The sequence below is a fragment of the Macaca fascicularis genome, chromosome 9 (genome assembly GCF_037993035.2).
Source record: "Macaca fascicularis isolate 582-1 chromosome 9, T2T-MFA8v1.1".
Lineage (NCBI taxonomy): Eukaryota > Metazoa > Chordata > Mammalia > Primates > Cercopithecidae > Macaca > Macaca fascicularis.
Window position 1 is genome coordinate 101607974 of NC_088383.1, and position 269866 is coordinate 101877839.

The 269866-nt window shown below is 39.6% G+C and overlaps 3 protein-coding genes and 1 long non-coding RNA gene across 18 annotated transcripts; 3 read left to right on the plus strand and 1 right to left on the minus strand.

Moving 5' to 3' along the window:
* Positions 1-6672: 6672 nt before the first annotated feature.
* On the plus strand, positions 6673-223386 carry EXOC6 (exocyst complex component 6). Of its 10 annotated transcripts, none has more exons than XM_045361197.3 (23): positions 6673-6886; positions 11587-11698; positions 56636-56807; positions 58090-58137; positions 58226-58316; positions 62770-62815; positions 73280-73484; positions 78769-78924; positions 83021-83089; positions 89870-89953; positions 95947-95993; positions 96112-96232; positions 97928-97999; positions 102773-102870; positions 110468-110573; positions 114777-114886; positions 117145-117256; positions 118089-118223; positions 135925-136104; positions 159597-159738; positions 176575-176648; positions 220809-220921; positions 222120-223386. In XM_045361197.3, the coding sequence occupies exons 2-23, from the start codon at positions 11613-11615 to the stop codon at positions 222250-222252; spliced, it is 2400 nt and encodes a 799-aa protein (XP_045217132.1). In that variant the 5' UTR covers positions 6673-6886; positions 11587-11612; the 3' UTR covers positions 222253-223386. The 10 variants fall into 10 exon arrangements, 9 of the variants coding, with proteins under 9 accessions (XP_045217132.1, XP_005566014.1, XP_045217131.1 ...); XM_005565957.4 differs by lacking the exon at positions 6673-6886 and adding an exon at positions 7783-7968; XM_045361196.2 differs by lacking the exon at positions 6673-6886 and adding an exon at positions 11440-11494.
* LOC135965160 (uncharacterized) lies at positions 19940-22782 on the minus strand. The gene is made up of 4 exons (XR_010578038.1): positions 22374-22782; positions 22211-22294; positions 21403-21488; positions 19940-20187 (listed from the first exon to the last, which is right to left on the minus strand). It is a non-coding gene; the product is annotated as an uncharacterized lncRNA (long non-coding RNA).
* Positions 223387-224226: 840 nt separating the features above from the next.
* CYP26C1 (cytochrome P450 family 26 subfamily C member 1) lies at positions 224227-233820 on the plus strand. Of its 5 annotated transcripts, XR_006689497.2 has the most exons (8): positions 224678-224823; positions 225076-225438; positions 225980-226204; positions 226689-226964; positions 228327-228482; positions 230394-230723; positions 232767-233398; positions 233556-233820. XR_006689497.2 is itself a non-coding variant. In XM_005565961.4 (7 exons), exons 2-7 carry the CDS (start codon positions 225235-225237, stop codon positions 233142-233144), a joined length of 1569 nt encoding a protein of 522 aa, XP_005566018.3. In that variant the 5' UTR covers positions 224227-224613; positions 225076-225234; the 3' UTR covers positions 233145-233443. The 5 variants fall into 5 exon arrangements, 4 of the variants coding, with proteins under 4 accessions (XP_005566018.3, XP_045217140.2, XP_045217139.2 ...); XM_005565961.4 differs by lacking the exons at positions 224678-224823; positions 233556-233820 and adding an exon at positions 224227-224613 and having other exon boundaries at positions 232767-233443; XM_045361204.2 differs by lacking the exon at positions 233556-233820 and having other exon boundaries at positions 232767-233443.
* Positions 233821-238321: 4501 nt separating this feature from the next.
* Positions 238322-241952, plus strand: CYP26A1 (cytochrome P450 family 26 subfamily A member 1). 2 transcript variants are annotated; one of them, XM_005565962.4, is made up of 7 exons: positions 238322-238552; positions 238738-238962; positions 239209-239499; positions 239579-239737; positions 240259-240393; positions 240995-241147; positions 241419-241952. In XM_005565962.4, the coding sequence occupies exons 1-7, from the start codon at positions 238364-238366 to the stop codon at positions 241758-241760; spliced, it is 1494 nt and encodes a 497-aa protein (XP_005566019.1). In that variant the 5' UTR covers positions 238322-238363; the 3' UTR covers positions 241761-241952. The 2 variants fall into 2 exon arrangements, with proteins under 2 accessions (XP_005566019.1, XP_073858314.1); XM_074002213.1 differs by lacking the exon at positions 238322-238552 and having other exon boundaries at positions 238797-239057.
* Positions 241953-269866: the final 27914 nt, after the last annotated feature.

Sequence of the window (269866 nt, forward strand, 5' to 3'; positions counted from 1 at the left end):
CTGTAAATTATTCAATCAGAAGACCCTAACATAACAAACTGAAGAGGTATAAGGTTCACCAGGTATTTATTTGGTGAAGTTTCTACTATAGCAATTATTTTTATTCAGAACACAGAGAAACGAACATTATAGATGGAAGAGATTTTGAGCCTTCTCTTAAAAAAACACCTAGATTTGCATGAAGATAAAGAAGAAGAATAATTATAGTTAATTAAAACAATTAGTCTAGAATTTTCTTGTCGAATTAGAAAAACGCCAGTTTAATGAAGTAGTAAACATTACTCATACTTGTTTTGATTAATCAGTGTCTTTATCATTCCTACTTAAGTCTTCCATTCACTCGGCAATCATTCAGTACATGCCCACTACGTCCCTAACATCGTCTAGGTGCCTTGAATCTAAAGAAGCATGAGGCACATGCCTTGCCTTTGCATAACACATGGCCCAGCAAGGTAGATAAATATATAACAAAACAACAATATTAAGGGATAAGAACTTCAGTAAAGACATGTTCAAAAGATTTATGGGAGATAGCAGCAAATTACAAAACAAGTGGCGTTTGAACAAAGTCTTGAAAGATGATAGTAATAACTGACACTTATTGATGCTCATCATATGTCAAACCCTCTCCTAAATACTTTACCTAACAAATGCTTAGAAGTCATGTAATCATCACAACCACCATTTGAGGAAGGTGACGCTATATTATCCCTATGTTAGAGACAGGAAAACTAGTTTGGGAAATGTATTCTAGATAAAGGAAGTAACACGTATAAAGGCTTAGAGATATACAAAACCATGGCATGTTCCAAGGAGCAGGTGGATTAGACCAGTAGTAACATTCTAATATTCATAGAAATACCATGACCTCTAGGATTTTATAAACAGAAAAATGGGGTAAGTCATATCAGAGATTTTGAATAGACTTTTTAAAACTATGTTTTAACTAAAAAAATTTAATTTTTAATTTATTTTTAAAAAGTCTTTTGTAGAGATGGGGTCTAGCCATGTTGCCCACGCCAGTCTTGAACTCCTGGCCTCAAGTGATCCTTCTGCCTGGCCCCACAAAGTGCTGAGATTACAGGCGTGAGTCACTGTGCCCAGCCACCTCTTTTCCTATTACTAAGAAATTTTATTCTTTAAAGAACAGTAGGAATATACTTTACTGAGAAATCACAGATCCATTGAAAGATCAAACCATTTTTGTAATGAAATATTATATCCTGAATTTTTTAAAGATGATATAGAAAACATATAATGGCTCTGTAGAATCACGATTTTTTAATGCCATAGATTTTTCTTAAAATACTAACTTTCTGGCCGGGCGTGGTGGCTCATGCGTGTAATCCCAGCACTTTGGGAGGCTGAGGAGGGTGGATCACCTGAGGTGAGGAGGGCGGATTACCTGAGGTCAGGAGTTCAAGACCAGCCTGGCCAACATGGAGAAACCCCATCTCTACTACAAATAAAAAAATTAGCTGGGTGTGGTGGTAGGTGCCTGTAATTCCAGCTACTCCAGAGCCTGAGGCAGGAGAATCACTTGAACCCAGGAGGCCCAGGTTGTAATGAGCTGAGGTCATGCCACTGCACTCCAGTCTGGGTGACAAGAACGAAACTCCGTCTCAAAACACAAAACAAAAAACAAAAAACTAACTTTCTAATAACGAACTGTATTACTGTAAGTCTGCTGAAAATAACAATGCTATAGTTTTAAGAGCTTAACTGAATATCTTGAAAGATTTCCTAATGTTGAAATACTGCTACTGATATAATGAAAACAACTTTTAACTATTTTATTTTAGATAGCATTTGCAAGACAAACTCTGTGATATTATAATTAAATATTTATTGGTTGCTCTTTACTTACAAACCACTGTGTTCCGGTGTCCAGATTATTGTTGAACAAATATTTACCAAACACCTATGTTGTGCCAGCCATGGTGTTAGCTTCTGTAGCAGCAAAACAACAATAAGAGCCCAAGTCTCTGCTTACTTTTCTGTCTCCACACTTGTCTCAGGCAAGCAGCCCCATGCTCACCACCCTGGCCATACTTTGACTTCCCTAGCCATGTCCTCTCTCCACATTAGCGGTCTCTCTTCGCACCAACTTCTTTGCATATGACTTGGCTATGAGTTTTTCCACCACCCTGGAATATCCAAATGGTATCCACTCTCCAATTCACAGTTCCAATGATCCCTCCTCTGGATACTCTTATTCTCTTCTGAGCCCCTCTGTTTTTAAAAAATCATGGTAACCATTTTTCAGTGTACAGACCAGTAGTGTTAAGGATATTCACATTGTCATGCAACAGATCTCCAGAACGTATTCATCCTGCAAAACAGAAACTCTACATCCATTAAACAACTCCCCATCTCCCCCTTACCCTCACCCCTGGAAACCACCATTCCACTTTTTGTTTCTATGAATTTGGCTATTTTAGATTCCTCATGTAAGTGGAACGATACAGTATTTTTCTTTTTGTGACTAGCTTATTTCACTTAGCATAATGTCCTCAAGGTTCTTCCATGTTGTAGCATGTGACAGGATTTCCTTTCTTTTTAAGGCTGAATCGTATTCTATTGCATGTTTATACCACATTTTGCTGATGCATTCATGCGTTGGTGAGTGCTTGGGTTGCTTTTCCTGGCATTTTCAATCCCTTCTTTTCTAGCACTCACCTCTTACTTTCATGTATGAAATCTATCTTTTCTTTTCTTATCTATGTGTTTCTTCATTTTTTAAAATCTATCTATTCATCCATCCATCCATCCATCCGTCCATCCATCTGTCCGTCCATCTGTCCATCCATCCATCTGTCCATCCAACAAATATTTATTGTCTCCTACTTCCAGGCACAGTTCTAGGCACTGGAGATAATATCAGTGAACAAAACAGAAAAAAATTCCCTGTGCTCATTAAACTGCATTCTTATAGAAGAGACAGATAATAAAAAAGTGAAGTGTACAGTGTGTCCAAAGACAGAAAGTACTATGGGACAGAAACAAAGCAGAGGGAGTGAGGTAGGGATAGAGAGTCCCAGCTCAAGGTTAAAATGCTGGATTTTATTTTTAGCAAAGCTGTCATTGAGTAGGTGATTTTTGAAGGAGTGAGCCAAGTGAATATCAGAGGTGAAAGCATTTCAGAAAGAGGGGAGAGCAGGAGCATAAGCCCTGAGGTGGAGCATGCCTGGCAAAGCGTGAGGAACACTGAGGTCTGTGCAACTGGAGTGGAATGAGACACGGGTAAGGAGCACGAAATGAGGTCAGGGCAGTCCAGGGCAGAGGGAGAGGCAGAATGTGGAGGGCTTGTAGATTATTTTAAAAGCAGGATATGTTGTCTGATTCATAACGATATTATTTGAAGGAATATTATTTGAATGAATAAGTAACAGTCTCCTATGAATGCACTACGTGTAAACCATGTCTATAGTACTAATGTGCCTATGATGCATTCCATGGCCCACACAGTATTTTTTTAAATATTAAACTTGGCTGCGTGTGGTGGCTGGCACCTGTAATCCCTCACTTTGGTAGGCTGAGGTGGGCAGATCGCTTGAACTCAGGAGTTCAAGACCAGCCTGGGCAACATGGAGGAACCCTACCTCTACAAAAAAATACAAAAATTAGCCAGGCATGGTGGCATATTCCTGTGGTTTCAGCTACTCAGGAGGCTAAGGTGGGAGGATGGCTTGAGCCCAGGAGGTGGAGGTTGCAGTGAGCCGAGATGGCACCACTGCACTGCAGCCTGGGCGACAGAGTGAGACCCTGTTGCAAAACAAAAACAAAAACAAAAACAAAAAATTCCCCATGTTGAGTATTATGGAAAGGAAGTGAGAAATACCTGTGTCCACCCTGGGCAGCATTTCTGTCTTTCAGCTTACACTGTCAGATTTGTATAAGGCAGAGTGTCGGAGGGGACAGGCAAGTGATATCTTGTGGCAAATAAAAAGCTGCTGCTATCTGTGGCATCACCTCTGACCCTTAAAGCCAGAAGATCCCCCCACAGACCAAATGATTCCAGAAAAGCAAGTTGCAAGAGCTAAAGGTCATTCTAGGCTCAGGGGTTCCCACGCCTTTGTTACTCCTGATTTTCCTGGATTTTTGTTCATCTTCTAGGCCCCCAATTCAACGCTGACCTCTGGCTCCACTGGATTTGGGAACTCTCATTCTGCCTTTCCGAAATCTTGGACCGTATCATTTCTTAATGTTTTATGACTCTGTTAGCACTTTCAGCTATGGCCTATCAGCGCCCCAAATCGTAGTCAGTAGCATATAATATTCCTAGATATTTGATGTATTTTGCTGCTTTTGTATATGGTATCGATTTTGTATTTCATTTCCGAATTGTGACTAACGTATAGACGAGCATTTTTTGGTCTACAGTGCTTGCTAGATTCACTCATTTATTCTGTTTGTTGATCTTTCTAGATTTTCTATGTATACAATCATATATTCAGCAAATATCAATTTTTCTTCTTTCTTACCAATCTTTACATCTTTTATTGCCCTATCTTGACTTATTACACTGGCTACATTTCCAGGACAATTTTGAATGGAGCTAGTGATTGTTGTTTTCCTGAGATGAGGTGGCCAATGTTTGGCATTTAGTCAGCAAACAAGATATTCGTGTTTTGTTTGTTTGTTTTAAAGAGTCTCGCTCTGTCACCCAGGCTGAAGTGCAGTGGTGCCATCTTGGCTCACTGCAACCTCTGCCTCGTGGGCTCAAGCGATTTTCTTGCCTCAGTCTCCTGAGTAGTTGAGACTACAGACTTGTGCTACCACACCTGGCTAATTTTTGTATTTTTAGTAGAGACAGGGTTTCACTATGTTGGCCAGGCTGGCCTTGAACTCCTGACCTCAGGTGATCTGCCAGCCTCAGCCTCCAGGGTGCTAGGATTACAGGCGTGAGCCACCATGCCCAGCCTGTTTTGTTTTTGTTTTAATAGACTTCTATTTCTAGGTTGCTGAGTTTGTGTGTGTGTGTGTGTGTGTGTGTGTGTGTGTGTGTGTGTTTACTTTTTGTTTTTTTGTGGACCTTTCAAAATGCACAGGAAGGAGTGGGGTAGGGATGGGAGGGAAAACTCCAACTCCACCAAGACTCTGAGCAGGATTAAACACCAGGTGATATTTACCAGGGATGGGTCACTTTCATCTGGTATTCTTCTTCTACTGATATAGGAGTTTAGAAGAAACTATTTAGGCAGACAGAGTAAGGAAGTCCTCCGTAAGCTTTTCCTTTTAATGAAAAGCAACCGCCGGGCACGGTGGCTCACGCCTGTAATCCCAGCACTTTGGGAGGCCGAGGCGGGCGGATCACAAGGTCAGGAGATCGAGACCACGGTGAAACCCCGTCTCTACTAAAAATACAAAAAATTAGCTGGGCGCGGTTGTGGGCGCCTGTAGTCCCAGCTACTCGGGAGGCTGAGGCAGGAGAATGGCGTGAACCCGGGAGGCGGAGCTTGCAGTGAGCCGAGATCGCGCCACTGCACTCCAGCCTGGGTGACAGAGCGAGACTCCGTCTCAAAAAAAAAAAAAAAAAAAAAAAAAGAAAAGCAACCCCCAAATCATTTTCTTTTCTAACAAAGAGGAGCCTGTAAAATTGAGTTGCAGACATAGAAAGGCAGGCTAGAAGCTTGCATGGGTGAATGCTGGCAGCTGTGCCAATAGGGAAAGGCCACCTGGACTAGGCATGTTCAAAATGACTACTCCATCTTCCCTTTTCCTTTCCACCCACATGTGCCATAGGGAGCAGACGACCGGGGCTGGCCAAGTGGAAAGCCCATTTGCACAATAAGATTAGGGTGGGGTGGCCAGCTTCTTCATGCACTATGTAAATGTGACAGCTGGTCCAGCCAATCTGTGCACCTTATGCAAATCAGACATCACCCCCTCAAGCCTGTCTATAAAATCTGATGCACTCCCCGCAGGCTGGAAGTCCCATTCAGACGCCCCTCTCTCTCGCAGGAGAGAAAGCTGTTCTCCTTTCTCTTTCTTTTGCCTATTAAGCCTCTGCTCTTAACCTTACTTCACATGTGTCCACGTCCTTGATTTCCTTGGCATGAGGCAACGAACCTCAGACAACAAGGCCAGACAACAACTCCACTTCACTACCTTCTGGGGCACACCTGCCTTGTCCCTAGTTTCCCAGATATGTTTCCTAGAGACTGTGAATTGTAGAGGGGGTTTCTGTGCCAGTGATACACATGAACATGTCAGAAGCATTTGAACCAGTGTGACTCCATCTTGAATAAAGTCTGGGTTAAATGAGGCTGATACCTACTGGGCTGCATTCCCAGGTAGGCATTCTAAGTCACAGGATGAGATAGGAAGTTGGCACAAGACACAGGTCACAAAGACCTTGCTGATAAAACAGACTGGTGAAAAAGCCAGCCAAATCCCACCAAAACCAAGATGGTGATGAGAGTGACTTCCGGTCATCCTCACTGCTCATTATAATGCTTTAGCATGCTAAAAGACACTGGCACCAGCACCATGACAATTTACAAATGCCATGGCAATGTCAGGAAGTTACCCTATATGGTCTAAAAAGGGGAGGAACCCCAATTCTGGGAATCGCTCAGCCCTTTCCCAGAAATCTCATGAATAATCCACCCCTTGTTTAGCATATAATCACGAAATATCAATAAGTATAAGCAGCTGAGCACCCATGCCACTGCTCTGCCTATGGAGTAGTCATTCTTTATTCCTTTATTTGCTTTATAAATTTTCTTTCACTTTATGGATTCGCCTCAAATTCCTTCTTGTGTGAGATCCAAGAACCCTCTCTTGGGAGCCCTTTCTTGTAACAAACATAATGCTTCCCACTAGTGGTTCCAGTACGGAGCAAGGAGCCTGGGAGTCTAGTCTTGGTGATGGAGTGAGAAAGGTGAGCGACTGATGCCGTTTTATTTGCAGAATAAACTTACTTTAAAAAAAAAAAAGGTTGATTTCCAGTTCTAGAGGGACAGGGGTTCCTAGCAGGCCAATGGGACAGAGACTCAGTTATAGAGAAAAAAGAAAAAGGCCTAGAAAAGGGCCCCAAGGAACAGGACTATATCAACTTCACACATGGCTTGATGGCTTGATGGTGCGTCCCAAAGATCAGCCTGGGCACTACTGGCATTTCAGGCTGGATAATTTGTGTGTGTGTGTGTGTGTGTGTGTGTGTGTGTGTGTGTGTGTGTGTTGCAGGCCAGGTGGGGGTTTGTGCTGTGCATTGTAGGTTGTTTAGCAGTATCCCTGGCCCATTCCCACTAGATATCAGTAGCACTACCCACCTCCCATGGTGACAATCAAATACGTAACCAGACATTTCCCTCGAGCAGGGCACCCGCAAGATCACCCAGTTGAGAACCACTAGCCTAGGGTCACTTAAACTTCTCTTGTCAGTGGTCAGACTTAATTCTAGGAAGTAGTCAAAGAGTTTGAGCTGCAGCTGGGAAGAGAGGTTAAGGGTCCAGACTGGGAACATTCCAGTCACACATGCCATTCTTTTTTATGGACATCTTGGAATATGGCTGTTTCAAAACTTTCCACTTCCTCCTTTTCTTTTCCTCATTTGATGAATTTGTTGTCAGCACTATGAGACGGGGGAGGTTGTTTTCTCTCTTACTTTTGGGAGGAGAGCCTCTCTTGTTCATTTAATCGTGCAAACTTCCGGCAGGAAATGGCACTCAAGGAAAGTTTTGAATAAAAGGAAGATGCTGGTTTAGTCAGTGGAAACAGGAAGTTGTTGCCCTTGTCTCAAACAGTATAGAAGAAAGTAAGAGGCAGAGAGAAACTGCACTTAGCAGGACTGGGAGGAGCAGAAGACAGTAGGGTGGGAGTAGAGGGAGGGTGGGGAGAGCTGAGGAGCAGAGGGAGGCAACCGGGCCACCAGGACAGAAGACCTTGAATCTCCAGGCTGAGCTGGCTGTACCGGAAGAGGATGAATGTGCTGTGTAGGAGGAGTGGGGTCATACAGTGACAGTAAGTCAAAGCTATAGTGGTTTGTTAATTAAACTACTTTAGAGTATAGTATTCTTCTATACTATATTCTATTTTTTTTTTCTTTTTTGAGATGGAGTCTCGCTGTGTTACTCAGGCTGGAGTGCAATGGCATGATCTTGGCTCACTGCAACCTCCACCTGCCTGGTTCAAGCAGTTCTCTTGCCTCAGCCTCCCGAAGAGCTGGGACTACAGCCGCGTGCCACCATGCCCAGCTAATTTTTGTATTTTTAGTAGAGACGGGGTTTCACCATACTGGCCAGGCTGGTCTCGAACTCTTGACCTCAGGTGATCCGCCTGCCTCGGCCTCCCAAAGTGCTGGACTACAGGCGTGACCCACCGCGCCCAGCCTATTCTATTTAAATTAATACATTTTCTCTCCAATATTAAGAGCATATGCCTACATTGTAAAATCTTGAATAAAGAGAGAGAGAGAGAGAAAGCAAATGTGGCAAAATATTAACAATTGGTGAATCAGATGAAGGGTATATTTTTGTTCAGTTTATATTCTTCTTGTAATTCTTCTATAAGTTTGAAAATTTTCAAAATTAAAATTTGTGCTGTGTGGAGAGAAGAATGAATTTTTAAAACCATAGGATATTTAGAACTGGATCAGTCATCACAGATGTATGTGTTCATGAATATGTGGCCTTATTTATGAATTTTTTTTCTCTTCAGCATAATATAGTGATGCTGATGGCTCTCTTAAGAGTGATATCTCGGCCGGGCGCGGTGGCTCAAGCCTGTAATCCCAGCACTTTGGGAGGCCTAGACGGGCAGATCAAGAGGTCAGGAGATCGAGACCATCCTGACTAACACGGTGAAACCCCGTCTCTACTAAAAAATACAAAAAATTAGCCGGGTGAGGTGGCGGGCGCCTGTAGTCCCAGCTACTTGGGAGGCTGAGGCAGGAGAATGGCGTGAACCCGGGAGGCGGAGCTTGCAGTGAGCCGAGATCGCGCCACTGCACTCCAGCCTGGGGCACAGAGCAAGACTCCGTCTCAAAAAAAAAAAAGAGTGATATCTCATCATGTATTTATGTATTTTCAGGTCCTGACAAATACAATCTAGAATTGTCAGATTTTTGCATAATTTGCACCATTTCCTTACAAGGCAGAGGTAACTCAGCTTGTAGCTTTCACTATCATTCATTCATTGGATAAGCATTTCTTCAGTATCTACTATAACTGTATACAAGGTGTATGCTCTCTTTTTTTGAGACGGAGTTTTGCTCTTGTCGCCCAGGCAGGAATGCAGTGGTGCAATCTTGGCTCACTGCAACCTCCGCCTCCCAGGTTCAAGCGATTCGCCTGTCTCAGGCTCGGGAGTAGCTGGAATTACAGGCGCCCGCCACCACAGCCGGCTAATTTTTAAATTTTTAGTAGAGATGGGGTTTCACTATGTTGGCCAGGCCTGTCACGAACTCCCGACCTCAGGTGATCCACCCGCCTCAGCCTCCCAAAGTGCTGGGATTACAGGTGTGAGCCACCGTGCCCGGCCTACAAGGTGTACACTCTTAAGCATTATGGGGAATACAAATATGAATCAGATAGACATTCAGCACACGTATAATCTTATAATTTGGTATAAGTTTAAAACCTTGCACATAAAGAACTTCTTTTTTTTTTTTTTTGGCTGGAGTGCAGTGGCCTGATCTTGGCTCACTGCAACCTGTACCTCCCGGGCTCAAGTGATTCTTGGGCTTCAGATTCCCAAGTAGCTGGGACTACAGGCATGTGCCACCACGCCCAGCTATTTTTTGTATTTTTAGTTGGCCAGGCTAGTCTCGAACTCCTGGCCTCAAGTGATCCACCCGCCTCGGATTCCCAAAGTGGTGGGATTACAGGTGTGAACCACCATGCCCGGCCAAGAACTTTAAGATAGATTGAAAATTATTATTTTTGTCAAGTCTCAAAGGACTTACTCATCTTATTGGGAAATGGTGTGAGGCATATTCGTGCTGCATTTGTTCCGTCCTGCCATGGAGCAAAACTAGGGCTGAGGGTTGGGGGCTATTGATGGGGTTGAAGTGAAGAATGCTGCATTGGTTTGCCATTGCTCTATAACCCATCAGTTTGTGGCTGAAAACAACAGTCATTTAGTATTGCTCTTGTGTCTGTGGTTCAGTTGGGGCTTGGTTCATCAGCATGGATTTGGATGGGCAGTTCTCTTTCAGGCTACTGCAGCTAGATGAAAATATATACCTTCCCCTGAAGGTCTGTGGACCCGTGGGGATTACTCTATTTCACGTAGCTCTCAGGGAATGCTTTTCTTAGGTGATGGCAGAGGTGCAAGAGGACAAACAGAAATATGCCTTAGAGGCTTTAGAAAGTCTAGGCTCAGAACTCACATGCTGTTATTTTAGCTTATGTATCACTGGCCAGCAGAAGTCACATGGCTGAGCCCAAAGCCATGGGACAGGCACAAATTAGTGTGCCCACAGTGAGGTACTGGCAAGGGTATGGATGCAGGCAGGGGTGACAAACTGGTGCAATCTATGACAAATGCCACAGATTGTAGTTATAGCATGCTTTGAATACTACATTTTTAAGAGAACAAACTTCAATTTTTTGTCAGAGCTTTTAAAAAAGTCTGATAAAAACTAAAAAAAAAAAAAAAGCTTCATATGGAAGAATGTCACTACTCATTCCTTTAAATATTGTCTTTCTTGTATTAAGCAAGAAAGCTGAGCTTAAACTGAATTGAAGAAGATTAAGTGCAAGTGGTGATGGGAAATGGGAAATACACGCCCATTAGTTCTTCAGGCCTACTTGGGGCTGGCTGTAGGGCACGTTTTCCTTTGCTACTTTGGGCCTCTGGTTCATGCACTCTTTCTTCCTCTCAGTGGCAGCTAGCCTTCTTAAAACCCTGACATCTTCGTTCTCTTTCTTCCTCTCCATCAAAACCTACTCTGCAGAAGGGATCTAGCAAACTCATTCACAGTGAGGCATAAGGAACTGAAAAGGAGTAAGATCTAAATGCCTCCAGCAGCATTTGTATTTGAACAAGAGATAAAAGAACTAATGGCTCTATCGCTAATGGAGGAAATTGACACTGCAGAATAGAGAAGCAAAGGAGATAGACAGGGCACCAAGGAATTAGCCTAGTGACCTCAAAATCACATCCCATAACACATTTCATTTTTCCTGGGCAAATTACCTCCTTGGGTTTGTGGTCAAGGGCATAGTTGCAGTAACAACTAGAAATGTAGCTTTGGTTATGTATTTAGCATAAATAATATTAATATATATGCCTTGTCAAATCACATGCATTTAGTAAACTTATATAGTGTAATGACTCTAATTCCTACATACAGTTATTGTCTTTGAGAAACAAGTGAATAAATATAGCCGGCACTAGGCAGGAACTTTCCGAACTGTGTCAAGGTTAATAATAAGTAAAATGTTATAAGTGGAGACAGGACAGCAACAGCTGTGCAACATTCTTGGAAGCAAAGACTTTGATAGCATGAAGTCAGACAGTGAGCTTGTTTTTGTTGCTCCTTTGGGTAAACAGAGAATCCTTCTAATAATTATAAGGAAAACGACATTTATTTTTATAAATTACAACAGTTTTTCACTCAATATCTGATGTCTGCAGCTGGGAAATCAGGAGCTTGTGGAACGATGTTGGAAGAAGAAACAGATCAAACCTATGAGAATGTCCTGGCTGAGATTCAGTCTTTCGAGCTGCCTATTGAAGCTACTTTAAGGTAGGGCACCGTTGCGTTTTATTGTGTCTTCTCTAGCGGTGGTAAGGTGGTCCTTTTCCTTGCTTTTTATAATTCTTTATAAGAGTAAAAAATATTTTTGCAAAACAGTTACAGTTCTGTATGTACTTAATCTCAAAGTTTTCTTATCCTTAGAGAAATTACAGGACATAATTAATCCATTTTATTTTCCATGTTTCCTAACTCATCACCGTAAGATTAAAAACTATGACTTTCAAATGATCAAAAAGGACCTCAATTACCTCCAAATAAATGTATATGAGGTTTCAATTGTTTTCTTTAACATATCACTTAGTGAAAAACATCCAGAACAATTAGACATATCGATGAAGCCAATTTACATTTGGGTGGATATGAGTTGTAGGAAAAAATGTGGACCATTTATTTGTATTTTAGCTGCTTTCTTCAGTGTTTGGTGACCGCTCATGTATTATTTTGTTTCCATATAAGGTTTATTTATTTTTTTCTTTTTAACATCTTGGATACCAACATATAAGGTTTAAAAATAGCTTATTTGGTAATGTGGGTATTAATTTGCACAGTTCAAGAACAGGATTAAAATGAAAAACTATATGTCATTGTGTTCAAAGGGCAGCTTTTAAAATTTAATTCTTTAATTCTCTGTGTCTGCCTGTCTCTGACACCTATCAGTGTGGGAACAAGATATTCATCACTGAATTTGATAGTGACAGTCAATAAATATTTGTTGACTAATATTTGTAGATTAAGGGGAAGGATATGTGTGTGTGTGTGTGTGTGTGTGTGTGACCTCTTCATTCTCAGAAAGGCCCCAGGGCCAAGTGCTTCTAAATCCACTAAAGTTTAAACCTGAATAAATTTCTCCCAGCTATTTAAATCTTATTTTGCATTAAACATAATTTGAATGTCTTCAAAGCTCTTAGGGTGGTGTTCGGGACATGGTAAACAATTGAGATTTGTTGGTTGATTCTTGGATTATCAATGTGTAGGTATAGTTGCAAAATAATTAAACTCCATTATAACTATTATATATACCTTCATCCTATCTGAGCTTCATAAATATTCTGTGAAAAAGGGCTGGTAATTTTCAGTGGTAGAAACCAGAGCTTTGTAGCAATGGAAAACTCAATAATTTTCTCCATATGGAGCATACTTTGAATTGTTCCATTGCCTTCTAAAACTTGTGTATCCGCCTGGTGGCTAGGTAGGTGGTCAAGTGCTAGGTGCTAGGTAGTTAAGTGCTAGGTGCTAGGTGGCTAAGTCTAAGTGGAAACAAGAGAAAGGGTGAAGGGAGCCTAGATGTGTTTTAGTTACCATGGCCTCTACTCCCATTGCTGCTTCAGAGCCCTTGGTGTTCAACTTGTAACCCCTTCTACCTCTCCCTGGTCTCACAACCCTGGCCAACATCTACAGACTTTGTCTGTCCTTAGAACTATCCTGTCAGCTAGTCTGTCTCTGGTGTTGGACTTGACTTCCTTTCTTGGTGCTTGGATCTTTTTTATCTTCTCTTCTTAGGACAAATATCCCTGGTACCAATCTTGTACCGGGTCTTTCTACAGGAAAAAATCATTTAGATTTGGCAGCCACAGCACTCTCTCAGCATCACCCTCAAGGGCAGAGCCTGCATAGATATGTTCTCCAGGTGCTACCTTGTCACCACCATGCAGTGGGCCTAAAATACCAATTGTTAGCTTAATGTTTGGGTATAAAAAAAGGGTGAGAACCCTCCTTTCCAAAGGTACTGTTAAAACACACTGATGTTATTTTGGGGTGTAGAGTGAAGTTACAAGCCCCTAACAAGACTTTATCTGGGACAGTATTCAACAAAAAGCTTTCCTAATTTTCTAAACTGTTCCTCTAATAAGTTGATTAGATGAAGACTTCTTAGATTGGCGTTTGATGCCTTTCCACACATATGTGCGTGTGTCACCGACTTTCTATTGCAACTGTGCTTCAGGAACACATCAGCTCATATGGCCAAATATGAGGGTTGAAAAATAATGACGTGACTCTCATTTCAGTCAAACTAGACTCTGCTATTTGACAATATGCTTCCTAGAGCTTAGGGTTCCTTTCCCCTGTTATTCACTCTTCCTTCTGCCTGCTAAAATCCAACGTATCTTGCAAGGCATAGCTCTAATGCTCTTTCTAGCGCTATTTACCTAGCTGCTAGGTGCCAGGCACTGTGGAAACTTCTATAAAGGTTACTAAGATATAAGTAAGACACAGGCCCTGCCCTCAGGAATCTTTAGCCTGAAATGGTTATAACACAATGCACACACATAAAAACACACACACAAGCCAGAATAAATGCTCTGGATTCTTTGAAGCCTCTCCTATCTAGATGTGAATATTCCATTGCGAATCCCCATCTAGATGTGAATATTCCATTGTGGAAGCCCCTAAGAATGTGATTCGTATGAGCTCATGGGCTAATGGTGAAGAAAATACTTACCTTTCTAATAAAAATGAACAGAGGCAGTCCAGCAAGAATGTCATCATTTCAGCAAAGAAGAGAAGGAGGAGGAAGGATTTTAAAATGTCAAGCTCTGGCTGCTTGCAGTGGCTCAATCCCAGCACTTGGGAGGCTGAGGGGGGAGATCGCTTGAGGCCAGCTGAAGACTAGCCAAAGCAACATGGTGAGACCCTGTCCCTATAAAACACTTTTTAAAATTAGCGGGTGGCTTGTGCCTGTAGTCTCAGCTACTCGGGAGGCCAAAGGGGCAGGCTCACTTGAGCCCAGGAAGTCAAGACTGCAGTGAGCTATGATCGCGCCACTACACCCCAGCCTGAGTGACAAGAGTAAGATCCTGTCTCCAAAAACAAAACAAAACCAAAACCAAAAGAAAACTATAAGCTCTAAAGGCTGAGAGGGTGGAAAAGGAGTTCGGCTGGAGGCAGCCGAATGCCCTGCCGTGAGGCCTGGAATGAACAGTGAGAGAAAGGTTAGGATACCGGGACTGGAAATGCAAGACAGAAACATTCCCAGGGAAAAGCTTGCACCTGGGAATTGAGGTAGAGAGAATATTGAAGAGTTTACCTACGTGTTTTTCCCTGTCTCAGAAGAAAGGCATTACTTTGACAGATATTTTCTGCTGTAAAATCCTGAATGCTGTTAGCTTCCTTTCCCGTCCCACCTTGTTTTGCAGGTAGTCAACCTGAGGTGGCCTATTTGAGGTCAGAGTTCATATCTGGGCCAGGTGGAGTTTACTCCCCTTACAAGTTGAGCTCAGAGAGTTCAGTGACTCAGGACTCAAGAGATGGTTTCTACCAGTGTAATTTAAGGGCACCTGAACGACATTTCTTTTGCAGAGCATTAAAACTTTCCTACATACTCACCCCCACACATCATCTGGGAAAACGAGTCTCCTCTGTCTCAGGCGTCATGAGTGGGTTGTAGAGACAAGGAGTCATTGTCAATGGCTTATAATGCCTTTCACCACACCACGCTGTGTTCTTCCCACCTCCTGACTTTACACATGGCTACTCCCAGGACAAGCTTCTCCCAGATGGTCCAGCTCGTTTGCTGCCTGACTTTCCCAGTGAGCCCTTTTGTTGGCTCCTTTGGCCCTCTTTTTGAAACAGTGGACAAGAATCAGATGATTCTGAGGTCTTGCATTTGTTTTCACTTTGTGTGTGAAATGGAATTTAAGGCCCGTAGCATTAAGTTTGAAGGAAAGATAGTTTCAGGGGAGAGCTGAGACTCTATACTTTTCCCATGGTTTACTTGCATTGCCAATGAAACATCCATTAAAGCCATCTCAGACAACTACAGAGTTTGAATTGGGGAAGAAAATACCAGGGTGGAAAAGTGGAATTTGATGTTAGCCATGCAGATGGCGACTGAACTTAAGAAAAAAGGGGAAAATGTAAAGGAAGGCCTACTGCTAGTGCCTGTGTTGTCCCAGCATGGTTTAGCTTTGGGCATTCAAAATCCCCTACGTAGCCCAGGCGGGGTGGCTCACACCTGTAATCCCAGCACTTTGGGAGGCTGAGGCCGGCGGATCACGTGAGCTCAGGAGTCCAAGACCAGCCTGGCCAACATGGCAAAACCCCATCTCTACTGAAAAATACAAAAATTAACTGGTCGTAGTGGTGCATGTCTGTAGTCCCAGCTGCTTGGGAGGCTGAAGTGGGAGAATCACTTGAAACTGGGAGGCGGAGGTTGCAGTAAGCCGAGATTGGGCCATTGCACTCTGGCCCAGGTGACAGAGTAAGACTCTGCTAAAAAAAAAAAAAAAAAAAAAGGAAATCCCCTAGCTTGCAGAATATTGGTAGGCTGAAACTTAACGGGCAAGTAAAGTCTGCAATTAGTTTTCCTGCCCTAATCCTTTTGCTCTGAGCATCACTGTTTTCATTACGTTGCAACCATAGGCTAATTTCCACTGGATGTTCTCATTCTGTTCAGGTTTCCTGATTTTCTCTCTAGCCTCTCCATTTGGTGTAGATGTGCCTGGCTCCTTGCCAGCTCCTTCCGCTAGGGGGCGTACCTGTCCCTGGGAGACTTAATGACTGTCCGGAGCCATGTTCAAGGAAACAACATTAGTCCCTGTTGTACTCAGTATTACCAACTTCCTTGCACAAGGATGGTCAATAGGTTTCAAGTAGCATATCAATTCAATGCATTGGGAATGGTTGCCTGACTCTTCATACTGAGGATGATCCTGATAAATTAGTGACGATAGCTATGGTCCTAGGATAGGGTAGTAGCAGTATTCGCAACATTTACTTACCATATTCACAATAGAACTTCCTGCTGTCAGGCATCACCCATCAGACCTGCTCCCATGGATACTGACTCATACCTGGATGTAGCCTGGGGCTCACGATGCCCCTTGGAGTCCTGCAGGTGTGTTATTAGCCCCTTAGATCAGGTCCTGAAGTCACAATGTCTGAACCGACTTGAATTCAGAAGTCACAGCATGTTTTGTGGCTGTAGCTGAGCCTGAGATGATCAAATCATGGACCCATTGTAAGGTACTGCAAAGTTAGTGGGAGGTAGAAAGGTAGGGGACTGTGGGGGTGGGGGTGGATGTCTAAAGAAGGCCCTGCAGAGGACTGGGAAAAATAGGAGGAAAAGGGAATTGTACAAGATGACGTACCAGAAGAAATTTTTGTAATTGTTTTATGATAACATAATTGTTTCACACTTGTATTCACAGACTCTCTCAGGCACTTTTCCAAAAGCTGACCATGAAGTTTTATCAGTTTAAGAGCAAACAGGATATCGTATTTCTTTGACTTTCATGTTTTTAGGAATAAAGATAACGTGCTTTTAGGAAAGGAAAGAAAACATTAAAAAAAAACCCAACCCTAAACTGTATATACTATAAAATCTTAGAATGACATACTAAAAAAACAAACTAAATTTAACTGTGGATGTTCTAGAATGTTCTTGTTATTTATATCTTTATAAATGTAAGATTTCTATTAAATCTTATTTTATCAAGTATATTCATTAAGATCAAAGGTCTAGATTTTAATCTGGCCTGGACATTTACCACTTGTATGATTTTGGCCTTAGTTTCTGAAACTATAAAGTGGAGATTATGATAAAACCTATCTCAAAGGATTAGTGTCTATAAGGTGCTTAGCATAATAGTTGGCTGGTACAGAGTAAATACTCAATAATTAGTGTTGACTATTATTGTCTAGTTTACATTTGGGATGGATATTCCAGTATGACTTAATAAATATATACTTTAGAGTCCTGAAGTAAACAATCACTCATAACATCTTGAAATTCTGAGCAGGTGTGAAATATTGAGTTATGCAAATTTTTTAAAACTTTTTTTTATTTGATAAATAATTGCATATATTTAGAGTATAGAACTTTTTTTTTTTTTTTTTTTTTTTTTTTTGAGACGGAGTCTGGCTCTGTCATTCAGGCCTGAATACAGTGGCACAATCTTGGCTCACTGCAGCCTCTGCCTCTTGGGCTCAAGCAATTCATCCATCTCAGCCTCTTGAGTAGCTGGAACTACAGGCATGTGCCACCACACCCGGCTAATTTTTGAATTTTTTGTAGAGACGAGGTTTCACCATGTTGTCCAGGCTTGTCTCGAACTCCTGAACTCCAGCAATCCGCCTGCCTTGGCCTCCCAAAGTGCTGGGATTACAGGTGTGTGCCACCATACCCAGCCTATTTATAGGGTATAATGTGATGTTTCACTGTCTGTTTACATTGTAGAATGATTAAATCAAGTTAACTATATCTATCACCTTACATATTTTTTTTTGTGGTGAGAACATTTAAAATCTATTTTGAGCAATTTTGAAATATGCAATATATTATTATCATTAATTATAGTCACCATTCTGTACAATAGGTCACCAAAGCTTATTTCTTCTAACTGAAACTTTGATTAACATCTTTGATTAACATCTTTCCTTTTCCCATCTACCTCTCTCCTCAGCCTCTGGTAACTACCATTCAACTCTCAACTTAGAGGAGAGTTCAACTTTTTTAGATTCTACATATAAGTGAGATCATGCAGTATTTGTGTTTCTGTGCCTGGCTTACAGTAATGTAAATTTTATTTTGGTTGCATAATATTCAGGGGAGAGAGGTGTTAATTTTAAAAATCACATTCACTAATGCTTATATTTTATACTAATGCAATATCATGACCTGATTTAATCTCTAATGAGAATAGTATAGTGTTCTGCATAAAAGTAGAGTCCAGAGAAATTGTTCAGAAATAAATTTGGGCCTAACCATGACTGAGGCTTGCTGCATCTGTGGCACCTCAGAAAAGTCTGGAATGTCTTATGAGAGTGGGCTATACAGTTACCCAATTTTTGCTGGACATTTAAATGATATCATTAGCTATTTGATGTTTATTGCAACACTAAATAAAGCTTTAAAAACATTTTTATGTTTAGGAGCCAAATATTCCAACCAGGGAGACAGTTTTGGTTATTTAGTGGTTAAGTGAATGGGCTTTGGAACCAGAAGGATACGGGTTCAAATTCCGCCTTTATAATTACTAATAGAGCTGTTGAAAGGATTAGTTGAATTAGGCATTAAATGTATTAATGAAATGTAATGTATCATAGCAAATGCTCATTCACTCATTCATTCAGTAAATAAATAATAATGGCACATTTACCATGTGACAGGCAGTGGTCTGGGTGCCGCTGATACAGCAAGATCAAGATCTGGAAAGTCCGTGCTCACAGGGAGCTTGCATTTTAGTGGAGAGAGCCAGAAATACACCAATAAAAAAGTGTTAATAAGTGCTATGAAGGATAAAAAAAAACAGGCCAGGCGCGGTGGCTCATGCCTGTAATCCCACCACTTTGGGAGGCTGAGGCAGGCAAATCATGAGGTCAGGAGTTCGAGACCAGCCTGGCCAACATGGTGAAATCCTGTCACTACTAAAAATACAAAATTTAGCCAGGCGTGGTGGTGCACGCCTGTAATCCTAGCTACTCAGGAGGCTGAGGCAGGAGAATTACTTGAACCCGCGAGGCGGAGGTTGCAGTGAGCTGAGATCACGCCACTGCACTCCAGCCTGGGTGACAGAGTGAGACTCTGTCTCAGAAAAAAAAAAAAAAAAAAAAAAAGTAAGGAATAGGAAGGTTTAGGGATGCTAATATCCCTAGCCAGGGAGTAAATGTCAGCTATCATCATCATCGTCATTTCATTAGCTACATTTCTAATCCTATTTTGCCAAGAGGAGAGAGAAAAATCGGACAAGTGAGAGGAAAGGGAGAAAGGGCAAAGGGCAGTAAAGGAAGGCTAAGCAGGGAAAGAGGGAGGAATAGAGAGTGCATTGAACAGGATGACGAATAAGAAAACCAACAAGGAGAAGGAAGGTAAGAGGAGACAGCAGGGACAGTTGCTTGTCTTATAAACTGGTGGTGGCGGTGGAGTTGGTGGTGGTGGTGGGGGGTGTTATTTGAAGGAAAGACAGAATGGAACTCAGAGAAAATGATATTGTTCTTTAACTGCTCAGTGGACTTTAAAATGTTTCATTTTAGGGGCTTTCAGGACATTTTTCTGAGGGCAGGGTTGGCAACATAATTTGTGGGGCCCAGGGCAAAATGAAAATGTAGATTCCTTTTTCAAAAATCATTAAGAATTACAAGATGGTGATGACAGAGTATTAAATCAAAGGCAACTGTGTAGGTCACACACCATGAGCCAGCCCTGTCTGAGAGCAAGTACACAACAAACATTTAATAAAAATAGTTGTTGAATGAACAAAACCCGGGGCTAGTTGCTTTTGAACTCCTCTGAGGACTGGCCCGTATTTTAGAAAAAAACTGATTTTATTTGGCTTCAATTTCAAATTTCCTTCTATTGTTCTCCACCGTGGGGTCCAGATCTTTATGGAACAGCCGATTCCTGCACAGGGTTTTACAGCCGGCATCCTCCCAGACCAGCTGGGCTTTGTTTATTCTCTTGCACTTACATAGTGTGGCCACTTGGGGTCACCACAACAAAAAGGCAGAAGCTGGAGGAGGGCCATTGTGACGGTGGACATCTGAAACGAGTGGTTAAAAGCCGCGGGGAAGGATTAGTTTATCAGAGCCAATGTATAAAGACTGTTTGTACTTTACATTTTGATACAGTTCTATAATTCTATAACAAGAGCTCTAAAACTCTTTAAGAAACATTTGAATGATGCGAAGTTTTGAGAGGATAATGATAGGGTTCCCAGGGGTGAGGAGGGGAATCTTTTTGTAGATGTGTACCCTACCTCCAAAAACATGCATTTGGCCGGGCGTGGTGGCTCACGCCTGTAATGCCAGCACTTTGGGAGGCCGAGGCGGGCGGATCACGAGGTCAGGAGATTGAGACCATCCTGGCCAACATGGTGAAACTCTATCTCTACTAAAATACAAAAAATTAGCTGGGTGGGCTGGCGCGGTGGCTCATGTCTGTAATCCAAGCACTTCTGGAGGCCGAGGTGGGTGGATCATGAGGTCAGGAGTTCAAGACCAGCCTGGCCAAGATGGTGAAACCCCATCTCTAGGCCGGGCGCGGTGGCTCAAGCCTGTAATCCCAGCACTTTGGGAGGCCGAGGCGGGTGGATCACGAGGTCAGGAGATCGAGACTATCCTGGCTAACATGGTGAAACCCTGTCTCTACTAAAAATACAAAAAACTAGCCGGGCGTGGTGGCGGGCGCCTGTAGTCTCAGCTACTTGGGAGGCTGAGGCGGGAGAATGGCGTCAACCCGGGAGGCGGAGCTTGCAGTGAGCCGAGATCAGGCCACTGCACTCCAGCCTGGGAGACACAGCGAGACTCCGTCTCAAAAAAAAAAAAAAAAAAAAAAGAAACCCCATCTCTACTAAAAATACAAAAATTAGCTGGGCCTTGTGGCTGGTGCCTGTAATCCCAGCTACACGGGAGGCTGAGGCAGAGAACTGCTTGAACCTTGGAGTCGGAGGCTGCAGTGAGCCGAGACTGCACCACTGTACTCCAGCCTGGGCAACAGAGCGAGACTCTGTTTAAAAAAAAAAAATAGCTGGGTGTGGTGGCACATGCCTGTAGTCCCAGCTACTCAGAAGGCTGAGGCAGGGGAATCACTTGAATTTGGAAGGCGGAGGTTGCAGTGAGCCGAGATCGCGTCACTGCACTCCAGCCTGGTGACACAGCAAGACAGCATCTCAAAAAAAAAAAGGAAAAAGAAAAACATGTCATTTACAACATTAAGCTTAATACGAGAAGTAGTCGCATGTCGATCATTCACTTACTAATTGAGCCCCTACTATATGCAAGGCACTGGGCTGGACAGTGAACCATACAGGCATCGTCCCTGTGCTTGACGTAGGAGCAGTTCCTGGAAATGGAGACAGACTCAGTGATTTGTTCACCACCATGATATGTGCTTCCAAGGATGAGTGAGCACTGCCCCCAAACACAACGAAAGGCGCTTGCCTTAAAAGCACAGGATCCAGAGGGTTCACTAAAGTGGGTCTGGAACCAAGAATCCAACCCAAAAGACACGTTCCTGTTTCCCTCTCTACAAAAGTAGGAAACATATTTCAGGTGGTTTACACCCACCAAGCATGCAGAAAACCCTGATACACAATCAGGTTATTTTTTTTTAATGATTAGAAAAAAGAACATTTATGTGTCTGGTTTTTATTTTTATTTTATCAAAGAGGAGGCTAAAATGCTGGGCTCTCTGGCTTACTAGCAAATGCCTGATAACCCTAGTCACCAAGGCTAATGTTGACTGAGCTCTAGGCTAAACATTACACATATATTACCTTCTTTAATCCTCACACAATTTGGTAAGCTAGGGATTCTTATTGTCCTTAATTCACACTTGAAGAAGCTGAGGCTTAGTCAAGTTAAGTAACACCCCGAGGCCTAGCATCTAGTAAGAGATGAGTTGGAATTTGAACTCAAGTAGTTAAATGCCAGACCAGAGCAGTTGCACTCTACAACCTCATTCTGAGGGAGGCGCTTTCCCAAGACAGGTCATTAGTCTGTAGATAAATGATGCAAAGATAAGTTGCTAATGACTAAGAGTTTATTTACAAGTCAAATCCTTACTTTGCCAATTAGTTTTATACTGGACACAAAATGCATCTCCTGCTCTGCTGGTCTTCCTAGTGTATCTTTCTTCTTCCAGGAGTCCTGAAAAGAGATTTTGGATTGATCTCTGGAAGTCAATATCCACTGCCAAAAAATAATTCCACATGCATCTGCAATCTACCTGTCTGTGCCCTGCTACTCCATAACCTTCTTAGTGCAGACATTAAATCATTCACTCCTAGGGGCTGGGCGTGGTGGCTCATGCTTGTAATCCCAGCACTTCAGGAGGCCGAATCAGGGTGATGACTTGAGGGAAGGAGTGGGAGACCAGCCTGGCCAACATGACGAAACCCCGTCTCTACTAAAAATACAAAAATTAGCTGGACGTGGTGGCTTGCACCTGTAATCCAAGCTACTCAGGAGGCTGAGCAGGAGAATCGCTTGAACCCGGGAGGCAGAGGTTGCAGTGAGCCAAGATCGTGCCACTGCACTCCAGCCTGGGCAACAGAGAGAGACTCCATCTTAAAAAACAAACAAACAAACAAAAACCATTTATCCATTGGATGGGCTTCCCCCACCCCACATTTATATATTTGATATATCTATGTCCATGATTAAAATTAGGGCTGGGTGTGGTGGCTCACGCCTGTAATCCCAACACTTTAGGAGGCCGAGGCCGGCAGATCACCTGAGGTTGGGAGTTTGAGACCAGCCTGACCAACATGGAGAAACCCCGTCTCTACTAAAAATACAAAATTAGCTGGGCGTGGTGGCACGTGCCTGTAATCCCAGCTACTCGGGAGGCTGAGGCAGGAGAAACGCTTGAACCCAGGAAGCGGAGGCTGCAGTTAGCCAAGATCACGCCATTGTTACCCAACCTGGTAACAAAAGCAAAACTCCGTCTCAAAAACACCAACCGAACAAACAAAACAAATGTACAGTTAGTTATTTAGGACATTTAACTTTGAATTCTTAGCTAAAACCTCCCGGTACTCACGGAACTGTCAGAAGTCTCAGAGGGAACCAGCAAAAACTGTTTCAGAAGGAGAAGTGGTAAATGGACTTCCTTCCATGTTCACTTGAATTTCGGGGAAGATACTGCTGCTTATGTTGAAGTAATCTCTCTGCGCAGGTGTTGAAACAGGCCTGGCCTGAGGAGTGCCTAAGCAGGGCTGGTTTCCCAGAGCAGGGGCACACTTGAAGCTGGCTTTGGAATAAAAGATATCAGGACAGGTGAAGAAAAGGCGGAAAGTTCTAGGTAGGGAATGATCAGGAAAGTAATGCTCCAGCTGGAGACACTGGTCAAATAGGAAGCCGGCCTGTGCCACATGCCCTGCTCTCCTCATCTTGCTCGCTATCATAGTTCACTGCAGACTCGAACTCCTGGGCTCAAGTGATCCTCCCACCTCAGCCTCCCAAAGGTCTGGGATTATAGGTGTGAGCCACTGTGCTTGAGCTAAGATAAGTTCTTAAGAGGGGAAAATAACCTTTTGAAAATTGAAACTGAGACATAAAAAAATGAAGACAAACTTTGTCCCCTCCCACAAAGAGAATGAAAAGCTAGGTCTCTCTGCAGGAAATGGAAGACTATCTTAGCTCAATGGATGTGTATAGCCGGAATCCATTCCTCTGAAGATTCCAGATTAATAGGAAGGTGGGCATTAGCAATGTTTTACAGGGCCCTTCCTAAGTTTGGTAGGCAGTGGGTCCCACTGATGCTCACATTCTAATCCCTGGAACCTGTGAATATGTTATTTTTACATGACAAAGGGGATGTTGCATATGTGATTAAAGTTAAGGACCCTGAGATGGAAGATTATCCTGGATTAAATGGTTGGGTCCACTCTAATCATATGGGTCCTTAAAAACTGAGCATCTTTTCTAGCCTAAGTCAGAGTCAGAGGAAGATGTGACCACAGAAGAATGATCAGAGAGATGCTACTAGATTTGAAGATGGATGAAGGGGGCCATGAGCCAAGGAATGTGGGTGGCCTCCAGAAGCTGGAAAAGGCAAAGATATTCTCCTGCAGGGTCTCAGGCAAGGAACACAGACATGCTGACACCTTGATTTTTAGCCCAGTGAGACCTGTGACAGACTTCTAACGTACAGAACTGTAAGATAATATGTCTGAGTCATTTTAAGCTAGTCAATCTGTAGTGATTTGTTATAGCAACAATGGAAAACTCATACACCATAGGACAGCAATATGAGGTAGACACTGCTATTGTCATTTACAGTCATTTAACTGACATAGAACTAGGTTCTTGCCCAATGTTACACAGCTGTCAAGTGATATTTATCCAAGAATTAATGTCTTCAGACACTGGTCTTCAGAGCTCATGCTCTATTATACAAAACCACCTCCCAGGATGTTTGTGGGGAGGAGGCTGGAGGTAGGTTTCGAGTAAAAGCTCACTGAGGGTGAGTGAGTTACACAGCTGGATAAAGAGCTGGTTGACTCAAAGGGAAGCTTTTCAAAGCCCTGGATTAATGTAGAGCAGAAAGTAGTTGTTCCTCAGGCTAGGTTTACATTCTGTTCCTGTTTAGTCTTCCTTCCTCCCTGCTTTGATCATGACAAACTGGTTTACTCAGTGTCCCACAAACATGTCATTAAGCAGGACTTTTTTCTACACTGATACTTTTGTCCAAGCCTCCTTGCCTTCGCTCTCCCACCTCCCTGCTGCTAACCCCCTTTCAAGAGCTCTCAACCCTCCTCAACCCAGCTACCCTGACCTGGGGGCACTGGGATTCAAGGACTTTGGCATGAATCACACATCGCCCTGGGCTTTTTTTTTTTTCCAGTATCTTTGCCATCAAGTGCCTTAATTTCTCGTCATTTCATTTTTCTGTCGCTTATAATTTATTTCCAAGTTGACTGGCCACTGGTGGACTTCTTGCAGGTGAGGACATGAATCCACCTGGAGCGGTCTTCATGGTCAACTGGGATCTTTATTCGTTCCTAAAATAAATCTTACTATCACACGCAATTTTGCTTTTCGTGAGCGCATGTGTTCCTTTCTCTGATTGCCCACAACGCAGAGTACATCAGGCCCTTGTTAAATGTCCCCGTGGCTCTTATTACAGAGGCAGGGTGATGATCTGAGTGTCCACCTCGCTGACTACTACGGTATCCCCAGCGTGTGGCACAGGGTGTGGCACGCACAGAAGACAAGAATATATGTTAAAGCCCAAAGGCCGGGACTAGACGCCCAGGAGGGGCTGGCCGCAAGGGAGAGCAGGAGGCCAGCTGGGTACCCGGCAGCCGCCCGCAGCCCCCACTCACTCCCGCAGGTGCGGGGGCGGGAGCCGGGTAGCGCGCCTCCTGCCCGGCGTTCCGCGCGCCCCTCAGCCGCCGACTCTCGCGCCCCGCCCCCGCCCCGCCCCTCCGCGCTCGCGCCACCTGGCGCTCGCCCCCGTCGTTCCCGCGGCGCCGCGCCTCTCCGGTTCCTCAGCTTCCAGCCAAAATGGCGGAGAGCAGCGAGGGTCTGGGCACCGTCCCCGAGCACGAGCGGATCTTGCAGGAGATCGAGAGCACCGACACCGCCTGCGTGGGGCCCACCCTCCGGTAAAGATCTCATCCCCCAAGGACTTCGGCTCCCCGCCCTGCGCCGGCTGCTCCTCAGGAGCCGGGCGGGGCGTCCGCCGCCGGCCGCGCGCGAAGCTCCCCGACAGGTGGTGCGCGCGGGGGCGGACGGGGGCGCTCGCGGGTGGCGGAACTCTAGCCCGGACCCGGGCGGGACCGAGAAGGCGGCTGCACCTGTCGGCGCGGCCTGCCTCCGCCTCTGGAGCTGTCACCCCGCAGCCGGTGGGTGTGGCTGCCGCAGCGTCTCTAACCCCGGGCGCCGCGGTGCGGCCCCGCGTTCTTCTCCTGGCTGCGGCCCCAGGGCCCGAGGACACTCCTGGGCCCTGGCCCCGTCTCGCTCGTGGCAGGACTGAGGGCTGCTCGGCCGCGGGCGTGCCAGGCTAGGGTCGACAGCCGGCAGTCGGCGTGTCGGAGGTGGCAGGTCGCGCGCGGGTGGAAAGCCTGGTGCGCCAGGCTGCCACGGGCGTGGGAGAATTGAAATTGAGCGGGAGACGCCGGCCCCTTCCCCCTGCTCCCCCGCGCGGCCGGAGTGGGCGAGAAGAGCGCGTGGGCTGGAGGGGAGGAGCTGCTTGCTGCTTGGGAACGCCCTAGGGTGACCCTGCACTCGCGGGATCTAAGCTGCTTTGGAGGCAGAACAGCTTTTACTTATTTACAAACATTTCATTAAAATTGCATTAATTGTTCCGGTTATTTTAAATCGAGTTCCTCCTCATTCATTTTAAGAGTAGTACTAGGTAATGCATATTCCATGCCAGACTGAATGAATACCTGCTGTTCCGATAGAATATTATTAGCCAGGCACCGTAATGAGCCATGGGTTAGGTTAGGCACTGTCTTCAAGAATAAGTTCCTTTTACATATAAGGTTTCATCTTTTGGAGTGATGATATGATAAATGAAGTTATGATTCACTTACGGAACTTGAGACTGATTATGCTTTATCATTAGTATTTATTCGGAATACTCTTCCTAGAAATAGAGCGCTGTACAGTTTGTGAACCGGTGAATGTAGTGTAAATTGAAGCCAGTTCAAGTTATGTAAATACACCTTGCCCTTAAGAGTCAGGAGGCCTGGGTTCTTGTTTTGCCCTAGTCCTGCCACTGATGAAATGTGCAGTCATGGAAAACAATTATTTAACCTCTCTGGATCTCGGTTTCGTTGTTTGTAGAATGGGGAGGGGAGAGTATTCAGATGTCCAGGAAGCTCAGAACATTAGGGACCTTGCCTATTTGTTCACTGCTGTATCCCTAAGACCAAGCATGTGGTAGGAATGTTACAAATTTTTGTTACATAAAGTTTCTGCTATGATATGATAATGCATAATTAGTGCATTTCCTTAATTTTCCAACATTATTATGTCTTTTAATAAACTATACTTGGTAATGAAAGAAGTAAGATTAAAAGGAAGCTTTGTTTTCATCACTGCATCTTGCAACAGTGCAGTGCGTGATAAAGTTACTAGAGTAGTTTATTTGTGAAGATAGTACTGGTTATGAAAGAGGTGCTTCATCTTGGGAAAATGTGCTAGGTAGTGTCCTTGAAAAAAGATGAAATTAACTTAGAAGAACATTTTGAGATATATTGAGAGATTTTTGGGACACTCAGGAACAGAGTATTTGTATTCATAGTGTTATTCCGTTCTCTTTTGTTGGGCAGTTGTTTCAACTGGCTCATTTTGTTTGAACCCACTCTCTTTAGCAAACTCTAGTGACTCACACTTATCCCATATATATGTATATTTATGTCTCATTTATAAGCAGACGCTTTTTGCACACATATAGAGGGTACTGCTAGCAGTCTTTTCTCTTGAACATTGTTTAAGCTACTACTGTTTTTTTCCCTGTATTTTTCAGGTTTCACTAAGTGAAGTGTTAATACTGCATTTTAAAAACCATTTATTATGGAAGCATTTTAAATGTTTAAAGAAGTAAAATAGTGTAATGAACCACCATGAACGGTCATCTAGCTTCAATTCATTCCCTGGCCAGTCTTGTTTGAGCTTTTCCCTTATCTACTCCCCCTCATCTTGGATTATTTTGAAGGAAATCCAAGACATCAATTTATTCATAAATATTTTAGTATTAAGATTAATTTTTGTTGTTATTTCCTATCTTTTAGCTGGCCTGAGACTTATTTTATTTATATTGTTTTTTCTCAGCGGCAGGATTTTTCGGCCTGACCTTTTCCTGAGAAGCATGTGATAAACTTTCCACAGGCCCTGACAAATAACATGGTTCTTTGACCACAACAGAAGTATATTAGAAATCAATAGTAAAAACGAAAACAAAAACTATCTGGAAAATTCCCAAATATTTGGTCATTGACTAACACACACAAAAAATAAATCAAAAGGGAAATTAGAAAGTATTTTAAACTAAGTAAAATGAAAACACAACATATCATTTGTGAATGCAGCTGAAGAAATACTTAGAAGTTTATGGCACCAAACACCTCTACTAGAAAAGAATGGCTTCAGCTTCTAACCTAAGAAACTAGGAAAAGAAGAGTATATGAAATTCAGAAGAGTGGAAGAAAGGAGATGGTAAAGATCAGAGTGGAATTCAGTGAGACAGAAATGCAGAAAATCAGTGTTATTGTAATAGCACAAAAAAAGGGAAAGAAGGAATATAGCTATATAAGAGTAACATTTCTATATTTTACTGGATGAGAATAATTCTGAAGTAGATTCTGAGAGCAACCACTAAGAAATAACTTTTTTCTAAATTCCAGAAAAAAATCACTAATTAAGATATTTGCTTAATGCAAAAGAAGCAGTAAAGGAATAGAGGAGCAAAAAAAAAAAAAAAAAAAAAAAAAAAAAAAAGAAATGAGACATAGAACACAAGATGTGACTCCAACTATATAAATAATAACATTAAATATGAATAGAGTAAACAATCAAAAGGCATAGGTCCTCAAACTGGATAAAAATAAGATCCAAAGATGTGTTATCTACAAGAGATACATTTTAGATTTAATGACAAACATAGGTTAAAAGTAAACAGAAAAACATGTATCATGAAAAGAGCAACCATAAGAAAGCTGCAGTAGCTATACTAATATCTGACATAACAGACTTTAAAACAAGTCTAGAAATAAAGGATATTTTATGATGGCAAATGGTCAATCAATAAGGAATATATAAAGTATAAACATATGTGCGTCTAACAACAGAGTCTGAAAAGACATAAAAACTACCCATCATTCAATAATGGATAGAACAACTAAGCAGAAGACCAAAAGGGAACAGGAGACTTGAACAATACTCTTAAGCTAATTAGACCTACCAGACCTCCATAGAATACTCCCTCCAACAACAGTAGGATACACAAGGGAACATGGAACATTATCCAGTACAGACTATGTTAGGCAATAAAATAAGCCTCAATAAACTTAAAATAAACTGAAACCATACAAATTATTATCTCTGACTGCAATGGAATTAAATTAGAAATTAATAACAGAAGGACATTTTAGAAATTCACAAATATGTTGAAATTAAGCACATTTCTAAATAACTAGTGAATCAAAGAGGAAATAATAAGGAAAATTAAAGATATTTTGAAGAAAGGTAAATGAAAACATACAATGCCAAAAATGTTTAGATGAAGCCAATGCTGTTCTTAGAGAAAAATTTATAGCTGTAAAAACCAATATTAAAAAATAAGAAAAATCTCAAATTAATAACCCAAACTTCCATCATAAGGTTGGGTTCCATCATAATGAAAAAGAACAACTTAACCCAAAACAAGGAGAAGAAAGAAAGTAATAAAGATTAGATAGATGTAAATGTAACAGAAAAACAACAGAGAGGCCAGGGGCACTGGCTCACACCTGCAATCCCAGAAATTTGGGAAGCAAAGGCAGGCGGATCACCTGAGGTCAGGAGTTCAAGACCAGCCTGGCCAACATGGCAAACCCCATCTCTACTAAAAATATAAAAATTAGCCAGGCATGGTGGCGTGTGCCTGTAATCCTAGCTACTTGAGAGGCTGAAACAGTAGAATCGCTTGAACGCAGGAGGCCGAGGTTGCAGCGAGCCAAGATTGCGCTACTGCACTGCAGCCTGGGCAACAGCGCGAGACTCCATCTCAAAAAAAAAAAAAGAAAAAAAGAAAAAACAAAAACAATAGACAAAAAAAAAATCAATAAAACAGAGTTGGTTCTCTGAAAAGATCAACAAAAGTGACAAACCTTTCGCTAGAATGACCAAGAAAAAAACAAAGACTCAAATTACTCAATTCAAGAACAAGAGAGAACGTTACAGAACTAAAAATAAGAAAAAGTTAGGAACAATTTTATGTCAACAACTAAAACAATCTAAATGAAACACAACAAATTCCTAGAAAAACACAAACTATCAAAAGTAATTCAGATTTTCTATTTTTCTTTGAGGAGTTCTTTGGAGCTCTTTGTACTTACCTTCTGCCTCACCCCCGATTATAATCCTTGAGCCACTGCTCTAGATCTGCGGGCACGAACAGTGGCCTTCCTCTTTTGGAGTGATATCCTTGCTTTAAGAGCATGGTGCTGGGTGAGATGGCAGTCTCTGGTCTTGGCTTGCCTCTCTCAGTGTGGAGCCTCTCTGGTATGAGCAGGCCGAGGTGAGGGCAGCTGGGTCCCCAATATCGGTGGTTGTTATTACTGTGGTATAGCTTCTGTTCTATGACATCCTCCAGGGGCTGGGTGGATGAAGGAGGACTGGTTGGAAGAATGGAGCCCTTATTCTCTCTGCCACACTCACCTTGTTTTTTGGTTCTGCAACACAGTTGGGGTAGGGGTAAGAAATTCTGAATGCCTGCCCTTTCTTTGGCTCTTGACTGAAACCCTGGTGGGAAAGAGAGCCCCACCTTCTTAGCCACTCCCACCTGGGTAGATCTGTCACCTGAACAGGTGGTTGGGAAAAGGTGGTTGTGGGTCATGGGTCAAGGGCCACAAACTCTTACTGTTCTTACCAAGTATGCAGTAGATTTTCTTGGATAAATGTTTCTTCTTTTGCTGTATGCTCTTACGACAATTTTCAGAAATTCAAATGGTGTTTCTAAAAATAATTTTCATTAGTTAGAGTTGTTTCATTAGGGAACAGGTTTGTGGAATTAGGGTTGTTTCATTAAGGAACAGGTTTGTGGAATTAGGGTTGTTTTGTTAGGGAACAGGTTTGTGAATATCCTCACACTGTTATTGCAGAAGTGTATCCCCCTCAAATATTATTCTTGTTTTATTTTTTTTCCTAAATAGAGTTAACATCAATGTAAAAAAAAAGCCATTTTAAAATGTGTATTTCAGTGACATTTAGTACATTCAGAGTGCTGTGCAGCCATCGTCTCTATCTAGTTTTAAAACATTTTTCATCATTACAGAAAGAAACCTTGTACACATTAAATAGTCACTCTTCATTTTCTCTCTTCTTCTAGCCCCTGGCAACCAGTTTTCTGCTTTCTGTACTATGATTTTACCTATTTTGGATATTTCATGTAATAGAAGAATATAATATGTGGTTTTTGTGTGTGTCTGGCTTCTTCCACTTTAGCATGCTCATCTATATTGTAGCATGAATCAGTACTTGTTATGTCTGAAGTTTCATGTCCCCCCACCATAATTCATATATTAAAACCTAAATCACCAATGTGATAGTATTAGTAGGTAGGGCATTTGGGTGGTAGTTATGAGGGCACATCACTCATGAATGGGACTAGTAGTAGTCTTAGGAAAGAGAGAGAGAGATTCCGAGAGCTAGCTTGCCCCTTCTACCATGCGAGGATGCAGTTACAAGGCACCATCTATGAACCACAACTCACTAGACACTGAAACTGCTGTGATCTTGTACTTCCCAACCTCCAGAGCTGTGAGAAAGAAATTTCTGTTGTCTGTAAGCTACCCAGTCTACAGTATTTAGTTATAGCAGTCCATATGGACAGCTATGTGGGCAATATCAAGAAAAACCCTGTCTCAAGGAAAAAAGTACTATTCTTTTTATGGCTGCATAATTCTCATTATATAGACATTCCACATTTTATTTATTCATTCATTCATTGATGGACATTTGTTTCTACCTTTCGGTGGTTGAGAATATGCTGCTATGAACATTCATGTACAAATTTTAGTTGAATGCCTATGTTCAGTGTTTGGGGGAATCACCTAAGAGTGGAATTGTTGGGTCAAATGGTAATTCTGTATTTAACTTTTAGAATCTGTTTTGTGAAGTGTCAATAGTTTGGAGTACACAAGTCTCTGAAACTGCCTTTCATTGTTGAAGATACAAGCTCGACTTAACAACATCTTTTTTTCCTGACTTTAGCAGGGGAAACCTTTAGTATTTCTTTATCAGGATAACTCTGGCTTGTGGGCATTTTTTTTTTGTTTTGTTTTTTGAGATAGAGTCTCACTCTGTTGTCCAGGCTGGAGTGCAGTGGTACGATCTCAGCTCACTGCAACCTCTGCCTCCTGGGTTCAAGTGTTTCTCCTGCCTTGGTCTCCTGAGTAGGTGGGTGCCCACCACCATGCCTGGCTAATTTTTGTATTTTTTTTAGTAGAGACAGGGTTTCACCATGTTGGCCAGGTTGGTCTTGAACTCCTGACCTCAGTTGATCCGCCCACCTCGGCTTCCCAAAGTGCTGGGATTATAGGCGTGACCCACTGCGTGAGGACCAGCTCTGGCTTTTGAGCTGAGGTATTTGTATTTTATCATGTTAAGGAATTATTCACCAATACTGCTTTTATTAGCAAGAAAGGCTGTTTAATTTTGTCAGATGTTTCTTCTGCATCTGTGGAGATGGTCATATGATTTTTTCTTATTTGCTCCATCAGTATGATTGAGTTTATTAATGGATTTCCTATTATTGAAATAGTCCTGCTTCTTAGTATAAACCCCATTTGGTCATGATGATTTGCTCTTTCAATGTGTTTTTGAATTCTGTTGGCTAGTATGCTTTTAAAGATTTTTTGCATTGATATTTATAAGCGAGATTGCTTTGTAGTTTGCACTTCGGTGCACTTTGCACATTGGTGCAGACTTTTTCAGATCTTTGAATCAATGTTACACTCATTTCATTAAACAAAATTGGAAGTTTTTCTTTTTTTGGCATTATATAATTAGTGTTGGTGTTATCTTTTTTTTTTTTTTTTGATATGGTGTCTTGCTGTGTTGCCAGGCTGGAGTGCAGTGATGCGATCTCGGCTCACTGCAACCTCCGACTCCCTGGTTCAAAGCGATTTTCCTGCCTCAGCCTCCTGAGTAGCTGGGATTACAGGCACGTGCCATCACACCCAACTAATTTTTGTATTTTTAGTAGAGATGGGGTTTCATCATGTTGACCAGGATGGTGTCGATCTCCTGACCTTGTGATCCACCTACCTTGGCCTCCCAAAGTGCTGGGATTACAGGTGTGAGCCACCGCGCCTGGCTGATGTTATCTATTTTTTAAAGTTTCTCTGAATTACCCCTGTGAAAATCAATGGATCTGGTGCTTTTGGTAGAGGAGTCTTTTAACTCTTTTTTCTGTTTCTTCTGTGATAATTGGTCTGTTTTAGACTTTCTCTCTGGAGGGTCAATAAGTTGTATTCTTTTGAAAAATTATTTCTTCAAGTTTATCAAATTTGAGTAGACTTGTGCAGTCTTACTAAAAATAAGATTTTGGCCCAGCACGGTGACTCATGCCTATAATCACAGCACTTTGGGAGGCTGAAGTGGGAGGATCATTTGTGCCCAGGTGTTTGAGACCAGTCTGGGCAACATAGGGAAACCCATTATCTACAACAAACAAACAAAAACTACATTAGCTGGACACCTGTGGTCTCAGCTACTTGAGAGGCTGAGGTGGGAGGTTGGGGCTGGAGTGAGCTATGATTATGTTCCTGCACTCCTGCCTGGGCAACAGAATAAGACCCTGTCTCAAAAAAAAAAAAAAAAAGTATAGGCCTGTTGTGGTGGCTCACGCCAGTAATCCCAGCACTTTGGGAGACTGAGGCTGGAGGATCACTTGAGTCCATGAGATCGAGACCAGCTTGGCCAACATGATGAAACCCTGTCTCTACTGAAAATGCAAAAATTAGTGGGTGTGGTGGTGGACACCTGTAATCCTAGCCATTCCGGAGGCTGAGGCAGGTGAATTGCTTGAGCCTGGAAGGTGGAGGTTGCAGTGAGACGAGATCGGCTGAGGCAGGTGAATTGCTTGAGCCTGGAAGGTGGAGGTTGCAGTGAGACGAGATCGTGCCACTGTACTCCAGCCTGAGTGACAGAGCGAGATTCTGTCTCAAAGAAAAATAACAATAATAATAATAATTTCTTCTCTTTCAATGGTTATATCCCACTTGTCAGTCCTAATTTTAGTATTTTTTGTATTTAAATTTAAATTTTGTGTATTTGTAATTTCAGTCATTGTTTTCCCCTTTTGTTTGGTTAACTAGTGGTTTTTCTGTTTTGCTGATTTTTTTAAAAAGCTGTTTTTGGATTTAGTAGTTCCACACATTTTCTATTTTCTAGCTCATTCTTTTCTGCTTTTATTTTTAATGATTCTTTCCATTCTTTTTTTTTTTTTTTTTTTTTGAGACGGAGTCTCGCTGTGTCGCCCAGGCTGGAGTGCAGTGGCCGGATCTCAGCTCACTGCAAGCTCTGCCTCCCGGGTTTTTATGCCATTCTCCTGCCTCAGCCTCCCGAGTAGCCGGTACTACAGGCGCCCGCCACCTCGCCCGGCTAGTTTTTTGTATTTTTTAGTAGAGACGGGGTTTCACCGTGTTAGCCAGGATGGTCTCGAACTCCTGACCTCGTGATCCACCCGTCTTGGCCTCCCAAAGTGCTGGGATTACAGGCTTGAGCCACCGCGCCTGGCCGATTCTTTCCATTCTTTTATTCTTTTCCTGGCTTTTTGCATTCTGTACCTAATTCATTTATTGATGTTATTATTTAATGCTATTCTTCCTCACTGACAATTGCTCTAGGTGTATTCTACATGTTCTGCTATATCTCCCTTATTGCCCCTTTAAAGCAGTTCTGCTGTATTTCTTTCCCCTTTGATCCAAAAGTTTTTTCATAGTGTGTGTTTTTTTATAACTTTCCAAGTGTAGAGAGTCTTTTTTATTTGTTAAATTTTGCTACTGATTTCTAGTTTTATTACATTATAGTTAGCTTAGTCTGTTTTTATTCTATTCTTTAAAATTAATTGAGGTTTTATTAGTGGCTTAATATATGGTTAGTTTTCATGAGCATTCTATGTGCTCTTGAAAATAAAGTATGCTTTTTTATTAGGCTTCATAGTTTTATACACATACATGTCTTATTAATTAAGTTCATTATATCTTCTAAACTCTCATGTTATTTTTTACCTGATCATTCTTGGATTGAGAAAGGTATGTTAAAGTCCCCTTTTATTAACTTGTTTCTCTTTCTTCTTGCATCTCCTATAGTTTCTGTTCGATGAGTTTGGTTTTGAATTTTAGGGTGTATAAATATTAATGTTATACCTTTATTTTGAAAAATAAAGATATTTATAGACTTTATAGTCTTTAGCATTATAAATTAGTGCATTATAAATGCACAAATAATAAGTGCAAATTCAATTAATTTTCTGTTTTGTTTTCTATGATTGAGCAGTATTCTTTTTGTTTTGCTGTGAAGTTAGCCCTTCAGTGAATTTCTTCTTAACTGTAGATTAAGATTCCTGTAAAAGACTTGGGTTAAGCATATAGTTCATCTTGTAAGCTGTTATGCAAAGTGCACATTAGATCTGCTCTAGTCAGTCTGATATTTTTGTTTAATTTTCTAAAGTTTTCTAGGAAAGCAGTCTATTTTTGCATTCATTAATCTACTTAATTGTTTAAACTTTTTGAATTAAAATTTATTTTCGCAATTCAATTTATCCTAGAGGACAAATACAATTAAATATAGTGAGTATTTTCATTTCTCATTTTTTGCATTTTACCAAATGCCCAAAAGTCAACAGGAAGAGATACCTCTTTGGTCAGGAATGTAAAAACAGGAAGGAGGAAGTCTATTGCAAATCTGTGTTGGCTGATTATGAATTCAGGTTTCACCATGGAGGATGTTCATTAATGATCATCAGTGTGCTGTGCTGTTATCCAGAATTACAGTGAGTATTAATGTCAGTAATACAGAATGTCAACACTAGTTATAGGAAGCAATGTTGACTAACACATGGCACTAGACTTTTTCCTGTGCATGGAAACAGGATACTATTTGTGAGAACAAGTCAAGTAAAATTCAACATCAGAAATACAGAGAAAATCGTTCTTCACTTTTTTGCTTTTGCTTGCTCTTGATGCTTTGAAGGGTCATATAATCCTTTAAGATATGAATGTGTCTTTTAAGAAACATATTAAGGTATATCAATTCTGTCATTAAAAATTCTTTGACAGAATGTCTTCAAATAAATTAGAGGAAGCATCTGGGCATTATTTTATAAAGCATTTTATGAGCACATGTACCAAACTAGATGAAATATTTCATGGAAAAGCACATAGAATGTGAGTATTATGTAAACAAGAAATATTTTTCAGTATTCTGCGGTGAAAGGAATTGGATTCTGGGCCAGGCGCAGTGGCTCATGCCTGTAATACCAGCACTTTGGGAGGCTGAAGGTGGGCAGATCGCTTGAGGTCAAGAGTTTGAGACCAGCCTGGTCAACATGGTGAAACCCCATCTCTACTAAAATATTAAAAAATTAACCAGGTGTGTTGGTACATGCCTGTAATCCCAGCTACTTGGGAGGCTGAGGCAGGAGAATTGCTGGAACTGGGGAGGTGGAGGTTGCAGTGAGCTGGGATCGCACCATTGTACTTCAGCCTGGGCGACAGAGTGAGACCCTGTCACAAAAAAAAAAAAAAAAAAAAAAAAAAAAAGAATTTTGAATTCTATGTATATACATTGTTTCCCCACTTTAGTTGCTAGAAACTCTCAGTTATTCTGCAGCTACAGGATATAGCATTGGTTTGAATACCAAGCAACAATATTTTAGGATACTTACCTTAACTTCAGTTTTTTAGTTAGCAGTACAATATTGTTGATGTTTTGAAAAAACTAAAAGTGTGTAAAATTTATATGACATACCATCATCATCATCGTCAGTCTGGTGACCTCTTTGACATGCTATTTTCCTCAGGAGTCTAGTAACGTAAACCATGTCTTGACCCTTATTTCTGGATTACTATGTGGTAGGGCTTCCCAGCATTCTTTATGTTATGACACAAACAGAAAATTAGATCGAGAGCTGAGATGATCAATATTGTGGTATTCTCATAACTTACTCATTTGGGAAGATATGCTCTAACGTACTAGTCAGATGAAGGTGTCTGTAAACCTTTTTTTTTTTTTTTTGAGACGGAGTCTCGCTCTGTCGCCCAGGCTGGAGTGCAGTGGCCAGATCTCAGCTCACTGCAAGCTCCGCCTCCCGGGTTTACGCCATTCTTCTGCCTCAGCCTCCCGAGTAGCTGGGACTACAGGCGCCCGCCACGTCGCCCGGCTAATTTTTTGTATTTTTGAGTAGAGACGGGGTTTCACCATGTTAGCCAGGATGGTCTCGATTTCCTGACCTCGTGATCCGCCCGTCTCGGCCTCCCAAAGTGCTGGGATTACAGGCTTGAGCCACCGCGCCCGGCCTGTAAACCTTTTTTATTTGTAAGAAATGTGTGTGTGTGTGTGTGTGCACTCACCCACACATGCACACCCATGTGAGCGTCTTTGTCCAGGATTTAAAAAACATTTGTAGTTGTGGTTAATCAAACCAACTTGAGTTAGCTTAGAAAAAAATGAAAAAATAAATGGTGAAGGTAACTGGGGTATTTTATAAAAATTTTAGGGCAGCCAAACTTTTTGAAAGACTGGAACAGAGAAGTGGAAAACCATGTTTCTTTCTATTTCTCCTTGATAACTTCCTTTGTCTTCATCCTTCTGTGAAGTCTGACTTTCTCTGCTTCTCTCTGTGCTTGGTGGAGGATGACCACCTATAGCTTTTATATGTTACACACATACCTGACTATATGAATTCCAGTTAATTTAAAATTCCTGGGAGTATATCAGATTGTACACCCCTGTTACAGTGATTGAAGTACACCCCTACTTTGATTGAAAGACACTATGCTGCTTGTCCAACCTTGTCAATGGGTAGCAGCTCTCAGAGAGAAGGTATGTATTATAGCAGTGTTTGTGCACTTTCCTAGGGAGAAATATAACTTTGATTGTAACTATAATCAGTTATTATATATAACTTTGATATGACTATAACTTTGATTATAGAAGAGTCATGCTATCCCCAGGCACAGCCTAAATAAAGATTAAGAATCACTGTATGGGAGTTACAGTGAAATTCCCAGTAACAACAGATATCTTTCATACCAGTTAAACTGTTTGAATTATACACAATGCCATGTTCTTTTCTGTCTGTCTTTACCCATGATTGAATACCCTCTTCCTCCTTTCTCTACCAATTCAAATACTACCTATTTTTGAACTCTCCTATTTCCTCCATGAAATGTTTGCATCTTAGAATACTGCATTCTACGTGGATATGCACACACATATATTTTATATGTCTGGATTCTTATAGCATGAACTTTTAAAGTGCTACACAGCGTTTTTTTTGTTGTTTGTAAATGTATGTCTTTGTATATGAATAAGTATATTTTGACTATAGGCCTAATTAGATTCCCCCTGAGACCTGTGATTTCATACATATCTCATGAGTTCCTACTGTGTTACATAACAGAATGCCATGAGTACAGTAGATTTAGTAAATCCTTTTGGACTGAATTAATGAAAAGCAAAAACTTTCTTTATAGAAAAACTTAAAAAATATAGAAGAATAGAGAGCAGAAAAAAATCACTTTTATTCCCACTAAAGGATAATCATTGTTGACATTAATTTGAGTTTTTTCTATGTATAGTGGGCATGTAGTAAATATTGAATATTTATTGAGCAAAGTTATGTTATTCAACATATTAAATGATGATTACTATTAAATAGTAGTAAAGTGAAGCAGTGGCTACATTGTATATAATTTTCATCCTGTTTTTTTCACCGAAATAAAAATACAATTTTTTTGATTATAAAAATACTAAATATTCGTTTAAACATTCAGAACAAATGTGTATGTATAAAAATCACTTAAAACTTATGGAGTAACCAAAAGTACTCCATATTTGATGTGTGTATTTCTGAGTTTGTCCTGTGAGTATATCTGTATTTGTGTGTTCATGTTTTTTAATTTAATATTGGCAATGCCTATTATAATGTTATAAGCTCTCTGTAAGGTAATTCTTTATGGTTGATTAATATTTTAAAGTTCATATATCTTAGCTTATTATTTCCTTATGTTGCACATTTAAGTGGTTCTCATTTTGTGTGAAATTTTATGAAAATAATATTAAATCTAAAATAATTTCTTAGTCAAGATCTTCATTCCTGGAGATAAAAGTAATCATGTAGGTAATTATAATAGCTAACATCTATTGAACATTTACTATGTGCCAATGTTTTAAACACTTAAATGCATTATTTAATCTTAACAAGAAGCAAATCAGGTACCATTGTTATACCCATTTGCAGCTGAGGAAATTGAGGTAGGGATAGATAGATTAGGTCATTTGCCCCCTGCACTCAGTAATTGGTAGAGCTAGATGTGGATGCAGGCCATTTGACTCCGGAGCCTACGCTCTTAATCACTGTGCTTTGCCTTTTAACCTGGAGTATCAGATGGTGAAAGCTGCAGTGTCAAAACATTATTAAATTTTAACCTAAAAAAGAGAGAGGGTTTAAAGAATGTGACCAGAATTGCACTCAGGAAGGGAGGATCCTGTATGACCAACCTGTGCTAGGGCAGAGGAGGCTCAGATCTTGAGATGAACTTACAGTAAAGTGATGTAGGTTCCTTCTTCCTCTGCAGTTCCCGGACAGGCCTCCAGTAGCTTTAGTGAGACCAATCTCCAGTTCGTTTTCCTTAGGAGATAGGGGCTGCTTAGTGTAAGAAAAATCACTGACACTTTTATCCTATGCATACCGCTTTTCCTTTCTCAATGATGGAAAAAACAAAGCAATGCGATCTTTTCCTACCTTCCCTTTTCATTGATACCCTCATTCATTCATTCCGGAGGTAAAAAAGAACTTAAACCAAGTTTGCTTTTAGGGCTGTCTTACTAGAAGGGATGGTTCTTTTTAGTTTGATAGAGCAAGCCTAATAGAATCTGCATAATGATTTTTTGTTTTTTGTTTTTGTCATCCCTGAATGGGAAGGCAGGCAACCACCTTTTGTGGTTTGTAAGGGAGTGTATGTATTGATGTTTTGGTATTGCCCACTTCATTGTGCAGGAGCTTAATTTGAAGAGAATTCGTTACTACAGGCATTGCCATAATAATCAGAAAGGTACTGTGGAAATCAGCAATGAATGTATTACTGACATTGAACATAAATAATATCAGCAACTGAATGACGATTTTTGCAGTCATGTCCTTTTACCTTTTTTTTTTTTTTCCTGTAATATCCTTCAACATTCCTTATGAGTCTTAAGATTTGTATTGTATACCTAGCTCTGGCCTTTTAGAAGCCACATGGTGTTGAATAAATCCCTTAACTTCTTTGAGGCTCATTTTCTTCGTCTGTGACATAGATGTAAAACCAGTTGTCCTTTATACTTCTCTAGGTTCTTGATATCAAATGCAGTGATGTATGCAGAATTGCTTTGTAGATTGCAAAGCACTAATATGGATGGAAAAAGATGATTTTTATTTTTTGTTTTGTTATTTATATTCTGCTTTTGAGTGGGAATTGCCCTTTTTCAACTTCTTGTTTTCTTTCTGATTCTTCTGCAGTGCTGAGAAATGACCAATGAAAGTGGACTGTGTGGTCAGGGACAGTGATGGGAGTTGGGATCAGCCTTATATCACTAACTATTTTTGTTTTCCTCCATACTACTTCTGGATATACTTATATGGCAAAATTCTTTTTTTTTTTTTTTTTTTTTTTTTGAGACGGAGTCTCACGCTGTTGCCCAGGCTGGAGTGCAGTGGCGCGATCTCGGCTCACTGCAAGCTCCGCCTCCCGGGTTCCCGCCATTCTCCTGCCTCAGCCTCCTGAGTAGCTGGGACTACAGGCGCCCGCCACCGCGCCCGGCTAATTTTTTGTATTTTTAGTAGAGACGGGGTTTCACTGTGGTCTCGATCTCCTGACCTTGTGATCCGCCCGCCTCGGCCTCCCAAAGTGCTGGGATTACAGGCTTGAGCCACCGCGCCCGGCCGGCAAAATTCTTTTGCTTTGGAAAACATTTAGCAAATTAAATGTGTGTATATATATTGCATATTTAGTTTTAAAAATGTATTTTGTTATTATGAAAAGGATATGTCTTTAGGTAAAAATAATACAAACCTTATGTTACATAGATAATGCAGATAGTTCCAGTTATCTGGTCTGTGGGCAAAAAGCAAGCACTTAAGGTCTTCAGCTCCAATCTTTTGTTCCATTTCCTATTGCTGGAATTTTCTATTCATTTCTTCTTGTTGGATAATTAAACTGGATGATGGTAGAGATGGTAAACCGGCATTTATTTATCCTTGCCCTGCTCAGCCTTGGGAGTGGATGAATTCTAGCTGGTGGATTGACTGCTTTTGTTTGTTTGCCATGTTATGGTTTAGGTTTTTCTGAGCATCTGCATCAGTAATTTGAAGTTGCTACAGTACTGATGGTGAGGTGACTGCTGATCTTGAGTCTCATCTACTTGATTTTCCTTATCCTCTTCATTGCAGTTCTTTCTAGGTTGTCTTTGGCAAGAAAGGTCCCTGTGGACATCTCCTTTTGGTAATGATGCCAAGCAGGCACATGAAGGTCCAAGACAGAGAAGAGGGCAAAAGAAGACAGCAAAAAAAGGGGCCTTAAACTTGATCCTAGGACTTTATAGGCTCCCCCTTTCCCATGATTCTTCCCTTAGGGTGGACTTTCCGCATGCCCAGTGCCCTCCTTACCCTTTGGAATTGAGCACACGCAGTGTGTTTAGGGAGTGATACGCATGCCCATCTGAGGTTTCCTTTCCTGTTTTGGTGGAGTGCGCCCCTGGAAGATCATACTTCACCATTTTTGTCTCTTATCACACATGCATGCCTAGGAAGTGGCTTCTTCCTGGGGGTGCCAAATTATCATTTTTAGAGAGACAATGCGATAGTTCTCAAACTATCACCTGACATTTCTGGTGGGTGGCGGGGAGAGCCCTCTCCTGCCCTGCCCATGCCTATTTACTTGTAACAGTGACAAATGTGTTGTTTTTTTAAGCCAGGTTTTTCTCAATATACCTTAAAGGTTTTAAAATGGTTTTATACCTAGTCAAGTTAAGATTTTTAAGAACTTCATTTTTAATTTGTAATAAGAGCTTATCACTTTTTTTCAAAGAAATCAGCAAACTGAGGCCACTTGTTAATAAAAGTCTTTAGAAATATATATATATTTCAGGGGGTTCTTTGTTTCAAAGTTAGAATTAAATATATTTGCATCTGGCTTTCGTTTTTAAAATTTTCTGCAATTTAGTAAAGTTCTTGCTTCCACCTCAGGATATACTTTACACAATGTTGTCTTTGCCAGGACTGCCAAAAATTATCTTTTTAAACATTAACTTTGCTTAATATTTTCCCCCTATAAAATGCTAATGTTATTATATAGTTTAGAAGTAGGTTAAAAGGCTTATAGAGGCCAGTTGTGGTGGTTCACACCTGTAATCCCAGCACTTTGGAAGGCTGAGACTGGAGGATCCCTCGAGACTAGCCTGGGCAACATAGGGAGACCACGTCCCTGCAGAATTTTAAGAAAATTAGTTGGGCGTGGTGGTGCACACCTGTGGTCAAAGCTACTGGAGAGGCTGAGGTGAGAGGATCACTTGGGCCTGAGGTCGAACCTGCAGTGGGCTGTGATCACACCACTGCACTCCAGCCTGGGCAACAGAGTAAGACTCTGTCTCTAAAAGAGAAAAAAAAACTCATAGGTCTGTTAGAAAATTTAGGTTATTTTTCATTCAGTAATTTCAGTATTATCCTCATATATGACATCTAACATGAATAAATCATAACAAATCATCTTTTGTAGATTTTCTAGTGCTGATGGAGAAGACAAGTAAAATATGTTTTTGTTTGTATTTGATTGATATTCAATTCCTTGTGGATCTTATCCATCAGTACTGATTTCTCATCAGTTTTCATATATGTAACTTTTATATATTTATTGTAAATTCAAACACTGATTTTAAGATATTCTTTAGTAAAATTATTATATGTGTTCTTTCAATATTTGAATGCCTGTTGTATGTCAGGTACTCTGTAATGTATAAAAGTTTATTCTGTGCTATGTTGTTTATACTTACCCATAGGAGCCTAGAATTGCCAGATAGTTTTTGTGCTGTTTATAATTCTGTTCTATGCTTTTTTAAAAAAAGTTATATTAAAGCAATAGGTAACAGGGTAAAACCACTTCAAAAAATGGGGAAATTTTATTTTTATTTTGATTTCATAATACTTAGTTGTTGATCAGGTTGAGTATGAGATTCACATCATATTTTGATGCAGTACTAAAGGAAAACACAGTCATCTTGGTTTTTGTAGGAATTTGTTTCCGGGAACCGGCGTGAATACCAAAATCCATGGATGGTGTAGTCTCCTATATAAAATGGTATAATATTTACATATAACCTATGCATATCCTCCTATGTACTTTAAGTCATCTCTAGATTACATATAATACCTAATAACAATGTAAATGTTGTGTAAATAGTGGTTTACTGTATTGGATAGAGAATAATGGCAAGAACAAAAGTTTGTACGTGTTTAGTATAGACGCAACCACCCATTTTTTTTCCTCGAATATTTTCCATCTGTGGCTGGTTGAATCCAGGGATACGGAACCCCCAGATACAGAGGGCCGACTGTACTTGGATTTCTAGAGGTTACTTTTTGGTAAAGGGTGCCCTCTAGTGAGCCTGTTTTTTTTATTAAGATTTGTAGTTTATATCCTCACAACACTTGTGAATTGGATGTAGAAATAGAAGACACCTTCAGTTCTCAAGGACCTTAGAAGATAAAATATACACTAAGTAGGGGGAGAGTAAGTTTGATGTGTTGTACATATTAATAAAAGATAATGTAATATAGACCTTATGTAAAAAAAAAAAACTGGGAAAATTCCTGGTAATGGGAAAGTTATCCAGTATAGCTATTTACGAAATTAGCATTAAGGAGCTGTCTGGAGCTGAAATTTGAAGGCAGTTTAAAATTAGTATTGAAGCATGTAGAGGGGAAAGGGCATCCAGGGGGTAGAAAATAAGTTTAGGACAGCATCAAAAAGCATTAGTGCCAAAAGGGAAAAAAATGGAGAAAAAAGGAATTATCTTGGGAAAGATTTTAAATTTAATACTATTTTAAATATTTTATGCAAGTTTCCAACTAATTTGTATTCTACATGAAAACTTTTTTTTTTTTTTTTTTTTTTTAGGAATTCAGGAAAGACTTGGCTGGGCAGTTGTAGGTTGGGGTCTCTTATGTGGTTGTAGTCAAATGGATATTGGTTGCTGTCAGCTACCTGCTGGGACTGAAGTAATCTGAAGGCTCAACTGTACTAGACAGCCAAGATGGCTCACTCACATTGCTGGCAGTTGCTGTGGCTGTCATTTGGGAGTGGCTACATGTGGCCTCTCCAGCTTGTCATTTTTAGGATAGTCAGATTTCTTACATAGTGGATGGCTTTCTCCAGATTAAGTGTCTAAAGGAGGCAGGTAGATATTGCATGGCCTTTTCTAGTCTTTGAAGTCACATAGTGTCACTTCTGTCATATTCCATTGGTGAAAGTAGTCACAAGCCTGCCCAGATTAAAGGAAGGGAGTGTAGACCCTTCCTCTTATTATAAGATGTGCAAAGAATTTTGGACCTATGTCATAATACTACTTCATTTACTTTCTTGCCTCTCTGAAGAATAGGTTCAGTGTAGGTAAATTTTAATGATTTAAGGAATAATTGTGCTCTGTATTAAAGTTGCCTGTGTATATGCCTGTTTTCTGCACTTCATTTTCAGTTTCTATTGCTTATGCACTTACACAGTACTTGATATTGGTAGAAGGAATCTTTTCTTGACCTACCTATTATTTCCTTGGAGCGATTGTATTTCTTATTTGCTTCTGGATTGCAGAGTATCAGCAATATAGTTTGACTGTGTCCCCACTCAAATCTCTTCTTAAATTGTAGTTCCCATAATCCCCACTTGTCATGAGAGGGACCAAGTGGAGATATTGAATCATGGGGATGGTTTCTCCCATCCTGTTCTCTTGATAGTAAGTTCTTATGAAATCTGATGGTTTTATAAGGGGCTTCCCCCTTTGCTTGGCTCTCATTCTTCTTCTCCAGGCTGCCATGTGAAGAAGAACATGTTGGCCTTTTCTTCTGCCATGATTGTAAGTTTCCTGAGGCCTCCACAGACATGTGAAACTGTGAGTCCATTAAATCTCTTTTTCTTTATCAATCCCCCAGTCTCGAGTATGTCTTTATTAGCAGCATGAGGACAGACTAACACAATCAGGGAATGTTATGGGAAGGTTGTTATTCATGTTTGCTGTATTTGATAAAATGGTTGAAAAAATGTTAGGAGTACTGGATATGATACTTTTATATAGATTTTTTTCTTAGTATTTCATATTGTTGACTACTGTAGTAGAAATATTTTTATTCCAAGATTGAGTGGCTACTTTGAGCAGACCTTTTGTGCATTTAAGATAGGGAGGTGGTGGCCAGGCGCAGTGGCTTATGCCTGTAATCCCAGTACTGTGGGAGGCCAAAGCGAGTGGATCATCTGAGGTCAGGAGTTCAAGACCACGCTGGTCAACATGGTGAAACCCCGTCTCTACTAAAAATACAAAAATTAGCCAGGCATTATGGCAGGTGCGTGTAAGCCCAACTATTTGGGAGGCTGAAGCAGGAGAATCACTTGAAACTGGGAGGCAGAGGTTGCAGTGAGCCAAGATCGCGCCACTGCACTCCAGCCTGGGCAACATGAGTGAGGCTCTGTCTCAAAAAAAAAAAAAAAAAAAAAAAAAGGAGATAGGGAAGTGGTGTCTGTACTATTTGTTGTTTAAAAGAAAATAATTCCATATCATGTGGCTTTATGAAAAAAGACCCCATCTCTCTAATGATAATTTATTTACTATCTTTAAATAATATTTTAGCCCTTTGTTTCTCACATGGTTGTTACTGAAATTTTGTGTTTCTTAAGTATATTTGGAGGCTACTGAAGAGAGCTGCAGTGTTTCAAGTCTCACTTCTGAGTCTAACTTCAGGGTTTCAAGTGGATTATAAATTGATATTGCAGAGGCTGCTCCACTGAAAGATTAGATCAGATTCTCAATTTATATCACAAAGAATACAAAGATTTACTGGAAACTGTCTCAGTGTAGCTTCTGCTACTTTTCAGGATCCATACAGGAGGCACAGAAAACTGCTGATAACTTTATCTGGGCAATGTAGGGCAATGTTCTCCATCTCAGAAAGCTTACTATTTGCTATATAACTGCCCTTTCATACTTGGGGCCTAGGTATGTCCTATTCTGAAAGAACTGTAACAATTCATGTGCTTCTGTTTAAAGTAATGTTTCCAAATCTTGGCTTTAAATCCATTGTGAACTAATTTGTTGCAGGAGAATTTGGTGAATTTACCACATTTACTGATACATCTAAATTCTATATTTTGAAATCATTTTGATATTGACAGCAAGTGATGTGTATTGGATAGGATGATTTTAATAGCTTTTGGTAATTTCTATTCTGTTTTTTTGGTGTGTGTGTTTGCTTTTAAAACTGTCTTTATAGCAGCATTCTAAAGAATGTTTAGTTTGTCAAAAGCTGGTAATTATCACATGGTTAGTTGTCCTATATAAATATATTTAATATTCAGAAAAATATAGTTTATAGTTAGTAACCAAAATTTCAGTATTAGTCAATAAGATTAGTACCTAGAATCTGAAAAGAATTCAGTTTAAATGTGAAATTGCTAAAGAAGTCTCATATGTACTCTTACTAATATGAAATACCAAAGTTTAATTACTAATTATGAGAAATATAAAATTAAGATTGATATGCTAGAAATTAAGCTTGATATGCCATTTGAAGAACTGGTGAAATAATAGTAAAACTGCCTATACTGGAAGAATGAAGAATGCTCAGAAGAATGTGAAAGCAATTTTTTATTGATAGAAATACAAACTTAAGGCTAATGTATCATTTGAAAAACTGGCAGAAAATAGATTAGTGTTTGAAAAGGTATAAAATGACATTAAAAAGCATCCAAAGGAAGTCAGAAGTAACTGATAGTATTTTGTCAGGGGTAAAAGAGTTAAGTTTTGTTTTCTTTTTGTTTTGTTCTTTTCTTTTCTTTTTTGAGATGGAGTCTTGCTCTGTTGCCCAGGCTGGAGTGCAGTGGTGGTGCGATCTTGGCTCACTGCAGCCTCTGCCTCCTGGGTTTAAGCGATTCTCTTGCCTCAGCCTCCTGAGTAGCTGGGACTACAGGTGCGTGCCACCACGACTGGCTAATTGTTTTGTATTTTTGCTGGAAACAGGGTTTCACCATGTTGGCCAGGCTGGTCTCAAACTCCTGACCTCAAGTGATTCACCTGCCTCGGCGTCCCAAAGTGCTGGGATTACAGGTTTGAGCCACTGTTCCTGGCCTAAAGTTTTGTTTTCTGATAAAGGTTTGTAGAAAGCTTTGACACCAAAAGGTGTCAGTTGACACAAACAGTGTCAATGCCCAGGGATGCCTGAACAACATTTCTTCTTCTAGTTTTCCGGTATTTGTAAGGCCATTTTTTTGCTAGTCTTTGTTTTTTCTTAAAAGCAGTTGATCGACATTAGTAAAATACATGAGAAAGTCAGCCAGTGACTAGCATTTTAATGGCAATTGCTCTAGGTACTTTCTCACATTACACTCTATGCAGATGTAGCCCCTGACCATGCTCTTTTATGGTTATGTGACCAGTATATCTATTCTGTTAATGAACAAAGTATTCTGGGACAGAGAAAAGCCATTTTTATTTTGTCTAGAAAAGAAACTATACTACTCTAGTAAATATAAGTAATTTCGGGACATTTGAATTAGATACTTTGAGATTATATCAGATTTTCCTCAAAGTGTAGACATTATTTTAGTAAAAAACAGTAAATACCTTTTATTTTCTTCACAGTTGTAATGGATTTATTCTTTTCAATGACGATTGCAGTGAATTAAAAAGATACCCAAAATAGTGTAAGGATATTACGTGATTTTTAACAAAAAAAGTATATAATATGTTGCCAGTGATGAGGTTTTTTTTTCACAGTAGTACATCATGAATGTTTGTTTTCATCAGAAAGGGAACTTTTCCTTAAAAAAAAAAATACTGTGGAGTATGATTACTAAGTCATTTATTTACAGAATATAGCATCTTTCCAAAAAAATTTAAAGTGGCAGTAGTTTCTCAGTTAAGACATTTGATTTGATGATAAAAGCATTAATTTCCAGTGAAACAATTTTAACATTTTAATATCTTATCTTTCTTTTTCTATTTATTTTACTACCACTAGGTGGAGCCCTAAACACACAACTCAAGAAAGTATCTCTGCAAGATACTTCGTTTAAATTCCCTAAAGCCAATTTATGATCAGTTACAGTGAATTAACTCATGTTTAAACTTTGAAAACTTTTCGTTTTCAAGAGTTGATATAATGAAGATAGAAAATGTGTTTGGTACTTAAAATTTTTTTAGCTATACTTTTGAGACACATACAGTATTTTTATACATTCCTAGTTGCTAAAATTAAAATACGTAAGTAAAATCTTTAGTGTGGCATAAGCCATCTTTGTTCTCTGTTCACATGAAGGTTAAAGTCATCTCTTTTTTTTTTTTTTTTTTTGAGATGGAGTCTTTCTCTGTCGCCCAGGCCGGAGTGCAGTGGCGCAATCTTGGCTCATTGCAACCTCTGCTTCTTCCCAGGTTCAAATGATTCTCCTGCCTCAGCTTCCCAAGTAGCTGGGATACAGGTGTGCACCACCACATCTGGCTAATTTTTGTATTTTTAGTAGAGACAGGGTTTCACCATATTGGCCAGGCTGGTCTGGAACTCCTGACCTTGTGCTCCACCCACCTCGGCCTCCCAAAGTGCCGGGATTACAGGGGTGAGCCACCGTGCTCGGCATCTCTTCTTTTAAAAATGATTTTGCATCTGTACTTCTGTCTTGAGTTGCATTACATTTTGCTAGAAGTAGACATTTTATTGTGTTAAGCTTTTGGAAGGGATGACTGAGCTAACCCCCACCCACTCTCTTTTTTACTTTTAAACAAATTTTATTTTACTCATTTATTTATTTTACCTTTGCCTTGAATTCTCTTACATTGATGTGTCTTATCTATATATAGAGCACTAAGGTATACTCTTAGTGTATGTGGGAGAATGGAACATTTACTAATTTTCTAATGTTCGCCCTTGCTGGTTCTAGCATATAAATATGTGTGTGTTTGTCTGTTTATAGGAACTTGATTAGACTTACCAATAGAAATTACAAAATTTTGGGAGACAGTTTGAAAGACAAAAATCATTTTCGTTAAAATTATTTATTGATTCAAAATTTAGAATGGCAATAAATCTAGCACTTTCATATATGAATTAGGTAGATATAACTATAAACCAACCTAGGCTGAAAGAGTCAATACTGCTAAACAGTATTTCCTTTCTGTTCCTACAAATCAGAATTTCAAAGAATAGTGATTATCATTTAAAGAAAAATGGCTTTTTCAGTCTCTTCAACTGAGGTCAAGTACAGGGCCCTTGGTTTTCTCTACTTCTTTTTGCTCCTCCTTATTTTGTTGCATTTGTAATTTAAAACTGCCTATTAGCTATGCCTCAGTTATCATCTGCCTTTTCTGTCCATTGGTTGATTTCACCTGATGGGTGCAACAGTGCACATCAGGGATTCCCTATTGAGTCATTCTCAATTGTTGATCTTCAAAGGTGATCTGGTTGGTTGCTATGCTGGTAACTTCCGTCTGCATTCCATGCCACTTATCACCATTTCTGACTGGAGAGTCTATGTAACATAATAGTTCAGAGCACTGACTTTGGAGTCAGGTACACCTGGGGTTAAGTCTTGACTCTGTTACTATATGACTTCACACTCAATGCCTTAATCTTCCCAAACTACATTTGTAAATTGTGATGCTAACAGAATCCATGTAAAGCTGCAATGATTACCATAATTAAGCCAGAAGTATGTCTGGAATAGCAAATGGTTATCTAGGGTCAGGAGAGAGTTGGGACAGCCTGAGACTTAGTAATTGGTAGATCAAGACCTACTCTTCTCATTCACAGTACTAATTATTTAATTTTTTTATTGGAACTTATGGTTCTGTTTTTAACAGTGAATACTTAATGAGATAATGCATGTAAAGCACTTAATACATAATAAGTACTTGGTTGTTATTATTTTTGTCATTACCATCATTAAGCCAGAAGCAGCAGACATGACTCCTGTCTGGCCAGTTAAGTCACTGTGGGGAATTGCTGACCTGAAGAGCACATCTCTTCATTTTCTTCTCCCTCCACCATCTTTCTAAATTATCAGGCTGTCCCTACTCTCTCCTGGCCCTTGATAACCATCTAGGGTTAACCCTAGATGATTATCAAGAGAAAAGGTTCATAATTTCTGCTATGCATACTGTGTGTCAAGAAATTCTTGGGATAAGAGTAGCTTTTGTTTTTTTCCTCATTCCAGTGTTGATACGTATCCACCTTTTCTCCTTTCTTGCTTCTCTCCATTCAGTCACCTATTTATTATTGGCCTTATTAGCAAATTTCTAGACTATTTTAAATATTACTTTTTATCAACTTAAGTAGAGGATTAAGTCAACTACATATAGTGACTAATTTCATTTTTTTTTTGGAGACGGAGTTTTGTTCTTATCGCCCGAGCTGGAGTGCAGTGGTGTGATCTAGGCTCGCTGCAACCTCTGCCTCCGGGGTTCAAGCAGTTCTCTCCTGCCTCAGCCTCCCGAGTAGCTAGAATTACAGGCGCCTGCCACCACACACAGATAATTTTGGCATTTTTGGTAGAGACAGGGTTTTACCATGTTGGCTAGGCTGGTCTCAAACTCCTGACTTCAGGTAATCTCCCCGCCTCAGCCTCCCAAAGTGCTGCGATTACAGGCGTGAGCCACCACACCCAGCCGATTAATTGCATTTTGAGTGCTTGCTTGCTGGCTTTTAGATTTGTTCTGCATTTATTAAAATGACATAGATCTAGGAACTTTCTAGGCTTTTTCTAGGGCCAGCATTCTATCATTTGATGAATTTTTGATTCTGGCACTTGCCTGATCCTTCAGTACATTCTTTAAATGCAATTTATTCCTGTGGTTTGGAACTTTTACTCACCTCGATGACTTTATTTCTGTGTACTCTGCTCATTGATACGGATTGTGGGTGACAAGTGGTGGTATCAGCTATGAGTACAGCTTGGTGCATGTCTGGAATAGCAAATGGTTATCTAGGGTCAGGAGAGAGTTGGGACAGCCTGAGACTTCGTAACAGATCAAGACCTACTCTTCTCATTCACAGTACTAATTCCTTAATAATATTTTTTATTTCTTTCATTGGAACTTATGGTTCTATTTTTTAACAGCAGAAGGCATGGAATGTTTTCCTCTCTCAGGCTTTGGTTTTCTATTAATGGAGGGTGGGTATTGCATATATTCCAATATTGTTTTTCTCCATTATAACATCAACAGAAAAAGAGGAGTTCACCTCTGATGCTATAATAGATGCACTGGCAGTATCCTGAATTACTATAAAACAGGAGGAGTTTTGTTTTTAAAACTTTGAAGAATATATTGGAAAAACATACCAAAGGATTTACTTTGAGAACTTTCTAAACTTAAATAGACTTCTGAGAAAGAACTATTGTTCTCTTCTCCCTGTTTGTTTATATGTTGTTACTCTTTTTTTAAAGGGATAACAGTATTTCTTTTATACCCACAAAGGTAGTCAGATCCTTCCTTGAAGGGACTCTGTATTCGGGTAGTCCTGAAATATCTCTTGCTAGATTTTTGCTCCAATATGATAATTGTAATAGAAACAATTCTTTTGGTATATTATGTTTATTATTTGGTATTTTAAGAGCCAGATAAATGTCCAACTTTTAATAAAATGTTAAAAAACATAGAAATGTGTCTGTATATTAAATAAATAAAATACTTCTCATAATTATGAAATAAAAATTTATTTATAAAACAGCAAGACCAGTTCGATAAACTTCTTGCACAAGAATTTTCCTTAAAAATAATGTTATTTAGTTAGTAGTTCTTGTTATACATGTTAATTGTGGGAAAAGTACGAAGTTACTTCCCAGCTAGGCTATGTTGAACAAATCATTTTTCATTTTTCATTTATCATTTATCATTTCCATACCTGTTTATTCATTTGTGAAAAAGAGGCAGTGATATTTTCTCTGATGTGTATAAGAAATAAATGAAACACTAAATGTAAAAAATGCAGAAGGACATATAAAAATGTTAGGTGTTAGTGGTAGTTAGATCCCTTGGTGTGATAATTGAGTGTTGGTCATATTTATTTGATGTTTGTCTCTAGTACTCAATTGTTCAGCCACTGGTTCACTTGTTTAACAAGGATTTGGTTGTCTCTTATGTGCATACTATACTAGTTGTTAGTATATGTTGAGCACTTACCATGTGTCAGTTATTGTTTAAGAATTTTTCATGTTTACTAATTTAATCCTCCTAACACTCTAATGTAGATACTATTTTTTTTAAAGACTTCTTTTCTTTAGAGCAGCTTTAGGTTTCCAGCAAGATTGGAAGTACAGAGATTTCCCATATATTCCCTATCGTACTCATCCAAAGCCTCCCCAGTGTCAATATCCCTCATCACAGTAGTAGATTTTTAAAAAAATGATGAACCTACATTGACACATCATTATCATTCAAGGTATAGTCTAGATTCGTTTCCTTGCATGTGGATGTCTGGTTGTTTTAGCACTATTTGTTGAAGACTATCTTTTCTCTATTGTATTACCTTTGCTCCTTTGTCAAAATTCAGTTGACTGTGTTTATGTGGGTCTATTTCTGGGCTGTCTGTTCTGTTCCATTGAGCTGTTTGTCTATTGTTTTGCCAATACCATGCAATCTTGATGACTGTAACTTTATAGGAAATCTTGGGTTGTGTTGTCAGTATTCCAATTCTTTTCTTTTCTTTTCTTTTCTTTTCTTTTCTTTTCTTTTCTTTCTCTTTCTCTTTCTCTTTCTCTTTTGAGTAGGGCTTGCTCTGTCACCCAGGTTGGAGTGCGATGGCACAATCATGGCTCATTGCAGTCTCAAACTCCTGGGCTCAAGCAATTTTCCCATCTCAGCCTCTTGAGTAGCTGGGACTACAGGCGTATGCCACCATGCATGGCTGAATTTTGTTCTTTTTCAATATTGTGTTGGCTATTTTGAATCTTTTGCCTTTCTATATAAACCCACGGATCAGTTTATCGATGTCTGCAAAATAACTTGCTGGGATTTTGATTGAGATTGCCTTGAATCTATAGATCAAATTGGGAAGAACTGATATCTTAATGATACTGTCTTCTTCTTCATAAACATGGAATAGTTCTTCATTTATTTAGTTCCTTGATGTTTTTTTTAAATCAAAGGTTTGTAGTTTTCCTCCTATAGATCTTATGTATTTTTTAGATTTATATCTAAGTATTTCATTTTGGAGGATGCTAATGTAAATGGTATTGTGTGTTTAACTTCAAATTCCACTTGTTCTTTGCTGTGTGTGCTATTTTTATCCCTATTTTATGGTTGTGAAAACTGATACTTAGAGGATTCAGGTGGCTTACCTGAAGTTAAACTGCTAGTAAGTGCCTTTTCTAATTCCATCCATTCATCTATTAGTTCATCCATTTATTAATGAATTATTTGTTGAGCTTCTGTTATATGATAGACACTATTCTAGGGCTCGGGATACAACAGGGAACAAAACAAAAACTCTGTGTTCTCATGCAGCTTACATTTCAGTAGGGGAAGACAGATAATACTTAAAAGTGTGAAACAAAGAATATATTCTATAGTGGAAATAATGATATAGTGATAAACTCCTTTATTTTAGAAGATTAAAAAATAAAGCAGGGAAGGGGATAGTGTGTGTGCATGTGTATATCTGTCTGTCTGACTGTCTATCTGTGTCTCTATGTAGTTTATCTAGGTAGCGTAGATGGGAATATGCCTGTGTATTAAGGAAGCCACGAGGAGGCCAATGTTGCTGCCGTGGAATAAGTAAAATGGAAAGTAAGTAACAGGAAGTAAGATCAGTGAGGTAAAAGAGGCAAAATTATGTAGGGTCTTACGGGCTGTTGTAAGAGAAATTGGATTTTGAGCAGAAGAGAGACATGGGATCTGCCTTAGGTTTTAATGGGATAATTCCCATTACCTGTCATCTGGCCACTATGTTGAGAACAGACTGAAAGGGAACAAGGATAGAATCAGGGAGACCAGTTAGGAAGCAGTTGACAGTAATCTAGGCAAGATGTGGTGTTGGCTTAGTCCAGGGTGATACCAATGGGGAGGTAGTTTGCTGGAGAAAGACAATAATCAGGGATGAGTCCAAGGTTTTTTGTCTAAGCAACTAGAAAAGTGGGGTTTATTGAGATGAGGAACATTATGGGAAGGGCAGGTTTTGTGGAAGGAGATCAGGAGGAATTCATTTTTGGACATACTTGAGATGCTTATCAGACATCTAATTGGAAAGATATATGAGTTTGAGGAGAGGTCAGGGCAGAGATAAAAGTTTGGCAGGTGTCAGTGTGCTTATGGAATTTAAAGCTACAAGTCAAGATGACATGGAGAGAGATAGAAAAGAGAATATGTCCAAGATCAGAGCCTAGTTCTAACTCAGCTCTTACAGAACCTAAATTCTTTTTTAAAAATTAAAAAAAAAATAGAACTTATATTTGACCTACATTAGAATGTAGGCATAGATGCTAAGAGCCTAAATTCTTTTTTTTTCTTTTTTAGATGGAGTCTCACTCTGTCACCCAGGCTGGAGTGCGGTGGCATGATCTCTGCTCGCTGCAACCTCTGCCTCTCGGGTTCAAGTGATCCTCCAGCCTCAGCCTCCCGAGTAGCTGAGATTACTGGCACCTGCCACCACACCAGTTAATTTTTGTATTTTTAGTAGAGACAGTGTTTCACCATGTTGGCCAGGCTGGTCTCAAAAACTCCTGACCTCAAGTGATCTGCCCGCATCGGCTTCCAAAATGCTGGGATTACAGGTGTGAGCCGCTGGCTGCCAAGAGCCTAAATTCTTAATAATTGGTGTCCTGTATTAGAGAGTGTACTCATTAAAAACCTAAGACAGAGGCTGCCCCTCAAGAAGTTTGTGGTGTATTTGGGGAAACAAAATATAAACACAAAACTTGTAAATTATAATACGAAGTAATATATGATTACATGTCAGAATAACTGTAAGGGGTTGTAAGTTTACCTGTCCTGCAGAAGAAAAGATTACTTGGCATGGGAATTATTGGCAAAGGCCTGCTGGAAGAAATGGGACTTGAAATAAACCTCAGACAATGGGCAACAGATGTGGGGGTGAGGTTTGGAAAGTTCCCAAGACCACTGTCGGGTTCAAAAATTTGCTAGAGGGACTCACAAAATTCAGCAAAGTTGTTATACTCATAGTTACTGTTTGTTACAGCAAAACAACAATAACAAAAACTTTCAAAAAACCACACAGATTAAAATCAACAACAGAAAAGGCACATAGGACAGGGACTAGGAGAGTTCCACGAGTGAGCTTTCAGTTGTCCTCAGTGGAATTGTGGGGACAACACTTACTGCTCCTAGCAGTGATGTGTGGTAACACGCATGGAATATCGTCAGTCAGGGAAGCTCATCCAAGCTTTGGTATCCAGGATTTTTACTGGGGTTTGGTCATATAGCCATGACTGACTACCCATGTAGACTTGGCTGTCTGCCCACATTGCTGACCTCCTTCCCCTCCACAGCTAAAACCGTGTGGCCTCAGGCCTCACCATCAGTCACACTGTTAGCATCTGCTATTTGGCAGTCGGAGGCTTCCAGGTAAATGAAGACACTTAGGCAGGGCATGCCAAAGGCTTTCCTCCCAGGAATCAGTGGCAAGGGTAGTCCTTTACTGCATGGTGAATAGAGGGGTGCGCTCTCTGTGGAGACAGCATGAGCTGAGAGACAATAGGAATGAATATGCCATGTTTAGAAAACATTGTGGTGACTGCAATATGGGCTCGCACCTGAGAATGTGAACCCTGGAGTCAGGAGTCATATCCCAGCTATTGCTTGCTGGTTGTGGAATTTATGGCAGTTCAGTAATCTGTAAGTCTTCTGTAAAGCAAGGGTAATGACAATACCTACTTTATAGCCTTGTTGTGGGGATTAAAGAGTTAACATATAAAGCATTTAGAACATGAGCATTTACTTTACATAGTAAATGCTGTAAAAATCATGAGTTTGTTCATTCATTCTTTAATCATTCATTCACTCAGTGATTCTTTTTTTTAAATGTTAGTATGTTAAAAATTTGTATTAGGTCCACATCTCCTGAGCCTCATACCTTTATTTTCAGACACCTCATGTTATATCTAGAGCTTGTGTGGCTCTTTTAATATTATCATGTTCAAGAAGAAATAAAATACTTTCACACAAATGATTTCTACTAAAGATAATATTATCATCAGTTTGTTTGTTCAGGGATTTAATTTTAAGATATCAGCTCTTGCAAAGATCAGGCTTACTAAAGAATACATTTTGGTTAATTTTAGCTTTCTTATATACATTCAGGTCTGTGTATGATGACCAACCAAATGCACACAAGAAGTTTATGGAAAAGTTAGATGCTTGTATCCGTAATCATGACAAGGAAATTGAAAAGATGTGTAATTTTCATCATCAGGGTTTTGTAGATGCTATTACAGAACTCCTTAAAGTAAGGACTGATGCAGAAAAACTGAAGGTAAGAAATATGTTAAAATTGTTTACCTTTGTTCTCATTAAATTACTCACGTCTTATAGTACATATGTACAAGTCATTATTAAGTGTGTTACTTTCAAGAAGTGAATTTGTGTATGTATTTGGGAATGCTCTGTATGCTCTATTAACACAGTTGTCATGCTAATGACAGGAGTAATCTCTTTTTCTGAAGCAAGTAATGCACTGACTTAACAGGATTTCTTTCCATGCAGGGAAGTGAACTCAAAACATGCATACAATGAAAGGCCCTATTTGCAGTTTTTGAATTTCTAAAATGACAATTAGTACAATATTTATAAAATGTTACCCTCTAAAATTCCTTTAAAAACTTACATAAATAGTTGTTTATCATAATGCTGATTGCCTCAGCATTATTTAATAATGTTAAAACTTTTTGAAAAGTTTAACAGCAGTGTGTATTTTCTTAAAGAAAGTTGGTCTACTCTTTCTGCCATACAGCTAAAGCATTATTTATTAAAAGAGACCTGGATTTGTTCAGTCAGGATAAAAAATATTTAATTATAAGAATTGTCCTATTTATCTTTCTTTACGTTTAGAGCACTAAGCAGACAAAATGACCCTGGTTCACCAAAGGTTATGATTAGAAAACCATTGTATAAAGGATATTCAGATAACAAGAGACTAACTACAGCATCAATGAGGTCACTGAGCATCTTTGTTCAGAAATTAATGAGATTTTTAATAAACCAGAATGTGCTTCCTTACTATGATGACCTAATGAGTCACTTAATATGTGGGAAAATTTGAGGTTGAGCTTTGCCTGCACCTGCAGCATTAAAATGTTGCTGTGGATTGAAATTTTTGTGTTTGATGTTAATCAACCACCCAGTGTTTGCATTCAGCAAAGTATGAATGTTTAATTACCATAAAATGCAATCACCATTTCCTACAGACAATGAATGGCACATAGACCTCATTGAAGTTATCAAAAGGGGACCAGTGGTCAATTGGGTCAGTGATTTGAATTGTTTGACAGACTTAGAGAAGCAAGTAAAGTTCAAAAATCCTGAGTAAATTTGAGAAGTTTGCCACAGAATCTGTTAAAAAGAACTGTCATAAGTAATTGAAGTTAACAAAAGCCCTTTTCAATAAAAAGTTCAAGTTCAAGCTGTAGAGTTAATTTGAATTTGCATTTCTTTGTTCTAAGTTTCTCATGAAGCATGATCTGATTACAAGGGTGAGCAGTTACATCAGGGCAGTTTTATGCATATTTGTCTAACTAAGGTGAAATTAAATTTTTAAGGTGCAAGTTACTGATACCAACCGAAGGTTTCAAGATGCTGGAAAAGAGGTGAGAAAATGATACTTTTCTGTGTATTCAGTATGTAGTTATTTTTTAACTGTTTGTTTAAAGATATGAACATTCCTTCTTTTCTAAGGTGATAGTCCACACGGAAGATATCATTCGATGTAGAATTCAGCAGAGAAATATTACAACTGTAGTAGAAAAGTTGCAGTTATGCCTTCCAGGTGAGTTAAACTTGTCTATAATAAAATGTTTGGCTTGGTAAAATTATAATTTAATAATAGCAAATAGTGATTCTTTAGTATGGGAATTACAGATTATTTGGTGATTGCCTCCCAACATAGACCATGCTTTATCTTTCAGGTTCGTTTTATTCCGTGAATTTTCATGCTTTTGTCATGTTAGAAAGCTCCTGTTTGATTATATGTCACATCAGTTTCCTAGAACAGCAACTTCTACGTTTCCGTTTCCTGTCTGCCTCTTTTGCCCTTTGTCCCCCATAACCCTTTTTTGTTTTTCCTTGGAATACTTTCCCATGGGGAGAGTCTTTTGGTTACCTTTACCTGATTTTCCTGATTTTTTACCTCTAGTTTTCCATTGTTTTTTTGTTTGTCACTTAGCAGGTTGTTTTTGCTTTGCTCACAATCTCATTGTGCTGATAAGGTAAGAAAAACATCAGAAGTGCCAGATCGTCACCATTCTTGCCTTTCCTCCTGTTATTTTGGAAATGCTGTTTCTGGTCTCTTTGTTGGGGCTAAATATTACTTGGGCATCAGATAAATTCTGAGGAAACTAACCAGTATTTTCTTTACCTGGATTTAATATACTTTAAGTTGGATGCATTCTATTCAAACAAAAGGAAGCAAGTATATGACTTTTTAAAATTTCTTTTAATTTTTACTTTTTTTAGAGATAGGGTCCCACTCTGTTGTCCAAGCTAGAGTGCAGTGGCATGATCATAACTCAGTGCAGCCTTGAACTCCTTGGCTCAAGCAATCCCCTTGCCCCAGCCTAGTGCTGGGATTACAGGCATGAGCCACCACACCCGGCCATTTTTTTTTTTTTTTTAATATACTAAGCTAAATCCATCCTTTGTCCCATTTTGAAACTTATTATTGTTTTTTTTAGGAAGGAGCCTAAACCTCCATATTCAGCAGAATAGAATGAGATATTTTATATAATATATATATACACACACATATATATATAATTTTTTTTTTTTTTTTTGGGTAGAGTCTCACTCTGTCTCCCAGGCTGGAGTGCAGTGGTACAATCTCTGCTCACTGCATCCTCCACCTTCTGGGCTCAAATCATTCTCCTGCCTCAGCCTCCCGAGTAGCTGGGATTATAGGCGCCCACCACCATGCCCACCTAATTTTTGTATTTTCAGTAGAGATGGGGTTTCACCATTTTGGCCAGGCTGGTTTCGAACTCCTGACCTCAAATGGTCCACCTGCCTCTTCCTCCCAAAGTGCTGGGATTACAGGCATGAGCCACTGTGCCTGGCTATATGCTATTTTTATAATGTAAATTTAGCTTAGACTACAAATTAAATTGTTAAAACTGTTAGCAGATTTTATTGGCTAAAAAAATTATTATTATTATTATTATTTATTTATTTATTTAATTTTTTGAGACAGAGTCTCACTCTGTTGGTCAGGCTGAAGTGCAGTGGCTTAATCTTGGTTCACTGCAACCTCAGCCTCCCAAGTAGCTGGGATTACAAGCATGTGCCACCACACCTGGCTAATTTCTGTATTTTTAGTAGAGACAGGGTTTCACCATGTTGGCCAGGCTGGTCTCGAGCTCCTGGCCTCAAGTGCTCCATCCACCCCAGCTTCCTAAAGTGCTGGGATTGCAGGCATGAGCCACTGCCCCTGGTCTGTTTTTTGACTTGTGAGAATAGCTTTTCTTTTTTTTAGAATCAGTGAAATTCTACTCTGCTTAATCTCTGATGGACCAGGCATATTTACGTAAAAACTTTGAGTAAATAAAATGTTGGCTTATTATGTTAAGTTTCAGGGTTTAGAAACCTATTTCCTTATAGTCATGTTTAACAATACCTCTTTGCTACCATCAGGTGCATTGTAATAGCTATGAAGGTGTCCTCTAAGTTTGAATGTTTTGTCCCTGTGTGATAATAAACCTTAAAAATTGGTTATTGGTGGAATGAGCAAGAGCCAAATTCAGCTTATTCACCTACTGGGCTTTTTAAAATAGAGAAATAAAGGGAAGTAGAGGTCAGGTGTTTGTTACTGCTACTGTCTTTGTTTTTAAGGCTAGACAGCAACTCTTAGTTCATATAGATATTGTGTTCCTAATGGCCACATCCAGAACTATCTGCTTTCCTCTATTCATCTTTCTGTCCTACTATCCACTTATAAACCTGTGTGTGTGTGTGCGCGCGTGTGCACGCGCATGTCAGGCATCATGGTAGGTATTGGAACTATAAAGTTGGAAATAACACAATCTCATCTTTTGAAGGATCCTATAATCTGTGAAAGGAAGATAAATCTCGGGACCCCAAAATCACTAAGCCAAGAAAAAAGTCAAGCTGGGAACTGTGTCAGGCAAACTTGCCTCCCATTTTTCTCCTGAATAAGATAGCTGCAAAGATAAGAAGCTACATACTCCCTCACAATTTGCCCACTGAAAATTCCTTGTGGACAAAGGACAGACAGAACTCAAAGTCATCCTTCTGAGGCTCACCTGAGACAAATGCATATCTGATTGCTTCCTCTGCCCTTTTATTTGTGTAAAAATGCAGATTCACTGGGCCAGACTAAATTGGATATTCAGTGGAAGGCTGATCAAGGACTTAAAAAAATGCAGCCTTTTGTCTCTTACCTACTTCTAACCTGGAAGCCCCCACTTCTGAGTTGTCCCGCCTTACCAGACTGAACCAATGTATATCTTACACGTATTGATTGATGTCTCATGTCTCCCTAAAGTATATAAAAGCAAACTGTACCCCTGACCACGTTGGGCACATGTTTTCAGGACTTTCTGAGACTGTGTAATGGGCATGCCCTTAATCTTGGCAAAATAACGTTCTAAATTGACTGAGACCTGTCTCAGATACTTGGAGTTCACAGATCTTATGGGAATAAAGACAAGTAAGTCATTAGTTACAGTACAGTTGCCTAACTCCTCCTTGGATTAGGAGGAGTATGAGAGGATATAAGAAGTCATAGCTTGGACATGGTGACTCATGACTATAATCCCAGCACTTTAGGAGGCTGAGGTGGGAGGATCATTTGAGGCCAGGAGTTTGAGAACAGCCTGGGCAACAAAGGGAGTCCCTGTCTCTACAGAAAATTAAAATAAAAAAAACATTAACCAGGTATGGTGGCGCACTGGTGGTTATAGCTACTTGGGAGGCTGAGGTGAGAGGATTGCTTGATTCCAGGAGGTTGAGGCTGCAGTAGGTCATGATTGTGCCATTGCCCTGTAACCTGAGTGACAGAGCAATACCCTGTCTCAAAAAAAAAAAAAAAAAAAAAAAAAATCACAGCATAAACAGTGAATTTATTTTCCTGGTCTGTTAGTTTTTACTGTTTTTGAGGAAAGCATTATTTTTATATGGAAATGGTATGAGATAGATATGAAATTTACATGAATTGTTAAGGTTGGAGACTTCAAAGAAAGTTTATACTTATTGCAGCAGGCTCTCTCCCAGTTTATGAGTTCCATCTAATGCTTTGGTTGGAAAATGTGAAAAAAATTACATTACAATATGTATATAGAGATATACGTAGGGTCCTGTGAGGCGACAGAGTCGGGGTTGATTCACTATAGCTACCATTGTAGTTTTTATGGTTTTCAGACACATAAACAATGCTTTTTGTAAACTTGGAGGCCCATAGGAGGAGTCATATGACTGTAGAAAAATCTGGAAAAAAGGTGTTGTCTATCCATATTGTAGAGGGAAAGCAAAGTGTGTACTCATTCTGTACTTTGAAATTCTAAGTTTAAAGGGTAATCTACGTGGTTAAAAACCCTTTTGGTGACACTGTATTATATTGGCAAAGATTAATTTATTGAATAATTGCATTCCTTTCTATAAAACAATTGCATTTGATAGAAAGGATGAAATGAATCAAGATGCTTTGCTATGTTTATTTCTGGCTGTATTATAATTCACTCCTACTGCTGTAAGCATGTGACATTTTTCTTTCTTTGTGGATTTGGTATAAACTTTTGTTTATAGTGAGTTTAACACAAGTGTGTTATTTTGTTTGGTATGTTGTGTGTTGAGTCAAAAATCAATGAATCTCACACTCAACTTTCTCTCTCAAATAACTAAAGTCTAAAGTACCAGTTCTATTTCAGGGAAGAAACATTAGTAATTTCTGGATAGGATAATTGTTAGTAGGCTAATGTCTCAGTTATATGTGTTAGCATATACAAGTGTTCCAGGTTCAGTGTAATACATCTATATATGTGTGTGTGTGTGTGTATATATGTGTATATATGATAAAACGTTCAGTATATAAGGAAATTAAAATGTTTTTATATACTTGAAGTATTTAACATTTTATTTGAAAATATTAGCCTAACTCAAGGTGTAGAAGTGTAATGAATTTGTAATATACTCTTTCCTGCTTTGATTATTTTCATCTCTCAAAATATTTTCTTTTCATGTTGAAAGCTAAAATGTTACATTTTTTAATGCAGTGCTAGAAATGTACAGTAAGCTGAAAGAACAGATGAGTGCCAAAAGGTGAGTTGGTTTTTTTTCTTATTGTTTTAAATAAGAATTTTTTTCTGTTATTGAAAGGACAGATACATTTACTATAAATCATAGTGAATCATGAGTTTTGCTGTCTACATTACCCTAACCTTTGTACTTAAAATTCGTGCATCAGGATAATCCACTAAAACAAATCTTAGCCTTTTATTAGTGAATCATTGTCCTTTATAAATGATATAAATGATTAGTAATGTTGATCAAGGACAAATAGCTGAACAGGAATGAAAATATTGATTAACTTACCAACATACTAATATTGCATGTAACTAAGGGCTAGGTGCATATTGTGGAAGGAAAAGAGTGTAGGCAGTTATATTTTGACAATCTGGGTGAATGTAGTAGGTCACATTCTGTTTTATAACTCAAATGCATATATGACAGATGAAAAAGAAAGTAAAGTAGTTTATTGATTGCCATAGGAGCATTGGATATAGTGATGTTTAAAATATTTTAAAGACAAACAATTTTGGCCAGGTATTATGGCTCATGCTTGTAATCCCAGCACTTTGGGAGTCTGAGGCAGGAGGATCACTTGAACCCAGGAGTTTGAGACTAGCCTGGGCAATATAGGGAGACCTCATTTTGCCCCCAACCCCCTACAAAAAGAAAAGAAAAAAATCAAACGATTCAGAAGTAACATAGAAAAAACAATAAATGAGACAGTTTGGACTAGGGAAAAAATGATTTCTTCTTGGTTAGTAACTACTTAATTATCAGAACACATCATATACAGACCTATAGTAAAAACGTGTGTGTGTTCTGCTTCATGGTGCTACATGTTGAATTTCATTAGGCTTTACCAGTTAGTGCAATTTAGTAGAATGATTTTTTCACTATAATAAACAAGCCAAAAACTATTCTGAAAGTCTTATTTTCTTCACATATGTATTAATAATATATTCTCTTTTTAAATCAGTGTTATATATCCTCACATTTTAAAGATCCAAATAGTTGCTCTATGTGTTTGCTGCAAAACAACAACAACAAAAAACAGATATCACCTTTCCTATTTCCCATTCACCATTCCTTCTTTATAGGAGCAAAAACTTCTGCCTCTTTTAATGGATTATTTTGGTATTTACATTTATGTCTTTAAATAACTAACTTTTAATTATTACCATATTATTTTCCAGTTTGGGGCATTATTGGTTTTTCAGTAATATAATCTAATATTTATACTCACATTTCCTCGACTATCCCCAAAATGTCTTAGGTCTTTTTCCCTTCCTGAAAACATTGATTGGTATCTGTTCTTTTGTCCCTTTTAATCTAGAACAGTCCTCCTGTTCTTTGTTTTTTTCAATGGAAGACTCCAGGTCAGTTCTCTTGTAGACCAGGGCATTTTGGATTTATCTAGTTGTTTCTTCATGTTTAAATTCAGGTTAAAAGGTTTTGGCAAGAGTATGACGTAAGTGATACCTCACATTGCATGACATCAGGAGGCTTATAAAGTCATGTTGTCCTTAGGTTATGCTAAATTTGATCATTTGGTTAAGGGGAAGTCTACCAGTTGTCTTTTGAAAAAGTACATTTTTCTCTTTGCAATTAATAAGTAATCTGTGGGCCCTCTTTCCTAACAGCTTTTCATCCAGTAGTTTTATCATTCTTGCCTTAATCCGTTATTATATTGGATTTACAAGATGTTGATTTAAAAAATGCTATTATTTCTTTAACATTTATTAACTGGCTTTTTTATATATAGAGAAGAGCTTTTTATTCCCCACCACCACCTTTTTTCTTTTTTTCCTGATTATTGTTGTGAACTTATGCATTTTAAAAATAAATATAATTTATTATTGTCATTATTCATTTTGATGCACAAATTGTTTCAAATTTAACAAGAGAAACCCCTCAAGCCAGTTCCTGTGTCTCTGTCTTTGAGTATTTTTGTGTTTATCATACAGTAAGATGTTCGAAGCTCTCATTGTGCTTTTTTTTTTTTTTTGCCTCAGATCTGGAAGCAGCCATTCTCCAGGGTACCCTAGCTCCTTTTAGTGTTAATGGTATTTAGAAACTAAGATGTATAGGTTGGGAGCAGTGGCTCACACCTGTAATCTCAGCACTTTGGGAGGCTAAGGCAGGCAGATCGCTTAAGCTCAAGAGTTTGAGACCAGCCTGGCCAACATGGTAAATCCCCATCTCTACTGAAAAACAAACAAAAATAGCTGGGCATGGTGGCGTGTGCCTGTGGTCCTAGCTACTAGGGGGTTGTAGGGGTTGGGTGCTGAGGCAGGAGGATCTCTTGAGACAGGGAGGCAGTTGCAGTGAGCTGAGATTGAGCCACTGTACCCCAGCCTGGGTGACAGCGAAACCCTGTCTCAAAAGAAAAACAAAAACAAAAACAAGAAACTAAGATGTATGTGTGTGACTTATTACACACACACATACACACACACACACACACACACAGTTTGAAGTTGTCAGTTTGTGACCTACCTTTTCTCTCTTTTAGAACCTTCTCTTTGTCCTCTGTGGTCTATCATTTCCTGATGATGTGCTTTGATGTGGGTCTATTTACCTTCTTTGTGGTGGGTACTTAGTGAGCCTTCTTTTAATCTGGAAATTATCCTTTAATCTCATAATATCCTTAAGCATTAGGAAGTTTTTTTGAATTATTTTTTTCTTCTGTCTTCTTGATTATTTCTCTAGGATATTAATAGTTCAGTCTTCTAGATGGGTTCTCTAATTTTCTTATCTCTTTTTTGACATTTTAAAATCTCTTGGTCTGCTTGCTCTTTTTTCTATGAGATTATTTCATCTTTACCTTCCAAAGGTGGTGCTGATTTTTAAAAATTTCTGCTAATTTTTAATTTCTAGGAGCTCTTTTTTGATCTTCAATTTTTTTTTTCAGGTAGCCTCTTGTGTTTGCTTTTTAGAGATTCTTGGAGTTGTAGACTTATGACTTGTGCATTTTTGTTTATGTTATACTAAAATAAACATACCTGTGTAGCCACCAGGTTTAAGATGTTGAATGTTATTGCCGCCCAAAAGCTTTCTTACACTTCCTCACAGTCACCACCACCAAAACAAGATACAGAATACTTCCGTTACCCCCACAGTTTGCTCATTCCTCTTTCCAATTTCTCCTCCCGTCTCTAGAAATAACCACTTTCTGAGTTTTAGCATCATAGATTAGTTTTGTTTGTCTTTAGAACTGATTTAAATGGAATCTTCTTCACTCCTGATAATGTTTTTAAAATTCATCTGTGGTTGCAAATTTCTTTTTATTGTTAGAATTTGTTTATGTATCCATTAGTTGCTATTTGGGTGGTTTCAGGTTTGCAGGTATTATGAATAAGACTGCCGTGAAACTAAGGTACGAGTCTTTTTTGTAGGGATTTGTTTATATTTCCATTTAGTAGATATATAGGAGTAGAATTGCTCAGTGATAGCATAAATGAATGCTATACTTTTTAAGAAACCGTTAAATACTTTTCTATTTAAAATATGATTTGAAAAATAGACTTTAAAAATATAATTTAAAAAATAATTATTCCGAGATCAGACGAGATCGGGCGCGTTCAAAAAAAAAAAAAAAAAAAAAAAAAAAAAAATTATTCTAGTAGTACCATTTATACTTCCATTAGCAATGTACTAATAAAAGAATTTCATTTGCTCCACATCCTTGCAAATTAGTTTGTTCTAGTTGAGCCATTTTGGTAAGTATAAAATAGTATCTCATTGTTTCAATTTGCATTTTCCTGATGACTGATTGTTTATAGATCAAACAGATTTATTTATTTATTTTACCACCAGTGAAATCAGAGGTAGAAAAATCATGGGTTTAGACTGTAGAAAGAAAGGATTTAGGTTAGACACAATGCAGGGCATCTAGATGATAAAGGTTTGGGAATGTTGAATTTCAGTGGCAAGAAAATCTTTGGAATTGGCTTCTCTAGAGATCTTTAAGTATCATAAGTGCGTTTTTATTTGGTATTTGGCTGTTTGTATGTTTTCTTTTGTGAAGTGTTTGTTCACATCTTTTGCTTATACTTTTTATTTAATAGATTTTATTTTTTAGAGCAGTTTTAGGTTTACAGAAATATTAAACACAAAGTACAGAGTTCCCATATACTTTTCTCTTCTTTCCAAGCAGTTTTTCGTTGTTAATGTCTTGCATTAATATGGCATATTTGGCCGGGCGCGGTGGCTCACGCCTGTAATCCCAGCACTTTGGGAGGCCGAGATGGGCGGATCATGAGGTCAGGAGATCGAGACCATCCTGGCTAACACGGTGAAACCCTGTCTCTACTAAAAATACATTTAAAAAAATGAGCCGGGCATAGTGGTGCACGCCTGTAGTCCCAGCTACACGGGAGGCTGAGGCAGGAGAATGGTGTGAACCCGGGAAGCGGAACTTGCAGTGAGTGGAGATAACACCACTGCACTCCAGCCTGGGCGACAGAGCAAGTCTCCGTCTCAAAAAAAAAAAAAAAAAAAAAAAATATGGCATATTTACTGTAACTAATGAACCAATATTGATACGTAAGTATTTGCCAAAGTCCATAGTTTCATAGTTTTACAGTAGAGTTCACTCTGTGTTGTACAGTTCTGTGGATTTTGGCAGACATATATCATGTATCCATTACAGTATTATACAGAATTGTTTCACTGCCTGAAAAATTTCCTGTGTTCCCTGTCTTTCCCCATCCTTCCCAGCTGTGAACCCCTGCCAATTACTGAACTTTGTACTGTTTCTATAGTTTTATCTTTTCCAGAATGTCAGATAGTTGAAATAACACAATATATATATAACATGTTCAGACTGGCTTATTTCACTTGGCAATATGCATTTAAGGTTCCTCTATGTCCTTTCGTGACTTGATAACATTTCTTTTTTAATCACTGAATAATATTACATTGTATGGATGAACCATAGTTTATCCATTCACCTACTGAAGGACATCTTGGTTGCTTCCAAGTTTTGGCAATTGTAAATAAAGCTGCCATAAACATTTGTGTGCAGGTTTTATGGACGTAAATTTTCAATTAATGTCGGTAAATACCTGGGGATGCGATTGCTGGATCATATGGCAAGAGTATGTTTAGTTTTGTAAGAATCTGCCAAACTGTCTTCAGAAGTGGCTGTACTGTTTTGCACTCCCACCAGAATGAATGAGAGTTTCTGTTGCTCCATGTCCTCCTCAGGATTTAGTGTTGTCATTGTTTCGGATTTTGCCTGTTCTAATAGATGTGTAATGACATCTCGTTGTTACTTTAATTTGTAATTAGCTAATGACATACGATGTTGAGCATCTTCTCACATGTATGTCTTCTTTGGCGAGGTGTCCAAGTCTTCTGATCACTTTTTAATTTGGTGGCTTATTTTTGGACTGTTGAGTTTTAAGTGTTCTTTTTATATTTTGGATACAAGTCCTTGATTCAATTTGTGTTTTGAAAGTATTTTCTCTCAGTCTGTGGCTTGTTTTTTCATTTTCTTAACAGTGTCTTTAAAGAGTAGAAAGTTGGCCGGGCGCGGTGGCTCAAGCCTGTAATCCCAGCACTTTGGGAGGCCGAGGTGGGTGGATCACGAGGTCAGGAGATCGAGACCATCCTGGCTAACATGGTGAAACCCCGTCTCTACTAAAAATACAAAAAACTAGCTGGGCGTGGTGGCGGGCGCCTGTAGTCCCAGCTACTCGGAGGCTGAGGCGGGAGAATGGCGTGAACCCGGGAGGTGGAGCTTGCAGTGAGCCGAGATTGGGCCACTGCACTCCAGCCTGGGCCACACAGTGAGACTCCGTCTCAAAAAAAAAAAAATAAATAAAGAGTAGAAAGTTTTAGTTTTAATGAAATTAAATCAGAAAAGTCCAATTTAGCTTTTTTCTTTCCCTCATGGATTGTGCTTTGGTGTTTCTAAAAACTAATTGCCAAACCCAAAGTCATCTAAAATTTCCCTTGTGTTATCTTCTAGAGTCTGAGAGTTTTATGTTTTACATTTAGGTCTGTGATCCCTTTTGAATTAATTTTTATAAAAAGTGAAGGTCACTGTTTACATTTATTTGTTTACTTTTTTGCATGTGAATGTCCAGTTATTCCAGCAGCATTTGTTGAAAGAACTACTCTTTTTCCATTGAATTTCCTCAGTTAACTGTATTTGTGTATTTCTGTGCTTTCTGTTTCATTTTATTGACCTGCTTGTTAATCCTTTTGCCTTTACCATACAATCTTTAATATTGTAACTTTACACAGTATTAAGTCTTGAAGTTGGATAGTGTCATCTATCCTTCAACTTTGTTCTTCAATATTGTGTGGCTATTCTGGGTCTTTTGCCTGTCTATATAAACTTCAGAATCACGTTGTTGATGTTCACAAAGTAAGTTACTGGGGTTTTGATTGGGATTGCATTGAATCTGTAGATCAAGTTGGGAAGAACTGGTATCTTGATGATACTGAGTCTTCCTATTCATTAATATGGAATATCTTTCAATTTATTTAGATTTTCTTTAATTACTTCTATCAGAGTTGGTATTAGTTCCAGAAAATTTTTTGTTGAAGATTTTTACATAGATAGATTTCATGTTACCTGCAGAGACTTTTGTTTCTTTTTTCAGTCTTATTGCCTCTTTTTTCTTGTCTTATTTCACTAGCTAGTAACTCCACATAGTCCAATGTTGACTAGGAATGGTGAGAGGGAACATCTTTGCCTTGTTCTTAATCTCATGGGGGAAAAGCATCTTGTTTCCCACCATTAAGTATGGTACTAGTTTTGTATAATTTCCGTTTCTTTAAATTTGTTAAGGCATGTTTTGTGGCCCAGAATGTATCTGTCTTGATGTTCCATGTGAGTTTGAGAAGAATGTGTATTTTGTAGTTGTTGGATGAAGTATTCTATCAGTGTCAATTAGATCCAGTTGATTGATGGTACTGTTCAGTTCAACTATGTCCTTATTGAATTTCTACCTGCTGGATCTGTCAATTTTTGTTAGAGGCTTGCTGAGGTCTGCACTTGTAATAGTGTATTTATTTATTTTCCTTTACAGTTCTCTTAGTTTTTGCTTCACATATTTTGATGCTCTGTTGTCAGTTACATACACAATAAGGATTGTTATGTCTTCTTGGAGAATTGACCATTTTATCATTATGTAATGTTCTTTATCCCTAATAATTTTCCTTGCTCTGAAATCTGTTTCATCTTAATATAGCTGATCTACCTTTCTTTTGATTAGTGTCAGTATGGTATATCTTTCTCTATCCCTTTGTTTTTTATCTCTTTGTGTCTGTACATTTGAAGTGATTCAGACATTATATAGTTGTGTCTTATTTTTTTCCACTTAGAATTTAATAAAAATTTTGTACTTTTTCATGTATCTTGTAAATTTTTTTGTATGCAGGACATTGTATTTAAAAAGAATAGAAGAGACTGAAGTAACCAATTCCATGGTAGGACAAACTCTGGTGAAATGTATATGCTCAAGGGAAGGCAAATGAAGTAAGAACAGTGGCATAATTTGTACTTTGTAGGCCAGAGAATCATTAGAGTACTCACATGTTCTCCATTTAGTGATGACACGTACATTTTTTGAAGTATCTTGTATTTATAAAAACAGACACCTTGTCAGAGGTTTAATATATAGGGAAATTTGGTCTACTGTTGTTTATTTTTAAAAATCAGAGACTTAACATTCCAATTATAAGGACATCATTACCTTATAATAAAAGACTTTACAAATAGGGTAATAATTTGTTTTAAAATAATTTATAAGGTCAATTCCATTATATATTGTTGAATAGGGTATGCACTTATAGAACTGGAAGTGTAGATCTATAACTGGATGGAAATGTGGCCAAATGCTGATGAGTTAATTACAACAATGATAGCGTCAGATCATAGGTGCTTTTTATATTCCCCTTTTAGGTTTTGTATTTTTCTGGTGGTTATGGATTACTGTTATAATTTTGTGAAAACAGCGTTAAGTGTATCTAAAGGAGAAATGGTAATCTATTGTGGTGTCATTTTTGCTAGTATTTAGAAACAGATAAAACATAGGAGATTTGTGGCTAAATTTTAGAAAGGATCCAGGGCCTGGTCTCTGACTTCTGCTTTCTGTCTAAGATGATAAACTTTCCATATATCTTCACCGGAATTTTCCCAGAAAGCAGAGTCTGAGGTAAAAATAATATATTTTACTACTTTTTTAGGGAGTATAATCCTAGGGAAGTTCCCTGAATCCTAGTTTTAGGGAAAGGGAAATGAGACAGGAAATCAGTTGAGAGAGCAAATATGAGGGTGAGTTATTGAGTTATTTAAATACCTTTAGGGAGGGTTGTATATGTTTTTGCAAATCACAACCTTCCCTTCAAGAAGAGGAAAGGAGACCTTATCTCTGACTTGCTTTTCTTATTGGTTAAGAGTTCAACCCCCTGACATTAACTCTCCACATTTCTGGGTTGTGTGTATGTGGGTGCTAGGTAAGTCTTATGACCTCTCATGCCTCTGATGATGTCTCATGGGAGAACCAAGATGGGAGGCACAGTTGTGCTATGAAGTAAGTTGACTGTGTCTGTGGTATGTTGCAAAAACTACTGGTAATATTTTTCATTTATTCTACACCACTTAGGATTTTGAAATCCTATTTTGAAATGTATTTTGAAATACATTATCGACATTAGCATGAATTTTCAGAAACCATACCTGTTGTAGAGAGAATACTTTTGAAATATACCTAGTTCATATAAAATCAGGAAATTAGTCCAGGATCAGGTAGTGTGGTTTGACTGTTGATTGATCTGTTGCATCTAAAATGTTATGGGTTATACTGAAAATACCTAATTCATTATTTCACTTCATCTAAGCCTTTAATATCTCAGGCATTATCAAAATTATTGTAATGACAGCTCTCCCACCCATACCACCACCTAAATATTTTAGTTTCTGACCAAATGTATATTTTGTTTATATTATAAGCATGCTAATGTTTACCAAGATAAAATTTAGATGGTCTAATTTTTAAATTAGTGGTAATATTTTGTGACAATTTGCAGAATATACTCTGTCTTTGAGAGTATATGCCAGAAAACTAATTGGTATTTTAAAACAGCTTTTGAATATAACGTCTTTTTTGTTTTGTTTTGTTTTTTCTTTTTTGAAAAAGTTTCTTACTCTGTCACCCAGGCTGGAATGCAGTTGCATGATCTCACTGCAACTGCTACCTCCCGGATTCAAATGATTCTCATGCCTCAGCCTCCTGAGTAGCTGGGATTACAGGTGTGCACTGCCATGCCCGGCTAATTTTTGCATTTTTAGTAGAGACAGGATTTCACAACGTTAGCCAGGCTGGTCTTGAATTCCTGATCTCAGGTGACCCGCCCGCCTTAGCCTCCCAAAGTGCTGGGATTACAGGTGTGAGCCACCACGCCCGGTGGGTCTTTTCAACTTAACTTTGTTTTCACTTATGTCTCATAGTTTCTGTCAACTTAGTTTTGATTTTTTTGTACATTAATTAATGCCTTTTCCCAATTTTAATGTCATCCAATTCAATAGAAAGATATAGAATACTATGTAATTAATTTTTAAAGTTCTTCTACCTAACTCTCAAATAGATTTTTGGTGGTGAATATTATTGTAGGAAACTGACAGTTTGGTAAGGTCTCAGTCCTGCTACCAATTAGTATGGTATCTTGGCCAAATTATATACTCTTTTTCTGTATTTCAGGTTTCTCATCTATAGAATGCTACTTGTAATATCTGCCATAGAAGTGTACCTCATAGAAGTCTAAAGAGAACTAAATTATGTATATGAAAATATATGTCAATTTATCTAGGGCAAAGGCTATACTAATTGCTGCATACCCAGCATGTCACACTGTGAAATAGTAGCCCCCAAAGCCCGAAAAATATTCAGTAAATATTTGTTGAATTGAAAAAGCACTCTACCAGTGTGGATTTTTACCTGTTTTGTGTGTGTGTGTGTGTGTGTGTGTGTGTGAGATACTTAACAGTATTTCTAATTGCCTTAAATAGTAGTATGACATTTTTTAAAAAGTTGAATAAATTTTTTTAAAATTAGAATTATATTCAAGTTATGTACTTTTTTGTATGGTGAATCCATGTGGACGGATATTAGGATGGGAGACAGAATACAAAATCATATAGCAAATCACTAAATGTTGTAATTCAGAAATTTGAAACAATTATACATATTCATTTAAGGTATTGAGATGACTATGATAATGCTTTTGATGTTATAGATTCAGATGAAGTGAAATAAGGAAGTTTTACATTAATGTATGCCATGAACTTTGAGCCTGTGGCTTGTTTATGTGGTTTAGAGTTTGTCCTTGACAAATAGATGTAAATATTAATTTTACTTAGTTTAACTATGACTAGGTCCTTTTTAATGAATAATCAGTGTAAGACTGATTATTTAGACTTACTTGTGAATTTATTGTGATAAGAACTTTTTATAGAGTTTTCTTTTTAACTTCTCACAGGTACTATTCTGCCCTAAAAACTATGGAACAATTAGAGAATGTGTACTTTCCCTGGGTTAGTCAATACCGGTTTTGTCAGCTCATGATAGAAAATCTTCCCAAACTCCGTGAGGATATTAAAGAAATCTCCATGTCTGATCTCAAAGACTTTTTGGAAAGCATTCGAAAACACTCTGACAAAATAGGTGAAACAGCGATGAAACAGGTGAGATTAAAAATAATTTTGATTTAATATTATTTAGTAATACAGAATCTGGAAAATATCCAAAGTTTACTTTTTTTTTCTTTTTTTTTTTTTTTTACTTCTTTAACTTACATAAAATGCTTAGTTTTGTTTTACCTTTTTCTTTTCTGGTTATTGTTTAGAAAGGATTCTATCAGTGTTTTGTTTGGCTTCACAGTTACTCCTTTTTTAAGTAAAATCAGTCTAACTTAAATTCTTTAGTTACCACCTGAACTGTCAGCATTCTTCTTCATATATGTGGTGTTATATTATCCTTTATCACCAGCCAAATGTGGTATAGAATTAGCTAAACAGTGGCAGCCACAGAGGCAAGTGGGAGCCTTTTTACGCTAAGATTCTAAACTGTTCTGTATTTAAAACAAATTAAAAGTATTAACCATGAATTGAAAACTATTATAGTTCAATAATGAACGGACAAACAATGGGAAAAGCCTCAGCAGTTATGAAGTTAATATATCTACCTTTTGAGTCAGCAGTTCCACTGCTAGGTGTTTATCAGTGAGAAACAGAAAACATGGCCTCATGATATTCATAGCATCTTTGTTCACAGTTAGCCCCAAACTGGAAACAGCCCAAATGGCTATCAGAAGGAGAATGGATACATAAATTGTGGTATATTCATACAATGGAGTACTACCTAGCAATAAAAATGAATGAATTACTGATAATGCAACAACATGTATAAATCTCACAGATATGTTGAGCTACAGAAATTGAATGCAAAAAGGCACCAATTGTGTGATTCCATTTTTATGCCATTCGAAAGCAGGTAAAACTAAGATGAAAAAAATCAGAACAGTGGTTACCTCTGGGTGGGGAAATTGCCTAGGAAAGGACACAAGGGGACTTTCTGGGGAGATGGAAATGTTTTATACCATGATAAAAATGTATTTGTCAAACTTGTACAGATCTTAGCTATATATTTCAATGTATATATATCCTACTTAAAAAAAACTATAAACAATAATAAACTATAAATAGAAAACTATAAAAAATAATTTGGGGCCGGGCGGGGTGGCTCACGCCTGTAATCCCAGCACTTTGGGAGGCCGAGTCGGGCGCATCACGACGTCAGGAGATCAAGACCATCCTGCCTAACGTGGTGAAATCCCATCTCTACTAAAAATACAAAATAAATTAGCCGGGTGTGGTGGCGGTTGCCTGTCGTCCTAGCTACTCGGGAGGCTGAGGCAGAAGAATGGTGGGAACCCCGGGAGGTGGAGCTTGCAGTGAGCTGAGATCATGCCACTGCACTCCAGACTGGGTGACAGAGTGAGACTCTGTCTCAAAATAATAATAATAATAATAATTTGGAGTATATATGGAGTGAGTGGATAAAGGTATAGATGAAACAAGAATGTAAAAATATTAGTTGAAGATAAATGATGGGAGTTCATGATATTAATCTGTTTGAAATTTTTAATAATAAGTTTAAAAAATTAAATTTTCTAAGAGCTGTTAAAACTCATAATTATAATGTCATAGAAATAAAACAATGCCCAACACCATTTCTTCTTTTTGTCTTTACAGTGCACACTCTTATATGATTTCTAATGCTTGATTTTTTTCCCCCCAAATATTACAAACTACTTTGGAAACTCCTCAGTTTTTCTTACCAATTGCCTCTGGTCAGTGAGGATCTTCCCCATTGGAGAGGTCCTCACCATTGTATTCTTCCCTTCAATATTACAGTGTTTTCAATACTATTTCTCCTACCTCTGGCCAAGGAAATCTGTGCATGCCATGGGGGTTAAAAACACAACCACTTGGTAAATTTCTTCAGTATGAGAATGCAAACAGTTTAAAGTTCATATTCCATTATAGATTTTAATTACAAGTGTCAATATTAAACTTGTCTTCTTTGACTTGTTTTTCATAGACCAGTTTTGGATTCTTTCCACTTAGGGAGTCCATCAAATCATGGACCCTAGGATTTAAGATTTACAATAATTTATTTCTGGGAGAGAATAGACTTTCTTGGTCCACTATTATTATTTCCTCATAAAAGTCATCAAGCTCCCGATCATTGCAGTTTAAACAGACATTTCATACAGAAACTTTTCTTAGCATCTCTCTGTGGGGATGTTTTTCCTTATAGTTTCTTCTTTCGGAAATAACTTCCACAGAGTTGAGAAGTTAGAGAGTTTTCCTTCTAGTGAGAGTTAGACTTCTCAAGATTTGATAAGAAAAATTGTATTTTGTTATGTCTTGGTATCCCTTCAGGCCACCTTTCAACTTGTGGGTTTCTCTCTCTCTCTCTCTCTCTCTCTCTCTCTCTCTCTCTCTCTCTCTCTCTCTCTCTGTGTGTGTGTGTGTGTGTGTGTGTGTGTGTGTGTGTGTGTGTATGAGAAGCCTCCTGAAGTCTCTCATCAGCTCTGCTCAGTTTGGCAGAGTCACAGTTTAGTTCTGGAATCTTATAGGTGGCATGAGTGTAAAGCTCATACTTTGCAAAGAGCTCCCTCCTTTGGGTGCACTCTGTATCCTGTGCTTAATTCCATGATCTTATATCCCTTTTATGGATGGATGGACTTATGTATTCACTTAAATATCTTATAGCTACCCCAAACCCAGCATTTCTAAAACTAAACCCATTCTCTTTTTCCTAAATCTATTTTTCTTACATTTGCTATCTCAGATAGTAGTGTCTCCTGTTTCCACAATCCAGTAACTGGGGAGTATTTTAAACTTTTCAGGAGTATTGGTACTATTTATGTTATTTGTTGCTAAGTCCTACTTAGTAACTATCACTTCTGCTTCTAAATACCTGTAGATTCTGTTTCCCCCCTACATAACTGAACTGTTATATAGAATCATTTGTTTTCCTTATCTGTATCTGTATGTTCTTTTCCTTTTGGTTACTGTCCTAAAATGCAAACAAGACCACACCACTTCATCTTAAGTGATTCCCTGTTACCTTTTACTTAAGTCCAAGTTCCTCAGTCTCATCTTGCTACTTGTCTCCCTTCTATGGTCTAGCAGTATCTGCTGTCTTAAGATTTTGGAATATACTAGCTGTTCACCAAGAATGTCTTCCATTCTTTCACATTGCTCAGTCAGATGAATTCCTGCTTTTTCCTCCCAAAAGCCGGCTTGAGCATCACCTTGTCTGTGAAATCTTCTGCTATCACCCATTACACTGCTGCCAGTGAGAGATGGTCACTTCATCCGTAGTGTGTATACCATTGTACTTTTTACACTACAATTGGTTTTTTTATGTTCTTAACTAGACTGTGAATTTTTTAAGTGAAGGATTTTGCCCTGCTTATTTTTGCCTTCCTGGGATCTAGCTATTATGCCTAACATGAGTGGCACAAAAAAGTTATTTTTGAAAATTAGTTTAGAGCTGAGTTTTAGATTGTCTAGGGAGAATTTTAAAAATTCTAATATGAGAGATGAATCCACTCTTGTCTAATGTTTAATTAGCAATAGATATCTAAAATTTATATTGGATAAGTTAACATTTTCCATATGATGTTCTCTGGCACACATTTTAATATTGCTCTCTAGGGCCGGGGTTCCTAGCCCCCCAGCCGCAGACTGGTACCTGTCTGTGGCCTGTTAGTAACCAGGCCACACAGCAGGAGGTGAGTGGCTTGCTAAAGAGGATTACTGCCTGAGCTCCGCCTCCTGTCAGATCAGCGGCATTCGATTCTCATAGAAGCGCGAACCCTATTGTGAACTGTGCATGCGAGGCATCTAGGTTGTGCGCTCCTTATGAGAATCGAATGCCTGATCATCTGAGGTGGAACAGTTTCATCTGAAACCATCCCCCCACAAGAGAAGGCTGGGGACCACTGCTCTAGGGAGAACAAAGGGACTAAATAGTCACATAAATTTTGGAAACCTAGGTTAAATAAAGTTAAACAGATTTATTTACTTATGAGTTGTAAATCTCCTAGAAGGAGGATGTAATATGTAATATTTATATAACTCATTTGAGCTTAGAACCCTTTTTTCAAGGAACATGTGTTTTTACTGTGTGAATGGTTAATTTTGTGCATAACATAATTTGGAAACAGTACTCTAAATAAATGATTTTATACTCTGAGGACCGAAAATCATTGACAAAGTTAGTTTGGGCACAGAGGGTAAAGGAATACACAGGAGTGATAATAATTTTCTCCAGTACGAGCCTCTGGGGGGCAGCCAGGATCAAAGTCTAGGTAAGAGAGGAGCCAGATTACTGCAACTTGCATGGTCTGATAACCTAAGAGTAGAGAAGGGCTGATATGCAGTTACATATGCCTTAGAGAGAACTCACCTAAAAGAGCCAACGCATGACCTTTCTATGTGCTGACAGAACAGAATAGCAACAATCTGACTCATCAAAGCAGAGAGAATGTCTCGCAGTGTGTAAGGAAATTAAAATCCTGGAATTAAGTTTATATTTTTTTCTATTTCTGGTAAAGAAGTTCTGATAGGGAAGTATTACTAAAATGCCTAAAAATATGAGGGTTCTCAACTTTTTATTCTGTGTAAATGTTGTTTTTTGTCAATGATCAGTTGTGAGATAACAGCTTCTGCATTCTTAGTCTTCCCAAACTGGGCATTTTCAGTGGGAAGTAAAATAAGCTTGCCACCTGATGTTATAGTTCCTTCTGTGAGGTTAATGGCTAATTCAGGAAGTTGAGAGTATGGCCAAAGAGTGTTGGCCAGTCTTCCTTGCCAACACACAATATGCTAACTGAGGAAAATACATAGTTCTACATAATTTTAAGACTGTTTAAAAAGGAAGAGAAGCTGGGTGTGGTGGGTCACGCCTGTAGTCCTAGCACTTTGGGAGGCCGGGGCAGGTGGATTGCTTGAGTCAGGGGTTTGAGACCAGCCTGGGCAACATGGCAAAACCCCATTTTACAAAAAAAATACAAAAACAAAAACAAAAGCACAAACATTAGCTGGGTGTGGTGGTGTATGCCTGTAGTCCCAACTCCTCTGGAGGTTGAGGTAGGAGGATCACCGAAGCCTGGGGAGGTTGAGGCTGCAGTGAGCTGTGATGGTGCCACTATACTCCAACCTGGATGACAGAGTGAGACCCTGTTTTTTTTTGTTTGTTTGTTTTTGTTTTTGTTTTTGTTTTAAAAAGGAAGTGAGAAGACAAAAATCATGAATGAGAAAGGGGACATCACTATAGATTCTATAGCTACGGACATTAAAAAGATAAAAAACAACTATGAACAAATTTTTTGAACCAATTTTGACCATAATCAGTTTTGAAATAATCTGAATTTTTGTCTCTTCAAAATAGGCACAGCATCAGAAAACCTTCAGTGTTTCTCTGCAGAAACAAAATAAAATGAAATTTGGGAAGAATATGTATATAAATCATGATAGGATTCCAGAGGAAAGGAATGAAACTGTGTTGAAACATTCACTTGAAGAAGAGGATGAGAATGAAGAGGAGGTGATGGGTTTCTTTCTTTCTTTTCTATTATTAGATAATTTTTTTTCTTTTGGATTGTCATGTACATTTGTGTGATTCAATCTTCCCATATGCAAAATGAATTTATGTTGTGAAAGTTGTCAGAGTCAAAATGGAATCACGTGTGTCAAACTTTGACAAAATAGAGGCTGAGAAGACTGTGAAGGGAGGGCTGTCATGGGCGATTTGCCTGGTATCAGGAACTATTACAATAAATTTTTTGAAATCATAGCTTACTGCATCAGCCTTGCAAAGACAGCTAGCCACTTATATGTGAACAATTATCTGTTTCAAAACAGGCCAGGCACAGTGGCTCACACTAGTAATCCCAGCACTTTGGGAAGTCGAGGTGGGTGGATCACTTGAGGCAGGAGTTCAAGACCAGCCTGGCCAACATGGTGAAACTCTGTTTCTACTAAAAATATAAAAATTAGCTGGCCATGGTACTGGGCACCTCTACTCCCAGCTACTTGGGAAGCTGAGACACGAGAACTGCTTGAACCCAGGAGGCGGAGGTTGCAGTAAGCCAACATTGTGCCACTGTACTCCAGCCTGGAAGACAGAGTGAGATTGTATCTCAAAAAAAAGACAAAAAACAAACAACTATCTCACAAGGTCAATCCAAAACTGTAAGGGCCTAACCATAACTCCAAAATTACAAGTCCTTTCTAGGAACTAGTGACACTCACCAGTGAACTTTCTTTCAAAACAATTTGCATAACAATCTGTTTCCCCAATAAAACCCTAACCTTCTTTGTTCTCCAGACATGCCAGAGACCACCCTGGTCTATGCATGTCCTGGATTGTAATCCTATTTTTTTGTTTATTCTCAAATAAATTTTTTTGCTTGGAAATTTGTCTCTATATATTTTTATTTCAAGTTGACAAAGTCAATCAGACTGTACTGAGCTATTAGGGCAATGGAGTCATCTGAAATGTTAGGCTAGATAATTTACAGATAAACACGATATATTGTAGATTATATTTGTAAATCTCTGGTAGTGGAATCTGTAGTAAAAGTGTAAATCTAATTTTTTTGTTTTGAGACGGGGTCTTGCTCTGTCACCCAGGCTGGAGTGCAGTGGCACAACCTCAGCTCACTGCAACCTCTGCCTCCTGGATTCAAGCAATTCTTCTGCCTCAGCCTCTCAAGTAGCTGGGATTACAGGCGTGCGCCACCACGCCTGGCTGGCTAATTTTTGTATTTTTAGTAGAGATGGGGTTTCACCATGCTGGCCAGGCTGGTCTCGAACTCCCGGCCTGGTGATCCATCCACCTTGGCTTCCCAAAGTGCTGGGATTACAGGTGTGGGCCACTGTGCCCAAATCTAATTATTTTTATAGCGATTACTTATATTTGAATTACCTGTTGTCAGATTTTTGTCGTAATGTCTTGTCATTTGACCTAATTCTGGATAGTCTACCTTTTTAAAAAGTTGGTGCTGAAATACTACAAAATAACTCTAACACGATTAAAGTCTTTTAATGAATAAAAAGTCCTAGTAAGTCTAGAAACCTTAAAATTATCCTTAAATATTTTCTTTCTTTCAACTTCTATATCCAAATTCATTCTCTCATTCTTTTTTTTTTTTTAAGAGATAGTGCTCACTCTGTTGCCCATGAGTGCAGTGGTGTAGTCATAGCTCACTACAGCCTGCAACTTCTGGGTCCAAGTGTTCCTCCCACTTCAGTCTCCCTAGTAGCTGGGGCTACAAGCATGCCATCACCATGCCTGGCTAATTAAAAAAAAAAAATTCTTATAGAGACAGAGGTCTCACTGTGTTACCAAGGCTGGTCTTGAACTCAAATTATCTTGGCCTCAAATTATCCTCTCACTCAGCCTCCCAAAGTGCTGAGATTACAGGTGTGAGCCACCATGCCCGGCATCCTATTGCTTTTGAAAGTTTTTTCTACAGGGCCTGATGCCGTGGCTCGTGCCTGTAATGCTAGGACTTTGGGAGGCCGAGGTGGGCGGATCGTTTGAGCCAGGAGTTCGAGACCTGCCTGGCCAACATGGTGAAACCCCTTTCCTACAAAAAAATACAAAAAAAATGCCAGGTGTAGTGCCTGTATTCCCAGCTACTTGGGAGGCTGAGGTGGGAGAATCACTGAGCCTTGGGAGGTTGAGGATGCAGTGAGCTGTGATCATGTCACTACACACCAGCCTGGGTGACAGAGTGAGACCCCCATTCCAAAAAAATAAATTATCTCCACAAAATCTTCTGTTGAACTTACCTTTTATCATCTTCTTCAAATTTTTTTTTTTTTTTAAATTTAGCTACTGTCATAGGAACCTAGTTATTCCCAATTAATTTATAAGTTTTGCCTTGCCAATGATATTTTAAATTCTTTTTCTAAGGACATAATTGGGATACAGTAAGAACTTTTAGTTGAACCATATGACTGTGTTCATGACTGCATTTGTGAATGGATGAACAGCTGAGTGTTTACTATGTGCATTTCTTTCTTTCTTTCTTTCTTTTTTTTTTTTTTTTTGAGACAGGGTCTTACTCTGTCACCCAGGCTGGAGTGCAGTTGGCATAATCATGACTTACTGTAACCTCAAACTCTCGTGTTCAAATGCTTCTCCTGCTTCAGCCTCCCAAGTAGTTGGAACTACAGGCACATTCCTGTATATACTATATCCAGCTAATTTTTTTGTATTTTTTTATAGAGATGGGAAACTGCTGTGTTTCCCAGGCTGGTCTTGAACTCCTGGCTTCAAGTGGTCCTTCTACTTTGGCCTCTTAAAGTGCTGGGGTTATAGGTGTGAGCCACCACACCCAGCCACTATGTACATTTCTGCTGTATATCTGAGGATGGGGTGATACATATATACATATTCACACAAATATATTACATATATATTACATATATACATATATACATATTCACACAAATATATGTAATATATATGTAATATATTTGTGTGAATATGTATGCATGTATGTGTATGTGTGTTTGTATGTATATATATGCATATGTAGTGAATGTCTGCTATTGTACTGAATACAGACAAATGAACAGCATTAAACAGTTAAATGCCTTCCTAATGTGGAATTAGTATGTCCTGATTAGTCCCTTGAAATTATTACTAGGTTTTTTGTCCCTTTAAATTAAATAAATATTTTTGACATCTGCTTTTTTGTTCTTAATATTCAGAGGACCTCTGTGTTATTTTCTCCTTTGAGGTTCAGAATGTTGAAAAAAGACCATTTAGTCTTCTTACTTCAATTTTCCCCTTCCTGTTCTGTATATCTTTCCTGCTGAGAGCATCACCATCATGCCTTATCCCCAGACCTGTACTCTTAGAGGAGCTTGGTTGTTTCCCTGTTCTCTCAGATCTGTTTTACTACTATACTGCACTTCATTTTGTTTTTATCATTTTTCCTAATAAGCAGTATTATATTAAAAATAATTTAAGTTCACCCTGGAGATTCACGTGAGTACAAATGTGTTCCTTTAAAAAGGGTTTATGTATTTCTCAAGTTTGAGAAACTTTATAGTACTACATTTCATCAATTATAAGCCTTATTTTTTCATATAACATTTTGGAATATAGGACACATCTTAAAGTTGATGGTGTTATAGTTTTAAGTGGTAGTGTTTTTTTCTTTCTTAGCGGTCCGTAAAATAATACTGATAGTGTCTTTAATTCAGTGCAATAATGACCGATCATATGATATAGCTGCATAAGAACAGGAACTTTGTCTATAGCTAAATCAAAAAATCTATGTCTCATTTTTACCCAGAACAGTAATGAGGTATCTAGTTATCCATAGCAATTTTCTGTTAATCTGTCATACATATTAAAAATATGCAATTTCTCTCCTTTGTTATCTTAAATTGAAAACAGTCAACAGTGATAATAAACATACTACAAAGAATAAACTGCTGAAGAAATGCCAAAACAAAATAAAGAAGATTTTGTGTTTATAGTATATGCTTTCTATGGGGGAATTGAATAAATATTCTAACACAAAGTTCATTAATCTTTTCGCCTGTCTTTAACTTTACATTATCTAATGGTGGTCTAATGATTTGACCTGTAATTTTTTTTAAAATGGTTTAATTTTCAGGTCTTAACTGTTCAGGATCTTGTTGATTTTTCACCTGTTTATCGATGTTTGCACATTTATTCTGTTTTGGTAAGTATGTTTTATATTTATGTATATATAGCTTTATATTATTTAAAAGGCATATATGTATTTTAGGCCTTAAAAATTGATCATATGCTGAAAATCTTCACATAATTATTTGTGAAATATCCACTGTGTGTAAGGCACTTATATTTTTTGTTTACTTATCATAGTGTAATTTCAAGTGATATACCACTTCATGTCTATTTTAAGAACCTTGTAATAGTATACTTCCATTTCTCCCTATTGCGTTTGTGCTGTTGTTGCATCACAGTCCTTATAAGTTACTTCTATGTGTGTATTCCATACTACATTGCTCTTATTTTTTATTTAATGTTCCTTTTTTAAAATAACTGCTTTATTGAGATCTAATGCACATACCAAAAAACCCTTTTGGAGTATACAATTCAGTGGTTTTAGCATATTCACAAGGATGCGCAACCATTACCACTACCTAATTCCAGAAATACTCATTACCCACCCCCCAACCACTCCCTAAAACACCAAAAATGTGTATCTGGCTGTTATTAGGTGGTGTGTTCTATAGATATCTCTTAGGTGTAGTTGATTTATAGGGTTGTTCACGTCTTTTACTTCCTTGTTCGTCTTCTACCTGTTCTGTTATTGAAAGTAGAAGTATTGGAGTCTTCAACTATAACTGTCGAATTGTCCATTTTTTCTTTCAGTTTTGCCAGTTTTTTTATTCATGTATTTTTAGGGCCTTGTTGGCAGGTGAATATATGTTTATAATTGTTATGTCTTCCTGATGGATTGACCTTTTAAAAAATATAATAAAATATCTTTCTTCATAATGTTTTTTGTCTTAAGGTCTGTTTGGCTTTAATTAGTATAGCCACTCCAGCTTTCTTTTGAGCACTCTTGGCATAGCATGTTTTTCTCCATCCTTTTACTTTCAATCTCTTTGTATCTTTGAATCTAAAGTGTGTCTCCTGTAGGTAACACATAGTTCAGGCTGTTTTTTTCAAATCCAGTCTGCTGATCTCTGCCTTTCAATTGGAGTGTTTAATTCATTTACATTTAACATAATTACTGATAAGGTAGGATTTATGTCTGCTATGATATTCGCCATTTGTTTTAACATGTCTTTTTTTTTTTTTGAGACAGAGTCTCGCTCTGTCGCCCAGGCTGGAGTGCAGTGGCCGGATCTCAGCTCACTGCAAGCTCCGCCTCCCGGGTTTACGCCATTCTCCTGCCTCAGCCTCCCGAGTAGCTGGGACTACAGGCGCCCGCCACCTCGCCCAGCTAGTTTTTTGTATTTTTTAGTAGAGACGGGGTTTCACGGGGTTAGCCAGGATGGTCTCGATCTCCTGACCTCATGATCCGCCCATCTCGGCCTCCCAAAGTGCTGGGATTACAGGCTTGAGCCACCGCGCCCGGCAACATGTCTTATATCTTTTTTGTTCCTTTATTCCTCCATTAGTACCCTCTTGTGCATTAAATAGATATTTTCTTATGTACCATTTCACTTCCTTTGTCATTTCCCGTTTTTTTTTTTTTTTTTTTTTTTTTTTTGTGATAGAGTTTTGCTCTTGTTGCCCAGGGTGGAGTCTAATGGCATGATCTCAAGCTCACTGCAACCTCCGCTTCCTGGGTTCAAGTGATTCTCCTGCCTCAGCCTCCCGAGTAGCTGGGTTTACAGGTACCCACCACCATGGCCAGCTAATTTTTTGTATTTTTTTTAGTAGAGATGGGGTTTCATCTTGTTGGCCAGGCTGATCTCAAACTCCTGACCTTAGGCGATCCACCGGTCTCAGCCTCCCAAAGTGCTGGGATTACAGGTGAAAGCCACCTAGCCTGGCCTATTTTTTTAGTATTTGCCCTGAGGATTGCAATTAACATCTTACTTTAAAACAATTTAGTTATATTAATACCCTCTTCTTTGTGCTACTGTTTTTTCTTTTCTTTTTGTTTCTTTTCAGACAGGGTCTTGCTCTGTCACCCAAGATGGAGTGCAGTGGCATGATCACAACTCACTGCAGCCTTGACCTCTTTGGGCTCAAGTGATTCTCTCACTTGTGTCTCCCAAGTAGCTGGGACTACAGGCTCATGCCACCATCCTTGGCTAATGTTTGTATTTTTTGTAGAGGTGGAGTTTACAGTATGGTCTTACTGTTTTATGCTATAAATTTAATAAACTTTCATTAGCATGATAACTTCTGGCTGGTATTTATGACCAAAAATTATTTGGTAAAGCTAATTTCTTTTTTTGAGGCAGAGTCTCGCTCTGTTGCCCAGGCTGGAATGCAGTGGCGCAATCTTGGCTTACTGCAACCTTTGCCTCCTGGGTTCAAGCGATTCTACTGCCTTAGCTTCTCAAGTAGCTGGAATTACAGGTGCCCGCCACCAAGCCTCACTAATTTTTGTATTTTTGGTAGAGACAGGGTCTCGAACTTCTGACCTCAGGTGATCTGCCCACCTCGGCCTCCCAAAGTGCTGGGATTACAGACATGAGCCACCGTGGCCAGCCACTAATTTCTTAGTATTATTACAAGTCCTCCTCCTTCTACTCATTATTCCAGTTCTCCCATTTCCCAGCATTATAGCATTGGGAAAATTACTTCTCTTATTTGAGTTCCTCATTTGCAAAATATGGTTAACAATTTCTAAGGCTATGTTGGGTATTAGAGTCAATATAAATGATAAAAGTGCTTGGTATAGGACCCGGTATAAAATAGCAGGCAGTAAATGTTAAAGGGGTTATTATAAAAGGGTTACATTAATATGTATGATTCCAAGGACTGTTGACTATAAGTCTGTTTTAGCCAAAAAAGCTCTATGTCCCAAATCCTAAGGTATCCTACTCTATTTGACAAAATATGAGTATTCCATGAAAGGAAAATAGGTATAATCTCAAAACAAGGGATTCTCTTTGGAAAATGCTACACACAATATTCACAATGTAGCTTATTGTAGCTTATTATTTTTCAGACTTTGAGAAGTCCTAAGAGCTTATCTGACTTTTCTTAGCTGGCTGTGTCCTAAACTTTGAGTTTAGGGATCATTTTTCTTAGAATACTGAATATTGAATGAGTTAATTTCCTAATTATCTGATGAATACTGAATATAGTGTGCAAATTGCTGCCCTAGGAGTTTTTAAGGGTATATGAAGGCTTTCCAAGGGGCCCTGGGCTAGAAACTTTAGGGAAATAAATTTTAGGTCCATAGCTTTCTTTCTAAAAATGATCTGTTTGGGAACCCCAACCTGTCTTCACAATAGTTCTTCTCTTACTATTGGTGCTCTGCTCAGATTCTTTTCGGTCCCTTTTCAGCTAGAAGCTACCCCACATCAGATTACCAGGGTTGAGATTAATCAGTTACGGTTTGTGGATATGGTGTTTGAAAGCCTAGATTCCTTGCCTAGATTAGGACAACACTGAGGTATAACTTATGCTCTAAAGTTGCAGTGTGGAATCAGGCACCCAATTTTTTTTACCTGAGATGGTACCCTTGGTTGGTTTCCTCTTGTTCCTTTTACTTTCTTCACTTCTTGAAAAGTTTCCTTCTTGAACATTTTTTTAGTTTATCATTGATCTCAGATTCTATTTCTAGGACAGCTACCTAAGATACTGACCATATTAGTTATCAATTGCTGAATGACACACTACCTTAAAACAACAAACAGTATTATTTCACAGGGTTAGCAGTCAAGGAGTGGCTTAGCTAGGTGGTTCTGGCTACAGGTCTCTTATGAGATTCTAGTCAAGATGTCAGTGAAGACTGCTGTCATCTGAAGACTTAACAGGGACTGGAGGATTTGCCTCTATGATGGCTGTTGGTAGAAGGCCTCAGTTCCTTGCCACATGGGTTGTCTACCAGGCTGCTTGAAAGTCCTCATGACATGGCAGCTGGCTTCCCCCAGAGGGAGTCATCCAGGAGAGAAACCAAGATGGAAGCCATAATTCCTTTCATAACACAATCTCAGAAGTGACATATCATTACTTCTGCTTTATCCTATTCGTCACATAGATTAACTCAGGTGCATTGTGGGAGAGGACCACACAAGGGTATGAATACCATGAGGTGGGGATCTTTGGAGGCCATTTTGAAGGCTACCATGTTTACTTTATAAATGAAAATGATACCCTTCACTGATACTCAGTACTACCATGGTGCATTGTCTTGAGGTGTAAAAACTTCCAGGGTGCCAAATAAAGGAGAAGTCTCCTTTAATTCTTAATCAAGGAACTATATTAGGAGTTCCTTCCTTTCCGTTTTTGCACAAATTTCTGTTAAGGGTAAAATCATGTTAGAAACAGTATATTTTGTCCTGTGGTAGGATATTCTGAATTTAGATCTTAGTAGGGAGTAATGACATAGGTAGGAATAATGATAGTTTCCTTTTAATGACCTATTCTTTTTCCCCGTAGCTATTGACAGCAAGTATATTGCTTTTAAGAGAGCGTCCCTGTGAGAGTACAGCAAAGAGAACACAGAGAATTTTGAATGCTAAAGCTATGTCCTATGTGTTTAAATGTAAACAATGATTTTGGCCAATCTTAATACTCTTCCTTAGGATGTATCATTTGCTGTAAAGAAAAACACCTTTAAACAGCCAAATGACATGGGTTAGTAAAGCTGTATCTTTTAAACATGAATGGAGTGTTTTCTGGGGCTGCCAAAAATTGAGTTATACTGGCTAACCTTATTTTTTCATATTTATGTACATTATGATTCATTGAAGAGGGTAAAACTGTTTAGCTATCATAAGTCTAAGTCCAATTGTTTAATGTTTTCTAAGTCATATTTAGAGTAAACCCTGGCTATTCATTTTTAGCAGCATATACTATTCTCTTTTGTTAAACACCGAGAAAAAGCATGATCATCATATCTAATGAAATTAATGGAGTCATGCCTGATTTTATTGTTTGATTTATTGATTAGTAGGAATGCATTTTATTTATGTATTTGTATTTATTTTAGTAGCTTTAGGGGTACAAGTGGTTTTTGGTTATGTGGATGAGTTGTATAGTAATGAAGTCTAGGCTTTTAGTGTACTTGTCACCTGAATAGTGTACATTGTACCCAGTAGGTGATTTTTTTTCATCCTTCACCCCACTTCTGAATCTCCAGTGTTCATTATAGCACCCCACATGCTCCTGTATACCCATAGCTTAGCTCTCACTGATAAGTGAGAGCATGCAGTATTTGGTTTTCTGTTCCTGAGTTCCTTCACTTAGGATAATGGTCTCTAGTTCCATGCAAGTTGCTCCAAAAAACATTATTTTATTCTTTTTTATATCCCTGATTTTTATACTTGGTTGTATTTGATTATTTCCAAAAGTTGAACAACAGAGTTTTATGTATGTCCACATGTTAATGGAAAGCATGTAGTATTGTTTATTATGCTCCTTACTTCATAAAAGCTTAGAATTTCAGGTGTATATTACATTGCATTATTGTAAATTAAGTAATGAGAAATAGAATGAGTAATGAGAAACTGATTTATTATCTTGATTTTAAGATGTGTGAATGCACAAAACAATCACACTGGGTTTAAATAATATTGGCTGCTTTTTGTAATCCCATAATTTTTTTTTTTTTTTTAAGACAGAGTCTTGCTCTGTTGCCCAGGCTGGAGTGCAGTGGTGTGATCTTGGCTCACTGCATCCTCTGCCTCCCAGGTTCAAGCAATTATCATGCCACAGTCTCCCAAGTAGCTGGGATTACTGGTGTGTGCTGCCACGCATGGCTAGTTTTTGTATTTTTAGACAAAACAGGGTTTTACCATGTTGGCCAGGTTGGTCTCAAACTCCTGGCCTCAAGTGATCTGTCCTCCTCGGCCTCCCAAAGTGCTGGGATTACAGGCATGAGCCAATGCGCCTGGCATTGGTGAAATTATGGTGTAAACCCATAATTTCTCAGTGGTTTTCATGATGTAATTTTTTTTAAGAGATGGGGTCTCGCTTTTGTCTAGCCTGGAGTACAGTGGTGAGGTCATAGCTCACTGCCACTTTGAATTCCTGGGTTCAAGTGATCCTCTGGCCTCAGCCTCCCGAGTAGCTGGGACTACAGGTGCATGCCACTATGCCTGGCTAATTTAAAAAAAATTTTTTTTTAAAGAGACACCTTGACATGTTGCCCAGGCTGATCGTGAACTCCTGGCCTCGAGCAATCCTCTGATTTCAGCCTCATCTTTACTTTTTTTGAAGTGAAACTTGGGAGTCAGACTTTTCCGGAGAGACACTAAGTACAATTTGACTTATTAGTTTGAAAATGAGTACTGGCTTTGCTAATTAGATTTTAGGTTTTAGGGTGGACTTTTAAAAAAAAAAAAAAATCAAATGCCCTAAGTCTGCAGGTCAGAATTTGAACCAGAATGTGTATTATTAATGGGGAAAAAAAGTCTCACTCATTCTATTAAGATATTTATTTCCAATAAAAATGTACTTTTGGGTTTACTCATTATCAAAATATGTGATATAGTTAGGCCATTTGCATCAGTTAAGTACTGATTATGATAATTTCACCCCAAGGGAAAAAACCCACTATGACACCTAAAGCCTTATAATCTCAAAGATAAAAGTAAAACATACCATATTAGACAGTGTTTTTTAAAATTAAGTTAGAATGTATATATTTTATATTTTTTTAAATATGGGGTTTCATGGTAAAAAGGAATCTGAGGAGAAAAGAAAAATGAAAAAATAAAAAGAAAAAGAAAAAAAGAGATGAGGTCTTACTCTGTTGCCCCAACAGAAGTAAAGAAGTATCTGTTTTAGTTGTGTGTGTGTATGTGTATTTTTCATTACTCTGCTGATTTTATTTTAGGGTGATGAGGAAACATTTGAAAACTATTATCGAAAACAAAGAAAGAAACAAGCAAGACTGGTATTGCAACCCCAGTCGAATATGGTAAGTATGGGATATCGTGAATTGGTTATGTTGTTACTCTTTATCCCCTTATCCTGTTTTAATTTCATCAGAGCATGTATCACTATTCATTCAACTACAAATATTTATTGAACACCTACCATTTCCAAACATTGGTTTAAGTGCTAAGGGTACAACAGTGAACCAAACAGATAAGTCCCTTTTCTCATGAACTTACATTCTATTAGAAAAGATAGATAGCGAATTAAAAAAAAAAAAGGATCAACAAGAAATAAGGGAATGATAATTAGTTTCTGACAATGTAGTGGATTATGTACCTTGATTAATTGTCCCACTGAAAATACAACTGAAGATGCTAGATAGACATTTAAAACAAACAAACAAAAAGACCAGAAACTAAGTGAATAAAGAACTGTTCTATATATTGGTTGTGGTGATAGTTAGTAGATGTGTTTGTAAAACTCATAGAAACTGAATATTAAAGAGTATTATTGTATGTGACTTATACCTCAATACATCTGACTATAAAACAATCAAAACAGTAAAACCCAAATGAAGGCAGAAATGCAGATAGGTTTAATGAAACATTGAATATAGCTTTTATCCTAGGAGCATCTGGTGAGTAGGAAAGCATGAGTTTTGAGGACATTGGGTACAGAGGGCTAAGCCCAGAGCCCACCCAAAGTAGGTGTCTAATAAGAGATTGTCTCCCTTGTAAAGCTGAGACTCCAGAGGATTTAAAGCCCCATTATTAGGATGAACTAGAGATAAAGCCATCTAAAAATCCTTCTGTTCCCTCTGGCAAATACTGTAAAGAAAATTACCTATCTCAAATCTTAGTGCTGAGTGAACGAGAGAAAAAATCCCGCTGAGAATTCATAACAAGGAATTTGTTACCAGTTGTGTTTGCAACCCAAATTCATCATACTTGGATAGTCAAAGACATCTCAAGCTCAACTTTTAAAGTATTTTCATCCTGATACTATCTCCAGGTGCCTGGCAGAAGCAAACACAGATTTGTGCACCTTCATTCCAGAGTTAAAATGAGCAATTCACAGTCAGAAATAATTACCAAATGAGTGAGAATCATAAGAAATTTTAACAACAAAAATAGATTCTAAAAGACTTGATATTTGAATTATTAGCCATGGAGTATATAATAGTGCTACTTAGTATATTTAAAGAAATAAAAGCCAAGCTTGCTAATATAAATAGGGAACAGAAACTATAAAGAATGACCAAATAGATGTGAAGAGGTATCAGGTAGAATATCTAGAAATTAAATAGATATTAACTGAAGTTAATATAAAAATATTATGAATAGGTTTAACAGTTGATGAATTCTCTCTTAGTTAATCTGAAGAAACTATATGGAACTAAGCATCACAAAGAGACAGAAGGAAAAATTACAGAAGTGAGATATGAGGGATACAGAGAAGTCTAACATATATCTAATTGGAGTTTCAGAAAGAGGATAGAGCAAATGAGACTGAAGAATATTTGATGCCATATGGCTAAGAATTTTCTGGGACAAATGAGAAATAGTCAAGCCCAAGGAATCCCAGGTACCTTAAATAAAAACAAATACACTCTTAGAAACCTTGTAATTAAATTGCAGAACACCAAAGTTAAAGAGGAATAGAAGATCTGAAAACTGTTATCAGCTATCTTGATCTGATTAACATTTATTGAATACTCCACCCCAGATGGAAGAATACACATGCTTTACGTGTGCACATGGAAGGTTCACCAATATCATATTCTGGGCCATGAAACAAACATCAACAAATATAAAAAGCTGGGCTGGGTGCAGTGGCTCATGCCTGTAATCCCAGCACTTTGGGAGGCCAAGGCAGGTGGATCACCTAAGGGAGTTTGAGACCAGCCTGGCCAACATGGTGCAACCCCATCTCTACTAAAAATACAAAAATTATCCAGGCGTGGTAGCGCATGCCTGTAATCCCAGCTGCTCAGGAGGCTGAGGCAGGAGAATCGCTTGAACCTGGGAGGTGGAGGTTGCGGTGAGCTGACATCGCATCATTGCACTCCAGCCTGGGCGACAAGAGTGCGACTCTGTTTCAAATAATAATAATAATAACAATAATAATAAAAAATACAAAAAGCTTGAAATCATACAAAGTCTGTCCTGACTGCAAGAGAATTAAATGATCGATATGCAAAAAATGAATATTGACTTACCTCTTTCAACAATTCAAGTGGATCATGGACCTAAATGTAGGAGCTAAAATTGTAAACTTTTAGAAGAAAACAAAGAATAAAATCTTTTATTACCTTGGGTTCTACAATATTCTACAGTGTATTTACAGTGTTTTTCTATGTGAGATACATAAAGCATGAGCCATAAAAGAAAAAAAGTAGACGATTTGAACATCAAAATCTAAAACTTTGGCTTTTCAAAAGATGTTGTTAAAAAAATGAAAAGGCTGGCTCATGCCTGTAATCCCAGCACTTTGGGAGGCCAAGGCGGGCGTATCATGAGGTCAAGAGATCAAGACCATCCTGGCAAACATGGTGAAACCCCATCTCTACTAAAAATACAAAAATTAGCTGGGTGTGGTGGCATGTGCCTGTAGTCTCAGCTACTAGAGAGGCTGAGGTAGGAGAATCGCTTGAACCTGGGAGGCGGAGGTTGCAGTGAGCCAAGATCGTGCCACTGCACTCCAGCCTGGCGACAGAGCAAGACTGCATCTCAAGGCGGGGGGGTGAGGGGGAAGGAAAGGAAAAGGCAAGATACAGACTTAGAGAAAATATTTGCAGAACTCATGTCTATAAAGGGTCTTTATACAGAATATGTAAAGAATTACTTTACATTATTACTTTACAGTTATACAACTGAGTTGTATAACTCAGTAATTGAAGATAGATAAACCAGTTTTAAAAATGGACAAAAGATTTGAATAGATATTTTACCAAAGATATACTGATGGCAAATAAGCACATGAGCAGATGTTCAGTATAATTTTTTCATCAGGGAAATGCAAATTAAAACCACAATAAGATACCACTACATACTTACTAGAATGACTTAAATTGAAAGGATTGATAATAGCAAGTGCTGATGAGGATATGAATCAAGTGGAACTCTCATGCACTTCTAATAGATATAAAATTATACTGCCACTTTGGAAAATGGTTTGGCAATTTGTTACAATGTTAAGTGTACTCTCCTATGACCTAGCAGTCCTACTCCTAGTTATTTATCCATGAGAAATGAAAATGCATCTTTATACAGTGGCTCATATGTGAATGTTTGTAGTAGCTTTATTATAAATGCCAAAAACTAGAGACATCTTAATGTCTATGAACTAGTGAATAAATTGTGGTACATCCATGTGTATAAACAAATTATTGTATGTTTTATATAATGGAACTAGTGGGCACTAAACGGGAATTGATACATGCAGTGATATGGATGAATGTCAAAAGTATTATTCTAAGTGAAAAAATCATATACAATAAAGTTATATACCATATGAGTTATGTTTTTTTTTTTTTTTTTTTGAGACGGAGTCTCGCTGTGTCGCCCAGGCTGGAGTGCAGTGGCCCGATCTCGGCTCACTGCAAGCTCCGCCTCCCGGGTTCACGCCATTCTCCTGCCTCAGCCTCCGAGTAGCTGGGACTACAGGCGCCCGCCACCACGCCCAGCTAGTTTTTTGTATTTTTAGTAGAGACGGGGTTTCACCGTGTTAGCCAGGATGGTCTCGATCTCCTGACCTCGTGATCCACCCGCCTCGGCCTCCCAAAGTGCTGGGATTACAGGCTTGAGCCACCGCGCCCGGCCTGAGTTATGTTACATGACATTTTTGAAAAGACAAAACTCTAGGACAGAATGGGATCAGTGGTGGCCAAGGCCTATGGGTTCGGCAGGGTAATTCTCTACAAAAGGGCAGGAGGGAACTTTCTGAGATGGATATGTTGTATACTTTGATTTTTCTGGTAGTTACACAACTGTCTACATTTGTCAAAACTCAGTGAGCTCTACATGTAAAAAAAGGCTAATTTTATTATATGTAAATTATACCTCAATAAAGTTAACTTTAGAAACAAACATAAACAGAAAATCTTAAAAGTACCCAAAGAGAAAAGAGGTTGTTTTCAAGTAAACAAAACAATAAAATATTTTCAATTCTGAAAAAAGTAACTGTCAACTTAGGATTCTATATCCAGTGAAACAAGGGCAGAGATAGACATTTTCAGACAAAGAAGAGCAGAGTCGGCCACTAAGATGCGCTTACTAAGGAGATTCTAAGGATATGCTTCAAACAAAAGGAATGTGATGCCAGATGGAAGATGTGAGATGCAAGAAGGAATGAATAGCAAAAAAAGCATAAATATTTAGGTAAATCTAAAATGACTGTAGGAAATACTATAAAATATTATGGATATTAAAACAGCATAGAATTTTAATTTGTGCAGCAGCAATAAGAAAAAAATAAGATAGAATTAAAATACACAACAATAACATAAACATCAGAATGAGATAGAAGTTAATGAAATTAAACTATCCTACGGTCTAAAGTGTCCAGCAGAAGAGTAAAAACATTGACTAGCTTTAAGAGTTTGGTTACTTAAGGATGTGTAATGTGATTTCTAGAGTAACCACTGAAGGAATAGAAACAGGGTATATATACTTTTATATAATACAGGGAGAGCTAGAATTATAAGAATACAGTTTTTTGTTTGTGTGCTTTTGAGTTGATAAAAATGGTAATTCTAAACCTGTAAGCACTTGATAACATTGACTCAAAGTATTTAAAGCACAATTGCCACAACTACAAGGAGAAATAGAAAACCCACAAGTATAGCGAGTTTTGTTTTGTTTTTTGAGACAGTCTCGCTCTGTCACCCAGTCTGGAGTGCAGTGGTGTGATCTTGGCTCACTGCAAGCTCCGCCTCCCAGGTTCATGCCATTCTTCTGCCTCAGCCTCCCGAGTAGCTGGGACTACAGGTGCCCGCTGCCACATCCGGCTAATTTTTTGTATTTTTAGTAGAGACGGGATTTCACCATGTTAGCCAGGATGGTCTCGATCTCCTGACCTCGTGATCCGCCTGCCTCGGCCTCCCAAAGTGCTGGGATTACAGATGTGAGCCACCGTGCCCGGCCAGCGAGTTTTAAAATACGTGTCAGTATATTCTAAATCAAGTAGACATAACATTAGTAAGAATACAAAACATGCTTAATAGGCTTCATCTAATGGAATATATAGAATCCTATTTCAACAACTATAGGAACATATTCTTTTCAAGCACACATGGACCGTTATTAAAAATTTGACTACATACTATGCTATAAAGCAAGTATCAGGAAATATCAAGCATTTGGTGTCATGTAGACTATATTTTCCAGTCACAGTATTTCTAAGCTAAAATGTATTAACAATCCTCACCCCAAAACACCTGGAAAAAAACCCCAGATGTTTGAAAATTTGATCACGTTTATGAAATTTGCAAAACATAGCCTTTGAACTTAATTGAAATATGAAATATTTCATGTAATAAACTTTTTATGAATGAAAGTCAAATGATCAAATATTTTTCTATATGCCTTTTGTTAAAATTATAAACAATAGACAATCATAAAACCACAAAAGGTTTTGGCAGAAGATATAATCTGATTACTATTTGAAAAATATCATTCTGGCAGCTGTATAGAGAATAGACTGTAGGGGACAGGCTGGGAGTTGGGGAGATTATGAAGGAGGATGGTATAATAAATAGTCAAAGTAGAGGTGATGACAGCTTTGACTAGTCTGCTGAGAAGGGGGTTCTGAAATCATATTTCCTTTTTAACTTGTTTATCTCCTTTCGAATGTACATTCCATGAGAGTAAGGACTTTTTGTTATTTACAAATATATCGCTGGTACCTAAAAATGTATGTGGCATGTAGTAGGCTCTCAATAAATATTTGTTAATGAAGTTGTAGTGACTTGGAACTTACCTTTATGTTACCGGTATTTATTGGTTTAAATTGATTTTTATTTTTCATTTTAAGCATGAAACAGTTGATGGCTATAGAAGATATTTCACTCAAATTGTAGGGTATGTATCTAATATGGAAATAACTATTATTAATTTTATATTATGTTAAATGCCAGAAATACTTATTTTCTATTTGGGTTTTTTTTGTAACACGTGCTTTGGTAATTACTGTTTTTAGGTTCTTTGTGGTAGAAGATCACATTTTACATGTGACCCAAGGATTAGTAACCAGAGCATACACTGATGAACTTTGGAACATGGCCCTCTCAAAGATAATTGCTGTCCTTAGAGCTCATTCAGTAAGTCAGACAATTTACATTACTAAAATTTTAATTCAGTTACTTCAAGAACTTCTGAGCTGCATAATGTCAGAGAAAAACTGTACCTCCATCATTCTGCATTTTTTTAGTAGTTGCTCAGATTTGGAAGTAGTAATGTCAGACTTTTGTTTGGTGATATCAGGCTATGATTTTGCAACTGACTAGGGCTTCCCAAAATACTTTTATTCTAGCATTATAGAAAATGAAGAATTAAGCAGGTCTCATTAGTCTCAACTGACCTCTTAATTAGATCACTGAAAAGCACCATGAAGAAAATGTTTTTAATTACCATTTCAATTCTTTGTTTCTCAAATAAACTCTACCATTAAAACTCAATAGAACTTGTTCTTCAGTGTTTACAATTTACAGTAATACACTATAATAATGCATTTCTTTAAAATTTGCAGTTTTCAAAATTTCAACTCATTTGAAATATTGAACTTTTGTGTAATGAGAGGTTTTTATAGATGAAAATTAAATGATCAACTATTTTCCTAATGCCTTTTCTGGAAATAACAAATATGTTAGTTTTATAAAGATAATACTTACTATAGACCTTTTTAAAAGATAGTAGTTTTACCTTTATTAATATATTTTCATATTTAAAATTTTGTCTATTTATAATTTTATAATTGATCATTGAGATTTTAAAAATATTGAAGAAAGATTGTTAGCTTATATGATATTAAGATTATAAATAAGCTACATTTTTATTTATCAGGAATGTAGATTCTTGATACACTATCCAATGAACTACAACTTTTCCCAGCGTATTAATAAGGAACAATACATTTTATGGTCAATATTCAGATCAGCTCTGAGTATATAAAGTATGTTTCCTGTTAATTCCATGATACCAAATGTGAAGTCGTATTAGATACAACATATCACTTTCAAAATCTTATTAAATGCTATGAAAGGGACAGAGTAAATCTCACTGTCCCTTTGAAATTAATACTTTTCTTTTGGTTAATTACTAAGAAAATAATGAAATTGGCCGGGCGCGGTGGCTCAAGCCTGTAATCCCAGCACTTTGGGAGGCCGAGACGGGTGGATCACAAGGTCAGGAGATCGAGACCATCCTGGCTAACCCGGTGAAAACCCCGTCTCTACTAAAAAATACAAAAAACTAGCCGGGTGAGGTGGCAGGCGCCTGTAATCCCAGCTACTCGGGAGGCTGAGGCAGGAGAATGGTGTAAACCCGGGAGGCGGAGCTTGCAGTGAGCTGAGATCCGGCCACTGCACTCTAGCCTGGGCGACAGAGCGAGACTCCGCCTAAAAAAAAAAAAAAAAAGAAAATAATGAAATTGTAATTCTTAGTATTGGAAAAAGTAATACATAGTGTCTCTTTTATAAGATGGAAAATAAGTAAATAGATGAAATGTGAAAATACATAGGGTCTATATAAACTTTTTTCAGTTTAAATAACTAATTCCTTAAAATCGAAAGACTTTTGAAACGTAAACATCGTAAGTATCATATTATGATCTCCCTCTAAAAGTTTATACTGAATAGAGAAGGTCAGTTGTGGATCTAACCAACCAAGATTTTAAACTTATTATAAGTCTGGCAGATTAAAAGAAACATTATCAAGTTCTTATTTCTTAGTTTTTAATCATGACTCTGGTTTGTTGTTTTCGGTGTTTTGTTTTGTTTGTGTGTTTCCACCCTCAGTCCTATTGCACTGATCCTGATCTTGTTCTGGAGTTGAAGAATCTTATTGTAATATTTGCAGATACTTTACAGGTGGGTGATAACCTAACAATTAATGGTTATTCTGATCACTTAAAAACATACAAAATATAGACTATATTCATTTATGTTGTTGTAGATTAGTGGCAGTAAATTAGTAGTAATAAATGTTTACCTACGTATTGGTATTCTGCTATTACCCAGAACTATTCATACCACTTCCTTTTCAGTTATGAAGCTTAGACAGAACTCAGGGATGCTACCATCTTTTAAAATATTGATCATTCAGTTGGAATAAAGTCTTTTTACAGTTAAAAAAATAAAAAATGAATACAGAATATAATGGAAAGAACCCTGAACTAGAAATTAGAAGATATAAATTCTGCCTTAGGGCAGTGAGAAATGGGTTCTAGAATCACATAGACCCAGAGTTTCTGTTCTGCCTGTGCTGTTGACTAATTGTATGCCTGCAGGTTCTTTAAGCTTTAGATCCTTATTTGTGAAAATGGGTTTATTACTAATTTCAGAATTGTTTTTAGTTTTAAATATGATACTTTGTATGAAAACATGTGATTTGAAAACTGTGTTCATATTCTTCCTGGTTTCTGGTTTTCCATGAGTTCTGTGAGCAAATCACTTTACTTTTTTGAACTGTTTTTTTCTTTTTAAAAATAAGGAGGATTGTTTGAACCCAGGAGGTGGAGGTTGCCGTGAGCCGAGATTGCGCCACTGCACTCTCCTGGGCAACAGAGCGAGACTCCATCTCAAAACAAACAGACAAACAAAAAACACGAAAGAAACAAAAAAATAAGATTAAAACTAAGTATTTCAAAACTCTGTTTTTGCGATTTTCAGTATCAAAGTTTTGAGATTTCTAGCTTGTCCTTCCTCCTTGATCACAGATAATAAAGAATTGATTGCATTTTCTTTTCCTATGTAAATTTACGGGATTTTTATGGTTAGAAGTAACTTTTCATGAAGTACAGACTAGCATTTTCCAAAGTGTGATGAGCTGTTACTTAAAAAAAGTGTCCTGTGGTCCAAAAGTAAAACATATTTCTCTACTGAAAACTTTTCTGAGAGCAAATTTATACCCATAAGTTCCCAAAAGGAAGATGATTATGCAGCATTTTCCCAATATATTTGACCCTTGAATCTTTTTCCCCCTTAGAACAGCTTTTAGATCTAGAACTTTATATAATATGCTTTGGGAAATCCTGATTTAAACTCTTTGCTTTATCACAAGAGTCTTTGCCTCTTAGAATTATAGTTTTCTACTTTATTCTTAAACCTAAAGAGAAGATTCCACAAGCTCCTTTAGTAAATTATTTTATTACTCATGTCTATTATATATTAATTTGTATGGCTTATATTGTAACAGTGGAATAATGTGGGATTTTTTGTTGTTGTTTTCATAAACTTTGTGATGACTGTATAATATTGATCTCACTGCAATAAAACTTTTAGTAAGCTTTATTTGGGGCTGTCCAAATTTTGGGCACCCATTTCTAAGTAGCTTGAGATATTAGGTTGGTGCAAAAGTAATTGTGATTTTTGCCATGGAGAGTAAAAGCAATAGTAATTTTAGATAGTAATTTTGCTGTACTTAATGACTTACAGCACTTCTATTCAAAGTGTGGTCTAGGGACCACTGGTCTGCAAACTGTTTATTACTAGTCTGCAAATTATCTCTTAGATCCATAACAAAAAGGAGTTTTCCTCGGAATGTAAATTAACTATATCCCCAAGTACAAAGTTTAGTGCGATTGGCATCTTGCTACAAGCAAGACTTTTTTCTTTCTTTTTTTTTTTTTTGAGACAGAGTCTCGCTCTGTCACCCAGGCTGGAGTGCAGTGGCCGGATCTCAGCTCACTGCAAGCTCCGCCTCCCGGGTTCACGCCATTCTCCTGCCTCAGCCTCCCGAGTAGCTGGGACTACAGGCGCCTGCCACCTCGCCCGGCTAAGTTTTTGTATTTTTAGTAGAGACGGGGTTTCACTGTGTTAGCCAGGATGGTCTCGATCTCCTGACCTCATGATCCGCCTGTCTCGGCCTCCCAAAGTGCTGGGATTACAGGCTTGAGCCACCTCGCCCAGCCTAGATTTTTTTCAATATAGGTAGCAGCATCAATTTGTATTCTGGTGCAAACTCCTTATTTCTTTGTAGACTGTAATAAATAGTTATTGGACTGGACTTTGAGTACAGCTGAATCTACAGTATTTGATATGGTACCAAGGAATTCTCCAGAGAATCAAAGGAAAGTCAAAGATAATATTTAGGTAATATTGGCACTGTAAAAGCAACAATGATAGTTACATAAACCCTTGCAAGGATACCTTTCTCATATTATTGCTTTGAAATATGACTGGAGAAGTCAACCACTCCTTCCTACTTTTTCAGAGTTTCTGCAGTATTTTCATTTCACTGAAAGCTGACAGGTTCAGTATTAGATCCATCTTATACTGAATTAATGATTGCTGGCTTTTAAATTTATAACTATTAATTAAAGAACTGGTAAGTGTCTTTTCATGAAAACTAATTAAAGAATGTTATATAATATTTAGATTTTTAAATCGGCCCTTGCCACCCTAAGGAAATCTTGCTTTTTAAAATGCTGGTATTTTATCATCTAAAACAAAACTGACTAAACAATAAAGTAAAAAAAGTAATACCAGCATATTTATATTCCTTACTACCTATTAGGCAAATAACAAGTAAACATTTATTGATTCCTTTATTAACATTTTTTGAGTACCCAATACATGTTAGCAGACTAGTTGATGTATAAAATAGTAGAGACATAGAAGTCAGTAAGACAGTAGGGACGTAAAAGTCCTTGGCTTCAAGAAATTCACAGTTTAGTTGTAAACAAATAAAATGCTTAATAAGGCATCCTAATGCAGCAAGCAATATGTTAGCTTTGAGCTTGCAGAAGATGGAATGACTAACTTAGATTCTAGGAGTTGAAGAAGGCTATACAGAAAGTTGAAACTTGAGCTGGGTTTTGAAGGTGAGTTCAGCAAATAGATAAGAAAGAAAGGGTATTAATGGAAGAAAAAATAGCATTTGTAAACTATAGATAAAAGCATGGTGTGGTGAAAGTGAAATGGAGCAGCTTGATGGTATTAGAAACTGTAGAATATAGGTGTGAACAAGGAAGGGCAAATAGTGGTGATGAAACTGACCCAGATTATGGGACGTCTTGTGGGACTTTAGTAAGCATTTTGTAGTTTTTAGGCAGGGGAGTGGCACAATCAGATTTATACTTTTGAATGGCAATTTTGAGAATCTGGGAAATAGATTGAGAGAGAGAGAGAGTTGGTTGAAAGTTTAGAAAGCTTTTACAATGGTCTAAGTAAGAGATATTAAGGACCTGAGATAAAGCAGTGGCACTAAGAATATTTCTGGAAGAAAGATGGGTAGATAATGGAGAATGAAAGATTTGATTTATAAAAGAGGTAAAATCAGAAGAATTTGGGACTACTTTGTGTGTGTGTGTATGTGTGTGTGGTGGGGGTAGGGTGTTTAGGTGGTTTTCTAGATTCTCTGTTGATAAACTAGGTTGATGTTAGCATTATTATTATGGATAGGAAATAAGAGGAACACTTGATTTCACTGGGGAGAGAGGAAGTAGCTTAATGTACTTGCTGACTGAGTGAATGGAGATGAAACAGGTGTTGGAATTAAATATTTGGAATTTAGAGAGGCCTAGCTAGAGATACAGATTTGAAGTAATCATCAGAGGTTGAAATCATTAGACTTGAGATTGCCCTAGGGAGCTAGAAGTAAAGAATAAAGGATAGAGATAGAAGTTACACAAGGAAACTGAAAGGATTGTTCATAGATGTAAAAGGAGAATAAGAAGAGTGATTGGTGTTACAGAATTGAAAGCAGAAGAATTTCAAGAAAGAGATGTCAGGTAGAGTGAGATCATTGAATTTGATATTTAGGAGATAGTCTGTTGTGACGTTGTTGAGTAGTTTAAATAAAGGAATAGAAGTGAGAGATTGTAGTACATTTGACTGTGAAGGGAGTGACAGCGGCAGCTGACAGGCTACAGAAAATTGAGGGAGAGCTGTTTTGGTCTCTTGTTTTTCTTGGCTTAAAGATGGAAAACAGTTTAGCATATTTATTTAGCCGAGAGAAAGGTGCCTGTGGAAGTTAAAGACATCATAGAGTAAGAAGTTAACCCATGGAATGGTTTATGTGGAAGGAGATAGGCTCAAGAACAAAGATGGAGAGAGAAACCTTAGAGAGACAAGTGGAGAATTCTGTGAGGTAAGAGAGAATGTTTGGTCCCAATATGGGTAAGATTTCAGTTAGTTTGGAGTCGGAAAAGAATAAAATTTGGAAGTGTGAATGTTTAATGGAAAGATGTAAATTTTCCCAATAGGACAAACTCAATCTTAAATTGAAGGTGCAAAAGAAAGCCAGCCTGTCTCAGACAGAATCCATTCCCCTTTCTTCTTGTATCCTATTTAGGCACCACTTCCCAAGACACTGTTATGTAAAAACTTATCTTGAATTTTTTCCTCCAGCTCTGACTTTTAATACTTTTTAAGGCTAACGCTGTAATCATTACTGAAAAGAGAAAAAATGGAAAAACCATTCTATTCTCATAAAACTCTTTCTGGACCTCTTTTTTTACCAAATGCAATGTAGTAGAAAGTCAAAATATATATTTTTATTTTCTTACTGTGAGAATGCCATACAATGGGATCTAGTGATTCCTTCCAAATGATTCTCTAGTATTCCCAACATTTTTAATGAATATTTTTGTACACTTGTTTATCTGCTTTGTTTTTTTTTTTTTTTTTTTTGTATTTTAGGGTTATGGTTTTCCAGTGAACCGACTTTTTGACCTTTTATTTGAAATAAGAGATCAATACAATGAAACACTGCTTAAGAAATGGGCTGGAGTTTTCAGGTTAGTCTAAGTCATGGTGCCTTAATATAATGAATACGTTTGTCAAATACTCAAGTGGTTCATTTGCATATATTAATAAAAATGCTTATAATCATTTTTCTTGTAGTAAAGTACACATAGAATTTACCATCTTAGCCATTTTCAAGTGTATAGTTCAGTGGTGTACACTCACATTGTTGCAACTGTCGTCACCATCCATTTCCAGAACGTTTTCCTCTTCCCAAATAGAAACTCTTACTCACTTAACAATTAACTGTCCATTTCCCCCTTCCCCCAGCCTCTGGCAACCACCACTCCTGCTTTGTCTCTAAAATTGACTGCTCTAGGTACCTCATGTAAGTGGAATCATATATGTTTGTTCTTCTGTGTCTGGATCATTTCACTTAACACAGTGTCTTCAAGGTTCATCCATGTTGTAGCATGTCAGAATTTCATTCCTTTTTAAGGCTAATATTCCATTGTCTTTATATATCACATTTTGTTTATCAGTTCATCTGTTGATGGACATTTAGGTTCCTTCCACCTTTTGACTATTGTGAATAATGCTGCTGTGAACGTGAGTACAGTATACATATATCTGTTTGAGTCTCTGCTTTCAAATCTTTTGGGTTTATACCTAGAAGTGAAATGCTGGATCATATGTAAATATACCTTTAACTTTTTGAGGAACTAGCCTACTGTTTCCATAGTGGCTGTAACATTTCTAATCAGTTTTTAATTATACTTACTTGTAGTTCTAATATCTGTAATTTTTTCCTAGTAAATGATTAAATACTTACAAGGCTGTAAGTATTCAAAGATATTTTGTATTAGAGGCAGAAATTTACAGCTTTTAAATTTTGTTTTGGGCAAGTGCTGTTTTTACAAACAACATCACTAGATTAAGAATCTTAAAGAAGCTAAAGAGCAAATTACTTTTGCTTTAACCACTTCTCTGCAGGCCATGGACAAAAGCATTTTAATATCTATATAACTTTTTAGTGACATGAGAAGAGAAATATGCCCCCCCACTTTAATTGCTAGAAGTTTTCCTCCCTCCCTTCTTTCTCTCTTTCTCTTTTTGTCTCTTTCTCTCCATCCTTCTCCCTTTCGGGAAGAAAAAGTCAATCTTGAGGTTTTACATCTTGTTTACCCAAAATATGATAGAAGTAATGTGTCAATATTTGATGATGTTAAAATAAAAGTATGTTAGATGATTTAATACCAGCTTAGCACTTATCCCATCAGCTTTCAAAGCTATGGAGGTTGACCTTCTAAATACTGTAATAGGAATCTTCGAACAGGGTGAGGTGGCTTATGCCTGTAATCCTAGCACTTTGGGAGGCCAAGATGGAAGGATCGCTTGAGGCCAGGAGTTTGAAACCAGCCTGGATGACATAGTGAGACCCTGTCTCTACAAATAAAAAATAAAAAAATTAGCTGAGCATAGTGGTGCGCACCTGTAATCCCAGCTACTTGGGAAGTTGAGGCAGGAGGATTACTTGAGCCCAGGTGTTTGAGGCTGCAGTGAGCTATAATCACACCACTGCACTCCACCCTGCACAATAGGGTAAGACTGTGCTCTTAAAAACAATTTTTTTAAATGCCTGAGTGGCTCATAAGGTGATACACATCTAGTAAAATCAACTGAACAAGTCCTTATTTGAGTTTTTTGTATTTACATTCTTCAAGAGTGGTATTATCAGGATGCTATCCCAGATGGATAATTGACAGTCCTGATGAGTCATATGTAACTATCAACAATTATTTTTATTAACTATTTTAAAAATAAAGGTAGCATTTATTGATAAAGATGGTAATCTAGAAAATATATGCTATGGTACAATGTATAATATGATGTAATATGATATTTTATAGTTATAAAATCTTATAGAGTTGATGTTATTTAATTGGCCTCTTCAGAAGGGTGTTTATGTTTTCATAACTGTTGATAGATTGTATTGGGCCAGCTATTCTCTCTTACCTATCTTAAGACTTCTAGTAGTAAGATTGTTCCTCAAGACTGGGGAAACCATGTGGTGGTGTTTTCTCTCTGGGAAGCTAATGGCTTCATTCACATAGAGATAGGATTAATTTTATCCTCCAGAGTAATAGTAGAGGAGAACAAATGATAGCATGTCAATTTTAATACACAATTTCCAAATATATTTTGACTCCTGTTTTTAATACTCTTCCAGATCGTGCTTTTTGCCTAATTTTTTTTTTTTTTTTGAGACGGAGTCTTGCACTGTCACCCAGGCTGGAGTGCAGTGGTGCGATCTCGGCTCACTGCAAGCTCTGCCTCCCGGGTTCACGCCATTTTCCTGCCTCAGCCTCCCTAGTAGCTGCGACTACAGGTGCCTGCCGCCACGCCCGGCTAATTTTTTGTACTTTTAGTAGTGACAGGGTTTCACGATGTTAGCCAGGATGGTCTCAGTCTCCCGACCTCGTGATGCACGCACCTTGGCCTCCCAAAGTGCTAGGATTACAGGCGTGAGCCACCATGTCTGGCTACCTAAATTTTTAAGAAGTAGCAGAACTTAAGCTTTGTTTACCTCTGACCCGTATCCTCAAATATTTTATAAATAGTGAATTGACAACCCAACAATTAAATGGGGGAAAAAGAAAAATTATCAATATTGAGTGATATTCAAAACTTGACTACTTCCATGACAAAATTTATAACCCGACTACTGTTATAGTTTATCTGTATGCAGCTATCTCTCACTATATTATGAGCCCTGTTTTATTTTTGTATTATTTTTGGATATATGTGCTTTTATTTAGTTTTTAATTGACAGTAATTGTATAGATTTATGAGGTACAGTTTGATGTTTTGATATATACATTATGGAATGATTAAATCAAGCAAATTAACATATCCATCACCTCACATACTTATTTTTTTCTTTTAGTGGTGCAAACATTTAAAATCTACTGTTAGCGATTTGAAATATATGTTACATTATTATTAACTGTAGTCACCTTTTGGAATAGATCTCAAAAACCTGTTTCCCTGTCTAACTGAAACTGTACTCTTTGACGAACATCTTGGCATCTCCCTACCCTGCCTACCCCACTTTCTGATTGCCCTACCCTCTGGTAACCTATAAACCAGAAATCATGCTTCTGTCTACTTCTATTAGTGTGACTTTTTTAGATTCTTCATATAAGTAAGATTATGCAGTATTTGACTTCCTGTGCCTAGCTTATGTCACTTAGCATAGTGTCCTCAAGGTTCATCCTTGTTGCAAATGACAGAATTTCCTTCTTTTATAGGGCTGAATAGTATTCCATTGTGTATATCACATGGTTTTTTATCAATTCAAAGGTCAATTGCATATTTTGGCTATTGTGAATAATTCTGCAGTGAACATGGGAGTGCGGATATTGCTCTGAGATACTGATTTTTTTAAAAAATTATTATTATTATTTTTTTTGAAACGGAGTCTTTGCTCTGTTACCCAGGCTGGAGTGCAGCAGCATGATCTTGGCTCATGGCAGCCTTCGCCTCCCAGGCTCAAGCAATTCTCCTGCCTCTGCCTCCCAAGTAGTTGGGATTACAGGTGTGCACCACTATGCCCAGCTAATTTTTGTATTTTTAGTAGAGACGGGATTTCACCATCTTGGTCAGGCTGGTTTCAAACTCTGACCTCAATGATCCACCTGCCTCGGCCTCCCAGAGTGCTAGGATTACAGATGTGAGCCACTATGTCTGGCTTGATACTGATTTTAATTCTTTTGGTTATGCACCCGGAAATGAGATTATTGGGATCATATAGTAGTTCTATTTTTAGTTTTTTGAGGAAGCTCCATCCTGTTTTCCATAATGGATATACTAATTTACATTGCCACCAATGGTGTGCAAAGGCTCCCTTTCTCCACATCCTCACTAACACTTATCTTGTGTCTGTTAGATAATAGCTATTCTAACAGTTGTGAGGTGATACCTCCTTGTATTTTTTTTTTTGAGATGGAGTTTTGCTCTTGTCACCCAGGCTAGAGTGCAATCTCAGCTCACTGCAACCTCTGCCTCCCAGGTTCAAGTGATTCTCCTGCCTCAGCCTCCTGAGTAGCTGGGATTACAGTCATGCACCACCATGCCTGTCTAATTTTGTATTTTTAGTAGAGATGGGGTTTCTCTATGTTGGTCAGGCTGGTCTCGGACTCCTGACCTCAGGTGATCCACCTGCCTCTGCCTCCCAAAGTGCTGGGATTACAGGCATGAGCCACCGTGCCTTGCCAGCCTTGTTGTATTTTTAATTTGGATTTCCCTGATGATTAGTGATGTTGAGTTTTGCTTATTCCTGATCTGTATACCTGTTGGACATTTTTGTGTCTTCTTTTGATAAATATCTATTCAAGTCCTTTGCCCACTTTTTAATTCAGTGATTTGTTTTCTTGCTATTTATTTGAGTTCCTTATGTATTTTGGATACTAACTCCTTATATGTATCAGATATATATCAGCAGATATTTTCTCCCAATCTGTAACTTGCCTCTTCATTCTGTTAATTGTTTCCTTGCCGTGCAGAAGCTTTTTAGTTTGATGCAGTTTATTTGTCTACTATGGCTTTTGTTACCTGTGCTTTTGGGGTTATCTTTTAAAAAGTCATTATCTAGACCAATGCCATGGAGCTATTTATATTCTTGATTGCCTAGCCCTAGTATAATGCCCGACAGAGTAGGAACTTATATGTGTTTATAGAATTTGGTTCTATAAACAGATCATTTTAATACTACATTAACATTTTTAGAATATAAATGTGCCTTTCATTAAATTATCTCTTCTTCCATAGTAACTGATTCCATGGCGTTTGTATGAAGTTAGTAGTTTATTGTCTTCTAGTGGTTACTTTCCCTGTAACTTGCCTTTTGACCTTTCATCATTTTTATTTTTAAAACAGAGACTGGGTTTTTGAGGCGGAGTCTTGCACTGTCACCCAGGCTGGAGTGCAGTGGCGCGATCTCGCCTCACTGCAAGCTCTGCCTCCCGGGTTCACGCCATTCTCCTGCCTCAGCCTCCCTAGTAGCTGGGACTACAGGCGCCCGCAGCCATGTGTTGTTGCCCAGGCTGGCCTGAAGTGTTCTGCCCGTATCAGCCTCCCAAAGATTATAGGCATGAGCCACCTCATTTAGCCCTGCCTTTTAATGTTTTACCTTTAAAAAAAAAACTCTATGTAGAATGAAATAGAATTAGTGGAAGTAAATACCAAAAAAGTAATTTTTTAATTTTTTGGTAGAACTGGGTGTGGGTGATTAATGGCACACGCCCTGTAGTCCCAGCTGCTCGGGAGGATAAGGTGTAAGAATCGCTTGAACCCGGGAGGCAGAGGCTGCAGTGAGCCAAGATTGCACTACTGCACTCCAGCCTGGGCGACAGAGTGAGAGCCTGTCTTTAAAAAAAAAAAAAAATTAAAAAAATAAAGCTCTCATTTATGCTACTTCCTTTCTACCCCTACTGTTGCAGCTTTAATTCAGATCCTCATCACCTTTTATTGAGATTATTCTTCAGTTTTTCTAAGTGATCTCTCTGTGTTCATTATTAGGCTTTTTCCAGTTTATCCTCCACACAGTGAATATCTTCCTATGACATTCCCTTTCCTAAAACCTTTTTTTTTTTTTTTTTTTTTTTGGAGACGGAGTCTCGCTCAGTCGCCTAGGCTGGAGTGCAGTGGCGCGATCTTGGCTCACTGCAAGCTCCACCTCCTGGGTTCACGCCATTCTCCTGCCTCGGCCTCCTGAGTAGCTGGGACTACAGGCACATACCACCACGCCCGGCTAATTTTTTTATATTTTCAGCAGAGACAGAGTTTCACCGTGTTAGCCAGGATGGTCTCGATCTCCTGACCTCGTGATCCACCCGTCTTGGCCTCCCAAAGTGCTAGCATTACAGGCGTGAGCCACCGCGCCCGGCCCCCTAAAACCTTTTAATGCCTACAGAGTAAAATCTGGATGTCTGTTTGCCCACCTGTCCAATCTCATTTTTCACTATGTCCCTCAGACTTTATACTTAGTAATACTGCACTACCTGTGGTTTTACACCCCCTCCACACACACTAATGCTTTTTCACTCCTTATGCCTTTGCATATATATTCCAGTGGTCTAGAATGCTTTTCTCCCATAATCTCTTTACAAATTTTTTTCATCTGTAAAGACCCTACAGGACCCCTAACTTCTCTGTATAACTTTCCATGAGATGTTCTTCATGTAATTTGATAGTCATTTCCTTCTTTGTCCTGTTTCTGAACCTTGTACTTCTTGTATGTATAGCACAGCATTATAGATGTTATAAATTGTTTGCATATCTGTCTCTGTTAGATTTGAGAACAGGTATCTTGTGTTTATCTTCATGAGATAGGGAATTTTCATCACAGCCCAGAGCCTAGCACATAATAGGTGCTCAATAAATATTAATCAAACTGAATTCATTTAATTAAAAGGAAATCAGTGATTGGATGACAGTTACATTAGGACAGCCTAAGTTATGCTGTAGCAACAAAAATTCCCCAAATCTCAGTGGATGAACACATTTTATTCCTCACTCATACAGAAGCCCACAGTAAGTTTACTAGTTAGAGATACAAGCTATTTGCATTTGTGATTCTAACTTTTCAACATGTTGTCTTCCTTGTCACCATGGAAAGGAGGTTTACACAATTGGCTTATAAAGGCTTTAAACTCAAAGCAACACATGTCACTTCCATTCACAGCCCAGTGGCCAAAACTAGTCATATGGCCCTACCTAACTGCAAGGGGGTGTACAGGAGAGCACATGGATATTTGAGGAGTAGTAACTGTTTCTGTATCACCAACTATAAAAGATCCATTTTTAATCACATTATGAGAGGCTAAACAAATATAACACATTGTTTCGATCTTCAAGAGTTTATAATCTCATTAGGAAAAGAGAAGACACGAGATACACAACTTGAAAATTATTCCTATCAAGAATTATGACAGGAGGCCGGGCATGGTGGCTCAAGCCTGTAATCTCAGCACTGTAGGAGGCCGGGGAGGGCAGATCACGAGGTCAGAAGATGGAGACCATCCTGGCTAACATGGCGAAACCCCTTCTTTACTCAAAATACAAAAAATTAGCCAGGTGTAGTGGCACGCGCCTGTAGTTCCAGCTACTTGGGAGGCTGAGGCAGCAGAATCACTTGAACCTGGGAGGCGGAGGTTGCAGTGAGCTGAGATCACACCACTGCACTCCAGCCTGGGTGACAGAGCGAGACTCTGTCTCAAAAAAGAAAAAAAAAAAAAAAGAATTATGACAGGAATACTTTCCATTACATGGATCCTTTTTTAGTTACAGATAATGAACTTGTTGAGAATATATCACCTTGAGAATTGTTCTACACTAGAAAATAAAGTGCTGAGAGGTTGTAAAACAAACTAGTGGAAAAAGGAGATTGTACCTGAATTTTGAGGGACAAGACTTATTTGTTGTTGGATTTTAGAATTCTGGATGCTTAGGCTGTATCTTCCTATTTGGACCTTTAACTGACAAGTAAAAACTGCTTTTGTAATAGTTGGGGTTTTTTAAGGTATTGTCTTTTAGTACTCTAATAATATGTTTTGTAATGATAAGTTTTCAATTTTCCTTTCCTAACAGGGACATTTTTGAAGAAGATAATTATAGCCCCATCCCTATTGTCAATGAAGAAGAATATAAAATTGTCATCAGCAAATTTCCCTTTCAAGATCCAGACCTTGAAAAGGTACAAGCTAGTTTTTAATTCAAGTATTTTCTTAAAAATAAATTTGTGGTATTTGTTACTACATAATATTAAATATTAAGCTGAGACTGTAAATAAGAGTGGTTTCTTGGGGGACAAGTTTTTGTTGTATTGAGAAAACTATGTTTTGTTAAGTTTTAAAGAGTGTCTTACTACTACTACTACTACTACTACTACTACTACTACTGCTACTGCTACTGCTACTGCTACTGAGATTTTGATGACGTTAAGAAGGGACTTTCCTGGGGATACTAGAAGTAGTTGCCCCAAACGTTAGGTGGATTCCCAGGAGAGGTGTTACTAATGTTGGGTGGATTCCAAATGAAAAATAGATTTATAGTAATAAGAGTATATCCTAGGGAAAGAAACAAGAATTTCTTTGAATTGTTTATCACTGTGGAAGATTTTAAAAGAAGTACACTTTTACAAAAAGTTTATCTTGGTTAAATAAGTGATATGTGAAAGCAATAGCTACCTGTAGATTTCTTCCTGAAGTAGGAATATATACATTTTTTGAGTCAAGATATCTGAATAAAAGACAGGGTAGAGAAAGTAAGTAGACCAGCCACGTAGGAGATTCTCAGAATGCACATGAATCCATGTGTATGTGCATATGTATGTGCAAACATGCTCCCTTGTACCTATCCAGTATCTTTGGGTAGAATTAGATCTCATTAGAAAAGGATGTCATAGTAACTGTAACTGTCACTTTTGTATTCTCTTTATTCTTGTTTTTTTCTCCTTACTCTTCTTTACTATTTTCCCAACTTTTTATAATTCATTACCTTTCTAAATTTTTATTACTTCAGCATGAGCAAGACCAAATTCTGAGTGAATCGTGACTGTAAATTTTTGTTATATTTTTGTATATAAACTAAGCATATTATGTGTATTAGTCACTAAATACAGAACCAGGTAATTAAATGGATAGCTTCTAGATTATAGCTAATGCTGCCATTGCATATACCTATTAGCTATGTTTTAATACAAGAAGCCAGAATAATTATTCTAATTCTGTATTTTTTGAAAGCCCAGTGAAAGTTGTTCTGTCAAGAAATATCACCAGAATATTCTCTATCTCATGGCTTAGTTTTTTTTTTTTTTTTTTTTTGTAGTTACTGGTAATGAGTTTGTTCAGGCTAGTGTCTATATAAAGAGCACTAGACTAGGTCTAGATTCATGTGCCAGCTCTGCTTGTGGCTTTTTTTTTTCTTTGAGATGGAGTTTTGCTCTTGTTGCCCAGGCTGGAGTGCAATGATGCCATCTCAGCTTACTGCAAACTCTGCCTCCTGGGTTAAGTAATTCTCCTGCCTCAGCCTCCCGAGCAGCTGGGATTACAGGCATACACCACCATGCCCAGCTAATTTTGTAATTTTTTTTTAGTAGAGACAAAGGGTTTCACCATGTTGGTCAGGCTGTTCTCGAACTCCTGACCTCAGATGATCTGCCTGCTTCAGCCATACAAAGTACTGGGATTACAGGCGTGAGCCACTGCGCCTGGCTGCTTGTGGCTTATTATAGGCAAATGACTGAGCCTGTGTGGGCATTTGTGCCTCATCTGTCAAATGAAAAGTTTGAACTCAGTAATCTCTAATATCCTTTCCAATCGTATTAAACTATTCTAAATAGGTTTATAATTAAAAGCAAATTTAACTTTTCTTGCAGAGAGTTTCTAATATGTGCAGTACCTCTTAAGATTAAGTTCTTAGGAGTTGTATTCATTGATCTATGTATTACTCACTATTAAAAAGAAGAACTACTGTTAATAGTTAAAGTCACATGGGCCGGGCGCGGTGGCTCAAGCCTGTAATCCCAGCACTTTGGGAGGCCGAGACGGGCGGATCACTAGGTCAGGAGATCGAGACCATCCTGGCGAACACGGTGAAACCCCGTCTCTACTAAAAAATACAAAAAACTAGCCGGGCGAGGCGGCGGGCGCCTGTAGTCCCAGCTACTCGGGAGGCTGAGGCAGGAGAATGGCGTAAACCCGGGAGGCGGAGCTTGCAGTGAGCTGAGATCCGGCCACTGCACTCCAGCCTGGGCGACAGAGCCAGACTCCGTCTCAAAAAAAAAAAAAAAAATAGTTAAAGTCACATGGAAAATTAAAATATGACAACTGAAAAATCTCATAAATTATTTAATAAAGTCCTTTGGTTGTGTATGTATATTTTTTCCTAGTTTAAGTATAATTTTCAGTTAAAACTATTAGAAAATATATAAAACTGTCAAATAACTTGAGTTATTTCCAACATAAATTATCAGTGGAGGAGTAATAGTAAACATACATGCAAAAATATTTTTGTAGATAGCTATGTTAATTTTATTAGAATCATTTGGCTAAAATAATAACATTTATATTCTGCCTTTAATGTCATTAAAATAATTTCAAATATTTTTCATATACCTACTATATACCAGAAACAGTACTATGTGCTAGATTTTTAGTCTTTGGTGTCAAGGAGCTTATAGTCAAGTGAGGATAGATAAAATAAATAAGAAATTATAATTCACAGAAGTTTGCATTCCTTAAGATAGGGGATGCACCATGCAGAAAGGCTGCATAAAGGTCAAAGTAGGTGAATACAAGAGATGAAGATCAAGAGATGTAAATTGGAGTAGAAAGGGCCAGACCATAATGGCCCTACTAAACAGTGTTAGAGAGTTTATCCTTTTTCCTGAGGGTTATGGGAAGCCATGAAAGAATTTTAAGTGGTAAAAACATAACCAGATTTGTGCTTTAGGAAGATCTCTCTGGCAAATATGTGGGAATGGATTGGAAAAGAGTAAGACTGGTGGCAGGGAGACCACCTAGTAGATTTTTGCGTTTATCTTGATGAGAGAAGAGGGTTATGTAGCCTGAATGGGGGTTATGGTCACTGAAGCTGATTTGAGATGCTTAGGAGGTAGGAGCAACAGGAGTTGCTGATTACGTGCATATGAGGGGTAACATAGATAAAGGAGTCAAGTAAGATAACTAAGTTTCTACCTTGGATGGTGGCAGCATTCACTGTGATAAGAAACACAAGAGGAGCAGATTTAGAAGAAAAAGATGATAATTTCACTTTTGGACCTATTGAGTATATCTCAAATGGTACAGCCAAATGGAGCTGTCCAATGGGTAGATACGTGAATTTGGACTTGAGAAAGATTTGATCTGGAGTTGTAGATTTGGAGATACTGGTACTTACATGGTGATTGCATGGTGATTGAAGACTATATGGGATCATCCAAGAAAAGTATACGTAGTAGGAAGAGAGGGTTTAGGACAGAACCCGAAAGCACAGCAATAATTAAGTAATGGCTAGAGGAGAAGAAACAGAGTAGGTAGAGAAAAAGGAGGAAAACCAGTGTGGGCAGGAGTCCAAGGAAGGAGACTTTATGAAGTAGGAATGGGTCAACTGTGTCAGATTCTTCAAAAAAGTCAGGTAACATGAGAGCTGAAGAAACCACTGGATTGAACAACTGTGAGATCACTGGTGGTCTTGGTGATGGTACTTTCACCAGTATAACAAGGTTGCAATGAAGGTGAAGATAGAAGGGTATATTAGACTTAATGAAATAGAAAAGAGGGTTTTTTTGGTAACAATCTTGGAAGGAGTTTACCTTTTAGAGACTGAGAATTTCGAATGGATAATGACTTATAAAGTAGTTTAGCCAGGAAGCACCCTGTAAGCCATTGGCTGCATACCAGTGTTTAATGGCATGGAGGTCAGAAACCTGCTATAAGGTATTCTAGGAGTAATGGAATAAACTCGATAACTTCTTGAAGTGGCATCAAGCCTTCACTGAAGGTAGGTGAAGAGAGTCTTAGAATTATTTAATTACTCTGAGCCAGAAAGCTGGCCTGTAATTTTCATGGCCATCCTGACTCTTGCATGATAAATACACAAAGAAGCAGACAGCTAGGCATCACCTACAGACAGAATACTCATTGTCAGAATACACCAGAGGTACTGGTATGTGTTTTCTCTGCTTGTTGGAAGTCTGATAGTATGATTTAAGAAACAAGGGTAAATTGCCACATTATTTTCTTCAGAAATACTTTGATAAAATATCAGAAATATAACAGGGTTTTTGATGCAGGTATTTGCTATTCAAGTGTGAAATCAATTTAATTACATTTTTAGTGATTAGCATGTCTTTTTCTAAAATTTCTAAAACAATATTAACTTTCTTTTTCTACAGCAATCTTTCCCAAAGAAATTCCCCATGTCTCAGTCAGTGCCTCATATTTACATTCAAGTTAAAGAATTTATTTATGCCAGCCTTAAATTTTCAGAGTCACTACACCGGAGGTAAGTTTACTAATCACAAATGCATTTTTGTCATAACTTTTATGAAACATTAATACTTTATTTTTATGCCATAACTTTTTTTTCCTCAACTTTTATTTTAGGTTCATGGGGTACGTGTTTGTTACAAGGGCATATTGTAGAATGCTGAGGTTTAGGGTATGCTTGAACCTGTCACCCAGGTAGTGAGCACAGTACTCAATAGGTAGTTTTTCAACCCCTGCCTCCCCTTCTTGTAGTCCCCAGTATCTGTTGTTTCCATTTTTACATGCATGTGTATCTAGTGTTTAGCTCCCACTTATAAGTGAAAACATGCAGTATTTGGTTTTCTGTTTCTGCATTAGTTTGCTTAGGCTATTAGCCTCCAGCTGCATTCATGTTGCTGCAAAGGACATGATTTTGTTCTTTTTTATGGCTGTGTAGTGTTCCATGGGGTTTATATACCACATTTTCTTTATCCAATCCAACATTGCTATCAATGGAGAGGCGCTACTTGGAACTAGTGGGTAGAGGCCAGGGGTGCTGCCATAGACACCTATGTCTTTGCTATTGTGAATAGTGCTATAGTGAACATATGGGTACATGTGTCTTTTTGGTAAAATGATTTATTTTCCTTTGCATATATCCCCAATAATGGGATTGCTGGGTTGAATGGTAGTTCTTTTTGTTTGTTTTTGTTTTTGTTTTGTTTTGTTTTGAGACAGGATCTCACTCTGTTGCCCAGGCTGGAATGAAGTGGCACAATTATGGCCCACTGCAGCCTCGACCTCCTGGGCTCAAGTGATCCTCCCACCTCAGCCTTCCAAGTAGCTGGAACCACAGGTTCACGCCACTACACCTGGCCAATTTTTGTATTTTTAGTGGAGACGAGGTTTTGCCATGTTGGTCAGGCTGGTTTCGAACTTCTGGCCTCAAGCAATTCACCCACCTCAGCCTCTCAAAGTGCTGAGATGACAGGCACAATCTACTGTGCCTGGCCCACAGAGTTTTAAAAGTAGTATTTTAATAAAAAGTAAAAGGATACAAAAATGTTAGCTTATATCTAAGGCAGTAGTTCTCAACTGGGGATAATTTTGGTTCTCCTGCCACCACCTCCTCCCCACAAATTTGGCAATGTCTAGAAACATGTTTGGTTGTTACAGTTCGGGGGAGAGGCGCTACTTGGAACTAGTGGATAGAGGCCAGGGGTGCTGCCAAACATCCATATGTGCAAGGCAGTCTCCACAACAAAGTATTATCCACCGTAAAATGCCAATAGTGCCGAGATGGATAGTCCGTGGTCTAAGGACAGTTTAACTGTTGTGATAATGAGGCTGTATCCAAGGAATCATTATTTACTTAAATTGAAGGCCTAATGGTTAGGAGAAAAGAATTTGTTTTTTAGTGCTAGCTTAGTAATACTTAGGATGTTAAGAAACATCATATTAAAATTAGTTTAAGGTAATTTATTTCTTTGACGACTTAAAAAATCTTGATGAAAATGTATAACTTAGTTATATTAAAAATTAAATTTGTTAATTATATCTAGAAAGAGCTCATGTCAGTTTGTATTTTAAAAATAATTTTTAGCTGTAGTTGTGTATGAAGTTTCTTTCAAAGTGCCTGTCTTTTGGGGCTGGGCGCGGTGGCTCACGTCTGTAATCCCAGCACTTTGGAAGTCCAAGGTGGGAGAATTACTTGAGTCCGGGAGTTCAAGACCAGCCTGGGCAACATAGCGCAACCCTGTCTCTATAAAATATTCGAAACTAGCTGGGCGTGGTGGCATGCACCTGTAGGCCCAGCTACTCAGAATGTTGAAGTATGAGAATCGCTTGAGTCCAGGACTTTGAGGCTACAGTGAGCTATAATTGCACCACTGCACTCCAGCCTGGGTGACAAAGTGAGACCCTGGCTCAAAAACAATAATAAAAATAATAAAACAGCAAAGTTACTATCCCATGATGGAGTTGGAATTTAGGAATAGTTTTATTTCCTTATACCAAGTCCTCCATGATTTTTCTGTAGTTGTTAATTGGATACATTTAAATTATGCCATATATGAATATTCTACTTTATGGAAAATGTCCCTTTTGCAAAGTTAAATTGAAGTTTGCGATTTAATAAATATGGGTCATTGTAGTTTATTTAAGGATATAAATTAATGACTTGGGGAAAATTATTTTAGTAAATTGTGTTAAATTATTTAGGATGTTAACTAACCATATTCATTATTTTTTATTAAAGTTTGTAAAAAGTTTAATAATATCAGTCTTTCTGTTTAGCTCAACAGAAATAGACGATATGCTTAGAAAATCAACAAATCTGCTGCTGACCAGAACTTTGAGTAGCTGTTTACTGAACCTTATTAGAAAACCTCATATAGGTTTGACAGAGGTAGGTTAAAAAGACACATATAGTGAAATGTTTCATTGTATGAAACAATTATTTTAAATTATTGCTGAACATCATTTTGTAAAACTAGCTTCCTGTTTTAAATGTATTAATGTAAGCAGATTTGTTTTCAAAATGAAAATAACCAGTGTAAATTCCAGAAATGTGAGGATGCCAGGCACAGTGGCTCACACCTCTAATTTGAGAGCTTTGGGAGGCCAAGGCAGAAGGATTGCTTGAGGTCAGGAGTTTGAGACCAGCCTGGGAAATATAGTGAGACCCTGTCTCTACAAAAAATGAAGAATATTAGCCAGGCGTGGTATTGTGCAACTGTATTCCTAGCTACTCTGGACTTGAGCTCAGGAAGTTGAGGCTGCAGTAAGTGACACTCATACCACTGCAGTACACAGCCTGGGTGACAGCAAGACCCTGTCTCTGGAAGAAAAAAAAAAGTGAGGGAAAAGGGTTCATATGGGGAATAGTAGATAAAGATGTTAGAACATCTGTTTAGATTTCTGATTGCCAGACTACAGGAAAAGCCAAAATCCTAATTTTTTACTTGCTAAATGTTTAAGATTTGAAACATACTATGAAAAGTTATTTTAAAATAACTGGCAGTTAGATTCTTGATATGTGTGTGTGTGTGTATATATACATATAAAAATTCATAAGCAGTATTTGCACCAGGCTTTTAAAATCAGATAGTTGTATCCTATAATGCTGTAGTTATGTAGATATGGTACAGTTGCTGGAAGTAATAATCCTATTTTTAAAAATTAGGTGATTTTACATACATGTAACCTGTATTTTACTGGATATATCTTGTGTTTTCTAGCTGGTGCAAATCATCATAAACACAACACACCTGGAACAAGCTTGTAAATATCTTGAGGACTTTATAACTAACATTACAAATATTTCTCAAGAAACTGTTCATACTACAAGACTTTATGGACTTTCTACTTTTAAGGTATGTAAAAATTTGACCAAAAGTTTTCATTTCAGTCACTGTAAACAAACGTTAAGAAATTAAAGACTGTTCTTACTATATGCAAGATCTACTATATTCCTAAAAATTAAGAATAGAGGTAATCATTGTCAACAATGAGCAGATAAATGTAAGTTTTTTTTTGGCACCGTAAACATCTTATTAACATGGAGAAAAGTATACTTATTTTCTACAATGTATTACGCTTTGTTCATGTTTTGATGATTTATAGTAGTGCTGAATAGGTCTAACTGAATTAATATTTCACAGTTTAAAAATTAATTCTATATGAGTGTTTATGTTTGAAAATTTTAAATGTAAGACAAATTAAATAAGGATAGATTTGTTTTCCATCCTTGACTGGTTCTGATCTGAAGAAAAATAAGTATTATTACATGTCATTGAAGTCCTGCCTGTTTTGTGGATGGGAAGATTTCTGTTTTAATAATATACAGGATATACTGAGGATTAATTAACGGTTGTTTTAGGTAGAATGTAAGATTAAATAATTTCATAAGCTATTTTATTATTTTATTGATTTGGAGTCATAGATGAGACACTAGCTTAGTCTAGTGTATATAAATCCCCTTGCATTGAATATTTTGTTAAACTAATGATAAACCATGTACTGATCACTTATCTGCAAAATGGGCTTGCTAATTCAACCTTATAGCTCTTTCTAAAAGTTTCCTGTTAAAAAGAATTCTCTTTAACTACTTTTGTTATATTATCAATCACCCCCAAGATTTTGTTGTAATAACTTGCATTTTAAAAAATGAATGTACTGGCTGGGCATGGTGGCTCACGCCTGTAATCCCAGCACTTTGGGAGACCGAGGCTGGCGGATCACAAGGGCAGGAGATTGAGACCATCCTGGCTAACACGGTGAAAGCCCGTCTCTACTAAAAATACAAAAAATTAGCTGGGCGTGGTGGCAGGTGCCTGTAGTCCCAGCTACTCGGGAGGCTGAGGCAGGAGAATGGCATGAACCCGGGAGGTGGAACTTGCGTTGAGCGGACATCACGCCACTGCACTCCAGCCTGGACAACAAAGCAAGACTCCATCTCAAAAAAAACAAAAAAACAAAAAAATGAATGTTCTTGTGTTTAAAAATAACTAATTTAATGTTAACATTTAACCATACTTTGAAAGTGTGAAGTCCACAAACAACCCTGGAATGCTAGAATTATCTGCTTGGCCCCCAAATATTATGCTCCTCTGGTGCCTCTTGAGCTAATGTAGTCATTTCAATACATAAGACACAAATGCAGAATGATATCTGAATCAGCAGACTTAACAAAATTAGTTATTAAAACTTAGAAGCCTAAAAAAGCAGGCATTCATTTTTTCAGATAATATAGTACAGTGATTAAATTCATATACTCTGAAGTTAGATTGCTCTGTGGTCTTGGGCAAGTTCTTTAATGTGATTCCAAGTTTCTTTATCTATAAAATTAGAGTAACAGTACAGTACTTACTTCATGTGATCATTATGAGGAGTAAAGAAGATACTTAGCACAGAACCATTCACTGTATATAAATCATGCTCTGAGCACTCTGCTTAGACTCTGAGAATACAAAAATGTATCCCTGCCCTCAAGAAGCTCAGAGGAGGAAAAAAATAAAAGACACTTAACAATGTGGTATGGTAAGTGTGATAATATAGGAGGAGACGCCACAAGTTTTTAGTCACTTACTTATCCAAGGACAAATTGATTCTTAGCTTTTATGTTAGATTTTACATAATGCCTCTACTTTCTCTTCATTGTTCTCTCTGTCCTTACATCCATGTGTTACTCATACTCTGTCAAGAAGGGATTTCTCAGGCTTAGAATTGTAGGCATATTTAACTGTTAACATTACATTTAATATGCTTACCCAGTACTCTCTGATTAAAACATGAATTACTTTAGCATCTTGTGTTTCTAGGGATCTTAGAGTAATTTTCTTATCAATTATAAGCCAAAGAACCAAAGATACTGGAACACAATGCTCTTAGATTAGGGGATCTTGGAACTGTATTTCTCAAAATCTGCCTGTTGGGAAAGAATGTTTAGAAATGTTAGCTCTGGTTCATCATTCCAGAGTTGAAACCACGACTGTCATTGCATACTCCTTGGTGGATTTCCTTGGAAATCAAGTTCTGCTCTGTAAATAGCGAAGCATCTTTGTTTTTTGTTGTTTATTTGTTCGTTTTGTTTTCACACAGAACTCAGTAAATGCTTTTCTGTTTTCTAATATGTGAGCAAGAGCTGTTTTCATCTTAATATTTGAAGGTCAAGTATTTTTCAGTTCTATCTTTTGGTCTGTTTCAAGAGGAATTTGTCTCAAAATGTGATAAGGGGAAGTACTTCAACAGGGAGGATTGTTAAATCAATATTAAAGTGAATTACTGAGGGACACTGGGGAATTTCCATTCACAGTGAATAGTCTGTTGCCTCTTTCACAGAAACGATTGAAGTACAGTCTTGACTGTAGACATTTGATTGGATTATTTAGCCTATTAGCCTGATTTTTTTTTCAGTTCAGTTACCCTAGAAAACATATTTCTATTTGATTGCTTAATGATTCTGGAAACAAGCACTTAATGATACCTATACCTCCATTTGCTTCCCTTCCAAAAACTACATATGCACACACAAACTGCCTGATCTTGTGTCATATATATTTAGGTTATGAAATAGTGTATAGACAGTTTTGTTAACTTGTTTGCTAACTCTGTAAGTGACATAAAAGAAGTTCATTAAGTAGTTCCTACCCTCAAGCAGTACCTCAGCTTTTTGAAAGTAACTCAGACCCAAATAGAGAGCTACTTAAAGCTAATATAAGACTTCTCCTAACTGGAAAAATTTGCATCAATATAGATGAAAAAAACGGAAATACCATTCCCTTTCTAACTTGTGTGGTAGAGAAATAGTCCAGTTGTTTCTCTTTGGCGTCAGGGATCTTTAACTTGACTCCAAGGAGCTCTTCCAGCCTGCTACTCTGAAGACTTTTCTTTTGAGTCCTGGCAGTAATTGCAACTGTCAATGCCTAGAAGAAATGCACTTCTGATTCTTTTTCTAACTTGCTTTTTTTTTTCTTTTTGTCTGCTAATAACTATGTAGCAAAGCTTTTCAGGATTGTGGCTGAAGTGACAGTAGTAAATTGTCTTTAAGGGCTTGAAATTCTCTTCCTATGGAGCAAGGACATGGTACATGTCAGTTCTCCCCAACTAGATCTACAGATTTAATATATTCACTGTTAATATCCCAGCAAGTTTTTCTGTGGATGTTGACAAAGTGATCTTTAACTTTATATGGAGACAGAAGACCCAGAAGAACCAACAGAGTATTGAAGAAGAACAAAGTTGGAGGACTGATACTACCCATCTTCAAGACTTTCTATACAGCTGTAGTAATGAGGCCGGGTGCCGTGGCTAACACCTGTAATCCCAGCACTTTGGGAGGCCGAGGTGGGCAGATCATGAGGTCAAGAGATCAAGACCATCCTGGCCAACATGGTGTAACCCTGTCTCTACTAAAAATACAAAAATTAGCTGGGTGTGGTGGTGTGCACATGTAATCCCAGCTACTCGGGAGGCCGACGCAGGAGAATCGCTTGAACCTGGGAGGCAGACATTGCAGTGAGCCGAGATCGTACCACTGCACTCCAGCCTGGCGACAGAGTGAAACTCCGTCTCAAAAACAAAACAAAACAAAACAAAGTTGTAGTAATAAATAAGATGTGGTATTGGACAAACAACAGACAAATAGATTAATGGAACAGATTAAAGACCCCAGAAATAGACCCACATAAATATAGTCAACTGAATTTTGACAAAGGAGCAAAGGTAATAAAATGTAGCAAAGATAGTTTTTTCAGCAAATAGTGCTGGAACAACTGGACATCCACATGCAGAAAAATGAATCTAGACCAGACCTTATACCCTTCACAAAAACTGACTCAAAATGTTTCACAGATCTATATGTAAAATGCAAATTGATAAAACCCCTAGAAGATAACATAGGAGAAAATCTAGATGACCTTGGGTGGGGCAATGACTTTTTAGTCTTGATTGTTCCCCAAAGGAACAATCCATGATAGAAATCATTGATAAACTGAACTTCATTAAAAATTTAGACTTCTATTCTATGAAAGACCGTGTCAACAGAATGAGAAGACAAGCCACAAAATTGGGAGAAAATATTTGCAAAAGACTTATCTGGTAAAGGACTCTTGTCTGAAATATGCAAATAACTCTTAAAACTCAACAAGAAGAAAATGAACTATTGATTTTAAAATGGGCCAAAGATCTTAACATATACCTCAGCAAAGAAGATAGAGATGCAGATAAGCATATGAAATGATGTTCCATATATATATCATAAGGGAAATGCAAATTAATACAACAGTGAGATAGCACTACACACCTATTAGAGTGGCCAAAATTCAGAACAATGACAGCATCAAAAGCTGACAAAGATGTGGAGCAACAGAAGCTCTTACTCATTGCTGGTGGGAATGCAAAATGCTACAGCCTCCTTGGAAGACCGTTTGGCAGCTTCTTATAAAGTGAAACACAGTCTTACCATATGATGCAGCAATTGTGCTTCTTGGTATTTATTCCAAGGAGTTGAAAACTTAGGTTTACCCAAAAACTTATACATGGATGTTTATAGCAGCTTTATTCATAATTGCCCAAACTTGGAAGCAACCAAAATGTCCTTCAGTAGGTGAATGTATAAATAAACCCTGGTATATCTGGACAATGGAATATTATTAAGTACTAAAAGGAAATGAGCTATCTAGCCGTTGATATGGATGAAACTTAAATGCATATTATTAAGTGAAAGGAGCCAATCTGAAAAGGCTACATATTGTATGATTGCAACTATGTGACATTCTGGAAAAGAGAAAGCTATGGAGACAATAAAAAAATTAATGGTAGCCAGGGGTGAGGGAGTGGTGGAGGGGTAAATAAATGAAGCTCAGAGGATGTTTAGGGCAGTGAAACTATTGCTCTAGAAGTATATAATTGTGTATACATGCATCAAAACCCATAGAATGTAAAACACTATGAGTGAATCCAGTGTACACTGTGGACTTTGGAATTTGTGGGGTATGTAGTAAATCTCTGTAGTTTCTGTTCAGTTTTGCTGTTAACCTAAAACTACTCTAAAAAATAGTCTGTTTAAATTGCGAAAGAAAGGTGAACACACTTGTAACTATGAGATGAAGAAATAAAGCATTACTAGCACTGTAGAAGCCTTCCTCATTCCTCTCCTTTGTCACTATCTCTTTTCCTCTCAGTACTGACTTTTAACGGCACAGAGTAGTTTTGCCTGTTTCTGAGTTCTATTTAAATGAAATCACACAGAGTGCTTCTTTTTGTGTGTCTGACTTCTTTTACTCAGCATGACTTGGGGTATTTCATTTGTGGTGTTGTATGTAGCTGTAGTTTATTTATTTTGAATTCAATATGGTATTCCACGATAGAATTTACTACACCTTATTTATTTGTGTGTGAACTGTATCACTTTTGGCTATTTAGAAACCTTTCTTTTGCTTTCTTACTGGTTATTGACTGGATACGTGACCTCTTTCTGAGATATTACCGTATGAGTAAAAGATAATTTACGTTTATTTAATTTTTAGTTGTGAAGATACAAATTCAGAAACTGGCATAAACATTTAGAACTAATGAGGTATTATTGGCAGTTTAAAAATTTTTCATTTTAATTAAAATGTTATACTGTTTTATACATGTAAAGTTGATTTATTGCTTTGTGAAGGCACTTGCAAAATTATGCCTTGACTGATTAATTGCATGTCAGCTTCTGATTACTTATATGCTTTTTTATTGATGGAGTGTTCCTTTGTAAAATTCCTTGTATTGTGTATGCAATTTGATTGCCATTTTAAAAAGGCAGTGTATATGACATTTATTTCTTTTGTCATCCTTTACCACCAACTTCTTCTTTTCCGGTCTTGCCCCATTACAGAGGACTGTATAAAGCAGTTTTATGCTTACAGCTGATTTAATACATTTGAATGATATAAAATCCTAAAATGTAAGTTAGAAAACAACCAAAAGCAAAAGCAGATTGAATAACAAATATATATGGAATAGAATGAGTAATTAGATTCCTTCGTAAATAGAATAGAAAATAAGGGACATGCTACTTTGCCAAAAACATGAAAGGTAACAGGAAAAATAAAAACATTTTTTCAGTTCTATAAACAAAAGAGGAGGATCAACAAAATGTAGAGACCTCAATCCTCATAGATAAGAGTGCTCAGCTTTCTGGTTTTTTTTAAATATCATCAGTAATCAGTTAATTATAGCAAATGCCACTTACAAAGATCATGGAAAGCAGAAATAGAGTATGGAGAGAAATGGTTGAGGACTACTTTAAAAAGCTATTTATATCAGATGATTTGCAAACCTGATGACAAACAACCACTTAAGGAGTGGCAGATGCTACCACAAGGCCATTAGTCATTATTTGTGAACACTTTTGAGGTACAAAAGCCCCTGAAAAATAGAAAGGTAAACATGTAGCACCCACTTTTTAAAAAGGAAAAGAAGATAACTTAGGTAATTGGAGAATTAGAGAAGTATTTAGTTTATAGTGACCTGTGACAATCTCAGATAATCCAAAGACTGGATTTTGAATTATTCCAGACACTGAGTATAGCTCAAAACCCATATATCCTTCTACAAGTGAGGTAATTAGCAGGTGGCTCTATGAGAGATTTAGGTTATTCTAGGCTAGGCTACTTTGATAAAGAACAAGAAATGAAATATTTTGTCTTGTCTAAAGTAAGGCTTTAATTGTGTCCCAAAAGATAGTCCTGTAAATAAAGCAGTCATTCCTTAGATGGTTCTGTCTAAACTGAGTGTCATTTTTCACTTGGGGGTGTATGTTAAATGATGTTTATTGAGCAAAAATATATATATAATGTAATGTAAAAATGTTTAAAAAGACATATATATATATGGGTTTTTTTTTTTTTTTTGGAGACAGGGTCCCACTCTGTCATCCAGGTTGGAGTGCAGTGACTTGACCATGGCTCACTACAGCCTCGACTTCCTGGGCTTAAGCAATCCTCCCACCTCAGCCTCCCAAATAGCTAGGACTACAGGCCCATGCTACCACCCTGGCTGATTTTAAAAAAAATGTTTTGTAGAGACCGGATCTCACTGTATTGCCCAGGCTGGTCTCAAACTCCGGACTCAAGCAATCCTCTTGCTTCAGCCTCCCAAAGTGCTGGGATTACAAGTGTGAGCCACTGTCAGGCCCCAAAATGTATTTCTGTGGTACTGTGCTGATTGCTGAGGGGAAGATGTGGAATGGTTCTTGACCACTAGGATTCTTTTAATTTAGAAAAGCAGATAACTACAAACAAATAACAACAGTGTGTAATAGCGGATGAATTTGGTCCTGTAGACATGTTTGATTTGGTTTTGTGGTTTTTCTAAATGTTTTGAATTTGCATACCCTTAGATGAGACTTAAACTCTATAATGATCCTGCCTACTGTAAATACCCTGCCTGCCATATTCATTCTTGTTACCTGCCTGGACCCTGAAGGCATTTAAGTATTTGTATCAGTTTGGAGTATGGGTAAGATTTTAATCAGCAGAGATGAGGAGAAGGAAGAATTGGTATAAACCAATGCACAGAAGGCGGAAAGCTGAAGTTATATTCAGACATTCAGACAATGACCCAGAAGATGAATATAAAATCATATTTATTCATCTTATGTTAATAAGGATGCTTATTTTTGTTTTAAAATAATGTTTGGTTTACATGTGTTTTGAATGTATATTCTGGGGGAAAATGTAATTTCTTCCAGAAGCAGTTAGTGTCAGTTTCCTCCACTTAAATTTCGATCTTCAGCTGTGTCTGGGCCATAGCTTTACCTGATACTTCACCTTGCATTATCTAACTCTCTAAGAAGTACTTTGGATTTCCCTCTGAAAATTGTTTTTGGTATAATTAACATAACTCTTACAGTAACCTACCTTTGTAATAGAACATTTAGTATACTATTTATGATCTGCCTACTTTAGAACTATGATATTATTAATCTCTGACTTATAGTCCGTGATGACTGTATTTCTTTTTACAAAGAGCAATTTTTTTTTTTTTTTTTTAAATCATGGTTCACTGCAGCCTTGATCTCCTGGGCTCAAGTGATCTTCCCACTTCAGCCTCCTGAGTAGCTGGGATTACAGGTGCGCACCATCTTACTTGGCCAATTTTTTAAAATTTATTTTTTGTAGAGATAGAGTCTCACCATGTTGCCCCTGTTAGTCTCAAACTCCTGGGCTTAAGTGATCCTCCTGCCTCAGCCTCCCAAAGTGTTGGAATTATAGGCGAGAGCCACTGTACCCAGTAAGATAATCTTTTAGAGAGATTTCTAGAACTTTATGATACTTCAGTTCTTGTAATTGATACAAGCTTTTCATGGCTTTTAACTTTTGATTTCTTAGTTCATTATGGAGCAGATCTTGAGCTTTGTTTTACCCAGAGTATTGATCAAATGGCAATCTGTGATTTGCAAGATTTGCATGTGTATAAGGCACAATACATATCCTAAAGCCTAATACTATTTTTTTTAAAAAAAATCACAGTAATACCGTATAATGAAAAATCCTGATGAATAGTAGCCAGGTGAATTAGTGCTTTTTGCTAATTTAATGAGAAGTGTAGCAAGCAAATCCCTCTTTTTTTTTTGGTTGATTTAAAGTACTAAATGTAAAGAAAATAAATAATAAAACAAGAATATAAAAAATAAAACAACTTCTTTTTATTGCCACATTGACATCTAAAATAAATAATGGAAATTATATATATATTTAAAATTTTTAATTTATTAATTGACTTCTCTGCCCATTTTATTATACCTTTTCCTTCATCATAACTAAATACTATTAATAAATTACATTGGTTAGTCTTATTTGCTTTTTCCCTTCTGCATTAGTAGTGACATTGGATAATGAGTTGGATGCTATATGCAGTGTAACTAACATTAGAAATTTTTAGGTCAAGATAATGGATTATTGGAATTTTGTTTATTAGAGCAGGAAGAAGTTAACTAGGGAAGACACCTTTATGGTGATAGCTCTAACTTTTTATCTCTTGCCTACATAGTTGAGGCCCATAAAAGTTTAGATATATTCCCCTTGCTCTAAATGAGCAAAAGTAAATGTAACTTTTTTCTTAAATATTGAATAAATGTTTCTATTAAGATAGTTGTATTAATCAAGGTTATTAACGGAAAATTGGCAAGAACTGATGGAAAAACCAACTCAAACTTTCCTAAATAATAAAGAAAAAATTATTGGCCAGTGACACTGAGATGTCCAAAGATAGGGGACTACTGCTCAGTAGATGTCACCATGGACCCAGCGTCTCTCCGTCTTTTAACTCTGCTTCATGCAATTTTGGCCTTATCATCAGACTACTTATAGTGGCCCAGCAGTTCCCAGCAGCTCTAGGCTCTGTCAGTCTGGTAGCAAAATGACTGCCTGGTCACAGTCCCAAACCTCACATTGTCGTGTCCTGTCATCTAAAGGAACAGAAACTGTCTCCCTCTACTAGCTGCTATATAATTTTTTTGTAAGAGGATGGGACTGGTAATTGACTTAAATTTAGCAAGACCCATCCTTGGAGCTAGATGTAGGTTCAGTCTTACCCAAATGAAATAGCTGTGAATGGGGGCAGAGCGATTTTCCAAAACTTATTTGGAAATTATTCCAAGAGGGGGAATGGAAGATGTACAGTAAATCGTAGATGTTTACTAAAATCTTTAGCTATTACTACTTAGCTTTTATTCAGAACATACATGTTTATGCTCCAGGAGGTCTAGGTGGAATTTGTGCATGTGTATGTTTTAAAAAGTTCCTCAGGTGGGTTCTGTTGCACACCTATGGTTGGGAACCACTCATGGTATATTTAATTCTTACACATTGAAAATTTTTTTTTAAAGTTCTCAAATTATGCTAGATACATTTCTGCCTCCAGAGGGCACTGTTTCCTTAACAAAGGATGAATTAATTACTTTGTTTATAAACTGAATCTTTACATTTTATTTAAGAGTTAGCTGATATGCTGACTGACTTCTTAGAATGTCAAGAGTTGATAATGCTTCTGGTAAGGTCATAAGGATTGAGACTATTCTGGGTTCAACTGTAGAACTCCCCAAGAAGTTCTAACTAATTTCCTTAGCAATCACTAAATCGCTAGTAATCATTAGTAATCATCTCTTAGGAATATCTTACCAAATAATTCAGTGTATTCCTACGTGTAACTACAGGAAAAGTTGCATTGAAAGCCTTTTCTATCTCTTCTTTCTATCCTTGCTCCCATTTCTTTAAAAAGAAAATGTGGTGAGTCAGTTCATGCAGCTATAAAGATCAGACACATGTTTTCTAATGATTATATTTGTCTGAATTATAAAATAAGCAGAATTCTTAGTCCTTAGAAAAATCCTTTCAAGTGTTGACTTTAATCGTATTCCTGCTCGGGAGTACTGTCTGAAATTTTTCTTTGACACAGTACAGCCAGTGATTCCCTGACATAGATTTATTTGCTTCCTATTATAGCCCGTGGAAAGCATTAATAAACTTTAAAAAATATTAGGTACCCTTCCCCGAAAGTTTTTTAACATCTTGAGAAAAGGTTATTTTAACTTAGATATTTTATGGGAAAAGTGGAACCTGCTCATGGTGTCACCTCAGAAACATAGACTTATCAACAAAGTTCTAATGACAATACCAAAAAGCAATACATCAATTTTTATGTTTTCCCTTTTATTTTGGCTTAGTTTCTTTTAGAAAGTAGTGTTTTCTGAACCACTTGTTCACTAAACGTGGTCTAGAAAGCATGTAATTATAATTATTTCACGTGATGGTGTGAATGGTTTTGTCATTTTAAATTTTCTTCTTTCAGATAAAAATAGTGTTTTTTCCCTCATGATTTAAAAATTTCTAGATATTTGGTCTCTACCACCCCGTCAACTTTTGGTTAATATTTCAATTGTCCCATATTGCTTTTTAAATCTAGGAAAATGTGAACTAGCATCTTTTTTTTTTATTTTAATAAAGTTCTATAAAGTAAAAAAAAAAAATTAAAGCTGGATTTAAATTTAGCTTTTAATGAAATAGCCAGTTTTATATCAATCTAAAGTTTAACCAAGTACTTTAGCTCTATAAGTTTGGAGGAGGGGAGCTTCTTGAAACTGGCTTTTAAAATCTTGTTATGCATCTCCTTCTCTTCCTGCCTATATTAGAGGCATCCCAAAAAAGCAAAAGAAATAATAAGTAGCGGTCTGAGTGCAGATAGAAAATGCAGCGGAAGATAGAAGCAATCAGATTCTCAATTTTCTTTGCCCGGTGATAGAAGGGAAGCAGGTTGAGTATTTATGAGATGATTGTACATAGTTCTGAGGTTTAGGGTTCTCTTTTCCAGCTGCCTTCTGGAATTACTGCCTGTCTTCAGTTGTGTAGTGACCTATATTCATCTGCTTAGATTCAGTAAAAGTAGTGAGACATGAATGAGGGAACTGATTATGAACACTGGGGCAAAATGCAAAATGCTAAATAAATATTTTTATATTGCTTTGAGAAAATTGACTTACAAATGATATCATTAAGGTATGTTATGTTGTAGTTCTGTAGGTCATAAGCATTTACCATCTTAGGTACCTGCCCCTAATGTTAAAGAAGTTAAAGAGAAGTAGGTGTTACTGCCATGAATTATACATATTAAATATGACACCCCTTTCCACTGGTTGGAAGTGTTTCACTTTTTTTTTTTTTTCTAAAGACAAGGTCTTGCTCTGTCACCCAGGCTGGAGTGCAGTGACGCAATCATAGCTCACTGCAGCTTCAAACTCCTGGGCTCAAGCGATCCTCCCACCTCAGTCTCCTGAGTAGTTAGGACTATAGGCACAAGCCACCATGACCAGCTAAATTTTTTATTTTTTGGTAGAGACAGAGTCTCACTATGTTGCCCAGGCAGTTCTTTAACTCCTGACCTCAAGTGATCCTCCTGCTTCAGCCTCCCAAACTGCTGGAATTATAGGCATGAACCACTGTGCCCAGCCAAGTTTTACATAAAAAAAATCCTGTTAATGTTCAATACTCAATTTTTGCTCTCTTACATAAAAATAACTACACTAAGTTAAGCCAACTTGGGCAATTTGGAAGGCTTGGAATTCTGATATATTAATAGTCTCCATACAGTTCTTTTAGTAAGACATTTATTGAGCATTACTAGGTATAAAACACAAGTAAGTGTAGGAAAACTGATTTGTTTTAGCCCCTTCTGGGTGCCAAGTACTGTTAGGTACTTTGTATTAATTATAGAAGCTTGTGTAATGCTCAAAACAGCCCTGTGAGATGGGGATGATTCTCATTTCATAGGTAAGACATTAAGTTAATTTGCTTGAGATGTAAAGATAAGTGAAATAGTGGGAATCAGATGCCTTCCCATTTCCCCAAACCGCTTTTGTTTTTTTCTGTTAAGTAAATGGAAGTACTAACCCATCTTCTTTATGAGCCATTTCTTCATTATTCATTATTAGCAGGAATGGTGATTTTTTAAATGGCTACAAATTCCTTGACACTTCTCTTATTGAGAAGTGGGGATCTGTATCCCCTTATCTTGATCTGGGCAGACTTGTGACAGCTTTGACCAAGAGAGTACAGTAAAAATTATTTGAGACTTTAGACTTCTAAGGCAAGGACATAAAAGGCAATGTGTTATTGCCTTTATTCCAAGCATGGAACACACATACTTGGAGCCCTGTGCTGCCATGTAAGAAGCCCAATTACTCTTTAGCCACTTGAGTGCTTTGAGGAGACACTAAAGTGCTTGGCTTTGAGGTAGCCAAGCAACATGGAAAGGCTACCCATCCCTGGTACCAGACATAAGAGTGAGGAAGCCTCCAGATGATTCTAATCCCCAGCTGTTGAGTCTTATTGCCGGTCTTCAAGTCTTTTCCAGCTGAGGTCACAGATACTGTAGTACAAAGTCATCTCCACTATTTCCTGACCCATAGAACCTGTGAGTATAACAAAATGTTTGTTATTTTAAGCCACTAACTCAAAAATAGTAACTGGAACAGCCACCACATAAATACTTCTTCTAGATTCCTATTTTTCCTTATCACCATGTTGCTTTTCCTCCATGAAACCCTCTTTCTAGCCAACATGATCTCTTCTTATTTGGCATACTTTTACTATACATGTAGTTAGTATTAATTTGTGAATATTTATTCATTCTATGATTATTGTATTTTCATTCTTTTATTTTTATTTATTTATTTTTTTGAGATGGAGTCTCACTCTATTGCCCAGGCTGGAGTGCAGTGGTGCGATCTCAGCTCACTGCAACCTCTGCCTCCCGGGTTCAAGCAATTCTCATGCCTCAGCCTTCTGAGTAGCTGGGATTATAGGTGTGCACCACCAAGCCTGGCTAATTTTTGTATTTTTAGTAGAGACGGGGTTTCACTATGTTGGCCAGGCTGGTCTCGAACTTCTGACATCAGGTGATCCACTCGCCTCAGCCTCCCAAAGAGTTGAGATTACAGGTGTGAGCCACTGCGTGTGGGCGATTATTGTATTTTCTATCCTTATCTGGATTTTCTATCCTCAACTAGATTATAAACTTTTTTCAAGACAGGGGTGATTTCCTTTATTCATTTAACAAGTGCTCATCTACTGCTTACTATGTGTCAAGCACTGTTCTCAGTGCTAGGGATACATCAGTGAATGAAAACAGACACACCCTTCCTGCCTTCTTTTCACATCCATGGGTTCCACCTCTTGGATTCAGCCTATCATGGATCAAAAATATTTGGAAGAAAAGATGCGTGGTGCATCTGTACTGAACATGTACAGACTTCTTTTTCTTGTCATTATACCCTAAACAATACAGTGTGACAACTATTTACATAGCATTTACATTGTATTAGGTGTTATAAGTAATCAAGAGATTATTTAAAGTATACAGGAGGATGTATGTAGATTATATACAAATACCACACCATTTTATATAAAGGACTTCAGCATCTGCAGATTTTGGTATCCGAGGGAGATCCTGGAGCCGGTCTCTTACCAGAGGATGACTGTATAAGTAACTATTTTGAGTCAGAGCTCATCTTGTTACTACCATATTTAATAGTGCTTCATTAAAATTTCAATTCATTATCATTAACATTAACTTAAATATCTGTTTTATCTAAAGTAATGTTTATTTTAACTTTTTTCTGTATTTGAGGGGAGGCTTTGTTGAACTCAATGCCTCTCCTTAATGTCAGCTTTGTGTTGGACCACTGAATGGGGAGAGAAGAAATAATCTTGGAATTCTTATTCTAATCCTACTGTGAAACCAGGCATGCAGATAGAAAGATGTCTGTCAATAGTTGGTTTTCCCCAGCCCACCATGGCAGTGAGTAGTAAGTGGTTAGTGTGAAAATTGGAGAGGAAGCCAAAGAAGTGTTAAAATGTGGAAATGGTACATTTTGATTATACACCTCAGAATAATGTGTGGTCTGCTCTTGTTGAGTGGAGCGTTCAGTAGATGTCTGTTAGATCCAGTTGATTTATATTGTGGATCAAGTCTTCTGTTTTTTCTGCCTGCTCAAATCTGCTGTTGAACTCCTTTAGCGATTTTTTTTTCTTTTTTCTTTTTTTTTTTTTTTTTTTTTGAGATGGAGTCTAGCTCTATTGCCCAGGCTGGAGTGAAGTGGCGCAATCTCGTCTCACTGCAAGCTCCACCTCCTGGGTTCACGCCATTCTCCTGCCTCAGCCTCCCGAGTAGCTGGGACTACAGGCGCACACCTGGCTAATTTTTTTGTATTTTTAGTAGAGATGGGGTTTCACCGCGTTAGCCAGAATGGTCTCCATCTCCTGACCTCATGATCCACCCGCCTCAGCCTCCCAAAGTGCTGGGATTACAGGCGTGAGCCACTGCGCCTGGCCTAGTGATTTTTTTTTTTTCACTTCACTTATTGTACTTTTTTTTTTTCTTTTTTTGAGATGAAGTCTCACTCTGTCACCCAGGCTGCAGTGCAGTGGCACCATCTTGGCTCACTGTAACCTCCGCCTCCCAGGTTCAAGTGATTCTTCTGCCTCAGCCTCCCGAGTAGCTGGGATTGCAGGCACCCACTGCCACGTCTGGCTAATTTTTTGTATTTTTAGTAGAGATGGGGTTTCACCATGTTGGCTAGGCTGGTCTCGAAATCTCGACCTCAGGTAATCCGCCTGCCTCGGTCTCCCAAAGTGCTGGGATTACAGGCGTCACTTATTGTACTTTTTAATAATTTATATTTATATTCCCCATTTGTTGATGTATTCTCATAATTTTCTTTTAGTTCTTTAGATATGGTTTCCTTTTGTTCTTAAATTTTTGTCCTATAAGTTCAACATCTGAACTGCCTCACAGTTTCTGTTGGTTGCTTTTTTCCTGTGTATGGGTCATATTTTGTTTCTTTGCGTTAACTTGTCATTTTTTGTTGATAACTGGACATTTAAAATAATATAAGATGGCAACTTTGGAAGTTCTCTCCTCTCCCAAGGGTTTGTTGTTTCTCCCATTTGTTGTTTGTTTTGTGACCTTTCTGAATTAAGTCTGTAAGTCTGTGTTCTTTGTCATATGAGGCCATTGAAGTCTTTGCTTGGTTAGCTTAGTGGTCAGCTAGTGATTGGATACAGATTTGCTTAAAAGCCTGGAACCTGTGAGTCCCCTAGTCTTTGCCAAAGGGCTCTGTGTGCATGTTGGGGTATGTCTTAAACACTGAGATAGGAAGTTAATAATTCTGCTTTGGCTTTTACTTCCTGCTTGCACATGATACCAGTGGGCTGGGGGAGGTCCCCAAATGCTGCTGGGACCTCAATCCCAGCCAGTGTCCAGGCTCTTGACACTGTTGTGAGAAGGAATTCAAGGATGAATCAGAAAATAGTGAAAGTATGGAGACTTAATTGCAAAACAAAATACACATTCAAGAAAGGGGAGTGCAGGCACACTTGAGAGAGAGAGAGAGTGAGTCATACGCAAGCGGGAGTGGGGCTGCTACCTTTATGAGTTTCTTTAACCAAGGGATGAAATATTCATGATGATTCCCGGAAAAAGATGGAATTTTTTTTGGAATTGTGGTGCCACCCATTTTTACATCAAATATGAGTGTTCCTAAAACTGTCATGGCACTGGTGAGTATGTGATTGAGTATGTTGTGAGTGTACATTGAGTCCTGGGTGAAACAGGTTAAATCTAGCACCACGTTGAGTCTAGTCAGTCTTAGCATGGTTTACACCCTGCTTTTCGGGGTCTTATCAGCCCATAGCTTCTGCAGCTGTTTCAACAGTTTCCTTTGGCTAATCACATAAAACTGCTGCCTACAATTTCCTTTTCTCCTGTCACTACCTTGTATTATTTCTGTCTTGCACAGAGCTTCAAGGTCAGCCATAAATGAGAGCTTAGAGCCTTCTTAGGTCTTTCCCAAGTGTGTACACAGCCCTATTTATGTATGTGGCCTTTTAGATTCCCAGGAATCTGGTAGAGGTTTTCAAAGTCATCTGTGGACATTTTATTTCCCAATTTTTCCTTTTAAGCCCTTTGGTTGACCTATTGTTTGTCCCAGCTGTTACCTACCATCTCAGGCATCCTCCATGTTAAACTTATTGCCTCTTACTGTTTTTGATAACTGCCCCCTGGGGAAAAGGCTTTTTGTACTAGGCAGTCCTGATTCAGGTCAAATAAAGACATCCCTGTAAACAGGTATGGAGTCTTCCAGGGAACCACCAGATAGGTCAAATAATGATAATTCTCTGAGAATGTGGCTTTGAAGGTTCTGCAGTTCTGTTCTGTCTGCTTTGATGGCTGGCAAGCTCTAGGTTTCCACCAGAGTTTTAGAATGTTGTCTTTCGAGAGTACTGTAGAGCTGGAACAGAGGAAGAATAATGGAAATAGGGCATATTAAAATGCTACAAAGCTAATTTTTCTACCAATATTCAGCTGTTTTTCTTGAATAAATGATGCCTGTATTTCTGCAAGTTTTGAGGTAATTTTCAGAGTTCTGAAAAGGTTGATTTTTATAATTTTTGATAAGTTTTCTGGTTACTTCTATGAATGAGAAAATGTTTGGAGATCCTCCCTCTGCTATTTTTGCTGGCATCACTCCTGTTGTTTATTTCTCCTCAGAGAAATTAACTATCTCCATCTCTTTCTCTTCTGCCTCCACCCGTTCTTAAACTCAAAGCACTGGCAGATATTCCATTTCTTCTGTGATAGTCCAACTGAATTGCTCTCAGTGAATCGGGGTTAGAAAGAGGTGGTCTTCTGTGTTCTTGGCAACTTCTGTTTTTCCACTTCTGTTTCTTCTAAGGGTCCTCTTAGAGTTGTAAGAACAAGTCAGGAATTAATATCTCATAAAGTATTCTATCACATAAAGACAAAAAAAGGTGATAGATTGGAAAGGAACTAAGAAAAGATGTTATATCCAGTCAAATAAATAGAGTACTGCCGGAAAACAACAACAACAACAACAACAACAACAGTTTTCCTGGACTTTGAATAAATGACTAAAATATTTAACCAAAGGTAAATGTAAAATAATATCTAGAATTGTAAGAACACTTGTTTTATTATCTGTTTCTTATCTTTTGTTGTTATTTTGTCCCTTGTCAGGATGCTCGACATGCAGCAGAAGGAGAAATATATACCAAACTGAATCAAAAAATTGATGAATTTGTTCAGCTTGCTGATTATGACTGGACAATGTCTGAGCCAGATGGAAGAGCTAGTGGTTATTTAATGGACCTTATAAATTTTTTGAGAAGCATCTTTCAAGTGTTTACTCATTTGCCTGTAAGTATAAAAAATTTCAAAAATTGTTTTGTGTTTGCTTACTAAAAAGTATATTTTAGAATTTAGTTTGAGGTTTACTTGCTTAAGCCAACTTCCTGGAGTGCATGTTTCTTTTTCCATTATTATAAATCCATTTGCAAGGAATTATAACTTAGCCAAATTGCTTGAAATTTTGATTTATTTTATTTTTAACCAAAATAACTGTAACTCTGTTTCCACCAAAGCCAAGGCAAAACCCTGAAACTGACAATACAGACTTAAATAGAAATAATCTCTAATAGAAATAATTTTCGTAGAGTCAACATAATTAATGACTTTTCCAGTTAGAAAGGACCAAGAAATTACTGGCTATTTTTGAGCCAAGAGAATAAAAGCAAAACTGAAGCATTGTTCTATCCTGGCACGTAGTCATAGCACATCTACATTTTGGACAGTTGGTTGATGAAACGTTAAAAAAAAAAAAAGATACAGCAAGGACATTAGGGTATAAAGAAGCTGAAATGTTGGATTCTTCAGATGAGGACTGCAAAGACTAAAGATATGGTGGGATGAACATACTCTTGTTAGGTATATCCAGAAATAATAAAACTGTTAAAACATGAATGCAATAGTTTTATACAAAAAATATAGGAAGAAATTTTATCAACCTTTTAATCTTATGATACGATATAGCTGAACACAAGAATAAAGTGTTTAACCCATTTATGCTGGAGGTTGCAAATTATTTTGTGTGAAAAATCAGACCTTGGAGATGACTTTGAGCAGTGTGATATAAATAACTTCCACCAGCTTAGCGTTCCAATAATGGAATGCTAGGCTTAAATGGGTTAATCTGGAACCTACACAGCTGCCCCCAGCCACCCTCTCTCTGCTTGGAATTGGGGGGGGGAAAAGGTAATTTTCCTCATCCTTTAGTCTTTCCCCATCAGAAACTGCTTCAGAGAACCAATTGGCGAAGTTAAGGGAAGGTGTTGCTAAGAAAAATTAATGGAAGACTATTTTAAAGAGATCGTCATCATGGATCTGGGCCAGAGAATTTTAGAAGCTTACCCAGGGATGATACTGTATTCCCAAATGCTGTCTTTGAACTGAAAAAGGCAATCTGTAAATACAGTTAATTTTTATATCAATGAATTTTTATAGAAGTGTTTTTATATAGTTTATACTAAATAATTGTTAAATTAATTTGAATTCACCTTGTCAGTGTAAATCTCCATGCTTCTAGCCAAAAGCAATCCCCAAGAACAAACACATGCACAAGCTTGCTGACACACACACACACACACACACACAGTTTTATGTTTTAATATCTGTGTCATGTATTGCTTTGAGGTGATGGGTAGGAATTTTGTACATAAATGGAATAGGATTAAGAGATATTATATGTTAGATATGTTTGGGGTAAATGTCTCACCTTCCAAGGTCACCTTCTAGGCTGACATCCTAGAGGAAATCCTGCTTTTTCATAAGACACATTCTGGTGACACTGAGAGAAATAGACTCCTGATCTAACTAGATCACTCATCTATCTATTATGACATTTTGTATGACTTTAACTGAGTCTTCGTATGCCATTTTGGACTTTTATGTCATCTAACATAGATTTTTCTATAAAGGAAATAAAGTTTTATACAATGTAGACCAATAAATTCAACTATAAATACAAGGCATAACCATATAAAAAGAAAATAATAGTTTACATCTAAGAAAAAAGAAAAGTGGACTGGGTGCATTGGCTCACACCTGTAATCCCAGCACTTTGGGAGGCCAAGATGGGAGGACCGCTTGAGCCTGGGAGTTCGAGACTAGTCTGTGCAACATGGTGAAACCCAATGTCTACAGAAAATACAAAAATTAACTGGGCATGGTGGCGTGTACCTTTAGTCTTGGCTACTTGGGATGCTGTAATCATGCTACTGTGCTCCAGCTTGGGTGACAGAGTGAGACCTGTCTCAAAAAAAAAAAAAAAGAGAAAAATGGTCCTAAAAACAGTATATTGTTATTCAAGAATGAACTAAAAGCATAATCTTCAAGCAAAAATAGTAAATTATTGACTATGATACATTTTAGAATCAATAGAGTCATTATATTGTGGCTTTGTATATTTTCTGAAATCCTGAAATTGTATTAAAAATTCAACTGGATTGTTTTAAGCAAAGAGAAGAGGCAGAGGCATTAAATCTATTATTTTTCTAGATGAAGTATGGCATTACGTTAAGCTACCGTTTTTATTTGAATGTTTTAAGTTGAAAATGATTTCTTGGTTTAAGGTTATTCTTGGACCCAAATAGGGTAAAGGGCCAATTCTGGACTTCTTTATCCCTCAAAGAAGCTTCAGACAAAGCTTATCACATTTAACCGCAAATCAGTCTGCTTAAGCAGAACAAGCCATCCTACTTACAGACGTGAGTTAAGTAGTGGTTCTGGTTTGGGCCCCATGCCCTGTCTTTGGTTTTGGTAGTGTTCAGGAACAATGGAGTATGTTAGAGTCAATGGAAGCTGAGAAACTAAGGGCCACTCTATCAAATAGTGCAAATATTGGCCAATAGTGCAAAAATTTGGAGATTTTCTGGGATAGAGGTGACTCTCTCACCCCCTAACCCTGAAAGTTACCTAAGATTGAACACTTTTAGCTTAAAAGCTCCACCCTTAGTTTCACTGAGTATTTAGTTTCTGTCAGTCCCCTGCCAAAAGGACTCCCCTCCCCTACAGTGAAGTCTTGCTCTGTCGCCCAGGCCGGAGTGCAATGGTGCAATCTTGGCTCACTGCAGCCCCCACCTTGAGGTTCAAGTGATTCTCCTGCCTCAGCCTCCCAAGTATCTGGGACTACAGATGCGGGCCACCATGCCTGGCTAATCTGAATGTTTTCTTAGTCAAAGATTGTCATGATGTGCAATTGCTGACCACCATTGCCCAGTGAAAAGTTCCATTTGTTCCAGAAAATTTATGATCTATCCAATGAAATTTTGTTCTCTGCTCACAGGACACGAGAACAGTACAGATTAATAGATAATGATGGTTTTGATGGAGTCTAGGGAAAGTACTCTGTCATTTTCACAGACTGCGGTAGCAGTGGAAACCTGTAGGATTTGGAAAACCACAATAACCCAAATAATGTTCACTTTAAACACCTCTTATCGCCAAGGTTAGATGAGTAAGAGAATTGATTACTTCCCTTACTGGCTGTGGTGACTCACATCGGTAATCCCAACACTTTGGGAGGCCGAGGCAGGAAGGTCTCTTGAGCCCAGGAGTTGGAGAACAGCCTGGGCAATATAGTGAACCTCGTCTCTACAAAAAATTAAAAGATTAGCCTATTGGGAGGCTAAGGCAGGAGGACTGCTTGAGCCCAGGAGGCGGAGGCTTCAGTGAGCCAAGATCATGCCACTGCACTCCAGCCTGGGCAGCAGAGGGAGACCCTGTCTCAAAAAAAAAAAAAAAAAAAAATTCCCCTCACCTTGCCTCCAGATTAAAATACCGATTCATCTGCATTTTTCTGTGCTCTAGCTGAGAAGGCAGACTCTCTTCTGGCTACAGGAATTAACAGCAAGCTAAATAGTATTGATAGAAATAACAAATATTTTCCCGTTACCCAAAATGTTAAGCTTCTCTGCTAAATATATTATCTTCAATTAGAATAATAAAAGGGCAAACTCCCGTGAGGAATGTTTATCTTTTATTATTTCTAGAGGTCTGAGTGCTTGACAATGTGCAGAGATGGGCTGTAGAGTTAGAAATACTTATATTTGAACTTTAGGTTTGTAATTTACTTGCTATGGGATCCTGGCAAGTTGCTCAATCTCTCTGAGCCTCTTCCCTTCTGCAAAATGAGCATAATCCATTTTTCCCATAGGACTGTCATAAAATGAATGAAAATAGTATGTAGAAAAGTTGTCTGGTAGGGTACTTGGCAAAAAGTGGGTACTGTTAATAAATGTTAGTTTGGTCTTTTATTCTCCTTTCTTGCCTTGTTACAATTTTAAAATCCTTTATAGTATTAGTTTCATTGTGTAATGACACTTTTTTTTACTTTTTTTCTTGTTGTATTTATGCCTGTGTTTTAAACTTGATACTAAGTTTCATCCTTATGACTTTGCATTATACAGCCATTTGAAAATGTTCTTTATTATGAAAGGCATTCATTGTAAGGCATATTTGAATCATTATTATAGCTTGAGTTGCAGTGCTTACAGTTGCTAACAGTCAGATACTAGCTAATGCCAATGAGGTCTGATTAATATGTAAGTACAATTTTATCTCTAAATTAGTACCCTTGGAAATCATGCCAATTTTCAATATTTTAAATGTGTAAGTTTCTCTTCTTTCTAATAATTTTTTTCTGACAATTAGAAAATATAGCCAAGTATAGAGAAGGGGACAAAAATCACCTTTATCTTGTTAAAAGATCATCATTGTTTTAACTGGGCATGGTGGCGGGCACCTGTAATTCCAGCTACTTGGGAGGCTGAAGCAGGAGAATTGCTTGAAGCTGGGAGGCAGAGGTTGCAGTGAGCCTAGATCGCGCCATTGCACTCCAGCCTGGGTGACAGAGCAAGACTCTGTCTTACAAAATAAAAATAAAAATCATCACTGTTAACATTTTGGCAAGTATTCTTCAGGTTCTCTTTTTCTATGCATTTATGACACTATTCTAAAGTGAATTTATAAACAAGTTTTGTTTTTTAAACAAGATTTTATATTAGCTAGAAAATTTAAACCAGAAGAATTTTAAAAAACAGTAAACATTCATTCACCACTGACATGAATATAAGTAGAATAAGTTGTTGAGCAGCTTGGACATATCTTGTTGTTCTTCATGACTGCCAAATGCAACTCAGTAACGTTTTACTGTGAACTTACTGCCTAACCACCCAGTACTGGTCTGTTTCTGGAAATAACAACAAACATTTTCTTCCTTTATAAATGTTAATTGTGTATTCATTTTAATGAGGATAGTTTATTGATTTACCGTCCATTGGGGAGACATGTAAATGACAATGAGTTTTTAAAATGTCTTCACATGTGTTCATCACTAAAGGTACCCAATTTATCTAAATATTTATACTAACAAATGGTTGTCTTTTATGTTAGAAGTAAATAGAAGATCTGGAATGATCATTTTGTTCGTATTTCTTCCTTTCTGGAAACTCTTCATTGTTTTGTCTTTAACTATAATGTAATCTTCTTTGCTTAATTTTGCTACTACTCTAGGGATATTAAATTAGTAAATACATCTGGTTCTAGTTTGAATTTTAAATATCAAAGCATTGGCCGGGCGCGGTGGCTCAAGCCTGTAATCCCAGCACTTTGGGAGGCCGAGACGGGCGGATCACGAGGTCACAAGATCAAGACCATCCTAGCTAACATGGTGAAACCCCGTCTCTACTAAAAAAATACAAAAAACTAGCCGGGCGAGGTGGCGGGCGCCTGTAGTCCCAGCTACTCCGGAGGCTGAGGCAGGAGAATGGCGTGAACCCGGGAGGCGGAGCTTGCAGTGAGCTGAGATCCGGCCACTGCACTCCAGCCTGGGTGCCAGAGCGAGACTCCGTCTCAAAATAAATAAATAAATAAATAAATAAATAAATAAATAAATATCAAAGCATTTATTCCCAGAAAGATATCTTTTCCTTTGCCTTCAAATATGCTTAACTTTTGATTTTCTGCATTAATGGAAGTGGTGTGATGGACAATTTTTAAAAAAAACATGATCGGCTGGGCACGGTGGCTCACGCCTGTAATCCCAACACTTTGGGAGGCCAAGTTGGGCAGATCACGAGATCAGGAGTTCGAGACCAGCCTGACCAACATGGTGAAACCCCGTCTGTACTAAAAATATAAAAATTAGCTGGGCATGGTGGCACATGCCTATAATCCCAGCTACTCGGGAGGCTGAGGCAGGAGAATCACTTGAACCTGGGAGGCAGAGATGCAGTGAGCCAAGATTACACCACTGCACTCCAGCCTGGGTGACAGAGTGAGACTCTGTCTCAAAACAAACAAACAAAAAAACAGACATGATCTTTGGTAATAATACGAATTTACTGGTGGCATATGGTTTTCTAATTACGTGGTAATTTGGGATATTTTTCAAGAAAATCTCACATCAGATATTAGATGCCTAAAAAGCTGTCCATTAAAAAAACATCTTTAACAGGATTATTCCTCTGAATATCTTTTACTCTGAGATTAGAAATGCCTTCCTACTAATAGTAAATGGCCTCAAGATCATGTTGGGAAATATATATTCCAAGATCCAATTGTGCACACTTCTTTCCAGCTGTGCCTTCAGTGGCATCACATTGGTAGCCATGGTAGGAGTGGTTAGACCATTCTTTTTATAAAAGGGTACAAATTAAGGCTTTTCCCCCAGAGAATCATTGTTACATATTTACTAGCACACCACTAAATAAAGCATAACATTTAAAATCATACTGTCAGAGAAAAATTGTTTAGTTTTTATTAACTCAAGAAATCAAGCACAGTATATGCTCAATAATAAGATTTAAAAATATTATAGTAGGAACTTCTTTCAAGATGGGGAAATGTACAAGTGTTACTCGATTTAAACAGCATCTACTTATCCATCTGTCCCTTTTAAGGTGTTTCTCTTTTCAGGTATATCCTTTGAAGAGTTTTTTTCCTTGGTTTAATTGTTTGCTTTGGGCTGTAGTGTTTTACTGATGTGCCAATTTAGTATCCTTTGTAAATTATTTTCCCACTAAATGTATCTGATGTTACTAAATTTTTAATTTGCATTTTTAGTTTCCATTAACGATTTTAGAACATAATATGCTTTCTTTAATTGAGAAACAAATATGTGCTCCAGAACAAATAAAGGTACATTATTTGGATAGAAATGGATAGTACCTAACTTTTAAAATCATTCTCTCCTTAAGAATTCTTTCTGAGAATTCAGCACTATCTTGAAATTTTTGAGATTTGGGTTTTAGGCCTGATTCTTCCGATTAACTGCAGTTGTGAAAGCAGACAAATTATTTAGCCTCTGGATTAATTTGCTAATGTCTATTTTATTTCATAAAGCTAAAAATAAAGGTCGTTCTGTTTTGCTTTCATTCCAGTTAATACACATAAATGGTGTGATAAGTAGTCCAAAAGAGTTTGGAATGGAAAATAGCTCCTCTCCTTTCCCTTTCCCCACTTCCACTCCCAGTCTTCTAGACTGCTATTTTTCACTATTTGGTTTTATTTCTTCTGGTGGTTATCTTAATAAAAAACAGGGAATATCTAGTGATCCTGTGAAGTACAAAAGTACACGTAGCAACCTTTCCTTTCCCCTTTTTTAAACTATTGATTGTTACATTTTTAAATTTCTTCTATTTCTTTCTTCTTCTTCTCCTTCTTTTTGTTGAGACAGAGTCTCCTGTGTTGCCCAGGCTGTAGTGTATTGGCGTGAGGGATCTCGGCTCACTGCAATTTCCTCCTTCTGGGTTCAAGTTATTCTTGAGCTCCAGCCTCCTGAGTAGCTGGAATTACAGGCATGAATCACCACGCCCTACTAATTTTTGTATGTTTAGTAGAGACGGGGTTTCGCTGTTTTGGCCAGGCTGATCTTGAACTCCTGGTGTCAAGTGATCCACCCACATTGGCCTCCCAAAGTGATAGGATTACAGGCACGAGCCACTGCGCCAAGCCTATTTGTTTATATAAAATAGTTATACTGTACTTCTATTCCTGGTTCTCTCTACTTTAATCAGTATCTTAATTCCCTTCTATTTGAAATAAAGGAGTTAGCCTCCCTCTCCTTTGCTCCATCAGTTCTTCCATCTGTTCTCTTCTGATAGCTATACTATTATTTTTATCTTATTCAGGGTATTAGTATGTACATTCTGTTTGACAACCACAATCAAATCTGTCCTTTCTCCTAGGCTGGCTTTCCAAGCTAAACACCAGTAAACAGTACTGGTGTTTGTTATGATTATGCTCATATTGTTCCCTTTACACAAAGCATAGTATGCTTGGATTTTTTTTATTTTCCTTTCATTTTTGGATCCAGTATCCAAGTTCTGGGCACTTGAAGGAGAATAATTCTAGCATCATGACCAAATAGATTTTTTAAAATTATACTCCATTATTTAATGAAATTATACACATTTTAGTTGGCTTAATATTTAAAACATAATTTTTTTCCTTTTTGATAAGTGAATATTGTACCTTCATCATATTGAGTGTTCCGATTTCCTTTCCTTCCATTGTGTGAAATTGTCTTCTTTCCAGGAGGCCTCTTTTAAGAGGTATTTGTCCCTAACCTGTACCAGTTGCTGTCTAGAATTGGGGCATAGCTGTTACCCTGGGACTTTCGTTCCTTGCTCTCCTGTGTTAGGAGCTGTTTCTTGGAATCCCAGGCTTCTTGGATTTTTTTGTTTTTGTTTTTGTTTTAATTACTTTACCAGTCAGTTTTGCTGAATTCCCGTAAAACTTCAGTAACTTTAATAACTTTCCCACAAAAGGAAAGTATACTATTTAAGTCCTTGCATATTAGAAAATGTCTTCTGTCTTCATGCTTGATTGATAGTTTGGCTGATTATATAATTATAGGTTGATTAGCTTTTTTTCTGATGACTTTCATTGCATTTCTCCATTGTCTTCTGGCATACAGGTTTTAGTATCTGTTTTAAAATTTGAATTCTTCAGCCTGGGCAACATGGTGAAACTCTGTCTCTATAAAAATTACAAAAAGTCAGCCGGGTGTGGTGGCACACATCTATAGTCCCAGCTACTTGGGAGGTTAAGGTGGGAGGATCACTTGAGCCCAGGAAGTCTAGGCTGCAGTGAGCCGTGATTGCACCACTGCACTCCAGCCTGGGCAACAGAGCAATACCTAGTCTCAAAAACAAAAACAAAAACAAACAAAAAAACCAAAAAACAAAACAAAAACGCTGAATTCTAAGAAACATGAGAATGTATTCCCTTCTTCTCCCTCTTCCTCCTTTTGCCCCATCCCCCTCTGCTCTCCTATGCTCCCCTTTACTTCTCCCTACAACAGGAGCCTCAGCTCTCTCCAAAATATTCTTTCATTAGGGAAATTGCCTGTGCTCTCTGACTCTCTGACCCTCTGGGTGGGGGATCATTGGTACAATTGTTTCAGAAATCTTCAGTAATTTTCCATTTTCCATCCCATTTCTCATTTTTATCCTCTTTGATACCTGCAGCTCTGGACTTCTAATGCATACCTGGCTCCAAACTCTACTGTACTACTTCTTTGTTAGCATATAATGGGCAGTGGCTTTCTGTTCTCTGTTTCATCTGCTTTCTGTCTTGTAGAAAGCACCCCTTGATGAATTCCCACCTACACCTTCATTTTTTCTGCTGTTGAAAACACTTTATTCTTTTTTGCAGTTCTATGCTTTTTATTTTACTTGTATCTCAGGATGGATGAGAAGCAAACACATTAACTTAGTCTACCATCTTGATTCTGAACAACTTGTTTCCTTCTCCTAGAAGATTAGATCATCTCTAAAGTCCCTGTATATAATATTGTATGTTTCTAAGCATCATTCTTTCAGACAAATGTAATGTTTCAATCCAAATGTTGATTTATTTATTGTGACACCTCATGTCCTCTTTTAGCTCCGTACTTTTCTGCCCTTTATTTTTTGGTTCACACTTTTTTCTAGGTATATGGGTTCAGATGGCCTTTTACATGATTGAAAACTATAAAGGAAAAAGGTAATAGTCAACAGTACAATCATGGCTTTAATAACCCTTTATTTTATGTGACACTGAAAAGAATTGAAAAATACAAGGATTGAGGTTTTTAAATTATGGTGTAGGCAGCTTTGAATACATTTATGTGTTTTCCCTATCAAATGAAAATATAACCATATATTGTGTATATATATCCTTAAAAATTGGATTTTCTTATTTGAATGTTAATTTTTAAAAATTTATAATGGCATTGAATAATGTTGATGTGATTTATTGAATTTAATTCATGTAAAAATGATATATTGTGAACTATGATACTTTCATTATCACATCCTGTGACATACATAGTAGTTATATGTTGAATGTTGTTGACAGACTTTTATTGACTAGGTTACTAAATTTTATCTGAATTTCACGTTAACTTTGTGGCCTTTATATCTCCTAAGACATCTTTATATACACTTTGAAAGATTATGGAAAATATAGTTGAATAAAATAACTATGATGGTGGGATAATTTTGCTAATGCAAATAAGATTTATTCGAAGTTAATCTAGAAAAAAGTTAGTGTTTATCTAGCGTCTAGTCCAGTCTTCCAGAAGCGTTCTTTGTCTGGTTAACACAACTGCTGTCTCACTGCCTACTAGGGTTAATTAGGTTGACCAGCCTGGCTAGTGAGTATCTGCTTCCTCCATTTCTGCTTGTGGTTTCTCCTTTACTCGTTGTGTATTTGGTGAAGAGGGCAGCTTCCGATATGGAGGGGGACCTTCAGTCTAGGCGATACCAGAAGTTCAACTTCCGCTAATACATAAATTCTGAGTTTCATTGACCTAATATAATAAAGTTAAATCCATATGTCTGGGTAAATATCTTTTTAAAAAAGTACTTAAATACCATATATTTTATTATTAAAATTTGAAAAGTAAATTAGGTAATTAAAAAAATTAAATAGACTTTAAGGATATTTTAATTAATTCTTGTTATTTTACAGAATTAATGTTTAATCCTTAATGTTTTTAAGGAATAAGCCAGTACTTTATAATTAGTACAGAACTACAACAGGGGCATATATGTATTTAAATTGAAACCAGTGATTCAGTTTTTACTTTGGCTTGCTATTCACTCCTTGAGGGAGACAAAACATTTAAATAATTAGCTGTAAAATAATTTAGTGTGCCATCTTTCCTTGAGTAATTTATTTAAGCTATATTAGCAGATTATGTGAAGAAGCAGACTTATCCTAAACATCTTCAGAATCATATATTCTCTATAATTTTGTCGTTTGTGAAGAAATTGACATTTCTTTCTGTATTAAAATCATCTGCGGGAAGAGCTTCTTGTTAAATATTTAGATTCCAGTGCTTGGCCTTAGACCTAACTGAGCTAAAATTTTTGAAGCTTAAGAAGTTGCATTTTTTGCTTAATGTTTGAGAATCACTGCTGTATAGTACAGAACCTTGTCAAAGAACTGATGCGTTCTAAATTTACTTATTCAGTAGACATAACTGCTAAAGCTCTTGGTATTTTAATTCTGACTAGACAACTTGATGAGAGAGACAAAAGTTTGGAGGAGGATTTGTCTGATAAGTATGGATGTAAAAACGCATGCCTAAATCTTCAAAATAAAAAATGATGGTCACATTTATGTGATAGATGAATGCCTCTAAATTAGCAGCACACACAGAATGAACTTGCTTGTTTTAGAGTATATTCCCTTTTGCTACTTTAAACACTGATTCTGCTGTTACTAGAATACATTTTCTTTTTTTATTTGATTGCCTTGTGACTCCTTTCTCAGACTAACAACAGTGATCACACAGCCATGTCGGTAAGTAGATACAAACTAAAGCTAGCATGTAAATTAGAAAATAATGAACTTCCTGCAGGCTTATTTTTCTCTGCTTAGGTATTTAAATTAAAGGCTAATTACTTTGGCAACATCCTTGTTTTGTGGAAACCTAAATTTGAAGGTAATATTAGTTGTTTGTGAAACAGTCAAGATTCTCTGAGACTAGTTTGTAAAAGCACTGTGCTCACCTCAAATGCATCTTAATATTAAGGTGCATTTGGAAACTTCTCTGTGGTCTTTCCTCATCTGTAAAATGAGGTATATGACAACATATACCCTACAGATTTTTGTGAGGTTAAATTAAATAGTATACCCAAAATGTTTAGAAAAGTGCTTGACATATAATAAATACTCAGAAAATATTAGTTGTTATTGTTACTTGTTTCAAAGATGGTTTATGCTTTTCCTGAATGCTTTTTCTCTACCACCTTGATCCCAAACTGCACTCGTAGAAGTCTAACCCAGTGCATGACCCAGTGTGATTCATGACCCAGTGCAGGTATTTCTTTCTCACCCCAGCCCAGTATTGCTCTTCTGAAATGCCTTAGCTCTTACCTTTTTTATGGCTTTATCATATTTTGCTTTTTTTCCATATTTGTTTGTCTTTTTCACCTTGTGAGCTCTTGATAGAATAAGACCTAACAATTATTCTTTGAATGTATAAATATTGAAAATTCTTCTTAGGGAAAAACAAAATGTTATCTAGCATTTGAAATGTAAATGTTCCAAACCTATATCTTCTTCTTTCTGTTCTTATTCCTGTTACTGAAGTTCAAGTTTTGATTATTGTAATTGTCTTCTAATTGGTCTCTACCAACAGAGTCTCCTTACTTCAGTCCATCCTATATACCAGTGCTAGATTATTCTTTCTGAAGCACAGTCTAATTTTATTTCCCTATTCAGAAATATTAGGGATTCTTGATTATCTATTGAATTAAGTAGAAATTCCACAGGCTAGCAAAAAGAAAATGATCTCAGCCTCTTTCCACATATATTTCTGAGGCTGAACATGGTGGCTCATGCCTGTAATCCCAACACATTGGGAGGCTGAGGTGGGTGGATCACTTGTGGCCAGGAGTTCAAGATCACTGGCTGACATGACGAAACCCCATCTCTACAAAAAATACACACACACACACACACACACACACACACACACACATTTCTGACCATTACTAAACATGTGCATCCAAACTGGCATATTCATTGTGTCTTGGATCTGTCTTCGATTTTCTGCCTTAGCTTTATTTATAACTGTAAAAATCCTGGATCTCTTCCCAAAGACATTCTAATGCCACCTCTTTCACAAAGCCTTTGCTGATTCCACTTGACTACATGTGGATACTTTGTCTTGCTTTTATGGTCCTGTTTATATGTTATACTACTGCTGTTTGTAGACTTGCCTTCTTTTCCTTATTGTAGAACTTACACCTCTTATGTCAGGAACTACATCTATTCATCTTTATATATTCAGTAGCACTTAACACAGTGTCTTACACAAAGTAGTTGCTTGATAAGTGCTTTTTAAGTAAACTTGAAAGAAATAGTGAAGAAATGGACAGCATGAAGGTCATTTTCTTGTCTGTATAAAGAGTATAAAAGTTATACTGCCTGAAAATCAGTTTCCATATTGAAATTTGTCAAATAGAGAATACTTTCTAGTTTTGAAGTGAAGGTGTAATCTATTATTCTCAGGCAGAAACTTGGGAAGTATCTATATAATAGTTATTTAGTAAAGATGATATCAGTACTGATTAGAAATATTCGTATGTATCCTTTACTCATTTCTTGTACACCTCCATGAAGGAAAAATACAGTAACTAAAACCACAACTCTCTAGACTCAACTGTAAATTTAGTAGTGATTAAAACAAAAGACCCTTTAGCACCAGAATAACTGTTGCAAATTCCCAATGTTAGGGAGAAATACTTTGTCCTATTGAAGACACAGGCCTTTAGGCTTTCACTTGCCCTTTTTACTCAATATAATAATCATTGAGTACTTATTAAGCTTGCTAACAGATTTCCTGCTGATGAACCATGTAATTCAAAATACAGAAGTGATATTCAGAAGTAAAACTGACCATGCCATCCAAAAACTCAAATTGTTATTGTCAATTTAAGGAGGCAGGGGCAGATTTTGGGATCAGTTTTAGATAAATTTGCATTAGAGATTTTGAAAGTTTGGCACTTGAACATCCAGTATTTTCAAAAAGTTCTTTATGTTGTAGTTATTTCTGTGGAAATGAAAGTGGTATTTCTATGACATATTTTGATATTCATTTTTATATTATATCCATTGTTACGAGTTAATTCCAAGTATACAAAAATCATCATGAACAAAATATTGACAATCTAATATATCTCTGTATTGGAGAGAGTTAAAAAAAACTTTGAGAGAAAATGTTTGAAAAAGTTGTAAATAGTCAAGGTCCACTCTTTGAAATACAATTTTTAGGCCAGGCATGGTGGCTCGTGCCTGTAATCTCAGCACTTTGTGAGGTCAAAGTGGGCGGATCACGAGGTCAGGAGATCGAGACCATCCTGGGTAACATGGTGAAACCCTGTCTCTACTAAAAATACAAAAAATTAACCAGGCGTGGTGGCAGGCACCTGTAGTCCCAGCTACTTGGGAGGCTGAGGCAGGAGAGTGGTGTGAACCTGGGAGGCGGAGCTCGCAGTGGCGCGATCTCGGCCACTGCAAGCTTTTCAGAGCCGGCTTTTCAGAGCCGAGATTGCGCCACTGCACTCCAGCCTGGGTGACAGAGCGAGACTCCATCTCAAAAATAAAAATAAAAAATAAAAAAATGAAATAGAATTTTTATTCTTATTAAGCTTTTTCTTAATGTTATAAAACAATTGATTTTCACTACTAGATGTTAATTTTTTAAATTCTTGCTTCTGAGTTGAAAATGAACATATTTATATTTTGTAACTTTAATCCTTTTAGACATTTACTAAGTTGTCTGTTAGCCAAATGCTGACTAATCTTGGTGAGAAATTTAATTTCATAAATTGTAAGTCTTAAGTTTCTATATAGCATAGCATACTTAAATATTTTCCTGATGTCAAACATTGCAGAAAACAATATTTCAAATTGCTCTTGGTCAGGACTTAGTTGGAAGTAGTAGTAATGAAAGGGCTTTTAAAAGGAAACAACATGAAAGTTTTAGTAGGAAGCTGGTGGATTAGGAAAAAACTGCTAGACCTCACCTGTAAGTAACGGCTAAGATGAGTATAAATGGAAGTAATTAAAATGGACTCTTCTTTGTCTATAGACTAAATATATGTATATATACTGTATTAGTGTACCTATGTACATATGCATATATATACACACATGTATATGTCTCTTATAACTTCACTCTTTAACAGAACTATAGATGAAATAGACTAAATCATTGGTCCAGGCTTTATGAGCAAAGTACCATCTTGAACAGGAAGATTCAGTACAAAAAACAAATGAAAGTGTAGCGTGTGGTGGTTTTACTACAAGATAACAATAGAGAATTCATGTTTATAAAGTTACTTGAGGACCAGCATGGTGGCTCATGCCTGTAATCCCAGCACTTTGGGAGGCCAAGGTGGGAGGATTGCTTGAGCCCAGGAGTTTGAGACCAGCCTGGGCAACATGGTGAGACCCTGTCTATACAAAAAAATAGAAATATTAGCCAGATGTGGTGGTGCACGCCTGTGGTCTCAGATACTGGGGAGACTGACATGAGAGGATTGCTGGAACCCAGGAGGTTGAGGCTGCAGTGAGCCACGTTTGTGCCACTGCACTCTAGCCTAAGTGATAGGGTAAGACCCCTGTCTAAGAAAAAAAAAAAAAAAAAGAAACTTGACTTTTTGTAGATAGAAGTGACAGAGTTGTAGGAAGCCAACTGATACCTTCCCCCTTGAATCTGTTTTCCATGATAGAAAAAAATAGAAGATGCTTTCCACCCCTGGGTTAAGTGGGCAGAAGTTGAAATGGGGGAAGAAGAAAAGGGACTAAAAGGTGTGGGGAAAGATTGAGTTGAAATTACCTTTTATTGTGAGCAGAAAAAGACAGCAAAAAGAAGGCCAGATCTCTGAGGAGCAAGGAGACGGTAGAGCATGATGTTGGAGTTAGAAGTTTCTGGTGCAGGCCAAGAACTGGTGATGCCAAGGAGCCTCTATTTTTCTTTTTTTCTTCCCTCTATGGAGGGAACAGTAATAGAGAAAGGTCAGGGTGGAGCTAATGAGAGAAGTATAACAGTGTTAGTGCATTCATATTTACAAGGTATTTGCAAGTCAGGTAGAAATAACAGAAAACCAACAGGCCAAGATGCTGACATATACTTATAAATACGTATGCAAGATACTATAATGCAAAAAGTATAGAGATTAGACTTTGCAGAGTTAAGGTCCCACCAAAGGAGCATATTCAGACTAATATTACATATAGGGAAGTAGTTCAGAAGATGGGCAACAAACTTTTAATCATTTCCTCTTTCACTCAGGAGACTTTAGGTGCTGTAGGAAAGCTGTCATGTTGTTTTATATCTTTCTGTCTCTTATGTAAGTCAGTGTGGTAGCTGGTAGTGTTGAGATTAAAAACCTCTTTCAATTCTTTGGAAGCAAGAGGGGAGCAATTGGGAAAGGGCTAATGTAAATGTCTGTAGGATACATTATTCACTCTCAGAGTATTGTTAAATGCCATGTGCAAGGTTGTTTCTAGGAAAAAAAAAAAACCAATAAGTAGTTTATCTTGATTGCCCCTTCCCACTTTTTATGGGTTTTGTTTTGTTTGAATATGTATCTTCCCTTCTCTTGATATATTCCCTTTACTTTTTAAAAATCCCATCCCAGGTATTCCATCAACTAGAAATGACTGTTAGTATTTACTGCAACCCCATTTCCACGATCTAAGGCTTGGGCTAGTGAAAATTCAGTAAACCCTTATCATTCAGGATGAGTAAACATCAAAACTTTGAGAATCCCCAAATTTGAAAATACTGCTATGCCGTATAATTACTTTCAGAAAATGCTATAAAATGCAATTGAAGCTGTAGATCTTAATGAGAGTTACTTCATTCACATTAACTAACAGAAGAAAGCAAAGCCACATTGTGGGAGGAAGGTTGAGACTTTGTTTTTATGAGTTTTTAAAAAAATTTTAAGTTCCAGGATACATGTGCAGGATGTGCAGGTTTGTTATATAAATAAACATGTGCCATGGTGGTTTACTGCCCCTGTCAACCCATCACCTAGGTATTAAGCCCAGCATGCATTATCTGTTTATCCCAATGCTCTCCCTCCCCCAACCCCAGGGAGGCTGAGACTTTGACTGCAGTCAGTCTCTGAGTCATTTTTCCCCCATCATAACCCGTTTCACAGAACATGTTATTCAAATGTGTGCCTCAGCAAATGAAGTTCTACTTGTACTGGACTCTGAGAGTCAATATCAAGAATTGAAACCTAAATACAAATTCATGAGTGACAAAGGCCTACTTTGTGCTATCTTTTTATATATGGCTGTTTATAATAGTCTTCCACCTACGTGTATGAAAGGGGAGCCAGTTTGCGTGAGTGACATTTGTCCAGTTTACTAATTAATGATTATATGTAAACCACTTCTGTTGTCTAACCCGTTAATGATTCTGGAAACTTTTTTTTTCCCCCCAAGGCAGAGTCTGGCCAGGCGTGGTGGCTCACGCCTGTAATCCCAACACTTTGGGAGGCTAAGGTGGGCGGATTATGAGGTCAGGAGTTTGAGACCAGCCTGGCCAATATGGTGACACCTCATCCCTACCAAAAATACAAACATTAGCCGGGCATGGTGCCTTGCGCCTGTAGTCACAGCTACTCGGGAGGCTGAGGCAGAAGAATCGCTTGAACCTGGGAGGCGGAGCTTGCAGTGAGCCGAGATGGTGCCACTGCTCTCCAGCCTGGGTGACAGAGACTCCATCTCAAAAAAAAAAAAAAAAAAAAAAAGTTAGAGTGAGTTTGGCAATATCATGGGACTGCCATGGCAGAAGCAGTGATACTTGTAGAAAGCTAAAAATTTGGGTACTGCATGCCTTCTAAGGCCATGCTCAAAAGATTGTTTTGTTTTGTTTTGTTTTAAATAAAAGACTGCCAAAGTTTGATGAGCCCTATGATTGGGATAGGGGAAGTTTTGAGGGAAATAAAAATATGCCATGTATTATGCAGTCCTGAGGTTGTCCCAGTTCAGGAAAAATTTTTCAACTTTAAGATGATCATGTTCTATTTCTCTCTCTCTCTGTCTGTATATGTGTGTGTGTGTGTGTGTGTTTGTGTGTGTGTGTCTTAAGAGTAGACATTTCTGTTACTGTCTCATACCCTTGTGATTGGTAATTGTTGGAAGGAGAACAACCTGAGAGGGGAGAATGGGAATTTATAGTTGACTGTGGGATTGTGGTTAACTGATGTCCCAATTCATTCTTTCAGGGCTGGAAGTAGTTAGAGACAGACAGAAATAGAGTATAAGAGGAATATAGAGTGTAAAGAGGTATTTGGGGGAATGTTGTGGCTGTTAAAATGAGTATATTTTGATAGATCTATGAATTTTAGAGCATAATTTCAAAAATTCGTCTTCAGGCGGGCAGATCACCTGAGGTCAGGAGTTCAAGACCAGCCTGGCCAACATGGTGAAACCCTGTCTCTACAAAAACACAAAAATTAGCTGGGCATGATGGCAGATGCCTGTAATCCCAGATACTCGGGAGGCTGAGGCAGGAGAATTGCATAAACCTGGCCGATGGAGGTTGTGGTGAGCCGAGATTGTGCCATTGCACTCCAGCCTAGGTGAAAGAGCGAGACTCTGTCTCAAAAAAAAAAAAAAAAAATTGTCTTCAAGGTAGTATTAATGTTATTTAAACTCGCTAAGGGAATTCATCTTGATATTGAAACTTTATAACATGTCTATTCTGTATTACTGAGAATCAGACATTTCAGTGTTATGTACAGTGTTCATCCAGAAAATGAATTAAAACTGATCTTACTAGGTAGAGAAATTCTTATGCATTTGTGAAATAATCTTGGGGAAAGTTTCATATTCTATGTTTTAGGTATCTTTTTCCTGATTTCATAACAGTATTTACATTTGAACAAGATGTTTCATATAGTAAAACTCTAGATTAGTGATTCTTACATAAAATGGAAGAATAACAGATTTCTTGAATTAAAATACCTGTTTTTCAACTATACATCTTTTTTAATATTTCAATTAACTTTTTAATTTTTAATTTTAGTATTTCCATCTGATGAAATACCTCATTCTTTCAATATTTTATTTTAAAAGGCTCTCTCCTAAAGAGAGAGTTACAATTTATAGCCTTTTAAAATACACATGCTGAAATGAAATTAAATTCATTAATTTATTAATTTATTAATTACTTCATTAATGAATTAAATAAAAATTTAATTCTTTAAACTACTTCCCTTGTTTTGCTTCTGAAAAAGACTATTTCATAGTCTCATAAGTGAAATTTATGTAGTAAATGATGATAGTGAGTTTGTATAAAATGACAATATTTTACTGCGTGAATTTAGATAACTTTAAAAAGCCATACAGAATCAGAATTAATGAAGTCACTTATCAGTGTTAGGTATAATATCCAAATTGACCATGATTTTATTTTGATTTTCCTTTTTTCTTTGACAAGAGTTAGACTTTTTAAATAAAACTTTTTATCAATGTAAAGAATAATATAATGTACAATATATTTGAGTCTGTGTATTTTTTCCTTAAGTAAAAAAGTAGTTTATTGTACAAAGTTAACCTTCTGAGGGAATATAAATAAAGAAAAATGGACTCTTCTGGGTTCATTAAGGAAGAGTAGACCAATACAGAAAGAATGTGATTTCAAGAGCACATTTTAACATTAAATGTACTTGAGAGAATGAAAGCGGCATTGGAAAGTGCTTTCAAAAAATCACTGTTGAAATCAAACCTTTTTAAATAGATCTTTGAAATAAGAATATGGTGAGACACAAATGAAAACTTCAAATGAAAATTTAAATGGCCCAAATTAGTTTTTAAGTATTCTACATTTCTCTTACAATTATTTTAGAGTAGATCTATGAAAACATTACTTTGAAAACAAACCAGTTTTGAGCCATAATATAATAAACTATGTTGTGTTTTTACCTTGTTATTTTATGATATTTCACAGGAAACAGAGTATCTTTAGCCTAATCTATGATAGTAAATTATTTTGAAAATTTGTCTTGACATACAAACAGATGTGTTTTCTTAATTCCTTTTAAGCTGAGGGTTGGTGGTTTGTGGTTTATTGTTCCTGTGATTGGCATTAAAAGCCTTATTTCACAGCTTGCAGTGAAGGACTATTGGGTAAAGAGTGGCTGTGTTCCACAAACTAAATTCAAAAAATGTCAATCAAGGTCTCACATAGGTTACTTAGAGAATGAGTTTTCTTACTGATTTCACCAAATGTCGCCTCATGCTGTCTTTGATTGGCACAGCCTGGCAGGGAGGATGGATGAATCTGTCACCGGCTGGTTAATTGTGTTACTGGTCTCAGTCTGACATCAGGTCTTTGACTCTTAAGTGGCTCAATACAAAACAAATTAGCAGATTGTAGTCATATTTCTCATTCTATATGCTTTGACTTTGTTGAATGCAGTCCATAAATCATATTGACTGACACACAAGTAAATGATGAAAGCTGTTTTTGAGACATGAATCTAGAAAGCAGCACTGTGAAGGTGCCATGGAAGGATGCATATGGTTGACCCTTTGGGAATTTCCTAGGAGCCAAATGTCTCTTTACCACAATTGTTCTTAAAAGAAAAGCTTTTCGGTAATGCGAAAAGGATCTAATATGTCAGCAGATTCTCTTTTACAAGTTCCTTTGAAATACAAGAAGTTTGTCTAAGGGTTTTTCTCTCTTTGCAAGTTGTTTTCAGCCAAATGTTACAGCAGGGTAAAAAAGTAGTTACCTTTAAAAGCTTAGCAGGTGTTTTTACTTATTTATTGAACTTTGTAAAGAGAGGGAAAATGTTGGTAATAGTTGCAATTAATTTTTCAGATGAGGGCAGGAGAAATTTTGAGGTGCTTGAAATTTATTAAATGTGCCGTGTTTTCTCAGTCACTTCACTTAATTATTTTGGCTTTTTTTGTTACAATATTAAAAACTAGAGCATCTCTAATGAAAAGGGCTAGTTTTTAAAAGATCATTGTAAAAGTACTCAGACTATTTTTATTCTAGAAAATGATATATTATTAAAGGCATCAACAACAACAACAATAATAATATAATAATAGTGTTCAGAAGATTATACCAGAGTGTGCCAATGGCTATAGACATTAAAAATAAATTATCAAATATATTTTTGGGTGTGTAAATTTTTGGAGTGTTAACATTTCTATCTAAAAATATGTAGTAGATGAAGTTTAAGAATAGTTGTATGCATTTTATAGTTACAAAGTAGACATTTAAAAAATACTGTATAATCTTATGGAATATAACTTTTTAAAATTTTAAAGAATCTGAACCTTTGATATTATGAACTTAAATTTTGAGCTATTTATTTCATCTGAAGATTTATAAAATATAAATATTTTAATCTTCTATCTTTGAGAACAATAAGCCTGTATTTAATATACCTCATCAAAAGAAATTCAATGTTAGGATTTTAGTATTACACATGATATTTAAATGAAGATTTTATTAAATATTTATTTAAATTCATGTGTGTGTATGTATGTGTGTGTGTGTGTGTGTTTTTATTACTTATTTCCACCAGGTTTGTGGAATAGCCTGTGTCTACTCTTACCATCATTTTCAGCTCTAGTGCTATTGCTATGTAGTCGTTTGTAGCATCTGAACCCATGTTAAATTTTAAAGGTTTACATAAAACAATACCACTTATATTGTACAGTGTGTTTGCTTATGAAATGAATTTAATAGTAATTTTCTGGCAATTTATTAATCAACTTTTACAGTTAGTATATGATAGTGGCAGCATGCATATGACATGGAGCTTATTTGATGGAGAAGCACATTAAACTAAAATGCACTAGCTGTTCCATTGGGTCAAAGTGACATTTCCATTAAGTATTCTGAAGCCTATTACATTGTAATTAAATGACAGGCCATTGATTTCTCCTTTCTCTGCTTCCCCACTTCTCATTCATATTGATATTATTCTGCTTGGGGAATGGAGCTGCATGTCTCCCAGACTAATTCCTCTTGAGTTTGGGGGATCTTGAATCATGCTGGGTTTTGCATTGTTTGTTACATTCCTTTTTGGCAGTTCATCAGTATCTGTCAAATATATTGTTTGCATCAGCTTTTATCTCTTAAGTTTTTGATTGAGAAATTGACATTCCGTTTCAGATATGTAGTTTTTCACTGTGCATAGTGTCTAAATGCAAAAAACTCATTCAAAAAGTTGTTTCTTGTCTGACTTTTAATGTGTGATTTAACAAATGTTGTAATAAGCATCTTGAACAAGTATTTATGTTGTTTATTACCTTTCTCACAAGTCAATCCTATGTAAGATGTTTTTGTACTAATATATTGTAACATTTCTATTAGGGAGATTTTGGTCATGATTTTGTAGCTTTCTGGCCTTTGAGATAAGTAGGAAAAATATAATTATCAAATATGACTGGGTAAATATTTGTTAATGCAAATGAGGCGAAACATGGCATGTCTTCCAAAAGTAATTATTTCTAATGATATTCATAGATCTTTGAATCCTATCATAGTAGTCAGTCCGTCACCAAATAACATAATTGTCAGTTGAAGGTAGCCATCCTAGGAGCAGTATTATACGGGAGAACTTTACCTAAAAGAGTTTTCATAATATTTTAAACTTCTAGTTGAAATGCAAAACCTGTTTAAAAAAATAATTTATCTTTGGGAGGCCAAGGTGGGCAGATCACAAGGTCAGGAGATCGAGACCATCCTGGCTAACACAGTGAAACCCCGTCTCTACTAAAAATACAAAAAATTAGCTGGGCGTGGTGGCAGGCACCTGTAGTCCCAGCTACTAGGGAGGCTGAGGCAGGAGAGTGGCGTGAACCCAGGGGACAGAGCTTGCAGTGAGCCGAGATTGCGCCAGCCTGGGTGACAGAGCGAGACTCTGTCTAAAAAAAAAAAAAAAAAAAAAAATTTATACTAAAAGTGGTGTAGTTTTGTGAGTCAGCTGTATAATGCAGAGGCTAAACATTTAAAAAGGCTATTTTTAAGAAAACAATTTAGGCTATCAGTGAAAGTTCACGTACAGTTTTAGGAGATTATTATAGTAGGAAATATTTTTTAATGATGTGTATTATACTGAAAGAAAACCACAAATATTCAACCGCATACTTCCAACCTACCAGATGATTTAAAAACTTAATTTCTAAAGCTAAATGCACATCTGTAGAAAATCTTGAAGCCATATTGGTAGACAAACCTTTTTTTTTCTGCCAGTGATTGAAGCTATGCTATAGACTAATGTTCTGATTAGAAGTAAGCACTTACGATTCAAAGGGTATTTTGAATTTTAGCTGTAATTTAAATAGCAATAATAGTAAGTTATACTGTTAACTTCCTTTATTCTGACTTGGTTAATTATGTAAAGGAGAGATTAAGGAGCATTATGTGGATAAAATGTTCTGTCAGTATGACTTATTTTATGTCATAAATGTCATTTTAATATGCATTTCTAAAGTGCTTTCAGTATTTGAAGAGATCTGAAATAACAGTTTTTAACTGGTGTTTTAATTTTCCTTTGCGCAATTAGAGCTTTAATGATATTTATATCCTGAGAAAGCCAAGTAAACTAAAAATATTCATGTTAATTTCTATAATATAAAGGCATAACCACTCAGAATACAGAAACAGGAAGGAAAGTAATCACCATTGTACCAAGCATAACCAACAAAAAGAATGCCAAGTGTGTGATTTTTCTGATCCTTTATGATGTATTTCTGTGTTTATTTATTTGTTTGATTTTTGGTTTGATTGTTTTAAACAGGGGAAAGTTGCTCAGACAGCTTGCATGTCAGCCTGCCAGCATCTGTCAACATCCTTAATGCAGATGTTACTGGACAGTGAGTTAAAACAAATAAGCATGGGAGCTGTTCAGCAGTTTAACTTAGATGTCATACAGTGTGAATGTAAGTACTATATTGGTTTATTCTTACTGGGAATCCATACTTAAATTATATGAAAAAAATGTATTCAGCAGGATAGTTCAGAAAGGAGGGAAAAGGCCTGGTTCAGCTAAACTTTTAGCAGCCTTAGGAGTAGGGCTAACTTCCTGAAACAGGAAGATAAAAATATCTCAGCTTCACATTTAGGGCCTCTAGAGAGAGGCACTGAAGTGGCATTCCAGATTGGGATATTTAAAAACATGACTCATTTTCCTTATTATTCCTTGTCTGGTCATTCTTGCCTTTTTCTAGGACTCTCCTAATGTTTGTCATAAGTGAATGAAATGATTCTGTCATTCTTACTTGCCCTGTAAGTAACTTTTTAGATACTTGCTAGAAGAAAAACCCCAGGACCTTGCATTGCAAGTGAAGTATGCTATTTGGTTGTTAGCCTTGTTATATGTGCTTTTGGATATGGGTTTTATCAACCCTCAAATTATAATTCTTTAAGTACAAGATATGAGTATATGTGAGCAATTTTCAAGCAGTGCTTTCAAATAAGTAGTACACTGATTAAACAGTGAAAATCCCTGGTTGACAGTTCTGTCAGGCACCACAGTTGATAAATTGAAAATCAGTGGGGCACAAGAAGGATTGTAAAATATTTGAGGAAAAATTTTCAATAATGTATTCTTTGTGAAAGACATTAAAAAATTAAATGTCAGCAGTTTGCAACTGAAGCAGAAATGACTCATTTTTTTCAACAGATAACAAATATTTGTGTGCCCACTGTCTATAAGGCATTGTGCTAGGAAAAACATCATTAATATTATAGAAAATTATTAGGCTCTTTGGACAAGATCAGTTGTCTGTTGTACACCACACACACACACACACACACACACACACACACACACACTCTCCAAAGTTTCTAAAAACCTACCCATTTATTTTTTTTTTTAAAAAGAAACATTTGTTTAGAAAGCAAAAGAAAAATTTTTTTTTTTTCCTAGGGAAGAGATAGATTAATTTTCTTTTCCTAGAAAGCATTTTTTATTTTCTCTAATTAGAAAACTTTTATTATATTTCTTTCTCAAAGTAAAGCTATCGTTTGACAAATATTTATTTATTTATTTATTTATTTATTTATGTTTTAGGTTTTTGAGATAGAGTCTCACTCTGTCACCCAGGCTGAAGTGCAGTGGCACGGTCTCAGCTTACTGCAATCTCTGCCTTCTGGGTTCAAGCGATTCTTGTGCCTCAGCCTCCCAAGTAGCTGGGACTACAGGTGCATGCCAACATACCCAGCTAATTTTTATATTTTTAGTAGAGAGGGGCTTTTACCACGTTGGCCGGGCTGGTCTCAAACTCCTGGCCTCAAGTGATCTGCCCACCTTAGCCTCCCAAAGTGTTGGGATTACAGGTCTGAGCTACCACCCCTGGCCTGTTTTTTATTTACAACAATATCCCAAAGAAACACTTTTTTTTTTTTTTTTTTTTAAATTACAGATGAGGTATTGCTGTGTTGCCCAGACTGGTCTCAAACTCCTGGGCTCAAGTCATCCTCCTGACTTGGCATCCCAAAATGCTGGAATTACAGGCATGAGCTACTGTGCCTGGCCATTTTTATAAGTTTTTAAGCTGAAAGTAATTTTTATTCCCATTCCACAAATACTTTGAAACTGGTTTCTTAAGTTTCTTTAAAAGTTGTCTTATGAGATCATTTCAGTATGACATTGTCTGTATAAATATCTTATATAAGCATTGCTCAAGACATTTTTGTGTTACAGTAGTCCCTCTTATCCACAGTTTTGCTTTCTGCAGTTTTTGTTACCTCCTGTATAGTACATTAAGACATTTTGTGTGTGAGAAAGACACCACATTCACATAACTTTCATTACAGTATATTATCATATGTCCTCTATTTTATTATTTTTGTTGTTAATCTCTTATTCTTCCTTATTTTTTTTTTTTTTTTTTTTTTTTTTTTTTTGAGACAGAGTCTCGCTGTGTCTCCCAGGCTGGGGTGCAGTGGCACAATCTCGGCTCACTGCAACTCTGTCTTCTGGGTTCCAGCAATTCTCCCGCCTCAGCCTCCTGAGTAGCTGAGACTACAGGCGCCCACCACCAGACCCAGCTAATTTTTTGTATTTTTAGTAGAGACAGGTTTTTAACATGTTGGCCAGGCTGGTCTCAAACTCCTGACCTCAGATGATCCACCTGCCTCGGCCTCCCAAAGTGCTGGGATTACAGGCATGAGCCACTGTGCCCGGCCCTGTGCCTAATTTTTAAATTAAGCTTTATCATAGGTATATATGTATGTATGTGAAATAAACATAATTAATATAGGGTTCATTACTATCTGCAGTTTCAGGCATCCATTGGGGGTCTTGGAACATATCCCCCATGGGTAAGATGGGATTACTCTATTACATCTTTAGTATGGCTTCAAAATAACTAGACAATTGAACTACCTTTGTTGGCATTTGATGTGTCTTCTAAATTAAATTTATTGCTCAAAGATGGAAATTACTGTTTGATTAGACAAGTTCAGTTGTCTAAATCTTCCCTCTATGCTCTTACCTCTCTATGAAGGGCTAGCCTATTGATATTTAGAGAAATGTCCAAACACCCTGGAATCTTTGCCTCGGTATCCTGCCATAGGATAGTTTCCACTTTCAGGTACTCCTTTGGGCAGAGTTACTAGAGGCTCCTTTTAAAACTCTGATGTTTTCTTTAAGAGCTAGTCTCTTGGAAAAGACCAAGAAAGGTCCTGAGTATGAGCTATAACTCAAGGAAGCCTGGGGCCATTTGCAAGAGGGGTAAACCCTAGCCTGATGGAGGCTAAGGTCCTGGCACTGTAGATATGAAAAGGAAGAGACCAGGACTCCAAAGACAAACCATAGAAGACAGCTTGGATTCCTTTAAGATTTTGCCTATGGTTGGTTCTACTTCCTAATACTTCTGTATTACCTTAATCATTACTTCTTAATAGAGTGACATGCATTTACTACTCATGGGACAAAAGAAATGGATTAAAAATGTTTGTGTTTATTTCACTGTCTCTGGTGTTCTCTTTTCCAAAAGACATCTTTTTACTTAAGTAGTATAGCATGAATAAAGAAGTCTTTCTGGTGCAAAAGAACCATCCACCCCTCAACTTCTGACTTTCAGCAATTGATACCTAAATCATTTTTAAAATGAAACTTAACTTTCTCTAATAAATATGTTAAAAGAATTTTAAAAATAAGTTTTCATCTTAAGTTTTTTTGTTTAAATCTGGAGAAAAGTAGTTCTTTAAAAATAGAAAACTTATTCTCAATTTTAATGTAGTATGTATGCTTTCTGCATATTGGGGCAGGGAAGGGAGAAGAAAGAGAGACAAGAAGAAAAATCTGGCTAGGTAGTAGGAAGGCTAAAGTGCCTGGTAAGTCTGTGAAGAGAAAAGGTCTGGATACCATGGGAATCAACTGGAATATGAAGAAGAGGAGAGGCAGGTAGTTCAGATGGGGACTAGAAGCTAAAAGATCATTGAGTTTCTTCACACACCTGTTAATAACATAGACATGCTCACACACTCCTCCATCTTGAAATCCTTTCTATAATAAACCTGCGAAGTAATTGTCCAGCCATTCCTTGAACATCCAATTTGGGAGATTAATTCTATACAATACATCACTCTATCATAATCTCTCACACTGAACTGAAACCACTTTCTCTCTAAATTTCTCTTAATAGACCTAGTTCTACCTTAGGGTTAGAGTCACTACCAGTCTATATTGTGTTTTTGTGCAAATTAGAAAAGGTGTTCTCAGTAAAAAGGAAAAAGCCCTCTAGAGTTGCCCCCTTTATCTGAATTAGAGAAAGTTTACTTATTCCCATCTGGACTTGGCCCCTACCAAGGCACATAGCTTATTAAATAAAACATTAGCTGGATTTTACTCTCCCCTTCCCATTTTTCTCCTTAGTTGGGCACCTGTGTATAGCAAGCAGCCTGACAACTATATCTGAAGTTTGGCTTAGGGTCACACAGGAAAAAAAAAAATCCTTATCCACAAGCCAGTTACATGAAAACTGCTCTTATAGCTCTCTGAATCTTCTGAAGGCCAGACATCAATAATTCCTTATTCTTCTTACGTGATATAGTTTTAGATCCAAAAATCTTCTCTGAACAAAGTGGTTTAACTATCTTCTCTTTCATATCTGATACCCAGATTAAATATAGAGATAGGTGTACAAAACAAGTATAATTATGTAGCTTTGCTATCAAATACATTGTTTCATATTCTATAATTGATTAATAAAGCCAAAACTGTTAAACCTTTTTTAGTAGCTAGAGTATACTTCCAAATCATTGAAGCTACAGGAATCTATAATCTCTCTGTATTCTCCCCTCTTTTTTGGTGATTGCTAAGCTCTGTTTTTCTTATCCTATATATGTATGGTTGGTTTTTATTTTAGGATTTTAAGGTTATCCCTAATAAATGTTGAGATGTGTTCCGTAACTAGCCTATTGAGATCTTTTTATATCAAAAGTTAGTATCTGTGGATTTGTAATCATTCTTTCTACATATTTAACAAAGTCATTAGCAAAATATTGAACAAAACCTGTTATTCGTATCCTTAGATACAGAACGTCAATATCCTGAGATACAGTGCATCATCAAAATGTGGTCCCCAAATGAGCAGCAATAGTGTCACGTGGGAACTTGTTAGAAATGCAAATTCTTGGGCCTCACCTGCTGAATTGGGAACTCTGGGGATGGGGCCCAGCAGTTTGCTTGAATAGACCCTCCAGTTGATTCTATTGCATGATAAAGTTTGAGAACCACTGTATTACATGGACCTCTCCTTTGTATCTATTTAGGTCAATTATTCAGAACCTTATGGGTATCTTAAGATTTCTCAGCCAGTAGCTAATCCCCCGATTGAATCCAACTCGCAGTTTGGCATCTTGCTCCATGTTATGAGCAGCTTCTGTCAGAAGCCTTGCTAGCGTAAAGAGCTAATAATGGCCATTTAATTTTCCTTACCTACCAGTCTGATTACCCTTTCAAAGAAGAAAATGACATTACTCAGATTTGTCATAAATCCATATTGACTTATAGTGATCACTTTCTTTTGAAGACTCTCAGAAATCTTTACTTAATAGCCTGTGATTGGTTCTCAGGATTAACATAAAATCCTGCTAGTCTGTGATATGCTAGCAAGAGAGCCATAGTCCAAGAAGTCCAGTAGCAGGGATCAGGTACTCAGATTGGAAGTCATGAGCCACCAAAGAAATGCTGGGCAACTCAGAAAAGGTGCTTAAATCATAAAATGTAAGCAATAGGAAGTGAGTTTCACTTACAAGATTGAAATATAAGCACCAACAATGACCGTTATTCTGTGCTAGATTTTCTTTTTATTTGATTTAATTAGAATGCAAATGTTTGTTTTCCCATTCTTGTTACTCTGTGAAAAACATCATACATGTATTTCCTCAGCCTCAGAATGTCAATCTGCAGGTAGAAACAAATAGCACATCTAGATGTAGTGGGGGAGGTGGAAGGGTGGAAATAATTCCGTTACTGACAAATTATTCTGTACCATCATTCAGCCATGTACTTTTTTTTTTTTTTTTTTTTTTTTTCTGGTGATGAAGAAGAATTAGCATTGACCCATCTGTGTGCTCACTTGTTTTTTGAAACAATGTGTTGATGCTTTTTTTTTTTGGTATTCCTTGTGACAAGTGACACACATACCAGTGAGGTAAATCAGCTTGAGCTAAAATTTCAGTCTGTAATTATGAAACAGAACTTTTTCCCCTGTTAAGTCAACTGCTTTATAGGAAGATTCATTTGTGCAAATGTTTAACGAGAACCTATTATATGTTTGTTATATACTGGGAAATCAAAGATAAATCAAACTTCAAAGATTTCATAGTCTGGCTGGGTAGGAGACAGATACATAACTGTAATAGAGCATAATTAATTATTTATAGAATATGTATTTTGTGTAGAGAGGGGGCAGTTAATTCTGTATGCCATGGGATTGAGAAGATTGACTATAACAGAAGTAAAATTTGAGCTGGGTCTTAAGGGATGGATAAGATTTCACCAAAAGCAGGGAAGGGCATTCTGAACAGAGGGAATGAGATAGGCAAAAGCACTGTGATGAGACAATGTTTAGGGAATCTTCAAACAATCATATGTTGATGGACTACAAAATGGAGCTTTTTAATTAGGACCATGAGACAATTAAATCTGTGTCACAGAATGTTAACTCTTTTGTCATTTGGAAATTTGTACTGGAATGAGGGAGAGACTGAAAGCAGGAAGACCTATTAAAAGACTATTGAACTCTTTCATGTGAAATATAAAAAGAGCTTAACCTTGGCCAGTGGGAATGAAGAGTATGGATTCCAGGCATTTTGGAGGAGGGAATACATAAAAAGAGTGAGTGAGTAAAGGTATGATTTGATACAATTTAACCATCCAGGATAGATAGTTTAATTAAATTCAACATAGAAGATTTGAAATTGCAGGTATCTTACACAGTGCTATGCTCATAATAAAAGGTCTACAGATGTTTATTTATTGAATAAATGAACAAAGTAACAAATCAGGAACTCTCTGTAACCAACACTGGTCTCTTCTAGAGTTCTACCTTTGTTGTCAGAAAGTTAAGACCCAGATGATATTGCTGTATTTCAACTCAAGATCATTTAACTCCTTGATCTAAACAAAACTGATCATTATTTCTTTCATAAAAATTCTTCACATATTTGATGACTGAAGAATGACCTTTTAACTTTATCTTTTCTGAGCTATGCAGTTATTTTTTAAAATGTTTCCTTGTAGGATATTTTCACATGCCTTTTTGTAAATTTTCTTTGGATCTTTTCCTGTTTTTCTACTTTTTTAACCTATACTTGGTGAAAGTGAATACAATGTCTAAGTTGAGGAATATAGAATTATATGAACTTATATAGAACTTTTCTTTTTTTAAGTGCTTTCAGATCAGTCTTAAGATGGTCTGAGTACATGTCAGGAAGTTGAGACCTTGCTTCCAGTCCTGGCTCTGCTTCTAACTTGAGCAAGGTGACTTGGACAAACCCTTCATCCATCAAGAGGCCTAAATTTTTCCCGTAACACATGGAATTTGGAATTGATAATTTTTTCAAGATAACATCCTCATTCTAAGATTCAAAGGCAGTTAAATGTTAAGACATTGAAGACTGTGGGGCTTTGAAGTCATATATTAATTATTTCTTCATATCTATTATGTGCATGGCATTGGGGGAATACAGTGGTAAGCAAAACAGAAAAGGTCTTTACCCTCTTGGAGTTTAAGTCCAGTGGGGAAACAGTCATTAAATAACTTCGTTAGTGAATGTGACTATAAATTGTTAAACTTTGTAAAAGGATACGGTATGAGAATACTAGGTAGGATTTATGTGTGAATGTAGAGGTTAACTTTTGGTTAATTTGACCATAACCATAATACTAGTATAACTCCATGTTTGGAGACAGTCAGGAAGATACCCAGGAATACATACTTGGAAATTGCAAAAATAGCTCACTCTGAAAGCTACATTGAACCTTTGATCTTAGTATAAATTTTGTGTAAGTTCAAGATAAATGTCTTCTTATTTGGAGGAGCTTTTGCCAAGGTATGAGAATGATATTCTGAATCAGTGTATGTACTTTGTTTTATATTTATTAAATACTTATTATATATTCGGTGCCAATATAGGTACCTTATAGATATAACCATATAGAAGAAAAGACTAATATGTTTTCTAGACAAGTTCTTACAAAGGTATCGCAGAAATTCTTCATATTACTAACAAAATACAGACTGTTTCCAAAGCATCAGGCAATCAGAAAGATTCTGTTTTATATTTTAAGAATCCAGAGTAGGTCTAGAATATACTTTTTAATTCATTCTACCCAAATATCTAAGTTAGGTTATCAGATCCTAAGGGTTTAACATCTGAAATCTGTAGGTATTAGAAAAGGCATTAGAATAGCTCCAGTTTAAAGAGTGCTGGCACCTATTTCAATGGTGAGTTATTGAGGAGTAGGTAAGTTTCTTAATGTGAAACCCTTGGTCTTTCTTCATTTTTGGATAAAAACTTAACCTGCTGGGAACGATGGCTCATGCCTGTCATCCCAACACTTTGGGAGGTCAAGACTGGAGAATTGCTTGAGCCCAGGGGTTCGAGACCAGCCTGGACAAAATAGGGAGATTTCATCTCTGCAAAAAAAATTAAAAATTAGTCAGATGTGATGGTGCACACATGTAGTCCCAGCCACTCAGGAGGCTGAAGTGGGAGAATTGCTTGAGCCTGGAAGGTCAAGGCTGCATTGAGCCATGATCATGCCACTGTACTCCAGCCTGAGTGACAGAGTGAGACTCTGTCTCAAAAACAAAACAAAACAAAACAAGAAAGCTTAACTAAAAAAAAAAAAAAAAAAAAAAAAGAATGCTGTTTATAGAGTTTTAGTGGCTATGACCTCTAATTGTAGCCTTGAAAAAGGCCTGTGCCCCATAATAAAAGTATTAAGGCCAAATCATTTGGATGGTAAGAGAAGAATATTTCAGTGCCTTTTTAAAAAGTAAGCTGGATGCTGTTACACTGTTTGGATACCTGGATTTGTTCCTGGTTTGGATACCTGAATTTGATACCTAAGCTATCTGATGAAGGATACTCTGCCCAGGTTTAATTCCAAGAAATGGAGAAAACTAGATATTACTTTATATAAAAATGAGGTGATGAAGGTAGAGTAACAATTGGTCCTTGAGGTTTTCATCCCACTGTTGCTAACCGCTTATAACAGAAAATACATCTAAAAGCCAAGAATCCTAACTCTCCTGATTCCCAGGCATAAGTTATTCACTACCAGAAAAACCACTACATCTAAAAGCCAAGAATCCTAACTCTCCTGATTCCCAGGCATAAATTATTCACTACCAGAAAAACCACTAGATGGTGCTCTTAGTCATTCCTTCTAATGACACAGCTGGTCCACACGGGGTGCTTTGCCTAATAACAAAGTTTGTTAAACAGGCCGGGCGCGGTGGCTCAAGCCTGTAATCCTAGCACTTTGGGAGGCCGAGACGGGTGGATCACGAGGTCAGGAGATCGAGACCATCCTGGCTAACACGGTGAAACCCCGTCTCTATTAAGAAATACAAAAAACTAACCGGGCGAGGTGGCGGGCGCCTGTAGTCCCAGCTACTCGGGAGGCTGAGGCCGGAGAATGGCGTGAACCCGGGAGGCGGAGCTTGCAGTTAGCTGAGATCCGGCCACTGCACTCCAGCCCGGGCGACAGAGCGAGACTCCGTCTCAACAAAAAAAAAAAAAAAAAAAGTTTGTTAAACAAAACTTGAGTTCTTACTAGCTACTTTAATCTTAAGATGTAGATAGAAATGGAATTACAAGAAGTATCTTCAAATAGAATGAATATTGGCCTTCATATTCAGCCATCTATTTAGTTACAGAATTATTCCATTTTATATGCACCTGTGTGGTCATTTGCAAGCAAGGTCTTAAAACTGTAGCCTAACCTCCTTACCCTTTCTTTCAATCTTTTGTGAAGCTTCTGGTGTATTCACTCTTATGATCCATGGGCCCTTTTTCTCCCCCACCCCCTTTACCCCCTGACAATTCTACCTACCTTGTATGGATGTTTTCTATATCTACATTGTAAACAGTCTACATTCTCTGCCTGATGATAAAGATAACTGTCTGCCTAGAACAAGATTTTTCAAGGACTTCTGAGTTTAATTCCCTCTGAGTTTAATTTCAGAGTAGGTTTTATATTTTCTAGTCAGGATAAATATTTATGGCCTGACCTCTTGGCAATTTTCCTTCCCCCCTCGTACCAAACCCTTTACATTTTTCTTAGATCCTGAGAGGAAGGGCCTGTTTTCCTACTTAAAAATTTTTTTTTGTTATATATACAAATAATTCATGTTTTGCCTACAGATATTCTTTGTTCTCTTAAAACTTCATAGATTGCTAGCTGGGTGGAATGGCTCAATCCCAGCACTTTGGGAGGCCAAGGTGGGTGGGACACCTGAGGTCAGGAGTTCAAGACCAGCCGGGCCAACATGACGAAACCCCGTCTCTATTAAAAATACAAAAAAATTAGCCGGTTGTGGTGGCACATACCTGTAATCCCAGCTACTCGGGAGGCTGAGGCAGGAGAATTGCTCGAACCCAGGAGATGGAGGTTGCAGTGAGCCGAGATCATACCCCACTGCACTCCAGGCTGGGCAACAGAGCAAGACTCCATCTCAAAAAAAAAAAAAAAAAAAAAAAAAACCCAAAAAACAGGAAAAACAACTTCATAGATTGCCAATTTGGAAGATACTTTTGTTATAATCACAGCTTACCCTGCATACATTATTTTTTGTTTCCACTTTCATCTAAATTGATTCAAACTAGTCTTCCAAGTTAGGCTGATATAGCAGTTTTATTCTATTGTTATAATATACCTTCCCAATAAGATCAGACACCTCCTTCTCTAATCTAAGAATATTTGAAAACTTGGAATCAGGCCGGGTGCGGTGGCTAATGCATGTAATTCAGCACTTTGAGAGGCCAAGGTGGGCAGATCACCTGAGGTAAGGAGTTTGACACTAACTTGGGCAACATGGCAAAACTCCTTCTCTACTAAAAATACAAAATTAGCAGGGCCTGGTGGCGTATGCCTGTAATCAAAGCTACTCAGGAGGCTGAGGCAGGAGAATCTCGCTTAAACCTGGGAGGTAGGGGTTGCAGTGAGTCGAAATTGTGCCATTGCACTCCAGCCTGGTCAACAGAGTGAGACTCCGTCTCAAAAAATAATAATAATAATAAAGAAAACTTGAAATCATTTATTATCATTACAGAAAATAAGAGGAAATGAATATCCTGAAGTTATTTTGTTTATTAAAAAGGAAATAGCCAAATTGGAGGCATTAAGAGAAAAAAACAAAGATTTGGAATCTCTTAAAAAAGAAAACTTTATAGAGTCTGGAAATGATTTTTACGTATCTTATTGGGTAACCAGGATCAATGTTTTTTAAAAATACCCTTAAAGGCATGGCTAAATGACAAAAACAAAGACACCATAATAGGAGGGAAGTGGGCGTTATTGTTTTTAAAATTTTAACGATAGTCCAAGGGAGGAGAATTAGGAATCCCCAAAATATGACAAATTATATACAAAATGAGAATCTGGATGAGCCAAAAAGTAATTTGATGATAGTACTTCAAGAGATTTCAAAAATTAGTCATCAATTCTTTAAAAATTTAAAAGATTAAAATTGACCCCATGAATTATTGGGACCATAGACAATATTAGCAGAAATGATTTATATTGCTATTTAGTCATTCAACACACATTTATTGACTATTTCCTAGGTGACAGGCATCATGTATGTAACTCCTTCCCAGGAACTTCTTGTTTAGTGGAAGAGCTTATGATTTAGTTTTTGTTGAAGAAACTATTAGGAGTATTCTCACCCACCCTTAATTACTTTTATATAAATACACTGAGTATATACAGTTATGTTCTTGATTTGCACTGTTAAATAAACACATATGGCTAGGAAATTTAAATTAAGCTGGATGCAGTGCCTCATACCTGTAATCTCAGCACTTTGAGAGGCCAAGACAAGAGGATTGCTTGAGGCCAGGAGTTTGAGACTGGCCTAGGCAACATAGTCCCCCTGTCTCTACAAAAAATTAAAAAACCAGACATGATGGCACCTGTAGTCCCAGCTACTCAGGAGGCTGACACGGGAGGATTGCTTGAGCACAGGAGGTTGAGGGAAGCTGCAGTGAGCTGTGATGGCACCATGACCCTCCAGTCTGGGCAACAGAGTGAGACCCTGTCTCAAAAAAAATTAAATAAAACCAAAAATTAAGTTTAGCATGGACATTATATTTCATTATTGCAGAATGTTCTCTTGGACAGCATCATTCTAAATCTAATCAACAAGCTAGATAATATATCAATATCCAATACTGGATGGCATTCCCTTAGCATTTATTTATTTATGGTTCTGTTTTTCTTCATTGATTTAAGAAACTTTCATTGAATACTCATTATGAGTCAGGCATTGAGCTAGGTGATAAGAGTGTAGAAGTGAAAGTACTGTCCCTGCTCTCAGGGAGTTCATGGTTTAGTGGGAAGACCCAGACAGATAAACAGTTACAAGGCAGCCAAGTGAGTGCTGAAGTTAAGCTGTGCACAGAAAGTTGCAGTGAGAACACGCAGAAAGAACATAACCCAACCTGCAGGGATAATGGAAGTCTTCCCAAGGAAGACAATGATTGAAGGATAAATAAGAGTTTGCCCAGATGGAAAATAAGAAGAGGAAGGATGCTCTAGGCAGAGGGATCAAAGCATCATGGAAAGAGAGTGGTATATGCACGGAAGTACAGGTAGTTTGGTGTGGTATAGAAACTGAGGTGCCCCTAGGGAAATGATGAGATGAGGCTGGCAGATCGACAAAGGCTAGATTGCAAAGGACCTTAGCCTTATTTTATTTTAAGATGATGAGAAACTACTGAAGGATGTTAAACCGTGAAGTGGCACAAGTTACATCTACGTAAATCTTACTGGGATAAGTGGATGGAGAGGTTGCACCAGAAGCAGGGAGGTCAGATAGGGTGTGTTTTAGTAATCCAAGCAAGAAATGATATTAGTTTGTACTAAGGTAGAAACAAATTCAGTCTCGAGATATTTTGAGAAGTAGAAACAAAAGGATTGACTGCATTTGATTTTTAAAGAAATAAAGGGAAAAATACGAAGCTTTGAATCAATAGCATATCGTTACGAATGTCTTCTGTGCCAGATGATTATCAGGTCACTAAATTGCCTTCTACCCCTAAAAATTTTTGAGAGAAAGCCCTGAGTGTTATAATCTAGTGAATTTCACTTCCCTATTGGTTAGATTCTTATGAGAGATGTGATAAAAGATGAGAGACTGAATACTTAATCAGATTCTGGATTAATGGAGTAAATGCCAGGAAATCTGAATTAGTTATGTAATCCTGGGCAAGTCACTTTCCTTTTAATTTTTCTGCCCTATAAAATGAAGGACTCAGCTGGGCGCAGTGGCTCACGCCTGTAATCACAGCACTTTGGAAGGCCGAGGTGAATCACTTGAGGTCAGAAGTTGGAGACCAGCCTGGCCAACATGGTGAAACCCTGTCTCTACTAAAAATACAAAAATTAGCCAGGCGCGGTGGTGTACATCTGTAATCCCAGCTACTTGGGAGGCTGAGGCACGAGAAACGCTTGAACCTGGGAGAAGGAGGTTGTAGCGAGCCAAGATCGCGCCACTGCACTCCAGCCTGGGTGACAGAGCAAGACTCCATCTCAAAAAATTAAAAAGTCTCGGCAACTTTTAAACTGAGTCCTTAGGGGACTGTTGGACGTGTTTCAAAGAGGTTGTCTCTTTCAGTTGCAAGATTTTATGATCCATCATCTGCATGCCCTATTTACTAACGTAAGTTATTGTGATGCTCAGAGCAGATGGTGTGTGAGAAAGTGCTTAGTAAACTATAAAGTGCTATATAAATTTATAGTACCTTTAATTTTGACATTGAGCTCTTTGGTTTACTGCCAAGCCATTGGGTCTTAAACTAGTATCTTAAACCTAGGGAAAAGAAAAATTATTTTAAGATTATTTTTAATGTAGAAAAATTCTGAGCATTAAATAGATAATAACTATATGTCTAAATGAAATCGAGCTTATTTTTGTGCCTGATAAAATGAGTCTCTCTGCATCATAGAAAGTCTTTATTTATGAGTGTGTGTGTATCTATCCATGGTGGTGGTAGAAGCTATGGTAACATTTACAGCCTTGGTTGAGAACCACTAGGGATTTATGGTAAATGGTTACAGACAGTAGCCTGAGACTGTGGCAAAAAAAAAAAAAAAAGGCCAATAAAATGCTGGATGGTCTTGAGTTTTTTTTTTTTTTTTTTTAAAGACAAGATCTCACTTTGTCACCCAACCTGGAGTGCAGTGGTACGATCATGGCTCACTGCAGCCTCAACCTCCTGGGCCCAAGTGATCCTCCTGCCCCAGCCTCCCCAGTAGGTGGAACTACTACAGGTGCATACCACTATGCCTGGCTAATTTTAATTTTTTTTTTTTTTTTTGTAGAGATGGGGTCTTGCCATGTTTCCCAGGCTGGTCTTAAACTCCTGCTTCGAGCCGTCCTCCAACCTTGGCCTCCCAAAATGCTAGGATTTATAGGCATGAGCCACCATGCCCAGCCAAAAAAAGTATTTTTTTGAAGTTAGAAAACACCTTTACTTTTAACACCTTTTATGATTATAATATAAATGGCTAACATAAAATAATAATATATTTTACAATGTAATATAAAAGGTATTATAATTTTGCTTATCGTTTTTCAGTTAAGATGTAATGATACTAGAGAAAGGCAGCTCGGCTACCTAGGGCGTAGTAGCAGGTAATGGCAATACCACTATATGAAAGTATACCACTTTTCATTGTATAAAAAGACAGTGATATGAATAAATTGTACTAAATACTGAAAAATGTGGCTAGATTTGGTCACTAAATTTTGATTTTCTAGAAAAAAGGGGTCTGAGAATGGTGAATTTAGTCACTTATCTAATGACCATAATCTAGCAGAGAACCAAGAACAAAGGGAGAAAAGTGGTGCATCTCTGAGTAACCAAAAGGTTACTCATTCTCTAAAGGTATATACGCTCCAAGGTATGTATATGACACCTATTAACCTTACTAGTAGGAGAGGCCCTTGCTTAGCTTGTGTTTGCTCTTACTTTAGACATAATTCTAGTAATTGATTAGCTGGCTTACCCGCTCAAGAAGAGTAAAGATAAAATTAATAAGAGAGATGAGGGAGAGAGTAGGGAGTAAGAATTCATGTTAAAACTACCAGGGAGGAGAAGGCAGAAAAATTAGAAAAGCTAGACATGAGAACTCAAATAGCACAGCTTTTTAATAGAACAAAAAAAAAGCTCTAACTTCCATAACAACCCCTGGGAATTTTACTTTATAGAACAAAATGTATTCTTAATGATGACCCACAGGATTAATGATACATTTTAGAATTTTGTAAAAAATGCTTAAGATTAAAAAAAAATTCTGATGCTTAAAGCAAAAATTATACGACAGCAACAGAAACTTATTTTGAACTCAACATTCCCCAGAGATGCCAGATAAATTAAGCTGTGCAAATTTTCATATATTTATTGTTTTTAATTGTTGATTTTGAGCCTTTCTAAACTATATTTCACACAGAATACACAAAATTTAAGAATTGCTTTTGTTATCCCAAGAACTATATAGGCTGAAATTTAAATAGCTTCCAAAATTCTAGCTCAGATAAATTCACAAATGGAACGTCTATAATGTTCTCTTAAAAAATTAGACTCTCCAGCACTTTGGGAGGCCAAGACAAAGGTATTGCTTTATTTAGGCCAGGAGTTCAAGCCCAGCCTGTGCCACATGGCAATAACCTATCTCTACAAAAAAAAAAAAAAAAAAATTTGCATTAGCCGAGTGTGGAGATGCATGCCTGTAGTCCCAGCTACTTGGGAGGCTGATTGCTTGAGCCCAGGAGTTCGAGGTTGCAGTGAGTTGTAATCATGCCACTGCAGCCTGGGTGACAGATCGAGACCATGTCTCTTAAAAAAAAAAAAAAAAAAAAAAAAAGAAGAAGAAGAAAAGAAAATCAGAATATTAATGGAGTGGGAAAATGATTACAGGCATTCTTACCAGAGAAGCTTGCATGTAAAATGACAGGGTCTTTTTTATGAGCCAAGTCTTTTAAGTTTTTAAAATAACTAATATTGGAATTGTCTTTAATTTAATTAAATAAGCTATGTTAGTAGTATTAAAAATTTTGAGCCACAAAAAATTATTGAAGGAATCTGTGGAAATTTTAAAAATTCTTGTTGAGATATTTTTTAGTTGAGGCATGAATCCTTTATAAAAAAATTACTGGCCAGGCACGGTGGCTCACACCTGTAATCCTAGCACTTTGGGAGGCCGAGGCAGGTGGATTGCCTGAGCTCAGGAGTTCGAGACCAGCCTGGGCAAAATGGTGAAACCCCATCTCTACTGAAATACAAAAAAAATTAGCCGGCCGTGGCGGCATGCACCCGTAGTCCCAGCTACTCGGGAGGCTGAGATAGGAGAATCACTTGAACCTGGGAGTCAAGAGGTTGCAATGAGCCGAGATGGTGCCACTGCACTCCAGCCTGGGCGACAGAACGAGACTCCATCTCAAAAAAATAAATAAATAAAAATTTGTAAAAGGCATGAACAGGCATTCCTGCATCATCCTGATTTTTCTACTTAGAACATTTTACCTATTGTCTGCATGTAAAGTTGGCTTCTTACCTTGGTGTCTGCCTTTTATTGCTATTAGCTAGAGGTGGGATTTTTTAATAGCTCCTATTCTGTAGCAAAGCAAATGTTTCAAAATATGTTGACAGCCATGGAATTGATATAATTTTTAAATGCTTCTACAATCATTCACCTAAGGCTAAAAAGAGTCAGAAAGCTTTACTTGATTGAAGTACATTAATATTAAATTTTAGTAAGAAAACCCTCCTAAATGTATTGTGATTAGGATTAAAATGATTACATGGCAGATTCGAAATTTAAAATTATTATTAAAACACTTGAGGTAGTGGATGTGGAGAACTTTCTCAGTAGTGGAAATTGAAGGTTATAAATAATATTCATTTGAAATGATTATGTGTAAATATTATAATGCATTTATAATGAGTAGAAATTAATTTATCAGTTAAACTCTTGTATATTTTGCAATCTCATTTTTATTCTCGTTTTTTCTTTCTTTTAATAGTGTTTGCCAGCTCTGAACCTGTGCCAGGATTCCAGGGGGATACCCTGCAGCTAGCATTCATTGACCTCAGACAAGTAAGATGTAATAATGTACTTCCCATTTGTTGCCCTCTAACTCTTGCCCTCCCCTCACTTTTTTTTTCTTAATGCTACGGGAATGCCTGTTTGCCTTGAAACAACCCATCTTAAGAAAAATGCTTCCTTGATAACTATGTATTTGACACTTCTCTTTGAACCTGTAATGCATTCAGTACCTCAACTTCATAGAGCATTCTCATCAGTGAATATTTAATTTATTTAATAGTTATTACCTGCTAAGCACATTACTAAATCATAACTTTGTAGCTTGGTTTAATGACACTTGATGTTCAGATTATTTCTTAATAATCTTGTCATATATGAAAATTGGTGGTATTAACATTAATTTCAGGACCCAAGTTAAATGTAAATTCTTACAACCTAGAAAGTAACCCCTTGCATAAAATTTTTTCAGTGGTAAAGAATGCTATTTTTATAAATTTTCTGTTGGTCCCAGAAAGAAGGATAAAATATGTTTTAAAAATGTAATGAGATATTTACACAATTCTTTTCTGGCCACAATACTCTAAGTGTAGTAACAAATATGATCATTTAAAAAATCTATTCATTTTGCTACTCTGACATCTCTCTTGTCGTTGTATTTATTTCTTCCCTTTTTCCACCTCTTTATTTTTTTTATTGTTTTCCTCCTCTTTTCTCTTCCCCCTTTTGTTTTTTTTAATTCCTATTATTAAGTAGCTTAAGAAAGCTGGGGAGTCAAGTCACAAGGGAGTTGTAGTAGGAAAGGAGGATCCAAGTTAGAGGGCTCAGGAGTGCTAGAATAGACAGTAGGAGTGACTGTGGCCTTTGCAAGAAGAACCATATGGAGATTGAATTAAAACAAAGCCACTGTGGTATCAGTCTATTAATAGTTCCCATTCCCTTTAGGGGATAGAGATGAGGCTTCATCATTGGTACGAACAGACTCTACCACAGTGATGTTCGGAGCAGGACCACTTTGAGCAGTTAAGAAACTGACTTCAGTAAATGTTTGAGAATATAGATAATTCCAACCCAGTGTTTCCTAAATACTTACTATTATATATTCATTTTTTGCAGAGGAAAGATGTGTTTGAAATAAATATAAAACTGTATAAGAAATAGTTTTATCCTGATGGAGCTTAAACATACTTTAGAGAAGCAAAACATATACTGGTTAGGAATCCTTATAAGACAATGAGTTGCCGGCTGGGTGCTCTCATTGTCTCAGTGACTCACACCTGTTATCCCAGCACTTTGGGAGGCCAAGGCAGGTGGATCACAAGGTCAGGAGATCAAGATCATCTTGGCTAACACTTTGAAACCCCGTCTCTACTAAAAATACAAAAAATTAGCCAAGCATGGTGGCACGCACCTGTAGTCCCAGCTACTGGGGAGGCTGAGGCAGGAGAATCGCTTGAACACGGCAGGTGGAGTTTGCAATGAGCCGAGATCGTGCCACTGCACTCCAGCCTGGGCAACAGAGCGAGATTCCGTCTCAAAAAAGAAAGATGAGTCATGTGGAAATAATTGGTATATCTTCAAGTCAGGTTTAGAAGGAGACTTAAAAAGCCATTCTTATCTCCAAATTATGTCTGTAAAGTATGATACATATAAAATACATTCATATTTACTTCTCTTTGCAATCAGTGCTCAGATATTATGTCAAACAAGGAACACTGTTATAGGTGACCTAGATCTATAGATGATTAACCTTGCTGAGTTGGGAAAGATAGTAGAAGAAGAAGATGGTCTTTGTTAGGTCATTTAACTATTTAAAAAGCTGCCTTCTCTTTATCAAAGAATAAAAAAAATTTTGTGTTTTGAAATCTTTATCACTGGCTAAGTAAATGACTATTATTTTAAGTCACCTGTGATCCTGTATTTGTTTGTTTGTTTATTTATGAGACAGAGTCTCACTCTGTTGCCCAGGCTGGAGTGCAGTGGCATGGTGTCACCTCACTGCAACTGTGCCTCCAGGGTTCAAGCAATTCTCCTGCTTTAGCCTCCCGAGTAGCTGGGACTACAGACACATACCACCACGCCTGGCTGATTTTTTTTTTTTTTAGCAGAGACAGGGTTTTCCCATGTTGTCCAGGCCAGTCTTGAACTCCCAGCCTCAAGTGATCCACCTGCCTTGGCCTCCTAGAGTGCTGGGATTACAGGTATAGCCACAGTGCCCGACCACCTGTGATCCTATTTTAATCAAGTTTTTAAACCTTTGGCATTTAATATACTTCCCCAAATTTCAGATTCCAAAATTGTCTTTTTGAACAAACTTTTGGATATTCCGGAAAGGGCCCCTGGAAGCTCAAGAGAGACACATTAGTCTTTTTCAATATAAGAAAATCATATGAGAAACATTGTCAAATAAGAAATGGTATTTAACTTGCTTTGAATTTTATTTATACATATATCTTATTCATGTGTTCCAAAATGATTCCTGAAATTCTGATGTCTTGATATATGTTATCAGGCATAATTATTATGTTAAGTTATTATGTGTCGCAAAAAATAACAAAATTCCCTTGTCAATTGGTGTCTTTTACCATGGCTATTCTTTGTTTTTTTTTTTTTTTTTTTTTTTTTTTTTAGACGGAGTCTCGCTCTTGTCACCAAAGCTGGAGTGCAGTGACAGGATCTCAGCTCACTGCAAACTCCACCTTCTGGGTTCAAGCAATTCTCCTGCCTCAGCCTCCCAAGTAGCTGGGACTACAGGCGTATGCCACCACCCCCAGCTAATTTTTTTTGTATTTTTAGTAGAGGCGGGGTTTCGTCAGATTGGCCAGGCTGGTCTCAAACTCCTGACCTCAGGTGATTCACCTGCCTTGGCCTCTCAAAGTGCTGGGATTACAGGCGTGAGCCACCGTGCTTGGCCTAATCATGGCTATTCTAAGTCCTTTGTCATCTACAGAATATTAATTGTTTTTCTTTGGTTCTCCTCAAAAAGCAGTTTACAATTGGCTAAAGTCCAAAATTTGCTTCTTCTTCTTTTTTTTTTTTTTTGAGACGGAGTCTCGCTCTGTCGCCCAGCCCAGGCTGGAGTGCAGTGGTGCGATCTCGGCTCACTGCAAGCTCCGCCTCCCGGGTTCACGCCATTCTCCTGCCTCGGCCTCCCGAGTAGCTGGGACTACAGGCGCCCACAACCGCGCCCGGCTAATTTTTTGTATTTTTAGTAGAGACGGGGTTTCACCGTGGTCTTGATCTCCTGACCTTGTGATCCGCCCGCCTCGACCTCCCAAAGTGCTGGGATTACAGGCGTGAGCCACCGTGCCCGGCCCAAAATTTGCCTCTTGGCATACAGAGTTATACAGTGGACTCTGGAGACTCAAAATGGGGAGGGTGGGAGAAGGGGTGAGGGATAAAAAACTACATATTGGGGGCCAGGCGCGGTGGCTCACGCCTGTAATCCCAGCACTTTGGGAGGCTGAGGCAGGTGGATCATGAGGTCAGGAGATCGAAACCATCCTGGCCAATGTTGTGAAACCCCATCTTTTCTAAAATACAAAAAATTAACCAGGCATGGTGGCGGGTGCCTGTAATCCCAACTACTTGGGAGGCTGAGGCAGGAAAATCACTTGAACCCAGGAGGCGGAGGTTGAAGTGAGCCAAGATGGTGCCATTGCACTCCAGACTGGTGACAGAGCAAGACTCTGTCTCAAACAAACAAACACACACTACATATTGGGTACAATGTGTACTACTTGGATGATGAATACACTTAAAATCTCAGACTTCACCACTATACGATTCATCCATGGAACCAAAAACCACTTATGCCTCAAAAGCTATTGAAATAAAATAAAATAAAAATTTTAAAAATGAAATACATTCTTTCTGCAGACCATCATATAACCATCTTTGACATAAATCACATTCCCCTATATGTAAAGATTAAATAAGACCTCATAACCAACAGCAATGTACAGACCATATTTACATCTTAATTTGAACAAACTAGTTATAAAAAAAAAGGGAGGGGGCAGGTTTGAGATAATCAGGGAAATATGGATATTAGATATTTGGTATTAAATTATTTGTAAAAGGTATAATAATGAAATGGTGAATATGTTTTTTAAATGCCTTACTAGAGGCATAATAAAATATTATAGGTAAAATGAAAAAGTACATATATATAAGTTATACATGTTTTCAAAAAACATTACAATATACAAAAAAATAGAAAAAGTTACTCATAGTCTTACTGCCCAAACACATCATTATTGGCATTCTGTTTTATTTCCTGCTGGTCTTTTTCCATTCTTTTTTTTTCCCCATCCATGCTCCTATCCTCACCAAAATATGATTGCTGGCATACTGTCCTCACATTTCCTTCTTTGCATTTCAGATAGTGCTTGCCTCTTAAATCTTAAAAAGGAACTTTTTTTTTTTTTTTTTTTTTTTTTTTACCAGATATTTCAGAGCCGTAAAACCCAAATATAATGTTTGTAACTTGTTTTGATCCCAATTCAGACAAATCAGTGGGAGAAAGCAGGGAAATGTATTCTGTGGTTTGTTTTAAAATACTTTAGCAAAGAAAAATTATTGATAGTAGCTGAATCTGGGAGGTGAGGGTGATGGGTTTATTGTGCTGTTTACTTTCATGTATGTTTGAAATTTTTCACAATAAAAATAAAAATATTAAAGTAAAAAAATAAAAGACCCTGACAAATGCTCTTAAATACCGGTGTCTGGTAACTTTGGAAATCATACCATTGGACTAGGTAAAAAATTCCAGGACTCTAATTAAACAGCTCATACATTCATAAAGATTGCTAAAACAATATCAAGCAAAATAAGAATTACATGGAACTGAACTGATGATGGACTAAAATAATTTTTTTATTATTTTATTTTTAAATGTTTTTTTGTTTATTTATTTATTTACTGATTTATTTATTTTGAGACCAGGTTATGTGACTGGCTAATTTTTGTATTTTTGGTAAAGATGGGGTTTCACCATGTTGCCCAGGCTAGTCTTGAACTCATGAGCTCAAGCGATCCACCTGCCTCGGCCTCCCAAAGTGCTGGGATTACAGGCATGAGCCATCGCACTTGGCCCAAAATGATTTTTTGATGACTTTTTATTTAAAACATTGCTGATTCTTTCTATGTTTTGTTTTTCAGAGCCAAGAAATTTTTTTCTTCTAAGCTATTCGTAACTTATAGCAATTAGTTAAAATACACTTATGAACAAAATCAAAACATTTACCTTTCTCTTACATGATTTCTCCAGAATTAGGAACTATCCATAAATATTCTAGTTTTATGACAATCTAATTATTTACATAAGTTCAATAAGAATCCTTTCTTTTGTAACAGGACACATTGAAAACACTGGTTATTTTACCAAGGATTTGACGAAACTGTCATGTTTTCATATACGACCAGACTGCTTTGAGGGATTGAGGTTGACTTTATAAAGCCAATAAAGTTTAAAAAAAAAAAAAAAAGGCTGGCCCTGTACCCTGTCCACACAGTTCCCTTATAAGGTTCCTGACCTTGGGATAAGTTAAAAAATGTCACTTTCTGGCAGGCCTAAGAACCTGAAGATATTTCGAGGACCTTGAAAAGAGAAAATTTCACCCAGTTCATACTGATATTAGAGGCACAGTCTGATGACAAATACTCAGCTTGATTTCCTATCCTTAAGGCTTTTAAAAGTCTAATCCAAAATTTCTTATTAAAAGTTTCAACGAAGTCCATTTTTAAAAAGTCCATATGGTGAATCACTATTCTTGCTGCACTATACAAATAAGCAGGCCAAATATGGTAAGACTAAAATTTATTTCACAAATAAATTAGTCCTAGTATAATTTGATTTTTTAAAAGGGGGGACTAGAAAAAATATATATTAAAAAAAACTGTAATATACCTGTTACTAGATTCTAGCCTTGTCCATTATTTTTGAGTTTTTATTATTTGCCTGCAATTTGGACCAAATCCTAAATTCTTTTTTAGCTACAAGTCTCCAAACTAATGTCTTCACATTTTTCTCACTTAAAATCACTAAAAATTAAAACTACTTTTCTTAAAGCCCTAAAACTAGAGCTTAATATAAACTTCAACAAAAATCACCAGAGCAACTTACATATTAACAGCCTTTGTGCCTACAGATATAGGGACTGTGCAAAAAGTTTGCTTGAATACCTGATTCAAACCATAATAATGATAATCTGTCAGATTGCCACTGCAACCTGAAGATGCTTCAGAGACTCTGATAATTAGCTTATAGACTACTCCAGACATTGAACATTGTTTTTCTTCTGTTTCTGTAGAGATGCCTCTTATTAAAAATATGTTTGCAGGCCTAGCTTTGAGGGCCCATCTGCAATGCTGTCTTCTAAAACAAGACACAGCTGTTGGCTGGGCGCGGTGGCTCACGCCTGTAATCCCAGCACTTTGGGGGGCCGAGGTGGGTGGATCACGAGGTCAAGAGATTGAGACCATCCTGGCCAACATGGTGAAACCCCATCTCTACTAAAAAAAATACAAAAATTAGCCAGGCATGGTGGCGCTCACCTGTAGTCCCAGCTACTTGGGAGCCTGAGGCAGGAGAATTGCTTGAATCCTGGAGGTGGAGGTTGCAGTGAGCCGAGATCACGCCACTGCACTCCAGCCTGCCAATAGAGCGAGACTCCATCTCAAAAAAAAAAAAAAAAAAAAAAAAAAAAAAAGACACAGCTGTTTAATTGAACTGGCCTATTCCCAAAAATAAGAGACTGATTTGATGAGATCTTTTGCCATTGAGCTACTAACTTGATTTGTCTTTTCACAGCCACTAACTCAGCTTTTGATATGTGAAACTTCTAGGGAAGTTTTAGACAGGGAAATGTTGGGGCTCAGAAACCAGCACTCTAAAATACGGTGCTTTGACATGCTGAACTGAAGAAGCAGCATCGAGGTCTCTCTGACCTCCTTCCTACCCCCCACCCACTGCCCCACCATCTCTCAATACTTTGTCTCTCCCAAAGTACAGAATAAAGTTCTCTAAAATTCCCTCATCTGCTTGAAGTTTGGACCTGTAAAGGAAGAAAACGGTTACCTCTGGTTCCTTCCCTTGTTGTATTAGCTAAACTCATGCAAGAGAAAGACTGAAGTCTGTCAACACACCTGGACAGACTTTTGTCACATATCAAACCATTATCTGTAGGCTTAACAGACTTTTTCCCAGATCATTGTATGTTCCTCATTCCCATTAAGTTCCCCTAAAAATCATTCACTACCCTCCTAAAATCATACACACTTCCCCCATCTCCCTTTCCCCTAAGAAGAAAGATACAGGGTCAGGCATGGTGGCTGACACCTCTAATCCCAGCACTTGGGAGGCAGAGGTAGGAGGATCACTTGAAGCCAGGTGTCAAGACCAGCCTGGGCAACATAGCAAGACCCTACCTCTAAAACAAAACAAAACAGTAACATGTAACCATTTATACCCCCATTGCAAAGTGGAAAAATCACTCTGCAATTCTCCCTCCTGCGTGCTAATAAATGTATATGCTATTTCTCCTATTAATTTGCCTTTTGTTAATTGATGTTTCAGTTAAATTTCCAAGGGTGAGGGAGTTTTCCCTTTATGCCTACAACTCTTAACTTCCATTCCAGTTTACCAGAAGAGATTCTTTCTGTTGACAGTAAATCCATTTCCTTTAGAAGGTGTTCCCTCTGTTGCGGTGCTATTTCCCTGAACAAGGTGATCTAATATTGAAAACAGGATTCTTTAGCAAGTTGAAAGCAGGATTGATTGTATATTCCTTTCCCAGTTAGTTTAAGGTCACTTAGTGGGGTAAGTTTCCTACTGGTGTAAGTTGCAAGGACATAAACATATTCTCCAATCCAAAGGACAGCTTTAAGAGGAGATGATTTGAGGATAATTCTCATTATATATGAATAATCTGTTTATAGAAAATTTGAAATTTATCATGTGATATTTTCTCAGTTGTATATGAATTTTTATGGTGGTAACTCATTTGTGTGATGTTAACTAGTTTATAATCTCATTGTAGGATTGTGAGTAGGACCACATAGTTTATGAAACTGTTCGTGTAAGGATTCTGTTCCTTGATTTTTCCAGATAGATAGGTGGTTGGTTGAATGGAGATTAAAACACTGATCCCAGGTACTTTCTTCTTTCAAAGATAATCATCATTTGACAGCATAGAAGGCCTCTTTACAAGTATGTAGCTCACTAGGGAATCGTTACTAAGACATACTTATAAATATTAATAAACATCTCAAGTCATTTTTGTTGAATTTACTTTTCAAGTATGTGCACTTAGAGGGCATTAAGTCCTGGTTGACTTTTCCTCATCAATGTAATCTAAGAGACTTCTAAGTTAATTTTAAAAATCTATTATGAAACATGTAGAATTGTGAAATCTGTGATGACGTGTGTAGAATTGTTAGAATACAAGATTTATGTAGAAATAACTAAATATAAAACAATTTTTGAGAATAGTAGTAAATATGCAATGGAAGAGATCAGTGGATAGAAAATTTTTGATGAGTTATTTTATTACATTTTAATTTTTTCTAGTTTTAAAAGGGACTTAAAATAATTTTTTCTGATTATTATTATCAAAATTTAATCATACTGTATTCTTGGACTTTTGTATTTCAAAATAAGAATATGCAACTAATTCCTTAGCTGCTAGATCACTGTGGCATGGCTTGAATTTTATTATTTTAGCAGCCTGGACTTCATACATTGAAGAAGATAGATGTTTTTCACCTATATTTGTTTTTTTTGTTTTTTTTTTGTTTTTGCTTATATTTGTTTTTAAAATTAGTTTACAAATACTTAAGTGGTGAAATGCCAAGTATGGGGAATTTGGCAAAAAATTAAAATAAAACGGTCTTGAAAATTTAAGTCTCACATGAGGTGATATAAGCTTTTTTTAAAATCAGATGTTAGTGATTATTTAAATAAGGATGCTTTAAAGTTTTGATAGGGCATTTATGTTCCTTATTTCATAAAGATGTTTCATAGCATATTGCTTTAACACTTTTATGTGAAGTAGTATACCACCAAACGTAAAGGGGTTGCTAACACCTTTATTTACATTTCAGTTGGGGTTCTGCACTTTTCCTTCTTTTTTTTTTTTTTTTAGTCTGTGATCCATTTCTGTCTTAATAGGGTGGTTGACAGTTCTTTTCAAGTATACTTAGAAAGGCAAAAGAGCCCTTTTCTTAGTACTTATAAGGGGTCATGCTTCTGTTTTTTAGTTTGAATTTGATACTGCTTCATGAATTGCTATGAAAGATTAGGAAGTAGGTCCAGTGGTCACATTTTACCTGCCCACCCGGACTTTGCCCTGAGGTCAAACTCCTGATATTTGCTGTTCTGAATAGAGGAGTTGATGACAAGTATGAGCTGATACAAGAGGAAAGTTAGAACCATATCAAAGCTGAAGGCAAGAGAATTGGGACTCTATGAGAGACTAGCTAAAAGATGGATCATCGGGATTGCCCTCTTCTAAGGAAAAGGAAATAGCTGACCTGTGAGTGAAAAGACTTTATCATCCTGCCAATCACATACTTGCTAATGGAAGCCAGTTATCTCAACAACATCTTGAATCCTACAGCCCTAGGAGACAATGTGGAGGGTTAGCGGTACTGGTGCCACATTATGTGAATATGCTGCCTCCATCAATTTAAATGTGCTGTGTGAATATGATTTGTTTGTGTAAATTTTTTTACAAGTAAAGCCTATCATCCTGTTACCCCCTATTCTGAAATTAAGTTGCTAAATGATGAAATACTTGATATACTTATTTGTGTCTGTTTTCATTTACAAAGACCATATGTTTTGTTAAATATAATCTTTCAAGTGGATTTCAGATGAATACGTGAAATTCTCTTGGCAATATATGAAAACTTAAAAAAATTTAAACTATATTATTATAAGATTCTTTGTATAATATGCAGTATTCAGTGATAATTTTTTATAACTTATTCTTTTTTAATAACTCATTCTTAATACATAGAAATATTTCACTAAATATCACTGGGAAATGAGGTGTCACATATAACTGAATTTTCCAGGTGACCAAAGATTATTTTTTAATTGCCAAAGCTTTTTAAATATAGCTATTTTGATGGAAAACTTTAAAGAAGGTGTCTTTCACTTTCATAGCTTCTTCTTAACGGCATGTAATTTTCACAGTAGATTGGGCATCTATTGCTTCACTAATACTATACTAAATCCTCTTTAACTGATCCTGTTTCATTTTGTGAGAAGTTACTTCCATTGGCAAGATATCATTTCATTTGACAGTATCTTGATAATCTTTTAGAAAACATGGAGAAGTTTGGGTAGGTCAAATGATAAAGCAGTAAGGTGGGTTTCAAGCTAATGAAACAATCCTTTGCCCAAAGAATGCTGGCTGATGCATCGTTATCACCCTAGAGCTTCATTTCGCAAAGGGTCTTTCCAGGAATACTGATTTCTCAAGATGAGAAAAGGTTTCCAAGTCAGATAAGTTTGGGAGGCACTTTATATTTTAACCCCTCTTAGAGACCATATTTATTAGAATTTATTTTAATTTTTTGGAGACACAGTTTCACTCTGTTGCCCAGGCTGGAGTACAGTTGCACAGTCTCGGCTCACTGCAACCTCTGCCTCCCGGGTTCAAGCAATTCTCCTACCTCAACTTCCCGAATAGCTGGGATTACAGGTGCACACCACCACACCTAGCTAAGACAGAGTTTCGCCATGTTGGCCAGGCTGGTCGCGAACTCCTGACCTCAGGTGATCCACCCAGCTAGGCCTCCCAAAGTGCTGTGATTACAGGTGTAAGCCACCGTGCCTGGCCTTTTATAGAATTTTAAAGATAGGAATTCTGCAGTGACCCAGCATTCCCAAACTCATTACAGGGCACCTCCCTCGCTCATTTTAGGGTTTATCACATGAAACATCCTTTGGCAAATGCTTTAAGGAAGATGCTGGCAGTGCCCTCTAAATGTCTTTCTTTGACAATTTGGGATCAACAGTTTTCTTTTCTCTTTTTTTCCTGGAAAGCCCAACCAGCAGGGATCAACATATTTTTTAAATAATAATTTGAGTTAAGACATAGAAAAAATACGAATTGTATGTGTAGATTATATGAGGCCAGGAGAGTTACCCAAGATGACAGGAGACAGAATCAAAGTATTCTCAGTAGGCTTGAGTGATGAGCCAAAGCCAACAAAGTTAAATTTAGTAAGAAAAATATTAAGTCTGTGTTTAACTTTTTAAAAAATAAATTTTTAAAATTTCGGGTTGTAGGAAATCTGACTTATAATGGGAAGAAGATCTGGTTGTTTTAGTTAACCTCCATGAACAAATCGTGTGATGGTAATTCCTAGACTGCATTCATGAAATTGTGGTATTTGGGTTAGACCACTGTGCTTTGGGGCTGTTAAGACTATGCCTGGGTATTGCATGATGACATAGACACTCACAAACTGGAGAGCACCTAAAAAGAGAGTTACAAGGCTAGTGAGGGATGAGATACCTTTTCATACGAGAAGCCGTTTTTAAATTTTGGGACATTTAATTTAAAGCTTAGAAGTGTAGCTTTGCAGAGGAATATAAAATAGGTTTTTATTGGTCTAGATATGAGTCAAGTGTACTATTTTCTTCTTCCAAATATAATCCTATGCCATAATAATAATTTTGCTTACCCCATTCAGGATTAGGTTTTGTTTTCAAGTATTTAATTTATTTCAAGTATTTTAATTTTGGGCAAACTGGAGAAAAGAGGAGTGGTCATTCCTTTGAATGATATGTAGAGAATTTGAAAGGCAATTTTAAATGTGCAAAATATATGTGGACCTCATAGCACTTTTCAAATAAATGTTTTATTAAAGTAAATTATGTATTCAGGCAAATCATATATATACTGCTGCTGATTTTTCACCAGGTGACTACATCTGTAGAACACATAGATCAAGAAAGAGAACTTGACCAGTACCTCAGAAGAGAGTTCCCACCCCACACTATGCCTCTTTCTAGTCATTATTCCTCTCCCTCTCAAGGATAACTACTATTATGACTTTTAGTACCAAAGATAAAAGTAGCCTGAGTTTGAACTTTGCATACACCAAATCATGCAGGATAACTTTTGGTTCTGCCTTCTTTTGCTCACTGTCTTTGAAATTTATCCATGTTGTTACATATAGCTGGTTCATTCACTCCCTTTGTTGTGTAGTCTGCCCTTGCGCAAATAAACCATAATTTGTGTATATGTTCTGCTCTTGGTAGACATATGAACTGATTCCAGTTTTGCTGTTACAATAGTACTAACATGATCATTCTTTTACATGTTTTTTTGGTGAACATATGCACACATTTCTGTTTAAGTGTTTACCTAGGAGTGGAATTGCTGAGTCAGGGAGTGTATACATATGATCAGTTTTAATAGATACTATGAAGCAGTTGTGCTAGTTTATACTTCAGCTTTCAGTGTAGAGAAGTTCTAGCTGTTCTGCATCCCTGTTATCACTTGGTATTGTCTGTCTCTTCTTTTTTAGCCATTCCAGTGGCTGTGTGGTTGTTTTACACTGTGGTTTTAATATGCAAGCATACCTTGCTTTATTGTACTTAGCTTTGTTGTGATTCACAGATAATGTGATTTTTACAAATCTAAGGTTTATGATACTGCTGCATCCAGGAAGTCTTTCAGTACCGTTTTTCTAACAACATATGGTCACTTAGTATCCTTGGTCACATTTTGTAATTCTCACAGTGTTTCAAACTTTTTCATTATTACTATGTCTATTTTTGATCTGTGATCAGTGGTCTTTGATGTTACCATTGTAATTGTTTTGGGATGCTTGAACCACGCCCATATAAAATGATGAACTTAATCAATAAACAGGTATGTTCTGACTGCTCTGCCAACCAGCTGTTCCCATCTCTTCCTCTCCTGGAGCCTCCCTATTCCCTAAGAGGTAACAATATTGGAATTAGGCTAATTAATAATCCTACAGTGGCCTCTAAGTGTTCAAGTGAATGGAAGAGTCACACGTCTCTCACAACAGCTAGAAATGATTAACTTAATGAGGAAGGCATGTCGAAAGCTGATAGACCAAAAGCAAGGCCTCTTGCACCAAACAGCCAAGGTGTGAATACAAAGAAATAATTATTGAAGGAAATTAAAAATGCTACTCCAGTGAACACAAGATTGATATGAGAGCAAAATAGCCTTATTGCTGATATGGAGAAAGTCCAAGTGTTCTGGATAAAAATCAAACCAGCCACAGCATTCCCTTGAGTCAGAGTATAACCCAGAGCAAGGAGGGCCTAACTCTGTTCAATTCTGTGAAGACTGAGAGAAGTGAGGAAGCTGCAGAGGAAAAGTTTGAAGGTAGCTGAGGTTGGTTCATGAGGTTTAAGGAAAGAAGCCATCTCCATAACATAAATGTGCAAGATGAAGCAGCAAGTGCTAACAGAGAAGCTACAGCAAGTAATTTATCCAGAAGATCTAGCTAAGATAATTGATGAAGTGGCTACACTAAGCAAGAGATTTTCAATGTAGATCAAACAGCCCTCTATTGGAAGAATGTATCAACTGTGACTTTCATAACTAGAGAAGAGAAGGCAATACTTGGCTTCAAAGTTTCAAAGGACATTCAGACTGTCTTGTTAGGGACTAATGCATCTGGTGACTAAGTTGAAGCCAGTACTTAATGACCATTCCAAAAACCCTAGTGCCGTTAAGAATTGTTAATCTGCCTGTGCTTTATAAATGGAGCAACAAAGCCTGGGTGACAGCACATCTATTCACAGCATGGCTTGTTGAATATTTTAAGTGCACTGTCGAGGCCTCCTGCTCAGAAGAAAAGAATCCTTTCAAAATATTACTGCTTATTGACAATGAATTTCATCACTCAAGAACTCTGATGGATATGTACAAGGAAATAAATGTTTTCATGCTTGCTAACACAGCATTCATTCTGCAGCCCATGGATCCAGGAATGATTACAACTTTCAAGTCTTATTATTTAAAAATACATTTTGAAAGGCTACAGCTACCATAGAATAGTTCCACTGATGGGTCTGGGCAAAGTTAACTGAAAGCCTTCTGGAAAGGATTCACCATTCTAAATACCATTAAAGACATTCGTGATTGGTGGTGGCTCACCCCTGTAATCCCAGCACTTTGGGAGGCTGAGGCGGGACGACTGCTTGAGGCTGGGAGTTTGAGACCAGCCTGGACAACATAAGAAGACGTTGTCATATGTTATTTTTTTTTTAATTAGCCAGGCATAGTGGTGCTTGCCTGTAATCCCAGCTACTCTGGAGGCTGAGGGGGGAGGATCGCTTGAGCCCTGGAGGTTGAGACTTCAGTGAGCCGTGATCGTGCCACTCCACTCCAGCCTGGGCAACAGAGCAAGACCCTGTCTCAAAAAAAAAGAAAAAAGTTTCCAATGCTCATGGATGATTTTGAGGGGTTCAAGACTACAGTGGAGGAACTAACTGCAGATGTAGTGGAAATAGCAAGAAAACTAGAACTGGAGCCTGAAAATGTGACTGAGTTGCTACAATCTCTTGATAAAATCTGAATGGATGAGGTATTACTTCTAATGGATAAGCAGAGAAAGTGTTTTTTTTTTTTTTTTTTTGAGATGGAATCTACCCCTGGTGAAGAGGCTAAGAACATTGTTGAAATGGCAACAAAGAATTTAGAATATGCCGGGTGCAGTGGCTCAACGCCTGTAATCCCAGCACTTTGGGAGGCCGAGGCAGGCGGATTACCTGAGGTTGGGAGATCGAGACCAGCCTGACCAACAGGGAGAAACTCTGTCTCTACTAAAAATACAAAATTAGCCAGACGTGGTGGCGCATGTCTGTAATCCCAGCTACGTGGGAGGCTGAGGCAGGAGAATTGCTTGAACCTGGGAGGCGGAGGTTGCAGTGAGCTGAGATCGCGCCATTGCACTCCAGCCTGGGCAACAGGAGCGAGACTCCATCTAAAAAAAAAAAGAATTTAGAATATTACATAAACTTAGTTGATAAAGAAGTGGCAGAATTTGAAAGGATTGACTCCAATTTTGAAAGATGTTCTACTCTGGGTAAAATGCTGCCAAACAGTATCCCAGAGATATCTTTTGTGAAAGGAAGAGTCAATTGATGCAGTAAATTTCATTGCTGTCTTTTTTTAAGATACTGATATAGCCACCTCAGCCTTGAGCAATCACCACCTGAATGAGTCAGCAGCCATCCACACTGAAGCAAGAGTCTCCACCAGCAAAAACATTACAACTTGCTGAAGGCTCAAATGATGATTAGCATTTTTTTCGTAGTAAAGTACATTTAATTAGGGTGCGTACATTGTTTTTTAGACATGCTATGGCACACTTAATATAGTGTAAACATAACTTTCATTTTGCACTGGGTAACCAGAAATTTGTGTCACTCACTTTATTGTGATAATCGTTTCATTGAGGTTGTCTGGAACCAGACATACAGTATCTCTGAAGTATGCCTGTTTATTTCTTGATGACTTATAAAATTGAATTTTTTTTCATCTGTGTATTTGCCATTTGAATGTTCTCTTTTGTGAATAACCTGCTCAGATTTGTGGCCATTTTTCTCTGTTGGATTGTCTATGTCTTACTGATTTATAGAATGGAAGTTCTTTATCGGGTCTATGTATTGCAAATATCTTCTACTCTGTTGCTTGTCTGTTCACTCTTAATAGTGTCTTTGGATGAGCAGAAGTTCATAATAGTGATGAAATCCAGTTTATTATTTTTTATGATTCTTTTAATGTCCTGTTTAAGAAATCTTTGCCTACGCCTGAAATCATAAAGATATTTTCCTTTGTTTTCTTCTGTAATTTTATTGTTTTACCACTCATATTTAAGTTTATAATCTATCCAAAGTTGATTTTTATGCATAGTTTGGGATGTAAAGTTCAAGATTCATTTTGTTCCATATGGTTATTCAGTTGACCTAGCACCATTTATTGAAAAGAAATGGATCTCATAGTGTTTTTCTTTTCTTTTCTTTTTTTTTTCTTGAGATGGAGTTTTGCTCTTGTTGCACAGGCTGGAGTGCAATGGCACGATCTTGGCTCACCACAACCTTTGCCTCCCAGGTTCAAGTGATTCTCCTGCCTCAGCCTCCCTAGTAGCTGGGATTACAGGCATGTGTTACCATGCCCGGCTAATTTTGTATTTTTAGTAGAGATGGGTTTTCTCCATGTTGGTCAGGCTGGTCTCTAACTCCAGACCTCAGGTGATACGCCCCCGTCAGCCTCCCAAAGTGCTGGGATTACAGGTCTGAGCCACCGCGCCTGGCCTCTCATAGTGTTTTAATGTAAAATAATTATAAATCATGAGACAATGAGATATAAATGATACTTGTTTCTAATGTACAAGTAAAATGTTTTGTCTTTCAGTTAACTATATGCCTGTATTTCATGGTTTATGCCATCCCTCATAAGCAAATTAATTGATTGCACATTTGAGGTTTTTAAATATCAGCCTCCCTATACTCTTACCACATCAAAGGTAGTTTTAAAAATAAAACAGTTCCAGAGCAAGTACTTATAACAATATAGGCCATATAAAAGAAATAAAAAGCTAAATTATAAACTTTATAAGAAGCATGCCTTTTTTGTTCACTGCTGTATATCCATGGGCTAGGACTATCCTGGCACGTAGTAAGCAATCAATAAGTTTTGAATAAGTAAATGTAGATCTTTTAGCTATGCTTAAAAACTTTTTTTGCTGTACAGCAACACTTTAGGAATTGAGGTATTATGGAATAATAAACTTATGTTCCATATAAATAAACATCCTTTAAAGGAACTAAAATTTTTTTCTTTTTAAATTATTTTGGTGAGAGTATTTCTAAAAATACATGACCCATTTCTCTGCCTTCTCTATAAGTGTAACAAACATAAACCTTTTTTGATTTCTTGTCATCGGCATTAGGGATAATAAATAATAATAAATAAGTAATGTCAATTATTTCTAAGAAATATTGTCATCTTTCCAGGACCAACTGCTGCTTATTCTTTTATGGATAAAGAAATATTTTGGACAAGGAAATTATAAGAATTTAGACAAAGGCAGTGTACATCTTAATTAAGTAATCAGCAATGACTGATATAAAGCAGAGTTTAAGTAAAGCAGTATTTCCTAAACTGTTGTTTGGGACAGTTAGTCATGGAGAAAGTGAATTCAAATAAGCATAGGAATCTTTACATATTGTGTGTCTTGTAAATTCACAATTTCATTAATGTATTAAAGGCTTTAAGAAGTCCTAGAGTAAAGGTATAACTCATTTTTCCCCCAAAACCATGTATTGAATACTTTTCAAAATGAAAAGTTCTTTACCATCCTGCAAAGCAGTGCTCTCTGGCACACAGAAAACAGACATACCTGGACCACCATTACATTAGTCTATTGGTTCCTGCAACTATATGGTTAAAACAGAAGATTCTAATAGCAAATAAATAAGCTTTTCAGGAGATGAAATGTAAATATTAAAATGAAAATAATACAAAAATGATGAAAAATGGTAAGTTTTCTTTTTTTTTTTTGTTTTGGGGACAGAGTCTCGCTTTGTTGTCCAGACTGGAGTGCAGTGACACAATCTCAGCTCACTGCAACCTTTGTCTCCTGGGTTCAAGCAATGCTCATGCCTCTGCCTCCCGATTAGCTGGGACTACAGTTGCGCACCATGAGGCAGTGCTGTTTTTCTTTTTTTGAGACGGAGTTTCACTCTTGTTGCCCAGGCTGGAGTGCAATAGCATGATCTTGGCTCACAGCAACCTCTACCCCCCGAGTTCAAGCGATTCTCCTGCCTCAGTCTCCCAAGTAGCCGGGATTGCAGGCATGCGCCACCATGCCCAGCTAATTTTGTGTTTTTAGTAGAGACAGGGTTCCTCCATGTTGGTCAGGCTGGTCTTGAACCCCCAACCTCAGGTGATCCGCCCGCCTCGGCCTCCCAAAGTGCTGGGATTACAGGCCTGAGCCACCGCGCCTGGCCTAGTTTTTTGTACTTTTAGAGATGGGATTTTGCTATGTTGCCCAGGCTGGTCTCAGACTCCTGAGCTCAGGCAGTCTGCCCACCTGAGCTCAGGCAATCTGCCTGCCTCGGCCTCCCAAAGTGCTAGGATTATAGGCATGAGCCACTGCGCCTGGCCAAAAAATGGTAAATTTTCAAAAATAATTTGAACTTCTAAAAAAAGCATTCAGATAATTTTATGAAGGATGATAATTACTAGAGAATTAATGCTGCTTAGATGCAGTAAACCAGTCAGTCAGTCATACAGAATAACTTGTTTTTAAGAAGCATGAACAGTGACACAGGATTCCTTGGGAAGAATGAAAAGATTTAAGTGAGAAATTAAAATACCAGCTCATGTAGAGTTCAAATCCTAACAGTTGTTAGATTCCTTAGTGAATCATAAAGGCTTTTGTTACTGAGCCACAGTCTGCAAGTATGCAGAGAAAGTATGCAGTCTCCAAGTTGGAGAAAAATAAAGAATATGTTTTTACTTTTCTCTCTTACTAATATACTTCATAAAGTATAAATGAGATGGGAACAATTTGAAGGGTAGATGTTTTAGTAAAATGATCAAGATAGGTTCTATGTTTTTCTGTTTGTTGTACAATGTCTCATAGTATTATTAACAAAAAAGAAATACAGTTAAAGTGACATTTTTCAAGATACACCTTCCCTTAAGGCAAACAATCTAATTTTTGCCAAAATAAGACCCTTAAAGCCAAACTTCCAGGAAGAAAATAGTATTACTATTTAGTGTACTAAAAATAGGATGAAAAAATGTTGTAAGTCCTTTAGAACTTACGATATTTTTGGGCCGGATGGTTTACTTTTCACGTTAATTTAGCTGTGAGCACCTACAGATACAGAAAGAGGAGGGGATAGAAGAACAAAAGCTACTCTGTTCAGTTGATCTCTTTACCTGACAGCAAGCTCTCCCTGCAGGTTGGAGAGGAAATTTACACCTAGATATGTTCTTTTTCCTGTTATCACTTCTTTGATACAACATCATTTTTTAAAGAATACTTAAAAAAAAAAAGCCATTTTGTTACCCTGCACATGAATCTTTTTATTAATTGAAACCAGGGAATATTCTCTATCTCCAGGAGTTCATGAATTATTTCTGAAGGTAAAGCCCATTCTTTTTCATTTTTCAAGTGGTTTTTAACTTTATCAACTCTTACAACTTGACTTGTTCTTATCCGTGTCCTGATCTAATATGATCTCATTTAATTGGACAAGAGTGTAGTCCATGCCTTTTCTTTTCTTTTTTCTTTTCTTTTCTCTCTCTTTTTTTTTTTTTTTTGAGACAGAGTCTCCGCTCTGTCACCCAGGCTGGAGTGCAGTGGCACAATCTCAGCTCACTGCAACCTCTGCCTCCCAGGTTCAAGCGATTCTCCTGCCTCAGCCTCCCAAGCAGCTGGGATTACAGGCGTGTGCCACCACGCCCAGCTAATTTTTGTATTTTTAGTAGAGATGGGGTTTCACCATGTTGGTCAGGCTGGTCTCAAACTCCTGACCTCAGGTGATCTGCCCGCCTTGGCCTCCCAAAGTGCTGGGATTACAGGCATGAGCCACCGTGTCCAGCCCCATGCCATTTTTAAAAGAGGAACCCCATAATACTACCCCTCACTTCACAGATTTGTTTTCTAATAACAAACGAATACATGTATCATGAATATATATGCCATTTCTTTCATCATAAATTGTAAGTCTGGGCTTCTCAATATGATACACTACAAGAAGACTAAACAACCATTAGCCATTGGCATTACTCATTTGACCACTCTTATGTTCTACCTACCACTTGATAGAGAAATCTGTTATGAATAATTTGTAGTTTTTTATTGATTTTTTTCCCCCTTAGCCTTCATCTCCACAGACAGGAATTAGTTGTGACATAGGTTGCAGACCAGGTGTGGTGGCTCATGCCTGTAATTCCAGCAGCTTGGGAGGCCGAGACAAAAAATCAGCCAGGTATTGTGGCACACACCTGTAGTCCCAGCTAGTCAGGAGGCTGAGGCAGGAGGATTGCTTGAGCCTGGGAGGTCAAGGCTGCAGTGAGCTATGATTGCACCACTGCGCTCCATCCTGGGCGACAGAGCGAGACCCTGTCACAAAAACAACAGCAAACAACAACGTAGATTGCATTGCACAAAGGCCATTATATGCCTTTACGTCAGGGGTTCTAACTTGAGAACCATGGGTTGGTTTTAGGAGGTTCATGCAGAATTTTGGATGCACATTTTTCTGAGAAGAAAGTCTAATGTTTTCATCTCAAAGGCAGCATATACGACCTAAAAATAGATAGCTACACAACAATGCTCAGCAAAACTGAAAGCTGTCCAGATTAAGCCAGATCACCAAGAGCTGTCCTGTTTTCAGATGCTTCTTCATTTACTCGACAAATGTTTGAGCACCTGCTTTGGGCACTGTTTTAAGTGCAGGAGACACAGTGGTGAACACGATAGGCAGGACCCCTCCTCTCACAATCCACCTTTGTTGGAGGGAGATCCACGACAAAGAGTGCTAATTTAAATAGTTTTAGGTGGAATTTCAAATAGCTTTTAGATGGGATGAGAAAAACAAAACAGGTTAATGTGATAGTGACTGGTGGTGAGGTGGGCCACTTCAGATTCGGTGATCAGGGAAACCGTCTTTAAGGCGGTGGCATTTGGGCACATAACTGAGTGAAATTGGGAAATATAGGGAAATAGCATTCCTGGCAGAGGGAAGAGCAAGAGCAAAGTCCTAAGGTGCTGTTAGGAAAGAGAAAGGGTAATAGTATGGCTATAATGGAGTGTGCAAGAGGAAGAGGGGCAAATGAAATTAGGAGGATTATCAGAGCCAAATCATGTAAGCCTTGAGAGCTTTGTTAAGGAGTTTGGATCATAAGTATGATGGGAAATCATTCAAGGGTTTCAAGCAGGTTAGTGTCATGCTCTGATTTGTATTTTGGGAGTTTATTCTGGCTGTTTTAAGGAGAATAGATTTAAAAGGGACAAAATTAGAATCAGGGAGAGCAATTAGATGATTGTTTTGGTAGTCTAGGCTACAGATGATAGAATTGCTGCAGTAACTACTGATGATTGGGTTCACTATATTTCATAGTAGCTCCCAGCAGACTCAGAGATTTCTGCTTTCAGTATTACAGATGGTTGAATTTACCCTAAGCAACTGGTTTGTTTTTATTTCAAGAGAACTGTGAGTTGTATAATTAATAATATTTTATTCTTTATTTTGGAGACAGAAAAACTCAGGAACATAGCATAGCATCACATGTAATTTGTATACTATCCTCATCTTCTTTCCTACTCTCATTTTCTCGTGGCCCTGGCTTTTCTCAGTTAACTAAGTTAAATTTGTCTTGCATATGTTTTTGTAAATTGCCTTAAAACCCTTTTGGAACTGTGCAATATGTAATTAAATTGTTTGTTAGTGGACTCCTAAAACTGTTTGCAGTAAAAAGCATTAGGTGTGGGTAGATTTTGATTTATTTGCTTGTTCATTTACTCATTTATTTATTCAACAAAAATGATTGAGTGCCAGGCACTGAGGAGAAAGAAGTGAGTAGTAGACAATTAAATAAGAGCCAGACTATTGGAGAGAGAAGTTAGCTGGCATTAATGAGATAAAGTTGAAGACAAAAGACTATTGGATTCTGAAAGACAGCTAAAGGATAAAAAGTTAGGAGTGTAAAAAGAAAACCACCAAAGTATCTGAATGACTTGTTGACAAGAACACTATTGTGTAGGAAATCGGAGACAGGATGGAGTCCTGCTTTTCTTAATAACTACTGCATGACTTTGGAGACTGTTTTCTGAACTATTTCAACTATATATATTACAATGGTTTAATGAAATCTGTAAGGGAAAATGTTGTAGAGTTTACTTCTGGGAGAGAGCTTTTACCTAGCATGCTTAATCTTGATTGCTAAAGTTAGGAATTATGTGAAGCTTGCAGTAAAGAGATTATTAGTTGATTGAGTCAGCAGCTACCATCTATTGGTTTTTAACACTTCAACAGGGCAGTGGCATGGCTATGCCAGGTCATGTCATAGGTGAACTATTAAAAGCTGACAGTTTCTTCCACCAGTCTTGCTTGAAAAGGGAAGTACCCTGGGTACCTACCTCCTGTTCTTAGCCCTTCACCTATTTTCTTTTACCCTTCTATACATGGCCTGATAATCTCTCTTTACCATACCCCTAAATGATTATAAGGTTTAGGAAAGAAGTTCCCATGTACATCACCATAGAAAGATAGGAAAACCCTGATAAACATACACTTGTATTTGACTCAAAATGAACAACTTTGAGTTCTGTCTAAAGGGACATGAACAAGCCTTGAAACTTATGAAGGAATTGTTTGGCCAGAATTCTTGCCATGGAGACTGGACGTCTGCCAGGACTTTACTTTGAAATTTCTGTCTTCTGTTTCTAATCTTAAGGCATCACAACATACAATTCTTTTGCCACTAGTCCAGTTTATTCTTTTATGATGAGGAAGAAGGCACTTTTAAATAACAATTATTTCCACTATAATTAAACAAATCTTCTTTTGTTTGCATTATTTTGTTACTATATTGTATACACACCCTGCTTGCTTAAACTTGCCCCTGCTACTACTTCACAGGAACTTTCTTTAGAAGTTTTAAAGTCGTTGACTTCTTAAAGTATTAATGGGATTTGCCAAAGTTGTAGTATCTGAATGCTTGACTAGATATAGTAGCAGGACAACAAGCTTGTTCACACAGCTCCTCCAGCAAGCATTTTTTCCTCAGACAATCCTAAATTCATTTGAAGTGCCAAAGAATTAAAGGAAGATAAATTTGGGTTTACTTCTGAATATAACAAGACCAGACATCTCACAAAGTTTACCTTAAGGTCCAGATATTAGAAAAGTATGCTGCCCTTTTGGGAAAGCTTAGATTATACAGGATTAGTCTGAATCTAAATGGCTTTTGCTTTTTTCTTCTTTTTGCTCCAGTGTCATAATTCTGAAAGTTTACAGTTTATGTGCTTAAATATGTAGGTGATTTGTGCTTATGCCTTCAGCTATCGATATGAACTTTGAACTCAGATTTTTATGATGATTTCAAGAGTTAACGTTAGAGCTGTTTTGTAGTTTGGAAAATTACCCTATAAAATGATTTTTCAAAAACCAAAAACAAACACTGTGATAATTACAAAAATTGTATATGCTCAGTGTTTTTTAAAATTTCTTAAAAGAACTGTAATTACACACTCACAAAAAGTTACAAATATAGTATAGAGAGGTCCCTTGTACACTTGCCCCAGTGCTAACGTTTTATATAGTTATAGTATTTGTCAAAACCAGGAAACTGGGGCCTGGTGTGATGGCTCACGCCTGTAATCCCAGCACTTAGGGAGGTTGAGGTGGGTGGGTCACTTGAGGCCAGGAGCTCTAGACCAGCTTGGCCAACATGGTGAAACCCCGTCTCTACTAAAAATGCAAAAATTAGACGGGTGCATTGATTGGCACACGCTTGTAATCCCTGCTAGTTAGGAGGCTGAGACATGAGAATCACTTGAACCTGGCCTGTGGAGGTTGCAGTGAGCTGAGATCTTGCCACTGCATTCCAGCCGAGATGACAGATCAAGACTCTGTCTCCAGAAAAACAGAAACGAAAACGCAGGAAGTAGATATTGCATGTTCACTGTTAAACTAAAATCAAACCTAAAGAGAAAACTCTCAGGCTGAGCATGGTGGCTCAGCACTTTGGGAGGTCGAGGCGGGCGGATCACTGAAGGTCGGGAGTTAGAGACCAGCCTGACCACCATGAAGAAACCCTGTCTCTACTAAAAACACAAAAAATTAGCCAGGCGTGGTGGGCACATGCCTGTAATCCCAGCTACTCGGGAGGCTGAGGCAGGAGAATTGCTTGAACCTGGGAGGTGGAGGTTGCGGTGAGCCGACATGACACCATTGCACTCCAGCCTGGGTAACAAGAGCAAAACTCCATCTCACCAAAAAAAAAAAAAAAAAAAAAAAAAGAGAAAGCTCTTAGTTTTCCCTCCTCTTCAGTCTCTCACAGTTATTGGTTTATTTCCCTCCAGACCTTTGTAGCATACATTCGTATACATGCAGATACTTACATGCACACATATAGTTATTTCCTTTTTGGGGGAGGGAAATGGGATCATTTATGTTATAATTCACATTTTTCATGCAGTATATGCTTTCATGTTGGTAAATATGGATGTTTCATTCTTTTTAATTTCTTTGTACTGTCTATAGTGTACATATACCATAATTTATTAAACAAGTCCTCATTTGTTGGATATTATGGATTCTTTAGTTTTTTCCATCTATAAATGAAGCTGCCACTAATATCTTTATACATATATATTGAGCACTCGTGTAAGTATTTCTGTAGGCATTTAGAAGTGGAATTACTGGGTACTGCTGAAAAAGCTCTCCAAAAAAGTATATAAATCAGAATTATTTTTAGAGAGATACATAACTTGGCAATACGACAATAAACAAAGTTAACAGATTCATGGAAAAAATTATGTCATTTAAGTGTGCAGTTGGGCAAATATGGAATATTTCTTATTTTACAATATAAGCATTATTGTAATGTGATAAGTTTTAAGGTAAATTTTCAGTGAGTTACACAAGGATTAAGTCTTTGTTTCCACAGACTGTGCATAATGTAAAAAGAGACAGTCTCAGATTTACCTGTTTTCAATCATCAATATTCTTGCTGTTTTTTTCACTGGAAGGGATAAAATTTTGGAACAGTCTGTCAACTATAGAGGGTAGTGATATTCTGGCCTTTGATAAATATATATGCAGTAAACTAATGATTAACGATTAACATTGGCATTACTCAACAAGGAACTATATCTTTTCTCTCAAAATCAATTCACATTTTTGCCAAACTTCCTATTCTTCTTCTGCTTTTTTTTTTTTTTTTTTTTTTTTTAGACAGGGTCCCTCTCTGTCACCCAGGCTGGAGAGCAGTGATGTGATCACGGCTCATTGCAGCCTCAACCTCCCCAGGCTCAGGTGATCCATCTCAGCCTCCAGAGTAGCAGGGACTACAGGTGTGTGCCACCACACCCAGCTAATTTTTGTGTTTTTTGTAGAGGCAGAGTCTCACCATGTTGCCTAGATTGGTCGAAACTCCTGGCCTCAAGTGATCCTCCCGCCTCAGCCACCCAATGTGCGGGGATAAATAGGGTCACTGCATCCGGCCCTATTATTCTCTTTTTTTCTTTCTTTCTTTTTTTTTTTTTTTTTTTGAGATGGAATTTCTCTCTTGTTGACTAGGTGGGAGCGTAGTGATGTGATTTCAGTTCACTGCAACCTCTGCCTCCCAGGTTCAAACGATTCTCCTGCCTCAGCCTCCTGAGTAGCTGGGATTACAGGCACGTGCCACCACACCCAGCTAGTTTTGCTATGTTTAGTGGAGGCAGGGTTTCGCCATTTTGGCCAGGTTGGTCTCAAACTGCTGACCTCAGGTGATCTGCCTAGCTCAGCCTCCCAATGTGCTGGGATTACAGGTGTGAGCCACCGCACCTGGCTATTACTCATTTTTAAGAAATATTTTTCTCTAATAAATTTTTTTTGTTGACTGGAAATATTTGTTTTCTTGTTATAGGTTTCTTTGAGTTTGGAGGATAGTTATGAGAAGTTTAAATATTAAATGCTTTGTTAGAAAAACAAAAAATGCACTGTTTATTTTATATACTAGTGAATATTATAACCAGAATTCCTATTTTCAGTTATGATCTTTTTGCTACATAAAATAATATTCCCCAAACAACCTATACTGTATTTGCCATATCCAGTGTGAATATGACAACAGAGTTCTAAAAAATCCTACTAAGCATTCTTTTTGAAAGCAGATTGGCTACACATATAAATAAAAGGGAATGTTTGTGTAAATTAAGCCATCCTAGTCTTAATTGTTTAAGCAGTTAATTTATCAGTTGAGGAAATTATCTTCTAATCGTATTTTACATATAAATTTGAACATGACATGTAATTTCCCTGAAACTCAACTTCTACTTTTTTTTTTTTTTTTTTTTTTTTTTTTTTTTTTTTTTTTTGAGACGGAGTCTCGCTCTGCCGCCCAAGCTGGAGTGCAGTGGCCGGATCTCAGCTCACTGCAAGCTCCGCCTCCCGGGTTCACGCCATTCTCCTGCCTCAGCCTCCCGGTAGCTGGGACTACAGGCGCCCGCCACCGCGCCCGGCTAGTTTTTTGTATTTTTTAGTAGAGACGGGGTTTCACCGTGTTAGCCAGGATGGTCTCGATCTCCTGACCTCGTGATCCACCCGCCTCGGCCTCCCAAAGTGCTGGGATTACAGGCTTGAGCCACCGCGCCCGGCTCAACTTCTACTTTTATAGAGAACAGCCAGCACTCTACTTGAATGAGACGTATATATACATGACAGAGTTCTAGACTCAAACAATATTGATTCAACAATATTGAGCTTTCCAGTGGTTTAAATTAGAAGCTTTTTCATGTATAATATCTGCTTTTCCTTCGTGGCTGTTTTGTCCCAGAAGAGACACAATTCTTAAACTTCTGCTTCTTAAAGTGTTCTATGAAATATAATTTAACTCAGTTCAACAAGCTTTAATTGAGTACCCTAAAGGAAGAAGAGCTATTACCTCTACCCTTGAAGAACTCAAAATTTGGTTAGAAAGTGAAAACAAATATACAAAAGAAAAGTAAGTATATGTACACACTCCACACTTTAGGAAGTTATCAGTGGCCCGTAGAGCCACCTATCTTCTAATTTAGATGGTACAGAGAACTCAGTGCTGCCAACACTTCGCTAGCACTTCAAAGGGATGTATTCTTCCACACACACACACACACACACACACACACCATCTGTTAAAAAAGGCCGGGCATGGTGGCTCATGCCTGTAATCCCAGCACTTTGGGAGGCCAAAAGGTCAATAGTGACCTCTTCAGAGCTAAGTGGATAATAGTTGTCATGAAGATTTTTACTAATATACACCAAAAGGCTGATATTGCTGAAGGTTTTTTTTTTTTGAGACTATCATTTATAGCATTATTCTCTAAACTTCCTTGTTAGATATGCATTGCAGTGCTTAGTACTCATAATTAAGTCACAGTTTAGTCCCTAGAGTATTTTGCAATGTATGTTTCTCTCCTTTTCTTTGAACCCATTTGTATTTTCGTAAATATCAGAACATCTACCAATTACCTTCGGTCTGTGATTCAGTGATTTTCATGGTCATAAAATCCTAAGACTTGAGAATTGGAAGGGACTTCCAAAAATCTAACCCCTGGCTCCAAACCTCTTAGAAGCTCTCCCCAGCAAGTGCCCTTGCTGCTGCTCCAGATATCTGGAGATTCACCCCATCCAAACAGAGGCTTCTCTTCCTTTGAAAATCTCAGGGCAGCCTTCACCATTTCTCTCTGAGACTTGGTCAGACACTGCTGTTGCTGTTGCTTCCCATTCACACATCCTTCATCCTAGAAAATTAAAATATTTGATTATTCAATGAAATTAAGTAGTTTCCACTTCCTTACTCTACCCCTTCTCACCTTCCAACTTTTCTCCTGTTTCATTCACTCCTTGTTTTGTCTACTCATCTTTTCACTTCTTCTGGCCCTCTTATTCTATGCCACCTGAAAACCCTCATTCCTATGTAAATGGCCCTACTGCTTCAACTGTGTGGCAGAATCCTTTCTTCACTTCCTTTTCATAGAATTCGGAGGATACTGTTAACTCTGCAGCTCTCTCTAGTGGCAGGATGCATTCTTTCACGGCTGCACAGTGTGAATGAGATTGGTGTTCCCCTGGCTCCTCATTTCTATTTGTAGACCGTTGTTCCTCTACTCTTGAGTGAAAGCTCCAGCCCCTCTGAGCCTCTTGTCTTCCATCTCCATCACCGTCAACCTCTCACTGTTGCTTTTGTAGTCAGCTTATCTATATCCACACCCATCCTTCCTGCCCTTCATTCTCAGATGTTAGGAAGCCATTTTAATGAGGCTCTCATCTTCCTATGCCCTTGACCCTATCTTTTCTATGGGATTTTGTTTCATTATTCATCTACCTTTCCTCTACTTTATCCTTTTCTTAGCCTAAAAACATTTTAGCTATTTCCAATTTCTCTTCCCTCATTTGCATAATTAAAAGAGTGGTTTATAATTGATTATTCTTGTTTTCACATCTCTCATTCATTCCTCAATCCATTCCTATCTGCTTTGCCACATTGCTGAAATAGTGTTCACTTAGGTCACCAGGGAAGGCCAGTAGACATTTTTAGCCCATATCCTACTGGTTCTTTCTGTTGCATTTGGTAATGTGAATCATGTTCTCTTTAAAATTCTCTCATCTTCAAAGTCGTACTCCCTTGACATCCTTCCTCTTTCTTTTTTGTGGTCTCCTTTTCTGCCCCCTGAATGTTGGTTTCCCCAAGGTTTCGGTCCTTAGAACACTGCTCCCTATACTGCTGACCTAAGTGAGCTGACCCGCTGTCATCAGATCTCTGGCATATGCCTTAGATACATATCCAGTTGCTTGGTAAACCTTTAGACTTAGGTGTGTGTCCCACTTGCTGTGTGACCAAAACTGTTGACTTGTCGTCTTCCCTTATTCTCAGATCACATCTCTTTTTCATGTTCTCTGTTTTGATTGGTAGAACCACTCCGCCATATCCTGGACAATCATCATGTCCTAGGGATTTTTTTTCTCCTAAGTATTTCTCAAATCCATCCTCTTCTCTCCATGTTAACTACTTGCCTACCACCTATTCATCATTTTCTCTCTATCCCAGCTATGTACCTGTCTGTCCCAATGTATTTTAAGATTGTTACTACAGTCTCCTAATTATTTTTTCTGCCTTAAGTGCATTTACTACAGAACTGAAGTGGTGAATCTGACCATGTCAGCTCCTGTGTTTGTTTATTTATTTATTTGAGATGGAGTCTCACTCTGTTGCCCAGGCTGAAATGCAGTGGCATGATCTTGGCTCACTGCAACCTCTACCTCCCGGGTTCAAGCAATTCTCCTGTCTCAGCCTCCCATGTAGCTGGGGTTACAGGTGTCTACCACCACACCTGGGTAATTTTTTTGTGTTTTTAGTAGAGACAGGGTCTCACCACGTTGGCCAGGTTGGTTTCAAACTCCTGACCTCAAGTGATCCGCCTGCCTTAGCCTCCCAAAGTGCTAGGATTACAGGCATGAGCCACCGTGCCCGGCATTATTTATTTATTTATTTATGAGATGGAGTCTTGCTCTGTCTCCCAGGCTGGAGTGCAGTGGTGCGATGTCGGCCTACTGCAACCTCTGCCTCCTGGGTTCAAGTGATTCTCCTGCCGCAGCCTCCTGAGTAGCTGGGACTACAGGCACATGCCACCAAGCCCAGCTAATTTTGGTATTTTTGTAGAGAGAGAGTTTTGCCATGTTGGCCAGGTTGGTCTTGAACTCCTGACCTCAAGTGATCCACCCTCCTCAGCCTCCCAAAGTGCTGGGATTACAGGCCTGAGCCACTGCACCCAGCCAGCTTCCTTGTTTAGAACCTTTCAATGGCTACCCAAAGTTCCTGAACAAGGCATATATATCCTTTTATGACTCAGCTCCTGACCTCTTCTCTAGCCTGTCTTGTACTACCTCCTTACTCATATTTCAGTTTAGCAGCACTAAAGTGCATGGAATTTCCCCATAAGCACAACTGTTTCTTGTCCTTGTGTCTTTCCTCACACTGTTCCATCTGCTTGAAATACCACCACTCCTCCTTTAATTAACTCCTTCTTTAGACTCAGTTTGGGTATCATCTAAGACAGCTCCTTAGGTCTACTTCCCACCCCCTAAGCGATAATTAATGCTCTGATAATAGCCTATACATATGTCCATCTGTGTAATCAGCATGTTAGTTTGTAATTATGTTTGTGTGAATATCTTTCCCTTTATACTTATGAACTTCTTAAATCCAAAGACTAGGCCATTACCATTTTTTCATCACTAGTGTCAAATATAGTGCTTGTCACATGTGAACACAATCTCTTTTACAGAAGAGGAAGTTGGGACTCAGAGTTTGTAACTCCCTTAAATGATTCATTCAAAATGAAAGTAGCTTGATTTTTAAAAACCTGGGTTGGGAGGAAATTTAGTAGGGCGTAGACGTAAACACTACTGGTGCCTGCTATAGTATGCACCAGAACTGTGAGAAATACATTTGTATTGTTTATAAGCCACTCGATCTATGGTATTTTGTTATGGTAACCTAAACAGACTAAGACAGTGTCATAAGAAGTATTAGCTCTTAAGTATTTTCTGATTTAAGTGAAGTATAATTGGATAGGCAAATAATATCCGTAAAGTATTGATTAAGTGATGCAAAGGAAGAGCTTGATTTTTTTCCAGCCAGGTGGTGTGGATTTCTAACATTCTGAAGCACCATAATCAAATATCAGATATTTTACAATTATTCTTTTTTTTTTTTTTTTGAGACGGAGTCTCACTCTGTTGCCCAGGCTGGAGTGCAGTGGCGCAATCTTGGCTCACTGCAACCTCCGCCTCCTGGGTTCAAGCAATTCTCTGCCTCATTCTCCTAAGTAGCTGGGATTACAGGCGCCCACCACCACACCCAGCTAATTTTTTTGTATTTTTAGTAGAGATGGAGTGTTACCATCTTGGCCAGGCTGATCTTGAACTTCTGACCTCGTGAGCCACCCGCCTCGGCCTCCCAAAGTGTTGGGATTACAGGCTTGAGCCACGGCTACAATTATTCTTTTAAAATGCTGACTCATGTTAAGTTGCGTTGTCTATTGAGCTTTCCTTAAAGTCATTGCATACTCTCTTAATTATTCTGGATTCTTACTATGAATTAAGTTGTATTTTTAATATTTTATGAATTTACTTTCAACCAATCTGTAAATACTTAAAGAATGCTTCCAGTTTTCTTACCTGTTTGTTATTTCTCTTTCTGTTCTTTGTTCTCCTCTTAATTATCATCAACAAACTTTACCTCCTCAACTGTGTTGAGGGCACTGGGCCAGGCACTGTTTCTACCTATTACAAAGAAGAGACACCATGGCTTGAGTTTTTCTGATGGCCTAGTGTAAAATGTTTATGCAAAGTGTCAATGGAAACAATTATCTTAACAGGATAACAGCCTATTTTGCTTAGAAACGTCCTAATTTCCTGTTTTTAGGTTATCCAGAGGTCAGGTAGGGATTCCTTTTTGTACTCTCATAGTGCAGATTCACATCGTGCAAGCATCACGGGACTTAGATCACAATCCATTTAATTCCAGTGGCTGCATTTATCTTCCCAAGAAAATAATTCCCTCAACTGCTGTTTTTATTTAGTGTCTCTTTTTAAATTTTATCCAATAACCTGTAGTGAAGGTGTGACTTCAGTAGCTGTTTACCAGTAGCTGCTTCTTAACTAAGCTGCATCTTAAAGTTCATCTGTTGCCCATTTTGAAGTTCATGTGGCTACCTACACTGGTCAGAATGTTAACAGTGTTGTCTCTGTTTCCCTCTCTCAGAAATCTGTTACTAACTAAGCATTCAAGCAAGCATCAGGCTTCCAAGTAAGCCCTGACTACGTGCTGTGAACTTCTGCCTTAGTGAATCAGCTTCAGCATAGTTTGATAACTGCCTTTTTTCTTCATGTTTAATTGTGCCTTGAGGCTATGGAAAGACTACATTTATCTGTTGAAACAGACTAAGCAGCAAGTGTTCTGACATGTTTGTCGCGCAAATTATTGTACGTGACAAAAGGTAATTACATATACAATCAGGTCTGGAAGTAAATGGATAATTAGGAGTTAATATATTATCTAGCATAAGAGAAGTACGAGATTCAAGAAAAGTAAACTAAATACATATCTTTTTAATTGGGTAAAGATTGTAAAATATAAGATTTGAAAGAAATGAGATTGTAAACTCTCCTAAATACAAATACTCACCAAGATTTTATAATATTATCTTTAACAGAGACTGCAAAGATCCTTAGTTTCCTTATTTCCATCAGGCTAAGTATGGTAATCCAACTTTGCATCCCTTCAGGAATCCAAGGCGAAATGGTAATGGGTCTGTATTTATACTCCAGGGCACAAAACTGAGGCCTTATCTCTGTAAAGCATAAGAAATGAGATTTGAGTCTAAAATTCAGGTCATCACTTCACCAAAGATTTATTGCCAAAATTGGAGTCTATTTTTTTCCCACTAATTTATTGCCATAGAAGTGATCTCCCTTTTCCTCTTGAGGCAATTGGGATTTAATGATCTTGGTTTGTTTCAGTTACCCTGAATGGCTTGAATTCCATTTTAAATAAGAGAACTGTGGGGACTTAAATATTTAGTTTTTGGGGATTTTTTGTTTGTTTGTTTGTTTCTGTTTTTGGAGACAGTGTCTCATTCTGTTGTCCAGGCTGGAGTGCAGTGGTGCAATCTTGGCTCACTGCAACCTCCACCTCCCGGGTTCAAGCGATTCTCCTGCCTCAGCCTCCTGAGTAGCTGGGACTACAGGTACCCGCCACCACGCCCGGCTAATTGTTGTATTTTTAGAAGAGAAGGGGTTTCACCTTGTTGGCCAGGCTAATTTCAAACTTCCGTCCTCAAGTAATCTGCCCACCTCAGCCTCCTAAAGTGCTGGGATTACAGGTGTGAACCACCGTGCCCAGCCAAGTATTTAGTTTTAATTTTAGTTCAGCCTTAAAGAAAACAAGCCAGAGTCATTGTTTATAACAAATAGCAAATTATAAGTATTATTTGACTTTCTAAAATTTTAGGGTAAAACATATGTGAGTACTTATATTGAAGACTAAACCTAGCTATTGGATTCTCCAAGTGTTCATTTGCCTTATTTTAAGTCATAACCATTGAGGTGGGGCAAGAGGGGAGAAGAACCACTTAGATTTTTTCAGATTTAGAAATCTAGTTATTCTCTTCCTTCATGTTTTTCTTAACAATTGTACTGCGGAAACCCTAGCCTGTCTGGCTTCCTTCATTCAAGCAACTGCCATATCCTGGAGTATAGATATGTTGGCATACAATTTTTTTCATTGGCTAATTCATATTGTCTTCCTTTGTTGCTCAAGTTCTTCCAAAGTCAATTCATACAAGCAGATCTTGTTTCTTCGTAGCTTCAATGGAGCAAAGTGACTCATCAGAGAGAACTGAAAGTCTATTGAACACCTCTCATCATGAGTTTCAAGGTTTGATTTCCTTAGTATTAGAGGTCTTTGAGCTTCATTGGTGAAGTCATTACATAACTACTTGTTATGTAAGTGTAGCAGATGATGTAGTGAATCTGTACAGAAAATTAAATGTATGACCTGGGAATGTTTATTTAACACATTTGATGGTGGCATCACTAGTTTACAAAAGGAGCAGAACTTTGGTTGTGAAATATTTTAGTACATCCTATGGCACAAATTAAATCAATCAGTCAATAGCCTAGTCTGGCTTTTAGAATAATTATAAAACATTACTAAAATTCAGAGATGTCTTAATTACTAGTAGTTTACATGTCAAGTAAATGATAACATAGCCCTGTTATTAGTGTATATGATATGAGTTCAGTGTAGCCTTATGAAATTATGTATCAAAAGGTAACATATGCAGTGAATCTCAACAAATACTTAGTTGATGCCTAGTATTTGCCAGTTACTGGGCTATGTGAAGATACGGATACTAAGCAAAACAAGTCACTAGCTTTGAGGCACTTACAAAGTACACTATTAGAAGGAGGGAAAAGGCACGACAACTGTTGAGATATTGGAAGGAGACAAGTGCTGGGATAGCTATGATTCATCCAGACTAAAAATGGAATTATTGATATTTGATTCTTTGGTGGATAAACAAACTAACCCCTAACATCAATATACTGTGAAAAACACTGTGATACAAATGTGTGGAGGGTAGTATGAGGACACAAAAGAGTGACAGCTAACCCAACCAAGGTGGTCTGGAGAGGCTTCCTGGGAGACTGATTTAGACTTAAGTGTTACGGACTAAGTAAGAGCTACCTGGGTGAAGAAGGAAGGAAAGGAGATTCCATACAGAAGAGCTGAGGAATGAGGAGTGTCCTAGGGTAGACATGGTTTCTTTTTTTTTTTTTTTTGAGACCGAGTTTTGTTCTTGTCGCCTAGGCTGGAGTGCAATGGCATGATCTCAGCTCACAGTAACCTCTGCCTCCTGGGTTCAAGCAATTCTGCTGCCTTAGCCTCCCGAGTAGCTGGGGTTACAGACGCCCACCACCACGCCCAGCTAATTTTTTGTTTTTAAGTAGAGATGGGGTTTCACCATGTTGGCCAGGCTGGTCTTGAACTTCTTACCTCAGGTGATCCACCCACCTCTGCCTCCCAAAGTGCTGGGATTACAGGTGTGAGCCATCGCGCCTGGCCCAGTCATGGTTTCTAAGAGAACTAAGAGTAGTTCCTCATTTAGGAGCCTGGATTACATGAAGGGAGGGAGAGGAAGCCAAAAGGTTGACCTGGATAAGGCGCAAGAGAGCTTTTCGTGTCATGTTAACGAACTTGAACTTTATCTTGTAGGAAATGGGGAGCCATCAAAGGTTTTAAACAAGGGAATGGTGTAATCAAATTTGTGTTTTAGCTGGATCTTTCTGGCAGCAGTGTGGAGATTGGCTAACCTGGGATATTGGAAGAGAGAGGCAGAGGGTATAGGCAAGACAAAAGGCCACAGGGGAGAGATTATGATGTCTGAACTAGGACAGTAGTAGTAGTAATAGTAGGGATGGAAAGCTGGGAGAGGGCCAGGCGCGGTGGCTCACGCCTATAATCCCAGCACTTTGGGAGGCCAAGGCAGGTGTATCACTTGAGCCCTGGAGTTCCAGACCAGCCTGGCCAACATGTGAAACACTGTCTCTACTAAAAATGCAGAAATTAGCTGGGCATGGGGGCATGTGCCTGTAATCCTAGCTACTCGGGAGGCTGAAGCACAAGAATCACTTGAACCCAGGAGGCAGAGTTTGCAGTGGGTGAGACTGCACCACTGCACTCCAGTCTGGGCATCAGAGTGAGACTATGTCTCAAACAAGATGACAAAAAAAAAAGAAGAAGGTGGAAGAAAGTAAATACAGGAAATATTTAGGAAGTTATATTGGTACTATTTGTCAATAAATTAGATGGAAGAATTGTGAGAGAGAGGCCAGGCACAGTGGCTCACGCCTATAATCCCAGCATTTTGGGAGGCTGAGACAGGTGGATCACGAGGTCAGGAGTTCGAGACCAGCCTGACCAACATAGTGAAACCCCGACTCTACTAAAAATACAAAGATTAGCTGGATGTGGTGATATGTGCCTGTAATCCCAGCTACTCAGGAGGCTGAGGCAGGAGAATTGTTTGAACTTGGGAGGTGGAGGTTGCAGTGAACCAAGATCATGCCACTGCACTCCAGCCTGGTGGACAGAGCAAGACTCCATCTCAAAAAACAAACAAACAAAAAAACAAAAAAAAGAATTGTGAGAGAGAGAGAAGACACAAAGCAGACTAAATCCAGATTTTTGGTTTCAGTAATTAGGTAAAGTACTGCTAGTTCATGTATGACCTACCTTACAATATCAGGAAGCTGAACTCTTATGTTCAGTACTCTCAAGAAAAACAAGCTGTGCCTGTGTGTTTGTATGTGTGCATGTGTTGTGTGTGTGTGTGTGTGTGTGTGTGTATTATAAAAATCTAAGTCACATTCAACTATTTGAAGTGAATCTACTTGAGGAAATTATATGACAGGTTCTTTCTTCTATTGGATAATTGTAGGTTTTTATTATTCTTCAAAAATAGGGAATAAAAAAATTGTTGATTAAGAATTTATTAACATTGGCCAGGTGCAGTGACTCATGCCTGTAATCCCAGCACTTTGGTGAGACCTTGTCTCTACTAAAAACACAAAAATTAGCTGGGGTGGTGGCGCACACCTGTTATCCCAGCTACTTGGGAGGCTGAGGCAGGAGAATCACTTGAGCCCAGGAGGCAGAGGTTGCAGTGAGCCAAGATCGTGCCACTGCACTCCAGCCTGAGCAACAGAGTGGGACTCCGTATCAAAAAAAAAAAAAAAAAAAAAAAAAAAGGATTTATTAACATCTTTTTGCATTCATAAAGAATTTTTAGGAAACTTTAATCAAATATCTATTTGTTATTTAGGTTTGAATACATAATATAAATATTTTATCCCAATTGCCAAAAGAATTATTTTAAAACTCAACTACGTAAGGTGCTAATGTTCTTATACTACTAAATGGAAAGTCAGAAGATCCTGTTAAAAGTTTATATAACAAATTCTACTCCTAGATATATACCCAAGAGAAATGAAAACAGTTGTTTACAAAATCCTGGTACATAAATGTTAATAGCAGCATTTTTTTTTTTTTGAGACGGACGGAGTCTTGCTCTGTTGCCCAGGCTGGAGTGCAGTGGCGCGATCTTGGCTCACTGCAAGCTCTGCCTCCCAGGTTCACGCCATTTTCCTGCCTCAGCCTCTTGAGTAGCTGGGACTGCAGGCACCTGCCACCACGCCTGGCTGATTTTTTATATATTTTTTTAGTAGAGACAGGGTTTCACTGTATTACCCAGGATGGTCTCGATCTCCTGGCCTCATGATCCACCCTCCTTGGCCTCCCAAAGTGCTGGGATTACAGGCGTTAGCCACCGTGCTGGGCCTAACAACATTATTTTTAATAGCCAAAAAAGATAATGTCCATCAACTGATGATTGGATAAACAAGGTGTAGTATATCCATTCAATATATTATTATTTGTCAATAAAAAGGAATGAAGTAATAATGCATGCTACATGAACCTTGAAAGCATTATGCTTACGTGAAAGAAGCCAGTTACAAAAGACCAGGTAGGTCTTTTTGTTTTGTTTGTTTTGTTTTGTGTTGTTTTGCTTTAAATAGAGGCAGGGTCTTGCTCTGCTGCCCATCCTGGAGTACAGTTCATTGCTCACTGCAGCCTCCACCTCCTGGACTCAAGCTAGCCTTCCACCTCAGCCTCCCAAGTAGCTAGGACTTCTGGTGTGCACCACCACTGCCAGCTAATGTTTTAATTGTATGTCGAGACAGGGTCTCACCATGTTGCCCAGGCTGGTCTCAAACTCCTAGTCTCAAGCCTTGGCCTCTCAAAGTGTTAGGATTACAGGTGTGAGCCACCATGGCAGGCCAGAAGACCACATGTTATTTGATTCCCATTTGGAAAGTGATTGCTAAGGGCTATGGGGATTCGTTCAGGGGCTCTAAAATTGGTTGAGATGGCTGCACAATTCTGTGAATAGAGTCAAAACCATTGATTTGTGCCCTTTAAATGAGTGAACTGTATGGTACATCTCAAAGCTGTTTAAAAAAAAAAAACTTTAAAAGTTATGTAACAAGAAATAGAGGTTTAATTGTATTAAAATTATAAAAACAAAAATAGACAAAAATGGTAAGATAGCTACCCAAGAAGAGAGCTGGTATAAAGTAAGGTAAACTCTCATATGTGATAGCTGTAAAATAATACAAAATTAGAAAAATAAGCCTATTAGGGATAGTGAGATAATCACTAGAACTAAAAGAGGAGTTAAAGGCCAGGTGCGGTGGCTCACGCCTATAATCCCAGCATTTTGGGAGACCAAGGAGGGTGGATCCCTTGAGGCCAGGAGTTCGTGACCAGCCTAGGCAACATGGCAAAACCCTGTCTCTACAAAAAACACAAAAATTAGCCGGGCGTGGTGGTATGTGCCTGTAGTCCCAGCTGCTTGGGAGGCTGAGGCACAAGAATTGCTTGAACCTGAGGCCAGGCGCAGTGGCTCATGCCTGTAATCCCAGCACTTTGGGAGGCCAAGATGGGTGGATCATGAGGTCAGGAGTTCGAGACCAACCTGACCAACATGGTTAAAGCCCGTCTCTAAACTAAAAATACAAAAAATTAGCTGGGCGTGGTGGCGTGCGCCTGTAATCCCAGCTACTCAGGAGGCTGAGGCAGGAGAATTGCTTGAACCTGGGAGGTGGAGGTTGCAGTGAGCCGAGATCACACCACTGCACTCCAACCTGGGCAACAGAGCAAGACTCCATCTTAAAAGAAAAAAGAATTGCTTGAACCCGGGAGGAGGAGGTTGCAGTGAGCCAAGATCGTGCCACTGCACTCCAGTCTGGGTGACAGAGCAAGGACTCTGTCTCAAAACAACAGAAAACACAAAAAACAAACAAATAAGGAGTTAAACATGGTTACTTCTGAGTACGACAGTGAACTGTTGGTTTCATGATATGCTCCATTTGATTATTAACTATGTATTTGATAAAATTAATTTTAATAAATTAACCTCATAAATTCACATGTATGTATCTATATGCTATTTTAGCCATGGTAGTGACAAAAAAAAAATCAAAATAAAGCAAATATGGATGTGTGTAAATCCGATTATGTAAATTTTACTGTGTACCTCTTTTTTCTTTTTTCTTTTTTTTTTCCAAATTCCATACTCACCTAGAGGTTATCTAGGACTACTACATTAGCTTAGCATAAAAAAATAAGAACATTCTACCTTTGCGTGTACAGTTCACCTGAGTGAAGTGACTTGAAGAGACCAATTCCTTTAAGCAGCTTCTGCAGCATGAAGTGCTCAGAACTCACTCCTAGTCCTCACAGAGGTGGGAGTGAAAGGACTGGCTGAGAGCAAGTCTAGCAGATGGGACATTGGAAGAGGGCAGGCTTGGGTTAGGGTACATAAGATCCAGAAGGTAGCATGAAGGCAATTAACACCTGAAGGGAAAAAAGGTAGGTGACTGAAGGCACAATACTGATTTGCTTTTTTGTATTGTAGTTTTCGCTTATCTTCGGACTGCTACTTAAAATTCTGTGCTACATGTGGAGTTTTCCAAATGTGGTGTTAAAGATGGCTAGAAAGGAAGGAAAATCCAGGTGCTTTAAAAATCATATGGAGTTCATCATTTGACCTCACAATATATTTAGAAAAGGACTTGTAGTTCTTTCCAATGTAGCTAGTTTAGTAAGACCCATTTTTCTTGAATTCCCAGTGGCGAATTACTCAGGATTTGATTGAAGGGCAAGTATTTCTTCCTTTAAGCAGTACTAGGGTTTAGGACTTTTGTTGTTTAAATCTCTGGAGCACTCTAGGAACCCTGGTCTCAACTTTGTTTTTTGGTGGCAAAGGAAAAATGATCTCCTGGTTTACTTTTGGAATCCACAAAGCAACTCTGAGGTCCCAGGTGGATTTAGTGTTTGGAAAAGGGAACTTGGGGGACTGAGGTTGACCCGGAGCCCCCAGGTCACTGTTCACGTTTACAAAAGCAAACCTGGTATCCCCAGTTGCTTTTCTCTTGAGGTTGGCTTAACTTTATTTATCTTCTGTCCTGGGTCATTGCCCCTGAGGTGCTTCAAAAGCAAAACCCAAAAGACCTAAAACAAAGAAAGCTAAATCAGATTCAAGGAAAAAATGACCTGGCACTGTGGGTTCACTTTTAAAAAGGCAAAAAGTCACTTCAAGAGTTTCATAGAATAATTTTAAGTCTGCCTAGATTCATTGTGTCATTTGTACAAAGTGATCTCAACAGGTCTGAGACCTCAAGTTCCTTGGGCATGGATTGAGAATGAGTCTGTAGGATGGGAAACTGTCAGCAAGCTAAATGGGTTGACACAAATGAATTCCTCAGTGATTCTGAAGTGATTCGACTATTTGGAGCTATATGGGACCACCCATGTAACACTTCTTTCCTTAAGCTGATCTTTTTGTTTGCTGGACACACACAGGGAATGCTGAGGAAGTGAAACGTACAACTCACTTACAAATATTGGCATACATCCACTTTATGTTATCAGATTAGTTATGAAGGGTATTTTTGAATCCTTGGTGAAAAAAAAACTTGGGATACTAATTTCAGATAATCTTACAAATCGTGATGAGGTAGAACTCAGGCACATGATTTTGCTTTTTCATTTTTATATCATCTATACTTTGCTTACTTCCCAAAAGGATTTAAGGTGGAATTACTTTACTTGACTATTGGAAGAAACCCATTTATAGAACTTAATACCAATTTTCATTATCATATGCCCGACTTTATCCTTTAATAAGTAATTGTAAAATTGCTTTTGGGTAATCTGGGGAGATTTTTGTTTTTGTTCATGTTTGATCTACATCTTTGAACTTCAGGTATATGTGTTAACTAATAAATTCACCTGTTGAGACCATGTCCTACTGTTTATTTACAAGACTGAAAGAGATTTTGTGTGATTAATAACGAACGTATTATTTGTGCATATTGCCATCTGAAGGAAGCAAAACTTAAGTAGAGAAGTGAGACTTTTCATAATGTAGATCTTAATATTAAGAACATAGTGCATCCTGTGAAGCTTAACCAATTGTGAGACGCAGTCCACAAAGCAATGACTGTTGGGGTGGAGCAAAGGCAAGTATCAGTGTTTGTACCTGGCAACACCCCCGTTTCCCCTTTTATTCCCATCACACTCTGACTCCAGAGCAATCATGTTCTTTTAAAGTCATCCCAATCAAAGACCAGGGTCATCTTGGTCAGAACAGGCATGGATAGCCACCTGTAGAAATGGGTTCAGTCCATAAAATCTGGCTTGGCATAATGTTAGGTGGGACCCAGGAATAAAGTCCTGGTTTTATGTTTTATCCTTCACTTCAGTAGAACTGAATTATAAAAAGTGAAAAATGACCTTATAATTATTATGGGTGAAGGAGACTGGTAGACCATTCAGAAATATTAATGCTACTTTCTCTAGGAAGATCATTTAACTCACTTAACGTTAGACCCAGTGCTGTATCATGATGGAGTATCTCCTCTTTATCAACATCCCAGTGAAAAGCTGAGAGAGATACAGAGATGTCACTTCACTATATTCACTTGCCATAGTTTGCCTGCAAGCCAACCTTGGCCTTTTTCAGAGAGCTATCAACATAAGCTAAAGTAGCCTGTAGCCTAAGGAAAAAGCTCCCAAGGAAACTTGGAATAATGGTCTGGCATCATCAATTAATCAGTTATTTCCCGAATACCTACTGAGTGGTTACACTGTGCTAGACACACTTTATGAGCTTGCCTGCCCAGCTTTGAAGTTTGTTTCTATTTACTTGTTCCAGCAGTACTATGCATTTGAAAAATCCTTACACACATGAAAATGAGAAATGAGAATATGAGATCAACATGCTTGCTGGCTCCATCTTTGCTCTCTGCCCACGTTCATGTGTGGTCTTTGGGACACAAACACTGAAATGTCTCAGCCATTGAATCTTCAGCCATTGGATTCATAGACTGAGCGGAATGAGCAGGCAGTCACCAGCTTCTATATAAGTTAATGGCTTCTGTCTTATTCTATATTAAAGGATAGTAGCTTTCTCATGTGTTACAGTAGTTTAAATTACTAGGATTCTGTGTGAATAGCTTTTCTTTATAATTTCTTCCATGTTAACATCAAAAGATTACTGCTTTATTCCTATCTTACAATGTAAGCTCCTTGAGGAAAGATATTTTGTTTCGTTCCAATACTGTATCTCTGGTACCTAGCACAGTATCTAGCACGTGATAGGTGGGCAGACAATATATGCTGAATAAATAAATGAATTTTATCTAGATCGTTGGCCTTTTTATCTGCATTGGCAATTAATTCCTTAACCATTAATTTGCAAATTCATGCAAATTTCTATAGATATCTGTAAATTAACTGTGTATAATATGTATTTCTGTACATATTTTTACAAAGATTAATGTAAATATGAAAGCATATAGATTTGTCTACATATGGGCAGGTAGGTTTAATTTTGTGGTTCCTGTAATTTCTAGGGATTTGCACATAAGAGATTTGCATATGAGTATCTGACCATATGTGAACATTGTAAGCATAGTGTTTCTTTATCTAGGACAGTCTGGTTTTGTGCTGTAAAAGAATCAATTCTGTATTCACAGTTGGAGTTGGTGCGGGTTTTTCATTCATTAAGTCAGCTCCTCCTTTCCCAGTTGGGGGTAAATCAGCCTAGAGAAAAAGAGCCTTAAGAGGTTGCTTTCTGCTGACACTGTGCATTGCACATGCACAGTTGTGCAAATACACACATACACCTGAAAGAAGAATCCTTGAAAATGAGGCTTCTGTTGGCAACTCTGTGAGGGGTGTTCATTATTGAAATTTATTTTAATATATAAATATATAAACCTTATTTATAACTATAGTATTAACACATATTCATTGTAGAGTATTACAAAAATAAAGAAAATAACAGATAACTTTAATCCCACCACAGAAATAACAATTGTTCTTTTTAAAAAATTATTATTTTAGAGGTGAAGTCTCATTATGTTGCCTGGGGTAGACTCTTAACTCCCGGGCTCAAGTGATCCTACCGCCTCAGTCTCTAGAGTAGCTAGGACTACAGGAACACACCACCATGCCCAGCTTATAACAGGCATCCTTAACATTTTTGCAAATTTTCTTCCAGTCCTTTTGGATGGGTTTTTATGTAACTTAAATAGCAACATTTATCATAAACATTATCCCATGTTGTTTAAAATTCTTCATAAATGTTAATTTTAATAACCACATGATAGTCATCATACAGATATACCTCACTACTTAACCAGTCTCTTAATATTGAGATTTAGGCTTTTTTCAGTTTTTGATAACACAAATAGCATTTTTTAGATTATCTTTGTGCATAAATTTTTTTTTCTGTTTCCCAAAGTTGCTTTCCAAGAAGTAGGATTGCTGAATCAAAGGGAATGGCCATTTTTAATAAGGTGCTTAAACACATTGCGGAATCACATTCCAGAGAAGTTACACTAATTTACACTCTTACCATCTGAGTGTATGACAGTAACTTTTCCTCTTTGTGAAAGGAGGGAAAAATGTGGCCAAACACAGTTAAAAATTACACAGAACTTTAAATAAGTTCCCTTTTCTTTTTCAGACAGTATATCTTTAACATTGTCTCAGTATAGTTTCTATCCTAGTGTTTCAACTTTTGGTATGGCCCAGAATGGTATCTTGTCTGAAAGAAAATAGAGTGGCTTTTCATAGTTAATATTTTCATTATAGAATTTTCTGCCTGTTGCGAGAAAATCTCTATTAATACCTGTAAATTGGATAGGGAAAGAGTCAAACAAGTTTTTTACCTTCATCAAGAAAAGCTAGTTTCTGGTAACCTACCTTTATGAGATTTTAATCACCCCAGAGTTTTATCCCTCTCAGAGTCAGTGGTTGTCTCTTGTATCCCATGAGTAAATGCAAATGTTTCCTCCATTTGAAAGCAAAACCAGTAAGACCCCTTACTTATAAAGTGAGTTAAAACAAAAAGAAAGAATATAAAACTAAAGGAAGGTAGTAAGTAAAGCATTTAGCTTTCTGAAACAATTCAAATGGGGATAGGAAGTTGGGTTTTAAATGGCTTAAAGGGGATTAGGGTTTTAAAGTTGGATAAAGAGTTTGGTGCTTTGGTTTATGCATGGCATTGCTTTTAAAAGATTACTTCCATATTTGACAATGATTCTAACTGGAGATTATAAAGTAAATAGTCAATTTTAAGACACCACGGGAAACAAGAGGGCTCTTTTTTGTTGTTGTTTGTTTATACAAAATGGTAGCCTAGAGTTAACAGGCTGAATCCTGAAGCCCTTATTTCATAATACTACGGAGGATCCATCACCAGAGAAAATCCAGCAGAGGTTGTTAAATGCACTTAATTGAGATTATCTGAGCTTTTGGTTTAAATTACTTTGGAAAAAGTCTTAGGTGCAAACAGCGTCCTTGAAAGGTAAACATACTTACCTCTAAGAAAAAAAGGTTCAATTTAAGTTCTTTAAAATTCTTCATACAGGTTAGTAGCGCCAACCTTTATTAATTACATCTGGGTACTGACTAATGCGTAAAGATAAAATTTTTATACATCAGTACAAGGGTTCATATATATTATATTAACAGTGTTTTCATTATTTTACAATTATTTGAAAACACAAAGTATTTTACTAGAAAACAACCCCTGGCGCTTTTAGTAATTTCAAAGTAAAAAGATCTATTTTCGTTGTAAAGTACGGTTAATGAAGTTTTAAAAATGAATTTCCTTTTTCTGTTCTATCTAAGAAGCAGGCTATATTAAAGTAGAACAAGGATAGCATATAATTTATATGTTAACTGGGTAAATAATCAAAAGTTGATTTAACATTTCCCCCATCTTTCGCAGCTCCTTGACCTGTTTATGGTTTGGGATTGGTCTACTTATCTAGCTGATTATGGACAGCCAGCTTCTAAGTACCTTCGGGTGAATCCAAACACAGCCCTTACTCTTTTGGAGAAGTGAGTACATTCTGAAAACTTTTTTTGTATAACATTTTAGCACCTTTTGATTCAGTGATAAACTAAAGAACTAGAGATTTCTGTCAAAAAAGAAAAGTATAGATAGAGCTTAAAAGCTCATTCTAGTTTAATGACCAAAAAAGAAGCTTTTCTTTCTTGCCCTTCAGAGTTGGTGTCATTTCATAAGCAACTGCTGTTTATATTGATGTGAACAAAACATCTTTCCTTTTGTATCCTGAATTGCAAGCTTAATTGACCTTAGAAATATGTTTACTGGGGATGTGACAATTGGAGCTTTCTTTAAAAAAAAAAAAAAATCTGTAACTCAGGAAAGAAGGTATTTTGTCAATTGTGACCAGGAATTGGAATGTTTGTCACCAGTGTTATCTAAATCTCAGCATTGTGGACTTGGATTCTTTGCAGGTAGAGAAATACATGGTTTGAAATAAACAATACAGTAAAAACTGAGGTAATAGGATTTACTGATGCATCTTGTCCAACTAAACATAAATTTAGGTGTTAACTTTTCCCTCTCATTATGTGACAGACTTTTTCTTTACTCAATCATATTTCATTTAAAATATCACTATTGGGAGGCCCTCTGAATCTGCTGTGATTCTGGGGGCTGCTGGATAAGAAAATAAAAATTAAAAAGTATCACTATTAAAATTTTCAGCTTTTAAATTAAAATTGTTATTATTTTCCTATATTTCAAAATATTTATAGTGAATTTGATGTGAAAGGACAAGAGGAAGTGTTTAAAATAAATGTAAATTTATTTTACAATGTCATGAAATGCAACTGAGGCAAAAACATTGCTATTTTACATTTTCTAATGTTATTTTCCTTTCACCTTATCTTGCTATGAATATGATTAGCTGAGTCTATACAGGGTATGTATTTTAGCATACTTTGTGGAATAATATTAGAAAATAGTATGATAGTAGCAAACCTAGCATATTGTAGATGTACATATTAATGCAAAAATGCTACTTAATATAGAATGTAAAATAAAGCTTCTATTTTTTTGCATGGTTACTATATCTGTATGTTTATTTAGAACGTACTTTCTTTGAACTATATTTTTCAAGCATAGGATTAGTGTGGGATAATTCAGAGCATGGCAAGATATTTTACTTGTGACAGCTTAGCTTTTAATTTTCTTTTACTAAGCTTCTTCATTCACATATGTTTCTAGGATGAAGGATACTAGCAAAAAGAACAATATATTTGCTCAGTTCAGGAAGAATGATCGAGACAAACAGAAGTTGATAGAGACAGTTGTGAAACAGCTGAGAAGTTTGGTGAATGGTATGTCCCAGCACACGTAGACCTCACGTCGCTTGCACTCAGTGACACCAAATCCATGATTCAACATTGATCTTGAGCAAGTATTGGTCATGATATAGTAATTTGTTTACAGAATCCAAAAATACAATAGAGAAGATACATGAGGGCTTAAACAAGAAATAGTAATAAATGTCATTTGTATGGATTTTTAAATAATCGAATACTATTTTATATATGGAAAAAATGAGCATTTTTTCACTTTTAGGGGAAAATGCAAAAGTGTAAAACATAAATTGTCACAAATTGTACATGAAATTGATTACAAATACATTTGAAAAACGTATGCCTCTACTCATAAGTAGTTTTTTCTATTTAGACTTGAATGATAATCTGTTTTTTGATCAGTATATGGCTTTGGAATTCAATCATGTCTGATATGGTAGTTTTTCACTACCATTTTCTGACTTTTAGCTTTTATTTTCACCTCATTGTGATTTAAGCAGACCAAAATTTCTAATTCTGCTAATTCTGAAGGGGAAATAGACAAATCTTTAAAGCTTCTTGAAATCAAACTTGATTTAACTCAGTAAGAATGTGAATTATTTGTTCTACTTGGGTGGTTTAATTTAATCGTACTGAATATGAACAAAAGGTTTTGGATTTTCTAAAGATGCAGTGTTGTTTCTGTTCATCAGGGTTAATATTTCTAACTATATTGCTTGTAGCTGACCCCATTCTGGATTTGTTTGGTTTGGTTTGGTTCCAGTTAAAAGAGAGGACAGGAACTAAATGGGGCTAACCACTTCAGGTGCAGCTTGTGCGAGGGTAGATGGTTCCTGCACACAGAAGTTACCACAGGGGTCAGGTTACTTTCTTCAAATAGCAGATTTCAGTACTGTATCCTCATTGTGGAAACAAGCCAAACCAAATGAACTCTGGAAAACCTAAAACAAATGTACATTTTCCTTTGTGTACGTTTCCGTGGTCCAAATGACAATATAAATCCAGTCTTTATTATACCTTTGTTGTATTTATGCTGAATCCTCCCTTTGCCTTTTCAGGATTTAGGCCTGTAAGAAACTATGCCTGACTCTGTAAAATAAGTGTAAAGAATTATACGTACATCTCTGGATTTTGTGATGAAATATTAAAAATATTGAGCAAGTCGTTGAAAATGCATTACTATTTTGTCTATTCAGAGCTTACTGATTTAAAACAAGTGCTTCCTGGAGAAAAGGCATATTATTTCCTAGTTATTGGAATGGGAGTGGCACCAAAACTATATATATATATATAGTTTGGCTTAGTTCAAATATAGTTCAAAGAAAGTAGGTACTAAATAAACATACAGCTATAGTAACCATGCATATATATACACACTTATATGTGTGTACACACACATATATATATGCGCACTTGTTCTCTTGATCATCTCTTAATCCAAAGTATTTAATGTTTTTAAAAATACTACATGAAAAGCATGGTACTTCTTCAGGCACAGGGAAATCTGGAAGAGAGGAGCGGTGAACAGCTAACTCTCTTTGAAGACCGGAATGGGGCTGTTCTTCGCAGCTTACCCAACCCTCCAGTGTACTTAGGGTGTCTCCCCTGCTTTGGCTGAGACGTCCCGGGATTCAGAGAGATACCACCTTTGCACTACCTGGAGCAGACCACTGTGGGTCCTCTTTACTCTTTTCAATAATATAAACACCCAGCAACCTCCACACACACCCCAGGTTGCGCTGTAGGGACAAGGACGAGTGAGTCCTGGGGCATTTGGAACCCTTGAATGGGACGCACAAAGCCCAAAACGCAGCAGTGTAGATTGACAAGAGTCGTCGGGCAAACTCGGGGGAGAGAGGGAAGGATGTGCAGGGAAAGATGAATTTGGTCCTTGAGACCGGAAAGGTGCTGTTGGGTATCCGCTTCTGGAGGCTTAGGACGTCTTTATGAAGCCTAGGGCAGCAGTGGAACTGCCATCTTTGGAAGGATACCTGATGTGGTAGATCAGAGAGCCGGGAGAGGTGGTTAGCTGTCGGAGAATCTCGGCTGCGCTATCCCTCGTGGGCTTTTGCGATGCCAACGCAGGCGTCGACGACTGCAATTTCCCTGAAATAGTCGGAGCAAAGGAGAGAAAAGCCCAGTTCTTTCACCTTGGAGTGGCGAGAGAAGGGCACCTAGAAGCTCGAAGGCGGGGACCGAAGAGAGAGCCAGCAGCCGGGGGTGGGCCAGGAGAGCTGTGGGGCGCAAGCCTGGGTCAATTCTGCGCGTTGGGTTCGCCCACTTTCCGAGCGCTGAGAAGAGCCGGGAAGCTCTGGCGCGAACCCGCAGGTCCTGCGAGGCGAGCCCCTAGCCCAGCTCGAGCGCCCCAGCGCCTGCCACTCCCTACTCAGAGCCCCTCCGTGAGTGCGCCACTGCCCACTGCCTCCAATCACCACTCTGCGTGGAGCGCTTTAAATATGCAAAGACACGTCACGTTGTGTGAACCGGGATCGGTCCGTAGGGAGGGAGCCAATATCTATATAAACATGTCCAGGGTGGGCCAAGAAGGGTTAAACGACTGGAGGAGGGAGAGGTGGGGCGGGGGTCTGCAGACCAGGTTGGTAACACTGGTGAGTTGCTCTTCTTTCGCCCTCCTTCGCTGCTTCTATGCAAAGGGTGCTGAGCCCGGGGGTGGGGGGGGGAGGTGGGAGGTGCCCCGCGGAGCGGGGAGTAAGCGTTCCCGAGGCAGCGGGCACCTTCGAGAGGGACTGGCATTTGGGCCCAGGAGCCAGGAGAAAGTTCTGAGTGCACCGGCCTCGAGGAAGTCACGTTCCCTAAGGGCGCACGGTCACTACCGTCTTTCACCGCCTGTCTGTTTTTAGAACGGAGTTCTCAGCGGAGCTTATAAATCTCGGACTTGGCTCCCAAACCCCAGGCCTTTTGCGGACGGAACAGGTGAGCACTGCGCACTGCTCGCGCCCGGGTTCTTGCGTCCCCTTCTGTCCCTGCGCTCTGAGCGGCCTGGCCCCCGCGGGCTCATCATGTTCCCTTGGGGGCTGAGCTGCCTGTCAGTGCTGGGGGCGGCAGGCACTGCTGTCCTGTGCGCGGGCCTGCTGCTCAGCCTGGCCCAGCACCTCTGGACCCTCCGCTGGATGCTGAGCCGGGATCGGGCCTCCACCCTGCCTCTGCCCAAGGGCTCCATGGGCTGGCCCTTCTTCGGCGAAACGCTGCACTGGTTAGTTCAGGTGAGCAGTCCTTCGACCCCGAGCGCTAATACGGTCCCTTCTCCCTCTGGCTCCCACTGGACTCTCCTCAGTCTCAATGCCCATGGGATTTGTAGCCAGTCCCTGCCCATCGCCCACGACCCCGGGAAGCGCGCACAACTCTCGCCTTTGCCTGGCTCCTCCGTTCCCTCGAAGGGACCTCAAGTCATTGGAATTCTCCCCAGAGCAACTCCCCGACACAATGCAGGGGGTAAACAGAAGGGGTTTTAGGAAGGAGTCTGAGGAGCACGTCCTGTAAGCATAGAAAAGGAGCCTGAGGCTTGTCTCAGCTGTGAGCCCTTGGGCACTCACATCTTCATTCTGAGTCTGTTTCCTCATCTCACCAATAGGAACAGGAGCATGTACATTCCCATAGTGTAGTTGCCAGGCCCACTGGGGATCTTGTTTTGTAAACGCGCCAGCCAGAGACAGAGTTGTGATCAAAAGGCAGCTGGGAGGTCTGGGTCAGATCCCCGGCCCAGGCCCAGAAGTTCCAGCTCTCCACGCTCCGCCTCGCTCGCAGGGCTCGCGCTTCCACAGTTCCCGCCGAGAGCGCTATGGGACAGTGTTCAAGACGCACCTGCTGGGCAGGCCAGTGATCCGCGTGAGCGGCGCGGAGAACGTGCGCACCATCCTGCTGGGCGAGCACCGCCTGGTGCGCAGCCAGTGGCCACAGAGCGCGCACATCCTGCTGGGCTCGCACACACTGCTTGGTGCGGTCGGCGAGCCACACCGGCGGCGGCGCAAGGTGAGTGGAAACGGGAATGGGTCGTAGAAAGGTCGGATCCGCGGTCCCCAGCATCTGCCATGGGCCAAGCCGGGGCCCCGGTGTTGGATTCACTGTGAACCTGACCAAGGTCCCTGGTAACCAGCGGGTGGCCTTGGACGGGTCCGTTATCTTCAGCTTCTGTTTACAGAGTTAGGACTGCTCTAAAAGGTTCTTTCATCTCCCATCTTCCGTGGCTGTTATAGCAGAAGCGCTGGAGACTCAGACCTAGAGAGGGGCCAGGAAGACTTCTTAGAGGAGATGGCAGCGGGAGCCTGGATGGATGGGAGGGACTGTGTGCATCAGAGCAGAACTGGAGGGAAAGGCGAAAGCAAAAGCCAGCAAGTTTAGGTCTGGGCCTCTTAGAAGAGGGGGAAAGGACCGGAACTGGCCTCTTGGCTACTCCGGAATCGCCAAGCAGAGGAGGCCCGACCGCCGCCAGCGCTGATCACGCGCGCTCCCACAGGTCCTGGCGCGCGTGTTCAGCCGCGCCGCGCTGGAGCGCTACGTGCCGCGCCTGCAGGGGGCGCTGCGGCATGAGGTGCGCTCCTGGTGCGCGGCTGGCGGGCCGGTCTCAGTCTACGACGCCGCTAAAGCGCTCACCTTCCGCATGGCCGCACGCATCCTGCTGGGGTTGCGGCTGGACGAGGCGCAGTGCGCCACGCTGGCCCGGACCTTCGAGCAGCTCGTGGAGAACCTCTTCTCACTGCCTCTGGACGTTCCCTTCAGTGGCCTGCGCAAGGTACGGCTGCCCGGGCTCCAGACCTTCTTCTGGGACTCCGCGGCGCGGACGGGCCTCCCAGACCCAGACGGGACGCCCACGGCGCACCCCGCGCGTCCGTCACCTCTGCTGGGGAACGGCAGCGAGGTCCGGGGGTGGGAGGCGTCGTGGCGGTGGCGTGGCGGTGGGCTCTGGGCCTGGCCTCTGTGCTGGTTCGCTGGTGTGACCTGGGGCTGGCCACACGCCCTCCGTGGGACCCCTGCCGCTACGCGCTCCAGCCTTAGCAAGCGCAAGCCGCCAGAGTTTGGGGTCCGACTCCTTCCCACAGCGGCGCCTCTGGGGCCGGCCTCCATCACTTATTCGGAAGCCCAGATGGCTGTGGAACCGAGGAGAGCGTGAGGGCTGCAGATGCGCCCTGGCCCTGGCCCAGCCCGGCGCCAACCCCCGACCCAAGGGGTTGGGCGTCAGCTCCACAGGCCCTGGATCCGCTAGGTTTCTGGATCAGAGAACCGCTGCTTCTCCAGACTTCAGAACAATGGGCAGGACCCGGAGAGCAGCTAGGATGCCCCAACCCGCCTTTTGGTCCCCCTGTTCTGGGACTTCCCACTGTTTGATTCCCTGGTTTTCAGTCACCTGCATAAAAATAATATGTGTAAAGGATCATGCTATATGCTGATCACCGTGGATACATTTTCTGATCTAATCCTTGCAGCCTGCAAGGTGTTATTATTCTCATTTTATTGGCCAAACTTATTTTATTGACTTCCCAAGATCACACCGTTAGTAGGGGCAGACACAGAACTTGAACCCCATCTCCTCTGACTATGGAACTCAAGTGCTGAATTACAGTGCTTTCCCGTGGTGGTGGGGGGGGGGGATGCTTTTGCTGTGGCTATTCCCTGAACTCTGGAGAGGCATCCCCTCTTGCCCACGCCCTTACAGAGGCTAATGCTTACAACATCCAATAGTATCCTCTAAGTCAGAGCTTTGCTGGGTGCATCAAGGTGCCCCAGCCTGAGCCTACTGCAGAGAAAGGGCAATGGGCTGACCCTAGCCGCACTGGGCTCTGTGCCAGGCATGGACATGGACAGCTGTGTGACTCTGGGCAATTGCTTGACCTCTCTGAACCTCAGCATCCTCTCCTCAGGATGATAGTAACTCTGCTGTGGCTTAGAGGGGGCTTGTGATAATCAAGACAGAATGGTGTTTGTGGACAGTGGATATATCCCTGACCATTTACTGAGCCCAGCCATATGCCAGGCCAGGAGCTAAGCTGGGGAGGTGTTAACACAAGGATGTTGGCAGAGCCAGTGCTGAGAAGGTTTTCTCGGTAAGTGGCCAGGCCTGGCCCCCTTAGCCTTCCTGCCCCATCTTTCTTCTCAGGGCATCCGGGCAAGGGACCAGCTGCATCAGCACCTGGAGGGGGCCATTTCTGAGAAGCTTCATGAGGACAAGGCTGCAGAGCCGGGTGATGCCCTGGAGCTGATCATTCACAGTGCAAGGGAGCTGGGCCATGAGCCCTCCATGCAGGAGCTGAAGGTGGGTGCTGAGAGGCTGCTCCTTCTCCCCTCTTTTGCATCCCCAGCAGATCCCTACACCAATGCTGCATCCCCAGAGCCACATCCTGTGTAGCCCCACTTTGAGGCACAGGCAGTCCTCAAGATGAGGGGCAAGAGGAGACCTGGGTTCCAGTAATGACTCAGCCACACTCACTAGCTGTGCAGCCTTCAGCCAGCTGCCACACTGGTCAGTAGGAGACTTGAAGGCAAGAATGCTAGGCCCATCTTTGCAGGTTTCTGGCCACAAACGGCTCTCTCTCCATTCCTTCCCCCACTGCCCTTTCTGCCACTCCATGCCTTTGCCTCTGCTGTCCCCCTGCCTACAAAGCCCTCATTATTCATTTTTTCTACAAACTCTAAGGGGCTCAGGATCAAACTCCACATCCTCAAAGTTCCTTTCTTCCTTCCAAAATCACCTCTCTCCTTCTATGAGCTGCCTTGGCACCTGGCACCTCTATCTGTCTGTCTCGTTGCTGTGGATCTCCTGGAGAATTAGGACCCCTCCCCTTGTACACACATCACACACACAGTGGAGGGGAGGTGGGAAGCTTTGGAATGGCCCCAGGACTTGCTTGAGCACTCAAAAAGGAGTGGAGAAGTTGGGGGGAGGGGAAGTTACAAATAGGGAGACCTCAATCTTCCATAAGCAACTCCCACCCATCCTTTCTTGGGCCTCAGTTTCCCACTTTCTACCAGACATCCCTGAAGGGTGGGCCTCAGCTTTAGCTTCTTTTCTGAGAATGGAACTAATAAGAACATGAGCAATGGGCTCATGAGTCCTGGGGGAGCCAGGTGGACAGGGACTGTTCAGGGCTAAGGGGAGTGGAGTAGAAAGGAGTAGACAGGACTGGGGAGGAGTGACAGCACCCTCCAGGTTCTCAGGAAGGGACTCACTAGCCAGGAATCTTCAATTCTGGGCTGGACATCAGGGGCCAGGCAGGGAGTCTCCATCCCAGTTACCCTCTTGTCTGGGGCAGGGCGGGTTAGTGAGCAACCAGGTCATTCATTCCACAGATATTATGATGTACCTATTCAGTGCTGGACTCCACACTGGGACTGGGAATACAGTGGTGAGTGAAACACAGCCCATGTCCTCCAGGTTCAGGAAGGGAAGGAACACGTTCATCCTGTGATAGCAGGAATCAGTGTATAAAACAAACGGTGGGTGCTTCCAGCAAGGAAGACACTGGGACCTGAGAGGACAGAGGCAGGGCATTGGAGCCTGGAGGATGAAGCCACCAGGCCCCTTGCGTGCCCTTCCTGGGCAGAGCAGACCAGGAAAACATTTAGTGACTCCCTGGGACCATTCCGGTAGGGAGAGGATGAAACCATGATGCCGACATTGGTACGAGGCTGGCACTGCTGCTGCAGGTGCCTTTGTTGCACTGCAACCATTGTCAGGCTGTTCCGCTGGGGTTGGCGGTGGCACCACCAGGTGGTTAAGAGCTCTGGACTCCTAAGCCCGCCTGCCGGGAGTGCTAGCTGTAGGGACCTTGAGCACTTCTCTGGAGCCTCCGTTTTCAACTCCATAAAACAAGAGCAGCAATTGTGTCTCACAGAGGGGAGGTGAGAACCGAATGAATGAATATGCTTAAAGCACTAAGAAGAGTGCACAGAGTAAGTTCCCGCGTTCTCTCTGGGAACCATCGCAAGGTGCGTGGAGAGATCCTAATTTTACCTGTTGCTATAGGTGACTTTCCCAAGTGGCGGACTTGGGATTTAATCGACTTCAAAACGGTGCACGCAGTCGCGGCGGTAATAGCACTTCCCTGCCCCCTGGCTTTGCGCAATAGTAAATTTGAGTGCTTTTTCATCTCTACGGGGCCGTCGAGTCAGCGCCCCGGGCGACTGCACCGCCGGAGACTCAGTGCCGCACGGGGCTGTCTTGCAGGAGTCGGCTGTGGAGCTCCTCTTCGCCGCCTTCTTCACCACGGCCAGTGCCAGCACCTCGCTCGTCCTGCTGCTACTGCAGCACCCGGCCGCCATCGCTAAGATTCGGGAGGAGCTGGTGGCGCAGGGGCTGGGACGCGCGTGCGGCTGCGCGCCTGGGGCCGCGGGGGGCTGCGTGGGGCCCCCGCCCGACTGCGGCTGCGAGCCCGACCTCAGCCTCGCGGCGCTGGGCAGTCTGCGCTACGTCGACTGCGTGGTCAAGGAGGTGCTGCGCCTCCTGCCGCCGGTGTCCGGGGGCTACCGCACCGCGCTGCGCACCTTCGAGCTCGACGTAAGTGCGCCGCGCCGGCCCATGGCCAGCCTCCTGCCTCCTGCCTCCTGCCTCCTGCCTCCTGCCTCCTGCCTCCTGCCTCCTACCTCCTACCTCCTGCCGCCTGCCGCCTGCCGCGGCGCCCAGGTGGGAGGAGGGCGGAGGGACTCGGACGGCGAGGTCTCCTCTTTTGCTCTCAGAGCCTCAGCCTTCGGTCCTGTAAAATGGGCTGAGCCTTGTTTCACGTCCCCGGATCCCCGGCTGAGGGACGCAAAGTCTGGCGAGCCGGCAAGGTTAGGGATCTCGTACCCTTCAGCTTTTGGCAGCGGTCCGGAACGGTCAACTGAATGAGAGCCGAGTTTTAGAATAAAAACACTCTTTTATCCGTGCAGCACCCCCTCCCAGCCAGTGAGTGTGGATGGAGAACAAAGAGAACCCCTCAGGATGTCCTGTACTCCACCCCTTTGGCTCCCTCGCAAGAGCAAGGAATCCCTCATTGCGACCCGTCCAGGGCTCTGGCTGGGGCCAGATTCCAGGGGAGGGAGGAATTAAAATACCGGGTAGACACTTCATCTCTGATCAGGCCGGTTTGGGCTGAGCAAGGTTAAGGTCTAGAACTGACTCCATCTCTGTATGACCTTGGGCAGTTCCCTCTTCACTCTGGGCCTCAGTTTACTCTCTGCAAGGAAGCTGTCTTTCCAGCTCTGATGCTCCATCCAGGTGGGGCTGGGCTGTGGGGGTATGGTGGTGGCCTCAGGCAGTGGTGCTCTGGCTGTGCCAAACTGCGGGTGTGTGCCTGAAAGGCTGTCACTGCAGTCCCCTGAGCACCATGCTTGGTGACTGGGTGGCTCCAGGCAAAGATGGGCATTCCACAGTGAACATTTGTGGCACAGTGCGTGCCAGGGTTCAGGAGGTATCAAAGGGACTGGGACTCTACCCTGGAGGAGCTCCACTGGGAGAGGAAGGGGCCAGGCCTGACAGCCTCAGCCCACTTGTGGTGTGAAGAGAGTGATCCCTAGTGCTGGACGACAGCAACACATTTTGAGAGCTGGAGTCTGAACTGGAGCAGTGAAAGTTTAGAATGGGAGAGCCCATTACAGAGAGAGCAGACTCAGACAAAGGTGGATGTTGAGAAGTGTCTTGGATGTGGGATCAGTCTTGGAACGCAAGCTTCATTCTGCAGGCGCTGGAGTGCCCTACAAGACCTTAGGGAAGCACAGAATCAGGGAGGTGAGCAGAGGACAGGAAAGGGTCTTAGCCACCCTCCAGTTCACAGATGAGAACACTGATGTCTAGAGAGGAGAGAGAGCTCCTGGGATGATTCCAAGATGTTCTGTTCCACAGTTAGAAACTTTTAAGTATTCACCCTGGAACTTGATATGAGGGCAGCAGTGTAGTCAAGGGGTTGAAAGACATATCAAAAAGCCAAATGGTTGAAAATGCTAGGGGTGGGCAGAGGGAACATGAAAGCTGCCTTTGAGCATTTTAGGGAGGGCCAATTTGATTCGCATGTGCGCCTTCTTAAAGTGTGGTACCAAATCTGAACATTATTGTCCAGCTGATGGATGGGAAGGACGGAAAGTTTTCAGTTCAATGCAAAGGAGAGCTCCACCATAGAACTGACCTCGAGGAATTGTCATGTGCATTTCTCCCACTCTAGCAACTGGTAGATGTAGCACTGGAATTTAGGTCTTCTGATCTAAGGTCAGAAGAAAAAAAGACAAAACCAAACGGGAACATAACTAATAGTTACTGTTTACTGAATACTCATATGTGCCAAGTCCTTAATTTGAATCTTCACCAACAAAGTGGGCATTTTTCCCCTCATTTTTTTTCAATGAGGAAACTGAAGCTCAGAGAGGCTGCGCATCTAGCCCAAGGTCATACATTTCACCAGTGAAGGAGTTGAGATTGGAACACAGAGCTTTCTCCTTGTTTCCGGATTAATCGCGGGTTCCTCCCGGTTTTCGGAAGCCTGATGAAAGCACCGGGGTGGAGGGTCAGTTCAGGGCACCCCGTTTCCAGGTGCCTCGTGGTCAGGCTGGTCTCCTCGCCTCTCTGCAGGGCTACCAGATCCCCAAGGGCTGGAGCGTGATGTATAGCATCCGGGACACGCACGAGACGGCTGCGGTGTACCGCAGCCCTCCCGAAGGCTTCGACCCAGAGCGCTTCGGCGCAGCGCGCGAAGATTCGCGGGGCGCCTCCAGCCGTTTCCATTACATCCCGTTCGGCGGCGGTGCGCGCAGCTGCCTCGGCCAGGAGCTGGCGCAAACCGTGCTCCAGCTGCTAGCTGTGGAGCTGGTGCGCACCGCGCGCTGGGAGCTGGCCACACCCGCCTTCCCCGCCATGCAGACGGTGCCCATCGTGCACCCAGTGGACGGGCTACGGCTCTTTTTCCACCCCCTCGCGCCTTTGGTTGCGGGGGATGGGCTATGCCTCTGACATGCTTGCGCTGTAGGACACATTTTGGCCGGTGGCTGTGGCGCGCACGCAGCGCCAACCATCTGCGGCTCCCCATTGTAGCGTAGCGCGCCCACTAGTTCACTCGTGCAACAGTCGTTCAACAAATGTTCGCCAAACGCCGATGTGTGCCGGACTCGAGGGAGGAGGAGCGCGAGCTACTGCTGCAGCGCCAGAGAAGCATCTAAGCCCATGGGAAGATGCCTTCTGCGCTCCGCGCCCAGAGGAAGGAAAAGGTCGTGGGCCAAGCAGGAATGGAGAAAATAGATAGATCCTCACGAGATGCTGCTTGGCTTCCCCATCCCGAGCCAATCCAGGGAGGGTGCATGAATGGGGGAAGGCGGGGTAGGGGTGGCAGGGGAGTGGGGATATTGCAACTCCGAAACCTTGCAGAGAGACCCGACGCGCGCAGTGGGACCTGCAACCCTTGTAAGGAAGCGGGGACGCCGTGGGCGCAACCCCGGCCTGGCTTTGGGCCATAGAAAAACACGCAGAGGACGCCCAACGGAAGGCCCTCTGGCAGCTGGCCTCTGGCTTCGTGCGCCTTGGCCACTCTGCCGGTCTCGGCGGAAACTCGGAACTGTGGGCACTTCCAGGGCTTGAAAGGGCTCAAGGTCACCGGATTCTGCTGGCGACTTCTTAAAAGGAAAAATTCCTACTTTAAGAACGCATTTACTCTTTTCATGTATACAGGGGAGAATAGGCACACCAACACGTCTCCACCGCTGGATTATTTTCATGGGAGGTTGAGACATAATTAGAGAGGCTTGAGATATTTGTACCAAAAATAGGAAGGCCACGAAATAAAGTGTCTTGGGAGCGGTTGAGTGAGGAGGCTAGGGCTTAGCTGGGCAGCTCCTCCCTGCGGGGAAGGCACTAGGGTGCAGGGTTGGGGAGGCCGGGGAAGGACCCACTATACCCAGAGAGGGGCTGGGAGCTGGGCAGCCTGGGGCCTGGGCTACCCTGACTTCTCTCTGAATATAACCCCAGAATCTGGGCTGTGAATTGTCTCCAGGTTTCAGGGACCTTATTTTTATTTTTATATTTTTTTGAGACAGGGTCTTCCTCTGTGGCCTAGGCTGGAGTGTAGTGGCACAACCAGCTCACTGCCACCTCTGCCTCTTGTGCTCAAGCCATCCTCCCATCTCAGCCTCCCAAGTAGCTGGGACCACAGGCACGTGCCACAATGCCTAGCTAATTTTTTCTATTTTTTAGTAGAGATGGGGTTTCACCATGTCACCCAGGCTGATCTCAAACTCTTGGGCTTAAGCGATCCATCTGCCTTGCCTTCCCAAAGTGCTGGGGTTACAGGTGTGACCCACCACGCCCTGGAGTCACTCCTTTCCAGTGACTCCAGTGTAGTCCCTGCGCCCTCACCCCTCTCTGCCATTTCAGGGACTTCTGGTTTTACGGCTTCACCATCCTCTCTATCACAGAGGAGAAATTGAGGAGCAATTGAGGTGAATGACTCACCTGAGAAGCCCAGTAGTAGGCTCCTGGACTCCCCAGCCAGTGCTCTCCTCCACCCCTATCCCTTCACTCTTCTGCCCCAACCTCTGTTCCTGTGGCCATCAGGTGGGGCTGAACCGTTTGGCCTCCTTTTCATGATAAGCCCTAGCTTGACTTGAGGACTCTCTCAATTGTTCCAGTACAGAGGTTCCAACCAGTGTTTAAATCAAAGCCAAAAGCATCCATGTCATCATTCCAACAGCCCACTTCAATCTGCCACCCAGCTTCCAACAGGCTGGGGCAGCTGGACGTAAGGGGTGAGCCAGGGAAGTAGCTGCCCAGGCCTGAGCTGACCCCTTAGTGAACCAGAAGAAAGCCAGTGCCCTCCTGACCTCATGCTTAAGGTGGATCCCAGGGCCAGAAGGAAGGGGGACACAGCAGGCACTTACAGGGTTGGTAGCTCCAGAGTGCAGCGGGCCCTTCCGACCTGGGCTGACACCATAACCCCCACACAGTGCAATTCATCACCCATTGCCAGTCAAGGGCCTGGCGCCAGGCCCTGAGCTCGGTAGACGCCAGGGGCAGCAAAGGTGGCAGGATGTGAGCCTGCCCTAAGAGTGCTCTTGCAAATGCAGAGGACAGCCTGGCCTGAGAAGCATGGGTTTGGGTGAGGATGAGAAGGATGCAGGCTTCAGGGTTGGTTGTGATTTAGAGAGAGGAGAGAAGAATGGGGTAGGGACCCTCAGAAGCAGGTCGGTTGAGCTGGTTCCAAGAAGGCCTGGTTGACCTGCACTGGGGTCTGGAATAACTATAAGCCTCTGTAGGGGTGGCTCCAATTTTAATTTTCCATGGGTACATCATGCTCAGTAATTTCAAGGGATATCGGAGCTCCTGTTTTAGTAGCTGCAGATTCTATGGGGAAGGAGCAGAGGAGGTTCCTTCCCTCCTGCACTTGATATGCTCTGGAGGGAGGCAGACAAGAAATAAACTAGCAAACAAAAGGGTAAGAATATGTCCAGTGGTGATAAGCGCTGTCATGGAAATAAAACAGGCCTGTGATAGAGAGTGTCTGGGGCTAAATTAGGCTGGATGGGTGGGGGGAACCTTGGAGGAGGTGACATTTAACTTTGGAAGGAACCAGCCAGGCCTGAGGGAGGGGTGTGGCATGCAGAGGGAGCAGCAGGTATAGAACCCTGAGACAGGAATGCATGTTCAGAAATGAGAAGGGGGGCTGAAAGGAGAAAACTGGAGGTGGACTGTTTTGTTGTGACTCCAGTCTAGTCCCTGCACCCTCACCCCTCCCTACCAGCAAAACAAAAAAAACAAAAAAACAAAAAAAGACTCCGCATCCCGCCTCTTAGCAATAGGGAGGCTGTTTTGTAAACATCTTGGAAACAAGTTGGTTTTCAGTGAACCCACCCCCCTCCCCGCCCACCACCACCCACGAAAGCTTGGCAAGATTTCTAGATCAAAGTTCCTATTGGGCTGGTAATTTATTGACACCCCCCCCCCGCCCTGCCCCCCTTCAAGATGTCCTTTAATGATCGTTCACTCTCAAATTTAATCCTTTCCTGCCGGACGCCCCCGCTGGCCTCGATGTGCAGATAGATTAAAACGTTTTTTTCCCTGCGGCAATTTCCAGCGTGCAGGCCCCGCTCATCTTGTGACCCGGCGTGCGCTGAACTTGGCGAGGTGGCCCCGCAGAGTTCACTCGGATGTCACGGTCCGGCCTGCAGGGGTCACAGGCGGGTCAGGCCCGAGGATTGGGAATGGGCCCCAGGTCACGTCCCCGTTCGCCGGCTTTGCACCCCGGCCGGAGGCGCTGTCCAGAAAGGGGCGGACCCGGGATTTCTGAGAATTACCTCCAGCTCGATTGGCCTGGCTTCCTGCAGTGGCCAGAGGTTGGCTCGCCGTGTTTACAGCCACCAAATCGTTTGCCGGAGACTGAAACCCTGCCCAGAGCCTCTGAAACACTGGGCAGGTTATGGGGAAAAGCTGACCCCCGGAAACACGCCCTGTGGCGGCGACTCGGGCTTGAAGCGTCGCTAGGATTGCGCGGGTCCCTCCAACCTCTGCAGGTATTTCCTGATACCTCCGGGTTTGGGGACCACCGCGAGAAGGGCAACGCATTTAAGCTCTCAGGAGCAGAGTTTTCCACCTCCAAGAGACGCTTTCCAAGGCGTGCGGCGTGCTTCTGCCAGAGTCAGTGTTCGGTTCTAAACAAATGCAGGTCATTCTGTTTCATTTTCGGCGCCGCTGGTGCGTTCAGCGCCCAAACCCAGGTAGCGTGTGGCCCTGGCTGGTCCCGAGCCGGGAAGCTCCGGCAGGTGGAGAAAAGAGAGCGCAGGTGCGCGTCCCGCAGCGTCTGAGCTCCGGGCATTGGCTACAGTAGCTGCTGATTGTAGTTAGGCAAAGTACAGAAGACTTCCCAGTACAGATTCCTTCACCGCTCCCCCCGCCCCTTAGGGGTCGGCAGAGGCCTGAGTTTAGGGCCAAGCACCCCCTCACCTGGGTGATTACAGTGGCTTTACTCTGGGTGGGACTTGGGAGAGAGGAGGACTCCAGTGCCCGTTGTACTGGACAGGTAACGCAGCCTACCGTGCCCGGAGCTGGGAAGAGTAGTTGCAACCGGAGCCCCCTTTTGGGAACTCACAACCCTGAGGCTTAGACAGATCGGGAATGATCGCCTCCCTGTTAAGAAGGAGGAAACAGGCACAATGATGTGTGGTGACTTGCCCAAGGTCACGCGCAGTAGAGATGGAGCCGGGACTCGAAGCCAGGACTCCTGGGCTCCCCTTCCCCTTACACCATCTCTTTATCCTGCCAGGGCTGAGGACCCCCTTCCCTGCTGTCCAGCTGGGGCGCCAAGCCGCAGGGCCTTCAGAATGGGTGGGCTGTGCTCGTATCTCAAAGACGGGCACCGACTGCCGAGCCCCAGACGAAGTGCCCCAGGGTCGGGGATCAGGCTTGTGCAGGGTAGCACCTGGGGACCTGAGGGACCTGGATGCCCTCTTGTATACTGAAGTAGGACCTCCCAAGACTTCACAAGTGCTGGCCCCCTTGCGGGGGTTGGGGAGCTGAGAATCCCAGATCTGCCTATTGCGCCGGATGCCCCGCGGCTCTCTCTTGGACTCTGGCACTGGGCTCTTCTGCTCGATCCTTCGGAAAAGTCGGGAGGCCTGCTTTATGCATCTCTTTTGGACCTCAGTTTCCCCACTCGTGGGAGGAGGCAGCTGGACGATTCCTGAACGGACTTCCCCTTGCTTCCTCGGCAGGTGGAAGAGAGCCCACGCGGCGCCTGGAAATGGAAAGCCAGTGAAGGCTGCTTTGGGCCGGGGCAGAGGGTGGGACCCGGCGGGAGGGATTCCAAAGAGACCGCCAGGAAGGCTAGAGCTTGGAATTCCGGCTCCTCGGAGTCCTGGCCCTCCCCCACGGCCGCCTCGGAGCTCGGCACACCTTGGATGGGGGAGGCGGGCAGCTTCTAGCCGCGCACCCCAGGAGGCGCGCTCGGAGGGAAGCCGCCACCGCGCCGCCTCTGCCTCGGCGCGGAACAAACGGTTAAAGATTTTGGGCAGCGCCTCGCGGGGGGAGGAGCCAGGGGCCCAATCCGCAATTAAAGATGAACTTTGGGTGAACTAATTGTCTGACCAAGGTAACGTGGGCAGCAACCTGGGCCGCCTATAAAGCGGCCGCGCCGTGGGGTTTGGAGCGCTGGCGGCGGCGGCAGGTGGCGCGGGAGGTCGCGGCGCGCCATGGGGCTCCCGGCGCTGCTGGCCAGTGCGCTCTGCACCTTCGTGCTGCCGCTGCTGCTCTTCCTGGCTGCAATCAAGCTCTGGGACCTGTACTGCGTGAGCGGCCGCGACCGCAGTTGTGCCCTCCCATTGCCCCCCGGGACTATGGGCTTCCCCTTCTTTGGGGAAACCTTGCAGATGGTACTGCAGGTAAGGGAGCATGGGGCGGGACAGGCCGCTTTCCCGGAGCCCGGAGCGGCTCTGGGCTTCTGCTAAAGTCGGGGTAGGCGCCCCCGGGAGGCAGGCGATTGCGGCTAGGAGCAGGGCTGGCGCGAGGCGCGGCGCTCCCCGGCGCCCCCTCATGCCCGCCTCTCTCCTCGGCCTTCCTCCCACAGCGGAGGAAGTTCCTGCAGATGAAGCGCAGGAAATACGGCTTCATCTACAAGACGCATCTGTTCGGGCGGCCCACTGTGCGGGTGATGGGCGCGGACAATGTGCGGCGCATCTTGCTCGGAGAGCACCGGCTGGTGTCGGTCCACTGGCCAGCGTCGGTGCGCACCATTCTGGGATCTGGCTGCCTCTCTAACCTGCACGACTCCTCGCACAAGCAGCGCAAGAAGGTGGGGGCGGGAGGCGACGGATGGACAGGGAAGGGGACCCCATTTATGACAGGAATTCCGGCTGGTGGATGCTGGGCGCGGGCTAGCAGCTTGAGGTAGGCTAGGACCCTCTGCCATCTCCAGGTTAGCTTTCCCAGCTCGGAGAGTGCCATGTGTCTGGCAGGACTGGGGGTGTCTGGAAGGGGACGGCGGTAGACGAGAGGGGCGGATGGAGGGTTTTAACGCTCTCCGCTCCTCGGGGCTCAGGTGATTATGCGGGCCTTCAGCCGCGAGGCACTCGAGTGCTACGTGCCGGTGATCACCGAGGAAGTGGGCAGCAGCCTGGAGCAGTGGCTGAGCTGCGGCGAGCGCGGCCTCCTGGTCTACCCCGAGGTGAAGCGCCTCATGTTCCGAATAGCCATGCGCATCCTACTGGGCTGCGAACCCCAACTGGCCGGCGACGGGGACGCAGAGCAGCAGCTTGTGGAGGCCTTCGAGGAAATGACCCGCAATCTCTTCTCACTGCCCATCGACGTGCCCTTCAGCGGGCTGTACCGGGTAAGGGCGGCAAACGGGCTGCGGACTAGGGGCGCGGGACCCGGGCGTCTGCTCACCTCCGCGCGCTCTCTGCGCTCAGGGCATGAAGGCACGGAACCTCATTCACGCGCGCATCGAGCAGAACATTCGCGCCAAGATCTGCGGGCTGCGGGCATCCGAGGCGGGCAGGGGCTGCAAAGACGCGCTGCAGCTGTTGATCGAGCACTCGTGGGAGAGGGGAGAGCGGCTGGACATGCAGGTGAGTGACAGCTTCAGACCAGGCATTGCGGAGTTTGGTCCCCTGGCTTTCCAAACGTGGTTCCTGGGGCCCCCAAAGCGCGCGCCTGGGACCCAGCTTTCTGGAGTGGGCGGCCCTCTCAGACTACAGCGATGGAATTCCGAAGGCTGAGACACCGGGTCAGGAGAGCTGCGGAAGGGGCTGCGGCGGAACTGGGAGCGTCCCCTAACCTTTCCAGGCTTCAAAGGGAAAGTTGGAATTTGCAAAAATGTTAATAAAGAACCTTGCGATTTTAATAAAACTAAGACTTTAACTCAGGAGTTTCCGGTAGAGTGGGGTCGTACTCGCCTTACTGCTCTAGCTGAACTAAAGGGACTTTGCATTTTGTTTAAAGGTATTGCTTTCCTTGACTTTCTGTCAGCAAAACATTTAGCCCTTTTAGTCTTCCCTCCAGAAATCTAAGTTCGATTCTGAGTAATCCTTCTGTCAAACCGCACGCAGACTTGTGGACTTGTGAGAACGTGGATCTTACTCTATTTTAGGCACTAAAGCAATCTTCAACCGAACTCCTCTTTGGAGGACACGAAACCACGGCCAGTGCAGCCACATCTCTGATCACTTACCTGGGGCTCTACCCACATGTTCTCCAGAAAGTGCGAGAAGAGCTGAAGAGTAAGGTAGGGAGACTGGGACTGGGGGTGTCCTTACTAGCTTAGGAAATTCAGCTGCTCCCTAGCCAACTTCCGAATAAGTCAGTGTGCTGCCTTCATTGAGTGTTTTGAAAGTGCAGGGCCCAGGGCTGTGTGAGCCAGTGGGGAGAATTAGCTTTGTGAATAAACAGGATGGAGTCTTGAGCTGTGATCCCACTTACGCAGGGTTTGACCTTGTATTCATTTCGACCCCTCCTCCACCTTTTGCTGAACCGAGGAGATTCTCAGATAGGTTCCACTTTCTTGAATTGGTGTGTCCGAGGGCATACATAGTGTGATCAGTGTGAATAGCTGATTAGTGTGGGTGGTGGTGAGTGGGAGGGTTGTGGGGGGCGGGGCGAGGGGAGAAACTTGGCCCTTCTAACTGGTGAGCAGCATTCTCTTGGGATTGTAAATAGATAGTGAATTTGGGCAGGCAAATGGCCACTAGCTGCTGTTTCCCCCTCCCAGTCTCTCCCATCATGGGGCCCTTTGGGTTTAGTCTCCACTTAAGCCCTGTTTACGTCTGCTGGGATGATTTTATTGGAACACAAAATAACTGTTCACCTCTGTATGACTGTTTTGATAGGGTTTACTTTGCAAGAGCAATCAAGACAACAAGTTGGACATGGAAATTTTGGAACAACTTAAATACATCGGGTGTGTTATTAAGGAGACCCTTCGACTGAATCCCCCAGTTCCAGGAGGGTTTCGGGTTGCTCTGAAGACTTTTGAATTAAATGTAAGTTAAAATTATCTTCTCTCTCCCTTTTGTTGTGGTTTAAAAAACTCCTCTCGCTTCCTTCCCTATGCTGTGGCTGCAATTCTTACGCTTTTGATCATTGTTCTGCCCTATATGAAGGTGTGTTTCAGCAACCTGGATCCACCTTTCTCTTTCTACCTCTCCCTTGCTTTTAGCTCATAATTTTCCCCAAAGATATCAGTGACTGCTTTTTGTTGTTGAAAGTTAAATTCCAGTTTGTCAGCCCTTGGGGTTTCATAATCTTTTGCAGGGATACCAGATTCCCAAGGGCTGGAATGTTATCTACAGTATCTGTGATACTCATGATGTGGCAGAGATCTTCACCAACAAGGAAGAATTTAATCCTGACCGATTCATGCTGCCTCACCCAGAGGATGCATCCAGGTTCAGCTTCATTCCATTTGGAGGAGGCCTTAGGAGCTGTGTAGGCAAAGAATTTGCAAAAATTCTTCTCAAAATATTTACAGTGGAGCTGGCCAGGCATTGTGACTGGCAGCTTCTAAATGGACCTCCTACAATGAAAACCAGTCCCACCGTGTATCCTGTGGACAATCTCCCTGCAAGATTCACCCATTTCCATGGGGAAATCTGATGAGCTTGAATGCTCAAACCTCAGACTTATTGCAAGTGTACATATGAGTTTTTAAGGAGTGTTGTGTTGACTTTATATTTAATTTCTAAATGTATATTATAATATTTATGTGTTTTGACTATATTACCACAATCTTTAAATATTAAAATAATGAATTTGTATTATTTCCAAATAAAGTAAAATTTGAAGGTACTTTTCTGGTATTTAAGATTCCTGTCGGGTAAAATTCACCAGTTTAATATTTGCTTAGTGTATTTAACCAGATTTTACAATGCCCACCTGGGCTTATCTGTGCATCTCTGTTTTCCGTGAGAAGAAATCTTAGCTGCTTTTTATGTTAACAGTTATTAGAAAATACATGTCTGTGTGTGTTATTCCAGATGTTTCTCTGTAAATTCTTCTACAGTCATTTAGATTCCCTATTTGGAAAATTGATCCAAGTTAATTAAAAAAATTTTTTGGTTTGCTTTACTTTAGGGAAAAAGGTAACACTGAGAACTGTCACTCTAACCCCTCCAGCTCATCTAACATGTCATAAACATAATAAATCTGTTCTCTGAAGTGAAGGTTTTAGATAAGACAAAGCCAGTCACTCCAGTTATGGACAGTTCTTGAGTAAAATGAGACCAGAAATCACTGGCGTGTCACCTTCACTTAGAAGTTGCCTATGGAAACAGTATTAGGAAAGGCGCGTCTCTGGTTTAGATAAGCTGAGCCCAGGTTTTCTTTATTCAGAATGAGGCAGGAGGAGCAGATTTAGCAAACTGACAGATAAAGTTTTTATCTATCCCAGGCAATAGGGTGTGAGCCTGACATGACTGATAAAATGGCCCAGTCATGACCCTGTGAACCTTGGCTAACCTCCGTGAAAGCGCAGTTTTGTCACATTTCTGACCCTGGCATAGCCACGGTCTGAACTGAAGGCCAGACTCTCAATCCAGAAAGGTTAGCCCTGGTGACTTGCTTATGCAAGCACATTTTCGGTTTTGGAATGGCACAATCTGCTCACTGAACCTCTGATGACTTGTAGGTTTTAAACTTTACGTTTTTCATTACAATTTTAGAATTAGGCAATGCTGCAGAAACCAGGTGGTCTAAATAGGTGTTTGAAAAGTGTTCTGTCTACAGTTACAGTTATGTGTGCTACCTGACTGTAGTTTTTTAGGTAGAACTTGGGTTGTTCTTATTGTTGGACGACTATGAATTTTAAAGGATGTTTATGTAATAACTCATAATGCCTTCTAATGCCATTAAAAAATGAGACATTACAGGCTATATAGTTTCAGCCAAAGCTTTAGTGTACTATAGCGTGCATAGATGACTCTTCTACCCCTAACATTTGTCCATACATTTCCAGCTAGGAGCATGCTAGACTGAGGGCATAATTATTTCAGATAATTTATACAAAGGCATTTTTAAATTCAATTTAATTTATTTATTTTTCGAGACAGAGTTTCACTCTGCACCCAGGCTGGAGTGTAGTGGCATGATCTTGGCTCACTGCAACCTCCGCCTCCTGGGTTCAAGTGATTCACCTGCCTCAGCCTCCTGAGTAACTGGGATTATAGGTGCACACCACCATGCCCAGCTAATTTTTGTAATTTTGGTAGAGACGGGGGGGTTCCACCATGTTGACCAGGGTGGTCTTGAACCACTGACCTCAGGTGATCTGCCCACCTTGGCCTCCCAGAGTGCTGGGATTACAGTTGTGAGCCACTGCGCCCGGCACAAAGCCATTTTACAGGTTTTTTTTTTTTTTTAAACAATCTTGCCCTGTAGCCCAGGCTGGAGTGCAGTGGTGCAATCTCAGCTCACTGCAACCTCCACCTAACGGGTTCAAGTGATTCTTGTGCCTCAGCCACCTGAGTAGCTGGGACTATAGGTGCATGCCACCATGCCCGGCTAATTTTTGTATTTTGGGTAGAGATTTGGTTTCACCACATTGGCCAGGCTGGTCTCGAACTCCTGACCTCAAGTGATTCATCCACCTCGGCCTCCCAAAGTGCTGGGATTACAGACATGAGCCACCGTGCCCCACCTAAAAGAGTTTTAATACTTTTCATTCTTTTGGAGGACAGCTGGCCTTTAAAACACTATCTTCGCTGACTCGGTGGCTCTGTTTCTCTGTGAGTGTGGTGCAGTTGGAAATCTGAGCCATCTTAACATATCATTCATTTTTTAATCTGGGGCGCTTCGAGGAAAGTGCTTCTGGTTTGCATTTCCCAGGGCTAGATTTAGCCCAATTATCCTGATCAGTTACAGAGTAGCAAAGAATTCATCTTGAAAATATGTTAAAAACACAATCTTTGATCATGTGCTTCGTGCAGAGTAAAAGCAGTCTGGAAGCGTGTGAGCAAGGCTGCTGTCTTGGACAATGGGCCTAGGTTACATCTCTCTGGGTCAAGCATGTTTTATGGCACAGGCACCTCTGGGCTGGTGTCCACGTGATGGAGAAATGATGTAGATTTGGCCAAAACTGTGGAAGGAGGGGACATGACCCCTCTTGGACTCACTCTGGAAAATGACCCTTTGGGCTCCTAGCAGCATGGTGTAGTGATAGGGGTGCTGTGCTGTCCAGGGCTGCGGGTGGATGGCCAAGTTGATGCCCTCTGCTTCCCCTTGCACAATGCCCTTTGCCCTTGCTGCCTCCCATGTTCTCTTCAATCAGGAATGTGGTGCCACCAACCACAGACCACTGTCAGGACTGAGATGGGAAAGCCTGAGGCTTCAGCATTCAGAGGGATTGGAGCCTTTAACCTAGCAAGGTCCTTGGAGGCCCAGAGAGAGACTGTAGTTTTCCTGGGGCCACACAGGGAGTGGCAGAACCAGGAAAGACTTCCAGATGCCATTTTTTTTTCTGCTTTCTTTTTTTAAACAGCTAATAACACTTGCCCGATTTCTTTCTAACTCGTTGTTGCCAGACACATAATCCAGGGGTCTCAACTTCCTAACTTCCTTTTATGTCCCCTGCTACCACTCCCGTGACAGCACAGATCAGTTCTCTTGCAGGTCCCCAGAGGCGGTTGGTGAAATGGGAGCACTGAGAGGAGGTGGCTGCTCCCGGAGACTCCCTGTCCCGTTAGGGTTTCAGTGCTTTTTGCACCGTGTTACTCTCCAGAGATCCACAAGGGGGCGGGCTTCTCCCTTCTATGCCAGGCTCAGAGGCCAGTGGTTTTCCCCACCAGTGTCCACGAATTCCAGTGTCCAAGACTCTGACCCAGGGCCCGCTTTTACCTCGAACTGTGAGAAGCTACAGGCCACCCAGGGCTTAGGAAGTACTTAGCACCAGGCCTGGTCAAGGCTGCCTGGCCCCTCTGGAAGGGGTCACCCCAGGCTGGGCTGACCTGCGCGTCTTACAGATCCTGAAGCAGCCGCCAACCCTTGGTGGTCTGTGGGGTTAGTGGCCCAGGTTTCCAGCATTGCCCCCACACTGCCCACGTGTGACTTATGCTGCTTTCACTCTACCTGGAAAATGAGGGAGCAGGGAGCGCAGTTTACAAAGAACGCGGGTAAACTAGTCAGTGTCCGGATGACCGCAACCATGTGGGGGAGCCACCGCACAAAAGCATCTAGGGAGGAACGAGGGAAGTATAGGGAGGTTGCAGTGGCTCCTTCAGACAGTCAAACGGCTGCTGTAGTCAACACAGGCTCAGACCCGTTCTGAGGGACAGAGCATGAGCCTAGGAGGGTATCTCCACCTCCTGAAATATGCTGGAAGGCAGGAACTGTGTCTCATTGTTCTAATCTTATACATTTAATCCATTTTCACATACCTCTACAACCTCCCCTGGAATGTACACGTAGTAGGCGTTCTCGGGAAGAAAAAGCTTCTTGGGGCCAATTGACACCATTTACCTTATGTTTCTCCAACTTACATGGTGCCATGTTTTTCTTTGAAAAGTGAAACTTTCATCCTTGAAAAATCTCAGCGGCTGCAAGCATACACGGCTGTGGTTTAACAGCATGTCACATTCCTGAAACCGATGCTCCACGGGTATTTGGCCAAACAAGCTTTCCTTCCTTTGAAGTAGAGTCAACTCGAGTTAGAACCCTGGGACAGGGATGAAGACTCAGCCTGGGACTACATGGTGGGTTTTCTGGGTGAGACATATCATTTTGCAATATTCAAAACCACGCACCCTCAGCACAGAAGCTGCCCCACACTGCAAGATTTCTCACTGCTGCGGAGCCCTCCCTTAGTACGTTGAGGAGTTAGAAACCTGTTCACGCCTTTAGGATGGTAGATGCTTCAAGATTTTCGTTTTGTTTTTTGTTTTGAGACGGAGTCTCACTCTGTTGCCAGGCTAGAGTACAGTGACACGATCTCAGCTCATTGCAACCTCCGCCTCCCAGGTTCAAGCAATTCTCTTGCCTCAACCTCCCCAGTAGCTGGGATTACAGGCATGCTCCACCACGCCCAGCTAATTTTTGTAGTTTTAGTAGAGATGGGATTTCACCATGTTGGTAAGGATGGTCTCAATCTCTTGACCTCGTGATCCGCCGGCCTCGGCCTCCCAAAGTGCTGGGATTATAGGCATGAGCCACCGCGCTGCCCTGCTTCAAGATTTTTATCTGAAGTCACTAATGGGTTCACTTAAATGTATTGTGAAAAGAGGACCAGGTGCTTTGCTTATAATAGATATGTGACAAAACAAATTTGTTAAGTACAGCCAAATCAATTCATTGACTGGTTCATTAAGTACAGCCATATTGTCCAACATAACAATGACTTAATGATAGATGGGGGCATTCAGTATTCTGAAACTGAAAGTTCATTTAATGTCAGGTAGTCACAGACTTTTAGAGCCATAAAGGAGGACAGATAATCTGGCCCCTCCGTTTACAGTTGAGAAACTTGAGGTTGAAAGAAATTTTAGGTTACAAGAGAGAATGTGCCCAGCACACTGTAGGTACTCGACCCTGCTCTCAGCTTACAAAAAAAAAAAAAAAAAAAAAAAAAAAAAAATCAACTGTATTGTTTACTTATATACGTGTCAGAGAAAAAAATGCAGGTGAGCAGGCTATTTGAGACCAAATAGTTCTTATTTGTCATGATACTGCTGAGAGTGCGGACTCTGGGAGGTGTCGTGAGAACTTGGAATTTTGTGGCCTCAGAGAATTTGACACAAAACCTGGCAGAAGGTACAGATTACTGGCATTTATGGTGGGGGTGGGTGCTGAAGCCTTCACATTGGTAGAGATGGACTTTCAGATCGTTTGAGTCCCTTCTACTAAACAGTAGATAATGGGTTTTAAAGGCAAGAGCACACCGGGCATGGTAGCTCACGCCTATAATCCCAGCACTTTGGGAGGCTGAGGTGGGTGGATCACGAGGTCAGCAGTTGGAGACCAGCCTGACCAACATGGTGAAACCCCATCTCTACTAAAAATACAAAAAAATTAGCTGGGCGTGGTGATGAGCACTTGCAATCCCAGCGACTTGGGAGGCTGAGGCAGGAGACTCGCTTGAAACTGGAAGGCGGAGGTTGCAGTGAGCTGAGATTGCGCCACTGTACTCCAGCCTGGGCATTAAGAGCAAAACTCCATCTCAGAAAAAAAAAAAAAAAAAAAAAAAAGGCAAGAGCACTTACTTGTGAGAAACAGGGGTTCTCAGACTTTAGGGGGCATCAGAATCATCCGGAGAGCTGGCTTAAACAAGGATGATTGCCCATTCCAGAGTTTCTGGGTTGATCCAAGAATTTGCACTTCTAGCAAGTTCCCAGGTGATGCTGATGCTGTTGGTCCGGAGACCGTGCTTTGAGTACCATTGGTGTAAAGGCTTCTCATCTGTGGGTCAAGGACCACAGACTTAGGAGGGCTGGCAGATAATGTTAACAAGTAATGTGAGCCAGGTGGAGAGACAGTAGGATATGGTGGGCGTGCTGCTGACGTGAGCTTCCCTCTAAAGTGGGCAGTTGCTGCTCAGTGCTGACCTACTCTTGACCTGTAGGAATGAAGACCTCGGTTTGAAACTCTTTCAGTGTTTCAGGAAGTGCTAGAAATCCAGGCTTACGTAAGGAATATATAAAGGGAATATCATGTTTTTTTAGATGTTGGTGGCTAATTACCTTTTTAAAAACTGTGCAGGCAAAATAAAACTTGTTTGTGGCCCTGCTGGTGGCCAGTTTGCAACTTCTTGGGTCTTTGATCTTTGGAGAGTTTTTAGAGTGTTTGATCAAAAGTGGCTTAGCTGAGTGGGTCTGTTTCAGAGTCTGGCATAAAGTTGCAGTTAAGATGTGGGCCAGGTTGCAGTCATCTGAAGTCTTGACTGAGGCTGGAGGGTCTGTTTCCAAGATGGCTCCTTCATATGGCTGTTAGCAGGAGGTCTCAGTACCTTGCTATGTGATTCTCTCCACAGGGCTGCTGGGGTATCCCCATGGCATGGCACTTGGCTTTCCCCAGAGCAAGTGATCAAAGAACAAACAAAACAGCAAGATCAGGGCCTCAGTGCTTTTTATGACTTAGCCTTGGAAGTCATACTTCTTAATGTCTACAATATTCCATTGATTACACAGGTTAGCTTTATCCAGTGTAGGAGAGAAGCACACAGGGCATGAATGCCAGGGGGCGAGAATCACTGGGAGTTATCTTGGAGGCTGGCTGTCATAGTGAGTTTTGTTTTGTTTGTTTGTTTTGTTTTTGTTTTGAGACAGGGTCTTGCTCTGTCGCTTAGGCTGGAGTACAGTGGCGTGATCAAGGCTCACTGCAGCCTCGATCTCCTGGTCCCCACCAAACCTCTCACCTTGGCCTCCTGAGCAGCTCAGGGCCACAGGTATGTGCCACCAGGCCTGACTAATTAAAAAAAAAAAAAAAAAAAAGAGGTAGAGACAGAATGTCACTATGTTGCCCAGGCTGGTCTTAAACTCCAGGGCTCAAGCAGTCCTCCTGCCTTTGCCTCACAAAGTGTTGGGATTATAAACGTGAGCCACTGTGCCTGGCCTATAGTGAGTTTTTCTTTTTTTTCTTTTTTTTTTTTTTTTTTTTTTTTTTTTTGAGATGGAGTCTCCCTCTGTCGTCCAGGCTGGAGTGCAGTGGCGCGATATTGGCTCACTGCAACCTCTGCCTCCCAGGTTCAAGTAATTCTCCCTGCCTTAGCCTCCCGATTAGCAGGGATTAGAAGTATATGCCACCATGCCTAGCTAATTTTTGTATTTTTTAGTAGAGATGGGGTTTTGCCATGTTAGCCAGGCTGGTCTTGAACTCCTGACTTCAAGTGATCCGCCCATCCTGGGCTCCCAAAGTGCTGGGATTACAGGCATGAGCCACCGTGCCTGGCCCATAATGAGTTTTTCACTGGTTGTATAGACTCTTTCCCTGACTTCTCTTTAAGTCACTTTCATCTTGTTTCTGAGTAGTCCTTGATTTCTACTATTGTCATTGTGACCTGTCATCCATAGATACTTAGAGTTACCATCAGAAAAAAACATGTTACAGAATTTCTCAGCTGGATGCAGTCTACAGGGTCATCCAGGACAAAGTTGCAAGTTGGAGACTCTCGGGTAGAGCCTGAGTGAGCAGGTGTTTAAGTTCTGTTTGCCAAAGTTTTCAACTAGCCAATTTCATTCATTTATGTTTTCAGGCCTCTGAGTCATCTGAACTTGAGCTAATACAACCCCTAGGGTGACCAACTGTCCTGGTTTGCCTGGGACTCAAGGGTTTCTTGGGACTGGGGACTTTCAGTGCCAAAACTTGGATAGTCCTGGGATTCAGTTCAGACAGTAGATGTGAATTGATCTGATCCTTACAACTCGAAGTGTGGTCCATGGGTCAGCAGCATCTGTATCACCTGTTTGCTTATTGGAGCTGCAACATCTCAGGCCCCACCCCAGACCTAATGAATCAATCTGCAGTGTAACAAGAGCCCCAGGGGAACTGTATGTACACTAAGGTTTGAGACTCTCCAGATGGAAACAAAACCTCAACTTGGGCTCTCTGAGGATTCCAATTTGCTGTCTCTGTGGGTAAAATGGACTTAACAATGATCCACTTGTGCTGTGGTAATCAGAACTTGACATACACGTTGTATTTTTGGTTCCTGCCTCCCCATAACCCCCCAGAGGAAAGACAGCTAAAATGTAATTGCTGGAAGGAAACTAAAAGTCCCAGCTCTCACCTGGGTTTGAGCTGTGGTTTTCACAAAATACTTTTAATGGTTGAAATTTTCCCCCTCCTGAAACAAAATGCCATGAACAACACAGATAAGGGGAGATGGCTGGGCATTTAGGTTATTTCCAGTTCCTGACATTCCAGGCAACGTGTATGAAGTATCCTGCATGCGCAGCCTTATGTATACACTAGTGCTGTATTTCTGGGGTTTGGTTCCTGAAAGCGAGGTTGCTGGGTCACTGAGGGTGTGCATTTAAAATGGTAATGGATATCAAAAAAGGTGCCCATCCAAAGAGGAGTGCTTGAAAAAGAGTGGTGTATTTATGTTATGGAAAATGATGGTGCCATAGTGGAGTACATACAGTAGACATCCGTTGACCTTGAGGGATGGCTATGACATGCCATCACACAGGGAGCATAAGTTGCAGAGGGACGTGGCTAGTTGGGGGAGAATTCAGGAGGATACTCTGCAAGGTGATCATTCACATTTTCCGAATACATTCATGGATGTTTCTTCTGGTTGTAAAGAATGTATTGATTTTGTAATTCAGAATTTTAGGAGAGAGAAAAAGTGGAGGTGCAGTGGTGGGAGTGGACAAGACTCTAGAGATCAGCTGTCAGTCTTCCCTTTCAACCCACCTTTCCTGTCTCCACCCATCACCTCCAACCTTCCTTCTCCCTACTTTCAGAAGCATAGTCTCTTGTCAGTTGCAAAAAGACAACTTTTGCAACTTTTGATTGGCTGAGCGCAGGCCAGGTGCCCATGACTGGGCTGCCAGTGGAAGGAGAGGGAATGTCTGACTTCTTTTGTCTAAGGGGCCCCTGCTGCCCACCTATGACGGCTTGTAGCCCCAACCGCTGCCCCAAATAGGAGGTGTATTGTAATGCTATTTGGCCCCTAATCAACAACTAAGGTAGAAAAATCTTATAGCTCTACCCTTTTGAAAACCCCCAGGCATTTGGGGAAGCACTTCTGAGTTAATCAGCCTGATTTTTGTAGCATGCAAGGACAACTAACAGCCAAAATTCATTGAGCATTTATTATAAGTGCCAAGTATTTCACACCGTTTCATACACGTGACAATATCCGTGATGCAGACACAATGTTTAACATCCCTTGTGTTAATGGAGCCACTGTTGGATAACTTGCCCAGAGTCACGCAGCTAGTAAGTGGTAGAGCCAAGGTTTGAACCAAGGCCATCTGAGTAAAAGGTTCTAATGATTACACTGCACTGTATGTGCTAGGTTTATAGAATTCGAAACTGGCACAGATAATGATTCCTCTGCCCTCCCCACCCCTTCCCGACGGAGTCTCACTCTGTCGCCCAGGCTGGAGTGCAGTGGTGAGATCTCGGCTCACTACAACTTCCACCTCCCAGGTTCAAGCAATTCTCCCACCTCAGCCTCCCTACTAGTTGGGACTACAGGCACATACCACCATGCCTGGCTAATTTTTGTATTTGTAGTAGAGACAGGGTTTCACCATGTTGACCAGGCTGGTCTCAAACTCCTAACCTCAAGTGATCCACCCACGTCGGCCTCCCAAAGTACTGGAATCACAGGTGTGAATCACTGTGCTGGCCTAGGATTCCTATTTTCACTGAGCACTTAGTACGTACCAGGAACTGTCCTTACCACTTTGCATGAATTAATTCATTTAATCTTCGCAACAACCCCAAATGAGAAAACTAAAACTCAGAGATACCAGCAACTCACCCAGCGTCCCTCAGCTAGTAGGGGACACAGTCGAGGTTCAAGTCAGAAAATCTATTTCCAGAGCCCACACAACAGACTCTCCAGGGCCATTTGCTCCTTTTATTTATCAACACACCAATATGCTTTTTTTCTTCTGCATTGATCTGAAAGCAGTTCTCTTAGGGGATACAGAAATTTAGACAATTATTAAGATAATTCAACTATAGTTCTGGGTTTTATTTCAATTTTCCGTTCCATTTTGATACCAAGGATCTGGCCCGAAGCTGATATCAGCTAAAATAATTTAAACTAAAGCTGATCTCTATTGTCTGTGGGGTTTTGTCGGGAAGAAATCTGAAAAGACAAAGGAGGTATGTGTGTGATTGTGGACTGGGCAGTTCTAAATTTCCTTCATTATGGAAAATCATTATGATGATGGGAAAGAGTAAGAGAAGAAAAAGATTAATAGAATTTTCTTGTTAAATGTTGCACATATGAAACATAAAGATATGGCTGTTTTGCAGAGATTTATTCAAAAGAGTTTCTTTGCTAGAGGGAATGTGTTTTTCTAAGTGAAAATAGTTTATCCTCAATTTGAATTGCAAATCGTTCCAAAAGCAGAGTGAGAAGGCAGGCTAATGCCTGGCCGGAATGAGTTCTTTCTACTTTGTTTTATAAAAACTTCCTGAGACAAGCTTTTAAAAAAATTATAATTATTTTTAAAATTCAGGTATCCTCTTAGTCTAAATATTTTAGATAAATCAAAACAACCAGATAATTTTATACAATATCAACTTGTTTTAAGATTAAAAAACAAAAAAAAGGACACTTATTACCTCTGCAGCTGGATTATTAGAAACAGAAAATTGCAGGGTGTATTTGGCAAATGGTGACTCCAGAAATCAGATTGGTCTCTAGAGAATGAAACACATGATGGAGAACAGGGCTGCAGAAATGGGGAAAGGAGAGATGAATGAGCATTTGTGTGGCAAAGGCTGAGCGCTGTGCTGGTTGATTTATATTTATGTATGTTACCTCGGTTCGCAGTAACTCTAGATCGAGAAGCAGGAGCCCAGGTTTGAGAGCTGTGGTGATTGGATACAGGCAAGGTCCCCAGGAGAGATGCAGACCAGGAGCAGATGCTGGTTTGGGGAAGGGATGCTGAGTCCTGTCTGGGCCTGTGGAGTGGAAAACCACGGGGCACTGGGTGGAAGTGTCACAGGCAGGTCTGCGTCTGCGGAGAGCTCCGCCTGTGGAGTAGGCTTGGAGGGAGTGGATGACGTCAGCAGGGAGAAGGGGAATGGGCCAGAGGTGGATGGGCCAGAGAGGAAAGAGAGAGGCTGGGGAGCTGGGATCACAGAAGCCAAGGGAGGAGAGAGACTTTTGTTGTTTTGTTTTTTCAAAGATTCTTCAGGAGGTAACTCCAAAGGGCACTGAGCTTGATGTGGGCCTATGAAAGAGAGAACTCTAGGCTGGGCGCAGTGGCTCATGCTGTAATCCCAGCACTTTGGGAGGTCGAGGCGGGCAAATCATGAAGTCAGGAGTTCGAGACCAGCCTGACCAACATGGTGAAACCCCATTTCTACTAAAAATACAAAAATCAGCCAGGAGTGATGGTGCACACCTGTGATCCCAACTACTCAGGAGGCTGAGGCAGGAGAATCACTTGAACCTGGGAGGCGGAGCTTGCAGTGAGCCGAGATTGCGCCACTGCACTCCAGCCTGGGCGACAGAGCGAGACTCCGTCTCAAAAAAAAAAAAAGAAAAAAGAAAAAAAAAAAAGAAACAAAGAAAGAAAGAAAAAAGAAAAAGAGAGCACTCTAAATGGAAAGGGAGGCTGGGACATTGAACAAAAGGCAAGACTGGATTTTGAGGAGCCATGCTTTCATGATTAATAGAGGGAGGGAAAACTAAGATCTACTTATTCTCTCTGTCTTCCATCTTAATGAATATGGTGGTCTTCTTGCATGAATGAAAACACCATGTAATGAAATGGCATTTTATGAGCTTTAGGGAGGCAAGGAATGGGTCAACTCAGGTGAAGGAAGAGAAAAGAGAAGAGCCCCTGTGGAAGTGGGGCATGATTGCAGCCTGGTTTGGGGAGGGGCCTGGGGTCACCCAGTTCCCAGCACCCCACAGGGTCCCGTCTGGCACTGACACACGCTGCGGCAGGAAAGCTGGAGGAACAGCTCAGGTGGGGCTGCGCTCTAGGCCCAACAGCCCCATTCTGTGCCTCATGCATTCAAGGCTGCCCATTCATGAGTGTGGCTTCTTCTGCCCACTGGTAAAGCAGCAGGGATTTAGGAATTTACTAGAGGAGCCTGGAGTTCCACCCAGTGCACCTACCATGAGTTTTATCAGCTCCTGGATCCTGGTAGTGGGGTGGCCACGGGCTGGGGACAGAGCAGATTTCAGGCTTCCAGAGGAACTTTCCTGTTCACACCCCTTGAGAACTTGGTGGACGCTGTCTTTGGAAGCAGTCTGTGTGCTTTCAGGAGGTGTCGCTGGGCAGATATCACCGTATAAGAGCCCCATCTGTTCAATTTTTTTTTTTTTTTTGAGATGGAGTCTTGCTTTGTTGCCCAGGCTGGAGAGCAGTGATGTGATCTCGGCTCACTGCAACCTCTGCCTCCCGGGTTCAAGAGATTTTCCTGCCTCAGCCTCCCAAGTAGCTGGGATTACAGGTGTCTGCCACCATGCCCAGCTAAGTTTTGTACTTTTAGTAGAGACAGGGTTTCACCATGTTGGCCAGGCTGGTCTCAAATTCCTGACCTCTAGTGATCTGCCTGCCTCGGCCTCCTAAAGTGTTGGGATTATAGGCGTGAGCCACTGCACCTGGCTGTTTGCCCAGTTTTGAAGACGAGGTGGGCCTTAGTCAGCTTGGACTGCCATAACATAGTACTACAGAATGGGTGGCTGATACAAGAGAGTTTTATTTTCTCATAGTTCTGGAGGCTGGAAGTCCAAGATCATGGTGCTGGCCAATGTAGTTCCTGGTGAGGGCTCCCTTACAGGCGTGCAGATGGCTACCTTCTGATTGTGTAGAGAGAGCTCTGGTGTCTCTTCCCATTCTTACAAGGACACCAGCCCTGTCCAGTTAGGGTCCCATTCTTTTAACCTCATTTAACCTTTATCACCTCCTCATTGGCCCTATCTACAAATACTCACATCGGGGATTAGGGTTTCAACATATGAATTTTGTGAGAGGACACAAACATTCAGTCCATAACAGGTGGGAAATTAAAATCTGCCTTCCATCCTCCCAACTCTAATCAAGTGTCTTTTGTCTTCAGAAGCTATAGGCAATAAAACCAGAAGAGTCCTTTTGATTGTTTCCTAGATGAGGAACTGGGGTCCAAGGGGGAAGTGCTTGCAAGTCCTCCCAGTGTTACTGGCATAGCCCCTCCAGGACAGTGCCAATGATCTGGTATCATGTCTGCCTCCTCAGCAAGCCTAGAGCCTTGGAAGACCAAGTCCATGTATACTATCAGGATGTCCTTGATTCTCCAGATCTGGCCCATGGAATGGGCTCAGACATATTCATAGAGTTCATGGTTTTCTCACTTCCAGGACCATAAGGCATGACCTGGCTAGGCTGGGGTTCCTGGATAGATCTACCCTTCATTCCGTCCTCTTGCTGAGACTGGTAAGCTGTCTCTTTGGCCAAATTCAAATTCCTGGGAGAGAGAATGTGATCGATCCAGCTGGGGTCAGGTGTCTACCTGTGGGCGTGGTAGGAGTGGGCCTTCCGGGGCTTCTAGGGAAGAGACAGGGGTACTGTGAGTTGGGAAGGTGCTGGTACTTCAAAATTACTTGAAAGAGGGCTGGGCGCAGTGGCTCACACCTGTAATCCCAGCACTTTGGGAGGCTGAGGCGGGAGGATCACTTGAACCCAGGAGTTTGAGACCATTCTGGTCAACATGGTAAAACCCCGTCTCTACTAAAAATACAAAAAATTAGCTGGGCGTGGTGGCGGGCGCCTGTTGTTCTAGATACTTGGGAGGTTGAGGCAGGAGAATTGCTTGAACCCAGGAGGCGGAGGTTGCAGTGAGCTGAGATCGCACCACTGCACTCCAGCCTGGGTGAAAAGAGCGAAACTCCGTCTCATAAATAAATAAATAAATAAATAAATAAATAAATAAATAAATAAATAAATGCCTCTTTCTTCCCTGGGCTGCTGCCCTTCCCTGCTTTGCTATTCTCCAAACCACTTTCTCACCATCTACTACGCTGTATAATTTACTTATTTCTCTGGTTTCCCATCAGTCTTCTTCACTAAATATAAGGACCTTGAGGACAGAGATGTTTTATTTTTATTTTTGATACTGCTGTACCTGAGCACCTAGAACAAAGTACCTTGCTCACTGTAGGTCTTCAACAAACATTGCTGCACGAACGAGTATACATTTCAGCCAAAAGGTATCTCAGAAAGGGTGGACCCCTCTTGAAGGAAGAGATTTGAGGGTGAGAGTGTGAGAATCCATAAGACCACATGGCAAGGACTTGGCGGTAGCCTTCAGGAGCTGAGAGCAGTCCTTGGTTGACAGCTAGTTGGAAAATGGAGACCTTAGTCATGCTACAGCAAGTAAGTGAATTCTGCCAATAATTGGAATGATCCTGGAAGAGGATCCCAAGCTTTAGCTGGGCACATAGTTCAGCTGACACCTTGATTTCAGCCTTATATGATGCTGAACAGGGACCCTAGTGATGCTGTACTTGGATTTCTGACTCCCAGAACTGTGAGATAATGAATGGGTAATTTTTGTTTTGTTTTGTTTTGTTTTGAGATGCAGTCTCGCTCTGTCGCCAGACTGGAGTGCAGTGACGCGACCTTGACTCACTGCAACCTCTGCCTCTTCAGTTCAAGCGATTCTCATGCCTCAGCCTCCTGAGTAGCTGGGACTATAAGCACGTGCCACCACAACCAGCTAATGTTTTTTTTTTTTTTTTTTTTTGAGAATGAGTCTTGCTCTGTTGCCCAGGCTGGAATGCAGTGGCGCGATCTTGTCTGCTGCCACATCTGGCTAATTTTTGTATTTTCAGTAGAGGTGGGGTTTCACCATCTTGGCCAGGCTGGTCTTGAACTCCTGAGCTCATGATTCACCCGCCTCGGCCTCCCAAAGTGCTGGAATTATAGGCGTGAGCCAATGCACCTGGCAAATGGATACCATTTTAAGTCACTGAGTTTTTTGTAATTACGCAGCAATAGACAACTAAGACAGTCACAAACCTTGGTCGCCTACTGTGGCATTGGTCTAGGTGCTGGGGACAGAGCAAGGAACAGCACAGACATGGCTCTTAGCCTTGAACTATTTTTCTGATTAGAGGAGAGTACGTGTAGCCCAGTGTTTAGAAATGGGGTCTTAAATTGAGTCAGTGTCTTGGGCTCTAATTCTGGCTCTGCCATTCGCCACCAGTCCAACATTGGGTGACTCGTTTAAACTTTTATGCCTCAGTTTTCTCATCTGTCAAACAAGGACAAAAGTGGCACTACAAAGATTTTGGAGGCTTAAATGGGATAATGTATGCAAGTGTAATGCTGAGTTTGTGTCTCGTGTAGGTGGGAGTAAAATAAATGGCAGTTGGTGTTAGTTAGTGTTCTATTCTGGGACATTGGGACTTAGGGGATTGCAGCTGGTGGGAACTCCAGGCCATGATCCCACCTTCCAGGCATTCACCTCCAGAACAGAGGAATGAGACTCGGTGTGTCATGCTTCACTCATTAGAAACCCCAGGGCTGAGATGAGCACTCCTGAGTCCTAAGCCCCCAGCTCTCTGTGCTCTCCGTGCTCCAAGCTGCCTCCCACTGGACTTAGCCAAGGGACTCAGGGACATTCTACACACTGTTCTCCCCCTTGGTCACTGACAGTGACTGTTCGGTGACAGTGATGGAGACAAAGGCATTTCTGAGAACTTCAGAATTATTGACCTGACTCAATTCAGTGGAAGTCGTTCTCATTCTCTCGGCCCCAGACTCCTTTCTGCTCAATGTCTGGCCTCGGCTCTTCTGTGATAGGAGGATGGAATTTCCAATGGAAACGGTTGAGCTACCCCAAACCCCTAATTAATCTAAATTGTATATGATTTGTGGCAGAATTTGAGCTGCCTCTAATCACTTGGATGAAGAATGCTTTGTATTCTAGTATGGATGAGGATGTAGGAAGTATATAATTGGGTTCATTATTTTTGGAGGACCATCTTGGCAATATGTATCAAAAAAAGCCTTAAAATTATACACATACTTTGGCCCAGGGATTCCAATTTTAGCTTTTGAGCAAATATTGAACTACGAGGATCTTTTTTTTTTTTGAGACGGAGTCTTGCTCTGTCGCCCAGGCTGGGGTGCAGTGGCCGGATCTCAGCTCACTGCAAGCTCCGCCTCCCAGGTTTACGCCATTCTCCTACCTCAGCCTCCCGAGTAGCTGGGACTACAGGCGCCCGCCAACCCGCCCGGCTAGTTTTTTTGCATTTTTTAGTAGAGACGGGGTTTCACCGTGTTAGCGAGGATGGTCTCGATCTCCTGACCTTGTGATCCGCCCATCTCGGCCTCCCAAAGTGCTGGGATTACAGGCTTGAGCCACCGCGCCCGGCCGAGGATCTTTATCAGTGAAGGTATTATAGAAAACATTGAAAACAACCTCTGTTCATTGATAAGGAACTGGGAAAATGACGGTACATCTGAACAATAGAATGCTATGTAGTCATTAAAAATGATGCTGAAGGCTCAGGACTTAGATATTAATAGAATTTTTAGTCAGTCTCAAAGCAGTCAGAGTGAGAGTGGTGGTTCTGGAATCAGATCTCCTGAGTTGGAATCTCAGCCCCACCATTTAATTGCTGGATGACATTGGACAAGTCACTCAACTTCTTTAAGCCTCAATTTCTCCATCTATAAAATTGGGATAATAATGACATAATCACTCAGAGACTTATGGTGAAAATTTAATGAGATAATCCAAGTGAAAGGTTTAGCTTAGTCTAGTGCATAGTAAGCACTTGCTTAATAAATATTACTGTTATGATGATTCCATGTTTGCTTTTATTTTATTTTATTTTGAGATGGAGTCTCGCCCTGTCACCCAGGCTGGAGTGCAATGGCGTGATCTTGGCTCACTGCAACCTCCACCTCCCGGGTTCAAGTAATTCTCCTCTCTCAGCCTCCTGAGTAGCTGGGACTATGGGCGCATGCCACCATGCTCGGGTAAGTTTTGTATTTTTAGTAGATATGGGCTTTCACCATATTGGTCAGGCTGGTCTCGAACTCCTGCCCTCAGGTAACCCACCTGCCTCATCCTCCCAAAGTGCTGGGATTACAGGCATGAGCCACCACACCCAGCCCCATGTTTGCTTTTAAAACACATGTGTAGCAAAGGTAAGAAGGAAGGAATGGAAGTCAAATTTAAGTGGTCATCTCTGGGTGATGAGATTGCATGTGGTTTAATTTTTTACCACGATTTCTTTATTTGCAGAATGCTCTGCAGTAAGCGTGAACTACTTTTATGTAAATGGAAAAAAAAGGCACTACAATTAAGGGAGGGAGGAGAAAGTGGTCTTGCATTGTTGAGATCCTTAGAAAATGTGCAAACCTACTTGCTCAGCTGTCTCCACTTAAAATCACCTGAAGGTGGGCCTCGTGAAGAGAACCAGCAGGAACCAGGCCCTGCCAGTCCTTCAGCCCACCTGCTGCCCACACCTGCTGCCCAGCACACTTGCTTGCCTGCCTTGCCCCAGCCAAGTGGGGGGCCCTGGAAGCTGCAGGCCTGGGAGCTGAGCTGATCAGGAAGATGAACTGGAGCTGTACTGACCTAAGTCCAGGACACAGGCAAGTCCCCGGTCACTCGTTTGCATCTTATCAGCACAGCAGCCAGGAAGAATTCATTAGAGGCCCTTGGGTCAGCCGGCTGTTCATTAGCATGTGTGACAAACTCCTCAATGCAAACAGAAGCTTTCAGTGAGAACCAAACTGTTTCAATTTCTTTGGAGGAGTGGCATGGAACTTCCCCAAAAGTGACTGACAGAGGGGCTGGTTGGAGCTTTGAGAGCCTCAAGGAGGGCGCTGGAGGGGCTGCCCTCAGCTAGGAAGGTGAGAGAAGAACCTGGAGCAGAGGGGGGTCCCCACTACAGACTTTCCAGCTGTTGCTTGGGGACAGCTGATAAGCCGGGAGGGCAGTTGGAGCACAGGCCGAGAAGGGAGGAAGCGGGCAGTGCAGAGGTAGGGGTTGGGGGTTTGCTCTTCTTTTCCAGTGAATCTGCAGGAGGCTGAAAGGGAGGGAGCTGGAAGGCCCTGGAGTCTGTATTGGGCCTTGGAGAGACCTGGGGGTGAGGCGTGGAGCCTGGTTTCTCGCTGATCACAGCTACTCCGGCCCATATCTCCTGTCCTATGCAGCAGGGAGGGGATGTGAACAGGAAAACGGCTGCTACAAGACATTCTGAGGCTGGGCACGGTGGTTCATGCCTGTAATCCCAGCACTTTAGGAGGCTGAGGCGGGTGGATCACTTGCAGTCAGGAGTTCGAGACCAGCCTCGCCAATATGGTGAAACCCCGTCTCTACTGAAAATACAAAAATTAGCCAGGCATGTTGGCGGGCGCCTGTAGTCCCAGCTACTTGGGAGGCTGAGGCAGGAGAATCACTTGAACCCAGGAGGCAGAGGTTGCAGTGAGCCAAGATTGCACCACTGCACTCCAGCCTGGGCGACAGAGCGAGATTTCTCAAAAAACAGAACAAAACAAAACAAAACCAAAAAAACCTGAAGGAAAATTCTGACACTGGACAGATATTAAAAATGTATTATGGGCTGAGCGCGGTGGCTAATGCCTGTAATCCCAGCACTTTGGGAAGCCGAGGTGGGCGGATCACTTGAGGTCAGGAGTTCAAGACCAGCCTGACCAATATGGTGAAACCCCATCTCTACTAAAAATGTAAAAATTAGCTGAGCATGGTGGCGGGCGCCTGTAGTCCCAGCTACTTGGGAGGCTGAGGTAGGAGAATTGCTTGAACCCAGGAGACAGAGGTTGTAGTGAGCCGAGATCGCACCACTGCACTCCAGCCTGGGCGACAGAGCGAGCCTCTGCCTCAAAAAAAAAAAAAAAGTATTATGTTTGTATTTAATATTTTAACTGCTTTAGTAAAGAGTAATTCACATACAATAAATGGCACCTATTAAAGTATATAATTTTATAAATATTGACATTGTTATACACCTGTAAAACCACCACCACAATCAAGATAGGGAACAAATCTGTCACCCACAGAAGTTTCCTTGCACTTCTTTATCATCCCTCTTTTGTTCCTTCCTGCTCCTGTGTCCTCAAGAAACCACCGATATACTGTTTGTCATTGTAGATTAGTTTGTATTTTCTAGAACTTTTTATAAATGGAATCATACAATATACCCTTTGCTGTTAGATTCTTTCACTCATAATTATTTTGAGATTCATTCATGCTATTGTGTGTATACCTTATTTCTTTTTATTGTGGAGTAGTACTCCATTGTATAGATAGACCACATTTACCTATTCAGATATGATGGATATTTAGGTTTCAGTTTTTGGCTGTGGCAGATAAAGCTGCTAAGGACACTTCTGTGCAAGTCTCTGTATGGGCATATGCTTTCACTTCTCTTGAGTAAATACCTAGGAGTGGAATGCCTAGGTCATATAGTGGGCATATGTCTAACCTATTACAGAAAGAAAAAACTACTTCCAAACTGTTTTCCAAAGTGGTGTTACATTTTATTTATTTATGCATCTATTTTTTGGAGACAGAGTCTTGTTCTATTGCCCAGTTTGGAGTGCAGTGGCATGATCATGGTTCACTGTGTCCTTGACCTCCTGGGCTCAAGTGATCTTCCCAGCCCAGCCTCCTGAGTATCTGGGACTACAAGTGTGTGCCACCATGCATGGCTAATTTTTTCTATTTTTTTGTAGAGACGGGCTCTCACTTTGTTGCCCAGGCTGATCTCGAACTCGTGGGCTCAAGTGATCCCCCTGCCTTGGCCTCCCAAGTTGCTGGGATTGCAGATGTGAGCCACCACATCCAGTGGACTTGACATTCCCACTAGCAGTACATGAGGGTTATACTTGCTTCACATCTTCACCAATGCTTGGTGTGGTCACTGTTTGATTTTAGACATTCTAATAGATGCACAGTGGTATGATTGTAGTTTTAATCCACTTTCCCCTAGTGACAAACAATGTTGAATATCTTTTCATGTTAGTACTGTATTTGCCATTTGTATATCTTCTTTGGGGAAGTGTCTGTTCAAATCTTTTGCCCATTTTGGGAGGAGGGAGGAATTGTTTTTTATTTAGTTTTGAAAGTTCTTTATATATTCTGGGTACAGGTAATTTGTATTATTTCCAAATATTTTCTCCTATTATGTGAATTGTCTTTTCATTCTTTTAATATGGTCTTTCTTTTTTTTTTTTTTTTTTTGAGACGGAGTCTCGCTCTGTCACCCAGGCTGGAGTGCAGTGGCCAGATCTCAGCTCACTGCAAGCTCTGCCTCCCGGGTTCACGCCATTCTCCTGCCTCAGCCTCCCGAGTAGCTGGGACTACAGGCGCCTGCCACCTCGCCCGGCTAAGTTTTTGTATTTTTAGTAGAGACGGGGTTTCACCGTGTTAGCCAGGATGGTCTCGATCTCCTGACCTCGTGATCCGCCCGTCTCGGCCTCCCAAAGTGCTGGGATTACAGGCTTGAGCCACCGTGCCCGGCCAATATGGTCTTTCAAAAAGGGTTTTTAATTTTGCTAATATCCGGCTTATACATTATTTCTTTAACAGATTGGACTTTTGGTGTCATGTCTATGAAACCTTTGCCTAACCCAAAGCCACAAAGATCTTCTGTGTATTCTGGTCTATATTGTTTTTCTTTCTTTTTTTTTTTTTTCTTTCTTTTTCTTTTTTTTGAGCTGGAGTCTTGCTCTGTCACCCAGGCTGGAGTGCAGTAGCATGATCTCAGCTCACTGCAGCCTCTGCCTCCTGGCTTTAAGCAATTCTCCTGCCTCAGCCTCCCTGGTACCTGGGATTACAGGCATGTGCCACCACACCCAGCTAATTTTTGTTTCTTTAGTAGGGACTGGATTTCACCATGTTGGCCAGGCTGATCTTGAACTCCTGACTTCAGTTGATCCGCCTACCTCAGCGTCCTAAAGTGCTGGGATTATAGGCATGAGCCATTGCGCCCCGCCTAGGGTCTGTATTTCATTAATGTTTGTATGTGGTTTGAGGTATAGATCAAATTTCATTTTTCTGCATATGGATATGCAGTTGTTTCAGCACCAGTTTTGAAAAGATTGTTCTTTATTGATTTGTCTTTGTACTTTCATAAAAAATCAGTTGTCCATATATGTGTCTATTTCTGGGCTCTCTATTCTGTTCCATTGATCTATTTGGCCATTTTTACAACAATGCCACAGTCTTAAGTGTAGTTTTGTAATAAGTTTTGAAATCAGGTAGTATAGTTCTCCAACATTGTTTTTATTTTTTGAAGTTGCTTTGGTTATTTTAGGTCCCTTGTATTTCTGACTTCTAGAATCAGCTTTTTAATTTCTTAGAAAGCTTTCTGAGATTTTGGTTGGGAGTATATTAAATCTATACATCAATATGAAGAAAGCTGACATCTTAACAATATTGAGTCTTTCTACCTAAGAACATGGGATACTGCTTCATTTTAATGTCTCTTAGGAATGTTTTGTAATCTTCAGCATACAGGCCTTGCATATCTTTTATCAGATTTATCCCTGCATATTTCATGTTGTTTATGCCATTGTAAATGATATTACTTTCATTTCCAACTTCTGATTATTCATTGCAAGTATATGGAAATAAAATAAATTTTTTGTACACTGATTTTGTATCTTACAACGTAGATGATTATATCACCTGTAGATAAAGACAGTTTTACATCCTCCCTTCCAATTGGGGTGCCTTTTATTTCTTTTTCTTGGCTTAGTAAACCTCCAGTACAATGTGGAATAGAAATGAGGAATTGAACAGGGGTGCCTTGTTCTTTGTCTTAAGGGGAAAGCATAGAGTCTTTCACCATCGAGTGTTGCCTGAAGGTTTTTCTTTTTCTTTTTTCTTTTTTTTCTTTTTGAAACGGAGTCTTACTCTGTTGCCCAGGCTGGAGTGCAGTGGCGTGATCTTGGCTCACTGCAACCTCCGCCTCTTGGATTCAAGCAATTCTCTGCCTCAGCCTCCTGAATAGCTGGGATTGCAGGTGCCCGTCACCAGGCCTGGCTGATTTTTTTGTATTTTTAGTAGAGATGGGGTTTCACCATCTTGGCCAGGTTGGTATGGAACTCCTGACCTCGTGATTCACCTACCTCGGCTTCCCAAAGTGCTGGGATTACAGGCGTGAGCCACCGCACCCAGCCACCCGAAGGCTTTTCCATAAATGCCCTTTATCAAGTTGAGGAAGTTCTTTCTATTCCTAGTTTGCTGACAGTATTCTTAACAATAAAGGATAGATGTTAGATTTTATCAAACGTCTTCACTGCATCTATTAAGATGTTCGTATTATTTATCTTTTTCAGCCTCTTAACATGGTGAATTACACTGATTGATTTTAAACTAGCCTTGCATTCCTGGGATAAAGCTTACTTGGTCTTTTTATATATTTTTAAGATTTTATTTGTTAAAAATTTTTTTAAATTAATTATTTATTTATTTAGAGATGGGATCTCACTCTGTCACCCAGGCTGGGGCAGTGGCATAATCATAACTCACTGCTGCCTTGAATTCCTGGGCTCAGAAGATCCTCCTGCCTCAGTCTTCCAAGTAGCTGGGACTATAGGTACATACCACCATGCCCAGCTAATTTTTGAATTTTTTTGTAGAGATGAGGTCTCACTGTCTTGCCCAGGGCTTAAGGGATTCTCCCACCTTGGCCTGTTAAAGTTACAAATTACAGGTGTGAGCCACCAAACCCAGACTTTTTATTTTACTTTATTATGATGATGATGATGTTTTGAGACAGTGTCTTGCTCTGTCACCCAGGCTGGAGTGCAGTGGCGTGATCTTGGCTCACTGCAGCCTCTGCCTCCCCAGTTCAAGTGATTCTCATGCTTCAGCCTCCTGAGTAGCTGGGACTACAGGCATGTGCCATTGCCTGGCTAATTTTTGTATTTTTAGTAGAGATGGGATTTCGCCATGTTGCCCAAGCTGGTCTTGAACTCTTGACTTCAGGGGATCCACCTGCCCCAGCTGCCCAAAGTGCTGGGCTGGGATTACAGGCAAAAGCCACTGCATCTGCCGCCCAGGCTGGAGTGCAATGGTGAGATCATGGCTTACTGCAGCCCCAACCTCCTGGACTCAAGCGATCCTCCCACCTTATCATCCTGAGTAGCTGAGACTACCAACACCCACCACCATGCCAAGCTAATTTAAAAAACTGTTCTTATAGACAGGATCTCCCTGTGTTGCCCAGGGTGGTCTCAAACTCCTGGGCTCAAGTGATCCTCCCACCTTGGCCTCTCAAAACGCTGGAATTACACAGGTATGAGACACCGAGACAGGCTCTGATAAAATTTTGTTAAGAATTTTTGTATCTATGTTCTTAAGGAATGCTGAGTTGTAGTTATTTTTCCCTGTAATGTTTCTGTATGGTCCTGGTACCGAGGTAGTCCTGACATGATAGAATCAATTAAACAGCATTCCTTCCTTTTCGCTTTACTGGAAGAGTTTATGTGGAAGCGGTATTATTTTGTCCTTTAATGTTTGGTGGAATTCACCTACAAAGCCATTTGGGGCTGGACATTTATGGGAAGGTTTTTACTCACAAATTCAATTTATTTAATAGATATAGGCCTATTAGGCCAGGCAAGGGGGCTCATGCCTGTAATCCCAGCATTTTGGGAGGCTGAGGTGGGTGGACCACGAGGTCAGGAGATCAAGACCATCTTGGCTAACTCGATGAAACCCCATCTCTACTAAAAATACAAAAAATTAGCTGGACGTGGTGGCGCCTGTAGTCCCAGCTACTTGGGAGGCTGAGGCAGGAGAATGGTGTGAACCCGGGAGGCAGAGCTTGCAGTGAGCCAGATGACACCACTGCACTCCAGCCTGGGCAACAGAGCGAGACTTTGTCTCAAAAAAAAAAAAAAAAAAAAAGGTCTATTTAGGTTACCTTCCTTCTTGAGTGAGCTTTAGTAATTTTTGTCTTTCAAGGAATTTGACCATTTAACCTAAGTTTTCAAGTTTATTGGCATAAAGTTTTTTATAATAATTTCTTATTCTTTTAAAATCTGTGGAGTTTGTGCTGATGTCACCTCTCTCATTTATGTTAGTGGCAATTTGCATATTTTGTCCTTTTTTCCTGATCAATCTGGCTAGAGGTTTATTAATTTTATTGATTTTCTCAAAAAGAATTAGTTTTTCCTTTTATTTATTTTATGTTCTTTTTCTGTTGTTTTTTTTTTTTTGAGACAAAGTCTTACCCTGTCACCCAGGCTGGAGTGCAATGGTGGATCTCAGTATACTGCAACCTCCACCTCCCAGGTTCAAGTGATTCTCCTGCCTCAGTCTCCCGAGTAGCTGGGATTACAGGCGCATGCCACCATACCTGGCTAACTTTTGTATTTTTAGTAGAGATGGGGTTTCTCCATATTGGTCAGGCTGGTCTTGAACACCTGACCTCAGATGATCTGCCCACCTCAGCCTCCCAAAGTGCTGGGAATACAGGCATGAGCCACTGCTCCGTCCCCTCTTTTTTTTTTTTTTTTTAAATTGATTTTTGATCTGTTCTTTATTCTTTTAACTTTAGGTTTCATTTGGTCTTCTTTTTCTAGTTTCTTAAGGAGGAAAATGAGGTCATTAATTTGAGACATTTGCACTTTTCTAACTAGGTGTTTTAGTGCTATAAATTTCCCCCTAATGTTGCTTTAGCATGAAATTTGTGCTTCTTGAGCACAAACTTTGATATGATGTGTTTTCATTTTCATTCACTTTAAAATACTTTCTAATTTCCCTTTTGATTTCTTCTTTGACCCATAGGTTATTTCAAATGTATTATTTTGTTTCAAATACATGGAGAAATTTTCAGATATCTCCCTGTTACTGATTCATAATTTAGTTCTATTGTAGTCAGAGAACACACTTTGTTTGACTTGAATCCTTCCAAATAAGACTTGTTTTATGGTTCAGTATATATTCTATCATAGTAAATACTCCATGTACACTTAAGTACATTTTGCAGTTGTTGGGTGGAATGAATGGTGTGTAAATATGAATTATGTCAAGTTGGTTGACAGCATTATTTGATTCATCTATATCCTTACTGATTTTCTGACATGTTCTAGTATTGTTTTTAAAAAGTGTGTTAAAATCTCCAACAATAATTGTGATTTTATTTCTCCTTTTCATTTCTATCAGTTTTTGCTTCATGTATTTCAAAGCTATATTAATAGGTGCATAAACAAAATTAATTATGCCTTTTTGATGCTTTGACCATTTTGTCATTATGAAATAACCCTCTTTATCTCTGGTAATTTTTTTCTTTGAAACTTACTTTTCTACTTTGTCTGAAATTAATATAGCCACTCCACTTACTTTTGATTAGTGTTAGCATGATATATTTTTTCCATGTTTATACTTTGAACCTCATTGGTTCTTTACCTTTAAGGTTAGTTTATTCTAGGCAGCATATAGTTGCATTTTGTTTTTTTACCCAATCTGGCAGTCTCTGCCTTTTAATAGGGATATTTAGACCATTTACATATAATGTGATTGTTGATATGGATAGATTTAAATCCTCCTTTTTGCTACTTATTTCACTTTATATTATCTGTTTTTTGTTCCCCTTTTCCTCTTTTTGAAAACTTTTTGAATTTTATTATTCCATTTCATTTCAATAGTTGACTTGTTAGTTGTAACTCTTGGTTTTGTTAGTCTGAATTTATACAGTCTATCTTCAAGTGATATTATATTACTTCCTATGTAGTATAAGAACCTTACAACAATATACCTCAAATTTGTATTTTTACCTTTAGGCCTTTATGATCCTGTTGCTATATATATATATATATATATATATATATATATATATCAACATTTTATTTCTTATAAGTATACACATTTAAACATAATATTTTATAATCCTCTTGATATATTTTTTAAATTAAACCTATTATCTATCTATATATATAGCATTTAGTACAATCTATAGTATACAGGATACCTCTCAGGCTTTGCCCGACTACCCTTTTCTTAAGTAGATTCTTCCTTCCATAACATCTATTGTATTAGCTATTATTTTAAAAATTTTGTTTTTCTTTCCACCACTAGATCATGAATTAGGAGGTCAGTCTTATTATTAATGTATATTTGAAACCTCATACAGGGCCTAACAAATAAATATTGTTGGATGTATGAAAGATTATTTTTCAAAGCTTTTAATATTCACTTGATTTTTTTCTTAGAGCAAAGCTGTGCCAGTTTACATTCTCACCAGCTTTGTGTGAATTGTTTACTTTTTGCCTAAGTGCCAATGATATTCAGTACGGTTGTGTTAAAGAAATTGTTCCTGCCGGGCGCGGTGGCTCAAGCCTGTAATCCCAGCACTTTGGGAGGCCGAGGCGGGCGGATCACAAGGTCAGGAGATCGAGACCACAGTGAAACCCCGTCTCTACTAAAAATACAAAAAATTAGCCGGGCGCGGTGGCGGGCGCCTGTAGTCCCAGCTACTCAGGAGGCTGAGGCAGGAGAATGGCGTGAACCCGGGAGGCGGAGCTTGCAGTGAGCCGAGATCGCGCCACTGCACTCCAGCCTGGGCAACAGCGTGAGACTCCGTCTCAAAAAAAAAAAAAAAAAAAAAAAAAAGAAATTGTTCCAAATTTTGAGGGTGTAAACTGATCATTTAAAAAAGTTGTGCTCTTTGTCTTTTTTGAAGAGGGAATCTTTTACATTGTATAATTAGTTCTAGTTTTACATGTTTTCTGTTTATGTTCTTCATTCTCATTAATAAAAAATAAAGATAGAATAAGGGTAAAAAAAAGAACAAACCCCCAAACTGTTAATTATTTTTAAAGATATTTGCATATTAAGAATGAATCTTATATAGCTAACATTTTTGGTGTTCTTTTTTCCTTTGTGTAGATACATTGTTCTATCTGGTATAATTTACCTTCTGCCTGAACTTTTTTTCCTGTGAGTAAATTATGTGTCATGAAATCAAAGTCATAAAATAAAAAATAATTTTAGTCTGGGATCATTCCATCCAAGAAAAAGACCAAGGAAACAGCTTGTGAAAAACAAGATAATGTAGGCCAGGCGTGGTGGCTCACACCTATAATCTCCCCACTTTGGGAAGCCGAGGCGGGTGGATCACTTGAGGTCAGGAGTCTGAGACCAGCCTGGCCAATATGGTGAAACCTCATCTCTACCAAAAATACAAAAAAATTAGCTGGGCGTGGTGGCACGTGCCTGTAATCCCAGCTACCCGGGAGGCTGAGGCAGGAGAATCACTTGAACCCAGGAGGCAGAAGTTGTAGTGACCTGAGATGGCACCCATTGCACTCCAACCTGGGTGACAGAGTGAGACTCTTTCTCATAAAGCAAAACAAACAACAACAACAAAAACAAGATAATGTAATCAAATGACACTCATAAGACCCCACACCTCATAATAGAAATATATAATATATGTACTAGAAAAATAACTCTTACCATTTATTCAATGCATAACATTTCCCAGGCACTGTGCTAGATGCTTTACAATTATGATTTCTAATTCTTTTTTTTTTTTTTTTGAGATGGAGTTTCGTTCTTGTTGCCCAGGCTAGAGTGCAATGGCACGATCTTGGCTCACTGCAGCCTCCACCTCCCAGGTTCAAGTGATTCTCCTGCCTCAGCCTCCTGAGTAGCTGGGATTACAGGCATGTGCCACCATGCCCGGCTAATTTTTTGTATTTTTTGTAGAGACGAGATTTCACCACATTGGACAGGCTGATCTTGAACTCCTGACCTCAGCTGATCCACCCACCTTGGCCTCCCAAAGTGCTGGGATTACAGGCATGAGCCACCATGCCCGGCCTGATTTCTAGTTCTAAAAACCATTCTTAGGTAAATGATTAAGGTTTTTAAAAAAAAGTTTTGTGATTTTTTTTAAAACAGAAAAAGAAAATGATGCTTATTAAAGTTGAATGACTCATCCAAGGCCATATAGCTGGTCGGCAGCAGAACCAGGGTTTGAACCCAAGTTTTTCTTCCACACCATACAGAATTTACTGTATAGAAAAATAGCTGAATAAATTTCTCTTGTTATTTTAGCCAAATTTCATTTGTAAAATCCCAGAAGTGGCACA

Coding starts and splice junctions, on each gene's coding strand:
- EXOC6 (XM_065521150.2), top strand. CDS start 25,254: ATGTCCCCGTGGCTCTTATTACAGAGGCAGGGTGATGATCTGAGTGTC. Junction 35,862..56,635: donor TGCTGTTATCCAGAATTACA/GTGAGTATTAAT, acceptor ATATACATTCAG/GTCTGTGTATGATGACCAAC. Junction 110,574..114,776: donor AAGATCCAGACCTTGAAAAG/GTACAAGCTAGT, acceptor CTTTTTCTACAG/CAATCTTTCCCAAAGAAATT.
- CYP26C1 (XM_045361204.2), top strand. CDS start 224,740: ATGTCCAGGGTGGGCCAAGAAGGGTTAAACGACTGGAGGAGGGAGAGG. Junction 226,965..228,326: donor CCTTCAGTGGCCTGCGCAAG/GTACGGCTGCCC, acceptor CTTTCTTCTCAG/GGCATCCGGGCAAGGGACCA. Junction 228,483..230,393: donor CCTCCATGCAGGAGCTGAAG/GTGGGTGCTGAG, acceptor GCTGTCTTGCAG/GAGTCGGCTGTGGAGCTCCT.
- CYP26A1 (XM_005565962.4), top strand. CDS start 238,364: ATGGGGCTCCCGGCGCTGCTGGCCAGTGCGCTCTGCACCTTCGTGCTG. Junction 238,553..238,737: donor CCTTGCAGATGGTACTGCAG/GTAAGGGAGCAT, acceptor TTCCTCCCACAG/CGGAGGAAGTTCCTGCAGAT. Junction 240,394..240,994: donor GAGAAGAGCTGAAGAGTAAG/GTAGGGAGACTG, acceptor CTGTTTTGATAG/GGTTTACTTTGCAAGAGCAA.